We start from the raw sequence: 284,445 nt of genomic DNA, 5'->3' as shown, positions 1-284,445 counted from the left end.
ATGCATTTCTAGGGTCAATTTTAGATTAATGTTATGCTTTTCAGCCATTCCTGAAACTGACACCAGAAACCAGCAGCACAAATGGTTTATTGATTCTGTATCCTCACAACAAAATCTGCAGAGCTGCGATGATTGTATGCCACAAATATTCAACATTTGTTGGTGGCAAGAATTCGGTTTTACTGAAAAGCACAAAATGTTGAATCTTCCGTCATTTGATATATCAACTCGTCGTTTTATATACAGTACCAATCAAAAGTCTGGACACATCGGGACACTCATTCAAGGGTTTTTCTTTATTTTTACAATTTTCTACATTGTACAATAATAGTGAAGACATCAAAACTATGAAATAACACATAGAGTATCATGTAGTAACCAAAAAAGTGTTAAACAAAGTAACCACCCTTTGACTTGATGACAGCTTTGAACATTCTTAGCATTCTCTCAACCAGCTTCATGAGGAATGCTTTACCAACAGACTTGAAGGAGTTCTCACATATGCTGAGCACTTGTTAGCTGCTTTTCCTTCACTCTGAGGTCCAACTCATCCCAAGCCATCTCAATTGGGTTGGGGTCAGGTGATTGTGGAGGCCAGGTCATCTGATGCAGCACTCCATCACTCTCCTTCATGGTCAAATAGCTCGTATAATAGCCCTTACACAGTGATGACGTTGAATGTGTTGCTGAGCAATGTGTTGCTGATCATAAGAGCATTTCGTTTTTTTTTTCAACCTAACTTTTGGGGGGGATTTCATGTTGAATTCACAACCGAATGTAAAAAACCTTGACATCTCTAGCAAACAATGAAGCAACAGGCAGCAATCTCAAGGGGATTCAAAAGATTCAGATTGCTTTTCACTTTGATCATGTGCACACATGCACACACAGCTTTTTTTAATGTATTCCCATTCAAAATCCAATTTACCCTAACTCCGTAAGCCTAAAATAGAATTTTAACAAATTCAGGACATTATCTGGTTTTCCTATGTTGTCAGGACATTCTTGTGACTTGTGTAGGAAATGTAAAAAACACACACAAAGGAAATAGCTTCTGAGGCTGAATCCTGCAGTACACTATATTTTACCTAGCCCCAAATCTGGATTATTCATATTTCATGATTTGTAATTTCACAGTATTTTAACCCACACATTGAACATGTTCAGAGAAAGAAAGAGATATCATAAAGTGGTGGAGAGATACAGTCACAGAACGGTGTGGAATAGAAAACGTGAGTCACTTAGTTTCATCCCTGTCACCCCAGCCCATTCATTTCTGCAAAGTCCTATCAAAATGAGGAAAAAGCCAAGTCAATGCATTACATACACCTGCTTATTCTATTCATAATATCGCTGCAGTATAGATGTAAAAGCATATCCACATCTGTAATAGGGGTTTAACTACAGTAGTTTGAGTAATGCATTGGAGAGATCCAAACAACTTCAACTAGCATCCCCACCTGAAAAACCATGCAGCTTTGCACGCATTACAATCTTGAATGATCTGCAACCCTTTGATTGGTCCACCTTTGGCTTTTGTTCCAGTTATCAGAATGTTCTGGTAGTGCTATGGATCCTGCCTGATGTGACATTTGTTGATACTGAGAATATAGATGAACGTTAATGACAAAGTCCAATGGTGAAACATTCAGATAGAAATGTAACAATTAGAGCTGAAACGATTCCTTATTCTACCTGACAGACATTTATATCTGTTCTACACAATACTCTGAATACTCACAATATAACACTGCACCCTCCTAAACAGACTCAGATCTTACCTTTACAGTTGTGGGAGCTTATCATGTTGGCAGCACTGGAGAGGCAGAGGGAGAGGAGGATTGTGGGTATCCAGTAAACGTTCATCTTGAAAGTTGTGAAACTGAAGCTCCCCTAGTATCCCTTTACAGTGCACAACAATCAGCGTAAATGAGACGATACACGGTATGCCAAACAGAACGAGACATTGACTGCTCTGCTCTGCCTAGACATCACTCAACACATGCTCGTCACACGATGACAGCGTACATCTCATAACATCCTTCCCTGTCACTTCACTGTGACCAACAATCTGGCCCTCGTCAACTGTAAGCAACACTCTCTGCTGCACATCTAACAGGGTGACAGACTGCACAGACATTTGAGGAAAAAAAACACACTCTGTGGCAGTGCACTCTGAACTTCATAAGAAGTTTCTGCCCTCTACTGGTGTGTGACCTTTGATGGGCTTTGGAACCTCGTATCGCATTACTCATGTTTGATTTTCTCCTCTATATCATATTTCACTGCTTGTGGTAAAACTCGCAGAGACCCACCCGGGTTTCTCTGTTGCTATGTGACTGTCTCCTGCGACAGACAATCAGGAAAACGCTGATATTATCCCAGAGACAGGGGTGTAATACATCTCGTTGTGGTCACAGTATAGGCCAACATTTCCTGGTTGTCATGCTTTTTCTGTGCAAGAACTTTCCAGTGAACGCATTATCCAGAGACACTTCATATCATACAGGTGTCTTCATTAGAAATGTAGTGTGTTATAGGTTGTTTGGGGGGAGCGGAGAGATTTACTGGTCTCCTGCACACTACAGCTAGACATACACACACACACACACACACACACACACACACACACACACACACACACACACACATACATACATACATACACAGAGTCATGTCATGCATACATACATTTTTGGTATGGGAATAGAACCCACAGTCCTGGGGTTGCAAGCTTCATGCTCTACCAACTGAGACTAAAGAGAGTGGAGTCTTCCCAGAGTACCTACATGAAGACCAAACGCAGAGCTTCTCCCAGCACGAACGAACACACACACACACACACACACACACACACACACACTGGGACAAGAATTCGACCCTGGCATTTTATCAACAAGAGCCAACTCACAACCTCCAGGCGGGCCACAAGCCATACACACACCCCATCTCCACACACCCTACATAGTCACAGGCAGAGGCTAAAATCTAAATGCTTACATTAAAATGTAATGATCATTATCACACAAGTCATAAGAGTATGGAATATGATGGAAATGTTATACTTGTGCTTTTCTATTTACCAATTTATATGTTCTATGATTGTGCTTTTCTATATACTGTCAATCATATCAAGGCTGAAGTGCTGCAGGCATAGATTTAGAATATAGAGGAGTCATTTTTTCCCATCACTAACACACCTGATTCAAGTATTCAACTAATCATGGTCTTCTCCCTTGACCAGGGTCAGAGAGCTACTCTCTAGACCAGTTCCTGGTGAGCGACAGTTCTGTAGGTTTTCACTCCAACCCTAGTCTAGCACACCTGATTCTAATTATTAGCCGGTTATTAAGCTGAATCTGGACAAAAACCTTCAGCGTTGTAGCTCTCAAGAAACAGACTTGGAAAGGCCTGCTCTAGACCCCTTAAACTCAACTCTGGACCTTGAAGCAAGTTTTCATTACTCCCCTCTAATCAGGGACTGATCTAGACCAGGGACACCAGGTGGGTGTAAATAATTATCAGGGCAAACAGATAACCAGCAGGCTCTGGACCTTGTAGGGTAAGAGTTGAATAACCCTGGTCTAGACAATAGCTGTGTTCGAATACTCATACTAACAGCACTATTTGTGATGTAAATTGAGTATGTAGTATGCTTATTGGTCATAGTATGGATATCGTTAATATGCCAAAAGTTCCCAGATGTCGTACTACATTTGCAAAAATGCGAAGTATACAATCAGTGGACAATATTTCTGTGCTTTTGGGGTCCATAATGCAATTCTTCAGAAGTGGGCGTGGCTTCACAGCATTTTCAGATTTGAAGAAAATGGCAGAAAATATGCAGCCGAAGTCTGTCAAGAGCAGATACAAATGAATTGCTTTAACAAATTATGACAAATGTTAAGCAATATAATAAAGTAATGTATTTTCAAACAAGTTACATTACATGTTGTATGACAATTAGCTTCACTAGCCTTATGAACCGCATAGCACATCATTACAGCAGTTGCTTGTATGTACCGGTATGTTAGCTAGCTACCGTCCAGTTGTACAACTGACTAGGTATCCCCCTTTCCCCTAACGTTAGTTGGCTACTAATACATTGAAATTGCCAGTATATTAACTATATACTAACTAACTACCCAATGTTTTGACTTGATCAATCATGTCATTCTTAGCTTAGCTTCTCAATGGACAGTGTTAATGAAGTCATAAGATGTCATGCTAGTATTTTTTTTTGCTATGCTAACTAGCTAGCAAGAAGTTGCATAGCAACAGCATCAGCTTCCGGTAGACAGGTGAAGTGCTAGTACACTTAACTGAAAGGATACCGTTTGTTTACAGTATACTACAATTAACTTGTAGTGTATATACTCATTAAGTATGCAGTATAGAGTATGTTACTATGGGTATTTGAACACAGCTCACATAACTTCTGCTTTTCATAGCCTTCTTTGACAGCATGGATGGTTCCGATCAGAACAGCCAGTAGAATGTTCCGTTTTGTGAAAGATGCTATTGAACAAAGCCTAATATCTTCTCATCTCTTTCTCTGAAACACTGAGGGACTGACATGTCAGAGAGGAGAGAGCAATGGTAAAGGCCAGTGATGGGTCAAAACATCACAGATTGAAAATGCTGATTGTATTAAAACCAGAGCCAACTGGTGCTTGCACATCACTGTCAGACTGTGTTTAGACAGGCAGCCCAATTCTGATATTTTTTCAACTTATTGGTCTTTTGACCAATTGTGTTTTTAATTAGATTTTTCAAATCTGATTTGTCAAAAGACCAGTTAGGCAGTCCAATTCAGATTTTTTTACTATCTAAATGCAGCCTGACACACCCAGATTCAAGTATTCAGCTCAACAAATGTTTCTCTCTGGCCCAGAGCCAGGGAGCAGGAATTAAAAAATGTCATGGCAATATTGTCCACTAGATGGCATAATTCGTTTAGATGTATCTTTGCTGTTGATAATTATATTTGTATGACACATTTAAACACACTTTTGACAAATTATTTTTCAAGCACTTATATATATTATCACATAAGTCCTTTGTACACCATTGCCACTTTACTGGGTTATAATTTTCAGATTTAGCCTAATTAGGTAATGGTCAACGGTGATAATTATGCAGTATCCTACAACTGGGTTAGATGGCGCCGACAGATATCGCAGCTCTGCTTCTAGCTCCTAAGCAACTTTGCAGTATTTTGTTTTTTTTGTGTGTGTTATTTCTTACTTTACTGGCCCAGACATTTTTTGTGTTATTACATACAGCTGGAAATAACTTCTTTTTTTTAACAAGCATTTCGCTACACCCGCAATACCATCTGCTACAAATGTGTATGTGACCAATAAAATGTGAACTGTACAAGGGTCTGGGGTTGGTAGAATAGAAACACCAACAAATGGTAAATATTTTCTCTATGTGTGGAATTCATGTAAGAGATTAGAAAGAATTTGCAAAAAAATGGCATTGGCTTCTTCAGCAGTCTGGTTGAGAAGGGTACAACTTCACTCCATACCCCCAAATACACACTGCAACCAAAACAGGAGACAATTTTTACAAATAGAGTTAATGTTGTAGAATTCCACTTAAGTCTGCCATAGAGTGGAGAGGAATTAAGTTGAATGATATCTGAGTGAGACTGGCCAACAAAATCAATGGGGGTAATTTGACCATGATAACAAGTTTAGATAGTTTTGCAGCCAGCTAACTTGGCAATTAAAAAGAATGTCAGCTGACATGGGCTAATTGACTGACATAATAGAACTGCTGATGCACAACCAAATATCGAAATTGTACCTTATACTCTACTATTCTAACTCGCAACAGTTTATTTTATTTCACCTTTATTTAACTAAGTAGGCAAGTTGAGAACAAGTTCTCATTTACAATTGCGACCTGGCCAAGATAAAGCAAAGCAGTTCGACACATACAACACAGAGTAAAACAAACAGTCAATAATACAGTAGAAAAATAAGTCTATACGATGTGAGCAAATGAGGTGAGAAAAGGGAGGTAAAGGCAAAAAAAAAAGCCATGGTGGCGAAGTAAATACAATATAGCAAGTAAAACACTGGAATGATAGATTTGCAGTGGAAGAATGTGCAAAGTAGAAATAGAAATAATGGGATGCAAAGGAGTAAGCTGAGACCCCGACTAAATTCCCCAAAAATGTATCAGAGGTCCTTCAAAAGGGGGGCCGCAGGTGGAGTGTCCTTCGCCTTCGCCTGTCGGACACTGTTTTTCCAGAAGTTCTGTTAATGACAAAGGGCTGGTGTTCGGCAGGCGGGAGCGAAGGACAGTGTGTACTAGCGTAGTCCTAATAAGGATTCCAATACACGGTGTTGCCTCCGCCTCCCGGCGAAGCTAGCGATAGGCGGGGGCGACACAGGTAGATGTATCTTTCGCCCCCGCCTTTTGGGTACGGTTTTCTCCGGTACACAGGATGCGGGAGGCAACAAGGTGTGCTGACTTGACACCGAGTATTAGCTAGCACAAGCCACGGCGTGGCTCGCGCCTGCAGTGCTAGCGGGTGGCAGGGGCGACCGGTAGACAGTATCCCGCCTGTCAGCCATGGTTTTCTTGGGTACGCAGCTGGCGGGAGGAGGGTACGAAACCGTGTGTTAGCTAGACCACCGTGTCGCTCCCGCCTGCTGCACGGCTTCCTGCAGTTCTATTCACGACGAGAAGAGAAGGACAATGTCCAGTTAGCAAAGAGGACTCCGGTAACCAGGAGGCGTGGTCGAAAAAAACATATTTCCATTTTGACCCACATTCGAAAGCGCCACACGACATACCCAAGCATGAAGATGTCCTGCTTGGAGGGGGGCCTTCATACAGAAACCAATGGGTATTACAAGGGGGATGGGGAGGGCAGTCATGCAGAAACCAATGGGATAATCGAGGGGGGTCGTGAAGGCACCAATGGGATGCTCGAGAGGTATGTTCCTGCAGATGCAGAAATGCCCACATGCAGGAACACCCCTATTTGCGTGCTGCAGTTGCACACCAGTACACTGGGTTGGAGAGGTGCTTGCTCACTCCCAGGATAGCGCTGTTGATTAGTCGAGCCTAATTCTGGGCTGGACAGGAAACAGGAGACGCTTGGCGTGCCTCGCGCAACAATCCTGGGAAAGAGAATGAGGATGGGAATATGTATGTATTTGCACGACGAGCGGTTAGTTAAAAAAAGATGAGGACAACGGGCACTACAATTATTTCAACTGTTTCACAGAAGCGTGTTATTTGGACCATTAAGTTTTTGGAACAAATACCGTGATTACTGCGTTTGGTTTTCATCAACCATTGGTGGGAATACAGAAGAGGAGCCGCTGTTAAATCCCAGTTTGACTGTAAGTGGTTTGTGAAATCAGCTTTTCTCACCTATAGATGTGTTTAGGATTTATTTATTGATTAAAAACTAACAATCTACTGAACAAAAAATACCAGGAGTTATGGTGTACCAGCCTAGATGATCCTTATTGTAGCGTCTCCACGAAAAAAGGGCCGAGAGACTGGAATTGATAGCCTGCTGGGTGTGAATTGTTTGTGGAGGAAGGGTAGTTTGTTGTATAGGACCTCACATTTGAAATATGGCTATGTTTTTAGTTAAACATTTACCTTTTTATAAAGTCTATGATGTCAAAACTATTGGTATGTTTGAGAGTTATGCTTTTGCGGTGCTCTTATGCGGCCATTGAACACTCCTTGGATAAAGGGTGTGTGTGGCTGGCCAGATTAGAGAACACCACGGGCTGAACATGACCTATTGAAAAAGATTACTGGACAACTGTTGTTAGGTCGTCATACTAGTGAATGTTTTTTTATGAACAGGCTGGGGATACAAAGTAGCACTGTCTGTGTGAATTACTCATGAATGTCAGTTGATGATGGGTAAAATGTTTTCATGCAAATTTGCTGACATCGTCGTCTCTCATCAAAGTCGATTTGTGTAACGGAGAACAGCCTACTACGCAATGTCATGCCATTTTCAGCGACATATTATGATAGGCCTAGTGTCTCGTTGAACAGCGATATTGCTGCCAGTGTCCCCACCCTGTTCTGACTGGTCTCGGACTAGACATAATAGTAAACGTAAATTTGGGACACCAAATTTGTATGTTCTCTGGATACGTGAGATTGAATTGCATTAAATTATGTCTGGCAGAAATGAGCGTTTGAATCCGGGAAGTTGCTCTCACGATTTCTCCAAGCCAGAATGTTTAATACAATTATATATTAACATACATTTACCGGTTCTTGTGGCTGGTCCTTTCGGTGGTAGGAATGTGAGATGATACATCCGCAGGAAAGTATAATTACATTAACTTTTCAAAGCATTGGTAGTGCATTCCGATTTATATCACCCGAAGCATGATCAGTAGATACAAATACATGCACACTTGCTGAGTTCGTGCACATGTTTACATGGTTCTGCACATGCTTCAGGTGATAGCAATCTGAAAGCACTAACAGCACTATGAAAAGTTGATGTAATTATACTTTCCCTGTGGATATATTGTCTCCCAGTCCTGGACATATAACGTGAACGTCTAGCCACCCAAAGGTGGTGCACAAATCTCATCATGGACAATTAGCAACTACTTACATGTTTAGCTACTTCGCATGTTAGCTAACCCTAAACCCTTTAGCTAACCCTAACCATTTAACTTAGCTCTAGGGGTTAACGTTAGCCAGTTACCTAACGTTAGCCACCTAGTAAAAACCTATTTAATCCATTTTAGCATTAGGCTGTAACGTAGCAAAAAGTAGTTAAGTCAAGGGGTCTGAATACTTTCTGAAGGCTTGAATGCCAAGCGTCAAGTCTGGAGGAAACCTGGCACCGTCCCTACGGTGAAGCATGGTGGTGTCAGCACTCAGGACCTCAGACTGGGGTGAAGGTTCACCTTCCAACAGGACAAAGACCCTAAGCACACAGCCAAGACAACGCAGGAGTGGCTTCGGCATAAGTGTCTGAATGTCCTTGAATGTTCTTCGATCTGACTTGAACCCGATCTAACATCCCTGGAGAGACCTGAAAATAGCTGTGCAGCGACGCTCCCCATCCAACCTGACAGAGCTTGAGAGGATCTGAGAATGGGAGAAACTCCCCAATATAGGTGTGCCAAGCTTGTAGCGTCATATACCTCAGAAGACTCAAGGTGGTAATCGCTGCCAAAGGTGCTTCAATGAAGTACTGAGTTTAGGGTCTGTAAATGTGATATTTCATTTATTTTTGTTAGCTAGCACACAGGGATTTCGATTTGTTTAGCACCTTTTTGGTGACTACATAATTCCATATGCGTTATTTCATAGTTTTGATGTCTTCACAATGTAGAATATAGTAAAAATAAAGGAAACCTTGGAATGAGTAGGTGTATCATTGACTGGTACTGTATGTATATGAGTGTTTCTTGGCTAAGTAGACTCTGGCAATAGACCCTAAGACAAACACAGAATTGAGAGTATGACTGGGTTTCTCTGCTCATAGCTTCAGACAGACATTCACACTGTAAAGTTAATGACCCTTCATTGAATGTAGAGTTCATAGCTTATTTTGCAAAGAGGAGCAGAGTGCAAGGCCTCTCTCTGGATGCCATATGTACCCAGGTTCCCAATACCTGCTAAAATATCAAAACAAACATGTGTTGGGTGGGCATTTGTTACTCTAGTAGGGCTTGGAAAGCATAGGTTTCTTTTTGATGAGCTCCTCTTGTGAGGGGGCACAAGCACTGCTGGCACGCTGTAAGATTGCTAGTGAAACGAGGCCTATTGAGTGAAGCTGACGAGAACTTATGACACCTTTCTATCTGTCCAACATTTTATGACCATATGGTATTTTTTTAGGCAAGCATGTAATGTAGCCTACCGTACCTCCACGAGGCACGGAAACACCGAAACTGCCCTAATCTCTGTGTTTGGGGACAGAGCAGTAACCTTTCTATAGGCATTGAAGTCCTATCACCTATATTGGACACATACAGGTAGGTCCCTCCCCATTTGGGACTGTTTGCTTTGGTTCTAGGTGAATACACCTAAGTTACGGGCCAGATGATAACAACCAACTATCACGAGGTGGTTTCATGGTTTTCTTGTGAACGCTGTTTACATTTACAAGGACAGCAAAGCAGGTTTCACTTTTGACAGAGATTTCACTGTCATGCCAAAAGAACAGGGAAAATAATGGAAGGAAGCGCATAAGTGAAGTGTTGTGCATATCACAACAAAGACGTATGCAATCTTAAGTTGACCCCTACCTCCTATTCACCTTTGGAGTTCTGAAAGAACTTCTAGTAGTTCCACCTTGCCTTTCAATAGGCTAGATTGAATTTTTGTTGTTATTGCGTACTCCTATCTCCACAAGTGTCTATCTAGGGCAGTTACTATTTTTTGTAAGGGGGCCACTTTGTCAGAGGGCCTCACGTATTGTTGTAATTTTTCTTTCAATATCTTTTGAGAGCAATTTCAGAGCAATAGAGCACATGCAATTGTTTTGTTTTCCAGCACTTCACAAATACATACATACACACATTAAATAGGATACATCACATGTATTTGACCCATATTAAGGGTTACCTCATTAGTTGGATGAGTGAAGATGTCCCTTCTGCTCCCTGACTGAATTAAATGTATAGTCTGTTGCTATCCTTGTGAGGCAATCCAGGTGTGCATTGGTCAGTCTGTTTCTCTGTTTCTGTTTCACAATGTTCATTGAGTCCTTTCTCTTTCCCTCGCATGTTTGGGGCGCCGGAAGTGCACATAGATGCCAGATTTGACCAGTCAATATTATTAGAAAAAAATAGAATATCCTCTCGTGTTTGTACCTGAAGGGGCAGTAAACATAAAAGTAACTCTCTGAATGACTCATTTTGAGGGAAGCGGACCCAAACACACAATTTGGCAATTTCACTTAAATCAGTGCTTTTGTCAAGTGCAGTACTAAAACACTGCTCCATGGTTGTCAGTAATCAGTTGCTTGCTGATGTCTTCTATGCCTATTGTTATGGTTGAGTCTCTGAGAGTTGCAGTCCCTTAATCTTTTTTTCCACTTTTCGCCTGAAATAACATACCGAAATCTAACTGCCTGTAGCTCAGGACCTGAAGCAAGGATATGCATATTCTTGATACCAATTAAAAGGAAACACTTTGAAGTTTGTGGAAATGTGAAAGTAATGTAGATGAATTTAACACATTAGACCTACTACAAGATAATACAAAGAAAAAAAACATTTCTTTTGTACCATCTTTGAAATGCAAGAGAAAAGCCATAATGTATTATTCCAGCCCAAGCGCAATTTAGATTTCGGCCACTGATGGCAGCAGCGTATGTTTAAAGTTTTAGACTGATCCAATGAACCACTGCATATCTGTTCAAAATTATTTACCAAGACTGCCCAAATGTGCCTAATATGGTTTATTAATCCAGTTTCAAGTTCATAATTGTGCACTCTCCTCAAACAATAGCATGGTATTATTTCACTGTAATAGCTACTGTAAATTGGACCGTGCTGTTAGATTAACAAGAATTTAAGCTTTCTGTCTATATCAGATATGTCTATATCCTGGGATGCAATGTTTTGTCTGAGGGCAATAAACATTATTTGACAATCTCCACGTCTGAAGGCCTTCTTGTTTCTTGCGAGTACCCAAGCAATCTCATATGTTGCCTGATGTTTTCTCTGCAACAGTGCTAGATCTGTCCATTTGTTGTTCTTTGACCTGTCCTTTTGAGTTGCGCTATTTTGTTGCTTTGTGGCGGATATGTTTTGTCCAAGTGGCCATGGTGTGACTGGAAATTTGCTTGTTTAAAACAATTGACTGCCTTCTGGCAAATAAGACATTGAGCTCGTCCCATCATGCAGTACAATAATACTTGTCAGTCCATTTCTCTTTGAACTTTCTGTGTTCTTCTCGAATCGACCGTGTCCTTGTCTTAGCCACCGGCGCTACGTTAGCTAGCTGCATTTCCCCGCTGCCATTTGCAGATACATTTTTGTTTTCTCCTGGTTCTCTGATGGTTGTTCATTCACAGCTGCCACGTTGTTCTCCAGCTCTTCCCCCTCATTTTCCTTGTCAATAGATTTACGTTTCTTTTTTTACAATAAATCGTTCCATGTCTACCAGACTGTAAAATTAGCTTGTCGCAAACTGATATGGGTCAGTTGCTGTAGCTGTGCAGTTGCCTTCTATTTCGGCAAATGTTCTATTTGGGGATTTGTTCAACAGCTGCGCTATACTTCCATCTATCTGCCGTCCAGGGAACAATAGATATATTCAATGAAGTGATTCAGGCCTGCATTAAACACATTGATTTGAAATTGTATCATTGTTATGAATGGAAAATCACTGTGATCTGCAAATTAAGGGTACCACTGGTCTAGGGGGTAGGGGCTGGTTGACTTGAGATGGCGGCTTGATTGTCAGTCTTGACAATAAATGTTATTAGGGTAGCTGTGTGGTTTTGTTTATGAAGGATCGCATTGCAACTTACATCGGCAGGCAGCTGTGTGGCCACATTATTTTGAAAGCCAAAGGACTTTGTTAGCTGTGTTCTTTGGGGCTGATGTAGCCTGGGTTGTGTTCATTAGTTCAAAACGTTGTGCAACAAAAAATGTAAATGCACTTATTATTTTACAAATCCAGGTATTCCATTCCCCTTCCATTTGGTGCCTACTGAACACGACCCAGGCTTTGTGTACGTAAACATCAGTCATGGTTTAAGTTTTCCATTGATTGTAGGGGACCATCTGTCAGGAGGAGCTGGTGAGTGTCCCAAATGGCACCCTATTCCCCATGTAGTGCACTACTTTTGATCAGGGCCCATAGTGCTTTGATCAAAAGTAGTGCAATATATGGGCAATAGGATGCAAACCTGGTGTCATTTTAGTTTCTCTTTTTTGAAGGGCAGATGTGAGTTCAGTGTTCCACTTTTTCCCTGAGGCCAGGGAGGGAGAAGAGTGGGAGTAAAACAAGAGAGACTGCATGTCTGAGAGAACTGCAGAGCACAACAAAAACCACACATCTTACAGCCACTGCATGGTTTTCCCATTCTACTTTAGTTTAAAAACAAGTTCTCTACCTTGTCTGCTCCCATATTTATCTCATCCTCTTCCCTTTCATGTCACAGTGAAAGTAGTTTTTAGTGGTACAAAGGTACCACCTGTTTAAAAAAAAAAAAAAAAAAAAAATCCCCCTACCCCTTTCAAATATACAAAAAGAATGGAAAGGCCTCTGTGTGCAAGGCGCTATACAGCAGGGACAAGGAAGCCAAATATAACTCCCTCTTGATTTTCATGTTCCAGTGAAAGTAGTGAAGCACATGTAGAAGGCCCTCTGCTCTGCCACCCACCACATGTCCCTAGGCACAAAAGGCAGCCCTCGAGCCACACAAAGAGCAGCAATGCCACTGAGATGACGGGTGTAGGCTTACCCAGGATGTGTTACACCCAGAGGGGGTGTGGGGGGCACTTCAAAGATATTCATAACTTACTGTGATAAAGAGCTGGTGGGGGGAGGGCAGGGAAACCTGTGACGGGGCCTGCTGATAAAGGAGATATCCCTGCTGCCAGTGCCTTGGGCATGGTTGGGGGTTTGGTAGTGGGCGTGGTAGGGGCCTGCGAAGGGCAGCTGGCGCCATGGTGCCTGACCGAGTGCTACCCTCATACAAACTGGAGCCCACCCTGCTTTCCTAGGCGTGAGTTTCCCCTATTGTAGTTTGCCCTGGTACATGGCCTCTGTCTCTTAGGTCCCTTAGGGTTCATATAGCATTTTCTTGACCTTTTGAGGACAGCTGCAGCTGCTATTTTGGAACAAAGGCAGCCAGCCACCCGCCTGCCTGCCCTAGATCCCCTCCTATGGACAATGATGGAGAAGGACATTTTCACTGACCAATTGTTCACAGAAATGAACAAAATCCAAATCTAGATGACTCAATGAAATGAACAAGAAAATCAATATATTTTTAATTTACATAGTGTTATTTGATTGATACTGTAATTCACATGTGTGTCGTTTTGATTTCTTTGCACTAAGAAATGAACAGGGGTTCTTATCTGGATGTTTTAAATGGATCGGCAGCACACATCTGTGGGTCCATGTCTAGATCATGTTTTCAGACTGTTAAAAGGCTGGTGTTCAGACTCTGTTCTGTCTGTCTGATTGGAACAGGCAGAAGGAGGGCACCTTTGCCCGTGTTGAGGGGAATGCAGGAATACATATGGGTTCTCATTTAGCAGGAGCGCTCAAGCGATGCCATGCAGGCCAGGCCGCACAGGAGTGATGAACAAAGTGAGGCAGAGGCAGTATTGCCCCACAATGAAAGGAAATGCTCTCTTCCCCCCTCTACCCTGTACATCTCTCTTCTCCCCCTCCCCCTCTCTCTACCTTCTCTTTCCCTTCCTCCCTCCCTCTCTCCATATAGTGTCATTATAAGCAGCTTGTGTAGTTATTAATCAGTCAATAGCATGAAAACAATGGTGGCTGATTTTAAAGCTTCCGCATGCTTAGGTTTGGCTGGTCTGATGTTTCATGCTTTGAAATATAATATATTTTCCGTACTCACAAAAAGCTTATTTCTGTCAAATGTTGTGCACAAATTTGTTTACATCCCTGTTAGTGAGCTTTTCTCCTTTGCCAAGATAATCCTGACCGGTGTGGCATATCAAAAAGCTGATTTAAAAAGCATGATCATTACACAGATGCACCTTGTGCTGGGTACAAAAGACCCACTAAAATGTGCTGTTTTGTCACACAACACAATTCCACAGATGTTTTAAGGGAGCGTGCAATTGGCATGCTGACTGCAAGAATGTCCACCAGAGCTGTTGCGAGAGAATTGATTTCTCTACCATAAACCCCCTCCAACGTTGTTTTAGAGAATTTGTCAGAACGTCCAACTGGCCTCACAACCGCAGACCACGTGTAACCAGTCCAGGACCTCCACTTCCGGCTTCTTCACCTGCGGGATCGTCTGAGACTAGCCACCCGGACAGCTGATAAAACTGTGTGTTTGCACAACCAAAGAATTTCTGGACAAACTGTCAGAAACCATCTTAGGGAAGCTCCTGTGTGCTTGTCGTCCTCACCAGGGTCGTGACCTGACTACATTTCGGTGTCAAAGCCGACTTCAGTGGGCAAATGCTCACCCCTCGATGGCCACTGGCACACTGGAGAAGTGTGCTTTTCACGGATGAATCCTGGTTTTAACTGTACTGTGCAGATGGCAGACAGCGTGTGGGCGAACAGTTTGCTGATGTCAACGTTGTGAACCGAGTGCTCCATGGTGGCGGTGGTGTTATGGTACGGGCAGGCATAAGCTACGGACAACGAACACAATTGCATTTTATCGATGGCAATTTGAATGCACAGAGATACCGTGACGAGATCCTGAGGCCCATTGTCGTGCTGTTCATCCGCTGCCATCACCTCCTGTTTCAGCATGATAATGCACGGACCTATGTCACCAGGATCTGTACAAAATTCCTGGAAGCTGAAAATGTCCCAGTTCTTCCATGTCTGGTGAGTATGCAGGCCATGTCACACATTGAGCATGTTTGGGGTGCTCTGGACCGGTGTACGACAGCGGGTTCCATTTATCCAGCAACTTCGCACAGCCATTGAAGAGGAGTGGGACAACATTCCACAGGCCACAATCAACAGCCTGATCAACTCTGAAGGAGATGTCGTGCTGCATGAGGCAAATGGTGATCACACCAGATACTGACTGGTTTCTGATCCACACTCCTACTTTAAAAAAAAAATGTTTAAGGTATCTCTGACCAACAGATGCATATCTGTATTCCCAGTCATGTGAAATCCATAGAATAGGGCCTAATGAATTTATTTAAATTAACTGATTTCCTTTTATTTTTGTTCAGTGTAACACAAGAAATCTGTCATTAATTTAAACATTTTTGCATAGGAGATCTTAGTCACGCAATTTTACATCTAACTAAGATGTTTGGTGCAGTATTTCTCAAGTGAAAAAATGTGCATGGAAACGAGTCATATAGTTGAATGACAACAAAACACTTAGTTGAAGAAGCCCTACTGTTGACCAATGACCAACGAAGGGGCGTAGACTTCGGCTCTGAACTTCAGCTTGCCTCGAGAGGAAGAAAATGCTTGCAAACCACCCATAAAAAAACCTTACCGAAGACCAAAATGTCGTCATCATATACAGTTGAAGTCGGAGTTTACATACACCTTAGCCAAATACATTTAAACATTTTTCACAATTCCTGACATTTAATCCTAGTAAAATTCCCGGCTTAGGTCAGTTAAAATCACCACTTTATTTTAAGAATGTGAAATGTCAGAATAATAGTAGAGTGAATAATTTCAGCTTTTATTTCTTTCATTACATTCCCAGTGGGTCAGAAGTCTACATACACTCAATTAGTATTTGGTAGCATTGCCTTTCAATTGTTTAACTTGGGTCAAATGTTTTGGGTAGCCTTCCACAAGCTTCCCACGATAAGTTGGGTGAATTTTGGCCCATTCCTCCTGACAGAGCTGGTGTAACGGAGTCAGGTTTGTAGGCCTCCTTGCTCGCACACGCTTTCTCAGTTCTGCCCACAACATTTCTATAGGATTGAGCTCAGGGCTTTGTGATGGCCACTCCAATACCTTGACTTTGTTGTTATGCTTGGGGTTATAGCCAAGGAAGACCGATTTGCGACCAAGCTTTAACTTCCTGACCGATGTCTTGAGATGTTTCTTCAATATGTCCACATAATTTTCCATCCTCATGATGCCATCTATTTTGTGGAGTGTACCAGTCCCACAACATGATGCTGCCACCCCTGTGCTTCACGGTTGGGATGGTGTTCTTTGGCTTGAAAGCCTCCCCCTTTTTCCTCCAAACATAACGTTGGTCATTATGGCCAAACAGTTATATTTTTGTTTCTTCAGACCAGAGGACATTTCTCCCACAGATATGATCTTTGTCCCCACGTGCAGTTGCAAACTGTAGTCTGGCTTTTTATGACGGTTTTGGAGCAGTGGCTTCTTCCTTGCTGAGCGCCCTTTCAGCTTATGTCGATATAGGACTCGTTTTACTATGGATATAGATACTTTTGTACCTGTTTCCTCCAGCATCTTCACAAGGTCCTTTGCTGTTGTTCTGGGATTGATTTGCACTTTTTGCACCAAAATACGTTCATCTCTAGGAGACAGAACGAGTCTCCTTCCTGAGTGGTATGACAGCTGCGTGGTCCCATGATGTTTATACTTGCGTACTATTGTTTGTACAGATGAACGTGGTACCTTCAGGCATTTGGAAATTGCTCCCAAGGATGAACCAGACTTGTGGGGGTCTACAATTTTTTGTATTTTTTTTTTTTAAGGTTTTGGCTGATTTGCTTTTGATTTTCCCATGATGTCAAGCAAAGAGGCACTGACTTTGAAGGTAGGCCTTGAAATTCATCCACAGGTACACCTCCAATAGGCTATTGACATCATTTGAGTCAATCAGAAGCTTCTAAAGCCATGACATTATTTTCTGGAATTGTTCAAGCTGTTTAATGCCAGTCAATTTAGTGTATAAACTTCTGACCCACTGGAATTGTGATACAGTGAATTTAAAGTGAAATAATCTGTCTGTATTCAATTGTTGGAGAAAATTACTTCTCATGCACAAAGTAGATGTCCTAAACCACTTGCCAAAACTATAGTTTGTTCACAAGAAATTCGTGGAGTGGTTGAAAAATGATTTCTAAAGACTCCATCCTAAGTGAATGTAAACTTCCGACTTCAACTGTATGCACAAACCGTTTCGGATAGGAAGCATGCGGATGCCTTTAGCCTGTGTCCTCAAAGGCCCCCCTCTGTTAGCTACAGGCAGATGGCCTCTGCTTGCTCCTACTGTGGTCCAATCAGTGTTGCCATTAGTGTCATGTGACAGGATGTTAGAAATTGACTGTAACCTGAACTCCGTTTCCGTTGCAAAACGTTTTGCTAGGCTTTGCTCTAACGAGTATGATCCAGGTCTGAAGTACAGAATGGCTGCATTCCAAAACTGAAAAGGTCTCTCCTATGGCCCATCTCTTTTACCTAAATGATTCTTCAAGGCACGGAAGCTCAAGAAGCAATGAAGCCTTGACCCATGGCCAAGTCAGAGTAAGCATTATGGCTGCTTTCCCACCATAACATAGGCCTAATAACCTGAAGGTTGCACTCTTCCATATTGCTTTCACCAATCCAGTCCGGGAAATGAGATCACATGTTTTTATTTTTAGCCTAGTCAGTCTATTGGTTTCAATTGGCAGTTTTGATGCCAAAGGGCGTGGATGTAGCTATTGATGGCCTTTAGATTATTTTCGAGGCAGGGCACAATCTAAGAAGACCCAACGGACCAAATCAGTGGTTTAGTTGAGGTGTTTGAGCCCAGCCTGGGAGTAAGGTGCCATTTTTGGGATGCAGTATGTCCTCTTTCCCTCCAGGGAGAAGTTCTGTTCTGAGTGACTTCCTATGACCCCTGTGATGTTTTCTTCGTTGCCATGGAAACAGGCTGTCTCCCATCAGCCAGGTGGGATAGACATCATTATCCTTCCCATCCTGTGTGCTCGCTGCTCTCCCCTCCCAGAGTTCAGCTGGTTCTCATGGAACACTGAGAGCAGCACTGATGTGTGTTTATGTATGGGGTGGTAGAGAGAAGCCAAGCTTGACATTAGGAGGCGAGGGAGATGAGGAGAAACACACACCCTGTCAGGTTCTGACTGTTTGTTGTGTTGATATGGAGTGGTAGAGAGGAGCCAGGATTTGCCTGAGATTTGCATTTGTCTGTGTGTGTGTGCGAAATCTGTGAACTCTAGTATCAGGTCATTAGCGGTGCAGATTACGCTAGTTCTTCCATTCACCCCACTGTGAAAGTCCTCCACTATTTATCTTGCCTGTAGTTTTTTGTTTTCTCTGTTTCCCCTGAGTGGTCTCTTGGTCACATTCCTTTTAAATCCTCAGGGAACTGTTTTTGTCCTATGAATACATGCATTTTTGTAGATGTGTGTTTGTGATTCAAGAAAATATGAGTGGACAATTGTCTTTCTTTGTGACACTCTGCTCTTTTCTATTGGGGTTGTATATGTGTGTGTGTGTGTGTGTGTGTGGCTATGCTCAGCATGTATTTGTCTTGGAAGAGCTGAATGGCTGTAAACAGCCTTTTGTACTTTTGGCACTTGGATGATTCTCTCTTACCATTGAATCTAGACATTAGCTATATGGGTGGTGTTCAGTAAAGTTACACTTTAGCAAAACCTTTTGCAAAGGAAATTGACAAGTTCAGGTAGTACCCTTTTCCACATTACAAAGGTTGAAGAAGCCAGATTTCAAGCAGCAGCTCCATACTTCTTGCCAGACAGAGAACTGATACTGGTTGTAAGGGCGGGGTTGGCGAAGGGTGTGTGGGTTCTGTAGGTGGCTATTGATAATTTTATTGGATTCCTCATGTCTTACTCATTGTTGGGAAGAATTACATGCTGACCAGACTGGACACGTCACGTGCACGAGCGTCGCAAAATAAATTCAGAAATCCATGTTATTCAATTATTGCACCCACTCTGCTCGCGAGTGCCAACGAGCGTCTGCGTTGCCAAGGGCTAAAATAGAATCAGTTCTATTTCTGACGCAGATCGCACCGCAAGTCCTGCCTCTCCCATCTCCTCATTGGTTTATAGAAGCAGGTACCCACATGCCATCTCCTCATTGGTTATACCCACGTGGGTGACTGAAAGACGAACGGGGTCAGTGGCAGTAATGCACCTATTTTATGAAAGTTGCCAATCGCATTATAAAGTCAAGAGAAGAAAAAGCCTGGAAGGAAGAGAGATGACTAGAAACGATTCAGTTGACCGTTTTATGTGTGGATTAATTGTCGGAGTAGAGTACCTTGTGCATTTCAGGTAAAATAACAACTCAATGTTTTATATCCCAAGACAAATTAGCTAGCAACAGCAAGCTAGCTAAATAGGACAAATTAGCTAGCAAGCTAACTAGCTAAATTGCCGTACATGTTTCATGCTTTTCGACCTGTCCCCAAATTAATGTCATCGGCTCAGAGTTCGTTTTGATATTTTAACCTGCGTGTCTTGATCGTGTTTGGTGTAGAGGGAAAAAATACATTTATGCACAATAGCGCACGATGGCCGGTTTGTGTACTGTGTTATGGTCCAAATCGGATGTTTTGTACTGTATTTATTTTAGATTTTATGAATCCTATACATTTTAAAATGGGCAATTTGGGTGCAATCAATCAGCTTTAATTTCTCAGATCAAATTATATTTCAACAAAATAAGGTTTCAGGAATGATGGTCTCATCCGTTTCTAACTACAGAAACGGTTTCAGAATAATAGAATAATCTTAGATGGTGGGTGACAAAATCCTCTTGTCCTTTTTGAGGTGGAATGACTGATCTGTTGTAAGTTTTCGTTTTTTCCCACTGAGTCTTTTATAGCATTCTCTATATTATGAGCTGAGACAGTATAAAATAGAAAACCTCCATTAAAGATGTACAACTTGCCTTCACTTTCTTGGCTTTCCAGGCCCAGATGACCTATTTAAAACATGCAAGATGCATTACACACATTCTCTTCACATCCGTTGTGGAATAGAATTCACTTTACAGATGTGGCGAATGGCCATACGGATGGGAGTGATTTTTATTTTGTTAGGATCCCCGTTAGCCGACGCCAATGGCCACAGTTAGTCCTACTGGGGTCCGACACGCAGCGAAAACGACATTAGACAGAAGACTTTACAAGTGACATGCATTTAAAAACATTAACATGTATTGTGTGTGTTTTGCATCTATCAGTTACACATGTCAGTACGTACACACAAAAAGTAGATCACTTGTGCCGTGAGGTGTTGCTTTATTTGTCTTTTGAAACCAGGTTTGCTGTTCACTCGCTCTGTTTGAGATGGGAGTTCCATGCGCTCATGGCTCTTTTTAAAAATCACATTGTGTTGGTCACATACACATGGTTAGCAGATGTTATTGGAAGTGTAGCGAAATGCTTGTGCTTCCACTTCCAACAATGGCCTTGAGATAGAAGCTGTTTTTCAGTCTCTCGGTCCCTGCTTTGATACACCTCTACTGACCTCGCCTTCTGGATGATAGCGGGGTGAACAGGCAGTGGCTCGGGTGGTTGTTGTCCTTGATGATCTTTTTGGCCTTCCTGTGACATCGGGTGCTGTAGGTGTCCTGGAGGGCAGGTAGTTTGCCCCCGGTAGAGCCCTGCAGTTATGAGCGGTGAAGTTGCCATACCAGGCGGTGATGCAGCCTGACAGGATGCTCTCGATTGTCTGTCTGTAAAAGTTTCTTAGACCTACTAAGGTTGAAGAGGCGCTGTTGCGCCGCCTTCACCACACTGTCTGTGTGGGTGGACCATTTAAGTTTGTCTGTGATGGGTATGCCGAGGAACAAAACTTTCCACCTGTCCCATGGATAGGGGGGTGCTCCCTCGGCTGTTTCCTGAAGTCCACAATCATCTCCTTTGTTTTGTTGACGTTGAGTGAGGTTATTTTCCTGACACAACACTCGGAGTGCCCTCACCTCCTCCCTATAGGCTGTATTGTCATTGTTGGTATTCAAGCCTACTACTGTTGTGTTGTCTGCAAACTTGATGATTTGAATTGGAGGTGTGCATGGCCACGCAGTCATGGGTGAACAGGGAGTACAGGAGGGGGCTGAGCACGCAATGTTGCGGGTCCCCAGTGTTGAGGTGAAGTGAAGATGTTGTTTCCTACCTTCACCACCTGGGGGCGACCTGTCAGGAAGTCCAGTTCCCAATTGCACATGGCGGGGTTGAGAGCCAGGGCTTCAAGCTTAATGATGAGCTTGGAGGATACAATGGTGTTTGAAAGCTGAGCTGTTGTCAATGAACAGCATTCTTGCAAATGTATTCCTCTTGTCCAGGTGGGATAGGGCAGTATGCAGTGGGATGGCGATTGCATCGTCTGTGGACCTGTTGGGGCGGTACCCAATTTGAAGTGGGTCTAGGGTGACGGGTAAGGTGGAGGTGATATGATCCTTGACTAGTCTCTCAAAGCACTGCATGATGACAGAAGTGAGGGCTACGGGGCGATAGTCATTTAGTTATCTATGCCGCCTTGGGTACAGGAACAATGGTGGCACTCTTAAAGCCTGTGTGGACAACAGACTGGGATAGGGAGAGAGAGAATATATCTGTGAACTCCAGCCAGCTGGTCTGCGCATGCTCTGAGGACGCGGCCAGGGATGCCGTCCGGGCCGCAGCCTTGCGAGGGTTAACACGTCTAAATGTCTTTCTCACGTCGGCCACGGAGAAGGAGAGCCCACAGTCCTTGGTAGCGGGCCGTGTCGGTGGCACTGTATTATCCTCAGTGGGCAGAGGTGTTTTTAGCTTGTCTGGAAGCAAGATGTCTGTGACGTGATTGGTTTTCTTTTTGCAGTCCACAATTGTCTGTAGACCCTGCCACCTACGTCTCTTGTCTGAGCTGTTTAATTGCGACTCCACTTTGTCTCTATATACTGACATTTCGCTTGTTTGATTGCCTTGTGGAGGGAATAACTACACTGTTTGTATTCGGCCATATTCCCAGCCAACTTTCTATGGTTAAATGCGGTAGTTCGCGCTTTCAGTTTTGCGCGAATACTGCCATCTATATGTAGGCTATATGTAGGCTCTGTATAATACTGTATGTTTCCTTGAATTTGTTCTGGACCTGTGAGAAGAGTTGGAAGGCAAAACAGCGTCTTTGTCTCAATATTCCATGCCTTCAGCCTTAGTGTGCACATGCACACTCCCCATCATTGATCTAAATGCATTGCATTGGTGTAAGCATTGGCTGGAGGGAGTTTCCACCATTGTTAAATCCATGAGGAGAAGTGTGCAAGTGTATGGTTTAGGAGAAGGGTGGAGAATCGGGATGCAGACAGCATCTCCCTGTCACATTGCCCATTTTACAGCGAGCCAAGGGAGGAGGGTCGACGCACATCATTGAGCCAATAACCTCAATAGGGGTTTTCCTCAACCTTCAGCTACCTCAGTAGTTAGAAGACTGATGGCAGTGGTTGGGAACTGGGTCATTTCCAGTAGGGCACACCGTCACATAAAAAAAATAAAAATAAAACATTTTGAAAAGAAAAGGAAATTGAGCGTTTCCTATTGGACATGTCCAAGTGGTCCCTCCCTCCCTGTTTCAATCTGTTTCCTTCAGTTTGGTGCCTAGTGATAATGAAAATGACCCAAGTGATCGGATGGAGAGGAGAGAAAGAAATTAATTAAAGCGAGATGTCTGAGCAAGACCGTGCTGTTCTTAGTGTAAGTGATGTCATCCGGAAATGCGTACTTGTAAACTCTGAGGTCATTCTCATCATTTTTCCTCAAGTCATTTGACCAGTTTCACACAGTCAACATCTGGAACACTTGGCTGTGTAGCAGTTTCACTTTGTAATGCTTTGCAGCTTTAATACCAGTGAACAAATAGCTTTTCAACAGAAAATGAGGGTTTCTTATTGAACAAGTTCAGGTAGTTCCTCCCTGTTTGTCTGTATTATTTAAAACATTTAGTCCCTCATGAATGTGACCCTGGTATACCACTGTAGCCCAAACTTCAGAGGGAGTTATATTGGTCAACGTCTGAATGTTAAATGTTATGCAACAGCGTGCTGTCACAGGGCTTTGAATAAAGGTGGACCAGGCCAATAATGTCATTTGAAAAGGTTTCAACTGCTTTGGCTAGCCTACTGTAGATATTTCACTTCACCTTACGCCCCTCTCACCAGAAAAGAGATGGTGACTCGTATCAAACCAACACTTGAAGCTTTAGTCACTCACACTGGAGGCACATGTGAGTGTTTTACCACTCACACACAGTCATCGTGCATGTGTATGCACTCATTTGTTTCTCTGACGTGTGTGTGTGTGAGAACAACAGCTCATGTTAAGTGTGTGTGAGTGGCTCACTCTCACGCACTCTCATTGACTAATACCCTGCCTTACCGAGTCCAACTCCCTGACTCACCCGCTGTGCTGACTGGGCTAATCTCTTGGCTGGGGCCTGGTTTGTTGTGTAGTGATCCTGATTACACGCTGTCGTGCCAAATGTAGTGCGGCCTGGTTCCAGATCAGTTGCCGAGCTTGTCATCCCTATTGGTTATATGGGGCATCAGAGGGCTACTCACAAGTCCAGGGTCAGCCAACATGAACCTGTTGCTGCAACAAGTGAAGTTTACAGAAAGTGAGAGAGTCAAGGCCCATATTCATTAAAGTAGGAGTGCTGCTCTTGGATCAATTTAGCCTTTTCTGTCATAATGGACCGGAAGGGCCTGATCCTAGCGCTCCTAGTCTGAGGGGTCTTTCACACCAAATTGGTTTGGCGCAGATTTTCTGAACTCTGATGCATTTACCCCCTTAGTTCAGTGTGAACACTATCCGCACTCAGGAGTGAACTAAACAACTCACGCTGTTTGATAAACTGACTTAAGATCAGCGCAACTTCACCCTAATCCAGTGATGGCCATGCATTTCTCTGGTTATGATGACTCGTGCTCTATGGTCACTTGTGATTTGCTCTTCTGAAAGACTTAACCTACTCGTCCTCTTAAGCCTCGTTCACAATACCCTTTACGTTTACACAACATGTGAAGTGTTATATCCAGCAACTTCGCACAGACGTTGAAGAGGAGTGGGACAACACTCCACAGGCCACAATCAACAGCCTGATCAACTCTATGTGAAGGAAATGTCACGCTGCATTACCTTAAAAAAAAAAGGATGAGTGACCAACTGATGCATATCTGTATTCCCAGTCATATGAAATCCATAGATTAGGGCCTAATTTATTTATTTATTTAAATGGACTGATTTCCTTATGACTTGTAACCAGGGCTGTTGCGCAACTTGATCATATTACCGCCACACCATATAGTCACGGTAATTAGACTTCTCCAAGCTCTGATGCTGCTGATGGTCATTAGTAGTCTACCAAACTTGCTAACTGCCTGGTACTCAGCACACTATTGTCCCTCTAATCACACTGACATCAATGCAAATGTATTCAAAAATCGAATCAAACACTTCATGAGAGCTCATGTTGCGCAACATTTCTATAGGCTATGCAATTGTGTGAGAAAACCGAGTGATGGCCTCTACTGAATGGAGGAGGAGGATCCCATCAGCTGTTTATAGGTTTACTATATTTATTTCTCAACTTCCCTAATATTAAGTACAATGCTTATATTTATAACAGGAGTATAGCCTCCCTGACTGGCATGAAAAGGAATCACGGGAAAAGAGTCCTCCTTCCCCTATTTAAGTGCATAGGTGATATGCATTTTTTCCCCCGCTCCCCCTGTTTCGAGACTGGACCCATATTATGTACCTTTCTAAGTTAAAACAAACTTCACACACAATATTTAGTATATGCAAAGATGAGATTAAATGAAGAATAGTCTGATGGGGAGCTATTAGCCTATCACTTGTGAATGATGCCCAGCATAAGACAGACTGCACACCTCATGTAGTCCAGCCCATAGGCCTATATGATTTGTTTCACGACTAAAGTGGCCAAAAAACGAATAAAAATGAAGCACATTGATCCGCTTTACAAGGGGTTTAGAGCCTAACTGGAATACATAAGCAGCACGTGAGTTTCAAGTTTGGGGAAGATAATGTTCACCATAAAAATGCACCTTTTTTATAATACATTACATGCTTAATTGTATTTGCGGTCACTTTTGATAATGGTGTTTTCCCGCTAATGTTACGCTTATAATGTGAAGAAATAGCCTAATACTTTATCTACATTTTTAATCTAAATGTTCTGATCTGTTGTCAGCCACATTACATAAAGTTTTTTTTAATGCGAGTGGTTGTATTAATTTGGGATCTATTGCATCCCACAACTGTCCCATGCTTTGTTTGGAATATGTATTTCTTGCACAGAATACAATAGGTTGACTTTTGTACTAATGAGGATAGTAGATTGACATAGGCTAGTGCTTTTGCTGTTCGTTAGGGATAATCATCTTGTTGGCTGACGAAATGTAAATGTGGACAGTTCTTCCAATACCTTCAATATGCACCTCGGAATTGGATAATATTGGCAGGCGCAGTTGCGTCCCCGATGTGTCGGTCTTCACTTGTCTGAGAGAAAGACCCAATCACGTGGAGAGCGCGCAGCACTCAGAGTAGGGTACAACAAAAGCATATATGTTTCTTAAGGTGCATTACGGCCACAAAGGAGATACCGCCGGGAAATTCGAGGCATTATCAATTTCTTGTCAAATTGTGAATGAGAGACTGATGAAGTGTGTACAGGCCTGCGCATAAAACGAAGCAGAGCTCATGCCTTTTATGCAAGTTTTTTCAAATCATCATTAGTTGCATCATGCAGCCTTAAAATGTATTAAAGTCAATCATAATTGTAGAACTAAGTTACATTAACTCTAAATTGAGCATATAAGAGAACCTATTTCTTTGTTAACCGCTCAACACAGAATAGCCCCATGTGCGCACTCCCTCAAATTGTTTGGAGAAAATATGTATATTTTATTCAGCTTTGTTCAATTGTATTCTTCATACGATACAATAATGCCACCAAATTCTAAGCTAATCTTGTCTGCTAAATGAACTAGTGTAGCCCACAGCCATTTAGCATAGCCACATCAGGACCTAACATAAGAACAACTCAGAGTATGCTATTCTGTTCTTCTGAAATAGTCAACATTTTCTTCATATGGAGGAGGTCACCGGTTTGGACATGTCACATGCACACACACATGTTTTTGCCTCCTATTGCTTTCGTGGTGGGTAATGTCCATTACTGTACACGCTCCCAATTTCTCTCTCACTTTCCTCTATGTAACAATACAAGTTTTTATTATCCTCTGACATCACCTCTGCATAGTGCCCTCTTTCCCGCTTCCTGCTCAGACAGGAAATGTGGGATTGTGCCAGAGCAGGAAGTATGGGTGGGAGAAGGAAACACCTGTATCCCAGGGAGATTTGAATATACAGTACAGGAAGTGGTGTTTCCCCTACATTTTGTTTTTTTGGTGGAGCGCAGAAGCCTACACCAACATCAACACTTGTCTGAATGGAAATCAACAGAGACAAGATGTGCTGTTAGTGGCTGTAGGGGATAAATACTGGTTTTGTGAGATGTTTTTCAACCCTATCCCAAATAGAGGACTTGATTCTCTAACCTTGGCTTTGGCTCTTGAAACTCAACTCCTGCACTTAGAATATACCCAGTGTAAGAGATTGACGATTAAGGTCCTGCTCTTTTGGATCCAGGGAGAAATGTCCCTACGCACACATCCTCCCTCTCTAGCACCTGGGATAATGATGTCACACTTGTTTACTTCCTGTGTGCTGAGAGAGCAGCGGCAGCCGCTTTGGGCGTCACTGCTGCTACTGCAGCGCATACAGCTGTTCAAACCTACATGTCACCTCCAATACAATGTCAGTGTTGACAGACACGCATAATTGCTGGACAAATATCACACAGAGAAGGCTTGATCACTCACTGTAAGTCAAGCTGAGTGATAGTATCAAAAACAGACACTAACACAGTGTGTGTGTGAGAGGTGTTTTCATGTCTGTGTGTGTGTGTGTGTGTATCAGACACACACGCACCATGAAAGAACACCCCCCCCTGTGTTTTGAGTGGGAGCCACATGCTTCGTGTGGACAGTCCGTCTGCACAGTTGTTCTACAAAGGGACAGCTGAGGCCAGCTGGGATAGCGAAGGCTAGAGTGTGTGTACTCCCCCGAGGCAAACAAACACCCACCGTGTGGCCCTGTTCACCACACGAGTCAGCTAATTTTCACACCAGCTTAATGGTCCATCTATGTGATTCATTTGAATCATGTTGAACATAATGTTTAACATATGAGTCAGTATGAAAAACAAAAATGTATACAGTACCAGTAAAAAGTTTGGACACCTACTAATTCAAAGGTTTTTCTTTATTTGACTATTTTCTACATTGTAGAATAATAGTGGAGTCATAAACTATGAAATAACGCTTATGGAATCATGTAGTAAACAAATCAAAATATATTTTATATTGGAGGTTCTTCAAAGTAGCCACCCTTTGCCTTGATGACAGCTTTGCACACTCTTGGCATTCTCTCAACCAGCTTCACCTGGAATGATTTTCCAACAGTCTTGAAGGAGTTCCCACATGCTGAGCACTTATTGGCTGCTTTTCCTTTACTCTGTAGTCCAACTCATCCCAAACCATCTCAATTGGGTTGAGGTCAGGTGATTGTGGAGGCCAGGTCAACTCATGCAGCACTCCGTCACTCTCCTTCTTAGTCACTCTCCTTCTTAGTCACTCTCCTTCTTAGTCAAATAGCCCTTACACAGCCTGGAGGTGTGTTTTGGGTCATTGTCCTGTTGAAAAACAAATGGTATTCCCGCTAAGTGCAATCCAGATGGGATGGTGTATCTCTGCAGAATGCTGTGGTAGCCATGCTGGTTAAGTGTGCCTTGAATTCAAAATAAATCACTGACGGTGTCACCAGCAAAGCACCCCCACACCACCTCCATGCTTCACGGTGGGAACCACACATGCGGAGACGATCCATTCACCTACTCTGCGTCTCAAATACAGCGGTTTGAAAAATCTCAAATTTGGACTAATCAGACCAAAGGACAGATTTCCACCGGTTTAATTTCCATTCCTTGTTTCTTAGGCCAAACAAATCTCTTCTTATTATTGGTGTCCTTTAGTAGTGCTTTCTTTCCTGATTCACACAGTCTCCTCTGAACAGATGATGTTGATGTGTCTGAGGTGCAGTTATTTTCATGATCTTACTCTGGGTCTTCCTTTCCAGTGGCGGTCCTCATGAGAGCCACTTTCATCATAGCGCTGGATGGTTTTTGCGACTGCACTTAAAGAAACTTTCAAACTTCTTGAAGTTTTCCAGATTGACTGACCTTCATGTCTTAGTAATGGACTGTCATTTTTTTCTCTTTGGTTATTTGCCATAATATGGACTTGGTCTTTACCAAATAGGGCTGTCTTCTGTATACCACCCCTACCTTGTCACAGCACAACTGATTGGCTCAAACGCATTGAGAAGGAAAGAAATTCCACAAATTAACTTTTAACAAGGCACACCCATTAATTGAAATGCCTTCTAGGTGACTATCTCATGAAGCTGGTTGAAAGAATGCCAAAAGTGTGCAACGGAGTCATCATGGCAAAGGTTGGCTACTTTGAAGAATCTCAATATAAAACACTTTTTTGCTTACTACATGATTCCATGTGTTATTTCATAGTTTTGATGTATTCACTATTATTCTACAATGTAGAAATAAAGAACAGATAGAGGAAGACCGTGGGGAAAGATGGAGGTTGTGTCAGGGCATTAGGCCAAATTCAAACCTATCCCAACACTGTAGACGTGTGCTAGAGGTTGACCAGCCAGGCCATGAGTCAGCATTTTTTTTTTTTTTTTTACACGAGCCTAATCTTCCATCTATATGATTCATTTGAATCATGATTAACATATGGGTCGGCATTCTTTTTGGACATGGGACACATTCGTCTGAATCAGCATACGGGACAAGCCTGGTGATTAGTGAATCATAATGTGTGTCAGGGTTTTGATTAGCATTGTAGTTTTTGTTATGTGACTCAATGTGAATATCTGCCCGTGGAAGTGCGTTGCTCCTCATTTAAATGTGTGTGTGTTTGTCACAAGCTACCCTGCCACAGTGCATGTGTTAGTTTCTAAGCTTGATGCATTTGCTCAACCCAGTGTACCTTTCTATGAGCGCTCCACACCCAGGCTTGCTCTGAAGCTAATCCCTGTGGCGGTAAGATTGATCCCTCTCTGTGTGTGTGTGTGTGTGTGTGTGTGTGTGTGTACAGCGACGCAGTCCATGTGATTTCTCTACAGCACTATGAGAACAAGCATCATCGATCCACAGTTTCCTTTTTTCACTCAGTAATGGCCCTTGCTGAGCTGAATTTCAGCCACCCTTTCTGTCTCCACTTTAAAACAAAAATAGATGGTGAATCAAATCTGCTTCATATTCTTTCTTCTCTTCTCTCCAGGACATAAAAGCTTGGTCCTGACTGTTGCGTTGGCTTCATTTGACCTGAGCGGGACAAAGGGAGAGAGACACCAGAGGTAAGATGCACTTTTAACGCCTTCCTTTAGCTTGATGTTTAGTCAGTTGCCAGCCACCGCCACATAGCTAAGTGGTCGTGGATGTTAGTTGATGACATGGAAAGTCGACACAAACCAATCTGCAACTACCAGGCTAGCCAATACATTGGCTCCTCTTGCAATTCTTTCGATACTTTCTGACCCCTGTTGTTATTGTATAATAATATGGACATTTTAGAAGATGGAACCCACAACCCTGGTGTTGCCAGCACCATGCTCTAGCTCAGTGAGCCATTGGAACCAGTCATGGACACTTTATCATGGCTGTACCAAGACTCTGACAGAATCTCCACAGTGAGAGGCTCTTTGCGCATATAAATATAATTACTAGAATGGCCATTCCCATTCAAGTCAATGTTCTGTTATTCTATTCCAATGCTCTTGCTCCATGTGTGGCGATATTTTTTCTGTAAGTTGAAGAGCAGACCCAGGAAAGATAGAGGTCAGACAGGGGAGGGAGTTGGGAGAGAGGGGCTGCGTTTCATCCCATTAACATGTTCCCTCCCTTCTGCCCTTCTGCCCTCCATACACTCCCCTTCACAGATCTAATAGGACTGTATATTTGAAAACAATATGGTGGAAACTGGGTGGAGTCGTTTTCTCATTTTATTTATTGAACCTTTATTTAATTAGGCAAGTCAGTTAAGAACAAATTCTTATTTACATTGACGTCCTAACCCGGCCAAACCCGGACGATGCTGGGCCAATTGTGCGCCACCCTATGGGACTCCCAATCACAGCCGGATGTGATACAGCCTGGTTTCAAACCAGGGACTGTAGTGACACCTCTTCCACTGAGATTCAGAGCCTTAGACCGCTGCGCGACTCGGGAGCCACGAAGGGGAGTGAACGAGTGCAGAAAGGAGGGAACATCTTCCTGGAATGAAACACAGCCACGGGGGCCCAGACGAGGGGAGCCTCCCTGAGCTAGCCTCGTAAATAAGGTCCCAAATGAAAAAGGAGTTAAGGCGAGGATCTTGTCTTTGGGCCTGGGATAATTCCAGTCAGGCTAAAGTGGAACCATGTGAAGGGGTAGACTCAAATGATGTTTGCTTGTAGCCCAAATGTCACCCCATTCCCTACACAGTTCACTACCAGGACTAAAGTAGTGCACTATGTAGGGAATAGGGTGCTATTTGGGATGTAGTCTCTGTGGTTGCCTGAGGGGTGTAATGAACAAGTTTTCTCCCCCGCACTGGCCTGTTCCCGGAGAGTGAAGAAGTAGCGTTGAAGTAAATTGTCACGCGTGCTTTGAGAGTTTGCGTCCTGCACTGTCTTGTCCCCTCCACCGCCACTGTGGAGAACATGCTCTCTCGTGTTTCCTGGCTGTCACGCTGTCTGCCCTTATAGTGGTGTGTGTGTGTGTCCCAATTCTGGTTCTCTAGGGGGGACCCAGAGGGGTGCACGTTTTTTTTGTTCTAGCCCCGCACTAACACACCCAACTAATCATTGAGCCTTTGATAAGTCAAATCAGGTGTCCTAGTTCGAGATCGGCCGTTTATGATTTTTCAATACCGATGCCGAATATTGGAGGATCAAAAAAGCCGATACCGATTAATCGGCCGAATAATGTTAATAACTCCTGTGGCGTGCCAGCGCAGTGCGCGCTAACCATGGTTGCCAGGTGCACGGTGTTTCCTCCGACACATTGGTGCGGCTGGCTTGGATGGCGCTGTGTTAAGAAGCAGTGCGGCTTGGTCGGGTTGTGTATCGGAGGACGCATGACTTTCAACCTTCGTTTCTCCCGAGCCCATACGGGAGTTGTAGCGATGAGACAAGATAGTAGCTACTAAACAATTGGATACCACGAAATTGGGGAGAAAAAGGGGTAAAATTCAACAACAAAAAACACACAAAAAAGCCAAGGCAAGCTGGATCTGAAGACGTTCTCTGCAGATGTCAGAAATATATTTTCTTCTGCAGTAGACTACATATTGCCGACATTTCCATTTGGAGATGTGCTCCTCCAGCATGTAGTGGTCGCTGACGTTGCCAACAGGCAGGCTGCCATGTTCTCATCCCTCAACTTTTTCATGGCATGCTTTCCCTACATTATCCCTGAGGGAGCCTCTGTTGATCTGGTGGAAGATGAGTTTAGACTCTATCAGGCAACAACCTTGTATTATTGGTCATATATTGGTCATATTCCATAGCAATACGAACAAATATTCAGTCCTGTTTCCAAGAACAAAACCCAGTACAAAGCCTCCCTCAGTACAGACATGCTGAGTGCCCTCGTTACCAAAAAGGTTTCAATGATTGCCAGAGAGAAGTCTACCCTGATGCGTAAGGCTAAATCTGCTAGCTACCAGGCAAATCTGTCTAGGAAATGATTTCCTGAACATTTTGAAGGTCTCCAGAAGATTTGTTCTCACCCACTGTTTCCTATCTTAGCTTTTTCCTTTTCATTATGGATAACATGTTTATTTGATACGAAGGCTCTGCTTCAAACATTTGTTGTTCTTATTATATTAGTTTTTTTAAATTCTCGTGGATAAGACATTTGTACAATTTGTGTCTAAACAATTAACTTATTAGGTCTTGTTAGTGACTTTTACCATATGTGTAAATGGAATGCTGTCAAATTATTCCAACCTTTTTTTATAGACTTGATTTGGTACAATTCTATAATTGCGATCAGACTCACAAACCGTGTGAGCAGGGGGCTGGGAAAGAACCCCCCCAGTTCGGCAAGTATTACGTGCGCGAGTTGAATCTCCAATTTGCCGCGTGTGTCTGGTACCCAAAAAATTTGGACAGGGTTTTGCAGGTCTGCTTCTGACTGGCAGGATGCTGTTGTTGCTATGGTCTCCATGGAGATGATAAAAAACACATGTATTGTGTGCTATTGGAGGGTGTGTTTACGTGTGTACTGTGTGTGCGTGACGTTGACTGTTTGTGTGTGTCCTTTAAAAGCTAACCATCCCCTTTGGTGGTGAGGGAATCTGACTCTTGAAGATGGAGAGTAAGCCCTCTGGAGCTGAAAATGAGCTAGTGGGGAACAGTATAGTTGTTTGCGTGTATATGTGGGTACGTCCCAAATTCCATGTGAATGTTGTGGAGGGGTGTTGTACACCCTTCAGGGGCAAGCTGGCATTCCTGAATATTACGGAACGCCAGAGATGGACGGTGCGGAATGGCCGGAAAGCCGAAGGTGGCGTGGTGGACGTGAGGTGGCACTGCTGATGGACAGACAAACGAATGGACAGAGTGACATACTACCCGACAGTTGCTAGAGTCAGGAGGCATAACAAGTGCATTTTGCGTGTGCGTGTGTTTCACCCCATGTACGCGTGTGCAATGTGCCAGTTACCAATTCCCAGCCAGCTGCCAGAGGTCAAGAGGTCAGAGGCTGGCTGGAGCAGCTGGCAGGAGCTGGGGCTGCTGGGATGAATGAAGACATTCCCAGCTGTTCTGGGATCTGTGCTGTGGTGTCGGTCTGTCTTGTCTGCCGATAGGGAGACGCTGAGCCTGTGCACTGGTCGGGTGTGGATTGGACAGCTCTATACCCACTGTGCTCTTTGTTCCCAAATAGGTGTGTGTTATGCACAATCTGTCTACTATGGACACCACGGTTAGACACTGATACTTAAATACTAGGATAACTAGTAAAAGAGACCGAATAGTACAAATATAAACGTACAGCAACGTTGTTATTGAGCCAATATCCTAAGTTGCCAAGTTGGTGTTACTCTGCAAGGAGATTGAGGACTTTTAACACATTAATGGGTTATGGCTGTGCTGGGTGACTGCACTTCTATTGTGTCTGTGTGTGACTTTTTTTACCCTAGTGAGTAGTCTCTTTCTCTGTCTAAATTGGCTTAATGATGATTGCCAAATTTGAAAATCAAACCCAGAAATGATACTAGCCCACGATGAACAAACTGATGGTTGTTATGAGCCTGGAAACCATGTTACTCATTACCCAAGGATATTAATGAAACACTTTCAGCTGTTATGGAACCCTGACCTGTTCACCGGACGTGCTTCCTGTCCCAGACTTTCTGTTTTCAACACTCTAGAGACAGCAGGAGCGGTAGAGATACTCTGAATGATCGGCTATGAAAAGCCAGCTAACATTTACTCCTGAGGTGCTGACCTGTTGCACCCTCGACAACTACTGTGATTATTATTATTATTTGACCCTGCTGGTCATCTATGAACATTTGAACATCTTGGCCATGTTCTGTTATAATCTCCACCCATTACATCCAGAAGAGGACTGGCCACCCCTCAGAGCTTGGTTCCTCTCTAGGTTTCTTCCAAAGTTCTTGCCTTTCTAAGGAGTTTTTACTAGCCACCGTGCTTCTACACCTGCATTGCTTGCTGTTTGGGGTTTCTGTACAGCACTTTGAGATATCCGCTGATGTAAAAAGGGCTTTATAAATGGATTTGATTGATATCAGATAGTCTATGGTTACAGAGCTAGTGGTTATCATACATAAATGCCTATTTATTCCTGCATCATACATTTCCATAGTAATTTGCATTTCCAAGGACCATGCACAACAGAAATGAATTGTATACTATGTGCCATTTTTAGCAGAGCTACATAACAGCTCAGTGGCACAGAGGTATACAGTAAACAATCAAATCGAGCAAGATCACAAGCTGGATGGTGATCATATACAGCGCCTGCTGAAAGTATTCACACCCCATCTCCACATTTATTTGTTACAAAGTAGGATTTAGTTGTTTTTTTGTTAACGATCTATGCAAAATACTCAAACGTGGATGAAAAATATATATTTTTTAATTAATGGAAAATACAGCACTATCTTGATAAGATAAGTATTCAATCCCCTGAGTCAATACACGTTAGTATCCCCTATGGCAAAGATTTACAACTGTGAGTCTTTCTGGGTAAGTTACTAGTAAGCTTTCAACGCCCGGGTTGTACAATATTTGCAAAGTTGTCAAGCTCTGTCAAGTTGGTTGTTGATTGATTGTTTCTCGACAGCCATTTTCATGGTTTGACATATATTTTCAAGTAGATTTAAGTCAAAACATTCAATGTTGTCTTGGTAAGCAGCTCCAGTGTATATTTAGCATTGTGTTTTAGGTTATCCTGCTGAAAGGTGAATTTATCTGTTGGAAAGCAGACAACCAGGTTTTCCTCAAGGAATTTTAGCTCTTCTGTTTATTGTAGCCCAAAAAACTCCCTAGAATACCCATAACATGATGCCACCACCAATCTTGACAATATGAAGAGTTTGCCTCAAACGTAACGCATTTATAAAAAAATTTCGCCACATTTTTTGCAGTACTACTTCAGTGCCTTGATGCAAACAGGATGCATTCTGTACAGGCTTCTTTCTTTCTCTCTGTCAATTAGGTTAGTATTGTAGAGTAACTACAAATGTTGATCCATCCTCAGTTACCTCCTATCACAGGTCTTTAAACTCTTTAAAATCATCATTGGCCTCACGGTGAACTCCCTTAGCTGTTTCCTTCGTCTCAAGCAACTGAGTTAGTAGGACGGGCACCTGTGTCTTTGTAGTTACTGGGTGTATTGATACACCATCCAAATTGTAAAAGTAATAATATTAATGGCTATTAATAATAATAATACCCATCTACCAATAGGTGCCCCTTTTTACAATCCATATGAAAACCTCTCCTCCTGTCTTTTGTGGTTGAATCTGTGCTTGAAATTCATTGTTCCACTTAGGAACCTTACACTTATCTGCATGTGTGGGGTACAGAGATGGAGTAGTTGTTTAAAAATCACTTTAAACACTATTGCACCCACACAGTGAGTCCATGCAACTTATTATGTGATTTGTTAAATCCTCTTGGAACTCCCTCTCCCGGATCCGGGACAATTGTCATCAACTGACACTAATTAGCATAACGCAACAGACAAAAAATATTACTAGAAAATATTCATATTCATGAAATCACAAGTGAAATATATTGAAACACAGCTTAGCCTTTTGTTAATCACCCTGTCATCTCCGATTTTGAAATTATGCTTTACAGCCAAAGCAAGACAAGCATTTGTGTAAGTTTATCGATAGCCTAGCATAGCATTATGCCTAGCTAGCAGCAGCCAGCTTGGTCACAAATCAGAAAAGCAATCAAATTAAATCGTTTACCTTTGATGAGCTTCAGATGTTTTCACTCACGAGACTCTGTTAGACAGCAAATGTTCATTTTGTCCCATAAAGATTATTTTTATAGCTGAAACACCTCTGTTTGTACTTCATGTTTGGTTGAGAAATCCACCGGAAACTGAGGTCACGACAACGCAGAAAAATATTCCAAATTAGATCCATAATATCAATAGAAACATGGCAAAAAATCAATCCTCAAGGGGTTTTTCAAATATCTATTCGATAATATATCAACCGGCACAAAACACTCAGCCTCCAGCTGACCACTGACGCAATGTTGTCGTTCAGGCTCATTTTTCAAAATAAATGTGACACTAGACACATTAGGGAAGCCATAGAAAAAGGAATCTAGTTGATATTTACTGCTCAATAGGGACGCATAGGAACGCAGAGCTTTCTAAATAAGAGTCCCTTCCTGATTGGATTTTTCTCAGGCTTTCGCCTGCAATATCAGTTCTGTTATACTCACAGACAATATTTGTACAGTTTTGGAAACTTTAGTGTCTTCTATCTTGTCCTGACAAAATAGCCTGTTTACTTTGGGAACGTTATTTTTCCAAAAATGAAAATAGTGCCCCCTAGTTTCAAGAGGTTAAGCAAATGTTTACTCCTGAACTTTTTTCGGCTTGCCATAATGAAATGATTGAATACTTATTGACATTTTTTAAATTGATTTTTTTTAAATGAATTTGTAAACATAATTACACTTTGACATTATTGGGTATTTTGTATAGATTAGTGGCACAATCTTAATTGAATCCATTTTAAATTCAGGCTGTAACACAGACAAATGCGGGATAGGTCCAGCGGTGTGAATACTTTCTGAAGGCACTGCATTTGCACAGTAAGACGGCTGCTATTGGGGTTGGGCTGTTGCTGTTACTATGGAGAAACTTGCTGCCCTTTAGCTGCTGACCTCTAGCTGCTGCCTCTGGATGGGAACATATCAGCTGGTCAGCTCCTCTCGCCCCTTATTTCTTTACTTTCTTTCTTTTCCCGTATCCCTCTGTCTTTCTCATCTCTTTTTCTCTCCTCTATATCTCTGTTAGTTTGCTTTCTTGCTCCCCACCCCCCCGTTTTAATTGGCAGCGTATGCCAGAGTCACTGAGTGATCCTCTCTCCTACTCTTTCCATTCTCCTCTTTTCCTCTCTGTCTGCTGGCTGTCAGTTGTCCTTGACTGATGCTGTTTTGTCAGTCTGGCCCTCCCCCTACACATATTACAATGGTCCATTCCCTCCCCCATCATCTCTCCATCTCTGTCTTCCTCTCTCCCACTTGCCCATCCTTCCCTTTATCTGCTTATTGTAGGAAGTGCTGTGTTCTAGCTTTCTTTAATGGCACAAAGATGGCAAAATGTCTCTGGATTGGATCTCTGCTTCATTGTATGCATTTAGTTGATTTTATATCTAGGCTGTATGTCATTTTGTGCGGTTTTCCCATTGATGATATTACCAGGGGATGTTGATATACTGTATGATGTTGAATCAAAGCAAGGTCATGTTCATTAGGCACTAAACCTTCGGGTACCATCAGAACATGTCTACGGTGTGCCCTAATGAACACAACCTTGGTCTGGAGTGAGTTCCTCTTGAATTACTCTCCCGAGCACAAAGGTTCCAGGGCCTGTGTCCATAAAGTGTCTCAGACTAAGAGTGCTGATCTAGGATTAGGTCCTCACTGTCCACGTAATCGTATTCGTTATCATCTAAAAGGACAAACGGATCCTAGAACTGTACTCCTACTCCCAGACCCTTTTTGAATTAGGGGCCAGGAGTGATCCACACCCAAATTGACTTTAGACTTGTTGCCGTTGTCAATGGGTCTCTTTCATAGCCAGTGTGGAGATGATATTCTCCTTTTTGCACGCCGTATGGGGTTGTAGCCTACTAGCCATATACAGTAGTCTTACAGTTATGAACTGATGACGTTCTCAGCCTACGTTTAATGATCTCTTTGGCCCCTCCCTCAGTGTGCAAATGGCCCCTTTCATTGACTGACTGAGCATGATGGAGGAGGCCTGTTTGCCCAGAGGGGATTCGGGAGAGCGGGTGAGAAGAGGGGTGAAAGAAAAGAAAATGAGCACTGCCTTGTGCCCTGAAATAGCCGCTATTTATTCGTCCACGCTCACCCGCCTGCTTTGTCGCATAGCGATCAAAGCACTTGAGAGCAGTAATACCAACTGTTTTTGGCCTACTCATATAACCCCCCCCCACCCCCGCCCTACCATTTGGGAGAGTCCAGCCACACCCTTATCTATGTTCCTCTCCAGAACAGAACCCAAGGCCAGGAACAGTGGAGGGTATTGTGACGGGGGGGGCGAGACGAGGTGTGTCGACAGCTGTTGAAGCAGACTTTCTAAATTTAGTCAGTGTTAAATGTTACAGACTAGACTTATGTGTGCAGGGTAAGGGAAAAACAAGCCACTGTCTTCTATAGCAGCCTTAGTTTGAGATGCTCACACGCGCGCGCGCACACTTCCCAGGGGACAATTTAGCGGTGCTGAGAATATGGGACCCACTCTATAATGAGCCATTACCTCACACACTGGAGTGCTATTCTTAACCCAGCAATCCTCCCTAAATGTTTTTTGTTCTTGATGTTAATTTTTGTTCCACCCCCTCAGGAGACTACAGCTGAGCCCTACCAAACTCACAGGAATGCCCCCCTCTTTTTCATCTACCTCTCCAGAATGGAATAGTGGGGTTAAAGGGGAATTCAGCATTTTACAACTTAATGTAAGACTGTTACTCATCCTGTATGGCTTAGTTGGTAGAGCATGACACTTTCAACGCCAGGATTATGGGTTTGATTCCGGGGGCCACCCGTAAGTAACGTGTACACGCATGACTAAGTATTTTTGGATAAAAGCGCCTTCTACTTGACATTTATTATTAACTTCCCCTGTAGCTGATTTTCCTAAAAGGTTACCATTGTTGTAATAAGAGTGTTTTTCTCCTTTTGAGAATTCATTCATTGTGATACGATGTGATGTTGATGTATTTTTGGACTTGAAAAGGCTCTCATCTACATTGGGGTCACGATGGAGTTTGTAGTTTGAGAGACAGAGAAAATGAGTTGCCGAGTGAGAAATAGGATTATGGGTTGGTCTGTGTGTTGTCTGGCTGTCATGTTTTTCTATGGAGGATGCTGTTGAGACGATGTGTCACTGCTGCCACTGTTTTATTAGCCCCTCTGTCATTCATGCATCAGACACACACACACACACACAAGGGAGTTGGTTGTGTGTGTGTGAGCATTGTCTGGGTGGGTGGGTGGGTGGGTGGGGTACGACGCCAAAATTAGACTACATCCACGCCCATTTAGAAGTTTGGTTTATGGAAATGTCTATTCAGCCATTAGTCATGATGTGTTTTCATACAGCTTACGGCATAGTCACAAACTCTACAGCTTCCACTTTCTGAATCATAAAAGGGTCATCAATCCTCTGTGTTGGAGATAGTGAAGCTAGTGTAGAAAGGTTAGCTGTGTGTGTGTGTGTGTGTGTGTGTGTGTGTGTGTGCGTGCACACTTGCATTCACGCTTACCATGGTCTTGTTCGGTGGGCACAAAGTCCGAGAGCTCTCCCAAAACTAAGTGATGTTCTTTCTGATTCTGAACTTGTTCAGTAAGAAACAAGAAACACTCTGTTTTCCTTGGCAAATGTTCTGCTCCTGTGAGCTCTAATGTACAGGACCCGGGACGAGGCTGAGAACAAACCAAATAAACAACAGTGTTCTGTTCCTACTCGGATGCAAAGTGAATCAATGAAGAGACTGCAGAGTTCCACGTAATCTTATCTATGATGTAATGGGCAATTCCACAGTAACAAAATGATGACACAAAGCACACAAAACGTCATCATGTTACCAAACTTTGCATCTGTACTGTTCTTCAAGTAAATGTGTTTTTGTCAAATTCTCTGGAAATTGGAACTCTGGAACTCTGTGGCCTCTTCATTAATTCACTTTCAGTACATACACCACCATTCAAAAGTTTGGGGTCACTTAGAAATGTCCTTGTTTTTGAAAGAAAAGCAACATTTTTGTCCATTTAAAATAACTACAAATTGATCCGAAATACAGTGTAGATGTTGTAAATGACTATTGTAGCTGGAAATGGCTGATTTTTAATGGAATATCTACATAGGCGTACAGAGTAGAGGTCGACCGATTTTATGATTTTTCAACGCAGATACCGATTATTGGAGGACCAAAAAGGCCGCTACCGATTTAATCGGCCTATTTAAAAAATATATATATAAAAACATTTTTTGTAATAATGATAATTACAACAATACTGAATGAACTCTTATTTTAACTTAATATAATACATCAATAAAATCCATTTAGCCTCAAGTAAATAATGAAATATGTTCAATTTGCTTTAAATAATGCAAAGACAAAGTGTTGGAGAAGAAAGTAAAAGTGCAATATGTAAGAAAGCTAACGTTTCAGTTCCTTGCTCAGAACATGAAAACATATGAAAGCTGGTGGTTCCTTTTAACATGAGTCTTCCATATTCCCAGGTAAGAAGTTTTAGGTTGGTAGTTATTATAGGAATTATAGGACTATTTCTCTCTATACCATTTTGTATTTCATTAACCTTTGACTTGGATGTTCTTATAGGCACTTTTAGTATTGCCAGTGTAACAGTATAGCTTCCGTCCCTCTCCTCGCTCCTCCCTGGGCTCGAACCAGCAACACAACAACAACAGCCACCCTCGACGCAGCATTACCATGCAGAGCAGGGGGAACAACTGCTAGAAGGCTCAGAGCGAGTGACGTTTCAAATGCTATTAGTGCATGCTAACTAGCTAGCCATTTCACTCCGGTTACACGAGCCTCATCTCGAGAGTTGATAGGCTTGAAGTCATAAACAGCGCAATGCTTGACGCACAACTTAGAGCTGCTGGCAAAACGCATGAAAGTGCTGTTTGAATGAATGTTTACGCGCCTGCTTCTGCCTACCACTGCTCAGTCAGATACTTAGATACTTGTATGCTCAGTCAGATTATATGTAACGCAGGACACGCTAGATAATATCTAGTAATATCATCAACCATGTGTAGTTAACTAGTGATTATGATTGATTGTTTTTATAAGATATGTTTAATGCTAGCTAGCAACTTACCTTGGCTTACTGCATTTGCGTAACAGGCAGTCTCCTTGTGGAGTGCAACGAGAGACAGGCAGGTCGTTATTGTGTTGGACTGGTTAACTGTAAGGTTGCAAGATTTGCAATTGTTAGCACAGCTGAAAACTGTTGTTCTGATTAAAGAACCAATAAAACTGTCCTTCTTTAGACTAGTTGAGTATCTGGAGCATCAGCATTTGTGGGTTCAATTACAGGCTCAAAATGCCCAGAAACAAAGACCGTCCTTCTGATACTCATCAGTCTATTCTTTTTCTGAGAAATTAAGGCTATTCCATGTAAGAAATTGCCAAGAAACTGAAGATCTCGTACAACGCTGTGTACTGCTCTCTTCACAGAACAGCGCAAACAGTCTCTAACCAGAATAAAAAGCGAATCCCCAGTGCACATTTGAGCAAGAGGACAAGTACATTAGAGTGTCTAGTTTAAGAAACCGACGCCTCACAAGTCCTCAACAGGCAGCTTTATTAAATAGTACTCGCAAAAACCCCAGTCTTACCTTAAACAGTGACGAGATGACTCTGGGATTCTGGCCTTGTAGGCAGAGTTGCAAAGAAAAAGCCATATCTGACTGGCCAGTAAAAGATTAAGATGGGCAAAAGAACACAGACAGTGGACAGAGGAACTCTGCCTAGAAGGCCAGCATCCCGGAGTCGCCTCTTCACTGTTGACGTTGAGACTGGTGTTTTGCGGGTACCATTTAATGAAGCTGCCAGTTTCATTCTATTAGTATGGAGTTGTCTGAATGCCTTCTCCTGTTCTTTCTTCCCCCCACTCTTGTCTTCATTCTCTCTCGCTCCCTCCCTATTTCTCTCTCCGTCATGCTCCTTCCCTCTCTCTGCCTAACTCTCCTTCTATACTCTCCCTTTTTCTCTTTCCTCCCCTCCTCTCTCTGCCTTCCATTCCCTCTCTCTCCCTACTTTCTGCTCTATCAATCCTCATCTCCTTGTTTTTCTCCATTCTTTTGGAAACGCTTCTTATCTCTCCTTCCCTCCCCCTCTCAAATATACTTATATAGCGCCAATTGGTTTGCATGTGAAGCATGAGTGGCTAGCTGATTTCTATTCCGATTACACAGAAGTCAACCAAACACCTAGGTTAAACACTGTTCTACTAGGCTACATAACATCAGCCTGCATTTATCTCTGTCATTTAGATTTATGTAGTGTTTAAAATTCACATTTATATGGCTTGTGGGGGTGTGTGTGTGGTTATATACATATGCATTGGCTACAGGTTAGGGTTCTACACCTCCTGACTTGACTGTCAGTGAGCATCCCATGTATGACCTTTGATGACGCTGCCTGTTGACCCTCCATAGGCCGACATCGCATCCTTTCCCTTCTCTATATGAAACACTCTTCGCCCTTGCCCAGCTTGAGCACTCAACAGTACATTGACAGTTTGTGTTCTGTTCTCTATTCCCAGCCTCATGGTTAAGAACTGGAAGCCAGCCATTACCTTCTTTAATTTAGAGAAGTGCTTTTCCAGAACAGTCCCCTCAATCTTTCTCCCCCTTTCTCTTCCTTCCTCTCCCTCTATATTCCCCCTCCTCGGAGGCACAGGCCAACCCAAACTGGTGGCCTTCTGTGGGGCAGTCGTGTGTGTGTTTCCTATGTACCCCTCCCTCTCTGGCAGAGGCTTAACACCACAACATCCCCAGTGGGGTGACCTCTGAACCCTGAGGTGGCCCCTTTGCTCTGACCCCGGTGGTGATGGGAGACAGATGCGTGAGTGTCATGCTCAGGCTTCTCATAGACACAGAAGCCTGGAGAGAGTGATGGAGGGAGAAAGAGACACAGGGAGAGAGAGATGGTGAGAGGGAGAGAGAGATGGTGAGAGGGAGAGAGAGATGGTGAGAGGGAGAGAGAGATGGTGAGAGGGTGAGGAGAGAGATGGTGAGATGGGGGAGAGAGAGATGGTGAGAGGGAGAGAGAGAGGGAGATGGTGAGAGGGAGAGGGGATGGTGAGAGGGAGATGGGGAGAGGGAGAGAGATGGTGAGATGGGGAGGGAGCGAGATGGTGAGATGGTGGAGGGAGCGAGATGGTGAGAGGGAGAGCGAGATGGTGAGAGGGAGAGCGAGATGGTGAGAGGGAGAGCGAGATGGTGAGAGGGAGTGAGAGGGAGAGCGAGAAGAAGAGGGATTGATGTTTGTTTTTGTGATAACTCACACGCTGTCTGTTTCAGGTAGTGCTGATGCCCCCGGTTGTAAATCAATCATGCCCTTCGTAGCAGGTGTTTAAGTGAATTATCAGTTTTAAGTGAATTATCACCTGGGACGCTGATTTAAACGGTGCGGCCAACTCTCACGTGTTGGATGTGAGATGCATTTGACCCTCTTCACACACCACACCTTTTTATTTCTCACTTATTGAAAAAAGTACTGCGTTTATTTTCTAATTAATCCAATTCAGTGTGTTTAACTTATCAACTGTGTTTGGAAATGGGATCATATTCATCTGCAATTCTATATCATGAGCATTCAAGGAGCGGGACACTAATCCGGATGCTTACAAGAAATCCTGCTATGCCCTCAGACAAACCATCAAACAAGCAAAGCGTCAATACAGGATTAAGATTGAATCCTACTACACCGGCTCTGACACTTTTCGGATGTGGCAGGGCTTGAAAACTATTACGGACTACAAAGGGAAACCCAGACGTGAGATGCCCAGGGACGCAAGCCTACCAGACGAGCTAAATGCCTTTTATGCAAGCAACACTGAAGCATGTACGTGAGCACCAGCTGTTTTGGACGACTAAGTGATAACGCTCTCGGTAGCCGATGTGAGCCAGACCTTTTAAACACGTCAACATTCACAAAGCCATGGGGCCAGACGGATTACCAGGACGTGTACTCAAAGCATGCCCGGACCAACTGGCAAGTGTCTTCACTGACATTTTCAACCTCTCCCTGACTGAGTCTGTAATTACCTACATGTTTCAAGCAGACCACCATAGTCCCTGTGCCCAAGGAAGCAATGGTAATCTGCCTAATGATTACCGCCCCGTAGCACTCATATCGGTAGCCATGCTTTGAAAGGCTGGTCATGGCTCACATCAACATCATCCTGGATACCCTAGACCCACTCCAATTCGCATACCGCCATAACAGATCCACCGATGACGCAATCTCAATCGCACTCCACACTGCCCTTTCCCACCAGGACAAAAGGAACAACTATGTGGGAATGCTGTTCATTGACTACAGCTCAGCGTTCAACACCATAGTGCCCACGAAGCTCATCATTAAGATAAGTACTCTGGGACTAAACGCCTCCCTCTGCAACTGGATCCTGGACTTCCTGACGGGCCATCCCCAGGTGGTAAGGGTAGGCAACAACACGTCTGCTACACTGATCCTCAACACAGAGGCCCCTCGGGTGTGTACTTAGTCCCCTCCTGTACTCCCGGTTCACCCACAACTGCGTGGCCAAACAAGACTCCAACACCAAGTTTGCTGATGACACAACAGGGTTATGCCTGATTACCGACAATGATGAGACAGCCTATAGGAGGAGGTCAGGACAACCACCTCTCCCTCAATGTGAGCAAGAAAGGAGCTGATCGTGGACTATAGGAAAAGCCGGGCCGAACAGGCCCCCATTAACATCGATGGGGCTGTAATGGAGCGGGTCGAGAGTTTCAAGTTCCTCGGTGTCCACATCACCAACGATTTATCATGGTCCAAACACATCAAGACAGTCGTGAAGAGGGCACGACAAAACCTTTTCCCCCTCAGGAGACTGAAAAGATAGGGCATGGGTCCCCAGATCCTCAAAGTTCTACAGCTGCACCATCGAGAGCATCCTGACCGATTGCATCAATGCCTGGTATGGCAACTGCTCGGCATCTGACTGCGAGATGCTACAGAGGGTAGTGTGAATGGCCCAAGCTTCCTGCCACCCAGGACCTATATACTAGGCCGTGTCAGAGGAAAGCCCATACAATTGTCAAGTCTAGGACCAAAAGGCTCATTAACAGCTTCTATCCCCAAGCCTTAAGAATGCTGAACAATTAATCAAATGCCACCAGATTTCTAAACCCCCACCCGCCCCTCCATTTTTGTTTTGTACACTGCTGCTACTCGCTTTTTTATTATCTATGCATAGTCACTTCACCCCTACCTACATGTACAAATTATCTCGACTAACCAGTACCTCCGCACATTAACTCGGTACTGGTACCTCCTGTATATAGCCTCGTTATTGTTATTTTGTTACTTTTTGCTATTTTTTTTACTTTACATTATTTGGTAAATATTTTCTTAACCAACAGTGCAGTTCAATAAATATTAATGGGCTTGTAAAGTAAGCATTTCACGGTAAGTTCTACACTTGTTGAATTTGGCGCATGTGACGAATAAAGTTTGCTTTGTAACCGTGGCAGCTTCACCTGGGAGATCCATCATCTTCCTGCCACTGCACTGTGTACCCCGACAGATTGAAGGTTGTAATTGGTTTAGTAAGTGTCCGGGGCCAAGGCAATTGGATGCACATTTTATAAAGAAATGCCCCTCTATGCTGTGTCTGGTGTGCAGACAAGACGGGCATTTTATGAATTCAATTTCCAAAAGAGCAGCACGGCAACTTGTAGCACTGTTTTGTACAAAATGAATTTGTTGTCACTACTGTCCCTGTCGCAGAATGCTTCCTTATTACAGCATGTGATTATACAGCCTAGTTAGTTATTTAAATTATTTTAATCCACCACTTGCTACTGTTACAATGCTCGTGGTGTAGAAAGGTCGGACGCATATGATCCAATTTCAAAATGATTTTCAGGCACAGTTGATAAGATTCAGGCAATGTCTTCAGGATATTTTATTACCCGGTTAATTTATTTGGCCTTTCACAATAGCTGATGTCATAACATTTCCCATCCCCTACAATGGGCTAAAATATAGACTAATGAGTGTGCTTATCTTAGCAAGAACACTACTGTTATTCCACCTACTTGTTATTATTTTCACTTGCCAATGTTTCTGGTGTAGTTTAGGCTATTTGAAATCGATTATGCCTGCTTGAGTCTTTTGCCCTCAGAACAGCCTCAATTCGTTGGGGCATATGGACTCTACAAGTTGTCGAAAGCATTCCATGGGGATGCTGGCTCATGTTGACTCCAGTGCTTCCCACTGTTGTCAAATTGGCTGGATGTCCTTTGGTGGGTGGACCATTCTTAAAACCCAGCAGCATTGCAGTTCTTGCCACAAACCTCCTCCCCTTCATCTACACTGATTTTGAAGGGATGTCAGTAAGGGATCATAGCATTCACCTGGTCAGTCTGTCATGGAAAGAGATGTTCATAATGTTTTGTACACTCGGCTAGATCATAGCTTTCACCTGGATTCAACTGCCAGTTTATTAGGTACACTCATCTAGTACCGGGTCGGACCCGCTTTGCCTCCATAACAGCCTGAATTCTTGCTGCAGATTGGACGGCGATACACCTAGTTAAATAAAGGTTCAATAAAATAACAATAGAAACACCACCGACACCAGGCTGTACCGTTGACACCAGGCAGGATGGGTTCATGGGCTAATACTGCTTACGCCAAATCCTGACTGCCATTTAGCATGACACAACAGGAACCGGGATTCGTCGACCCAGGCAATGTTTTTCCACTCCTCCAATTGTCCAGTGTTGGTGATTGTGTGTCCACTGGCGCCGCTTCTCCTTGTTTTTAGCTGATAGCAGTGGAACTAGGTGTGGTCGCCCGTCACAATGATCGAAGAGCTTTGCGTTATGCATAAATGCAAAGTATCCTGCTTATGTAGAGTCAGATGGTGGCAACGTTTTGCCAGTCATCCTCACCCACTGAAGATTTATTTTCATGAGATTCTTCTTGAATGTGGGGTAATTTGTAGAAATCAAATGTCACATGGACATATTCAAACCCCAAGTATTTGGGAAGCTTAGATCAGGGGTGGCGAACCCTCTTAGAGAGCTACCTCTTATGCAGTATTTTCTATGGTCCTATTGGTTAGACACTGCCACCAACTTTTAATATTAGCATTTTCTAACCAAAAACCAATGTAATTTAGTGACCCCCAATTGGCATACTCTAAATGTCATGCCCATATAATCTCAAAGTAATTGAAGCCAAGTCGTGGAGAATCCTGACCTGTGATAAAAATCCAAATCCACCCAGATCATGGGTCTTAGCCATGTAAAAAATATGTAGAATTGCAGGAAATTAGCTTTAAAACAGAATTTTTGGGAACCACCAGTTAGGAGTGGAGCCAATGACAACAGGTTGGAGTGAGAATTCCTGTCTTCAATAGTTGGCAGCACTGTTTAAAGCTTATGGTCAACAACCCAAAAAGTGTGTGTGTGTGTGTCTATAATTTTATTACAGCAAGGGGAGTGCTGTCAGACTATAGACGGTGGCTGATTGCCCATCTCTGTACTTGCTTCCCAAATGGCACCCTATTCCCTATATAGTGTCCTACTTTTGACCGGGGTCCATAGGGTGTCATTTCAGACACAGCAGTCTATATAATAGCGCCACCAGTGTATTTGCAAACAGAAAGGAGGCTTATTTAATTCTGTTCTTTTCCTGTCCTCCTGGGTTAGCCATGATGTCATGCTGTAAAGAAGCCCTGTCCCTGGCGCTGTAACAATGGCGATGCTGGGTTTTGATTGACTGCTGGGCTTGGGCGTTGTTATGGAACAGCCCGTGGGGGAAATTAGGCCATTTCCTGTTCTGCCCCCCCCACTTGCCGCGCGCATAGCTACTACATACACACACACACGGGTGTGTGCCCTGTTCACTGTACATTGTGTATCTCACATATATGGTGGCCATGCCAACTAAATGGTTGACTGGGATGGCCAAGGGGTTTTAGGTAGGCGATGGTTGGGCAGCTGAAGAGACACCGTGTGGAAAGACTGTGTGCGTGCAACTGTCCATGCCTGTAAATTTACACACACACACACACACACACACACACACACACACACACACACACACACACAACAGTGGTTCTGTGTAAGCTAGCTATCTTGAATGTATCTGCCCATGATCCGAAACAGACTCCTTTCCCGCTGCTGTGCGTATTTTGCACGCATGAACTTTTGTGTGTTGTGAGTGAGGGTATACGTGTCTGTCTGTGTGTTTATGGCCTGTGCCAGTGCCCACCAGGCCCACTCTCACACTCAGCCAAACTAGGCCCAAATCACAGGCTGTTTAACCACAGGATGCTAACTGCAACTCAGCACAGCAGGCCTTTTCTCCCTCCCTGTTCTCTCTTCTTTCCCTCACTCTGATCCCTCCCTGCTCTCGCTCTCTGCTCTGTGCTCTTCTCTCTCTCTGCTCCCTCTCTGCTTTTCTTTCTCCCTTCCTCTCTCACTCTTCTGCTTCTTCCTCTCACTCTTTCTTTGAGCTGTTAACACAAGAAAATAAAGATTTGGAGGTAGAGAATGCAGCGAAGTATGTAAGCTCTCTCTTTTCTTTCTGCTCTCTCTCAGGGGAATAAGAGGAGAGGGGATTTTCAAAGCAAGCCCTTCCTGCCTTTCCTCTCCACTGCTCCCTCCACACTTAAACACATTGCTCCTCTCTTTGAGACATTGCTATTACATTATACTACCTTCTACACACACACACACTCCAACATAATGCTGCAGAAAATTATACTGTACAGATACAATCTCAATTAAGCTCAATGCTGATCTTGGATCAGATTGCGGGTCACACACAGCTTTATTCTCATGAAATTTCAGGAATTTTTGAGTAAAAATGTTTGACCATTAACAATCCTATTTTTCTCTAACTCCTAAACCTTAACCCCAAAACCATAAACCTAACCCTTAAGCTTTAAAATAGCATTTGAAAAAAAGTGTTTTTCTACACTGTCAAGATATTCGGGTGAATTATTAGGGCATTGGGGTCCTGTTAAGCTAGGAAAACAAGTGCACACACACACAGTATCAAAAGCAGCGCTCAATTTGGGGTTTCCCCCCCATGTACCTGTGGAGGGTCCTGTTGTCTGGTACAGTACAGTTAAGGGGAAGCACTATACCCCCTGGAAAACTAATGAGATTACCTTAGGCCTGAGCTTCTGTTTCATCTGAATGGGCTGCTATCAGACCTGGTACAGATACTTGATTGAGCTCAATGGAACCCATAGAATATACCCCAAACTGCAAACCTGCCTGCCTGGCACTCTAAGCAGGCTTGCACATACGGTCAAAGGTTTTAAAAGATTTCAAATAGTATTTGAACCCAGGTCTGGCTGTTGTAGGGGTTCATGTACTGTAGGAACACAGGGAAACATTGTGGGGATAACACTGTGCCTTTGTGTCTTTAGGCAACTTTGTCACACACTGCTGCCATGCCCGTGATACCATGTTGCCGTGTGTGTGCTTGTTTCTGTCTCACTTCTCACTAGGTGTGTGCCTGTGTGTGTGTGTGTGTGTGTGTGTGTGTGTGTGTGTGTGTGTGTGTGTGTGTGTGTGTGTGTGTGTGTGTGTGTGTGTGAAAAGAGAGAACGGGGGGGCGTAGTCATTGAAATATGTGTTTACAGTTTCGTGGTAGAGGGTGTGCGTCCGTGCGTGTACATTTGAAGTCGGAAGTTTGCATACACTAATGCATCATTAAAACTCGTTTTTCAACCACTCCACACATTTCTTGTAAACAAACTATAGTTTTGGCAAGTCGGTTAGGACATCTACTGTGTGCATGACACAAGTCATTTTTCCAACAATTGTTTACAGACAGATTATTTCACTTATGATTCACTGTATCACAATTCCAGTGGGTCAGAAGTTTACATACACAGTAAGCTGACTGTGTAATTAAATAGCCTGGAAAATTCCAGAAAATGATGTCATGGCTTTAGAAGCTTCTGATAGGCTAATTGACATCATTTGAGTCAATTTGAGGTGTACCTGTGGATGTATTTCAAGGCCTACCTTCAAACTCAGTGCCTCTTTGCTTGACATCATGGGGAAATCAAAATAAATCAGCCAAGGCCTCAGAAGAATGTAGACCTCCACAAGTCTGGTTCATCCTTGGGAGCAATTTCCAAATGCCTGAAGGTACAACGTTCATCTGTACAAACAATAGTACGCAAGTATAAACACTATGGGACCACATAGCCATCATATTGCTCAGGAAGGAGACGCATTCTGTCTCCTAGAGATGAATGTACTTTGGTGCGAAAAGTGCAAATCAATCCCAGAACAAAAGCAAAGGACCTTGTGAAGATGCTGGAGGAAACGGGTACAAGAGGATTTATATCCACAATAAAACGAGTTCTATATTGACATAACCTGAAAGGCCACTCAGTAAGGAAGTAAGGAAGTCACTGCTCCAAAACTGCCATAAAAAAGCCAGACTACGGCTTGCAACTGCACATGGGGGCAAAGATTTGTACTTTTTGGAGAAATGTCCTCTGGTCTGATGAAACAAATGTAGCTTACCAAAAAACCTAAATTCACCCAACTTATTATGGGAAGCTTGTGGAAGGCTACCTAAAATGTTTGAACCAAGTTAAACAATTTTAAAGGCAATGCTACCAAATACTAATTGAGTGCATGTCAACTTCTGACCCACTGGGAATGTGATGAAAGAAATAAAAGCTAAAAGAAATCATTCTCTCTACAATTATTCTGACATTTCACATTCTTAAAATAGGGGTGATCCCTAAGACATGGAATTTTTACTAGGATTAAATGTGAAAAACTGAGTTTAAATGTATTTGGCTCAGGTGGATGTAAACTTCCAACTTCAACTGTATGTGGCCATGTGTGAGGGAGTGTTTTCTTGTGTCCCACTGTGTGTGGCTGTGCCTCCCCATGTCCTCATGGAGCCTATCAGTAGATAAAGATAAGATAGCGTTCCTCTGACTGGATCCCGTGCTGTGTTTTCATTCCTAAGTTTGTGTGACACTAATACTCCACTAAACTGTTTCCCTCTCCAAACCAGGAAGTGATGCAATAGGAACAGGATGTGAAGGGGTCAGCTATTACACCAATATGATTCTGACTGCCTGATGTTGGAGGGGATCAGAAAGGAGTGTGGTCAGAGATTGGTTTAGTCACACAGATGTGGGTGGGGGTTAGGGGAAGGGGCTTCGGTGACGTGTGTGTGTGTGTGTGTGTGTGTGGCGCGCACACACTCACCTCTAGGGGCTTTAAAGGCTTGTCGTGTCACTGGCTCAAGATCTACCGGTGTGGCATTTAGTCATGACACTGCACATGATTTACACACAGTGTCATGACCCAGCAGTGTAAAAGGTGGGAAATAAATAATTAAATCACCTATTTTATAATCTGTCCACAAGAGGGTGCTCTGTCATTGTCATTAGATGGCACAACGAGGCTTTGTGATACAGAATACCACGGCAACGTCCCAAGTGGCACCCCATTCCCTTCATAGTGCATTACAGAGCCCTAGTGCACAATAAGGGAATAGAGTGAAATTTGGGACACAGTTATTGACTGGATGTGGCTGACAGTCGACTTCGACTCTTATCGCCAATGTCTGAACATGGGTATGATGGCATCCAGCATGTGTTATACTGTATCTCTGGCAGACAACAGGGAATTGCCTCCTGCCGTTGCGCAGCCGTATCTATCCACATTATAGAGCTCTTTTTGGCGGTTGCCATGGTAACATGTAAGAAGGTTGAGCTGGTGAAGTTGTGGATTCATCGCGGCCACTGTGCGATGGAATTCTCTCTTAGTAAATGTGTCTGCGTATGCTTGTGTGCACGTGAATTGAAATGTTTTAATCCTTTCAATTGTAATGTGATTCATGTATTCAAATGAGGTACTCTGTGTCTGCCTACAGATGGCGGATATGTCTGACGATGAGCTGGACCACGGGGCAGAGGAGGAGGACAGTGATAAGGAAGACCAGGACCTGGACAAAATGTTTGGAGCCTGGTTGGGAGAACTGGACAAACTCACACAGGTATTGCAGTAGGGGAGGATGGGTGTAATCCTGGTAGCCGTGTCATGGATACCATATCTTGGCAATGGTATCCTAGCAAACCAAATCCAAGTAACCATATTCTAGTAACAATATCATAGTAATAGTATCCATGCAACCATGTCTTAGTAACTGTAACATAGTAACCGTACCCTTGCAATCGTATCCTGGTAACCATATCTCACCAACCATATTATCCTAGTTTCCCACCCATTCGCTGAGTCATGTTAGCTTTCTTCCACTTCCTTCAAGCCTGTTAAAGTCTGGTATTGTTATGCATTAAAGACATGCTCCTGTACTTTGTTTTATGTGTAGTAGCGGTCGACCGATTCTGATTTTTCAACGCCGATACCGATTTAAAACAGCAAAAGATGTTTATGGTTAGGTACATTTGTGCAATGATTGTGCTTTTTTTCGCGAATGCGCCTTTGTTAAATCATCACCCATTTGGCGAAGTAGGCTGTGATTCGAAATAACAGGCACCGCATTGATTATATGCAACTCAGGACAAGCTAGTGTTGTGTCTTTGGCTATGTCGGATTAAGTGATATGACATGCTATTTTATAAAATAATTTCTCCGTAATTAATATTACCTGATTGAGCTAATCATGTAAATGTAATTAACTAGAGAGTCGGGCAACACAAAATAATATTTATAGAGCTGTAATATAAGACCTAGTAATATTTTACATCAATAGCAGCAATGCAAAATTGGGTTTAATTATTTATTTACTAAATACCTAACTAATCACACAGAATTACACATAATTAAATCATAACTTGATTACAAATTACGTCATAAAGGAAACGTCCCTAGTGGGCGGAACAGATATGACAGCTGGTTACACAAAAGAAAAGGGCTGGGTTTGAGTGAAAGAGCGGGAAGACTGAGGCACACAGGGAGAAGCTGTGCTATCTTAAATACAGTATCTGATGCATTCTAAATTACCATTTGGAAAAGAAAATGCAATAAATATTTACTCTGAGCTGCGCTTCGGTAGGCTAATGGTATATGGAAGCCCGTGTTGCCAAACCGAGTCCTTTGAAGAATGTCTCTGGTTGTCAATTGGATACGTTGTAGTGACGTCGTTGGGTGATAGACGGGATACTCTGTCTGTTCCTTCCTAACCCTCGTTGCATCTGCTGTTGCTAACTCAACGGCTAGGAGGTATCACTTCTGTAGTGAATAAGAGTTCAAAGTTCATACCATTCACAACCAAAGCTCACGCTGATGTTGGCTTCGTTCTGTAGTTATTATCAGAACCATTCTGACATTGGACCGTCGTCCTACATCCTCGGAACAGGAGGTTATATTGTCGTCAAGGCTTTATATAGGAAGGGAGAGGAGGGCGTATTTGAAAAGTTTTATAGCCCATGTCCCTTCACAAGGGCAGGCCACTGATAGGGCTCTGCTCAATCTTATGAAAACCCAAATCTCACATTTTAGATGCTAAAATCACATTTCATCCCATCACAAATAATTTCATATTCAAACATTTAAATTGAACAACAATTCCATGTGAATCCGATAACTCTGATGTGTAGACTTTCCACTGTAGAGTTTGTCATCTTATCATTGATGAGAATGTCTCAGATGACAACCGAACTGACATCATATCCATTAAGTACCACCGCATATGTTCAATTGGTCGGATTACCAGAATATAGTTCATTTCCCCCCACCTTCTGATGTTCCCAGAATCTCTATGTTAACCAAGGGTTTTGCAAATGTAACATCAGCAGGGAAGAGAGAGGAAAAAGGGGGGGAGGTATTTGTCATAAACCTACCCCCCCCCAGGCCAACGTCATGACACTATTTAAACTAGTAATATCATCAACCATGTGTAGTTAACTAGTGATTATGTTAAGATTGATAGTTGTTTTATAAGATAAGTTTAATGCTAGCTAGCACCTTACCTTGGCTCCTTGCTGCACTCGCATAACAGGTGGACAGCCTGTCACGCAGTTTCCTCGTGGATTGCAATGTAATCGGTCATAATCGGTGTCCAGAAATGCAGATTACCGATTGTTATGAAAACTTGAAATCGGCCCTAATTAATCAGCCATGCCAATTAATCGGTCAACCTCTGTGGAGTTCATACATGCATAATCTATGAGAATGTCTTACCTCAATTAGCCATGGAATCCCTAGTTTGAAAACGACTGTTTTCTGGAATCCGTGGGGTGCCATTTTCCCTACATTTACCCCCACGTGGGCCAGTCCCCTAGCAATTTGCGTTTCAGCCAATGAGCTTCAGCCCCTCGCCATTTGAGTGACAGCTAGCAAGACGCACACACAGTAGAGCGAGAGGGCAATAATTTGTGAGGTAGTACGCAATATTCGGTGACTATTCAGAACGAGTGGCTAAAAAGTATCAGAGACCATCTTTAAGATGTTGGGGATTTTGATAGTGTGATTTGTCCTCTACAGAGTCTGGATGACGGGAAGCCACAGAAGTCGGTCCAGAAGGCCCCTCTCAGACAGGAAACCAACATGGCTAACTTTTCGTACCGCTTCTCCATGTACAACATCAACGGTAAGACACACACTCAGACCTATATGCCCTACCTACTTCCTGCAGAGCAATGGTGTCTGTGACATGCCTGTGTGACCCACACAACCATTGCTTTACTGCTGTGCAAAAGTACCTTTTCAACCGTCACACTTTCATGAAATCAATATTTTAGCTTCTATTTAGTGTGTGTGTGTGTGTGTGTGTGTGTGTGTGTGTGTGTGTACTAGCATGTGTGTATATAAAATAACATGGATTCACACTCCCCTTTTCCCCCTCCTTACAGAGGCTTTGAACCAGACGACAGAGACCGTAGACCTGGATGCCCTGATGGCTGACTTGTGTTCCATAGAACAGGAGCTCAGCACCATAGGCAAGCCCAACACCGGCACCGCCCGCCAGGCTAAATGTCAACAGCGATGCCCGGGGGGTCGCAGCGCCAGTGTCAAGCAAACTGGCAGTGGTGGGGGGAGTAGCAGCGGGGGCAGCACCAGCAGTAGTACCCGGGCCTCACCGGCCTCCACCGTCCGAGGGGGCAGCTCCAACTCCCACGGGCGCCCGTCGGCATCGAACCTCTCGCTGGACGACATCACGGCCCAGTTGGAGCAGGCGTCACTCAGCATGGACGAGGCGGCGCACCAGACTTCTTCCTCTTACTCCTCGACCACCCTCCGGCGCCCCTCGGCAGGTTCCTCGTCCTCGCAGCACCGGAGGACGGGCTCGGTGGGCACCGTTAGTGAACACGAGGCAGGGGGCCACTCCTCGAGGTCCAGCGTTAATTCTGCATCCGCGTCCAGCATGGACTCTCTGGATATCGACAAGGTGCTGTCTAGGACAGTAGGAGGGTCCGAGCAGGACGGGGGTTCACAAGGCCCCCAGCCGCCACAGGGCCCGGCCAGTACTGAGGTAAGGCACACGCACTCATACACACACTCCAATCTTCACAATCCTCTTTTCCCAATTGTTTCCTGAAAACTATGTAAAAGATGTACCATGAATAGCAATATCTCTTCGTGAAACATTATTACCACTGATAGTTTGTTCCTTTCTATCCTCTGTTGTCTGTATGAGAGTCAACCTGCAAACAAGGCCCAGTTATCTCGGCCTATCAAAAGCCCTTTTTCATGTGCAGGCTTTTAGTTCGGGCAGGGTAATGATTGCCGTTTATGGGGCATTGTGGGACTTCCTTTATTCAGACTAAAAGGGTGGGCTGGCTATCTGAGTTATGACAGTGAAAGGCTGTTTGGTTAGGGGGGAAAATAAACTGCTGCAGTGGTTTGTTTGTTCAAACATGATGAATGATGATGAATGGTATGATGAGTGTGTGTGTGTACGCACGTTCTCTCGAAACCACCCTCTCTAGTTCCCTGCATGGTACACTTCCACTGCATGATGTTTTGACGTCCCAACTGCATGTCATGTGTGCACCGTACAACTCATTGTATTACATTCGTTTGCTATCCGTGTAACACACAATGTTGTGTGTGTGTGTATACTACCCATTGGAAAGTGTGGTATTTTTACAGTACAGTCAGTGAATGCATTGTAATCACTGAAGTCTGCATGTGTGATATGGATTACAATGTATCTACTGTACCCGTTTTGCTGTAAACTCAACCTGCTTGACTTAAGTACGGGAACTTAGTTTAGGTTTACAAGATGGAAAGGAGAAAATATATATGCCACTTAGCAGAGGCTTTTATCCGAAGCGACTAACAGAACAGTGCCTGCATACATACAGTATGTAGTACGTTGTCACTAATTGAACCCACACCCTGGCATTGCTAGCGCCACACATGACCACATATAGAATCAGTATGCGATGGAGAGATTGAATAAGTGGAAGGTAAGGTGTTGAAAGGATAATGTGAACATTTTAAATGGAGAAAGAGAGCTTAACGCCTACTTGAATAAAGTGCACCTTCCCATTGCATGTTTACTGTGTGTGTGTGTGTGTTTGCATCCTCTCTGCACCCATAATGCACCTCCCCGTTTCCCAGCATGCCTCACTACTGCGACGGGCCAATGGTAAGCCGGCCAGACGGCAGCTTGACTTCACCTCACGGGAGGGTGAAGTGGATCTGGACACTGTAAGTGTGTGTGAGTGTGTGTGTGTGTGCGCGCGCACGTGTGTGTTGAAGAAAAAGCAAGACCTGTATGTAGTGTACAGTAGGTGTGTGATTGTGTACAGGTGGGTATTAGCAATCAACTTCAGTAATCACAGCAGTATAATCTTTAGAGAATGTGCTTTTGATAAATCGTCTCTCTTCCCCATCCACAGCGATCTAATATGACTACCACCACAAACAATGCTCCAACTTTTGGACCTCTCTTGCTTCCACACTTTAACCTCCCCCCACCCCCCCTTTTCAAAAGCATTTTTAATGAGCCATTGAGAATCATTGCCCTGACTGTCTTATCTGTTTCTCTCCTCACCTCTGCGCCACCAAGCACTCTTATCTGGACAGAGAAACGTCCCTCATTCTGAAAAGCATTGCAGGAAAGCCTTCTCACCTGCTGACCAAGGTGACGCCTCATTCGCTTGCTTATGCTTGCTTGTGATTGAACTACACTTCTTTACCATCTCCCTAAGCTCCTCCCACAGTGCCAACACCTACCCACAATGCTCGATTGACCTGATTTGGCTCATTTTACTTCTCTCTCTCATCCTTCCGTAGCTTTCTTTTCTCGCCTTTCTCCTGTATGCAGCCCCCTGCTTATATCCCTCCTTTGTCCATTTGATTTTTCTCGTGTTCCTCCCTGTGCTGATGTGTCCATTTTATTACCTGCACTCCTTTCCTCTAGTAGGGAGAAAGAAATGTAGGGTAGGTAACTGGCACTGTGGCTCAGTACAGTTTTGCACTCTATCTAACTTCACTGTCATGACAGTCTTGCAGACAGACCTGGGTCAATATACACTTATGTAAAATACTTTAAAATGTACTTGACTTGATTTGCCTGGGACAATAGAACCAACATAATCCCAAAAGTGCAAAACCAAGCACACCTACCGACCATACTTTTCCTGAGTTGAATTTGAAAGTACGTGACATGCGCTTGACCCAAATCTGGAGTGTTGTTTTATAATAACCCCATACATATGGGCTGCGTTCAGTTGCACTAGGTCTGGAGCATGACTGCATGCCTGTGTGCATCGACGCTGGTTGATATGTGCCTGAGCTTAGAGAAATGGAGCTAGCTGTGTGTGTGTGTGTGTGTGTGTGTGTGTGTAACTCTGAACGCTCCCTTTTATATTATGAAGTCTTTGATGTGTGAGCCACTAATGCTATGGTATAAACCAGTGTTCCTCAACCTGCGGCCCACGGGCTGGGTCTGGTCCTTGGGATGTTGCTTACCGGTCCCTCAGGCGGTTATTTGTCAGACACTGATTCGGTCAAATTGCCAGTGCTCGGTTTAATGGAAGTGGTCGACCAGGGAAGAATGGTCATTTTACGTACGTAAACAGTAGCTTGCAGCCCCCTGGTCCAAAAAAGGTTGAGAAACACTGGTATCAAGGTTGGTGTCGATTCCATTTCAATTAGATCAATACAGGAAGTTAACATAAATTCAATTCCAATGTTCTTTATGGTTTCTTACTGAATTGAGACAATGTTCATGGAATTGACCCCAACCCTGTCTGGTATGGTAAGCATGATCCTGAAACCAACAGGAGCCGAGACTTTGACATTGTTACAAGGCTATTTAGCTGAAAACGTCAATGGATTTGACCTGAGCCCTCCTCTCCAAAGCTAAAGAGAAATAACAAGCCCGGTCATTTTATAGATGACTGACTGGTCTGGTGCAGTGAAATGACACAGGGAAATTTCCATGAAGAAAATAAGGAGCAGTGTCGTATGTTTAAGATATTTGTCTCAGAAATAGCTGGCCTGTTTCATTTGAATCGGCCTCATCCTCTTTCGGGTTAGAAAAGAGGGTCGCTCTCTCCCCCTCTCGGTGCTCCGCTATTCCTTTGCTCTCTTTCTCTCTCTCTATCGTGTGTGTTTATTTATCCATCTTTAATCTAGAACCCCTTCTCCTCTCCCTCCCCACAGCTTTGCACAGTAAAGTACATTCTTGGCATTTGTTTGATGGTTGTGTGTCAGATGTTGACTTTGGTGGATTGTAGAAGTTGGCCACTTTCGATCATGATTTATTTTGCCTTCAAAACAAAAGCCGCTGAGCCAAGTGCTCGTCCTGAGATACACAGGGAGCAGTAGTGATAGATACTGTATTCCAGGGTGAAGAATGGAGATATACTGTATTTCTGTCAATGCTGTAAATGGCAACATTTTTATTTATTTTTTTAAATAAAATGTACCCTTTTTCTCCCCAATTTCGTGGTATCCAGTTGTTAGTAGTTACTATCTTGTCTCATCGCTACAACTCCCGTACGGGCTCTGGAGAGACGAAGGTTGAAAGTCATGCGTCCTCCGATACACAACCCAACCAAGCCACACTGCTTCTTAACACAGCGCATCCAACCCGGAAGCCAGCCGCACCAATGTGTCGGAGGAAACACCGTGCACCTGGCAACCTTGGTTAGCGTGCACTGCGCCCGGCCCGCCACAGGAGTCGCTGGTGCGCGATGAGACAAGGATATCCCTACCGGCCAAACCCTCCCTAACCCAGACGATGCTATGTCAATTGTGCGTCGCCCCACGGACATCCCGGTCGCGGCCGGTTACTGGGTGCGAACCCAGAGTCTCTGGTGGCACAGCTGGCGCTGCAGTACAGCGCCCTTAACCACTGCGCCACCCAGGAGGCAACATTTCGACAAATCTCTCTATTGTGATGCACAGACCCAAGAGCGTTTGTTTTCAGCTTTCCTTGATTAGCGCAAACGCTAGCCAAGGCCGTTTGAAATATTAGTACATCTGTTAATAAACAATTATCTCTACACAAAAGAAGACCCAAAACAAATTCATCAAGCACTTTTTAATTTATGCGGACGGCCTAAATTATCATAATGTATTGGAACGTAATTATGCAGTCATTCTCGGGGGGACGCTAACTGTACTGCTGCTCATTCGAATATTATGGATGCCAACACCTGGAGGATTGTGGGTAGGAGGAGGCACACATCTGTATGTCTTCTGACATAGTATCTCAAATTATTAAACACACATGCAAACGCAAAATTTCATGACTAGGACCTGGGGCCGTATGATTTAATTGACTAATTATGGACTAATTATGGACTAATTATGGAGTTATTATAGTCCCATGTTACACAAGGCTATTTGTTTATGAGCTGTTTTAAAGCCGTCCGTCCATGTCTGTATTCAGAATGCCATGTAAATGGGTTTAGAGGGAGAGCGAGAGTTCCTTGAGGTGTTTGTGGCAATGGGAGGGTTTGTATGTCAGTGTTCCACTACACTTTTACACAGAGACGGCGAGAGCGAGGAAGAGCGAGGGAAAGAACGGGAGAATAGATTGCCGTTTCACCACACTATCCCTTCTCCCCTGCTTCATGAGTCAGAATAGAACAACGAAGTACAGAGGGATGATGAGGGAGAGAGGGAGGGGAACAAGAGAAAGGGAAAGAGGGTAAAACTTCAAAGGGAAAGAGCGAGACCGGCTTTTTATAGGCACAGCAGAAAATCCTGTTTTGAATTCAGCCTCCATGGAATCCTGTGAAAATGCAGTAGGAAAGTGCCTACAGTAGAGACGGAGGGATATCTAGTTTCCAGTGTTTACCGAGGAGCATGCAGGAAGCAAAGTGCTGTAGAGGCGGGGGGGCGGCTTGGAGAAGAGGTTTTGCGGTCTCTCTGGATGGAAGTCCAAAAGCTAAATTAACAGTGTGACTGGGATTGACTCCTTATTGTAATCCTCCATTGGTCCTTTGAACCCTTACACACACGCACACATAGAAACACACTCCACACTAAAAGCCTGTCACTGCGTGTTGGCCAAACCGTGCGTTTCTTGCATTACCCCTGCCGCTCATGCAGAAAGGTAGTCTGGGTCAAGGATGGGGTGCCCAGATAAGAGGCTTGGATCTTAATATCCCCCCCCCGCCTCCAAATATTCACTACCCCACTCCTCTAATACCACTCCCTGTTTACTGTTATCCGGGGGCGGGGGTCAGCTACCCTGCACTGATTAGATAAGGGGGAAGAGTCTGGCGAATGGGTCCCCTTGGTTGGTGAGAGGAGAGCGGGTACACATTGTGATTGGGTGACGGGACAGAGGGGTCCTCTCTGTCGCCAGCCAGTGAAGGGGTTCTCCTGTTTGTATGGGGATTATGGCTTGGCGTTTGGGCACGCTCCCAGGACTCCGCAGCTGTTCCACAGAGAGAGAGAGGGGGGAAACAAGAGAATGTGGAAGGATGGAAGGGGGAGGGGCGTCTCGCCTCCCAGTCTCTCTGAGTTAGAGGGGTTAGTGGTGCTCATCCTGTGCGTAGAGTACGTGTGTTTATGCCAAGGAGCCTGTACTCTCACACTCCACTCCGGTCTTGCTTTCCTGGCTGTAGTCTGTGAGTGGAAGCAGGTTGAAGTCGCTTTGCATTGGTCTCAGTTACTCCCGAAGGACTTAAACAAATCTCTCCTTCCCTCTTGCTCTCAACAACAGTCTTATTTCCTTTTCTTAAATACATTGCTTTCTGCCATTCATCTTGACTCGATAGGGTCTTGGAAGGAGAAGATCGGGATTTTGGAATGGTGACATTTTGTTTTTGTAGTATCTAGGCTTTCTCTATATACTATGTAAGTGTCTTTGGTTTTTTTGTTTTGTTGTGGAGGAAACGCATACTTTTAGGACCCAACTTCATATCATCTGCAGATTCTTGCCGTTTGGGGAATCCTCCACTATTGTCTCCCATCCAACGTGTAGCGAGACCAAAGGGAAATCCACACCTCGGCTGCTGCTCTAGTAGAGAGAGAGCGAGAGGACGATAATGGGGAGAAAGGGATGAAAGAGCGGCCATCTTTGAGCGCTTTTTTCCCCCCTCAATTTTTACCAACGGAGCACTGGTGATTTAGGGCAATCTACCGTTGGGTTGGAGTCAGAAGTGTTGGGCTGATCTGTGTGTGAGGACACACTCGTTCTGTGTTGCGGTGGCTACCAGAGATGGAGGTGATGGCGTCTTGCTGGAGGGGCCAGGTAAACAATTCCAGTGCCATTGATGGAATGCACAGTATGTATACGATTACGCATCTCTGGCTGACTGAGAGGTAGAAAGTGATATGTGAGGTGTTGGTCTCACTCTGTCAAATGGAGTTCAGAGGGCATCAACTGAACTGTCTGCCCTACAATGAGGAGAGGTATGGAACGAGAAGGTGATAGAGGAGAAGGTTGGCTCAGTATTGAAGGCTCCTGTTGGTTTTTGTGCATGTATGTGTTTGACCATTGTGTGCGTGTGTGTTAACTGTTGCTCTGTGTCTAGGAGGAGCAGGGGGCCAAAGTGAAGGCCGAGAAGATCCGAGTGGCCCTGGAGAAAATCAAGGAGGCGCAAGTCAAAAAGGTAAGGTTCTGACTAGGGTTGCAAAATTCCTGGAACTTTCAATAAATTCTCAGTTTTTTCCCAAAATACCGGTTGGAGGATTTCTGGAATCAGGAGGAAATAAGCAGGAAATCCAAAGACCTCCAACCAGGACTTCTGGAAAACCAGGGAATTTATTGAAAGCGACCAGAATTTTGCAACCCTAGTTCTAACCTAACCCACAGTATACACTGTGTTTTTCTACACTTGTTTTTCCACAGTATGTGCTGTACATTCCCATTGGGATACATAGTTCCCTAAGATCCTCTCCTCCATATCTGCTTCAGATTCACTGCATGAACTAACTTCATTCAGAGAGCTGCAGTGAAGCGCTGTGAAAATAGGTCACTGCAGTGTGTGCCTCTGAAAGAGACGGAGAATGAGAGACAATCAGACATTTTGCACTGGCATCCGTAAGACTGCTTATTCTTTGGGTTGATTTAAACAAGTCTTGTTTTCGTGAACAACTGGGGTCCTTTGCATTGTGTTCCAGTCAGTGAATTGGTTCTGTGAGCCACACCAGGCACCATTTCAGCCCATCGGACCAGTTCACCAGTGTGATTGAGCTTGAATGAAGTGCAACTGCTCTGAATGAAACAGCTCCATTGAACAGTGTTTTTTTTTCTCCCAGTACATTATGGAGAGAGCAGACCCACCCTTTCAGCCCACACTGACTGATTGAGCCAGCTGTTAGATCCCAACAAAATGCACAAGATTGTGCCCTCTTCAAATATGTTGGTGTTTTACACCACGGTAGATATAGTATGTTAAATGTATAGAACACAGAAAAATATGTGACATTTTGTGAATCTTGTTTTGAAACTGTGTTGTTGAATTTGCTCTATTTTACCGTATTGCAATATAAAATGCAGCAAAGATTGAATGTTGTATTGAAACCGATTACACCTCCACTTTGCTAGAGGCTTGGATTTTAGATTTGTTTTTAGGAGGGCAGATTTTGGACTCCTATGATTTAGAATGGGAGGATTTTTTTAGGGGGGGGGGGGTTCCCTAATGGAACCCTATTCCCTATATAGTGCATGACTTTTGACCAAAAGTAGGGCACTATATAGGGAACAGGGTGCCATTTGGGACTAAACCCATGACTGTGGATGTAGGTCAAACTCAATGGATGCCCATGTCTAGGGCACAGTCGCTTCCTGGCTACAGTTTGGTTTAGCGATCTATTTGATCGGCTCTACTAACTTAGTGATTGGATGCTGTAGTCCCTGTGGAAGGGGATTACTGGGCACTTCCGTGGGTGCTTGCTGTTTTTTGCTCCCTACCATGTCACACACGCTCATAAGCACGTACACACAACAACAAAAACATTTTTATTGTCATATACACCAGATTCAGTGCAGTGAAATGTTCTTTTACAGGTCAGCCATAGAAGTACGGCGCCCCTGGAACAAATTAGGGTTAAGTGCCTTGCTCAAAGGCACATTGACAGATTTTTCACCTTGTTGTCTCTGATATTTGAACCAGCAACCTTTTTGGTTACTAACCCACCTCTCTAACTGCTAGGCTACCTGCCGCCTGGACTCTCACTGCTGGGGCTATGGGAGCCTGGTTGTGTCACAAGGGGGATTTTGTCGCAGTGGTCTCAGATAAGGTTAAGCCTATGGGGTGCATTCAATGGACCAAACCAGCGCTGGAGACCAGGACTGCAGCAGAACAGAGGCCTGAATTGGTTGAACATTGTATACTTTAGATATGTTTTCTAGATGGCAGCATGGAGACAGGACTAAGTTCATTTGAAGACTGTTTCAGTGTTTGGAGCCATGACCTTTTTAGATCCACTTGGTAAATACACTGTGTCTGTATCCAAAATGGCACCCTATTCTCTGTATAAAGGCTCTGGTCAAAAGTAGTGCACTATATAGGGAATAGGGTGCCATTTCAGGTGCAGCCTGCATTTTAACCATCATGTCGTGACACCATACTCCACGCTGTGGCATATCACTGGTTCAAATCACATCCTCAATAGTTGTCCTGGGGGCATGGAAACATCCCTCTTAAATTGATTTCATATCAACAATTATGTTATGAAGTAGCCTGGTCCAAGATCTGTTTATGCTCTTGCTGACCTCGTCCCCAGGCTCAAGTATCTGGTGCATAGAGCCTGGTAACACTGTGCAACAAAGTGGGACTTGAAAGGGGTGTGATTTTAAAAATTGAGGCGGGAGAGGGAGCGAGCTTCAGCTGTATTAGATGGGACTTGCATTAGATGGGACTTGCATTAGATGGGACTTAGATGGAAAATGGCAAATTGCCAATCAAAATAAACGTTTTCTCACATTGACCATATTATTTGGGGGAAGACCCATTTGTTAGGGCGTATAACGTTTTTATGTGTGAACTATTTCTAAGGTATGTACTTTCAGGCTTTCCAAACTCCCGTCCTTTGAAGTCCACATTGTACGGGGGAGTTAAGGGTTATGCTAGATGGTGCTGGACTAATAGATCAGCCAATTTAAAACCAGCGGTTGTTTAGTCCCCTCCTGCCGTAGACCTTCTGTCAAGTCCTGTTCTGAGGCGCTGTAAAACTCGACAGTTCAACCGAGAGGGAGCCAGCTGGTGGACGAGGTTAAGTTCTTGCTAACGCCATTGCCGTCATTCTCAAGCCAAAACATTCGTTATGACCAGAGGTTTGGCACGGTGGCACAAACAGCCTGGCACTCAGGCTAGTGTGAGAACTGTTCCATACAAAGAGTGAACGTTCTGCACCTCTTCCTCCTCTTTCTCCTCATCCCTCTTCGTCGTCCTCAGCTGGTGATCCGGGTGCACATGTCGGACGAGAGCTCCAAGACCGTGATGGTGGATGAGAGACAGACTGTCAGACAGGTGCTGGACAGCCTGCTGGACAAGTCCCACTGTGGCTACAGCCCCGACTGGGCACTGGTGGAGACCATCAACGAGCTGCAAATGGGTATGGATATACTGTCAGACAGATACTGGGAATATACTGGGGGGGGAGAGGTCAGATATTGGGGAGATACTTGAGAAGATACTGGAGGACCCTGGGGGCGAGTGCGATATTGAGGATGATACTGGTGGATATACTGGGGGAGAGAGTGAGGCATACTGGGGAAGTACTGTGCCACTGAGACAAACGTGGACTCGGACAGTGTCGGCTTGTAGTGTTAGGTATTCTAGGTAGTAGCTCGTATTGTATCCGTTTGTGTTTTCAAGACTGCCCTAGACTGCCTCTGTAACTGTTGATCTGTCTGACGGCGTGAGGCAGGGATGGGCGCCCAGCCTTTATAATGCTAGACGAAGCACTCGCGTTTGGGCGCAGGCAGCATGGTTATTTAAGCTGCGTCACACATAGCGCCCTTTTCCTTCTATAGTGACCAGGGTATGCTTAGTCCGGATTGAATTGTGTTTCACACACACACTCCCTCGCTCTTTCTGTCCTCAGAGCGGATCTTTGAGGACCATGAGAACTTGGTGGAGAACCTACTGAATTGGACCAGAGACAGCCATAACAAACTGATGTTCATCGAGCGCATCGAGAAATATGCCCTCTTCAAGAACCCCCAGGTAGGAACTAAGAAACCCTCCCAATGTGTTGTGTGTACACTACTCGCACAGCTTTAGTGTGGAGTACACACATTTCTTATGCCTGCTAAGAGCTCTTGAGTGTGTGTTTTTAAGAAGTAGGTCACAGCTCTGGCAATAAACGACTGAATAATGCATTGGACATGAGAAGGCTAGGTGAGCCAGCTTGCCTGGAGGAGTGTGTGTGATCTGCTGTTTACAACTCGTGTCTAATTCTCCTTTGCGTTCCTTGCCTCGTTCTCTCTATTTTCCCCACTTATTTACAGAACTACTTGTTGGGGAGGAAGGAGACCTCTGAAATGGCCGATAGGAATAAAGAGGCCCTACTGGAGGTGAGACATACATGCTCACTCACACAGTCTCTACCAATCTACCACCCACATTTCTCTCGCCCCCCTTTGATTACACTAATAATGATGATGTGTTTGTGCAGGAGTGTTTCTGTGGCAGCTCGGTTTCAGTACCAGAAATAGAGGGAATCCTATGGCTGAAGGATGACGGGAAGAAGTCGTGGAAGAAACGATACTTCCTGCTGCGCGCATCAGGGATCTACTACGTGCCCAAAGGCAAAGCTAAGGTTAGCCACCGACTGACTACGTCGATCATAACCACTTTGTGACAACTGCTGATTTAAAAAGGGCTTTATAAAATACAATTGTGTGCGCGTGTGTTTAACCCGGTGTGTGTGTGTCCCTGATTGTGTGTATTCGGTTCAGTTAATGAGAAACAGATCCGCACCATCTCTCTGGTATTTCCTGTTTCTGGATATGACTCCACCGGGATCGACCGAGCACGTGCCTCCTCTCCTATTGCATCATGGGTCATTGGTTACCCCCGGAGACCAATATTTCTCAACTGCAGCCCCGTGTTGTGTGTGTATATGCTTTAGCTTTTAACCCAGAGTTGTGTTCAGAAGGCATGAAACAGAAGTTAACCTTGGACTTGTATTTTTCAAAACGTTTTCCCATTGCGTTGGGGGTAGTAGAGGTTAAAATCGTATTTTTTGTCCCACTCCCACACCATTTCTGTATTCTCTTTCTTGTCCTCTCTGATTATCCCATCAGTTGTCTCCTTTTTTTATGTATATACAATGCCACCTTGTGGTGTGTTAATTCTGCAGTGAATGAACCAGAAATCTGATAAGATTTGGCACGTTGAGTTGTTGCACAACACTAAAAGCCTGTCACTGTGTGTAAACAGTGCGTATTTCAACCTCTACTTACATTATTAATACCTTAACAAACCAGTTTGGCCTCGGCCTTGGCCGCCTGTAAACCAATCAATTATATGTCAATATAAACTCAGCAAAAAATGAAACGTCCTCACTGTCAATCGAGTTTATTTTCAGCAAACTTAGAATGTGTAAATATTTGTATGAACATAACAAGATTCAACAACTGAGGCATAAATCAAATCAAATCCAATTTTATTTGTCACATACACATGGTTAGCAGATATTAATGCGAGTGTAGCGAAATGCTTGTGCTTCTAGTTCCGACAATGCAGTAATAACCAACAAGTAATCTAACTAACAATTCCAAAACTACTGTCTTATACACAGTGTAAGGGGATAAAGAATATGTACATAAGGATATATGAATGAGTGATGGTACAGAGCAGCATAGGCAAGATACAGTAGATGGTATCGAGTACAGTATATACATATGGGATGAGTATGTAAACAAAGTGGCATAGTTAAAGTGGCTAGTGATACATGTATTACATAAGGATGCAGTCGATGATATAGAGTACAGTATATACGTATGCATATGAGATGAATAATGTAGGGTAAGTAACATTATATAAGGTAGCATTGTTTAAAGTGGCTAGTGATATATTTATATCATTTCCCATCAATTCCCATTATTGAAGTGGCTGGAGTAGAGTCAGTGTCAGTGTGTTGGCAGCAGCCACTCAATGTTAGTGGTGGCTGTTTAACAGTCTGATGGCCTTGAGATAGAAGCTGTTTTTCAGTCTCTCGGTCCCAGCTTTGATGCACCTGTACTGACCTCGCCTTCTGGATGATAGCGGGGTGAACAGGCAGTGGCTCAGGTGGTTGATGTCCTTGATGATCTTTATGGCCTTCCTGTAACATCGGGTGGTGTAGGTGTCCTGGAGGGCAGGTAGTTTGCCCCCGGTGATGCGTTGTGCAGACCTCACTACCCTCTGGAGAGCCTTATGGTTGTGGGCGGAGCAGTTGCCGTACCAGGCGGTGATACAGCCCGCCAGGATGCTCTCGATTATGCATCTGTAGAAGTTTGTGTGCTTTTGGTGACAAGCCGAATTTCTTCAGCCTCCTGAGGTTGAAGAGGCGCTGCTGCGCCTTCCTCACGATGCTGTCTGTGTGAGTGGACCAATTCAGTTTGTCTGTGATGTGTATGCCGAGGAACTTAAAACTTGCTACCCTCTCCACTACTGTTCCATCGACGTGGACTGAAGTTCCACAGACATGTGACTAACAGAAATGGAATAATGTGTCCCTGAACAAAGGGTGGTCAAATCAAAAGTAACTGTCAGTATCTGGTGTGGCCACCAGCTGCATTAAGTACTGCAGTGCATCTCCTCCTCATGGACTGCACCAGATTTTCCAGTTCTTGCTGTGAGATGTTACTCCACTCTTCCACCAAGGCACCTGCAAGTTTCCGGACATTTCTGGGGGGAATGGCCCAAGCCCTCACCCTCCGATCCAACAGGTCCCAGATGTGCTCAATGGGGTTGAGATCTGGGCTCTTCGCTGGCCATGGCAGAACACTGACATTCCTGTCTTGCAGGAAAGCACGCACAGAACGAGCAGTATGGCTGGTGGCATTGTCATGTAAGGATGAGGGAAGGGTACCACATGAGGGAGGAGGATGTCTTACCTGTAACGCACAGCGTTGCGACTGCCTGCAATGACAACAAGCTCAGTCTGATGATACTGTGACACACTGCCCCAGACCATGACAGACCCTCCACCTCCAAATCGATCCCGCTCCAGAGTACAGGCCTCGGTGTAACGCTCATTCCTTCGACGATAAACACGAATCCGACCATCACCCCCGGTGAGACAAAACCACGACTCGTCAGAGAAGAGCACTTTTTGCTAGTCCTGTCTGGTCCAGCGGCAGTAGGTTTGTGCCCATAGGCGACGCGGTTGCCGGTGATGTCTGGTGAGGACCTTCCTTGCCACAGGCCTACAAGCCCTCAGTCCAGCCTCTCTCAGCCTATTGCGGACAGTCTGAGCACTGATGGAGGGATTGTGCGAGGACGGTCAGCTGTCTGTCCTGTCTCCCTGTAGCGCTGTCTTCGGCGTCTCATATTACGGACATTGCAATTTCTTGCCCTGGCCACATCTGCAGTCCTCATGCCTCCTTGCAGCATGCCTAAGGCACGTTCACGCAGATGAGCAGGGACCCTGTGCATCTTTCTTTTGGTGTTTTTGAGTCAGTAGAAAGGCCTCTTTAGTGCCCTAAGTTTTCATAACTGTGACCTTAATTGCCTACCATCTGTAAGCTGTTATTGTCTTACTGACCGTACCACAGGTGCATGGTCATTAATTGTTTATGGTTCATTGAACAAGCATGGGAAACAGTGTTTAAACCCTTTACAATGATGAACTGTGAAGTTATTTGGATTTTTATGAATTATCTTTGAAAGACAGAGTCCTGAGAAAGGGATTTTTTTTTTTGCTGAGTATATCTCCTCACTCTCCTCTTTCTCCCTCCATATAGACTTCTCTAGTCTAAAGCCTCGGACAATTTATTTATTTAATGTTTTTGCGAAAATCGGTCGGCCTTTTAACATTAACTGCTGTTGAGAGTTGCAATAGTAGACGGCACAAGAAGTATTTAGAAATGTGGTATTGCATGGGCAGTTTTCCTCATCATTCACTGACAGACGTTAGAGTAGTTGTTCCCAAAATTAAAAATTAAAAAAGGAATTCAGTCCGGCTTTAAACTTGCTTGTAATAGCGGAATGCACTAGGTGCAATTTGGAAATTGGGTAGTGTATCATCACTTCCTCTTGTCATGTTAGTCATTATATACCTTAGAGAGCTATTTATAACTTGTCAGAAATGTCCAGATCAACTAGCCCATGTCGGTTAACAATTTTATTTTGTTTTTGTAGCCCATAGATATTGTTGTAATTTTCATGTCACTAAATATCACATAAATACACATTAGACATGGTAAAATGTATAGAATTGCAAGAAAATGTGCTTTAAAACTGCAAAACTGTCTTTGCACCCCATGACATAATGTTTGAATTGCAGGAAATAAGTTTTAACGTTGCAACATTCTCTCCACCAACAAGAGGGGTGTGAACCGTTTGTGTCATGAACAGTGCTTGTGCCAGTAGAAATAGATGTGTGTGTGGGGGGGGTGTTCCCCAATGTTGGAAGGTGGCCCGAGTGGGGGTTTGTTGCTATGCCGATAAACAACAATATCCATCTGGACCTTTGCCACCTAGGAAATTGTGTGACCGGACCTTATCAAATAGTATTTGAGTACCCTTGCAATTAATGATATAACCAATCATATCTAAAGATATGAATCCTGTCTCTCCCTCTATATAGGCCTCCAGGGACCTGGTATGCTTTCTACAGCTGGACCACGTTAATGTGTACTACGGCCAGGACTACCGCAGCAAGTACAAGGCCCCCACAGACTACTGCCTGGCCCTTAAGGTAAGCCAAACCCCCCCCTCCTCCCTTTCACCTAATGGAACACTCCACTTCTGCTTCTTGTGGAGATTTGATTAGGGACTCATTTTTAGACGAGGGGTGGCACATTTGTAGAGTAGAGATGTTGCTGTGAGCCTGGACAAGCCCATTAAGATGGATCTGCTGTGTGGGTGGATGTGGTCTGGGTAATGCCATCCTGTGAGGTCTTAACACCAATGCCCTGTCCACTTAATAGGACCATTACGATCTGCATACTGGAAAGATCGTTTGTCAAACTCATCAGTCACTTTCAGCCTGTCTCCACACCACTTCTTTTTAAAATCACACAACCCCTGAAAAACACCAACAATAAGTTTTAAGGCGCCACTCTCCTATATTATTAATGTTGATCTATCTTTTGCTGTAGTCAAACTAACAGGCACAAAGGCAATTATCAAGGATGGTTTTGGAATCAATATCTTTACCGGAACGATCATGGCCGTTCAGACACCTAGACAGAATATTTGCCGCACTCAGTAAAACTCAAATAGAACTAGAAAGGAAAATTACTTTGAGAAGACTTCTAAAATATGTGTGTTCCCGTTGAAGTTGGGTTCAATTTAGGTACTGAATGAACATTGTAAATATGCATTTTCTGGATGTTCAAATTGGTTCTGAATGAAAGTTGAACAGACGGAATTTATAGCTCTCTATGTTTGGGCCAAATCAAGGCTGGTCTCTATGATTGGTTCGATTTGTTCCGGATCGGACAAAAAACCAACGTACGTGGAATTCCAGACCGTTCTAGACTGCACAAAAAAGGCGTCTGGATAGGACCAAAAAAACACATCCAAAAGGTGTCAGTATTGGTCCCTGCTTATTTAGGTATAGACCACAGTGTCACCTGAAATTGAATTTTAGGAATGCCCATCTGTGGTGGGCCTACCCTTTGTAAAACACCCCAAAAATATGTCCGGACAGATCCAAAAATACGTCGGTGTCGGTCCACGCTTACTGGGGTGTAGCCTACCGTGTGGCCCACAATGGAATTTTAGGAATGCCCATTCATGTGGGTAGGCCCACCGTTTGTAAAAAAATAAATAAATAAACTGTCCGTTGCATTGTCTTTATTAGTCCTGATTCCTGTGAGTAATCAATTTGGCTATTTAAACTCTGAATATCAGCTACCCAACTTTTTCCGGAGGAGTTATCCTGAACCAATGTGTTTACACAGCGGGAAATGTAGAAGTGTTTCCTTTTTCGCTATGATCAGCTTGTAAAAAAATACAAACTTGAAACCACTGATCATGACAATTTAGCCCATGGGATCAAACTTCTGGACAGCAGAAGGACCTGATTGGCCATTCCATATTATCCATTCCTCCAAAGAACGAAGTGAAACTACATGTGTTGTGTTGTCATGGTAACACGCATGTCTCTGTGTGTTCAGCACCCCCAGATCCAGAAGAAGTCCCAGTACATCAAGTATCTGTGCTGTGATGATGTCAGGACCCTCCACCAATGGTTCAACGGCATTCGCATTGCCAAGGTAAACCTTAACCTCCTCGTCACTCACAAACATGACTATTAGAGGCTATATAGAACTTTTGCTCTTAAGCCAAAAGGGGTCCCCTAAACTTAAAGCTTTTAAAAATATTTTTAAAAATTTCCCCAAAAACTAAAGATGGTGTTTTACAAGATTTGGTCAATATTAAATCCTATATTTACATGAAGCATGCAACCAAAATACACGGAAGAAAAAAAATAACACCATTCGATGTAAACAATTAGCAACTGGGACTTCTCTCTTTCCCCCACGATGGCGGTGGTGTAGTACGGGAAACAGCTGTATGTGAACTACCAGGAGGCCATGAAACGCACGGAGGCGGCCTACGACTGGTCCTCCCTCTCCACCTCCAGCATCCGCTCTGGCTCCAGCTCCGGGTCAGCCGGTCTGCCTGGTGAGTCAGCCTTCCAGGGCTTCCAACTGGTCTGGGATCAGCTGCTCAAATCCACGGTGGTCCACTGAGGCCGAATGGTAGTGGCTGGGGGACTGTGATAGACAAGCACAGATCCGGCATCAGCTTGGTTGTCATTTCGACTTCAGTCGATTCAGAAGAGATTGATATGCTATTAATCAATTGATATCCTATTATTTTCAAAGACTACTTTTTGATTCAATTTCTGAATTGGAGTTCAGATGGAATCGACCACAACCCCTGTCAAGCAGTAGGTAAATTGATTCTAGTTCTGATCTTGAATCAGTTGTTGTGGCTTTGAGGGTACACGATAAAGCTCTAGTCTGTCTATAGACACACGGATTCACCCTTTTTTTACACACTCACTCCCATTACTCAAATCTGCAAAATAGCGAGTACTAATATGGCAGCTCGGTGGCTTCAGAGCCTCTTGTTAGCTAATGCATAGGTCAGCAATCTAGTGTTTATATGTTCCGGGGTGAAGTTTCCCCCTAGGTACAGATCTAGGATCAGCTTCCCCTTGCCCAATCCTAACCTTAACCATTAGTGGGGAAATTCAACAATGACCCAAGATCAGCATCTAGCGGCTCTCTTCCATGGCTGTGTGTGTGTCCCCCAGAGTCCCAGTCGAACCACTCGGGCCAGTCAGACAGTGGAGTGGACACGGCCTCCAGCCACGGGCGCTCCCAGAGCGTGGTCAGCTCCATCTTCTCTGAGGCCTGGAAGAGAGGAACGCAGATGGAGGAGAACACCAGGGTTAGTCCTTCTCCCCTTTGACTTCTCCACTCCAGCATATCCCTCCTTTGTATTTCCTCTCTTCTCTCTGTCTCTCCATTGCATCCCTCCTTTCTCCTCTTTGTCTCCATCAGATTTTTTTACTGAAATGGTTGATTTTTGTCTCCGTCGCAAGTGTTTCCCCTCTCTTTGCTTGAATTTTTCTTTCACTCACTGCTGGTTCTAGTAAGGTTCTACTTTAGGGTAACACTTTATTTTGATAGTCTGTAGAGCATCTACAGATGGACTATCAGTAACATTTCAACCAGAGCCGGCGGCAGAACAAATTAGTTGGACGCCTTTGATTTCCATAGGGGGGGGGCACTTTTTTTTTTTTTTGCAGGACCTCCTTCCGTCAAACTAGAACCGCCATTCAAGCTGATGTGCAGTCATTCGGACTGCAACATTCTAACAGTTTTGAATGAATACATTTCATATATGCTATTGCAAAAAAGAGTAATTTGGTTGTTTTTATGAAGGTAACATTAGAAAAAATGTATTTCAAATCACACAGGCATTTTCATTAGTGTTACTGTTCATTAGTTTGTTAGTTTATGTAAACTATATGAAACAGAAAGCATATGTTGGAACGCAGTAACAGCTTTTACAACGGCAAAAAAAGATAATACCCCAACCACCAAGACGCACAGTCAGCAAGATGCATGGTCAAATGATGAAAACATTAGTTGCCTTAACATTATTATAAGCTCCAAGTGTGGTTGATAAATAGTGAAAAGCATCGCAAAAGCTTAAATGGCATTCTAATGAATATTTGACCGCAGTCCAAAATAATCAATTATTGTCAGCTTGTGCTTACATGGTGTGAGTCTTCACTCAATGGCATAAGTTGGAGCATGTCACATAAACAACGAAAGCTAGTGAGTGCATTGCTGATGTTGTTTTTTTGTTTGATTATGTAGGGCCTGCTCTCTGTGATGACATTTTGGGGTGATAATTGGCCAGTTGCATTGTCTCTGGCTTGTTCTATCCAAACGGCGTCGTGCCTTCCTTTCTCCTGTCTCACCGTTTTCATTTGGTGGTGGCGCGGGCACCTGCTCAGTGCGCCCAGTTCTGGCTTTTTTTGCGCTTAGGCCTCGGAGGTGTAGATTCAGGCTGAGGCTCAGAATCAGAAGAATAATCATCAGAGATGTCATCGTGATTCATTTCTTCCCCACCATCTGAGTCATTTTCGTTCAGATTTTGTCGCAACGCTGCATGTGCATCCATTGGTCTACTTGCTATAGTAAATTATGCACACTCTCACTGTGTACTCCAAGTAGGCCAGTGTAGACTGATAAGACTGCTTGGATTCGGTGGACTGATATCAGGTACTTACCATTTTCATCTGTTGTATGTGAAATTAATTTTGATATGTTCAGTTTCGAGGAAATGATTGGTGTAATTATCAACTGGGTACAGCGCCTTAATTATCGGGAGGAGGGAAGCAGGCCCTACTCTGGGGAGGAGGGGAGCAGGCCCTACTCTGGGGAGGAGGGGAGCAGGCCCTACTCTGGGGAGGAGGGAAGCAGGCCCTACTCTGGGGAGGAGGGAAGCAGGCCCTACTCTGGGGAGGAGGGGAGCAGGCTCTACTCTGGGGAGGAGGGGAGCAGGCTCTACTCTGGGGAGGAGGGGAGCAGGCCCTACTCTGGGGAGGAGGGGAGCAGGCCCTACTCTGGGGAGGAGGGGAGCAGGCCCTACTCTGGGGAGGAGGGGAGCAGGCCCTACTCTGGGGAGGAGGGGAGCAGGCCCTACTCTGGGGAGGAGGGGAGCAGGCCCTACTCTGGGGAGGAGGGGAGCAGGCCCTACTCTGGGGGGAGGAGGGGAGCAGGCCCTACTCTGGGGAGGAGGGGAGCAGGCCCTACTCTGGGGAGGAGGGGAGCAGGCCCTACTCTGGGGAGGAGGGGAGCAGGCCCTACTCTGGGGAGGAGGGGAGCAGGCCCTACTCTGGGGAGGAGGGGAGCAGGCCCTACTCTGGGGAGGAGGGGAGGGCAATGGGGGAAAACCATAAAGAAAATGACATGCCCTCCTAACACTGGTTATAACACCAGTTCTGTTTGTGATATTAAGATTCTAACAAGGGCATTGTGTTTTATAGAATTATTTAGGTAAAGTCAAGGGCAGCATGACTTAAAATGTCAGAGTAATTAATACAATTACCTTATGTGGCATGAACACAAACAGTCGTGATGTTTTCAACTGATTTGTCATACAAATCACTTCAAATGGTAGGTTACCTTTTGCACGTTCGTCTAAAATAATTCCAGCATCCAAACAGTGCACTGTGCACCTGCCAACAATTTGCAAGTGGCTGAAACAACTATCTCACCAGAGAAAGCATCCGAGCGAGCAAAACAGAGCCCCCTCTGTCTTACAACGTCAACAAAACGAAGGAGCTGGTCGTGGACTTCAGGAGACAGTAGAGGGAGCCCGCCCCTATCCACATCGACAGGGCCGCAGTGGAGAAGGTGAAAAGCTTTGAGTTCCTCTGCGTACACATCACAGACAATCTGAAATAGTCCACCCACACAGACATTGTGGGTAAGACGACGCAACAGCGCCTCTTCAACCTCAGGAGGCTGAAGAAATTTGGCTTGGCCCCTAAGACAATCACACACTTTTACAGATGCACCATTGAGAGCATCCTGTCGGGCTGTATCACCGCCTGACACCTACAGCACCTGATGTCACAGGAAAGCCAAAATGATCATCAAGCATATCAACCCACCCGAGCCACGGGCCTGTTCACCCCGCAATCATCCAGAAGGCGAGGCCAGTACAGGTGCATCAAAGCTGGGACTGAAAAACAGCTTCTATCTCAAGGCCATCAGACTGTTTTATAGCCATCACTAGCCGACTACCACCCGATTCCTCAACCCTGCACCGTAGAGGCTGCTGCCCTATGTACATAGACATGGAATCACTAGTCACTTTTAATAATGGAACACTAATCACTTTAACAATGTTTACATACTGTATTCTAGTCAATGCTATCTTATTCAACTATTGCTGTATATATACTATTCTATCCTACGTATTCTACAGATGTACTAAATAATCGATAATAATGTCTATACATCCCATCATGTATATTTATACTCCGGACTCTGACATTGCTTGTCCTAGTATTTATATATTTCTTAATTCCATTATTTTACATTTGTGTGTGATGTTGTGTATTGTTAGATATTACTGCCCTGTTGGAGCAAGGAACACAAGCATTTCACTACACCCCCAATAACATCTGCTAAATATGTGTATGTGACCAATACGATTTGATTTATTTAGCCCATGTATGTGATGCTGTTTGGTCAAAAAGAGTATGACCTGCTATACTATTTTTGTCCAGACAGCATTACATACATGGGTTACACATACTCAGACGGAGGGGGCGCTGTTTCGCTCGCTCTGATGATTTATCTGAGATTGATGCATCTTTCTGTCTGCGCTCATCTCGGTCAAATAAATTATTAATTTGGACGGGCAAGGAGGTACGGTAGGGCGGTCCAGGCCATCTAATGCCCACTCATAACGCCGGGTCTAATTTCACTATCTACTAACCCTTATCCTAAAGTTAACCCTAGCCCTAACCTTAAACCTTATCCTAACCCTTACCTGTAACCTTAGCAAGCCGTTGCGTATCAACAGATGGTCCATGGTGATCCTGTACTCATTGTGTGTACTTCTGTCCCCACACAGATGAGGGAGTCCACCAGAGGTGCCACCCTCCCCCACCCTGTCCATGCGCACCGCCAGACCCCACAACTGGAGCCCCCTGCGTCGGGTACGCCGCCACAACAGCAGCCGCCTCCCCAGTCTCGCAGCAGCTACACCCATGCTGCACCCCCAGCCACAGGAGGGCACCTCCCCCTGCTTCAACAGCAACTGCCCCCAGATCCGCAGCGGTTACACCCAGTCCATGTCCCCTCAGCCCTCCCCTCCGCCACCCCAACAGCTGCCCCCCAACAGCTGCCCCCAGATACGCAGCAGTTACGCCCAGGTCCTGCCTTCCCTGCCCCGCCAGCCCTCCCCTCCACCACCCCAACAGCTTCCCCCATATCCACAGCAGTTATACCCATGTCCTGCCTCCCCAGCCCTTCCCTTCACCACCCCAACAGCCTACTCCTACACCACCCTCCCTGCCCCCAACTTTCTCCACCAGCTCAACAGCTGCCCCCCACATCCGTAGTAGTTACACCCAGGTCTTGCCCTACCTGCCGCCACAGCCCTCTCCTCCACCACCCCAACAGCTGTCCCCACAGCCCTGCAGCAGCTACAACCAAGCTGTACCCCCACCGCCCCCTCCCCCGCCGCCTCCTCCCCCACCGCCCCTGCCTGCCAGCAGCACCCCCACCACTCGGGCCCCACCGTGTTCGCCAAGTACAGCACCATCACCCGGCTGCAGAACCAGAACGCCGCCCACCAGGCCGCCAATCTCCATAGGGCGCAAAACAACCACCAGAGCCCACCAAGGGTGCTAGCTCAAGCCCCGCCTCCTCCCCATCAGACGGCTGTCAAACCACTGGTCAACAACATCAATGTCCCGCCTCCCCCGCCTCCCCCTCCCCCACCATCCATGCCTGCCCTGGGGTCGGCCATGGCCGCACTCCGGCTCGGGCCCCCCACCCCGGCTGTCGTGCCCCAGTTCATCCCACCGCCACCGCAGAGCAACGACATCCCCCTCTTCACCCAGACACCATGCCAGTTCTGTGCACATCGCGCTACGGCGCCAATGCCCAGGCACTGGCCCAGAAGTTCCCCAGTGGTCCCCCCAGGGCCCCTCTCCCCCACTGCCAGACTGGTCGAGTCACCCCGGCAACGCCTCCGCCACCTCCCCCACCACCTCCCCCTCCTACCCTACCGCCTCCCCAGCAGCTCTCGGTGCCGACACCCCCTCCTCCTCCTCCTCCTCCCCCACCACCTCCCCCTCCTACCCCACCGCCTCCCCAGCAGGTCTCGGTGCCAACACCCCCTCCTCCCCCTCCTACCCCACTGCCTCCCCAGCAGGTCTCGGTGCCGACACCCCCTCCTCCTCCTCCCCCACCACCTCCCCTCCTACCCCACCGCTTCCCCAGCAGGTCTCGGTGCCGACACCCCTTTTCCTCCCCCACCTCCTCAGCAGCAGTACTCGCCCGCAGCTGCCCCCCTGCCCTACCCAAAACCTTCTCCCCAGGCTTTCTGCTCCACCATGGTGCCCGGAAGCCTCCCTACCCAGTTTCCCCTCTCCCTCCCATCCCACCTGCTGCCCCAACTCCTCCCCCACCACCGCCTCCGCCGGTGTCAATGAAGAAGCAGCACAGCCTACAGATAGGCCACACCCCCAACCAGCCCCCTCCCACATTTCCCAAGCAGCACAGCCTCTCCAAGCCGCCACCCCTGTCCTTCACGGCTCCGCCCACCACCACCTCCCTGGTCAAACAGATGGCAGGCCAGTTCCCAGGGTCCACACTGTCTACCAATCACACTGAGAGCCCCAAAGCCCCCCTGTCTCCTCCTGCGGTGAAGGCCAAACCAAGATGGCAGCCAGGTGGTGGACAGGCCCAGCAACAGGCCCCAGAGTTCCCTCCACCCCCTTCTGAGAGCAGCCTGCCTTTCTCCCCTCCTCCCCCGCCTCCACCTGCTCCGGTCACCGGCCCTGCCCCTCCTGCTCCCCCTCCCCTCCCATCACTGGCCCCACCCCTCCGCCTCCCCCTCTCCCCCGGCAACCTAGGCTCGCCCCTGAAGAGATCTCCATTGGGCTCCTCCACCACCTCCTCGGGCTCCTCTGTCTGGGGGGGCAAGAAACCCCTGCCTGCCACCCCCCAGAAGGCCTCCAGCGTCAAGTCTAACTCCTCTGCTGAATACCAGGAGTCCCGCAGGAACCTTCTCAGCAAGTTTGCCTCCCAGTCCTCTTCCCCCTCCACCTTCCCGTCCTCCCCTGCTGTACCCTTGGGTAGTTTTCCCTCTAAGGACCCCTCCCTGGCCGGCCCCACGGCGCCCCCAAAGCCAGGCAAGCTGAACCTGGCCAACCTGGCCCTGCAGGCCAAAGTGGGTCAGCAGCGCCAGTCCACCGCTGACTTCCCCCCTCCCCCACCGGCTTTTGATCTCTTCCCCCCTCCTCCGCTGCCCAGTGACGGCCACGTCGGGGCACCTAAGGTGGCAGTGGTCAACCCCAGCCAAAAGTACCGCCCGCCCCCGGGTCCCCCTCCCCCCCGCCACCATCAACTCCTCCTGGGGAAAGGGCTCCCTGAAGAAGGCCCCTCCCCCACGCTGCAGCGGAACCAGCCATCTCCCCGGCCCTGTCCCCACCTCCCAAGCTGCCCACCTCGCCCCCCAATGGGAACGGCAACAACGGCGTCCCCCAGCCGGGCAACTTCATGGACGACCTGAACCGGACTCTGAAGCGCAAGTCGGTGAGCCGGCAGGGTTCGCTCTCCTCGTCCCGCCTCTCCGGTCCCAACCTGGAACCCGCTGCGGGCACCATGGACGACATGGAGTTGGCACTGCCCCCACCGCCACCCGAGTTGCTGTCGGGGGGGAACGTCTCAGGCTATGCAACGCTACGGCGGGGGCCCCCTCCGGCCCCACCCAAGAGGGGGGGCAACACCAAACTGACACACTGACCAGGGGAGTGGTAGAAAAGGAGACTGTTGGATGATGCCTACATTACCTCTCTTGGAGAGGAGCTTCTATCTATCACACAGGACCGTCAGTGGACATTGACAAACTGAACTCCTCGTGTTCCATGATTATGATGGTGAATACTTAACCATGTAAACGCCCAAACCATGTATCCGCTTCTTCGCCATATGTTTGTGCCACGTAATCAGAAAACCATAATAACGACGTTAGGATTCATTCTGCATTGGTACTGCATGGACATGCTGTAAAACATGAATCTCTTTGGTGAGTGTGTGTGTACCTGTGTGTATGTGGACCCGTGTGTGTGCGTACCCGTGTGTGTGTGCATGCGCGTGTTCACATGCATCCGTGAGCGAGAGGTAGAAGGGGAAATGGGTTGACAGCCCATAACAGAAGGCCTCTGTAATAGGGATTGTTATTTTGCCTCTGTTTTTATATGGAATTATTTAATACATGAAAGGATTTTCTTTTTTTTTTTTGTTAAGTTTTTAAAAGCTAGTTGGATAAATCAATTTGATTGGAAATCATGAGATCGAAAAACTTTAGAGTATAGGCTGAGAGGTTATTTTAATCAATGAGCTACGAATTCCCAACATTTCCTAAGTATTCCCTGAATGTTTTACAAGTGTCTCGCTCTTTGTGCTGTCATTCGGTGACACGCGAATCAGGACGCCTTTTTTTCACAGACGATTGCCCTCTCAAAAGAATCTCCAAATAAAAAAAGGAAATTCCCTCCTCCTAAAGGCACGAAGCCATGACTGCGCAACTGGAAACATTTGTGACTTGGAATTATTTTTTTCATAAATGTTTTATTTAATGCGTAACAATTTTTTTGCTTAACTGAAGACTGAAATGGCACGAGGCATATTGTGTGTATGTCTTTGAGGGCCCTGTGAGTCTGTGGGGTGTGTGCTGTGTTTGTTTGACCTGACCTGCATCTGGGTCGTGTTTATTAGGCACCAAGCAGAAGAAAACGGATTGTGAAACAGGGAGGAACTCACTGGATTGTCCAATAAACACACACTTTCGCTTTTCGTTGCTACATGTTCTAAAACGTTTGGTGCCTAATGAACATCTGCTTCTGTTTCTGTACAGTAACAGCCCTTGCTTCCCTCCCATTGCCCCCTGCTGCCTTTAAATTGTCACATGACATGGCCTAAAAATGATAGAAATATAATGTACAGAGTGGGGACTGCTGTGCTCCAGGTGCAGTTTACTATATACTCAGTTATTCTCAACATGGTGGCTAAAATTGAAGCAACATGTTGGTGCTTGAAGGTACTGAGCATTGAATTACGTTGTCATTAGCATTAGACTAGACCTGACTGGCAAAATTAACCCACAAATTCCCGTCTGGCTCGCATTAAAATTGAATGTTGCTTTCTACTCTGTTGCTTTCTATATCCTGTTTTTATGGCCTAAACATTCCAGTGTAGTGCAACTTCCTGCTTCTCCTGCCAAAGTGCAGTGCAGAGAGAGGGGGCGGTGTTCTCGCAGCAATGCCTTTATTTCAAGGGTGCTAGTGCTAATTATCCTAATAAGCCTGGATATCAATGGGTAGACGTCTTATGTTCAATGTAGGGTTTGTCCCAATTCTCCACTCTTCTCCCGAATTGTGAACATCCTGGATTGGATTGATATAAGCATTAGCTACAGTTCCCACCATTGTTAGCAATAGGTACAGTATAGCGACCATTAACCACAAAGCTGAATGCCTGTACTGAACTCAAGTGGACCATGAATGTTGAGGGACCACTACTAGACACACAACATGCTGTCATATTAATCTTGCGTATCTACATTGCTCTGTATTGGTGAAGTTGGCTCTAGATGCTGATCTTGGGTTGTTTTTGCCACTAATGTTTGGGGGCAGGGAAGCTGATCCTAGATCTGTACCTAGGGGAAACTTTACCCCAGAGCCTGTGCATTTTCATGATTGAATTATCATCCTTTTCAGGTTGTTGGTTTGCAGTATGTCAAACTGAAGTAGGCATTAAATTATTGAAGTGTTGTTTCTGATTTTGGGAGCCAAATGAAGAAAACGGGGGGAGATTGCAGACTAAATGTCTCTACTTGCATATAAACCGAAGATCACAATATAAATGTTCAAATCATACCTCGACCATGTCCCAGTGTCTTGTTTATCACCAACTCTATGGTTAATGTATTCGTTAACTTAAAGGGGCAATCTGGGACTCAAATAGCTTTTTTTGTTGTTGTTGCTAAATAGCTAAGGAAATGGGACTGGAGCAATATAACCACTAAAACGATTAACTAGGGCTGGGATTCAATCTGCTTGTGCCTGTCAACGATGCGCCATAAGGTAATTTACAATTTAACCGACATCTGCAGCGTTTATCGTGAATGCAATGGAGTAAAACAAGCTTATATTTTGATTGTGGTAAGTGTAATTAAGCTCACAAGGCATTATTCAAGAATAATGGCTATATATAATTGATTTAAAAGTCGAATTGGATGTACCAATCTCAGATTGTCCCTTTAACCTTTGTCTACCTTTGTGAAAGAATGGAACTTAAAGATTGAGGCTGAAGCATCTAATGCTTCCTTCCTTGAAGTAGTCACTGATCTGACATACACTACATGACCAAAAGTATGTGGACACCTGCTCGTCAAACATCTTTCCAAAATCCTGGGCATTGATATGGAGTTGGTCCACCTTTGCTGCTATAACTATCTACACTCTTCTGGGAAGGCTTTCCACTAGATGCTGGAATATTGCTGCTGGGACTTGCTTTCATTCAGCAACAAGAGTATTAGCCAGGCGATTAGGCGTGACCCGCAGCCAGCGTTCCAATTCATCCCAAAGGTGTTCAATGGGGTCAGGGCTCTGTGCAGGCCGGTCAAGTTCCTCGACATGGACCTCGCTTTGTGCAAGGATGCATTGTCATGCTGAAACTGTTGCCACAAAGTTGGAAGCACAGAATCGTCTAGAATGTCATTGTATGCTGTAGCGTTATTTCCCTTCAATGGAACTAAGGGGCATAGCCCGAACCACGAAAAACAGCCCCAGATCATTATTACTCCTCCACCAAACTTTACAATTGGCACAGTATTGTGGCAGGTAGCGCTCTCCTGGCATCTGCCAAACCCAGATGGTGACGTGATTAAATCACTCCAGAGAACACGTTTCCACTGCTCCAGAGTCCAATGGCGGAAAGCTTTACACCTGTCCAGCTGACGCTTGGCATTGCGCATGGTGATCTTAGGCTTGTGTGCGGCTGCTAGGCCATGGAAATACATTTCATTAAGCTCCCGACGAACAGTTCTTGTGCTGATATTGTTTCCAAAGGCAGTTTGGATCTCGGTAGTGAGTGTTGCAACTGAGGACAGACTATTTTTACACGCTACATGCGTCAGCACTCGGTGGTCCCATTCTGAGAGCTTGTGTGGCTGAGACGTTTTTGCTCCTAGATGTTTCCACTTCACAATAACAGCACTTACAGTTGACCAGGGCAGCTCTAGCAGGGCAGACATTTTACAAACTGACTTGACAGTGCCACGTTGAAAGTCACTAAGCTCTTCATAAGGCCATTCTACTGCCAATATTTGCCTATGGATTTTTAAGCCTAGAGACAATTGAGATGTGGATTGTGTGCCATTCAGAGGATGCATGGCTGTGTGCTCGATTTTATACACCTGTCAGCAACAGGTGTGGCTGAAGTGGTCAACTCCACTCATTTGAAATGGGTGTCCACATACTTTGTATATAGTGTAACCAATGCAATTGAAAGGTTGCTTATACAAATCCAGTGATGTTGGATCAGTGGTTACTTCAAGGAAAGAAAGTAAAAAACAAAACAAATTAGGCTTAGTGTCCTGTTGTATTCTAGAAGAGCTAATTTGTATACCTGTCACTGGTATGATAAGCATTGTGTACAAAACATTTAGGAACACTTGCTCTTTCTATGAGACGAACAAGGTGAAAGCTATGATCCTTTATTGATGTCACTTGTTAAATCCACTTCAATCAATGTCGATAAAGGGGAGGAGACAGGTTAAAGAAGGATTTTTAAGCCTAGAGACAATTGAGATGTGGATTGTGTGCCATTCAGAGGGTGAATGGGCAAGGCAAAATACTTAAGTTCCTTTTAAACAGGTTATGGTAGTAGGTATCAGGGTGTCAAGAACTGCAACGCTGCTGGGTTTTTCACACTCAACCGTTTCAAATCTGTTATTTATTTTTATATAGCCCTTCGTACATCAGCTGATATCTCAAAGTGCTGTACAGAAACCCAGCCTAAAACCCCAAACAGCAAGCAATGCAGGTATAGAAGCGCCTGTCTGCTGTGTGTATCAGAAATGGGCCACTACCCAAAGGACATCCAGTCAACTTGACACAACCGTGGGAAGCATTGGAGTCAACATGTGCCAGCATCCCTGTGGAACGCTTTCGACACCTTTGAGTCCATGCCCTGACGAATTGAGGGCAAAAGGGGTTGCAACTCAATATTAGAAAGGTGTTCCTAATGTTTTGTACACTCAGGCCATCCAATTCTTATTTTCCACTAATCGGTCTTTTGACTAGTCAAATGAGCTCTATTGCCAATAATGGGGCAAAATATCATAATTGGGCTGCCTGTATAAACGCAGACAAACACTATCTTTGATAAGAGGGAATGTAGCTCTGGGTTGATGGGCTTTGAGTGCTCTCTTGTGGTCTGCATACACAGGATCACCCTGCATCCGTCTTTCAATCACGATGGACAGTGGATCATTTGTCATTCTTAGAAATGATCTATTAAATCCCAGAGGCTTGTATGTCCCATTTACTGAACATGAAAATGAATGACGACTCACATTCAGACAAGTAATCAATATAATTGATTACTCATGTTCCATCGCCACCATCAGAACCTCCTTTCTTTCCAACGAGTACTGTCAGGGCCTGATCAGGAGAATGTCACGTTATAGAATTGTATGGTGTAGAACAGATATGGTTGTCTGTCAGAATTGTAATGTATAGAGCTGACAATTCACTATTCTATCTGCAACACTCGGAACGTTTCACATCACTGAATATACTCCAGGTGGTTGCCGAAGCTGATCCCAAGAGGCGACAGCAGAGGCTCCATTTCCTGTCTGGAGAAAGAGTGGCTGGGAAAGAGGGGCCTCAAAACATCACTGCTCTAGAGGAGATCTGCATGGAGGAATGGGCCAAAATACCAGCAACAGTGTGTGAAAATCTTGTGAAGACTTACAGAAAACGTTTGACCTCTGTCATTGCCAACAAAGGGTATATAAAAGTATTGAGAAACTTGTTGACCAAATACTTATTTTCCACCATAATTTGCAAATAAATTCATAAAAAATCCTACAATGTGATTTTCTGGATTTTTTTTCTTATTGTCTATCATAGCTGAAGTGTACCTATGATGAAAATTACAGGCCTCATCTTTAAGTGGGAGTACTTGCACAATTGGTGGCTGACTAAATACTTTTTTGCCCCACTGTATGTAGCTTAAGAAACAAGGTTAATGAAATTAATAGCTTGCTAGTATCTTTGAAACTCAGACAATACCTTTTGATAGTGGTAGCAATACAAGACATTTACAGAAACATTTACAGAAATGCCAGTGGTGGTGGTGTTGCTGTTTCTATTCAGAACCACATTCCTGTACAGATTTGAAGAGATCCCATGTTAAATACTATTGAAGTAATATGGCTACAGGTTCACCTGCCTCACCTAAAGCCCATTCTTGTGAGAAGCTGCTATAGACCAAGTGCTAACAGTCAGTATCTGGATAACGTGTGAAATGCATGTGATACCAACAGATGTATATTTTCTTTCATCAAGCTGCCCAATGAAGAAAAAGCGTCAAACTGTAACCGGTGTCTGCAACCTGGTTCAGGTTATCAGTCAACCTACCAGGGTAGTTAAACAGCACATGTTGATCACATCTTTACTAATGCTGCAGAAATGTGCTTGAAAGCAGTATCCAGATCCATAGGATGTAGTGATCATAGTATAGTAGCCATAGCTAGGAAAACCAAAGTTCCAAAGGCTTGGCCTAAAATAGTGTATGAGGTCATACAATAAGTTTGGTAGTGATTCCTATGTTGTTGATGTAGTGTAATGAGACGCGCACACAGATGTTGCACTTGACACATTTAGGAAATTGCTTATCCCAGTTTTATTTGTTAAATGTAAACTTTTATTTAACTACGCAAGTCAGTTAAGAATAAATTCTGATAGCCTCCCCCAGCCAAATCCGGATGACGCTGGGCCAATTGTGCGCCGCCCTATGGGACACCGCCTGAGATGCTGCGCCACTCGGGTGCCCAATTACAGCATTATTTAATCTGCAGTTATTGTTCTGCCATTCATCCTTTTACATGTACATTTTATTTTGTAACTAAATGCAAACGACATTATTAACTTCCAAAATGTATTTAGGGAAACCCCTGGCTGTTCGATAACCAGTTCTGATGGTATGAGTAAATGTTAGAAAAATCTTAGTTATTTTCTAAGCATAGCAATTTGAATGCAAAAAGGACTCCAACTTTGTTGCCAAATTGAACTGGCAAGGGAGCCGAGTCCTCATTCAAATCCCCAGAGCTCACTTTAAAGAGGATTGTGATTGATTATTTTAAAGAGGACTAATGTGAAAACACCCTTTATTTCTCTTAATCTGTTGGGCAACCCCCCTCTCTCTCTCACCTCTTCACTACTGGACTCGGCGGTGTCCTGGCCACAGTTCAGGGACACAACCTGAGTGAGCTCTGCACACACGTGTTGTGCAGGAGGTGGGAGGGAGGGGAGGATTACTGGTAGTTAAGTAAATGGGCATACAATAAAGCACTTTGATCAGTATGCTAGTACAGTATGAATGCACAATGAAGGCTTCTCTATCTAAAAATCTATATCTTTAGCGTTTATAAATCTATACATCTAGCTTTAACAGGCACCAGTCCTGTTGGAATGATCAAGGCAGAGAAACTCATTTGGTGACATTCTGTTCTCCCCTGTCTGTCACAAACACAGCATCCCATGCCAAAATCAACAGTGTGTGGAGTCTGTCAACAGTTGAGAATGTCCTAAAAACCATCAGTTTATAGATGAACCCCACAAACCCTTTATCGGACTACCACAGTAGTCTACGACCAAATTTGCTCATATTGATGTAAAATACAGCTGTTTGTCTGGTCGAAGATTTGAGAAAAGATATTCGATTTGTGGGTCAAGATTTTATTTTGCTAAAGAGATATGTTCATGTATTTATCAGTCCCAATCCTTCAGCTGCGTATTGGGGAGGAATTATTTTTATGAACATTTCAGTCTCAAAGTAGTGTATAGAGAGCAGAGTGCTGATCTAGGATCAGGGCCTCCATGTCCATAGTGTATTTTTATTAATTATGATCTGAAAGGGAAAACCGATCACTCTTATTCTGAGATGCTTGATAAGGCCCTGGATCTATTTCTTGTACTGAGTTCATAGGCTGCGATGACACATGTAGCCCAATTCTGATAATCTTTTTCTCTAATTGGTCCTGACAAATCAGATCTTTTCTTTGGCCAATAATCGAGGATCGAGTCTCACCAAAGGACCCACTCTGAAAGCACATCTCTGTGAGTCTTCTCCAGAGCTCTTCAGTTTGTCTCCTTTATCCCAAAGTAACAACCTGGAAGAGAAGATAGATCTTAATGCATGTGATGATGTGTATGAACAAAATCAAATGGACTGAGGCATGTGTAGAAGCACTATTAGAACCAGCTGCAAAATTGAGTTCTACACCTGAAAGAATTGTATATCACTTACCTGAGCAGCACAAAGACTGCAGCAAGGCCAGCAGAACAACACACCACTTCATCTTCTGTCAATCATAAAACAAAGCACCTCAATCATCAACTCCCCCATTCCTTAAATACAGTACAATCAGACTCTACCCAGCCCTGTCCCTTCCACTAACCTTAGTGCTTTGGGTTTATTTCAATGCCAACAGTATTGACCTACAGGCAGAAATCTCATTACTTTCAAGTGGTCTTCCTGGAACTAAACTTGCCACATGTTCATTTACCAGATGCACTTTCAATCTTAAATCAGTGCAAACAACTATATCACAATTGCAAGTAAAACCTTCAAATAGCCGACATGTGCGAAGGCAGTGCTAAAAAAACACAAGTTTGCTTGCAAGAAGACCGCTACAGTTGTTTTCTGATTGTCCTATTCATGTTTGCGCTCAAATGCTTGAACAAGATGACAAAACCAATGTATTTTATAAATGTTTTAATATAAAAAAAAAAAACTTCCTACTTAGGATACAGAACGGCATTTCTAGTCATTTAAAAATGTTAAGTAACAATCTTAATTATTACAGCAGTCATCAGAATTGTGAAGTTCGTCTCTACAGGCTCGTCTCCACCCTCTCGCTCAACGATGTCAGCGAACAGAGCTTGGTCCTCATCAAAGACAGTCAAGACACTGCTGTCATTCCAGGTAGTCTTTTTTTTGTAGTCACACTACACAAGAGATCAGATCTCACAATGCCTAGTTTCACATCCCAAGAAACACAATATGTAGCCTAGCGGTTAGGAGCGTTGGGCCAGTAACAGAGGTCGCTGGTTCAAATCCCGAGCCAACTAGGTGAAAAAAATGTCGACGTGCCGGTGAGCAAGGCAATTGCTCCAGGGTTGCCGTCAATAACGGCTGTTCCCTGACTGGGTGGGATATAAACCATTTCCAATTAACACGTGTGAAATAATACAAATGTAAGCACCCACCTAATTATGTTAACAATCTTCTGATATTTGTAGTTTGACTGAAAAAAAGACAACCTGGAATGCAATCAAAATCACAGTTGTGTCCAGTCCTTGCTAGACGAGCACTAATCTAGTCTACCAGCCGGCTCTCTGTATGCGTTGACAATCGAGACGGGGAACTTGGAGGTTAGACGAGCACTAAAAATGTTATGCCTCAAGTACAATGTACACTGGAAAAATGTAATGGGTCTTGAAAACAAAACAAATACTAAACATTTAAGACCCTCTAGAAAGAGAGTGGACGCCTGGACTGACACGTCAATAAATACATCTCTTTCATTTAAGTCAACATATTCCTGGTGCATTTTAACAAACTGTATCCTATGTCAACTAAAAGAATGGCTAGTATGCATGCACGCGCACACCCATGAGCGTGACACACTTCCACCCATACCCCTCATCGCTCCAGTGTCCCCATGAGAGGCTCCATGGCGGCCAGGAAGCAGGCCTCAAACTCTTGGTCGGAGAAGCGGGTGACAGAGAGGCGGGCGTTGCGTCGGATCTCCAGGCGGGCCGAGGGTGACAGGGCCAGGATGCGCTCAATGGCGTCTGCGTAGCCGTCCTCATCCTCGGCCAGGAAGCCCGTCTGGCGGCCCTCGTAGGGCACCACAATGTCCAGCCTGGGGCCTCCAGACTTGTGGGCCAGGACGACGGTCCCAGCCGCCATGCACTCCACCACCCCTGAGAGCAGAGGGTAAGTGTTAGCTTTAAAGTTAGACACATTACATGGTGTATAATTGCATTACCTAAGACTGCATTTATTTTGAACACTGAAGATCGCATTTTAGCATCCACAGCCACCTTGAGAAACTTGCTATGGGTGGTAAAAATGCCTGTATGCCTTCATCTTTTATTTTTATAAAGAGGAGGATTAACAAAAGCATATTTTAACAGAACAATGTACTACAATTTCAGAATGGGCTGTTGAATATAGGCGTATGAGGACTCCAGTCAGTACAGGATTATACAGTACTAAATGTTGGGAATGTAGAGAACGAGCGCTTTGCTTTGGAATAATAGCCACTCCAGCTGTTTAATAATATAAATGACAGTTGTATAGAATGGTAATTCTGTTTTTACCTATCCCGAAGTGTTCGTTCCACATGGTGTGCAGTCCCACCGTAGCTTCCCCCAACTCCCTCTTCAGCTCCTCAAACGGCACATTGAGTTTAAACTCCACCCTGTCCGCCACGCCCAGCTCCTGGCACAGACCCCTCAGCATCAACACCCTATCCTCATCCTCTTGGTTTCGGCATCCACCAATCAGCACCAACCTCAGCGACTCCCTTCCTCCCGGCCCCGCAACTAGCCCCGCTTCTTTCTTCTGCAGCACCTTCCGGAAGGCGCGAATCTGAAGCCGATGGTCCTTCTCCGGTCGAAACTGACCAATGGAAACGATGGAATGGCACTTCCGGTCCGAGTCCTCGTCCAACGGGAGCTGGAGGAAGGCGCGGGTGTCGCAGGGCGGGAAGACTAGGCAGGTGCGGTTGGTCACTCGCCATAGGGTCAGGATGTGGTTCAGGGTCCAGCTGGAGTTGACCATGACCACGTCGCTGCAGGAGCCGGCCAGACCATAGAGCAGCGCCAGCAGGCAGTAGTAGACAACCTTGACCGCGCTTAGGAACAGGTTGTTGGAGATGTAGTCTGCGTTGTTGAACCTGGAAACATAGGGGGGAGGTTGGTTAGGGAATGGTAAATGATAACATGATAGGATCAGGTGAAGGGAAGAATAAACAACAAGGGGAAGTCATGCCCTGATGTCAATGATATAGCGGAAAGTGGACCTAAGTTACAACACTGATTGATGCAGGATTGATGACAGTCAAAACAATGACAGCGGTGCTACGTGTTAGATAGTGCTTGTAAGTTTCCAGAGTATTCCCAATTCCACATTAGCCTGATTTGATCTTGATCTTAGCCTAGTCCAGATCTGTAGGTAACTTTTCTGACTAACATTGTCACGCCATGGAAGTCAGAGTGTGACATTGACAATAATCGGCAGAGAGGCATTGCCTAAAGCGCATTCCGATATGGACCTGGCTATATTATCCTAGTTTGACTGTCTCGGGGGCCAGGGGTCTGTAGTGAGAAACAGGGTTCTAAGACTATTACCTACCTGGGGTTCCTCTCGCGCACCACCGACAGCATGTCTGTGCTGATGGTGGGGTAGTGCACGTAGCTAGCCACATGACAACCCCCTAGGTATTTAAACACAGGCAGAGTGAAGGCGTAACCCATGGAGTCGATGTAGACATCTGGGACAAACTCCGTAAGGGCTTCCCAACCAAGGAAGATTGAGCCTACACTTTGACCAATCAAAGTGAAGTGGGGGAAGAGGCTGGCCTCGACCAACAGGCGGTGTTTGAGGAAGACAAACTGGACGGGTCGAGGTAAAAGGATGTTGAAGCGCCGCCGGGCGCCATCAAGAATCTGCTGGTTCGTCACACCTTGGTCGCCCGTGTACACCATGAAGTTGACATCTTGGTACCTATGACATGGAGAAGACCATATTTATTATTGCATACAGTAGCAAACCCTTTTGCAATGGATAACGTTTTGCAATGAAAACAAAGGTTTATTGGACAAGTTCAGGTAGTCCCCAGTTGGTTGTACTTCCCTCCCCTGTGGGTCTGTTTGCTTCCTAGTGAATATGACCCAGGTGAGTGAATTAATGTGAAAGACTGGGAGATGTTCATTAGGGCACAATACAGAAAATGTTACGCAAGGGAAAATTAAAATGGGCGTGAAGACCCTCCCTGTTCCAATCCCTTTTCTTCCCTTTGGTGCCTAATGAACATGGCAACAAATTACTGTTGGATATGGGGTTTTTCATACTGTGTGAACATTCTAATCGACATAATGCTTGAGAAACGGGTAGCAAGCTGAGATTCGGTAGATAATCCACCAAAGTATATTATTCATGCTGAATGCACTGAGCAATATGTAGTAAGATCCTATAGCTAGGAATATTATTATTAAGCAATAAGGCCCGAGGCTTTTCTTATACACAACACGTCACATACCCCCAAGGTGCCTTATTGCAATTATAAACTGGTTACCAACGTAATTAGTGCAGTAGAAATGAATGTTTTGTCATACCGGTGGTATACAGTCTGATACACCAAAGCTGTCAGCCAATCAGCATTCAGGGCTCGAACCACCCAGTTTACAATAATAATATAATTAGTCACTGGTGATTATTCGCTGGTGTGGCTTAGCTTAGTCAAGGTGCAACGACACACATTGAAAGTGCAATTTTTCCTTACCTATTCTGCAAAGCTCTGAGGGCACACCACAGCACTCTCTCGCCACCACCTCCCGCGTTGCAGTACGGGTGAAAGAAAGCCACCGTGGGACGCCCATCACGCGCTCGCCGTGCGTTCCTGTTTGCCTGCAGCCACACGCGCACACCCATGACAAGCACGACCAGGGTGGCGGTCAGGAGCATGCACAGAAACACGCATGGCAGTAGCAATGTCCACAACAACCTGGGGTAATGAGAGAACTATAAGAGAAGGTGACAGACCTGCTCTACAGAAAAGGTAAGGCCAATTCAGTAAGACAACGTTGTGTAACGTTCAGATAGAACTATATAATGTAGCTAGAACAATCACGCATCTCTGACTTGTAGAATGTGGAATCACATCAGCTGTATTTATGCCATTTCTATCTGCAACCATCTGTGTTATTTTCCCACTGAATGCTCAGATATGTAGCTAGCTAGAGCAAACATACTGCTCTGACATGTAGAAAAAGCTATATCAGAGCCATGAGCTATAGCAGCTCTATTCATGACATTTCTACCTGCAACGTTCCACAACTTTTGCCAAACGTTACTACTGAACAAGGCCCAGGAAACCTGTTAAACTGATAATCTACACTTAAGGTGGAAACTTTCCGTGGGAATATATGGGAATTTACGGAATCTAATGTAGATGTTTTTTGCATTGGATATATTTACAATATCATATGGAGACAGAAACATAAACCTTTTACCATATAAGTAGACCTAATTGCAAATTATAAAATCCTCCCAATAGAAATAAAACTATTTAGCTACAAATTGAACTTTAAATGAGTTGACTCTTCACATGGGATGATTTCACTGAACACCAAAAGAAAGGGATATTGAATGACCCCCAATGCCCAAAAATGTTTTCAACATCTGTAAAATGATAGTCTAGAAATGAAAGCTCTTCCTCTCAGGCTTTCCATGCCTTTTCCCTGGACCTCCTCAATGTCCACCTCTTGAACATCAGACTCTGAGGCCTCATCTTCCCTGTCACTTTCCAACCTTGTTGAGGATGGCTCGTTGTCAGGCTCAAAAAAACTACAATTTGCCCAGATGGCCACCAATTTTTCAAACCTTGTATTGGTCAGCCTGTTGCGTGCTTTGGTGGGTGTTCCCAAACAAAGACCAGTTGCGCTCTGAGGCAGCTGATGTTGGTGGGATTTGGAGGATGATGGAGGCAACAGGGGAAAGATCCTCAGATCCACAAAGTCCCTTCCACCAAGTGGCTGATGAGATATGTTGGCACGACTACCATATTGTACATGGCGTACTTCGCCAGACTGCCAAGAACCTTGCCCTCATCCAGGCCAAGGTGGCGAGACACAGTAGTGATGACACCATAGGCCTTATTGACACCAGACAGGATGCTCTTGCCAGCATACTTGGGGTCCAACATGTACACTGTGGCGTGTATGGCTTCAGCCAGAAGTCTTCCCGCTTTTTGATGTATTTCAGAACTGCAGTTTCCTCTGCTTGGAGAAACAGTGAAGTGGGCAGGGCAGTACATATTTATTCTCTTACATCTGCAAGCAGAGTCTGAACATCAGACAGGATAGCATTGTCTCCCTCAATCCATGCAATGGCTAATGCTATAGGTTTCAGGAGTTTCAGGCTGCTTACCACTCTCTCCCAAAATACATAATCCAGGAGGATCCTGTTGATGGGGCTGTCCTTATCGGCAGACTGTGATATGGACATTTCTTGGAGAGACTCCTTCCCCTCCAGGAGACTGTCAAACATAATGACAACACCACCCCAATGGGTGTTGCTGGGCAGCTTCAATGTGGTGCTCTTATGCTTCTCACATTGCTTGGTGAGGTATATTACTGCTATAACTTGATGACCCTTCACATACTTTACAAGAGAGCCAAGGAAATGGTAGAGTGTATCCCATTGTTTTCAGTGCCATGATCTCCTTGAGGAGCAGATTCAATGCATGAGCAGCACAGCCAATGGGTGTGATGTGAGGGTAGGACTCCTCCACTTTAGACCAAGCAGCCTTCATGTTCGCAGCATTGTCTGTCACCAGTGCAAATACCTTCTGTGGTCCAAGGTCATTGATGACTGCATTAAGCTCATCTGCAACGTAGAGACCGGTGTGTCTGTTGTCCCTTGTGTCTGTGCTCTTGTAGAATACCGGTTGAGGGAAGGAGATTGTCGTTAATTATTCCATGGCCGAACATTCGACCACCCATCAAAGATGATTGCAATACAGTCTTTCTCTTCGATTTGATTGACCTTCACTTGAACTCTGCATCCAGCAAATCAGTAGATAGAACATGTCTGGTTGGAGGGGTGTATGCTGGGCGAAGAACATTCAGAAATCTCTTCCAATACACATTGCCTGTGAGCATCAAGAGGTGAACCAGTTGCATACACAGCTCGAGCAAGACATTCATCAGCATTTCTCTGACTATGTTCCTCCATTGAGTAAAAAAAAACAACGTCTGATTCCAGGAGGACCATGAGCTGTTGCTATCGATAAGGTGTCGGATTCATCATTTTCACCTTGAATAAAAGTAGAGGGACTTTTGTCAGAGGTTGCTTGTTGAGAGCGCTGAGGGAACTTTATGCACTTGGCCAGATGATTCTGCATCTTTGTTGCATTCTTCACATATGATTTGGCACAGTATTTGCAAATGTACACCACTTTTCTTTCTACATTAGCTGCAGTGAAATGTCTCCACACATCAGATAGTGCCCGTGGCATTTTCCTGCAAAGAAAAAAATGAGTAAAAAAAAACAAATACAATTCCATGTACAGATAGTTAGATTAAAACAACTCCTTTGTAAGATACATGTTTTAAAATGAAACATGTATGGAAACAGGTGAATTAACACTCAGTTAGCAAGCTTAAGCAAGCTAAAACCCACATGGTAGCAAAAACTAACTAGCAGAAATTGTTAATAAGTTAGTTCCAGGCTGTATTTACTAGTTAACAAAAAAATCATGTATGTCATAAAATATATTCACCCCACCCTGCATTGTAATCAAAACTTACCATAAAGCATGCAGTCCTTGGCTCAGACAGTGTAGTAGTGTGGGCTCAATAGCATCTCATTATTGTGCAAGATCTTGAGAATCAACTGTACATGTGATGGAAGAGTGCACCGCACATGTGATGGAAGAATGCACTGTGCATGCAGAGGGTTGCAATTCCATTTAATTGGGGACAGTTGAACCAAAATATGCCACAAGACCTAGAATTGTCTCCTGTATCCCACAAAAAAGGTTCACTGTTATATGCTAACCTTTTTGTTGAATTTAAGCTAAATTCCCAGGCTTAACTTCCCATAGAACATTTCCGGGGGAAATCTGGAAATTTACTGGAAAGTTTCCGACCCTTTCTATACCAAAAGTTTGCTTTAGAAAAACCTTCCCACGTAGGATTTCAGCGGTTACATTCGCCCACCATTGGCTCCAATTCCGACGCTGTGTATTAACGTTAGAAACGTAAATAATCATGGCTTTCAAACTGGTTTACGAAACATGTGCTGATATACCCTATTGAGGATAGTATTTTCTGGCCAGGGGAGGTTTGTTAAGATCCCCGAGGATCGTTCTGAATGCTTAAACACATTGCTTGCGGTACGGTTATGGAAACATAATGAACGTATCTTTCATATCAGAAATAATTTTCAAAAAACAAAATGGTTAAATTATTACACATCTTGATAGTGTTAGTGTTCTCACATGGCCATATCTCCATGTTACCTTTGCTTGTTTACAGAAGACAGGCTGAAGAAATAGGCAGACATCTGGTTGTCACTTACCACAAATACAAAGTCAAAATTGGCTATTGTAAAAATTCATGAAAATAAAAATGAGCTTTGTTCTTAATTTATGGTTAGGCATAATGTTAATGGGGTTAAGGTTAGGTTTAAAATCAGATATTTAATAAGATACATTGTAGAAATAGGCAGGGTTTATGACTTAACTAGTGTTAAGAGGGGGGATTATGGATGTGTAAAACCACTACAGTAACTATTTTGTATGCATCTTTCTAGTTGACATGAAAGATAAGGTGTGGCATATCAGCGTGTTTCAAAAACCATTTTGCAAGCGATGATTGACGTTTCTAAACGTCAAAACACACCGCGTCGGAATTGTAGTTCATATGCAGCCACCCAAACTTACTGCGTGGGCGAAGCTAAGCGCTGAAAACCCTACGCCACGGATAATAAGAGTTTGAGAGCTAGCTAGCTACATTCCATGAGCAACACGACTTAAGAAAAATTACACGAGTCGACATTGATAAACAAACTATGAATTACTTGTGATAAAATAATAGCTGGCTTAACGTTAGCTAACTGTAACGTAGGTGATGTACTGCTGTTGACAGCTAAGTAGCTAGCCAGCTGGTTAGCTATAATGCCTAGCTAGCTGACTAAAACAATCAATAGCACAATGTTTTGTCTAGTTAGCTGGGCAAATATCTAACATCATTAGATAAAGATGTACATAAAAAAGAAAAAAATCCAACCTGATTAGATCACACAAACATTGAGCAAGTTGATCATGGACAGACATCTTGACAACACAACCTCCAAACCGGAAATGTTTGTGCTGCAAGTTCACTATTGGTTTTTATTTTAGGTTAGCGCGTCGGTTCTTATTATACCTCGGTGAGAGCATAGCGTCACCTGGTGTAGTCAATGATGTGTATAAAATCCTCTTGGCACTCCTCAATTGTACCAAATATTTTGGAAGCTATAGAAAGTAATTTATTAATGTCTACATTCGTTTTTCACGTTTATTCTATTACAGACACCTTAATGCATACTTTTAAATTATATTCTGTGTGCTAAACATAAAAATAAATCAAAAAGTATTAAAGTATTTTTTTGAGAGTACTAATATTAATGTCCCCCTACAAAAAAACAACTTAAAAACATGTAATATGTCCTTGAAACCTTGAAATTGAAATGCTGTAGAATACGGCCGACTGGTGGCCAACATGGCCATCTGGTGGCTTCAAAGCCTCTCAATGGCCAATAAATAACAAATAGCAATCTATGGTTTATATACGTCATTGGGTGTAGCACAGTGAATTTGTCTGTGAGCTGACAGATTTTGCATAATGAATATACAATATTCTGTAGACCTACTAAAGCAAATAGTAGGCCTAGCTTAAGAAAAAAAAATTCTGGCTAAAGGCAGTTCCAGGATAAGGTTGAACCCGAATAAATTACAATATATAATTTCAAGGTGTGGAAAGGTTTTTAAAAGAAAGACCTATATTATTGAATCATTTTTTTTTTTTTTTGGGGGGGGTCATGGTGTAGTAAACAGCTCACTGTTATTGCAAAGCAGCCCAAAGCTCTCCTCAAAAAAGTAAAGTTTAACTTAGACTTTACTCTGGCTAAATCAACACAGATCTCTCTCTCTCTCTCTCTCTATCATGTTAACCAAACATCTTGCATAAGTTTTGGACACATTAAACATGAAGGCTCTTCTAATATGGGCTGTTTTGCTGAACTTTTACAAGCTCCCTAAGACAGGTGACTGCGCTTCAACACAGTAAGTTTCCCACAGTAAACATTATCATAATTGTTTAGGAAACTTTGCTTAGCCTAAATGAAAAATAGATGTGTTTGATTGACAAATCCAGAATAACCACCACATGATAATGTTTACTCTTTCCACTGTATGTCCTCCTACATGTTTTCTGTATTTTATTTAAAGTAGAATGAAGTGATCATTGACATGAAGTTGACATCATTGATATGATTTAAGGAATTCACATTCACAAGAATTCATGAGATGACAGGATAAATCTAAACCCATGTATTTGCTATAATACAGAACTGTAATGAATAACGAACTATATGAATCTGTGAAGGATAACACTTCAATTTGGTAAATTTGCCTTTGGCTCAACTTAGTCCACGCCAAACATTTTGACTATGTTAGCCCACACAGCTTCAAGGATGCACTTTCATGCTAGGTTGAATACCTCATATTTAAGCTTATAGAGACCCCAACTGGTGTATAGAACAATCTCAAAATTATCTACTTTGGTTTAGATACAAGCATCATGAAACCTGTAACCCAATAAATGAATTTGACTTGGTGAAAATCTTTTTTTTATTTTTTTTAAACGAAATTGCTTAACATTTTTTCCATGTGGTTTATTCCTTCACAGACTCCATGAAATGATGACCTCTTCCTAAATATTTGGTCAAATTATTAATTTTGTGTTTGGTTTCCTAGAAACAATGGTGGCTAAACTTACCCCTTTGGCTCAACTTAACTCACTCTCCTCTATATCTCAATAGTCTAGTGACCTCTCCTCATCTCCTTTCCTATGTGCAGATGAAGAGGAGATGAGGAAAGGAAGCCACATAGGACTATTGAGACCTAGCCTATTTTTCCTTTGTCTTTCCCAGTGACCAAGTTCTCTCAATCCAAGTCACAACACATCAACAAGCAGATATTGTGAGGAACATATCCAGCCAATATGAGGTACGATAAAGATGTGATAATAAACTAATAATTATCTTGTTTTAAAAAACCTTTTCACTTCACTGGTCTTAAACCAAAAACATTGTGCCAATTACTATTTTTGTTTCTGTACTAGGTTACGGTGTGTTGTTTTCAGACTTCATATTACGCACAATTAGGATATATTATTTTAAAGTTTATTCATGCATTTGTGTGTGTATGAACATGTGTGTTTGTGTGTGTCTCCCAGACAGTTTTGTGGTCACCTACTTCACCTGAGTACATCGGAGCACATACTGAGGTGCACCTGTTTGTTCCTGCCAACAAATTGGGGACTGTCACAGACCTGCTGCAGACACACCTCCTAACACACCAGTATGTCATGTGATCAATTGTCATATTTTAGTGACACTAGCAACGTTAACACAACACCTAACTGCCTCATCAAGAAGTTCTGTTTTATGGGCTTAATGGCTAAGGTGTTGGGTTTTACAGTAGCAAGAGATTGAATTCAAGCCCCGGTTTGGACTACCAGCTGACTTCGCTTTAACTTCAATATTGATTTTGTTGTGTTATGCCCATATCATGGTCATATCCATGATATTGAATAAGCTATCAGTATTATGAAATGCATATAGAATGTTTCTAATAGTTCAGAGAAATCCCCAAGAGCAGGAATGTGTGTTTGTTTCAGAGTGCTACTGGACAACACAGAGGACCTGATCGAAATGCAGACCAGGAATGAATCGTCGGACCCTAGAAGCAGTGCATCTTATTATGAGAGATACCATTCTCTGGAGGACGTAAGATACCGGATTGTGTCATGTCATTTCCTAATGTTATTAACATAACCGTAATGTAATGTAACATTGACATAATCTCAATGTAACATCCCATTAACATTACTTTAAAGTCATAACCTTTTCTGGGCCCGTATTCATACAACGTCTCAGTGTAAGAGTGCTGATCTAGGATCATTATGATGCCTTTTAGATAATAATGAATAACTTTATATTGCCAGGGGCAGCTGGTCCTAGATCAGTTCTACTACTGTGAAACACTTTATGAATACAAGGCCCTGGTCATTGTGGTCCCAGCTGATAGATATCAAGTTTGTATTTATTATGAAAATGTTTACATGCTGTCTATTTTATAGATCTACTATTGGATCAACAAGACTGCCCAGGACTACCCAGACATGGTCAAAGTCACCCTGATTGGCTCATCATATGAAAAACGCCCACTTTACGTTCTCAAGGTTCCCCAAGCTGCTTTTTTAGCAATGATTCGTACAATTATTATATTTTAAAGTAATGTCATTGTCATAGTCAGTTTATAAGTCCGAGTCATTTCATACAAGCAACAGTCACATCCTAATCATCTGATCAAATGATTGCATTTCTCTGTTGTCTTTATCAGTTGTCTGGACGACAAGAGAGAGCTGAAAAGAGAGCAATATGGATTGACTGTGGCATTCATGCTAGAGAGTGGATCTCCCCAGCTTTCTGCCTGTGGTTTGTGCAATATGTCAGTACCTTGTTCCTAAAATCCCGATTCTCTACCAACTTATGCTCTATCTATTCTGATAGGCCCTACTGTATACATATTTGGTTATATAGCGTCTTCATAACTCATTGGTTATGAAGTTGAATTGAAAATGTTTATGATGGCTCTGGAATTGTATTAAATCGTATTGCTCACTATTTTGATTTGGAACATAGACAGCTATATTAAACTGTTGACTCTTCCTTGTGCTCTTTCCTCAGTCCTTGAACTTCTATAATCTAAACAATGACATCACTGAGATGCTGAACAGTATGGACATCTATGTGCTGCCTGTCATGAACCCGGATGGATACAAGTACACATGGACAACGGTAAAGAACAAGACGATTAATAAGAAATTGAGTCAGTGGTTGCGTTCCGGGACGACAACATTGCAGATGTGGTATTGACCAATAGTTGTGTGCCACCTCATCGACTGTGCAGTCATGCGTCAGATTGCTATGTGATGTGGTTAGCTCATATGTTAAACACCGATCCAGTGAGATCTGGCATGAGTCTGCAATGTCAGTCTGAAATGCTGCCAGTGCCTTCAAATATGTCAATCTGAGCTACACAAAAATGGTAAACTCTACGGGCACTGTGCATCATATGGACATACTTAGTGCATATGAATGATCTATGAGCCAAGATCCATGATCTAACACACAGATCTATTCCACTCATTCCTAAACAACTCAACTTTATTCTGCATAATGTATAAACAGAATGTCAGAGAGATTTTTTATTTTGTGAGTTTACGTCAGTGTACGTTTTATGAGTAGGCTATATGTTTTGAGTGGATACAGTATGTCAGTATTTGTATTGTGATTATACTGTGTGTGCTCCTTTATTTGACCAGAACCGAATGTGGAGAAAGAATCGTTCCTTGAGCAAGGAAAGCAACTGTGTTGGAACCGACCTCAATAGAAACTTTGACGCAAACTGGTGCAGTAAGTCTGAAATGGAAACTGAACTGGCAGCTTGAGGGCTACTGATCCCACAATCAAACTACTGCCGTTGTTCCCTTGGGCAAGCCCCTTATCCCTAAAATTGCTCTCCATCCAGGGGTGTTGCACAGCAACTGACTCTGTGTCGCTCAACGCGTGTGTGTGTTTCTGGGGGTGTTGGGAAAAAGGCAGAAGACGACTTTGTGTTCTAACCAAATGGAAAATAAACGCTCTATTATATTCCCTCTGCAGCAAAGGGAGCCTCCAACAGGCCCTGTGATGAGATATACTGCGGCCAGTTCCCAGAGTCGGAGCCTGAGGCAGAAGCCGTGGCTAACTTCTTGCGCAGCCACAAAGACTCGGTAAAGCTCTATCTCTCCATCCATTCCTATGGTCAGATGCTGCTCTTCCCATACTCCTGCTCCAATGAGGAGGTGCCTAACCACGCTGAGTTGGTGAGTTGTTGGAAGAGATGAATGGGCGGATGAATCCTAGGGATCACATATTAGGCATTCATTTGCAGTTGATAAAGGTGTTTGTAAGTAGCTAATTAGGCCAATATTCTGTATAATTAGCCATTTATTAAGCCTTTTCAGTGTTTTTCTATTCACACAAACAATAAATGGCTAATAGTACCTGAAATGGCATAGGATGCTACTTATAAATGCCTATATGGTGATCCATATACTGGTTTTTGAACAGTCAGTAAATATCATTACCCCAAAAAATGCTAACCTCCCCTGGTATTGGTGAGAGGTTAGTATGTCTTGTGGGTGTCTTTGTGCCTCTAACTTTCTCAATCATCATTATTCACAATTCATTCAGGCTTATCCGTAATTATGGTAATCAAGTGTTCAGAAATATATTATATTCTTATTTACAATCAAAGTGACTCCAAAATGACACTACATTATTTACCATTAATTTCTATTTGGCACAAAATAATCTTTAACGCATCCAACAAGTTTGTAGAGTCTATAGCTTGACGAAGTCAATTCGTGCTGGGAATTTGGGACCAAATACTAAGCTTTTGTATAAGGGCACAAGGCGAGACCCAAATGCAGATACAGGAGGCAGGTGGTTGAGCTCCGATACTTATTATACCAAAAGGGTTAGGCAAAAGGCAGGTCAGGGACAGGCGAGAGTTCATAAACCAGGTCAGAGTCCAAACAGGGCCATGCGATAGGCAGGCTCGAGGTCAGGACAGGCAGGGGTTCAGTGAACAGGTCCAAGTCCAAACAGTACCAGGGGATAGGCAGGCTCGAGGTCAGAACAGGCAGGGGTTCAGTGAACAGGTCCGAGTCCAAACAGTACCAGGGGATAGGCAGGCTCGAGGTCAGAACAGACAGAGTGGTCAGGCAGGTGAATACGGTGTCAGGACAGGCAAGCATCAACAAACCAGAGACTGGGAAAAATAGGAGCTAGGAGAATCCTGGTTGACTTGGCAAAACAAGACGAACTGGCACAGAGAAACAGGAAACACAGGGATAAATACACCGGGGACTAATGGGGAAAACAGGAGACACCTGGAGGTGGGTGGACACAATCACAGACAGGTGAAATAGATCAGGGCTTGACATTTTGACTACTTTAATACAATTTGTCCAAATACTTTTGGTTCCCTAAACTATGTACAAAAATGGCTGTAACTACCCTCAAATTAAAGCTGACAGTCTGCACTTTGACATCATAGTGATTGTATCATTTCAAGTCCAAAGTGCTGGAGTACAGAGTTAAATAGCAAACAATGTGTCACTGTCCAAATACTTTTGGACCTCACTGTATATAATCAACAACAAAAAATGACTTTATTTTTTATTAACTCTGTTCCATTGTTTTTTTTTTACAGTTTGAGCTTGTACAGGAGGCAGCCATGAAAGTCAGAAGATACTACAGGAACAACTACAAATACGGCGCATCAGCAAAAACAATATGTGAGTTAGTCTTCATCAGAGTTGGGGTCAATTCCGTTTTACATTTTGCCAACTCAGGAAGCATTGGAATTAATTAATTGACCCCAACCCTAGTCTCCATCAAAAACAACATTGTGATACTCACAGCATTTTGTCTGTGTCACATAGGTTGGTGAGGCAGGCAGCAAGGTTCAGACAAACCCCCACTGTTGCAAACCAAATGCTGGCTAGAAGCATGGGGATATAATGTTTAGATGCTTTTTTCCAGTGGAGATTATGTTTATGAATTGCCTGGCTGGGCGGTGGGACAGTGGATGGACATTGATAATTCAAATGGAAATGTTAACAGGTATTACCCGGGAATTATTGTGAATAACTCCTGGCTATCAGCATCCAGGATTCAAATATACAGTTTAATACAACCTGGTCTCAGAGCATTTAGTATTATTCTGTACGTAAATCCATTAGTATGATATGTTACTTTTCGTATAGTATGTATTAATTTGTGGATGTCTATCACCCAATTCATATAATATGTTACGAATTACAATTCGTATTACACTAAACAAAAATATAAACGCAACAATTTCAAAGATTTTACTCAGTTACAGTTTCTATAAGGAAATCAGTCATTGTAAATAAATTCATTAGGCCCTAGTCTATGGATGACTGGGAATACAGATATGCATCTGTTGGTCACAGATACCTTAAACAACAAAAAAGGTAAGGGCGTAGATCAGAAAACCAGTCCGTATCTGGTGTGATGCAGCGCAACACATCTCCTTCGCATAGAGTTGATTAGGCTGTTGATTGTGGCCTGTGGAATATTGTCCCACTCCTCTTCAAAGGCTGTGCGAAGTTACTGGATATTGGCAGGAACTGGAATGCACTGTCGTACAAGTCGATGGGGGACATGTCTGGTGAGTACGCAGGCCATGGAAAAACTGGGACATTTTCAGCTTCCAGGAATTGTGTACAGATCCTTCCGACATTCGTCCGTGCATTATCATCCTGAAACTTCAGGTGATGGTGATGGATAAATGGCACAACAATGGGCCTCAGGATCTCGTCACGGTATCGCTGTGCATTCAAACTGCCATTGATAAAATGCAATTGTGTTCATAGTCCATAGCTTATGCCGGCCTATACTATAACCCCACCGCCACCATGGGGCACTCTGTTCACAACGTTGACGTCATCAATCCATTCGCCCACACGGTGTAATACACGCTGTCTGCCATCTGCCCGGTACAGTTGAAACCGGGATTCATCCATGAAGAGCACACTTCTCCAGTGTGCCAGTGGCCATCGAAGGTGAGCAATTGCCCACTGAAGTCAGTTAAGACGCCAAACTGCAGTCAGGTCAAGACCCTGGTGAGGACAACAAGCATGCAGAAGAGCTTCCCTGAGATGGTTTCTGACAGTTTGTCCAGAAATTCTTTGGTTGTGCAAACCCACAGTTTTATCAGCTGTCTGGGTGACTGGTCTCAAACGATTCCGCAGGTGAAGAAGCTGGATGTGGAGGTCTTGGGCAGACGTGGTTATATGAAGTCTGTGGTTGTGAGGCCGGTTGGACGTACTGCCAAATTCTCTAAAACGACATTGGAGGCTGCTTATGGTAGAGAAATTAACATTCAAATGTTTAGCAACAACTCTGGTGGACATTCCTGCAATCAGCATGCCAATTGCATGCTCCCTCAAAACTAAAGACAACTGTGGCATTGTTTGATGACAAAACTGCACATTTTAGAGTGGACTTTTATTGTCCCCAGCACAAGGTGCATCTTTGTAATGATTATGCTGTGTAATCAGCTTCTTGATATGCCACACATGTCAGGTGGATGGATTATCTTGGCAAAGGAAAATGCTCATTAACAGGGATACAAACATTTGTGCACACAATTTTAGAGAAATAAGCTTTTTCTGCGTATGGAAAAATTCTGGGATCTTTTACTTCAGCTCATGAAACATGGGATGAATAGTTTACATGTTGTGTTTATTTTTTGTTCAGTTTATACAACACCAGTCAAAAGTTTGGACACACCTACTCATTCAAGGGTTTTTCATTATTTTCACAATTTTCTGCATTGTATAATAATAGTGAAGATATCAAAACTATAAAATAACATGCATGGAATCATGTAGTAACCAAAAAACTATTCAACAAATCAAAATATATTTTAGATTCTTCAAAGTAGCCACCCTTTGTCTTGATGACAGCTTTGTGCACTCTTGGCATTCTCTCAACCAGCTTCACCTGGAATGCTTTTCCAACAGTCTTGAAGGATTTCTCACATATTCGGAACACTTGTTGGCTGCTTTTCCTTCACTCTGCAGTCCAACTCATCCCAAACCATCTCAATTAGGTTGAGGTCAGGTGATTGTGGAGGCCAGGTCATCTGATGCAGCACTCCATCACTCTCCTTCTTTGTCAAATAGCCCTTACACAACCTGGAGGTGTGTTGAGTCATTGTCCTATTGAAAAACAAATCATAGTCCCACTAAGCGCAAACCAGATGGGATGGCGTATCGCTGCAGAATGCTGTTGGAGCCATGCTGGTAAAGTGTGCCTTGAATTCTAAATAAATCAGAGTGTCACCAGCAAAGAACCATCACACCTCCTCCTCCATACTTCACTGTGGAACCACACATGCGGAGATCATCTGTTCACCTACTCTGTGTCTCACAAAGACACGGTGGTTGGAACCAAAAATATCACATTTGGACTCATCAGACCAAAGGATGGATTTCCACCGGTCTAATGTCCATTGCTCATTTTTCTTAGCCCAAACAATTCTCTTCTTATTATTGGTGGCCTTTAATAGTGATTTCTTTGCAGCAATTCCACCCCGAAAGCCTGATTCACACAGTCTCCTCTGAACAGTTGATGTTCTGATGCGTTTGTTACTTGAACTCTGCAAAGCATTTATTTGGGCTGCAATCTGAGGTGCAGTTAACTCTAATGAACTTATCCTCTGCAGCTGCACCAGAGGTAACTCTGGGTCTTCCTTTCCAGTGCCGATCCTCATGAGAGCCAGTTTCATCATAGCGCTTGATGGTTTTTGCAACTGCAAAACCTTCATGTCTCGAAGTAATGATGGACTTTTGTTTCTCTTTGCTTATTTGAGCTGTTCTTGCCATAATATGGACTTGGTCTTTTACCAAATAGGACTGTCTTCTGTATACCACCCCTACCTTGTCACAGCTCAACTGATTGGCTCAAACGCATTAAGAAGGAAAGAAATTCCACAATTTAACTTTTAACAAGGCACACCAGTTAATTGAAATGCATTCCAGATGACTACCTCATGAAGCTGGTTGAGAGAATGCCAAGAGTGTGCAAACCTGTCATCAAGGCAAAGGGTGGCTACTTTGAAGAATCTCAAATATAAAATATATTTAGATTTGTTCAACACTTTTTGTTACTACGTGATTCCATATGTTATTTCATAGTTTTGATGTCTTCACTATTAATCTGCAATGTAAAAAATAGTACAAATAAAGATAGACCCTTGAATGAGTAGGCGTGTCCAAACTTTTGACTGGTACTGTATGTTACAAATTTGCAAAAGGTACAATATATCAAATCCAAATCAAATCAAATGTATTTGTCACATACACATGGTTAGCAGATGTTAATGCGAGTGTAGCGAAATGCTTGTGCTTCTAGTTCCGACAATGCAGTAATAACCAACGAGTAATCTAACAATTCCAAAACTACTACCTTATACACACAAGTGTAAAGGGATAAATAATTTGTACATAAAGATATATGAATGAGTGATGGTACAGAACGGCATAGGCAAGATGGAGTAGATGGTATAGAGTACAGTACAGTGCCTTGCGAAAGTATTCGGCCCCCTTGAACTTTGCGACCTTTTGCCACATTTCAGGCTTCAAACATAAAGATATAAAACTGTATTTTTTTGTGAAGAATCAACAACAAGTGGGACACAATCATTAAGTGGAACGACATTTATTGGATATTTCAAACTTTTTTAACAAATCAAAAACTGAAAAATTGGGCGTGCAAAATTATTCAGCCCCTTTACATTCAGTGCAGCAAACTCTCTCCAGAAGTTCAGTGAGGATCTCTGAATGATCCAATGTTGACCTAAATTACTAATGATGATAAATACAATCCACCTGTGTGTAATCAAGTCTCTGTATAAATGCACCTGCACTGTGATAGTCTCAGAGGTCCGTTAAAAGCGCAGAGAGCATCATGAAGAACAAGGAACACACCAGGTAGGTCCGAGATACTGTTGTGAAGAAGTTTAAAGCCGGATTTGGATACAAAAAGATTTCCCAAGCTTTAAACATCCCAAGGAGCACTGTGCAAGCGATAATATTGAATGGAAGGAGTATCAGATCACAGCAAATCTACCAAGACCTGGCCGTCCCTCTAAACTTTCAGCTCATACAAGGAGAAGACTGATCAGAGATGCAGCCAAGAGGCCCAGAATCACTCTGGATGAACTGCAGAGATCCACAGCTGAGGTGGGAGACTCTGTCCATAGGACAACAATCAGTCGTATATTGCACAAATCTGGCCTTTATGGAAGAGTGGCAAGAAGAAAGCCATTTCTTAAAGATATCCATAAAAAGTGTTGTTTAAAGTTTGCCACAAGCCACCTGGGAGACACACCAAACATGTGGAAGAAGGTGCTCTGGTCAGATGAAACCAAAATGGAACTTTTTGGCAACAATACAAAACGTTATGTTTGGCATAAAAGCAACACAGCTCATCACCCTGAACACTCCATCCCCACTGTCAAACATGGTGGTGGCAGCATCATTGTTTGGGCCTGCTTTTCTTCAGCAGGGACAGGGAAGATGGTTAAAATTGATGGGAAGATGGATGGAGCCAAATACAGGACCATTCTGGAAGAAAACCTGATGGAGTCTGCAAAAGACCTGAGACTGGGACGGAGATTTGTCTTCCAACAAGACAATGATCCAAAACATAAAGCAAAATCTACAATGGAATGGTTCAAAAATAAACATATCCAGATGTTAGAATGGCCAAGTCAAAGTCCAGACCTGAATCCAATCGAGAATCTGTGGAAAGAACTGAAAACTGCTGTTCACAAATGCTCTCCATCCAACCTCACTGAGCTCGAGCTGTTTTGCAAGGAGGAATGGGAAAAAAATTCAGTCTCTCGATGTGCAAAACTGATAGAGACATACCCCAAGCGACTTACAGCTGTAATCGCAGCAAAAGGTGGCGCTACAAAGTATTAACTTAAGGGGGCTGAATAATTTAGCACGCCCAATTCTTCAGTTTGATTTGTTAAAAAAGTTTGAAATATCCAATAAATGTTGTTCCACTTCATGATTGTGTCCCACTTGTTGTTGATTCTTCACAAAAAAATACAGTTTTATATCTTCATGTTTGAAGCCTGAAATGTGGCAAAAGGTCGCAAAGTTCAAGAGGGCCGAATACTTTCGCAAGGCACTGTATATACATATGAGAAATGTAGGGTATGTAAACAAAGTGGCATAGTTTAAAGTGGCTAGTGATACATGTATTACATAAAGATGCATTAGATACCGTACCAGGCGGTGATACAGCCCGCCAGGATGCTCTCGATTGTGCATCTGTAGAAGTTTGTGAGTGCTTTTGGTGACAAGCCAAATTTCTTCAGCCTCCTGAGGTTGAAGAGGCGTTGCTGCGGCTTCTTCACGACGTTGCCTCTGTGGGTGGACCAATTCAGTTTGTCCGTGATGTGTACGCCGAGGAACTTAAAACTTACTACCCTCTCCACTACTGTCCTGTCGATGTGGATAGGGGGGTGCTCCCGGTATTACGAATGTGCAAATGTACAATGTTTTTTGATTTAGGTTGAGGTTAAGGTTAGAGTTAGGGGAAGGGTTAGCTAACATGCTAAGTAGTTGCAAAGTAGCAAAACAGTAGTAAGTAGCTGAAAAGTTTCTCATTAGCTAAAAATGCAAAAGTTCCCCATGATGAGATTCAAACTCGCAACCTTTGGGTTGCTAGATGTTCGCGTTACATGCCCACCAATCCACCTTGACCAACCATTCTACTTTTGTTTTTGCATTAAGCAACCATCACTCTTATGTAACCATACCAAATGCAACATATCATACTAATTTGAGTGTCCCAGATAGTCTATGAGACCAGGCTGTTTCATAATAAAATGCTGACAATTGCTTTGTAAAGCTGTTATAAGTTATTTCTTTATAAAACGGTCACTACAAAACCAGTTAAATTCCTTGTTCTTCCTTCGTCCTTCTACAGACTTAGCCCCTGGAGGTTCTGACGACTGGGCCTACAACCTGGGCATCCACTACTCCTTCACCTTTGAGCTGGAGGACCGTGGTCGATATGGTTTCCTCCTACCGCCATCATTAATCTCCAAGGCCTGCAATGAAGCCCTCCTCGCTCTTAAGAGTATCGCTCTCAGAGTCATTCAGAAAACACAACCCCAACCCTAACACGGAACCCAAACTGGCTGCGCGTGTGCGCCATCATGCATAAATGTATTTTGTCCCCCCACACCAAACGCTATCACGACACAGGTTAAAATATCAAAACAAACTCTGAACCATTGATATTAATTTGGGAACAGGTCGAAAGCATTAAACATGTATGGCAATTTAGCTAGCTAGCTTGCACTTGCTAGTTAATTTGTCCTATTTAGCTAGCTTGCTGTTGCTAGCTAATTTGTCCTAGGATATAAACATTGAGTTGTTATTTTACCTGAAATGCACAAGGTCCTCTACTCCGCCAATTAATCCACACATAAAACGGTCAACCGAATCGTTTCTAGTCATTTCTACACCTTCCAGGCCTTTTCTTCTCGACTTTATAATGCGATTGGCAACTTTCATAAATTAGGTGCATTACCACCACTGACCTCGTTCGTCTTTCAGTCACCCACGAGGGTATCACCAATGAGGAGATGGCACGTGGGTACCTGCTTCTATAAACCAATGAGGAGATGGGAGAGGCAGGACTTGCAGCGCGATCTGCGTCAGAAATAGAACTGACTTCTATTTTAGCCCTTGGCAACGCAGACGCTCGTTGGCGCGCGAGCAGTGTGTGTGCAATAATTGAATAACATGGATTTCTACATTTATTTTGCAACGCTCGCGCACGCAACGAGAGCGGTGTAGTCAGCCTGCAACTCTTTATGCCCCTGAGAAGTTGGCTGTGTAAACCTGAGCAGTTTCACGTCTGATTTTGTCCAAAGTAATCCCTTTTATCAAAGTATGTTTTGTGTGCGTGTCTGTCAAACATGATTGAAAATTGTATCATCATTTTTTGTTTTTAAGGAGTAGGGCAGTCCCAATCATGACATAATTAGTTGTTTGTTGGAGGAGAGGAAAGACGGGGGAGAGAGTGCTGAAATAGCAATGGGTCTGATGCGAACCCATGCAGCTGCTAGTGGTGTTCCATGGGCAGCGTCTTAGACCGCTAGGCCAGCCTAGTGTCACCTTAGCACAGCATTCATGTTTTTGTAGGAAGAAATCATAGACACTAATGAAATCTTTGTTTTATTCCAACTGTATATCCTCCTACAGCTTTGAAGCTTAAAACTATTATTGTGTTGACAGTTCTCTGTGTGTAGGCTTCTAATGGTGTAACAAGATGAATATTCCAACAGAAAACAATAATAAAATTAGATATTTAAATGTTGATGTTTTGGCCTTTCTGAGAATGTCAATTTTTTCACTGGCTTCCCTTTAGTTTGAAGCATGGCTTGAAAACATACCGTCATTGCACTGCTATGGTGACACACACATCTCAGAATAATCTTCACACAGATGTCATTGTCATATACAGACCGCATAGATAGAAAAAAGACCCCTTTATGGCCATTGTTGGCTGGTCACATGTGCAAGCCGAACTGTCAAAACCATAGTCATTCTATATGTGTCACTTAACTGTGTCCTATTAATACATATTGACTTCAATTCTTCAATTGCATGTTTTAAAACTACAATACACTGTGGGAAGCTAAGGTTGGCAGGAGTCACAAGGTGATCAGAGTGTGTTGATTTCCTGTTCATTGTAGTTCACAATAAATCACACACAGACCAGAGCAGTACAGGTGACCAAAAGTACGTGGACAATATACTATATATAAAAAAGAATGGACACCCCTTCAAATGAGTGGATTTGGCTATTTCAGTCACACCTGTTGATGACAGTTATATAAATCAAACACACAGCCATGCAATCTCCATAGACAAACATTGGCAGTAGAATGGCCTTACTGAAGAGCTCAGTGAATTTCAACGTGACACCGTCATAAGATGCCACCTTTCCAACAAGTCAGTTCAAATGTCTGCTAGAGCTGCCCTGGTCAACTGTAAGGGCTGTTATTGTGAAGTGGAAATGTCTAGGAGCAACAATGGCTCACAAGCTCACAGAACGGTACCGCCGAGTGCTGAAGCATGAAGGGCATAAAAATGGTCTGTTCTCAGAAGAAACATAAGCACATTAATGACATCGATATACATGGCCGAGCAGCTGCACACAAGCCTAAGATCACCGTGAGCAATGCCAAGTGTTGGCTGGAGTGGTGTAAAGCTCGCCGCCATTGGACTCTGGAGCAGTGGAAACGGACACATCTGGGTTTGGCTGATGCCTGGAGAACGCTACCTGCCCGAATGCATAGTGCCAACTGGAAATTTTGGTGGAAGAAGAATAATGATCTGGGGTGGTTTTCATGGTTCGGGCTATGCAGTGAAGGGAAATCTTAATGCTACAGCATACAATGGCATTCTAGATGATTCCGTGCTTCCAACATTGTGGCAACAGTTTGGGAAAGGCCCTTTCCTGTTTCAGCATGACAAGGCCCCCGTGCACAAAGTGAGGTCCATACAGAAATGGTTTGTTGAGATAGGTGTGGAAGAGCTTGGCTGGCCTGCACAGAGCCCTGACCTTAAACCCATCAAAAACCTTTGGGATGAATTGGAACTCCGACTGCGAGCCAGGCCTAATCGCCCAACATCAGTGCCTGACCTCCCTAATGCTCTGAATGAAAGCAAGTCCCTCAGCAATGTTCCAACATCTAGTGGAAAGCCCTCCCAGAAGAGTGGTGGCTGTTGTCGCAGCAATGGAGGGACCTACTCCATATTAATGCTCATGATTTTGGAATGAGATGTTTGAAAAGCAGGTGTCCACATACTTTTTGTCATGTAGTCTCTGTCAAAGCGAGAACCTTGAAGCCCAGCAAGAAGGTTAGAGCTGGTGCTCATCATTCAGGCAACAATACAAACACACACATCAAATCTCTTACTAGAAGAACATTTTTAAAGATTCTCAGAGCTTGACACAAATAAAGACACAAATAAAGATGAGGTTGCAAGACAAGAAAATGTCTGTCAGATTGATGTTATAAAAGCAATTTTCGTTTGGTGGAAGAGACCCTCTGGAGCTGCTGCAGTGTGTCTGGGGCTGCTGTGTGTTCCTACCTGCTAGGATCATAGGCCAATGTGCCTGCAACAACCTGACCAAAGAGAGAGACCAACTAGAGACCAGCCACAACAACCTGACTAAAGAGAGAGACCAGCTAGAGACCAGCCACAACAACCTGACTAAAGAGAGAGACCAACTAGAGACCAGCCACAACAACCTGACTTAAAGAGCGCAAACCAGCTTCAGAGAGAGACAGAAAGTGGGATTCAGGTGAATGGTATTGCTTGCTGCAGGGTTTCAAACATTTCAAATGATTTTCAATCTATGCAAATAAAGTGTGACTGCCAAGTCTAGCCTTGCAGCATACAGTAGGCCTAACTATCTCACATTAAAGGGATAGTGTGATATTTTGGCAATCAAGCCCTTTTTCTACTTACCCAGAGTCAGATGAACTCATGGATACCACCACACATGATACGTATTACACATGATATGCATGTCTCACAAATGCAATTTCGATTCAATACGACCTTTTTTTATTTCAGCTTTAATCTTTATATGTATGCACTGCTTTGCCTATTCATGTTCACTTTCTCTTTAATCAATAAATAAGTCATTCATTTATAAAGCTATCACTTGTAATTTCATTGTGAGCCTTTATTCCCCAATTTCAGTAATTTTATTTTGTGTGCGTTTGTTTTCATTCAACTATAAGCCAACATGACTTAAAACCATTTGTGAATATTTTGTTAATTGTGGACAAACCTGCAAAAGAGAGATGAACTACAGAAGTTATAACAGTTATTCCTTCTGTTCATAGACACTGACAATACAGTACATGTACCCACATATAGTAAAACCTTTCAGTATTGAACACTGTGTGCAAAAAACAATGTTTAATAATAATGCTTTTACAACTCCTGTAAAGGGGTGATACAGCATATCCTTAGAGCAAGGGGAAAGAAGATGCAGGGTCATAGGTCGTGTTGAGTATGTTATTTGTAAACCCATTTAATAGCCAGACCTTCATACAAACTTGCTATGCTGAATTATTGACGTACGATCGAACAGGCTGCTTGCTATATGCTGCCGTATGCTGCCAGAACGCCCACAAGCGAGTCACAATGGGTGGCCTAAGCTTTACCGCTATCTAGTGTACGTGCCGTCGCTTGTGGGCGTGCTGGCAGCATATAGCAGCAAGTTTGGCTGTATGTCAAGAATTCAGCATAGCAAGTTTGTATGAAGGTCTGGTTATTAAATGGGTACATAGTTCAATAGTAATATACTCTAAAACGCTCTGGTGACAAACACACTTTGCTGCCCTGTTTCCAATTGTCCACATGGCTGGGAGAACCTAAGTAAGTGAATACATTTCGAAAGTGTAAAACAAACAATATATTAGCAACAGTGCAGGTTAACTCAAATGGGCTAGCTAGTTGGCTAGCTATCTAACCAACTTCACATACTGTATAGATAACGTTAGCTAGCTAAGTGAATGAAATATCAGTATATCTTGATAAATTTATCACGAAAAACAAACCCCAAATGCATTTGTAGGTAGCTAACGTAAACTCACCCCATTCCGTACAAATGTGCGCAACATTCAAACGAGGCTACAAAGAACTAATGGGACTGTGTTGACTTCAAAATCGAGGGTGTGAACTAGGTTTCTATTCAAGTGTTGATCGACATGGTGATGGCTCTATAGTATTGGAGAAAAGTTGAAAAAACTGACCCTCAGTTACATTGTGACGTGTCATGCCGTAACGTACAGCACGCATAAAGCAACAATTTCTGTCTTACAATCTCTCTCCACCAGGTGTAGCACTTCTCTCATCCTTTAAAAACAAGAAATGGACAGTAAGGGGGGGGGGTGTACCTAGTCATTTTTTGCATCATCATTGCATGCGATCATCATTCTCAAAGTGGCTGTTTACTTCTAAGATCACTTTAGCGCTGCCCTAAAAACCCGATTCAAATTTGACACAAACCTTCAAATAGGTATGTAATGACACATTATATAAACTCTTTATAGTGTTTTATTTACATTTTAGAGGCGATAAGGTGATAAGTTGGAGAGATCGAGGGAAAAAAAGCAATTTTCCCACACATCTCTCCTTCTCACTATCACGCATTAGTTTCACTTCCCCACCTGCCATTTTTAAAAAGACCTGACGGGGCTCATTGTCTTCTTATACAGAAACGGGCAGCGTGGGGTCATGTAATTGATTATGTTGGAAAGGGGAGAAATTGTGCTTTACAATGGTATTGACATTACAGTTGATCTGGAAGTATTACGTTTTTGGGGTGCTAAAATAAGGTAAATTGTACGGACCAAGGCGATGTACAAAAGTGAGTGAGTTTACGTTAGCTAGTTAACAGCCATGGTGGAGGGTGACAGGACATTAACGTTAGCCCCAACTGTCAGTGAGAGATTAGGCTATTCTGGATAAGGCAGGCACTTTTGTGTAGTTCCTGTCCCTAGAAGTGAGGATGGAGATAATAGTAACATAATATTCAGTGTGGTGTAATTTGACTATAATGAAGTCTGTTTCTTGTGAGGTTTTATGTCCTCATAAAGAGAGATATTGTCACGTTCTGACCTTTATTTCCGTTGTTTTGTCATTATTTAGTATGGTCAGGGCGTGAGTTGGGGTGGGCAGTCTATGTTTGTTTTTCTATGATTTGGGTATTTCTATGTTTCGGCCTAGTATGGTTCTCAATCAGAGGCAGGTGTCATTAGTTGTCTCTGAGAATCATACTTAGGTAGCCTGGGTTTCACTGTGTGTTTGTGGGTGTTTGTTTCCGTGTCTGTGTTTTTCAACACACGGTACTGTTTTGGGTTTCGTTCATTCCATGTTTATTGTTTTTGTATTCAGTTGTTCATGTGTACTATTTCGTATTAAAAGAACCATGGACACTTACCACGCTGCATATTGGTCCTCCGATCCTTTTCGCCTCTCCTCTTCGGAAGAAGAGGAGGAAATCCCTTACAGATATGAAAGCCTGTCTATATATGAAGAGGTCCCAATGAAGAGCAGTGGTTCTCAGTCCTGGTCCTGGGGGCTCAAAGGGGTGTACATTTTTGTTTTTGTCTTAGCACTGCACAGCTGATTCAAATTATCAACTCATCAAGCTTCAAGTGGTATTTATGTATTCTTTTGTGACCCTATCCTTGATATGATCCTGTTATTGTCACATGCACATATGTGTGGCCATGCCTCTATCGGTCCAATGTTATCATGATTTGTTATCAGGGATATTATACTTTAGTAATCTACAATGATCTGGTGATGTAAAACTCAAATAATTACATTATTATTAATTGTCTTCCATATTCCTACAGATACCTTGTAACTGGAGATTCATTCAAAGCGATTGCCTACAGTTAACGTGTAGGGCACTGCACGGTTGGGTGACCAGGGTCATCTGGGACTGAGGAATTCAGGTGTGTGAAGGCTACCTGTGTCCTGCATAACTTCACCAGGAGGGGATATGCAGCCGCCGTGTGCCAGAGAAGTCTGCTGCTCTGCAGGATGTTTCAAGGATGGGGTACAACAACACAGCAAGAGAGGCAATCCGTGTGCGGGAAATCTTCACCTCCTACTTCTTTGAAGATGGTGCTGTTCCCTGGCAACACAATAGACTGCACTATGCACAACCAAAGGCTCTTTTAAGAGCCATTCACATTGCAATAAGAGTAGTCTTCCATTTACTTAGCTATGTCATTTTTGCAGTTATTCAATTTCCAGTTTCTCTCCCTTTGAGTTCTACTTCTAAGGTGAGGGTGCTGTTTAGGTAAGGGTGTGATGTCTGTACAAAAACAAAACAGGCTATTTTAAAATCACCCATATTGAAAAAATGTAGAGCAATTAGACACCCTATAACCCATACCTACACTCATGTATCAATCTGATTGATGGATTGTGTTGTGCAGTAAACAGGCTCAGGTGTATAACTGTGGCTCCTTCCACCTTCAAAGAATAGGCAAGAGGGCCAACCATGGAGAATAGTAAGACACTTCATTATTTCTATAACTACGCTATATTGTTTGCCCTTGTGTGTCCGCTCATGTTTTTTGGCAGAAAGTATCTGCAGCCACACACCGATTCCTGTTGAACAGTCTCTTTAATTACCTTATTTTCTCAAGTCTATCTCCTTCACTTCATCCCTCTTTCCTCTTCTCCCTAAATCCTCTAGGTTATATCAGCTGTGTCGGTGAAACCCTCCCACATTTGAACTGGCTACATAGATGGCACAGCATGATCAGAGGTGAGAGGTCACTTGGTCAGGTCAACAGGAAGTATTATTAAAGAGATGCTTGACATTGAAATACAGATAAGAGATGCAGTAGACCCAGAGTTAATGATCCAAGGTCAGTTTTGCATTTCACCTCTTGATTTATGATGTTAGAATAAAACAAAAACTTAAACATGCTGTCTCTCTCCTGCAGATGTTTTTATTTGAGAGGATGCCAACCCTGTCTCATCATCGCCACCTCAACTTTCGTGCCGACTAGACACTTATGTAATTGTTATGAACTGAGAGAATATTTGGGTAGCACTAATCATTAATCATATGCTGCCTTCCCTGCTCCTATGTTCTTACCTCTTTCCCTGTCTTTTACACCTCTCTCACTGCCTCTTTCTTCCTGTTTTTATAATGCACAACAGATGTGCATTGAAGTACAGATTGAACTTGTATTTATAATATTATAATATTTGTAATGCATGTATTTATAACACTTGGATTATTAACTTCTTTTAATAAAGCGTTTCACATTCTCTACTGGTTGACATGCCACACCTATCCTGTGTTTATCAGATCAATGCAGATGAAGGGCATTAGATAGAGATGAACTCGTTGTAGAGTATTTACATGATGTTTAGGAATTGTAGTGAACTGTTAAAAAAAAATCTATTTCTGTATATATGAATTACAAATCAGCCTTTAACTAGTTAAATCCTGTTTCTAGTCTATTAGTTACAATGTGTAACCATTGATGTCCCAGGATCAAGATTGGTAAACACTGTTAACATGTATAATTGTAATACATACATGCAGACACAGCATCATTCAAATACTGGAATTTGATACTCCTGGTATTGGACATGACTGAAAAATCATCTCAGACATTCATACATGAACTGCACCTTTATTTGCCAAGGTAGGTTACATGATCAGTGAATATACAAGCTACTATGTGGGGATCTCATGCATGGTAATAACTACATGTATATACGAGTTGCATCCTATACAAGTTATATTATGTTCTACTCAATCCATAAGCTTCATTAATGTCATTCAGACTATTTTGAAGTTGATACAACTGGCTATGATATGAGGTTCATAGCTAGGTTCTGAACTAATATGTATACTAAACGTTTGTGTCCATAGAAGGGCTAGATAGCCGATCCAGAAGCATACAGGGATTTTTATCCTCCACTGCACAATAAGCAAGAACATAGCTAGTTACTTTATTTCATCTATATGCATTGCATGGAAAATATCAGCAAGGCAAGCTTAAACATGTGTACATTCAATTTGCAGTAAATGCTTTAGCTAGCTAGATTCTTTACATTCACTGTTTCACAAGACGACAGCCTGGTTTGCTGGTTGTTTCAGGAGTCCCTAAAACATTAAACAACCAGAATTACAATTTCATACTCACGTCACAACACCCATGAAGCTAGCCAGCTAATGTTAGCTAGCTTGCTAAATCGCGATTTTCGAAAATTAACTTTATGATTAAAATATGCATAATCGTTTGTCTCTACATTAACTAACACATTACTGTCAACTTTTGCATGATTCGTTATGACGTTTGAATCACTTTCATTTGAATCCATTCTAGTATTTTTGTCAGCCATCTTCGAAAGTCTCCAGCCTTGGGACGCATAGCGTCAAATTCGTCATGGGAACTGCTCCCTTATGATTGGTCATCGCCCAGCGGTCGCCGCTGGTGATTTGCATAAAGTTGGGAAAAGTTTATATTTTTCACCGCCCAAAGGAACCTGGCACTCTCAGCTTTCCTTCCATTGAAATGAATGGCAAGTGGTGTTTCACCGCGCGGCATCCTGTGCTAATTGGAACCGCAATTTAGAACAATGACGGACTCAACAGCCTCAGATCGGGTGAACACCATCCCGGATCCAATTATTGTCGATCAGTCGACTGTAAACGGCCAGTGCGACCCGACACATCAACTGTCACCCAAAATCAACAGCCACCCTAAATTCAAGATGGACCAGGAGATGAAAATTAGCGATAGCGTGGAGGGGCAAGGTAGGCCGATATCTATGACAAATCAAACAAAAATAGAATAGGCATACTATTTACACTTAGACTAGGCTACTTTAGCAGAAATATCACAAATTAAACTGTCAATGCAATGCATTTGTGTTACTCAGAACGCTTATGGGCTACTCCCAGCATGTCTTGAATATCCATTATACATTGTCTCTTAGCAGACTGGATACCTGAAACAATTATGGATACGACTTTACTTGAAGGGGGTATAGTAAGGCAGCCATAACACATTTATTTAGTTTTACACTGACAGACAAGCTGCTTGACAATATCACTGATCCTACACATCTAAGAAATGCATCTGAGAAGTCTCAATGACCATCATAGTATAGCCTACATGCGGACTCCAAAATTAAAATGTCCACACCCTCTACCTCCTTATATGCAATTAACCTTGTTCAAAACACATTTTAGTTGACTGTATGTATTTATTATGCCAATTCTGTTGCAAAACATTTCGCAACAGAAACCGTTTACTCCAAACTGAAAGTTTTGCATTCAGGTAGGTTTTTTCTTCTGTTTGCTTCCAATTTGGTTCTTAAACGGTAATAGTTTCTTGTTGTTAGACATAATGATCGGCTAGTGACCAACTTGATTTAATGTCTAGAATTTAAAAAAATTGATGGCCCACAGGACCTCATTATCACTATTGTGGGACTGTAGTTGACTGTGTAACCATACACTACTATCACACCAGTCCTCACACCTCTGGGCTTTCAGTAGACTACAATACAAGGATCCTTCAAATTTGTGCATTGCTTCATTTTTCTTTTGTTTCAGAAACCAGGAATCTTCATGGCACGTAGATAATCACAAGTCTATTGTATGCAATCGACAAATTAGGATATGAGTGCTAAAAGCGTTCTGGAATCTCACCCCTGCTTATTACTGTGTTGCTTTTGACAGGCTTACTGAAGAGCAGCATGAGGCTGAAGCCCCACGAAGCTCAAAGATACCGCAAGAAAGCGTTGTGGGTCTCCTGGGTTTCCATCTTTGTGACGCTGATCCTGGCAGTAGCAGCTTTCAGTGAGCATACGTTACTTTGTTCTCTCTGAGGGAATAAGCCTGGTCCCAGATCTGTTTCTGTTGTGTTGATAAGACAGCACAAACAGATCTGGGACCAGGCAATGTCTTCCTGGTGATGATTTTTCTATGCAACAGTTCCCTTTAGACTCTGATGAACCTGTCAATTTTACAAATCTTATGTGGCGTGCTGTATGGGTATATCTACTCTAACACATAATATACGGTACACATACCATATTGCACATGTGTACTAAACGCACTACATGGCCAAAAGTATATGTGGGCACCCATTCAACTGAGTGTATTTGACTATTTCAGCCACACTTGTTGCTGACAGGTGTATAAAATCGAGCACACAGTTCTGCTGGGGGTCAAGGAGTTATTCATAGACTGTTACTAGTTTGTTTCTGTTCAACTTTCCTCCATGTAACATTAGACATCTGTGGTGGACACATTGACAATAAAGCAAACAAAGCATGTTCGAATAGTTATTGAAAAGCTCTGATTTCTCTGTATTGTATTAGAATACATTAAGTTCTATAGTTCTCACTATCTCTTTTGTGTGATATAGCTCCACAAGGTTTCCTCAGGATGACTTGTGTTGTGCTTGGGGTTGCAGTGTCGTGTATGGAATCAGCTTTTTTTCCCAGCCAGTGTATGAATCTCAACCCTTCTTATTACAGTTCATGAGACATGCTTGTATACTACACTGCTCAAAAAAATAAAGGGAACACTTAAACACAATGTAACTCCAAGTCAATCACACTTCTGTGAAATCAAACTGTCCACTTAGGAAGCAACACTGATTGACAATAAATTCCACATGCTGTTGTGCAAATGGAATAGACAACAGGTGGAAATTATAGGCAATTAGCAAGACACACCCAGTAAAGGAGTGGTTCTGCAGGTGGTGACCACAGACCACTTCTCAGTTCCTACGCTTCCTGGCTGATGTTTTGGTCACTTTTGAATGCTGGCGGTGCTTTCACTCTAGTGGTAGCATGAGACAGAGTCTACAACCCACACAAGTGGCTCAGGTAGTGCAGCTCATCCTGGATGGCACATCAATGCGAGCTGTGGCAAGAAGGTTTGCTGTGTCTGTCAGCTTAGTGTCCAGAGCATGGAAGCGCTTCCAGGAGACAGGCCAGGACATCAAGAGACGTGGAGGAGGCCGTAGGAGGGCAACAACCCAGCAGCAGGACCGCTACCTCCGCCTTTGCAAGGAGGAGCAGGAGGAGCACTGCCAGAGCCCTGAAAAATGACCTCCCAGCAGGCCACAAATGTGCATGTGTCTGCTCAAACGGTCAGAAACAGACTCCATGAGGGCCCAACGTCCACAGGTGGGGGTTGTGCTTACAGCCCAACACCGTGCAGGACGTTTGGCATTTGCCAGAGAACACCAAGATTGGCAAATTCGCCACTGGCACCCTGTGCTCTTCACAGATGAAAGCAGGTTCACACTGAGCACGTGACAGACGTGACAGAGTCTGGAGACGCCGTGGAGAACGTTCTGCCTGCAACATCCTCCAGCATGACCGGTTTGGTGGTGGGTCAGTCATGGTGTTGGGTGGCATTTCTTTGGGGGGCCGCACAGCCCTCCATGTGCTCGCCAGAGGTAGCCTGACTGCCATTAGGTACCGAGATGAGATCCACAGAACCCTTGTGAGACCATATGCTGGTGCGCTTGGCCCTGGGTTCCTCCTAATGCAAGACAATGCTAGACCTCATGTGGCTGGAGTGTCAGCAGTTCCTGCAAGAGGAAGGCATTGATGCTATGGACTGGCCCGCCCGTTCCCCAGACCTGACTCCAATTGAGCACATCTGTGACATCATGTCTCACTCCATCCACCAACGCCACGTTGCACCACAGACTGTCCAGGAGTTGGCGGATGCTTTAGTCCAGGTCTGGGAGGAGATCCCTCAGGAGACCATCCGCCACCTCATCAGGAGCATGCCCAGGCGTTGTAGGAGGTCATACAGGCACGTGGAGGCCACACACACTACTGAGCCTCATTTTGACTTGTTTTAACGACATTACATCAGTTGGATCAGCCTGTAGTGTGGTTTTCCACTTTCATTTTGAGTGTGACTCCAAATCCAGACCTTCATGGGTTGATAAATTTGATTTCCATTGATAATTTTTGCGTGATTTTTGTTGTCAGCACATTCAACTATGTAAAGAGAATTATTTAATAAGAATATTTCATTCATTCAGATCTAGGATGTGATATTTTATTTTTTTGAGTAGTGTATATTTCCAAGTCGGTCAGGTCATGACGTTTCAAATGGGACTGAGAATGTTATGTAATTTGCATTTTTGGGGGTGAAAAGAGCTGCCCACTCCATTGTGGAGTAATAGTGAAGACATCCAAACTATGAATTAACACACATGGAATCATGTATTAACCAAAAGTTAAACAAATCAAATAATATTTTATATTAGAGATCCTTCAAAGTAGCCACCCTTTGCCTTGATGACAGCGTTGCACACTCTTTGCATTCTCAACTTTGGACTTGTACTGTACATTAACCACATGTACACACCCCTTCGCAGTTCTGAATTCAATGAAAGCCAATATTGATTGATCATATTGCATTATCACACCAGTGGTGTAGGTTAAGTAATTAACGTTATTTGACATTGAGATTAATCCAAAACGGATGTTTTGGTGTGCACTGTATCATCAGTGTGTCTTTTCTGTGTAAGAAAAGTGACTGGCTATTATGGATATATATTGCACCTAGGGTCTTTCTCTGTACTGTAGATGTCGACCTGAACGATGGCAACTGGGGCATGCAAACAGGAAAATATTAGCATTAAGGAAACACTGTCTCAACCATTTTTTGGGGGGTTTTTTGTGCACATTCTCAGTGATGCGTGCAGTTGCACTAATACATTTGCCTGGGGTCATATAGATTCCTTGGTGCGAAGATCAATAGGGATGTGTTCAAGATGATCAACGTGGAAAGCACAGCTAGCTTGCTTGTGTTATTTAATTGTCCTCTGCTTGCTGAGTCTTTATGTGATTTCAAAGATACTTGACCACAATTAAATCACACTACGGAAATTGCATTTTCTAAGCTGCTTGTCATCTGTGACAGGTTTTAAGGGGGAGAGAGGTAGGGAAGAATGTGCGCCATCCAGGCTGATTGTAAGGAACAAAAATTTCCCAGATACTTCACATCGTCCTCAGGATACAATTAACAAGCATTTAGTGGCACGTCATTGGCTCTCAAATGGCAGATTAATTTGCATTCCATTTGAGGCCAGTCTCTCGCCCTCGTCTGTCAATTTACTCAACTCTGACTGTTTTGACGATGTGGATTTCTCCACCCCTGTTCCAGGTGGAGCTTCTGTTTCGCTCTTCCTGCCCCCTCATTCGTTGGATGTCGGTTCCACAATTGCCGTGTGTGTTCACTCTTTGAAAATGTGTTGTGCTTATTGGATTACACTAAATAATACCTTTTTTTTTTTGAATTTCAATAGCTTTTCCTTGGTTTGCTTTACAAATACCTTTTTTTTCTTTTTGACTGCTTTTTGGGTAGCCTGAATATCAATTTCACAACAAATCACATTACCCAACACAGGGCTTAGTGAAATACCAGCCACATGTCACCATGCTGTCTGTTCCCTGTGTTTTGAGTGGGAGTGCCCTACCGGTCTAGATGGTGGCTGAGCGATCGATGCCAGGGCCTACGGCCCTGAGGCACACCCTGAATACAGATTACATCGCTCTGTGTACCCTGGAGAGAGACAGAAACATGCACAGACGTGTGCACATGCAGTTATGCACGCACGCCCAACCACACAGACATACAATTGAGATGCTATATACAACTTCAAGGCCACATGCACAGTAAAAACAAACCAAAAAGGAACAATCTAAACGAGAGACTGGGGGAGATGCGTCCTATTATTAATGCATTCAGAACTGTGCGCGTTTATAAGCTGGCGCGCAATCCCCCAAAGAGTCTGTAGTCTAAAAAATAAGAGCTGCAGGATGTGCATTTTGAGAGAAACTCTCCCTTCTCTGTTCTCACACGAGCAGACTGAGTGATGAAGGGGACTGAGGCTCAGAGTAGTGGGTGTAGGGGCATGGAGTTGACGAAGTGATTTGGGGGGGTGTTAACGGTATGCAGAAACTCCATACCGTACCATACTCTGTAGGCTAGGTAAGGGCCTACGGAATGTCTGTGCTTGTCCCAGCTATTTCTATGCACAACACACACACACGCACAACATTATACATGGTTTAATAATTCAGTATCACAATTTCACAGTTCACCAGCGCTTGTTTTGCCAATAATTTTAGAATCATGCTGACCAAGCAAGCATTCAACCACACCAGTAAACAAATATACAAATAAAATCGTAATATTATAGTGTACTAAGGAATATTACGGGGAAAACACTGTGCTGATAACCCTCCTAATAGTAAATTGTGTCATCTAGGACTGGACTTAGTCTCATGTTGGTAAACAAATGGAGGAATATTAGGGGGAAAACACATCTGCGGTTATATTACCGTTTGATAGTAAAGAGTGTAGTGAACTCCATTTCAACTGATTAACCTGCTCTCAATTGCTGCTCTCACTGATGGAGATACAGCTGGCACACTGACACTGCTCTACAGGCCATAGGTTAAGCCTAATGCTCTTGGGGGGGGGGGGACTGGCATTGGCCCCAACACGAGTGTTATTCATTGATGCCAGGCTTCCCCCAAAAATGTACCAATAGACATTTAAATTAATATTTGGTCTGTTTTTCTTAATTTTCCTTCAATTGAGAGGCTGAATGTATCTCCCAGAGAAAGCATCCAAAGCGCGCAAAACAGCGCCCCTCTCTCTGTAGGCCATCTATCTGATTCTGTCTGGTCCAAATGAGTATGACATTGTTTCCCCCTGTAGCATTGAATGCAAGGGCAGCCTGTGAGTATTTGCCCTCCTTGATTTTAAATAAAATCATTACCTGTCAACGTTGCGCTAAATCGAGTGGACTCAACTGTTACTGGTCCTGGCGCAAACAAGTCTCAAGAGAAGCCAGTTTGGATTTGGCTTCACACCAATCACATCACAATAAAAACCAAACATCATTGACAGAAAAAAAACTGGAATTGTTGCATATCATTGTTTTGTTCTCCTCTGGTGGCTGGCCAGCTAAACTGGTTCCTTTCCTAAATTAACCATGGATGGGGATTTGGACTTGTGGTTTTACTTAATTCTCTGTACTGGCCTATGATTATAATGGCGATTCTGATCCAACCATAAATTCATACACTATGCCCCTGGCCTGAGAGGATGAAGTTCAATCTGTAGCTAAATGTAGTAAGCTAATGTTAACTAGTTTCTTTCATGGGCAATGATGAGCCAGCTAAGTGTGTAGCCAACTGAATGGCAGTCAGACAATTTCGGCAACATGAAAAAGAGGCTGGCATTGGTGTTTCTCTACAAGTATCGTGAGTCAACTTGTTTTTTTCTACTTATACACACAGTACCATGGACAACATCATATTTAGCTTACGTTGATTGGACAAAATTGTTTTAGCTACCTTTTAATTGTCACAGTAATAGACTAAGCATAGGTGATTTGAGCAAGTTGAAATGGTGCTGGAACAGTGGAGGCAGCCCCTGTTTTATTTGTGACTTGTGGTAACTCTCTGTGGTTCTAAATCACTAGTTATTTAGTAGTCTGAAAATGTAGGAAACATTAACTTGATTGACCATGCTGTAGGTCATAACTGTTTGTTACATGCAATATGCTTTGTGGACAGGTGGACAAAACTCTCCAGTTTTGTGATGAAACAAAGTTGTTGTTGACTTTATTCTGCCACTGTCTTCTTGTCTCTGCCTTAGGCTTACTGTATATATCACAGTGGCAAGGCATAGGAACTAACAGGTTATTAGAGCAAACACAAAGATCACAACACACAGGTTGTAATATTGCATTCATGCTTGGCTTCCCCAGCTTTTTTATTTATTTATTTATAACTGCTACTGCAACAGTCTGTCTGGGTAGCTACTCTGTCCAGTGTATTTTCTGACTCTGCCCACTGTCTCATATAGGATCTTTGAACCTTAAGGTTCCTTTCAAAACCTAGGCAGAGCTAGCATATTTGTTTAAAACTCTCTCCACTCTTGACATATTTCCTGAGACTGAGATGGTGTTCTCTTGGACATTTCACATGGATATATATTAACACTTGCATATTTTTTGTCAGATCTTTGATCCCTGTCAAAGGACTTGATCATAGTCAGATCCTGTCTGCATTGACACTTACAAAGAGAATTGACACAGAAATTAAGTAATCTGGAGTGGTTGAGGATCCAAAGAACTCTCGTCTATAATGTGGAAAGGGACTGACTTGTGTCACTGTCTCTCCGGAGACCCATCTCCCATCTGCTCTGATGTCTCTGTCACTCTGGGTGACCGGAGTAGATAGCGCCAGAGGGCGGAAGAGAACGACAAAGATGTGCATGTAGGTGATCATACAGAGATTAGTGTTGTCACTGTGTGCTGTAGCTTGGAAAGTAAACAAATGTAACATTAGGCTGTTTGTTTCCAACAATAGGACTGTTTTCCTCAAGAAATGGAGTGCTCTTACATTTTTTCCCCCATCGTAAACAAGATGAATTGGTTAAACTAACTCTTCAACCTCATACGCTGCCTGAGCCATTGAATTCCTAGCTTCCTGGTGGTGCAGCTGGTTAAGACGTGTCAATAGGTAAGTTACATGTGTTTGAGACGAGGGGTTTCTCAAATGCTCCGAGCACGCAAAGTGGACCACGGGACAGGTTGGCGTATGAGTCAAAATCAAAGTATGAGAAATGGAGGGCAGTTCTCAGATGTGTTCTAAGCATGCATCGACGCAAGCTTCAACTGAAATATGCGCAGTATTGTTGACGAAATATAACGCAACCACCTAAAAAAAAATACGCAAAATGTCCTGAAGTCAATGGCGGCTGGTTTTGAGCTGACGTGAGAACTCGGACATTGGAATGAGAAGTTGTCTAACTCTCCTCATATGATGCCTGACTAACCATAATGTGTCAATTTTGGTCTGTTTAACTCCATAGAATAACCTCTGTGCCTAGACTGACAAAATGTGTAGCTAGCTAGCCACCCACAAAGAATTTGTAGCTAACGCTGGCCATTTACCTTTCATAACATTTGTTTTGGTCTTTTTTTTTTCTTTCTTTTTTTTTTAACATGTAAAACTAGTTGGCCAGCTAGATTAATTATCTCAGTTCACTGGTCATGATGGCAACACCCATCCGTAGCACGCACTCCAGCAGGTGTATCTCACTGATCATCCCTAAAGCCAACACCTCATTTGGCCGCCTTTCGTTCCAGTTCTCTGCTGCCTGTGACTGGAACGAATTGCAAAAATCGCTGAAGTTGGAGACTTATCTCCCTCACCAACTTCAAACATCTGCTATCTGAGCAGCTAACCGATCGCTGCAGCTGTACATAGTCTATCGGTAAATAGCCCACCCATTTTTACCTACCTCATCCCCATACTGTTTTTATTTATTTACTTTTCTGCTCTTTTGCACACCAATATCTCTACCTGTACATGACCATCTGATCATTTATCACTCCAGTGTTAATCTGCAAAATTGTAATCATTCGCCTACCTCCTCATGCCTTTTGCACACAATGTATATAGACTTTTTGTTCTTTTTTTTTGTTCTACTGTGTTATTGACTTGTTAATTGTTTACTCCATGTGTAACTCTGTGTTGTCTGTTCACGCTATGCTTTATCTTGGCCAGGTCGCAGTTGCAAATGAGAACTTGTTCTCAACTAGTCTACCTGGTTAAATAAAATAAAAATAATACAATTCACATATAGCTGATAATTATGAACGTTGCAGTACATTTTTATGCATTCTCCACACTCCTCCTCACAGGAACGTACTCAAGAGAACACCCTTGGAGAATGCATATTGAGAAACACCCAGATGATCAAACATTGAATATCAGTATGGGTTCTTGAGGAAGTAAGCGGTACTGTTACTTAATCAGTGTGACTCCTGTTACACCATGATACCTACGAGTAATGTGACAACACTAAGATGGATGCCTTTACTGTGCTGCGTTGGTTTAAGCCCTCTTAAACCCTTTCTCTGCGACACTTGATCTGGCTTGACAAAGTGAGGAGAATTGATCACTTCTGCCTTCATCTGTAAACGACTGGTCACTAACCTAATCTGTTCTGTCACACGGAGACCCTAGCTGTGCCCGAAATGGCACCCTATTCCCTATATAGTGCCTTATGGGCCCTGTTCAAAAGTGTGCTATATAGGGGGAAAAGGTGTCATTTCGGGTGTAGTCTTTCTGTTCTCTGTGTGGCTGGTGTTCTGTCAGGGTGATGTGCCAGCCTCTGTCACCGTGACGATGAGTGGAGGGTGGGAGGTTTGACATGGACTGGGATGACCCAGAAAGATCTGTTTTGTCACCCACCGTGTGTCACTGTTTAGACGGATAAATGGATGGGGGCTTTACACCCCAGGAGGACTTCAGAAAGAAAACCTGGGTCTTGTTCATTAGGGCACGCAAGCTAAATCATTTTTAAATGATAGTTTCTTATTGGACAAGTCCAGGTAGTTCCTCCCCGTTTCAGTCTTTTCTTCTGTTTGGTGCCTTTTTTATGAACGCTACCTAGAATAGTAAAAGCCTTATTGGTCGCTTATCATTATTGGTCTCTTAAATAAAATGGTACTGTAGTGGAAAGAGATGAGGTAGTCATTCAAACATCGTGTTAAACACTATTGCAGACCGAATGAGCATTCAACTTATGTGACTTGTGAAGCAAATGTTTACCCCTAAACTTATTTAGACTTGTTCTAAAAAAGGGCTTGAATACTTATTGACCCAAGATATTTCAGATTTTAATTCATAATTCATTTGTAAAAACAATGCATTGTGTCTTGGCCAGTGGGGGAAAAAATCTACATTTTCTGCAGTTTCAGGTACACCCATCCAGTACAGGGTCGGACCCCCTTTTCCTCCAGAACAGCCTGAATTCTTTGTCGGCAAGGTTCCACAGGGATGTTGGTCCATGCGGACACGATGGCATCATGCAGTTGCCCACTGGAGCCGCTTCTTGTTTTTAGCTGATAGGAGTAGAACCCAGTGTGGTTGTCTGCTGCAATTAACCCGTCTGTGACAAGAATCGCCAATTTGTGTGTTCCGAGATGCCGTTCGGCACACCACTGTTGTACTGCTCCATCATTTGTCTTTGTGGCCTGCCTGTTAGCTTGCACCATTCTTGCCTTTCTACTTCTACCTCTCTCAACGAGCTGACAGGACTGGCGCTGACTGGATGTTTTGTTTCACTCCATTCTCAGGAAACCCTAGACGCTGTCGTGTGTGTGAAAAGCTCAGGAGGGCGGCCGTTTGAGGTACTGATTCCGGCGCGCTTGGCACTGATCACTCGTTTTTGCCCATTCTTCTAACCTTCTATCAAAATTTTTTATTTTGCCTCTTTTGCCTTTTCTTTATAGCAATCCATGGCCACTTGACTACAGTATATACATATGAAGTGGGTAAAACCGTATGTAAACATTATTAAAGTGACCACTGTTCAATGACTATGAACATAGGGCAGCGGTCTCGAAAGGTACCGGGTGGTAACCGGCTAGTAACAGTGACTAAGATCAGGGGATGGTATTTGGTGGAGGCTGGTTAGTGTTGGCTATTTAACAGCAATTGCCATACCAGGGAGTGATACAGCCCAACAGGATGCTCTCAATGGTGCATCTTTAGAAGTTTGTGGGCCTTAGGGGCTAGGCACTTTTTCATTCTCAGGTTGAGGCACTGTTGCGCCACCTTCAGTCTGTGTGGATGGACCATTTTCAGGTTGTCTGTGACGTGCACGCCGATCAACTTGAAGCTTTTCACCCTATCTACTGCGTCCCTGTGGATGGGGGCGTGCGCGCTCTGCGATCTCCTGAAGTCCACGATCAGCTCCTTGGTTTTGTTGACGTTGAGGGACAGGTTAGCGCCCTATGGGCCCTAGTCAAAAGTAGTGCATTAAATTGGGAATAGGATGCCATTATTTTGGAAAGCAAAGCCAGTTGTCATTAGCCTGGACTGCATTAGTATGGACTTTGCGTAGTCTTCAGTGCTGGGTAATCCCTCTGGTTTGGGGTTGGATGTGTTTTGAATTCCATTATGTCATGTCCTGAATAGGGTAATCACTCTGGAGTTCAACTCTGGGGTAAGGTTGTGTGTGTTTGCAGAGTCTGAGGCTACATTACAAACAGCTGTGTACACACTGGTGGGGTACTCAACCCTGTATACTGACTATGGTGTGGATGCTGAATCCTAGCACTACATTATCTTACTACTACACCTGCTAACTAAGTGTTGTAGTTGCGCCATATGAGACCTGGGTTTAGTTACTTTGAGCATTAAATTGAGCCTGTCTTATTTTGGAATGCCGGATGGGTGGGGTTTGCACTTTTTTGGACTATTCTATTGGTCCCATTGTCGCAGACGTTCAATCAAGTGTAGTTAAAAGGGAACCAATAGTGTTTGACTCCAGGGACTACTGGTAGGCTGAGTCGGTTTTGAGCTAACCGGCCGTCAGTGTTTGGTGTACAACGGGTATTCTCAAGTCACAACAGTACCACTGATATTTCATGTATGAATGTTCTTCATGTATAGTAAAACTTGTTTCTCTTGTTTTTTTTCCCCCCCAGCTGTTTCCTTCATGAGACACAGTGCCTCGGCTTTCGGATTCGCTGTAGGTACTTTTTTAAAATGCATTTTAATTTCTACTGAGCGCTATAGGGCAGATGTCATTACTAACGTTACAATCAGTGTGTTTTGAGGTCAGTTTGAGCAAGGTGAGGCACAGGATCACGGATCTTGATCACATAAAGAGTAGTAGCTGCTCATCGACAGGAGCCTGGTATAACAGACGAGTTAAATGACTTCTATGCTCGCTTCGAGGCGCGTAACACTGGAACATGCATGAGAGCATCAGCTGTTTCGGGCGACTGTGATCACACTCTCCATAGCCGATGTGAGTAAGACAGTTAAACAGGTCAACATTCTCAAGGCCAGATGGATTACCAGGTCGTGTACTCTGAGCATGCACTGACCAACTGGCAAGTGTCTTACCTGACATTTTCAACTTCTCCCTGTCGGAGTCTTTAATACCAACATGTTTCAAGCAGACCACCATAGTCCCTGTGCCCAAGAATACTAAGGTAACCTGCCTAAATGACTACCGACCTGTAGCACTCACGTTGGTAGCCATGAAGTGCTTTTAAAGGCTGGTCATGGCTCACATCAACATCATTATCCCAGAAACTCTAGACCCACTCCAATTTGCATACCGCCCCAACAGATCCACAGATGATGCAATCTCAATCGCACTCCATACAACAACCTCTCCCTCCAACGTGATCAAGACAAAGGAGATTGTGGAATACAGGAAAGGAGGACCAAGCATGCCCACATTCTCATCGACAGGGAGCAGGTTGAGAGCTTCAAGGTCCTTGGTGGCCACGTCACCAACAAACTAACATGGTCCAGGACAGTCATGAAGAGGGCACGCCAAAAGTGCCAATTCTAGGTCCAAGAGGCTTCTAAACAGCTTCAACCCCCAAGCCATAAGACTTCAGAACAGCTAATCAAATGGCTACCCAGACTATTTGCAGTGCCATCTATGTATAGTCACTTTAAATACTCTACCTACATGTACATATTACCTCAAATAACCGGTGCCCCCGCATGAATCTGCCCCTGCATGAATCGTTGAATCCGTACCAGTACCCTCTGTATATAGCCTCGCAATTATTTTACTGACGCTGTTTAATTAGTTGTTACTTTTCTCAACTTTTTTCAAATTAAATTAATTACTTGGCAGGTATTTTTCTGAACTGCTTTGTTGGTTAAGGGCTTGTAAAGTAAGCATTTCACTCTAAGGTATTCAGCCAATATGATTTGAGATCTAGCTAGTTACAGTGCCTTGCAAAGTATTCATCCCCCTTGGCTTTTTTCCTATTTTGTCACATTACCTGTAATTTAAATGGATTTTTATTTGGAATTCATGTAATGAACATACACAAAATAGTCCAAATTGGTGAATTTAGTTTAAAAAAAAATTTAAATGGAAAAGTGGTCCATGCATATGTATTCACTCCCTTTGCTATGAAGCACCTAAATAAGATCTGGTGCAACCAATTACCTTCAGAAGTCACATTAGTTAGATTGCACACAGGTGGACTTTATTTAAGACTCACATGATCTCAGTATGTATGTGTGTGTCTGTCGAAAGGCCCCAGAGTCTGCAACACCATTAAGCAAGGGGCACCACCAAGCAAGCAGAACCATGAAGACTAAGGAGCCTCTCTAAACAGGTCAGGGACAAAGTTGTGAAGTACAGATCAGGGTTGGGTTATATAAAATAAAATATCAGAAACTTTGAACATCCCACGGAGTACCATTTAAATCTATAAAAAAAATGGAAAGAATATGGCACCACAACAAACCTGCAGAAGGCATTAATAAGAGGCAACAAACAACCCTGAAGCTGCTGCAAAGCTCCACAGCGGAGATTGGATTATCTGTCCATAGGACCACTTTAAGCCTTGTACTCCACAGAGCTGGGCTTTACGGAAGTGGCTATTGCTTAAAGTAAGAAATAAGCAAACACACATTTGGTGTTCGCCAAAAGGCATGTGGGAGACTCCCCAAACATATGGAAGAAGGTACTCTGGTCAGATGAGACTAAAATGTAGCTTTTGGCCATCAAGGAAAACTCTTTGTCTGGTGCAAACCCGACACCTCATCACCCTGAGAGCACCATGTTTTTCATTGACAGGGACTGGTAAACTGGTCAGAATTGAAGGGATGATGGATGTGCTAAATACAGGGAAATTCTTGAGGGGAGTCAACACCCAGACATAAATCCAAATGAGAATCTGTGGTATAAGATTGCTGTACATCAGCGGAACCCATCCAACTTGAAGGAGCTGGAGCAGTTTTGCATTGAAGAATGGGCAAAACTCCCAGTGACTAGATGTGCCAAGCTTAGAGACATACCCCAAGAGACTTGCAGCTGTAATTGCTGCAAAAGGTGGCTCTACAAAGTATTGACTTTGGGGCTGTGGGGGGGGTAGTTCTGTTTTTGTCTCATTTCTTGTTTGTTTCACTAAAGTTTTCATCAATGGTAGGCATATGTAAATCAAATTATTAAATTCAAATCAAAAAAAAAAAAAATTTTAATTCCAGGTTGTAAAGGTGGCAAAATAGGAAAAATGCAGAGGGGGTGAATACTATCGCAAGCAACTGTATTTGGGATGCAAGATGATTCTGCGCAGAGCAACTGCAATGTAGTCGATCTCAAAAACACACTAGTTCCACAAGGGCCTGGCCATATCGAGTCCTGCTGCCTTAGGAGTCTAAGCTTGTAATTTAGGCAAGATTTTGCATTGTCTTGGAGTTATTGGGATAAGGATAACTGAAGGGTACAATAATATAAGTGGACCCCCATTTCTCATGGGTTTCTGCTGAAAAGCTGGTGAGTGTTGATGTTTACCCTCTGCAGTTTGATGCCGCCCTGGACGTGCTGTCCTCCATCATCGTGGTGTGGCGCTATAGTAATGCCTCCGCCGTTCACTCTGCACACAGGGAGTACATGTGAGTAGATATAGCACCACCATATTTGTTGTTTTTGATGACCAGCAAAACTATATAAAGCCTAAATTATACTAGCACTGTTCTTTTCAGCACACTAAGCTCTCTTCAGCATAAGCGCTGCAGTGATTACAATGCATTTCATTCTTTGTGCAGGGATTGGGACTGTAGTGTACAGTATTAGAACCCCAGCATTGTCTCTCCTCCACCTTACTCAGTGCACTGTAAATGGCTGTGTGCCCATACAAAAAGAATACATGTCAAATGTGCGTTTTCACATGTGAATTCGCTGTTTTCACATGTGAATTCGCTGTTTTCACATGTTGAGCTTAAATTTACATGTAAAACAACTCCACATTTAAAAATGTCACTTTTTGCAAGTTTAATCATGTGAAAATGTCACATTTTCAGGTTCATATGCAGGAAAAGTCCCCCAAAAATGGTGCTATACATGATTCTGTATACAGTGCATTTCAATCGCAGATAAAGACGCTAGGTTACTTAAGATAGAAACGAGGGAGGTTGGTCGGGGAGGATTGGTGAGTGTACTGTATATCGCGAATGTCGAGCAACCCAAAGGTTGCGTTCAAATCTCATCACGGATAACTTTAATATTTTTGCTAATTAACTACTTAGCATGTTAGCCAACCCTAACATTAATCCTTTAACCACTTAGCTAGCGTGTTAACTAACCGTAATTTTAACCCCTAACCTTAAAGCTAACATTGGCTGCCTAGCTAATGTTATGAAGAAAGGCACACACAAAGTACATTTTGAATAAGTAATTTGTCTTTCACAATAAGCTGTGTGTTGCATGGACTCCGTGCAAAATGATAGTGGTCCCTCAGTTGAGCAATGAAAAAAAAAAAAAAAATGGAACATCCCTTTAAGCATGGTGAAGTTTTTCATTACACCTTGTATGAATACATCCAGTCACTACAAAGATACAGCCGTCCTTCTTAAACCTCAGATTTAACCATGAGGCCAATGGTGACTTTAAAACGGTTACAAAACCTCTTTGCCAAGGCTCCTGGCACTGCCAAGGCTGCCAACATTGTGGTTACTCCACAATACTAACCAGAGTGAAAAACAGGAAGCCTGTACAGAAATATTGAAAAACATGCATCCTTTTTGCAACAAGTTACTAAAGTAATTCTGCAAAAAATGTGCCAAAGCAATCAGTTGTCTTGAATACAAAGTGTTATGTTTGGTGCAAATCCTATACAACACATTACGGAGTACCACCATCCATATTTTCAATCATAGTGGTGACTTCATCATGTTATGTGTATGCTTGTAATCAGTAAGGACTGGGGAGTTTTTCAGGATACAGTAGAAATGGAATGGAGCTAAGCACAGGCAATCTGAGGAAAACCTGGTTCAGTCTGACACTGGGAGATATTCACCTTTCAGCAGGATAATAACGTGAAACACAAGCTCAAATCTACACGAGTTGTTTACCAAGAAGACAGTGAATGTTGCGGAGTTACCAAGCTATAGTTTTGACTTAAATTTATGGCAAGACCTGAAAATGGTTGTCTAGCAATGATCAACAACCAATTTCACAGTTTGTAGATTGGGAAAATGTCCCACAATCCAGTTGTGGGAAGCTCTTAGACTCACAGCTGTAATCACTGCCAAAGGTGCTTCTACAAAGTATTGACTCAGGGGTGTGAGTACTTAATGTAAATGAGGTATTTCATTTTCAACAAATTAGCGAGAAAAAAAAACATGTTTTCACTAAGCGTTGTGTGTAGATGGGTGAGAAATCAATTGAATACACTTTGAATCCAGGCTTTAACACAACAAAATGTGGAATAAGTCATGGGGTATGAATATTTTCTTAAGGCACTGTAGCTGGAAGTAGTGAAAAATGAAATGTGGGGATTAAATAAAAAATGTTAAACTTCACATGTTAATGTTCCCCCTATATTCATTTAGCAGCGGTCACCCACCACTGCAGAAAATCTATATTTTTGCTGAGACGCCCTTTAAATGGATAGTCTTTGGCTCAACAACGAAGTCTATGGGAACCGCTAGCATGTCATTACGCTAAAGCTAGTAGCAATGCGTGTGCCCCCCCCCGGTTTCCTCCAGCGTCCAACTCCACCCCATGTAGACAGGCCAGGTGGCAGGTCCTTCGAGACCCAGGCAGAACTGTCTCACCTGGGGCCTTTGTCCCAGTGTCCCAGACAGAGCCCTTTTTATTTTATTACAATAATAAATGGATATAGTGTTTTTCATTACAAATTGAATCTCAGTCGCTTAAAAAAAATACAGATCTGGATGTTCTTATGACATGTTGGTCTTCCAAAACTTCATTTGATAGGCAGTTTGGAAAAGTAACATCGTGAGTGGATGGTGCAGGGAGGTAGAAAAACATCTGACATCCCCCCCGGTGCTCTTCACCGGGCACGTCGTCTTCGATGTTCACAGCTCCTCTTTCGTAGGTAAGCTGGCTTGTCCACTCTGTGTAGCACCCACCTGGGTGATGCAGCGGCGACTGTAAAAGTAGCAGTAAGACCTCCATACTTTGGCAGTAGTCCAGAAAGGCGAGCATCTGTCCCCTCACACCGCAGTCCACTTCCCCCTAGGAACCGGGGCAGGCCAAAAGCGGATGCTGCATCATTCAAATCTTATTAGCTACAGTATCTAGCCAAGCCAAATATAAACTGACTTGCCATAATCAGTCCTGCAAGTACATAGGTCACCACCATATAGTTCAGTTAATCTCTCAAAAGGTTTATTTAAAAATGCAATAAAAAAAACCACTTAAATACGTTTAAAATATGTACAATATTTAGAGTTCTCTGCTCAGGCTTCCTCACGGCGCCATGGCAACCACAACTGATTATGGTGTGTGAATGAATGAGCAGGGTGTCAGAGGCAAGAAGCAGGAGAGGGGAAACAAAGGAGGTGAAGACCTGGCAAGCCGCCCCCCTCCCTCTTCCGTCCTGACAGACACCATCTGCTGTAGTTTCGGATGTTTTTGTGAATGCAGATCGCCATGGAGCCTCTGGTGTATTAGCCCATAGCCTGGTTAAACGAGCTTGAATGCCGATTTCACCATTTTGAGGGCAGCATTCAATCTGGTTTAACCAGGCTAATATGAGCCTTCGGTTGTAGCAGTGAACATCGCTTTGGTTCAGAATCCTAATTGGAAGGTTTGTTACCCAGCAGCTAGTAATTGGCATCTCCTAGGTGTGTGTTTTGGGGGGTGAATGTGTGTAGATGTGTGATCCCTCAGGGGAGAGGCCAGGCAGGAGTAAGTCACTAGGCCACTGGACAATCAAATTACCAGGTCTGGAGACGAATGAGCGAGCAGCATGAATTTGCAGCATTTTTTTTCTTCCCCCCCACTGTAATTGGAAGAACATTGTTGTATTCGCCTGCTGACATGACACACGGAGCAGGAGAGAAAGGGTCGACCGACTGGATGACTGCGTGCATTTGTCCTCAGTCTAGTCAACTACAGTTCTGTCAAGTCCTTGCATCTTGCGACTTTGATATCAAAACCATCAATCTTGCAATGTGCTTGATGCCAATTGCCTTGAGTCGACAAGACTAAAAAAAGGGACTTTTCTAAGCAGCAGGATCTTTGAAGTTGAAATGGCTGTTTCAGTCAGCTGAGCTGTTGGTTGGGCAGGTTTGTTGTGAGGGAGAGTCTGATGCACTTTACACAGCTCTGGGAGGTCTCTCTCTCTCACTCAGACAGAGCTCTGGGTCTCCGTCTCCCGCTGCACCACTGAAACCATTCCTACATGGCTCCTCTCCTCTCACTACTTTGTGTTGCCTAGTTACCTTCCGGTTTGGGGACTGGGTGCAGCTGAGTACGAGCCAGCTATGAGCGTAAGCGCACGCATGCACACTGGCATCCGTTATTGCTTTTGTCTGAACATCATGTATGTTATCTATAATACACTATACTTATTTTTCAACAATTTCTCTTGTTTTTGGGCTCTTGATGTGTTTGCTGGGTATAGTAAATCTGTGCTAGACTACTAGATTAAGTAGGGGAGAGGGCAGACTGTATAAACAGTGGGCTAACCTGACTACCCCAGATGACTTTTTTTTTTTGTGGGCTTACCTAATTGGATAAAACTGTTAAAAAAATAATAATTAAAAAACACCTTCTCAAATTGATCCTCTGAGACTGTTCACTCTCTAAATCTGCCATAGAGAAAAACAAAATGGTTGTTTATTTAATGGATGCCTTTTCTCTTCCACGTGCATATGGACGTAATGGAGACGATTTGCTATTGTATTACTTACTGTAAGTTGCAATGAACTTGTATGATGTGTAGTTGCAGTAGGTCTACTTTGTCATGGAAAGGTCTTCCTGTGGTCAATGATTTTAGAAATGTTTTAATGCATTATATGATCCCTCACTGACATCTATATAAATGACTGGATAATGTAAATGACTGACATATTCTTTCTCTTGTGGAACTGTATATTTTCAAAGCAGAATATTCTTAATCACTGTTCTCTGACTCTATTTCCTTCCATTTCCCCTCTGTCTCCCTTCATCTCTCTTGCTCCCCTTCTAACTCTCACCCCCTCTCTCTCTACAGAGCCTGTGTGATCCTGGGTGTGGTCTTCATCCTGTCCTCCCTGTGTATCCTGGGAAAGGCAATCCATGACCTGGCTACCAAGCTAATGCCTGAAGTGGTAAGATGCCATATCCTGATGTTGTACCCTTAAGTAAGGCACTTACCCTTAACTGCACCTATAGGTCTCAGTCCAGGGGTGGCACACTGTGTCCTATGTCTCTATTTTGAAAAAGCTATAGCTTTTTTCAAAATAGAGACATAGGACACAGTGTGCCACCCCTGGATTGAGAGCTATAGGTGCAGGAGCCACATGAAAAGCTAATTTTGGTGAACTTAAATAAAAGGTTAATTATATATTAAAAAAATAAACTAGGCAAGTCAGTTAAGAGTGAATTCTTATTTACACTGACTGCCTAGGAACAGTGGGTTAACTGCCTTGTTCAGGGGAAGAACAACAGATTTTTTTTACCTTGTCAGCTCGGGGATTCGATCTCGCAACCTTTCGGTTACTAGCCCAACTCTCTAACCACTAGGCTACCTGTGCCATATGGTCCACGGAAATACTCAAAGGTAGTGCCACATAGCCCTATGGGAATAGGGTGCTGTTTGAGAAACAAAGCTCTCTGCTCTGCTCCACATGTCTGGGCATGTGGGTGTTCATTAAGGTCAGCTCTGGGTACTGTAATACCAGTCTTGGCAGTGCCAGCAGCCTTGGCAAAGAGGTTTTACTGCAGCAAAGGGATTCCAATGAACATCTGGTTGGTGTGCTGAAATTGCTTGTCAAAAACAGAGGAGTAACTAGGTTACCTTGCCTAGTGGTTAGAGTGTTGGGCCAGTAACCGAAAGGTTGCTAGATCGAATCCTTGAGCTGACGATGTAAAAAGCTGTCGTTCTGCTGATGAACAAGGCAGTTAACCCACCAAAGGCAGTTCCTAGGCTGTCATTGTAAATAAGAATTTGTTGTGCACTGTATGTGCAGACCAACGGTTTTCTCGTCTGTACTGTATGTTACACATATTTTAGCTTCAAGACAAAAGCACAGTTGCTATAGCAGCAGTCTTCATCAAGTAACATTAGCCTATCAAAAAAATGTATGATTTAACCCTCATGTGAATAAAAAAGTACAGGTGGCCTCTCCTAAAATATTACAACAAACTCAGCTTTTTTTTTTTTTTGCAATATCATGCAAAGCATTACATGTGGTAATTGCAGCTGAAAATGTTGGCAGAAATGTATTCACTGACAAACTGTTATATGTGTATATCACACACACAGTTGGAAGTTTACATACACCTTAGCCAAATACATTTAAACTCAGTTTTTCACCATTTCTGACATTTAATCCTAGTAAAAATGCCCCGTCTTAGATCAGTTAGGATCACTACTTTTATTTTAAGAATGTGAAATGTCAGAATAATAGTAGAGTGATATATTTCAGCTTTTATTTATTTCATCACATTCCCAGTGGGTCAGAAGTTTACATACACTCAATTAGTAGTTTATAGCATTGCCTTTAAATTGTTTAACTTGGGTCAAATGTTTTAGGTAGCCTTCCACAAGCTTCCCACAATAAGTTGGGTGAATTTTGGCCCATTCCTCCTGACAGAGCTGGTGTAACTGAGTCAGGTTTGTAAGCCTCCTTGTGCGCACATACTTTTTCAGTTCTGCCCACATATTTTCTATAGGATTGAAGTCAGTGCTTTGTGATAGCCACTCCAATACCTCGTTTTTGTTTTGTCCAATCGCAGCTGTTGTCTCGTCTGTATAGGGTTTTGTTTTCATACACCTTAAGCCCAGGAGTATTTCCAAGAGGAATTTCCCCCCCCCTTTTTAACAATATGCCCTGACTATAGAAATTCTGGTCCCATCATAGCCGACACTTTCTCATACACTATCACTATACTATATCTCTCTCTTCATTACTCAATGCCTAGGTTTACCTCCAATGTACTCACATCCTACCTTACCTTTGTCTGTACACTATGCCTTGAATCTATGCTATCGTGCCCAGAAACCTGCTCCTTTTACTCTCTGTTCTGAACGTGCTAGACGGCCAGTTCCTATAGTCTTTAGCCGTACCCTTTTCCTACTTCTCCTCTGTTCCTCTGGTGATTTGGAGGTTAATCCAGGTCCTGCAGTGCCTAGCTCCACTCCCACCCCCCAGGTGCTCTCATTTGTTGACTTCTGTAAACGTAAAAGCCTTGGTTTCATGCATGTTAACATTAGAAGCCTACTCCCTAAGTTTGTTTTACTCACTGCTTTAGCACACTCTGCCAACCCAGATGTCTTAGCCGTGTCTGAATCCTGGCTTAGGAAAACCACCAAAAACCCTGAAATCTCCATTGCTAACTATAACGTTTTCCGCCAAGATAGAACTGCCAAAGGGGGCGGTGTTGCAATCTACTGCAAAGATGGCCTGCAGAGTTCTGTATTACTTTCTAAGTCTGTACCCAAACAATTTGAGCTTCTACTTCTAAAAATGCACCTTTCCAGAAACAAGTCTCTCACTGTTGCCGCTTGCTATAGACCTCCCTCTGCCCCCAGCTGTGCCCTCGATACTATAAGTGATCTGATTGCCCCCCCATCTATCTTCTGAGCTCGTGCTACTAGGTGACCTAAACTGGGACATGCTTAACACCCCGGCCATCCTACAAACTAAGCTTGATGCCCTCAATCTCACACAAATTATCAATGAACCTACCAGGTACAACCCCAAATCAGTAAACACGGGCACCCTCATAGATGTCAGCCTAACTAATTTGCCCTCCAAATACACCTCTGCTGTTTTCAATCAAGATCTCAGCGATCACTGCCTCATTGCCTGCATCTGTAATGGGTCTGCGACCAAACGACCACCCCTCATCACTGTCAAACGCTCCCTGAAACACTTCTGCGAGCAGGCCTTTCTAATCAACCTGGCCGGGGTATCCTGGAATGACATTGACCTCATCCCGTCAGTAGATGATGCCTGGCTATTCTTTAAAAGTGCCTTCCTCACCATCTTAAATAAGCATGCCCCCCTCAAATGTAGAACTAGGAATAGATATAGTCCTTGGTTCACGCCAGACCTGTCTGCCCTTAACCAGCAAACCCTATTCCTAGCCTGTTCAACCTCTCTTTCGTATCATCTGAGATTCCCAAAGATTGGAAAGCTACCTCGGTCATCCCCTCTTCAAAGGGGGTGACACTCTAGACCCAAACTGCTACAGACCTATATCTATCCTACCCTGTCTTTCTAAGGTCTTCGAAAGCCAAGTTAACAAACAGATTACTGACCATTTCGAATCCCACCATACCTTCTCTGCTATGCAATCTGTTTTCAGAGCTGGTCATGGGTGCACCTCAGCCACGCTCTTAGGTTCTAAACGACATCATAACCGCCATCGATAAGAGACATTACTGTGCAGCCGTATTCATCGACCTGGCCAAGGCTTTCGACTCTGTCAATCACAACATTCTTATTCTGGCAGACTCTACAGCCTTGGTTTCTCAAATGATTGCCTCGCCTGGTTTACCAACTACTTCTCTGATAGAGCTCAGTGTGTCAAATCAGAGGGCCTGTTGTCTGGACCTCTGACAGTCTCTATGGGTGTGCCACAGGGTTCAATTCTCGGGCGGACTCTCTTTTCTGTATACATCAATGATGTTGCTCTTGCTGCTGGTGTTTCTCTGATCCACCTCTACGCAGACGACACCATTCTGTATACTTCTGGCCCCTCCTTGGACACTGTTAACTAACCTGGCTACAGGTTATCTACAAGTCTCTGCTAGGTAAAGCCCCGCCTTATCTCAGCTCACTGGTCACCATAGCAGCACCCACTTGTAGCACGCGCTCCAGCAGGTATATCTCACTGGTCACCCCCAAAGCCAATTCCTCCTTTGGTTGTCTTTCCTTCCAGTTCTCTGCAGCCCATGACTGGAAGGAATTGCAAAAATCTCTGAAGCTGGATACTCACATCTCCCTCACTAGCTTTAAGCACCAGCTGTTAGAGCGGTTTACAGATCACTGCACCTGTACTTAGATGGGCTGTTTACAGATAGGCTATATACCTACCTCATCCCCATACTGGTATTTATTTATTTATTTATTTTGCTCCTTTGCACCCCAGTATCTCTACCTGCACATTCATCTTCTGCCGATCTACCATTCCAGTGTTTAATTGCTATATTGTAATTACATCGCCAGCATGGCCTATTTATTTCCTTAACTTACCTCATTTGCACTCACTGTATATAGACTTTTTGTTCTCTTTTGTTCTACTGTATTATTGACTATTTTGTTTATTCCATGTGTAACTCTATGTGTCGAATTGCTACGCTTTATCTTGGCCAGGTCGCAGTTGCAAATGAGAACTTGTTCTCAACTAGCCTACCTGGTTAAATAAAGGTGAAATAAATCAAATAAAAATAGTGACAAAGTCGAGGATGCAAACACTCTTATTCTACATCTGTACATTGAGTGCTTTACCACTCCATCACTGTGGAGTACTGCTCCGCTGGTATGTTTTGCGCAGAGAGGGGCAGCTCCCGCCTTGTTGTTTCACTGGCTAGCCTTTGCAATCAACTTGTCTGCCATGGAAATTGATGTGAAACCAGTCGCTGGCTGGTTTAATTTTTCCCCTGATATGGAAAGCCATTGAGCAAGTACTTGGTTTCAACATAGGCAGCTAACCAAAACTTAACTGAAGTCACATGCACCATTATCAGTTTGTCAGGTTTCTTTCATCCATTGATGACATGATAACAGGATAATTTACTGTTACTCATTTTTGCTTAGTAGCCAGAGCAATGCTGCCACGTGAGTGGTCATGTGCTGAATGCACAGATATTCTTGGCAAAAGTGAAATTGGAACAAGAACTGCACCTCCTTGAATTTTTAGTTACTTGACAAAGGTGAGTGTCATAGAAACTGTGGAATATGCTCTTTCAGATACTATATAGTGGGGCGGCAGGTAGCTTAGCGGTTAGTGTTGGGCCAGATACCGAAAGGTTGCTAGATCGAATCCCTGAGCTGACAAGGTATAAATCTGTCATTATGCCCCCGGACAAGGCAGTTAACCCACTGTTCCTAGGCCATCATTGTAAATAAGAATTTGTTCTTAACTGACTTGTCTAGTTAAATAAAATATAATAATATATGAGTTTTACCTGCATGTGACTGTCAATTACAAGATGCCCCATCTCTTCATGGACAATTTGACAACTGATAGGCCTAATATTGTCAATGTAATCTTGTCTATAGGCTAACTCGTATGTGTGAAATTCATTTTGGTGTAGTTTCGATTTGCAGGCTGACTGGCATCGTTTTCCCCGCTCATCAACTTGGATAGCGTCATGGATATGTTTTGCAACACACACAGCCGCACCAATGTGTCAGAGGAAACACCATACGCCTGGCAAAGGTGTCAGCCTGCATTCGCCCAGACCGCCATAGGAGTCCCTAGAGCGCAATGGGACATGGACATCCCAGCCGGCCAAACACTTCCCTAAACCAGACGACCCTGGGCCGATTGTGCGCTGCCTCACGGGTCTCCCGTTCTCGGCCGGCTGCGACACAGGCCTGTATCAAACCAAGATCTGTAGTGACACCGCAAGCACTGCGATGCAGTGCCTTAGACTGCTGCTACGCTTTTCATTAAAACACCGTTGACTACAGTCATTACTCAAATGTACAAATGCGTACTTGCTATGCCTCGACTGCTACCTGAGGTCGGTCACGAAACTCACCCGACAATTATCCCCCCCTTGAAGCAGGGAAGTGTAAACGGAATTCTTGTTGAGCCAACACTCCTACATTATAAATGGTACTAGCGGAGCAATCTTTTTGAAACGGTTTAAATGTATAGTCATTTTGCTAATGTTTGAAAGTAGGGTATGAAATAGTTTTAAAAATTGTTGACACTGGGTGTCAAGTAATGACCCTCATAAGCATGTCATAAAATCAGCAAAAAAGAGACGTCCCTTTTTCAGGACCCTGTCTTTCAAAGATAATTTGTAAAAATCCAAATGACTTCACAGATCTTAATTGTAAAGGGATTAAACACTGTTTCCCATGCTAAAGAGGCTTTTCTACTGACTCTGAAAAACACATGCCCAGGCATGTTGCCAGGAGGCATGAGGACTGCAGATGTCGCCAGGGCAATACATTGCAATGTCCGTACTGTGAGACTTCTAAGACGGCGCCACAGGGAGACAGGACGGACAGCTGATCGTCCACGCATTATCAGACCACGTGTAACAACACCTGCACAGGATCGTTACATCCGAACATCACACCTGGGGTACAGGATGGCGGCAACAACTGTTCAAGTTACACCAGGAAAGCACAATCCCTCCATCAGTGCTCAGACGGCCCACAATAGGCTGAGAGAGGCTGGACTGAGAGCTTGTAGGCCTGTTGTAAGGCAGGTCCTCACCAGACATCACCGGCAACAACGTCGCCTATGGGCGCAAATCCACCGTGGCTGGACCAGACAGGACTGGCAAAAAGTGCTTCACTGACGAGTCGTGATTTTGTCTCACCCAGGGATGATGGTCGGATTCGCGTTTATCATCAAAGGAATGAGTGTTACACCGAGGCCTGTACTCTGGAGCCCGATCAATTTGGAGGTGGAGGGTCTGTCATGGTCAGGGGCGGTGTGTCACAGCATCATTGGCCTGAGCTTGTCATCGCAGGCAATCTCAACTCTGTGTGTTACAGGGAAGACATCCTCCTCCCTCATGTGGTACCCTTCCTGTAGGCTCATCCTGATATGACCCTCCAGCATGACAATGCCACCGCCCGGAATGAGCAGTATGACTAATTTCCTGCAAGCTAGGAATGTCAGTGTTCTGCCATGGCCAGCTAAGAGCCTGGATCGCAATCCCATTGAGCACGTCTGGGACCTGTTGGATCGGAGGGTGAGAGCTAGGGCCATTCCCCAGAAATGTCCGGGAACTTGTAGGTGCCTTGGTGGAAGAGTGGGGTAACATCTCACAGCAAGAACTGGCAAATCTGGTGTAGTCCAGTACTTAATGCAGCTGGTGGCCACACCAGATAATGACTTACTCTTGATTTTGACCCCCCCCCTTTGTTAAGGGACATATTATTCCATTTCTGTTAGTCATATGTCTTTGGAACTTGTTCAGTTGTCAGTTGTTGAATCTACAAATATTTACACATATTAAATTGGCTGTAAATAAACGCAGTTGACAGTGAGGACTTTTTTTTTTTTTTTTTTTTTTTTTTTGCTGAGTTTGTCTTAACAGCTGACAACTTGTCATAACCTGTTTATAATAGTCACAACATGGTCATGACACTTATATTTGGACCTGTTCTGGCATATATTGTTATTTTATGGCTAGCTGACACCTTCATACTGTAAGTGTCAAAACCCACATTTATTACATTTAGGTTTTATCCCTGCCAAGAGGTTTCCATTCTTTTTGAAAGTTTGTTTCATAAATGCTTTGATGAAAACATTAAAACACTTTACACAGACAAAGAGAACCATTGCAATTTTACAATAAAACTAAAAGGGCTGAGCTCGCTGTATGCAGGGTTGACTTGTGTATGCCTTTGCATTTGTAATTAAAACGATACTCATACAGCACGTCATTATTGTTGATTTAATTCCAGTCAATTATTAATTAAAAAGGCCTAGTTAGCCGAGCCACATACAGTTCGATTAACCGAAGTTGGATCACATTCACATTTTCTTAGAACACAAGTAATGGGCCTATTTTAGGCTATAAAAACATGACGTTATGTTTTTCCTGGCCAGGCCCAGATGGGATCAGAGCACATAGGCTACTAGTAGCTGTGGTTCTCAGTAGACTACAGTCAGACTGAAGCACAGACAGTGTACACGTTGACACATCAATAGGCATTTTATTTTATTAAATGTTTTTGGGGTTGCTGGTATGGGCTTCCCAGTGAATTCACTTATACCCATGTTTTCAGTTACAATTTGCTATTACACATGTAATGATTTGCATAATAGTTATACTAATTAAGCCTGGTTTGTTGTAATCTTGAAAGGTAGGCCTACTGTGCTTTTTATATTAGTATGAGAAGGTTAATTGTAATTTTTTAAATACGCTATTGTTACTTGAAGACATGGTGTTAGCAACTCTGCTTTTGTCTTGAAGCTCAAATGTAATGAGTAGCCTACAGACGAGAAAATAAACCATAATTGTCTGCACACGTTTGTGAATTGTTGCATTCAACAGTGTAGCTAATGTTTTAGGAGAAACATTTCTGTCATTGTTGAATAGTTTGCTTAGTGGCTACTGTAATATTTACGGTCAATTTGAACTGTGGACCAATGTTGTGTTGCCAGCCACAACGAAAGTTATGGTAAGGCAAGGATGGAATGTGAACTGAAAAGTTGAATTTTGTTTCTGTGTGTGTGTGTATTAGAGAGCGTGACTCACCCTCTGTACGGCGCTGATCTCTGCTTAGCCAGCTCATCTCCTCAGATGGCTTTTAAATGCCATGTGCCGGTGCTTCGTTCAACCTCAGTGCTAAGAATTTTCAATATTAAAAAGAGTGTCAGAAGTCATTGGGGGAGCAGGTCTCTTTTGTGCTGTATATCTAGCTTCTACAGCCATAGAATCAATCAAATGGATCAAATGGATCTGGGACCAGGCTAGGACTTTTTGAAGACTTCCCATAAAAGAGATTTGAAATGGTGCGCACTGCGCAGCATAGTACGATTGGGGTCAATTCAATTCTAAATTCAGGAAGTGAAATGATTCTATTCATGAATTTAAACATCCTCATAGAAAACAATGGCATTTTAAAAAGTTTATCACATGTATACAATTCACTTTATAGCCCTTGTATACTATACTTATAGCTAACTACATATATTCACTCAGGGGCACAATGGTTTTAGAAGTGGGGGAGGACAAACAATTTCTAATCTTAAGCTAAGTTCCTGCATATTAAATTGTCAGTGTGAGAACAAGTTTAAATGCATTAGCTAGGGAAACTGGTAAATCAATGCATGGCTAAACAGACTCGCTGTGGGGGAAAAAAAACATCTGAATATTAGTCTTTAATCGCTTGGCCGCTGGTTTTATTTTGATTTGATTCTGGTCCAGAGTGAGGCAATTTAATAGCTAGCGCTAGCTAGCCATTGGCTAGCTCTCTGCCATAAAAAGAGTGCAAAAAAAAATACACTGACAGCAGCTGCCTCAACTCTCCCATGGTCCTAAAGCCAGCCTTTCAGTTTGCTTTCACAGCCCAACTGCCCGACTGCTCCGAGTATTCTGCATAGTCCTAAAGAACACGGGTCCTTTTTGTATCGGTGTATTGATAAAACTAGGAAAGGAATTTTAGAACGTGAGGGTCATGACCTTCCCCGTCCTGTTTCTTTCTGAGCTCAACAATGACTCAGGAATATACTGTGTTTACTGGGCTTGCAGGCTTCACTGTCCTTCTACTTAATTGTAAACTATCTCTGGCTTTTATTTGTTGCCTGTTTTAAAATACTTTGAGTCCCACCATCACACCGGCAGGATTTAGGTCTTCTAACCCCTTGTAAGCATTGTGTTTGAGCTACAGACTGCTGGGTTGTTGCATTTGATTGGTCTGTTTCTTCTGCATCATGATACCAACCATAAGTGTGATTTAACGGGGACTGAGCTAGAGCGTTGTATGTGAGACAAGGGCGGACCCGAAAACAGTTGGTCTAACAAACTATTATGACCCCTATATGAAAGACTCTCACGAACATGCACATGTAACCTGTTTTGCTCTGGCACTCACAGGCCACACGAATCGTTAGAAGGTAAGGGGTTCTTCTACATAGAAGATCATTGGAAATCCCAAGACAGTGTCTAATACTGTAATAAGCGCATAGTTGCTGTCGAACTCCACACAGTTGTCACTGGCTAGTTAGATATTCATTCCCCACTGAGCAGACAATTCCTGTACTTACAGCATTATTATAAATGCATTTTGTCCGATTTTTGTTTGGCGGCCTTATTTTGTTGACATTTTTCAAAAACTCATAAATTAAACTATGGTTGTACTGAAAATGAAATGGTAAAACACTTCAATGTGAGGCTAAATATGAGGGCAGAGCAAGCAGATTAATGAGTGTTGCATTTTTTTCACTTGGGGATTTAATGGGACTAATGAGGTTATTAACCTTGCAGAAATGCAGCTTTTCATGACTTTAAGGCCATTTAAGTGCAATATTAATGCTACTGCGGAGGCTCTCTGCAACACTTACCCGCTCTCTTTCCCTCTTTGTCACCTCTTTCTCTCTCTCAATCCCCCTCTCATCTACTCTTCTCTGTCAGGATGACTTCCTCTTCAGTGTGTCCATCGTCAGTGGCGTGATGTGTGTCATTCTGGCCGTGGTCAAGATCATGCTGGGTAGGGTGCTCACCAGCAGAGCCCTCATCACAGACGGTAGGTACCGAACTCGGTGTGTAGTTGCTCCGTTTTTTTTCTCCAATTAGGATCGTTAGGAGAAGATTATCCTTAACTAGGGGAAACCTCACCCTGGAGCTACCCAACTCTGAGGAAGCAACGCATACTTCTGCCTGATCTAGGCCACTTAAGTTCAAGCCAGTTAGAGAATTGGGGGAAGGTGGAGCACGAGGGTGAAAAACTCTGTAGGGAATCTTTGAGAGAAATATAAAGGGGTCTGGTGTATAGGAGGCTATGGTTGTGTCTGAAATGGCGCCCTATTCCCATAGTGCACGAAGATGGAAGGTTAGAAGGCTTAGACAAAGGTTTAGACACCATCATGAAATCTGTGAAATATATTGGGAACTACTTAGTACACTAATATAGGGCAGTGACCATCAATTAGATTCAGCTGCAGGCCAATTTCTTTTCTTGAGCAGATGGTCAGGGGGCTGGAACATATACTGAAGATTGTGCCGACTGACATGGTGGCTCTGCTTCTAGCTCCTGAGCAACTTTGCACAGTTTTGTTTTGTTTTATTTTACATTAGCCCAGTTTGTTTTGTGTTATTAAATAACCTTTGGATATCAGAGCGGCGGTATTCACCAGCATTACAACCAGGTTACGACTTTCCCAAATTGTCCTTTGTTCGTACCATCCAGAGCAATTTAACTGATCTCTGAGGCTGCTTCAGGACGCCGCCGGCGGAGAAGAGTTATTCAATGGACTTCTAGTCCTACTCAGGAGGCATGCACACCATCCACCGCTTCCGAGTATATTACTCGCTAATGTTCTGTCTCTGGACAATAGGGTGGATGAGGATCTCCTTTCAGAGAGACAACAGGGACTGTAACATAATGTTTCACAGAATCATGGCTCGCTCTGGATATACTGTTCCCGTCCATACAACCAGCTGTGTTCTCCAGTACATCACGCAGACAGGACTAAAGAACTCTCCAGGAAGAAAATAGTTGGTGTGTATGTTTCATCATTAATTATTCATGGTGTGATAATGTACAGAAACACATGTCCTTTTGTTCACCTGACCTAGAAAACCTCAATCAAATGCAGACCGTATTACCTCAGAATTCTCTTTGGTTATAGTCACAGCCGTGTATAATCCCCCTCAAGCCAATAAAAGACAACCTTCAAGGAACTACATTGGACTTTGTGCAAACTGGAAACGACATTTATTGTAGCTGGGGATTTTAACAAAGCAATTTTGAGGAAAAGGCGACCGAAGTTCTATCAACACATGAACTGTAGTACTCATGCTGCTAAAACGCTTTTTGTGTGTATGGAACATTTCTGGGGTGTTTTTATTTCAGCTAATGAAACATTGGACCAACACTTTACATGTTGCGTTTTATATTTTTGTTCAGTATAATTACAAATCATTTGTAGACTGCAATTGACCGCAAGAAGCCCAAACAGAACTAAAACCTTTAATTTCAAATATGCACTCTTTCTATATTTTTATAGAGCCAGCAGGTGCTGGGTTTTTACCTACACAGACCGGTGAATTGCATATAGTATGCGCTGAGGGCGTCGGCCTTAACCGCAAGGCCACCCTCAGGTACTGGGCCGCACATCTATTTACTTCTACACCTGAGAAAGTTGTTCACTAATTATGAGTCTTTATTGACAACTCCATAGCTGCTGAGCTCTTAATGTCCCTTCTCGTTTCAATAAGAGATTTGTGGCAAACAGGCTGGCGTCAAACCAGTTTGAAAGGTCAGCTTTGGATGGAGACACTTGCTCATTAAAGTGTGTGTGGGGTACGTTAAATTGTATGTGAAAGTGACAGCTAGCAGAATAGAGTAGGAGTTATTTGCCTACCAGATTTGTCTCGATGTGACATGAAACAAGCCATCAAAGGGGCAATCTGTGATTGCTACATACATTTTTAGACTTAAGTGAATTATATATATATATACTGCTCAAAAAAATAAAGGGAACACTAAAATAACACATCCCAGATCTGAATGAATGAAATATTCTTATTAAATACTTTTTTCTTTACATAGTTGAATGTGCTGACATTAAAATCACACAAATTATCAATGGAAATCAAATTTATCATCCCATGGAGGTCTGGATTTGGAGTCACACTCAAAATTAAAGTGGAAAACCACACTACAGGCTGATCCAACTTTGATGTAATGTCCTGATGTCTTGATGTAATGTAATGTTTGCACGCCCAATTTTTCAGTTTTTGATTTGTTAAAAAAGTTTGAAATATCCAATAAATGTCGTTCCACTTCATGATTGTGTCCCACTTGTTGTTGATTCTTCACAAAAAAATACAGTTTTATATCTTTATGTTTGAAGCCTGAAATGTGGCAACAGGTCGCAAAGTTCAAGGGGGCCGAATACTTTCGCAAGGCACTGTATGTACATGTGTTCGTTAATGTTCAAGCTATTTCTATTTCCCTCTGTGGGATAATACAGTTGACTAATCTGCCTGTCTTGTCCAATCTACAGGTTTCAACTCCCTGGTGGGTGGGGTCATGGGCTTCTCCATCCTAATCAGTGCCAAGGTGTTCAAGCACGATCCCAAAGTGTGGTACCTGGACGGGTCCATAGGGGTCCTGATAGGCCTCATCATCCTGGCCTACGGGGTCAAGTAAGTGGGTACATTTTGTGTATGGCCCTCAAAATCAACTCTGGACCTCAAAGCCAGTTCCACTTCATTTTGTCATTGTTCCCCTCTTATCAGGGACTGATTTAGACCTGGGACACCAGGTGTGAGCAATTATCAGGCAGAACAGAAAACCAGCAGGCTCTGGACCTCGTAGGGTAAGAGTTGAGTACCCCAGGTGTAGGGGGAAGCTGCCTCTAAACCACTGATCTTGGGTCAGTTTTGTCCGGCAATGGTTAGGAGTCAGGGAGGGGAAGCTAATCCTAGATCTGTATTTAGAAGAAACATAATATTCAATCACTTTTACACACACGTACATTATGTCCCCTGAGAAATACACTTATTTAAATAACAGAAATGTTGTCATTTTAAATTGTAACCATTCAGAAGGCCCTTGGAGTAGAAACTTCCATTGTACATACCAGTGGAGGTGCACGTTTTACGTTACCCGGTGCCCCAGTGGCTGGAGATTTCACCACGTTTTGCATCAATGAAATGATGCAAAACGAACACGGCCAGTGTTTCACTTAGATTGTTTTCCAGGTGGGGCTGAAAGCAACATTCAGACAAACGGTCAATACGCTTGTAAACATTAGTGGAGCCACTTTTGGTGTTAACTGTAAAAAAGTTAATTGTTTCCCTCACACAGTAAATCAACTGCTCCTAAATAAAAACAAATTGTCTAGTGTCAATAACACGCTTCGAAAAATGGAAGGGTATTTTACAGATTTTTACCTACTTCACTTTTACTATTCTCTGGACAGTCAGGAAAAGAAAGGAATGTCAAAGTATGTAGAGGGAAAAATTGTCGCAGAAGTAATGAATGTAGAACTGCAGCGCGGCAGAGAAATGGAGCTTTCCTTGCATGGATCCAGTGGTGGTGACCATCATCTGACTGGGCAGTCGGGGAGAGAAGGTGCTGCCGCTCTCTTTCACGCTCTTCATGTGTCTTCCCAGGTAGCACATCTCAACCAAACCATCGGAGAGACAAAAAAAATGTATTTATTATTTTTGAAACAAGACATTTGGAGGACCAGAAACAAGGCCATTTATTGATGTACAGTATAAGTGCTGTTTGCCTTTCCTGATAAAGCTTGAGGAAAAATAAAACTAGTTGAAAGTTCAACAGTGAAGTCAAACCAACAGAACAACACCCTGTTGATTAAATATTGCCCAGTAGATGATGTTTTTGATGTTCGTCTTCACCCAGGTGAATAGAGCTCTCTGGGCAGGGATGATCTGGCTGTCGAAGAAACAATCCAAATAGTTTGACATGCTGCCGGATACAATGTACCTCACTACCAAATAAAAGGTAAAGATGAGCTCTAGACTTCAATTACAATACCAGAAACCAGGTACTGTAGACTGGTGAATCACACCATAGATCCCACTAGTATCTTCACATGCTGTTTCAGTCTCTCTCTGCCTCACGGTGGATGGAGCATGCAGAAGGACAAAAATAAGTTTGCCAATATGTTGAGAACAGCTAGAGAAATGTTGACTATGGCAAAGGCCAAGTAACTCATCTCAGTAAACTGGAACTGCATTTCTGACGAGACAGAGGAGCTCTCCTAGTGATATCTTCTCTCAATGTTCCAGGTGCTCAAATGCTGGACACGCTACCAGAACCTGGGATTTCAGGTATCTCTTAGGCATTAACTAAACTAGGCAAAAAAAGAAACGTCCCTTTTTTTCAGGACCCTGTCTTTCAAAGATAATTTGTAAAAATCCCAAACTTCACAGATCTTCATTGTAAAGGGTTTAAACACTGTTTCCCATGCTTGTTTAATGAACCATAAACAATTAATGAACATGCACCTGTGGAAGGGTCGTTAGTGTCTTAACAGCTTACAGACGGTAGGCAATTAATGTCACATTTATGAAAACTTAGGACACTAAAGGGGCCTTTCTACTGACTCTGAAAAACACCAAAAGAAAGGTGCCCAGGGTCCCTGATCATCTGTGTGAATGTGTCTTAGGCATGCTGCAAGGAGGACTGCAGATGTGGCCGGGGCAATAAATTGCAATGTCCATACTGTGAGATGCCTAAGACAGCACTACAGGGAGACAGGACAGACAGCTGATCGTCCTCGCAGAGTCAGACCACGTGTAACAACATCTGCACAGGATCGGTACATCCAAACATCACACCTGCAGGACAGGTACAGGATGGCAACAACTTCCCGAGTTACACCAGGAATGCGCAATCCCTTCGTCAGCGCTCAAACTGTCCACAATAGGCTGGACTGAGGGCTTGTAGGCCTGCTGTAAGGGTTACAACGAGGCCTGTACTCTGGAGCGGGATCGAGGGTCTGTCATGGTCTGGGGCGGTGTTACAGCATCGCACTGAGCTTGTTGTCATTGCAGGCAATCTCAACTCTGTGCGTTACAGGGAAGACATCCTCCTCCCTCATGTGGTACCCTTCCTGCAGGCTCATCCTGACATGACCCTCCAGTATGACAATGCCTCCAGCCATACTGCTCGTTCTGTGCGTGATTTCCTGCAAGACATGACTGTCAGTGTTCTGCCATGGCCAGCGAAGAGCCTGGATCTCAATCCCATTGAGCACATCTGGGACCTGTTGGATCAGAGGGTGAGGGCTAGGGCCATTCCTCCCAGAAATGTCCAGGAACTTGCAGGTGCCTTGGTGGAAGAGTGGGGTAACATCTCACAGCAATGCAGGTGGTGGCCACACCAGATACTGTTACTTTTGATTTTGACCCCCCACCCCTTTGCTCAGGGACACATTATTCCATTTCTGTTAGTCACATGTCTGTGGAATTTGTTCAGTTTGTTGAATCTTATGTTCATACAAATATTTCCATGTTGACAGCGAGGACAAGTATTTACATTGGACATATGCATGAAAACACATTTGAGCATATTTACATTGAACAAGAGGAAACTAATGCGCTGTAGAAAACTAAAAGAGAAACTATGGAAATATAGAACATTGCATAAGCTTCACGCTAATGTGCGATCATTGGAGGAAGAGGAATTCAAATGTCCCCTCACAGCACTACTGGTGAACTAGAAGAACCATTATAAAGGATTCTTGAGAAACTGTTTTTGGTGTCAGGATGGCATGATGTATCAGCTTTCATATCAGTATTGGAAGATAATGGCTTAAGAATCGTCATCAGTATTGAACCGCCTTGCACCCAATTTCTTTAAGCAAAAAAAGATGGCTAATTGTGAACAAAAGGAATATCAGACAACATCCCAATTGACGTAATCATTGGTTTGGTGAAGTTAGAGGCATGTGCTCGGCATTTTGAAGGCCTGAAGACCAGTGTCAGTGATTTCTGCAATATCGTGTTCTGTGAGGCAGTTCCATATTCAAATAGCAGACTGTATAGGCCTCTTTCCAGGGAATTTTTATTTAATTGATTTATTTTACCTTTGTTTAACCAGGTAGGCAAGTTGAGAACAAGTTCTCATTTGCAACGGCGACCTGGCCAAGATAAAGCAAACCAGTTCGACACAACAACACAGAGTTACACATGGAGTAAAACAAACATACAGTACAAAAATAAGTCTATATACGATATGAAGTGAGATAAGGGAGGTAAAGGCAATAAAAAGGCCACGCTGGCGAAGTAAATACGATATAGCAATTAAAACAATGGAATTGTAGATTTGCAGTAGGTGAATGTGCAAAGTTGAAATACTGGGGTGCAAGGGAGCAAAATAAATAAATACAGTAGGGGATGAGGTAATTGTTTGGGCTATTAATAGATGGGCTATGCACAGGTGCAGTGATCTGTGAGCAGCTCTGACAGCTGGTGAGGGAGACGAGTATTTCCAGTTTCAGATCTTTGTAGTTTGTTCCAGTCATTGGCAGCAGAGAACTGGAAGGATATATATATATATATATACACTGTTTACCAAACATTAAGAACACCTGCTCTTTCCATGACTGACCTATGATCTGTTATTGATGTCAAGTGTTAAATCTATTTCAATCCGAGTAGAAGGGAAGAAGCCGGGTTAGACGCAGCATTTTGTGTCAAGAACTGCAACGCTGCTGGGTTTTTCAGGCTCAACAGTTTCCCGTGTCTCAAGAATGCTCCACCACCCAAAGGACAACCAGCCAACTTGACACAACTGTGGGAAGCATTTGAGTCAACATGGGCCTGCATCCCTGTGGAATGCTTTCGGCAGCTTGTAGAGTCCATGCCCTGACGAATTGACGCTGTTCTAAGAGCAAAATGAGGGGGATGCAACCCAATAGGTGTTTTAATGTTTGGTATACTGAGTGTATTTTTAAATATGATAATCTTTGAAATAACAACCACCAAAATAAAAGCCAGACAGTGAGGGAGAATCCTCTAAAATTCCCAAATATCATAGCATGGGGCATCATTGATTTTGTTATGTTTGAGTCACTCAGATGGCATAAGCCATGGCAAAAGTTGCAGAATTGCTTGGAATTAGCTTTAAAACCTACATTTTTGTGTCCTTTGACAAAATCTGTAGAATTGCAGGAAAATAGCTTTAAAACAGCCAAATTTGGTCTCCGTGTCCAAGAGGAGTTCTTCAAATAAAAAGTGGTCACCGATGGCGCCATTGGAGACTCGGGAGAAATAAATACAAAGATGACACCACAGAGTGCATCAACAAATTGATCAACAAAAGCAGCTGCAGTGGTTATACAAATGTACTAAAATTATCTGACGTGATGGATTCAGTTACTCAACACATTCTGAACTAGATTAATTTCAGAATTTCACTACAAAGAACGGTTTTCAATAATTTCATATTGGCAATGAAATGGAGTTGCAGCTCTCGTGTGTGTGTACCTGTGAATGTCAGCGATTTTCATTAATATGAATCTCTTTCCTGTCCCAGGCTGCTGGTTGATATGGTCCCTCGAGTGCAACAGACAAGGAACTACGAGCGCTTTGAGTGACAAGACCACGGAAGGGCAGTGAGGGGGATGGGTTCTAGGTTATATACACGGTAGAAGTACGTCCAGTGTCTGTTCTAGGGTATGTATATCTACGCCCAGTCACTATCCAGCTCAGCTCCATTCTTCCTGGTAGATCTCTCCAGTCACCATGACAAACCTATTGATTGGTTTAGACCTCAAGGTGCCAGCCCACTGGTGTTTTAGTTAGACCCAAGTGGTCCATTTTGCAGCGTTCCTCCGGTCTCTCTGACTCCGAACCTGATCTGTCCATATGAGTCATTACAAAGTCAAAGAAGACTGAGGTTTCCCTCTATAGCTCCTCCTCTACCGAAGCAGGGGAAGGTGGAAGGACAGAACGTGCGCTGCTGAGTCGTCAGGAAATTGTCACTGCCTCTACAAAGGCACTGCACCGTCTCCACTGATTAGTCTGGTGTTCGTTCATATCTCTATCTCCCCTTGGACAACATGGCTAATTCAGATACGCATTATAGGATCTCAGTCCTTATGGGATTTCAATGGTTTCTAATAGGCGCTTTCTTTTGATCAGTAACACTGTGTGTGTGTCCCAAATGGCACCCTATTCCCTTTATAGGGCACTACTTTTGACCACCCTATTCCCATTATTGCAATAATTTTGACCATGGCCCATAAAAAGTGCATCAATTAGGGTGGCATTTGGCACATACACCTATTTCTGTTTGACACCACTGTTCAAAGTAGATGTGTTGCTTTTATGTAGTCATGATGTAGTAGGGGTGGCAGGTAGCCTAGAGTGGTTAGAGCGTTGGGCCAGTAACCGAAAGTTTGCTAGATCGAATCCCCAAGGTAAAAATGTTGTTCTGCCCCTGAACAAGGCAGTTAACCCACTGTTCCTAGGCAGTCACTGTAAATAAGAATTTGTTCTTTAACAGACTTGCCTAGTTAAATAAAGATAAAATAAAAATAGTAGTTGGTAATGTATCACTTAGGGTAATAGTTGCTACTATTAGTAGCAGTAGGACATGTTTTCTATCCCCCCAAAAATCAGCAGGGAAAATAGATTTCTGAGATGCCCATTGTAGACAGGCTGTAGTATGGAGGACAATAGTACAGCAGTACAGTATGTGCAATAGCAACATGACAGACTCATCTATGGTCTGTGTCCCAAATGGCACCCTATTCCCTACATAGTCACTATGGACCCTGGTTATAAGTAATACACTATAGGGTGCTATTTGGGACAAAACCTGTATCATTTGATTAGTGATATGAAATTAGTGATATTGATTAGTGATATGAAAGCACAAATGTCCCTGTCGCCAGCTCATGTATGGAATCAGTGTTTGCTTTATTGCTTAAGGGGTGTTGAATAAAAGCTTGTGGCAGACCATCAACAAACATGACTGGAGCCAAAGACTCTGGTCAGAGATTAGTAATCTGGAATTAAAACAAGCCTTTCTGAGCACTACAGCCAAATCTGTTGGCTAGAACACAAGTCATCCCTTTTTAGGCCAATCCCTCTTCTTTAATTCCTTAACAAAATCTGAGGGGGCAAATGTGGTCTTCCTAGCAAGTAAATATACCATTATAATTACGTTTTAAGCTTTCACAATCTGCCACGCTGGATGTAATTGTAGATGTAGGATACACACTACATGACCAAAAGTATGTGGACACCTGCTCGTCGAACAGCTCATTCCAAAATCATGGGCATTAAGATGGAGTCCCTTCAGCCCCCACTCTTCTGGGAAGCCTTTCTACTAGATGTTGGGACATTGCTGCGGGATCTTGTTTATATTCAGCCAGAAGAGAATTAGTGAGGTCGGGCATTGATGTTGGCCGATTATGCCTGGCTTGCAGTTGGCGTTCCAATTCATCCCAAAGGTGTTCGATACGGTTGAGGTCAGGGCTCTCTGCAGGCCCGTCAAGTTATTCTCGTCAAAATATTTCTGTATGGCCCTCACTTTGTGCACGGGGGTATTGTCATAATGAAACAGGAAAGGGCCTTCCCCAAACTGTTGCCAAAGTTGGAAGCACAGAATCATCTAGAATGTCATTGTATGCTGAACATTTCCCTTCACTGGAACTAAGGGGCCTAGCCCGAACCATGAAAAAGCCCCAGACCATTATTCCTCCTCCACCAAAATTTAAAGTTGACACTATGCATTGGGGCAGGTAGCGTTTACCTGGCATCCGCCGAATCCAGATTAGTCTGTAGGACTGCCAGATGGTAATGCGTCATTCATCACTCCAGAAAACGCGTTTCCACTGCTCCAGAGTCCAATAGCAGCAAGCTTTACACCACTGCAGCCGACGCTTGGCATTGCACATGGTGATCGTAGGCTTGTGTGTGGCTGTTCTGCCATGGAAGCCCATATCATGAAGCTCCCGACAAACAGTTATTGTGCTGATGTTGCTTCCAAAGGCAGTTTGGAACTCTGGAGTGAGTGTTGCAATCGAGGACAACACTCGGCGGTCCCGTTCTGTGAGCTTGTGTGGCCTACCACTTGTTTCTCCTATACGTTTCCACTTCACAATAACAACCTTTACAGTTGACCGGGGCAGCTCCAGTAGGGCAGAAGTTTGACGAACTGACTTGTTGGAAAGGTGTCATCCTATGACGGTGCCAAGTTGAAAGCTACTGAGCTCTTCAGTAAGGCCATTCTACTGCCAATATTTGTCTATGGAGATTGCATGGCTGTGTGCTCGACTTTATACACCTGTCAGTAATCTGTATGGCTGAAATAGCCGAATACTCTAATTTTGAAAGGGTGTCCACATACTTTTGTTTGTGTGTGTATATGTGGTTTGCAAAATGAAAATAATCCACATAAATTGTTGTTATATGAATTACATGAATATAAATGTTGACATACTACAACAAGGAGGGTGCTTAAGGGCTCTATTCTATTCGAATCGCAGAAATGTATTGATGTATTCCTCAACTATATTTAATGGTGAGAAGGCAACAAAAATGCCTAGGTATGGTAGTCCCCAATGTTGCGTATCGTTTTCAGCCAATCAGGTTGCAGCAGTCTGTTTACCCCTGGCTGAATGCAGGGAGCAACATCATGAAGTAGAATTAGCCACTCAGGCTAGCCGATTTGATAATGCAATTTAAACAGTTACTTTAGACAACTGCCTTTGTATTGGGAGATGTTTATACTCTTGTTTTATAGAATATGGAAAATAGATTGCCATGTTGGCAGTTTGATTTTGTTTTGTAGTTTGATTTTGTAACTTAAAATGAACAAATATAATTACGTTTAATAAAGAAATTCAAAAAACAAAGTATCCAGTTTCAGTTGAGCAACATCCTTTTGCAATAGCATGATTATGGAAAATGGTGTTTCATAAAGAAAGTATGCATATTTTCCCCACTTTCTCACCATTAATTATATTTAAGGAGGAAATGGATAACTTCAGCCTGAATAGAATGTTTTAGGTACAAACTGATCCATGGGGGATACGCAGTTTCTCTGGACCCCAGTAAGGTTGTTATTATATATATATTTTTTAAGTTCTGACCCACTGGGCACACATCAATTTAATGTTAATTTGATGTAATTTCATTGAAATGACGTGGAAACCATGTTGATTCAACCAGTGTGTGCCCAGTGGGGAGGCACTATTTCAGTTACATTACTGAAGCCCAAGAAACAAACACTTAGCTTCCTAGTACATATGGAAATTAAAAATGTTTCTGAATGACTTTTAGGAGGGTTACATAAAAAAATAGTCCGATGTCAGGCACATGGTCCCTCAGCGCTCGTGGGCCCCCTCTCGTGGGGGCTGTGGGGTGTCTGGCTGCATACAATGCATTTGGACTGTGAAATGATTCAATATCACCATTTGCTTAGCCTTTGGGCTACTTGGCTCGCTGGTCTCAGACACCAATCAAAGACAGTGAGGTATCAAAGGATATAATTTAATAGTAGATGGAAATGTCATCCTTTCCAAGCCACATTTTCACTGCACAGAAACAAAGCCTTACAGAATGTGCCCCCAGGTCAATGGTTAAGTAAACTGCTCAGAACATTGCAGATAGAAATGTAATGAATAGAGTTGATGTGTAATTTTACAAGATGGAAAATCATATCTGCTCTACAAAATGCATATATTAATATTGTATAACTGAACAGACAACACAATTCTGGAAACTAAGTTTACTTGCAGGGAACTGCTCTTGTGAACGCTGTTTGATTGTCTAGGATAGTTGGTAATACATTCACATAAATGAATCAGTGTTTGTGGTGCCTATGCTGTATGTTCTCATTTATTGGCCAATAAGAAACAACCGTTTCCAATTGGAGAAAACATGTTTTTCTTTGCATGACTTGCATGAACACGACCTAGGAATAGGTTTTTAAGGTACTGCAAAATAGTTAATTTGAGCTCCTACACAATTTAGGGTTGGATTCATTGCTAATCGACGAAGTTCAGCTATATAGTATACTTGAAGTGTAAAGGTAATTTCCCATTGGGCCGACATGCAGCAGCGTTTACCGTGAATGCCGTCTCCGCTAACACGGCTAAAGCTAAAGCAACGATTGCCTTAAATGTCACAGGCTACAATGTGGAACTTCAGCGCTACGGATTGTATCTAACCCTCAAACGATTGTAAACTCTGCACAATGTGGTTCAGTGGTCCGTTTTTGATAGCAGCAGTTAAGATTTGCTTAGGCTTTACACAATCAACTGTCACTAAAACAGCAGAAAGGCAGACTACTCCTGTTTGCTAACACAGACGAGGTGTGTAGTTTTGTGCAAATGTAACTAATCCTTGTAGTGTTAAACAATGTACATTTCTATAGAACACACATGACAGACCCATTTGTCACAGAAAAAGGTTTATTGAAAAATAGTTATATCCCACTTATTCGTCAAACTGAAAACAAAATGCTTTTTTTTTTGTACAGTCGTAATTTAGTCCCAGAACAATCGTTGCTTTAGCTTTTCCATGATAGCTTAAAACAAGGTTGAGATTGGGGGGAAAAAGTCAATGAATATGTACGAAGGCAAATGCAGATTTGACAACGGAGACATTTCGATGTTGGGTTAGAGACTTGAAGGAACTCTTCTCATGTCCATAACACATCTTCCTTTCAGCTATAATTTTAGGACAAACCAATTTCAAATAGACAATTATAGTGGCTATTTATATTGGTTCTCAAGATCCTTCATAACCAATGAAAGGAAAGAAATAGTTGACAACATACTCTAAGTCTGACTCTAATACAAGTATAACAAGGCCATTGCCACAGATGCTTTCATATGCTGTATTTTACCCCACTACAAGCCTTCGGTAAACATGTCCACAACATCATTAAGACATTTGTTTTAACCATCAAAGTCCAACACATACAATTACTGTTTACCTTTACAGTTAATGTTATAATAAACATTATCCTTCTAGCAAACTATGAACTCAACTAACAATTTTCTCTGGCACTAGGTCCGGTAGATCTATTGGGCAGGTACGATAAGCGGAGTCTAGTAATAACCAAAAGGCACGTCATGTACTTTTTATAACGGTAGCTTGGCTGCAGATCGTATACACAAACGTAATAAAAACTGATCTGGACAGAACGGGAAAAATAGCAAGTCATAAAATGTAAAAGTGACCATCTAAAAGACAACGTATCTATATTTACACATGTGCAAATGGTTTGCATTAAGATCTGAACATAAAAACATCGAGGTTCTTGCTGGCATTTACAATAAAAAAATCAAAAGTGTGCGCTGCTTTTGTCCCAATGTCATCATCACCCCGAAAGCACAGTGATGAGGAGAGCGACATCTGTCACTACTGTCCAGTCCAACACATTTCATCAGTGTCTTTGTGGACGGTCTCAAGGTGTGTCTGAAATGACACCCTATTCCCTATATAGTGTACTACTTTTGACTAGTTTAAGTTTTTTTTTGCTGCCAAGTTTCCAAAGCATTTGGATATTATCTTTAATTCCTCATTCTCTCTCATCACTGTTGCTGGAGGGTGGAGTCAGATTGGACAAACAACTCCCGTCTCATCCATCCACTTGAATGTACACGTTATATTATTTTTCGATAAATACAATTAGCCTCTGTAAAAAGAACTTTTCTATAAATAAAAAGAAACAATTCAGCAAACATCTGTATACAAAATAAATAAAACAAATTAAAACCCATATGAAGAATATACAGTATTAGTAATATATTTTGTTAAAGTAGTGCATTATTTCCATTCTCAACAAGGACTACTAATTCAAACTTTTATTGTCGCTTAAAGAATAAAAACTTGGCAGGCAAATTAGGATCCCAAACGATCTCCAAATTAAGGAAACAAGTCAACTAAAGTTGCAGGTGTGTGTGTTGCTCTGTCAAGAGCTATAACTTAAAGTTATTTCTATGGATGTACTGTATGTGATCTTTCAGTCTAGTGTATACATAAATACTTATCTAGAATACAAATATTCTTGATCAATATATCTTAAATAATTTAGAATATTTTTCAGATAAATCTATTGTGGTCAAGGCAATGGGCATGTGTGATACCGGTGATTGAGCTGATGTTTGATCTGCCTGGGTGACCATTCCCACTACAGCACCACAACATATAATCTATGTCACACAGACTCCCATCAAGTAGCTATTGCATGTGACTGAGCTGATAATAATTTCTTGAAACATTTGATTGAAATTGATTAATTAAAAATTATGATTTTCATTGGCTACTGGCAATTATTTTGCTCACACCTCTTCGCCCCAGCACATCCCAACTGGTCAGTCAGGCGTCTGTGGCAGTGAATGTGTCTAGTCTGCACATTGGGAACATGAGGGTCAATCTACCATGCAGGGCTACAGAGGAGCTATGGTGTACTGTGTGTATGTGAGCTGTCGTTGGGAATGACCACGAGGGACAATTCCTCAGGATTAAAAGTGATTTGTGATTTGGAACATCAACATATCTACATCTGACCACTCCCGTCTAGACGCGACTATGGGGAGTGGTACAGTTACAGTGTAAAACTGGCTCGGCTTCTTCTTCACACTAGCATTCTTTTTGGTGAAGTTTCCCTTAGGTACAGATCTAGGATTAGCTTCCACTCCCCCCAATCGTGACCTTAACCATAAATAAGGGAAAATAAAAACTGACCATAGATCAGGATCTATGGGCAACTTTCCATTGGAGTATACCATTTAGAATACATGCCCTGTGCATTGTTTCATCCCAAGTAGTATGCTAGTGTGGACATTGAGCCTTATTGCCTGGGACGGCCCCTTATGGGTTTCCAGTGCAAACCGACATAGCTAAGAGTTCAAAGGGGACAGGGGCAGAAAGGAAAGCATGCCGAGTGTGGCGACACACCAGCTCGTTGGTCCCGCGACTACAAGCTTGGAGAGAGAGAGTACCACCCACTGCCACACAGCCTAGGGGCAGTAGGGAGCTCTGTTGCCATGCGCTCTGCCTCAAATATACAGCGACTCTCATTGATTCAAGTAATTCAGGCTGATGCTCAATGTCTCTTTTCTGTACCCTCCTGCCCCGTGCCTTACTGGAAACTGTTTCATTGACATTCCTAGTTCCCAGAATATGTATATAGCCCACTGGCCTCTCTCTGTCCACCATTTGAATTTCCAGTTTTCTGCTGATTCTGTGTCTGTCTGACAAGCTGACAAAATGCCTTAAAAAGGTCAAAGTTCAGGTGATTAAAAACAGACACAAATAATACAAATGTCTCATGGTTGTCTAGTTCCCAGGCAGCTCTTCCTCCCTCCAGAGGACTGGCTGTGGGAGGAGTTAGGCTGCAGGTGTGGAGCTAGGGGGAGGAGTCAAGCCGTCTGAGTGGTCAGAGCTAGAGGTCCCCAACCCCCCATTGCCCTGCAGCGCTCTGGAAGGGTACGGGGTCCAATCCACTCCAGTTCGATCCTCTCCACACACCCAGACAGACAGGGGCTATAGGCAGCCTTTGCACAGCGCCACCTGGCCCTTCATGTAGTCCCGGCAGGGGCAGACGCGTTTGAGGGAGGGGTGGGCGCCGGCACAGCTGAACAGCAGCAGGTCCGACTGGAAGACGCAGTGGTGACGTGCGTCGCTGTATGCAGGCACCACCGTGTCGCCTGACGACTCCACCGTCTGGCAGTCCATGCCGAACCTGAGACAGAAAATGGTAAATACTTTATCGTCCACACAGGGAAATGAATTATGCTGCTGGGAGTACATAAGACACAATACACAGAACAAAGACACACAAGTAAAAATGTATCTGTAATTAAACATCTGGGATATCAGTCTGGACAGACAGATTGAGCATCACTGTGTCTGCTACGATGCACTGCAGCTCAAAGAGAAAATTCCTTTACTTGATCCCCATTTCTTTATTTTTATATTGAACCTTTATTTAACTAGGCAAGTAAGTTAAGAACAAATTCTTATTTACATTGATGGCCTACCCCGGCCAAACCCGAACGACTGGGTCAATTGTGCGCCACCCTATGGGACTCCCAATCACATCCGGATGTGATACAGTCTGGATACAGCCATTACATTGAGTCCTGATGTCTCAATTAACCACTCGCTGCTGACACTGACGACTGAGTTTAATTTGAAATTGCTTAAGTTGACATTTGACAACTGCAATAAATGTTTCCCTCAGATCTGTCTCATTTTTTTCTCTGAAACTTTATAAAGGGAATAGCTTGTGTGTGACCTCTAGTGATGCAAATTCAGCACAGCAGCGGACAGGTATTGAATATAAATGTATGCTATACTGCCACCTGTTGGGTAGAAAGCAAAATGCATGTTAAGGTGTACTATATGTGCACACACTAACCGGGCCAGGTCCTTGTCCTTGTTGAGGTGCTGGAAGAAGGAGGGCTCGCAGATGAGCTGCTCCTCCTGACACACCTTCTTACAGGAGCACCCCGGCTCAGCCAGCTTCACCTGCAGAGCACTGAGGGGAGGCCACATCACCTGGCCATGGCAGAAATCCTAGAGAGAAAAGGAGAGACAGAGGGAGTAAAGGGTGAATGGGGGTGGGCGAGAGAAAGGGAAGGGAAAGAGAGCGAGAACACTGGAGAGTTATAGTAAAGTAATTTCACATTCAGTATTGAATAGTCAAAATACAAGAATGAAACGTGGAACAGTTCATAAAAAAATGGCAACAGCACATATCCATCGATAGGACAGACGGCACACTACTGACAGCTTGTTTGTTCACAGTGTGTAAAGTGGCATTTCTCCTGAGACATATTTCCCCAGGGCTGGCATAGGACCCTTTTGGCAAATGACAAGTGCGCATAGGGACGTCTCTTCATTCAGACAGGCTCAATCAAATGTATTTTATAAAGCCCTTTTTACATCAGCAGTTCTCACAAAGTGCGGCAGGACAGATGCAGAGGGAGGGAGACACCGAGAGAGCAACGGGCACAGAGCCAAGTGTGTCACGACTCAAACTCTAAAACGCTGCAAAAAAAGATACAGTCAGAACCCAATCTGTCCACAGTCGATGAAGAGAAAAGCAGCTGCATGCTGTCAACAGCAGCTACAAAGTCAACACCAAGATAAGAGCCTCATAGAAAGATGATATACCCTACAAGACAGAAATATTATATGCAAGGGCATGACAAATAGAGGAGAGGCCAGTTGGGCTCTAACCTGAAACAGGATGGCGGTCCTTTTTTCAGTGAAAATGCACTGTAGAATACTTCAGAGGCTCTGATACCCTTTTCACACTAAGATACTTTCTTTCAATATTGTCCATTTTAGTAAGGCTCAGGCCGTTAAAAGGGAGCCAAGCTGGCCTGTTAACATATCTGGGCCTGTAATCAAGAAGCGTCTCGGAGTAGGAATACTGATCTAGGATCAGGTCACCCCTCTTATTTATGACGGCGTAAAACATCAAACTGATCCTAGCACTCCCTACTACTTTGTTAATATGGGCCTTGGCGCCAGTCTGACGAAGCAAATCAGAGAGGCATAGTTAGCTGGCCTTTCCCTGCCTAAACCATGATAGAAAGAAGCCGTGTGTAACAAAACTATGCTGATCTTGTTCCCGATCTGCACTTACTGGAAAGCGTGCCAAAAAAAATGACAGTTGGGGTCGGCACAATTATGTGCAAAGGCTCTGACTGCTGTACCGGAGAATGGAGAGGACAGTTATAGCGAGGTCGTACCTGATTCTCAATGAAAGCGTTGACTCTTTGCAGCATCCCCTCACAGGTGAACTCATAGGGCAGGTAGGGCTCGATCTGAGGAAAGAAAACACAGAGTCAGGCTAGAGTTGGACATAAGCACTTATACGCTGTAGAATGTTAGTCAGCTTGCTTAGAGTACACAAGCATGTGTCTGCTTCAGATGTGCCTATAGTGGGACAGGTACTGTAGTGAGTCAGTGAGAAAAGAAAGGGAGAGAGAGAGAGAGCACAAGTGTGTGTACAGTATGTGTGCGCACGCGCGTCAGAACTCTCCAACCCTGACCGAGGCCTTCTAGACGGACACACTCCTGAAATATATATATACATACAACCAACTACCTACAAGTAGTGCCGAGGATATCAGCGAGAACTCCACACACTATAGTCATTACGTTCTGTAGTCAACAGAGCAAAACTCAATGAGACAAACTACTGAGCTGCATCCTTGTTTCATCGAAACAACTTCAGATAAGGTGCTGTGAAACTCTAATTGGTGAATAAACCTTTGTGATTGGTGGAATAACATTCTACGCTCTCGGCCGTAGAGAGAGGAGACAGAGGGTGCATGCCAGAGGTAAATGCCACCCTATTCCCTACATGATGCACTACTTTTGACCAGAACCAGGACCCTGGGTCAAAAGTAGTGCACTATAAAGGGAACTTGGTGCCATCCAGAGAGAAAATTAAGCTGAGGGCTGTTGGTATGAGACACAGAAACCATGAGACCATGAGACTTCTCTAATGAACATACCCATTGTTCAGGCACCCCTGCAGAATAACACGAGGTCAGTGTTCCCAATGGCACCGCATTCCCTAATCCTTACATAGCGCACTACTTTTGATCAGAGCCCGTAGAGGAGTGCACTATATAGGGAATAGGGTGCCATTGGGGACACACCCACGAGGTCTGCTTGCCCCTGGACTTAAATATACACGGGACCATTGAGGGGAGAGAGAAAGAAAAGCTCTCACTTTGCTATTCTCAATTCATCTCTCTGTGAATTACTCTTATTCTTCTATTCGGGCCCCCTTGGAATTTGTGATCATGCTCTCTGCTTCCCTGACTGGTACAATCGTTTGTGTATCTGAGGCTTTAGGAAATGAGACTGGGAGAGTTTTCATTTCAGACTGTGCTAAAAGAATAGAAAGGAGAGAATGCGAGCAGGGAAACATGTATTATGCTTGTGTGTGTGTGTGTTTTAAGGGTACCTTCTGACTGAGGATTGAGCGGATGGCTCTCTCCACCTCCGCAGGGTTGTCGATGTTCACCGTCCACACGTGGGGCTGGCCAATATACACCTCAGCATATGGGTGCTGGGAGGTCAACTGCATGAGAACACATTTTTATTGAATTTCTTCAACTGATATAAAAATATTTTTGACAAGATATATAGTGCTATGTTTTATTATTTATTCACGTTTATATGAGTCATTTAGCAGGTTTGGCAGATGCTCTTATCCAGAGATGATTGTGCACTATCAATCATCGATCTCAGACAATACTGAAGTCACATTGGCTGAATAAGCTAGTCAGCTAATAAATAGACAGTCCCTTGGCAGGCTAAAAACAGGATCAAACACACGACACAGTAGTTCACTTCAATAGGAGAGCCACATCACAGAAGAAGAACTATCGTGCACACACGCTCAACAAGCTAGACCCTATCCTTCAACAAACACCAGACTGACTTATTACGGAGGACCTGTCATGAATAAAAGAAAGGAGAGGTAGCAGCACAGAAGGGAATAGAGGACTAGGTTGTCTCTCTCCCTCACACACACACACACGCTTTGACTGGGGTCCCTGGGCAGTGGCGCCTCTCACCTCTCTCAGGGTGGGCTTGCCCTTGAAGAAGTCTGTGTTCTTGCTGCTCTTGGGAGGGGTGAACTTGGGATTGAGGAAGGCACAGCCATTGGCTATGGCCTCTAGGGGGGCGGGGCCTTCGTAGGGGAAGGACAGGCCGACAAACAGCTGTGGAGAAAAAGAGCATTACATTTACATTGACATTTAGCAGATGCTATTGTCCAGAGCAACTTACAATCAATGCATTCAACTAAGTTAAGTAGGAAACAACAACTACATAGCACAGTTATTGCAAGACCCCATCAGCAGAATCAGTGCCAGGATGAAAAAAATTATTGCAGGTGTGAGTGCGAGAAATATTTTCCTCTTCTGAGAAATAAGAGGAGACACCTCTTACTTCCTGGAATTCCCACAGCCGTGTCTGTTTGTTTCCTCTGCACCAGTAGCAGACAGCTTTTATTGTTTTTTAACCATCCCTAAGTGTTCTGCTATAAAACTGGGTCGTAAAAGAGGGCTTCTCCTGTCTTGCTTTTGTGTGGTCTGTGTGTGTGTCGGCCCAAGGAGGGGCTAACGAGGAGTTCACACACATGGTAGAATGAAAACGTGCACACAGAGACAAACAATGACCAGAGGAGGAAGTAAGGGGTGTGGGTGTTGTTAGGGTTGGTCTCTGGATATGAGACTCACGGGTTTGAAACCCCTGACCTGTTTTTACTTGGGGAAAAAACATTCATGCCAGGGATAAAATGTTAATGACTGAATTAGTGAGTGGTGAATATGATTTATTTAAATATAAAAATAAATAAATATATATATATATATATATATATAGTAGCAATAAAGGTCTGTATTAAAAAAGCGGAATATTGGCATAGCCAGACTCTGTAAGTAAGTGTGTTTTATGTACTTAACATTGAAGCCGTCTCGTTCAAGCACTACTCGGCACTGATACAAGTACAGCAGCAACAGCACTTGTATTACTCGCACTTCTCGTGAAAAAAAGCGCTCATCGCACAAATACGGTCCTGTCATTGGAGAGAAGAGGCCATGCCAATCACCCCAACAAAGACTCCACACACACACACACAGAGGATAATAGAAAACCCATTGAGCTGGATGACCAAAGCAAATATCTGAGAGGCTCTTCTAACATGCTGGAACCAGAGGTGACTAGCCCGTGAAGCGTGCCACAATAATGTGTTTGTCTGAGGCCCCATTAGTAAAAAGAGAGCCATTGGAGCTGGGGTTGTTATAGCGGAGGGCCGGCGACGGCCACAATAGCTGGTCTGTGAGTCGGCGAGGGCCAGATCCCACCGGGTCAGTGCCGGCCCTGCCTGGAGAGACAGAGGGTCTCTTCAGTTCGGCCCACTGTTGGCAACACTGCTGTACATGGACTCTCCCATACCATTCCTTTCTCTGCAGCCTATACCGATATCATCCTTATCCTCAGCCACTGTACCGCACTACTCTCCTTAAGAGCTACTGGGCGTGCAGGGTTTTGTTCCAGCTCTGCAGTAACAACATCTAATTCATCTAATCATGGTCCAGAGTGAAATCCTAATCATGATTATTTAAAAATCAGGTGTGTTAGTGATGAGCTGGAGCAAAAGCCCGCAGTCCCAGGAGAGTAGCTCCCCAGAACCGGAGTTGGAGAACCCCAATGTAAACACTGAACAACCGTGGGACAAACAGTAGATAGGATTGACTGCAGCTTTCAGCGTTTTGTCAACAGGTGGCAGCAGAGGCTGACTGGTGGTGCTTCCTCCCAGGCAAGACTGCAGCCCAGTGAGCCCACAGGCCTGACAAACAGCTGCTATTTATAGAGCAAACTCCTCTCAGACAGTGTAGTGTAGCATAGCACAGCATAGAATTGCACAGCATACAAAAGCATAGCGTAGCATATGCTAAATGGAAATTGTGAGAAGGAATCTATATAGGGGGTGGTGAGAAGTTGAGAGGCAACCAGGCTAGTTGTAAGTGCTTCAGATATCACTTAGAAACAGGTAGCTAGCGATGTGAAAGGGAAAAGTAGTAAATACCTTCAATGAAATACAGTACTTGAACAACTTCAGAAGAAGAATATGGTCATATGCCAGTATAAAGAAGGCCGAGACCTAGGAGAGAAAAGCCAGTGATCCAGCACTAAATACTGCAGACTAATGTGTCACATTGGACTGTTATTTCCACAGAAGGGCCCTTTTGCAATAGCATGGATCTGGAGTGAAGTTTCCCCTAATAACAGAATAGATGCTTGCAAGCATGTTACTGTACTGTGCTGTGCACTGGACAAATAAACTCGGATTTGATATTGTTCTAGGGTCAGCTTACCCTCCCTGAATCTTAACCATAACCATTAGTGGGGAAAATGTTAAACTGACGCAAGATCAGAGTGTAGGGGCAATGTCACCCTACTCCAGACCAATGCTTCATCTTGGACTGTTATTTCAATAGAAGGGCCCTTTGGCATAGCATGACAGAGGAGATGAGATGAACCCGTTCGACTGGTCTGAGGGATAGGCTGGCTATGCAAACAACCCATGGTTAAACCTCATACCACACAGGGAAGACGCAAATTCAAATCAAATCAAATTTTATTTGTCACATACACATGGTTAGCAGATGTTAATGCGAGTGTAGCGAAATGCTTGTGCTTCTAGTTCCGACAATGCAGTAATAACGAACAAGTAATCTAACTAACAATTCCAAAAAAACTACTGTCTTATACACAGTGTAAGGGGATAAAGAATATGTACATAAGGATATATGAATGAGTGATGGTACAGAGCAGCATAGGCAAGATACAGTAGATGATATCGAGTACAGTATATACATATGAGATGAGTATGTAAACCAAGTGGCATAGTTAAAGTGGCTAGTGATACATGTATTACATAAGGATGCAGTCGATGATATAGAGTACAGTATCTACGTATGCATATGAGATGAATAATGTAGGGTAAGTAACATTATATAAGATAGCATTGTTTAAAGTGGCTAGTGATATATTTACATCATTTCCCATCAATTCCCATTATTAAAGTGGCTGGAGTAGAGTCAGTGTCATTGACAGTGTGTTGGCAGTAGCCACTCAATGTTAGTGGTGGCTGTTTAACAGTCTGATGGCCTTGAGATAGAAGCTGTTTTTCAGTCTCTCGGTCCCAGCTTTGATGCACCTGTACTGACCTCGCCTTCTGGATGACAGCGGGGTGAACAGGCAGTGGCTCGGGTGGTTGATGTCCTTGATGATCTTTATGGCCTTCCTGTAGCATCGGGTGGTGTAGGTGTCCTGGAGGGCAGGTAGTTTGCCCCCGGTGATGCGTTGTGCAGACCTCACTACCCTCTGGAGAGCCTTACGGTTGAGGGCGGTGCAGTTGCCATACCAGGCGGTGATACAGCCCGCCAGGATGCTCTCGATTGTGCATCTGTAGAAGTTTGTGAGTGCTTTTGGTGACAAGCCGAATTTCTTCAGCCTCCTGAGGTTGAAGAGGCGCTGCTGCGCCTTCCTCACGATGCTGTCTGTGTGAGTGGACCAATTCAGTTTGTCTGTGATGTGTATGCCGAGGAACTTAAAACTTGCTACCCTCTCCACTACTGTTCCATCGATGTGGATGGGGGGGTGTTCCCTCTGCTGTTTCCTGAAGTCCACAATCATCTCCTTAGTTTTGTTGACGTTGAGTGTGAGGTTATTTTCCTGACACCACACTCCGAGGGCCCTCACCTCCTCCCTGTAGGCCGCCTCGTCGTTGTTGGTAATCAAGCCTACCACTGTTGTGTCGTCCGCAAACTTGATGATTGAGTTGGAGGCGTGCATGGCCACGCAGTCGTGGGTGAACAGGGAGTACAGGAGAGGGCTCAGAACGCACCCTTGTGGGGCCCCAGTGTTGAGGATCAGCGGGGAGGAGATGTTGTTGCCTACCCTCACCACCTGGGGGCGGCCCGTCAGGAAGTCCAGAACCCAGTTGCACAGGGCGGGGTCGAGACCCAGGGTCTCGAGCTTGATGACGAGCTTGGAGGGTACTATGGTGTTGAATGCCGAGCTGTAGTCGATGAACAGCATTCTCACATAAGTATTCCTCTTGTCCAGATGGGTTAGGGCAGTGTGCAGTGTGGTTGAGATTGCATCGTCTGTGGACCTATGGGCGGTAAGCAAATTGGAGTGAGTCTAGGGTGTCAGGTAGGGTGGAGGTGATATGGTCCTTGACTAGTCTCTCAAAGCACTTCATGATGACGGATGTGAGTGCTACGGGGCGGTAGTCGTTTAGCTCAGTTACCTTAGCTTTCTTGGGAACAGGAACAATGGTGGCCCTCTTGAAGCATGTGGGAACAGCAGACTGGTATAGGGATTGATTGAATATGTCCGTAAACACTTGCATGTAGAGCGGGAGGAAAATAATTGTAGCCTACTGTACTTCATTCTAGGTACAAGATTCTGTCTCTCAAGTCATAAAGAGATAATTAGGACCTTAGATCCAATGAAAGCGGGAACAACATGGGCCTCGTCTTCAATACGGTTGTAAACGCAAGTTAGTGTACGTTTCAGGAGAATTAGTATTTAATTAGAATCCCCATTAGCTACAGCCAAAGCATTAAAATCAAATCAAATGTTATTGGTCACATACACGTGTTTAGCATATGTTAATGTGAGTGTAGCGAAATGCTTGTCTTAGTACCAATGCCATATAATATTATACTAGGGCAGTATAATGCTGGTTCATTGCCAACTCAATACAGTGCCTTCCACCCCTGCCCTGTTTTATACTGTATCTATGTATTCCATGTCGTATTGCCAAAAATCTTGTGGGAGCAATTAACACAGGCAATCTGTTAGCAGGTAAATGCTTTATTCATAAAGTGGAGCAGGGAGGAAAGCGTGGCTGGAAAACACCTTGCCTCCTTCTTCTTGTTATCCCAACAACACAATGCTGCTGCTAAACAGGTCTGGATTTATGGTGATTCATTAGCGCTCCCTCCGGGCTTCCAAACACCAGGTTAATGAGAAGATCTTGAAGATCTCCTCCCCTCTCTTTCTCTCCCTCCAAAGATCTCCTCCACGCTCTCTCCCTCTCCTTCCAAAGATCTCCTCCACGCTCTCTCCCTCTCCTTCCAAAGATCTCCTCCACGCTCTCTCCCTCTCCTTCCAAAGATCTCTGATCACTCTCTTTTCAATCTTGCTATAGTTTGATTTCCGGATTTTCCACAGTTTCTCCCGACAGGCTTGCACATAATCACAGCCTCTTTTCAGACCATTTAGGACCGGTATAGCCTGGCCCCAGATCTATTTGAGTGCACCAGCATATGAGTGGGCTATACAGAACAAACAGACCAGTTGTGTGGCTTGAAAACAGGCAGTGTGGTTGGAGCTTCAGAGGGTCGTTGGGCTATACAGCACAAACAGACCTGGGACAATTTGTGTGGCTAGAAAACAGGCAGTGTGGTTGGAGGTGCTTCAGAAGAAGTGAACCTTGAGCAGTTGCATTGTGTCACGAGCAGTGGCAGGCCTGGGCATGACATGAATGGAGGCCCTGCTGAGGCACTCTGGGTGGGATCACTATGACTAATGAAGTGCTGAGAGATCCTGACACTCGCCTTGACACTTTGAGCGACGTCATTATGGCAGTGACATCATACACCATCTACTCACTGCGATGCATAGTGAAGTCACGGGGGGTGTCGCACTCCCAACAAACAGAGTGTCTGAACGTCTTAGAACACTTATTGTTGATGTTGTGTACATGCTGTTGATTGACAAACCAACTTTCCATCGGGGATAAATAAAGTATTTCTTATCTTATCAGAAACCAAGGCTTTTTTTAATGAGCAATCACATCACTCTTAGCAATGATTTGGTACCTATGCCCCCAGGTCCTACAGTGTGGCAAGTGTGGTTCCTCTGTCTAGGGCAGGATTCTTCAACTCTGGTGTATGTGTGTTTATTGTATATGTGTGTGTGTGTGTGTGTGTTTGCAAGCTCTCACCCGGTGTGTTTGTGTGCATGCGTGTTGCTCTCACCTGGTGTGTTTGTGTGCATGCGTGTTGCTCTCACCTTGGTCTCCCTGAGGAGGAACTGCAGGTCACGGCCGCTCAGGATGCCGTAGTTTCTCACGTAGCTGGGCAAGTGCACAGTGCTGGTACCGTGCACGGTGGCATGCACCTCTGTGTAGGTGTGGAGGATGTCAAGGTAGGTCTTCTTGTTCTGAAACACACAGTAAGTGGTGGTTACCAGTCAGTGAGACCCTACTACTGTACATTTTGTAGTTCACACTGTGTTTTGTACACAGTACATAACCTGGCCTCATTATAGAGCTCTATGTTGATGTTGAGAATCTCAAAACAGGGTTAAAAGGAAACAAAGTATTATATTGTTATTGTATCTGGAACTCTGCCTCTAATCTGCAATGTACTCTTAAAAGTGGATGACACACAGACAACATGAAAACAATGTCTGGTAACACTTAACTTAAATGCTGACAGGCAATGCATTATGATGTGGTTATAACGCATTATAAGACTTGCATGGTCCCTTGTCTTATTACCGTCTCCTTAAAATGATTTGGATTAAATAACAGCCATAACCTATTATGAGGCCTACTATAAGACATCATAAAGGTTCGTACAAGCTTATAACAATTGGAAATGACTAGACTATTATAGCTGAGACTAACAAAGGAAATTATGTCAGGCAAGGAGCTCATTGCTGATAAGAGATGGCTCCTCGCTGGAGTAAACTGACTCAAAACACTTGAGCAAAACAAACGGAGAGAGTACTGTTGGATCAACATGATCTCTCTCGCAAACAAAAGGGAGATAAGCAGAGCTCTGCGTCCCAAATGCCACCCTATTCCCTATAAAGTGCACTCCTTTTGACTAGGGCGCATAGGGCTCTGGTCAAAAGTAGCGCACTATGCAGTAGGGAAAAGGGGACACAAAAATAAGTTTCAGGGAGAATGACGACGGAAACTAGTATCCACTGAGAGATGACTCATGCCTTCATTTCCGTCTCATTATCAAAACTGTAATCATGGATATTCATTGGGTTGGTGGCAATTTACAGTAAAAAAAAATATACATCAAATCAAATAAGAGATTTGTTCATACGATTTGAGAAATCTTGATTATAACACTTTAGGTAGGTCTAATGTTTGCAACAATTTCCTGAGCTGTCACACCTAAATACTTTGAATGCAGAACATTCCTAAACTAGTCCATAAAATTGGATAGGATTCAGGCGACAGCAGACAGCGGGAGGGGATAACCAGTTTGACATCCTCCCCGGAGAAACCCCTAATGGTAGGCTGCGGCAGGGCTGCCGTTTAAACTGAAGCAAGGAACAAGAGACTGGAACAGCTGCTTTCCTCTCACGCACGCACGTACATCCTTCCAAGCAGCCCCCAGGTGTGCTCAGGTAGTGGCAAACTGCGCTGGCACCACACATTAGCAAGTCATTTCCAACCCGACAGGATCTGATCATTTAACAAAAAAAATCCGTTTAGAATACGTGTGGACCAGATCTTGCCCTGCAAGTCAGCAATTCTTTTTGACTTATCTGGCAGTGAATATGCATTTTTGGTTGTAGGCCCTTCTAATATAATTTACTTGTGGTGTACAGTTTAATATTTTAAACTAAAGGCAGGTTTATAGCCTGTTTGACCAGGAAGCCTACATTTCAAATAGGCTACGGAAGGATGGAGTCTCCTGCATTCCCACTTCCTTTCCAACGATTGCGATTTAAGAGAACATGTCGGCCTACCGTCCGGAGAGTTAATTAAAGATTCATAATTGAAGAGAGAAGTTCTCCTGATATTTCTTATACCATGCCTTACACAATCAATACATTGGCAGCCTTTCAACATAAGGCTACAATATTTTCTGTCTATAGGCATAGGCTATCAGTGTACCACACAAGCTCACAACATGAGCAGATTAACTTGGTCAAAATGTTTCTTTATTAAAGACTATCAGAAAGAATGTGTCGGTAACTCTGCATTATAGTCTAACCTATTTTGAGCGAAAGCGCTGAAGCTAGGGTACGCTGACAAATAGCTTATCACTCGAGTCAATTAATATTAGTTAGCAAACTTAAAGAAAATAAACTAAATAGCCAACTAAATAGGAGAGCCCACATTTTTTGAATGTTTATCGCTCAGGTATTAAAAATATGGGTAACCCCTTTTCCCTCTGTATCCATAATGTGCATAAATTAGGTTTTTACTCCCTGTACTCACTTTCATCCAGCTTCACATCAGCAAAAAACAACTCCATGTTTCAGAAACTCACTCTATATAGCCTGTGGGGCCTGCCAAGTGGTTAGAGTGTTGGGCCAGTAACCGAAAGGTTGCTTGCTCGAATGCCCGAGCTGACAAGGTAAAAATCTGACGTTCTGCCCTTGAGCAAGGCAGTTAATCCACTGTTCCCCGGGTGCCGCAGACGTGGATGCCGATTAAGGTAGCACCCCGCAGCCTTGATTCAGAGGGGTTGGGTTAAATGCGGAAGACACATTTTAGTTGAAGGCATTCAACCCTTTCCCTATAAGGCTAATCACTATTTTCCGCTGCGTCCTTCTCCTCTCCCACAACAGTAGCCTATTTTTCCCGCAGTGGCTCGTCTTCATGAAGCGAAAATGCGGTTTTGACACAAAATTATATTCTGACATATTTGGTTTGATGAAAGGGGACACACAGGGATCTGAGGTTTAACTACAACATTCTGGATCCCAGGTCGGATCAAGGGTAATCGGGTCAGGTAGATCCGTGAAGACCTCTAGCACAGAGTAGTAGCTATGTCTCCAGCATCCTTTGACCTTTAAGTCCAACACAAATCAATATTATAAACAGTCTAACTACCATACAAATCAAAAACTTAGACAACGTTCCCCCAAAAATTCAAACTTCTATGAAAATCCATATTCTAAACATTCCAAAAACAAATCAACCTGCCTACAAGCTAATTCTTTCTGTGCAAAGCAGGCTGATACAGAATGTCTCCAGCGCACACAGCATCCTTTGTTAGCTTTAGGAACAGGAAGGAGAACAGTGGAGTGACTACAGTACATCAGGCTCTCCTTTGAGTGTGTCTTACACAGGCCAGTCGCCCGGCCCCTAGGGATGCCCTATCAGATGCCTCCTGGCAGCCAGTTGTAATGGGAGCCTTAGAGTCTGAGTCCCAAATGGCACCCTATTCCCTATATAGTGCACTACTTTTGACCAAAGCCCAATAGGCCTTGGTCAACAGTAGTGCACTATAAAGGGAACAGGTTGCCGTTTGGTTCTCAGACTTAGAGAGAGCAGAGATCCAGGCAGGGTGGAGGTGGCTACCTGTAATTAGATGGTGAAATGTCTACTCTCTAATATGTGTACCCAGGAGAGCTGGGGCTTGGGTGGAGGGTTAGAGGAAGGTTACGGTAGAAGAGTGGAGAGTAGGAAGGAGTGGATTGTGTACACACACACACACACACACACACGTGCATATGTACGTACACACACTAGAATGGCAAAAGTATGGAAATGGTGATGATGATATATGATTACAACAGTGAATCCCACAAAGTTACCGCAGTGCAGACTGATTGTTCATTCTCAGTGCCATGCCTATAAGGGGGTGAGGGCTGTTTAGGCCAGTAGTATGGCTTCAGGCTAGGGCTCGGCTGTTTGTAGTCTAGCCCAATTATTTTCAAAGACATTTCGAAGTAAGTACTTGGATATTTTTGTATTTGAAGTAAGTTGTATTGGAATGCATTTGGAAATACACTTTGAAATTATTGGCATATATTTGTCTGTGCATTTTTAAATACAAATATTTAAATACTCCATGAATTTGAACCCAGGTCTGTTTGGTCATAGGGGTATTTGAAGTAACGTATTGGAAACAAGTATTTCAAAATAGTAGGCTATATATAGGAAATCATTTAAAAATAATAATTTGGCCACATTTGAAAAATACTCAAATACACAGACAATAAGTATTTCAAATACAAATACACATGTACTTGAACCGGAGCGGAACTTTCTCTAGGGTCGAGGGGTCATGTCCGCAGGTCTGCTGTCGGTATGTGAGGACTGGAATGAGGTGTTTTCTATAGCAACACTATAGCTTACACTCGCTTAACTGGTTTGGTTTATTAATGTCTGGAGGGTCACTCATACCTTCTGTGCTGTTTTTCTGAGAACTCCAGTCAGTTGAAACATGTAAAGCGTTGGTTGAGGATGGTCATCACAAAAAAGGCATACGCTATGTATACGTGACGATATCATACAGCTAGGCCTATTTTCTCAAGATGGATACGGTTTTTGATACATCTTCATTTTTGATTAGCGTAACTATTTTCTTACGACAAATGTTTGTGATAAATGTGTGTGCATGCTTTCTAGTTGGTCTTGATCTATAGTCTTGGATGGATTCGGTTATTTTTTGTCAATGATCTACACAAAATACTCTATATAGTCAAAGATGAAGAAAAATAAAACATTGCTATATCTTGATTAAATGAGTATTTACCCCCTTGAGCCAATGCATGTTAGAAACACCTTTAGTCTTTTGGGGTAAGTGTCTAAGACTGTGGATTGTGCAATATTTGCCCATTATTTTTTTATCAAAATTCTTCAAGCTCTGTCAAGTTGGTTGTCTTGCCATAGATTTTCAAGCAGATTTAAGTCAAAACTGTAAAATCGGCCACTCAGGATCATTCACTAGAAAAAACTGAAAAGCAAAGGAGGGGAGGAAAGGAGGAAAGGAAAGGGATCTAGGAAAGAAAATGATGAAAGGGATCTAAGAAAGGAGGAAAGGACAGTCATCTCCTGCATAGACTGAGGGTGTCCTAATATGGACACCATAGCCACATTTGTGGATTGTACAACATAAAACCAGTAGAAAGAGAAAGTCTGAAAATTCTGTAAACCACAAATACAGATCCACAAGCAAATTTGTACGTGTAATTGCACATCCAATAGTTGTAAATTGTCCCACGGGAAGGGGAATTCATCTCCCAGTGTATGGAGTTTGCCTGTGCTTAGCTCCATTCAGTTTATTTTAATCATTACAAGCATACCCATAACATGATGCAGCCACCACTATGCTGGAAAATATGGAGAGTGGTACTCTGTGTTGTATTGTATTTGCCCCAAACATAACACTTTATATTCAGGATAAAAAAGTGATTTGCTTGCCACATTTTTCTACAGTACTACTTTAGTGCCTTGTTGCAAACAGGATGTATGTTTTGGAATATTTGTATTCCGTACATGCTTCCTTCTTTTACTATGTCAATTAGGGTAGTATTGTGGAGTAACTACAATGTTGTTGATCCATCCTCAGTTTTCTCCCATCACAGCCATTAAACTCTGTAAATGTTTTAAAGTCACCATTGGCCTAATGGTGAAATCCCTGAGTAGTTTCCTTCCTCTCCGGCAACTGAGTTAGGAAGAACACCTGTATCTTTGTAGTGACTGGGTGCATTGACACACCCTCCAATTGCCAAGAGTGTGCAAAACTGTCATCCAGGCAAAGGGTGGCTACTTTGAACAATCTAAAATATATTTAGATTTGTTCATCACTTTTTTGGTAACTACATTATTCTATATGTGTTAGTTTTGATGTCTTTACTATTATTCTACAAATGTAGAAAACAGAAAAACCCTTGAATGAGTAGGTGTGTCCAAACTTCTGACTGGTACTGTATATTTACCAAATTAAGAGTCTAATCTCACTCCATAAAAGGTTCTTAAAGAACATTATTCCAGTTCAGTGTGTTTCTGGAATGAGGACATGCTGGTTTATTGTAAGTAACTCATACCTTCTGTGTTGTTCAGAGAAATCCTGTCAGTGTGTGTGTTTGTGTGAGAGTGTCTACGCTAGTGTGCAAATGCGAGTATGTGTGTGCGCGCAAGCACTTGTGTGCCTCCCACCTGTAAATGAAAACTGAGGGACATTGACCCGAGGACCAAGATAATGAAGACAACATGATGTCAGGCTGACTTTGGTGAGGAAGCTGATTCACTGCCTTCCTTAGCCTTTATGGGGAGTAGTATTAGGGAAATAATCAAACCAGTACATCAGCTTGTGGCAGATGATCAAAACGAGAGAGGATAGGCTTTTATTACATTGTAAATCACCTGGAAAAGTATGTGTGTGTGAATGTGTTCTGGAGTTGGGTTAAATGCGGAAGACACATTTCAGTTGAATGCATTCAATTGTACAACTGACTAGGTATCCCTCTTTCCCTTTCTGAGGTTTTGTATTGTTTGACAAGACTGCGTTAGCCCATTGAGCTCAGCCGAAGAGGCCCTCGTGTTATGCAGGGCTCACCAGCATGTGTTGGGATACTGGAGCAGATTATTCTGGCAGTGGAGAGAACCTACCAAGTGTGAATACAACCCATGTACTCTCACAGGGGCAATATGACCGTACGCTAAATCATTTGTAATGGGTTATGAGCTTCATTGAATCCAATTAAAATAGAACAGCAGAGGAGCACTTCTTTGGTTTATAGTTCATCCATGAGTTGCTCTTTGATCATGGGATGAAATACTATAGAACAAAAATAAGTTGATGCTGGATAGTAAACAATGTAAAATATTTGATTGGAAGTTTGTTTGCACAAAGGCTTTTCCGTCATTGTTCACTATCCAGCATTTTTTTGTTCTATAAAATAGAACTGCATTCAGTTGTAGAGAATCACGGCCCTTGGAATCTCCAGATACCGTATCTTGGTACGTTTGTAAGTCTGTTCCTGATTCATCAGTCGTGTGTTCTTTTTATTTAACTAGGCAAGTCAGTTAAGAAGGAATTCTTGTTTTACAATGACGGCCTACATCGGATGACGCTGGGCCAATTGTGCGCCGCCCTATGGGACTCCCAATCACGGCCGGTGGTGATACAGCCTGGATGTAGCCTATATTTCAGTGAGTTTTTCTGTACAGCTAGAAGAATATGTGTGGGTTTGTTTGTAAGCATGAGTATTTGTACGTGTGCGAGTGCTCACGCTAATGTATGCGCCCTAGCGTGTCTGTGAGTGGCTCAGTGAGGAAAAACATGTCAGGGTTACATTGATGGATCTTTGTGCACTGGGAGGACTGTGGGCGCTGTCTGTCAGCCAACATTAGCATTTCAAACACCAGTGTCATCCTCCCCTGATCTAAGGCCAGGGGGACCGGTGTTTATTTTTTATATCTCTCCCTCCCTCTCTCTCTGTCTGTGTCTAACTTTCTCTCTCCATCTCCATGTTCACACCCTCCCGCCGTCTCTCCTTCCCTACCTCTCCATCTTTCTCTCTTCCTCTCTTTTTCTCACCCACCCTCTCGCTGTCTATATTCTCACCGCACTTTCTATTCTGAATAAAAATATAAACGCAACATGTAAAGTATTGGTCGCATGATTCATGAGCTGAAATAAAAGATCACAGAAATGTTCCATATGCACAAAGCATATTTCTCTCAAATTTTGTGCACAAAATTGTTTCAAACTGTTAGAGTATTTCTCATTTGCCAAATGAATCCATCCATCTGACAGGTGTGGCACGTCGTTTTAGAGAATCCGCAGACCACGTGTATTCACACCAGCCCAGGACCTCCAAAGTAAACACAGCCTCAACCACCTAATCTCACAACAACAAGACTCAAACAACTTCCGTTTCAGAGTGCGCAGAGCCGCAACCAACAGTCACCCTTCATTCTGCCTCGGTGAGTGTGCTCGGCTCAAGCCGGGTTGCCGTGGCAACGGCTCCTTGAGAGGCCTGTTTTTTGGCTGCTCGGTTATCACCTTCCCTCTCCCACTTCAAACATGTCTGTGACTGTTCGAGATGACCTGGTAGATTCAACCAGTTTGCATTGCAGATCTTGGACACTGTTGGTGGTGTTGTTTCAGGGCTATTAACCTGAGGGTTGCTGGTTCACATCCCATGGCTGACCTGGACAATGTAAAGGGAGTGAACCAGCAGCCAAAGGCATCAGTTATTCCATGTGGTACCTACTGCCATTGTGCACTTGAGGAGTAAGATATTTAAGTGATAATCCCAGAGAAACCAGTGTTGAGGATATATTGGCACGAGTGTTGTTAGGCCCAAGTTAAAGTCGAGGGCAAGTTAACCGTGCCAATATATTTAAAACAAATTAATTAAAAATGAAAAGCTGAAATGTTTTGAGTCAATAAGTATTCAACCCTGTGTTATGGCAAGCCTAAATAAGTTCAGGGGTAAACATTTGCTTAACAAGTCACATAATAAGTTGCATGGACTCACTGTGTGCAATAATAGTGTTTAACATGGTTTTTGAATGACTACCTCCTCTCTGTACCCCACACATACAAACACAGATTCAACCACAAAGACTAGGGCTGTTTTCCAATGCCTCACAAAGGGCACCTGTTGGTAGATATGTACAAAAAAATAGCAGACATTGAATCCCTTACAGCATGATGAAGATATTAATTACACTTTGGATGGTGTATTAATATACCCAGTCACTACAAAGATACAGGCCTCCTTTAAAACAGTAACAGAGTTTAATGGCTGTGATAGGAGAAAACTGAGGATGGATCAACATCACTTTAGCTACTACACAATACTAACTTAACAGAGTGAAAAAAGTAAGTCTATACATTTCAAAACATGCATTCTGTTGGCAACAAGGCACTAAAGTAATACTGCAAAGAATGTGGCAAAGCAATTCACTTTTTGTCCTGAATACAAAGTGTTAACTTTGGTGCAAATTCAATACAACACATTACGGAGTACCACTCTCTATATTTTCAAGCATAGTGGTGGCTGCATCATGTTATGGGCATGCTTGTAATTGTTAAGCACTGGGTGGGGTGGTTTTCAGGATAAATTTTTTTATGGAATTGAGCTAAGCACGGGTAAAATCCTAAAGGAAATCCTGGTTCAGTCTGCTTTCTAGCAGACACTGGGAGATTCATTCACTTTTCAGCAGGACAATTTCATTTCGTTTGACCTATTGACATTTCTTTGTATATATATCCATAAAATTATGCCGATTCATGATTTCATGAAGCGGTATGTCTTGTCCTTTCACGTTAATTCTCAATGGGACAGTGGAGATTGAATTTCAATATTGAAACCATGTTGCAAAGGTCGGAGACAGACAGCAAGGTTTTAACAAATTTCCACTGTTGAAAACCAAAGGCTAGTCGAAAAGGAAGGGGAGATGATGTCAAGATGTTTTTTTTTACAGTAGAGATCAAGTTTATAAATTCTCTGGTTGGGCTGATGAGACAGTGGATTGGTCAGTGAGATGGAACAGTAAATAGGCATTTCAACATCAAAGCCTTGGCAGGAGTTAACTTGTGGAATAGACACCGGCTAGAACGCGGTTTTAACCAATTAGCATCCACGATTAGAACCACCCCGTTGTATAATGTAGTACACCCCCCGTCTCAAATGACACCTACAGTTGAAGTCGGAAGTTTACATACACTTAGGTTGGAATCATTAAAACCCATTTTTCAACCACTCCACAAATTTCTTGTTAACAAACTATGGTTTTGGCAAGTCGGTTAGGACATCTACTTCGTGCATGACACAAGTCATTCTTCCAAAAATTGTTTACAGACAGATTATTTCACTTATAATTCACTGTATCACAATTCCAGTGGGTCAGAAGTTTACGTACACTAAGTTGACTGTGCCTTTAAACAGCTTGCAAAATTCCAGAGAATTATGTCATGGCTTTAGAAGCTTCTGATTGACTCAAATGATGTCAATTAGACTATCGGAGGTGTACCTGTGGATGTATTTCAAGGCCTGCCTTTGAACTCAGTGCCTCTTTGCTTGACATCATGGGAAAATCAAAATAAATCAGCCAAGCCCTCAGAAAAAACATTGTAGACCTCCACAAATCTGGTTCATCCTTGGAAGCAATTTACAAATGCCTGAAGGTACCAAGCTCATCTGTACAAACAATAGCACTGTCAATAACCTTTTTTTTCTGTCGCAAATGTAGTATATTTCTCAGCATAAGGAATCAGTGATATTTAATAAAAAGTTGGTGCTGTCTCATATCCATATCTCTCTGCTCTCGCTCTCGTTGTCTCCGTCTCTCTCTTACTCTCTCGATTGTCGCGCCTGTCCTTCCCCTTAAGTTTGCAGTTTCGGTGGTAGTGTTCTACTCGGTCACAATGTTTACAGGGAGCCTTACACTCCCGGGCGAGATGTCCTGTCTTATCGCAATTGAAACACTTTCTATCCTCTGATCCTGTCCATTTTTTCCCTTGTCTCTTAGGTCTTTTCCCCTTACAGCCTCCTTTATGCTTATCTACAATTACCCCAATAGTTACTATTAGATACTCTGCTCCTTTCTGTTCTTTTCCTCTTCTGAGTCTGGGCGCCTGACCTTTTTCTCTCTGTTCTTGCCTTTGTCCCCTGTCCTTTCTGTCCTTATTCTTTCTACAGTCTCTGTGATTGTGGCCCAACTTATCGCAGCGCATGCATGGTTCCTCACACTCCTTGTCCAAATGTCCTGGCTTGCTACAGTTGGGTCCCTCTCGGTCTTCTCTCTTCAAAGTTCTTTGTCTTTTCTCACCTCCACCCTTCTCGGCTATCTCTCCTAGAGTGGCCATTAGATACTCTTGGCTAGTTACTTATTCTTTCTTAGTTACTTCCTTTTTCTTTGCTCCCTCCATTCTCTTTCTAGCTTCAGCTAGCCGCACCCTGGCTGTGTCTAATCCTTCTACCTGCTGTTTTCCCTCATTATCCCTGCAATTCTTATGCATTTGTATGATCATGGCTTCTAACTGATCTGTGTCTAAACATCCAGTGAACCCGTACCTCTTTCTCCATTTTGGGCCATAATATACATTTATTTTGTCTTTTGACTCATATCTCTCATCCCCGGTACATCCCGGGACCTCCTTTGAGGATTTGCCACCCATGGTATCCTCTGTTGTTGTTTTTAGTTTTTTAGAAAATTCTCCGATACGGTATAGGATTATATGGTTTTTATTTACCTACGCACATTCTTAGAATAATCCTAAACCCTTGTTAATTGGATTTCTATCTGTTAACTATTTTAATGCATCTCTACACCAATACTCAACAAGTTCAATCCTAGCAGGATTTCTATCTGTTAATTATTTGAATGAATCTCAACACCAATACTCAACAAGTTCAATTCCCCCTGTATATTTTCAACAGTCTCGGACTATCTCAATACAGGGTAGTTTTTTGGTAATGGACTTAACTACCACGAATCATTTCGGACCCATCCCGTCCCCTTGTTTCAGTGATCTGGTACGCAGTGCCGCCAACACTCACAGACATCATTCAAAACGGTTTTAGAAACTTCAGAGTGTTTTTTATCCAAATGTACTAATTATATGCATATTCTAGGCAGTTTAAACTTTCTCTACATTAGATTATATGGACAGTTTACCCGATACAAATCAATACGGTTAGTTTTAAGAATCAAGCCTTTCCCACTCTATTTTGACTAATGCTCTAGAGGAATTTAATTCAGTCCATTAACCTTTTATAACTAGGGGGCGCGATTTTAATTTTTGGATGAAAAACGTTCCCATTTTAAACAAGATATTTTGTCACGAAAAGATGCTCGACTATGCGTATAATTGACAGCTTTGGAAAGAAAACACTGACGTTTCCAAAACTGCAAAGATATTGTCTGTGAGTGCCACAGAACTGATGTTACAGAAAAAACCCAGATAAAAATCCAATCAGGAAATGCCGCATTTTTTAAAACCGCCTCATGGCAATGACTCCTTATATGGCTGTGGAGGAGCTAGGAGTCAGCTTACCTTTTCCACGTTTTCCCCAAGGTGTCTGCAGCATTGTGACGTATTTGTAGGCATATCATTGGAAGATTGACCTTAAGAGACTACATCTACCAGGTGGCCGCTTGGTGTCCTCATTCGCAATTATTGCGTAATCTCCAGCTGCGTGTATTTTTCCGTTTGCTTCGAGGAGAAACACAACTGCCACGAATGATTTATCATCGAATAGATATGTGAAAAACACCTTGAGGATTGATTCTAAACAACTTTTGCCATGTTTCTGTCGATATTATGGAGTTAATTTGGTAAAAAGTTTGGCGTTGTAGAGACTGCATTTTCAGATTTTTTTCTTAGCCAAACGTGATGAACAAAACGGAGCGATTTCTCCTACACAAATAATATTTTTGGAAAAAATGAACATTTGCTATCTAACAGAGTCTCCTCATTGAAAACATCCAAAGTTCTTCAAAGGTAAATTATTTTATTTGAATGCTTTTCTTGTTTTTGTGAAAATGTTGCCTGCTGAATGCTAGGCTTAATGCTATGCTATAGGCTATCAATACACAAATGCTTGTGTAGCTATGGTTGAAAAGCATATTTTGAAAATCTGAGATGACAGTGTTGTTAACAAAAGGCTAAGCTTGTGAGTGAATATATTTCTTTCATTTCATTTGCGATTTTCATGAATAGTTTAAACTTGTAGTTTGAGGATAATCACCACCATCCTTTCATTGTTCAAGTGACAAACATTCAATATATTGTTAGAATTTTAAATCAAACAACTATCCTTCACATATCAACCAGTAAAACTGCTTAAAAATATTGTTGCGTTATGGTAATGAGCTTGAGGCTATGATTACGCTCCCGGATACGGGATTGCTAGACGCAAGAAGTTAAAGTACATTTTAAGCGAGTTTTTAAACTCAACTTCTCTAGGGTAGGGGGCAGCATTGGGAATTTTGGATGAAAAGCTTGCCCAAATTAAACTGCCTAGAATATGCATATAATTAGTACATTTGGATCAAAAACACTCTGAAGTTTCTAAAATCGTTTGAATGATGTCTGTGAGTATAACAGAACTAATATGGCAGGCAAAAACCTGAGAAAAAATCCAATCCGGAAGTGGGAAATCTGAGGTTTGTAGTTTTTCAACTCTTGGCCTATCGAATACACAGTGTCTATGGGGTCATATTGCACTTCCCAACAGTCTTTAGAACCTTGTTTGATGCTTCGACTGTGAAGTTGGGGCAAATGAGAGGGGAATGAGTCAGAGGTCTGTCAGAGAGCCACGAGCTCAGACTCGCGCGTTCACATGAGAGCGAGCTCTGAGCTCTGTTCCATTGCAATTCTACAGACAAAGGAATTCTCCGGTTGGAACATTATTGAAGATTTATGTTAAAAACATCCTAAAGATTGATTCTATACTTCGTTTGACATGTTTCTACGGACTGTAACGGAACTTTTTGAACTTTTCTTCTGTACTTTCCGCTGGACTTGCATGAGTTTGGATTATGTACTGAACGCGCGAACAACAAGGAGGTATTTGGACATAAATAATGGACATTATCGAACAAAACAAACATTTATTGTGGAACTGGGATTCCTGGGAGTGCATACGGGTGAAGATCATCAAAGGTAAGTGAATATTTATAATGCCATTTCTGACTTCTGATGACGACACAACATGGCGGATATCTGTATGGTTTGTTTTGGTCTCTGAGCGCCGTACTCAGATTATTGCATGGTGTGCTTTTTCTGTAAAGTAAAAAAAAAAAAAATCTGACACAGCGGTTGCATCAAGGAGAAGTGGATCTAAAATTCCATGCATAACAGTTGTATCTTTTATCAATGTTTATTATGAGTATTTCTGTAAATTGATGTGGCTCTCTGCAAAATCAACGGATGTTTTGGAACTACTGAACATAACGCGCCAATGTAAACTCAGATTTTTGGATATAAATATGAACTTTACCAAACAAAACATACATGTAATTGCGTAACATGAAGTCCCATGAATGTCGTCTGATGAAGATCATCAAAGGTTAGTGATTAATTTGATCTATATTTCTGCTTTTTGTGACTCCTCTCTTTGGCTGTTTTTCTGTGACTTGGCTCTGACCTAACATAATCTTTTGGTTTACTTTCGTCGTAAAGCCTTTTTGAAATCGTACACTGTGGCTGGATTTACAACAAGTGTATCTTTAAAATGGTGTAAAATACAGTGGGGCAAAAAAGTATTTAGTCAGCCACCAATTGTGCAGGTTCTCCCACTTGTGAAGACTTACAGAAAACGTTTGACCTCTGGCATTGCGAACAAAGGGTATATAACAAAGTATTGAGAAACTTTTGTTATTGACCAAATACTTATTTTCCACCATAATTTGCAAATAAATTCATTAAAAATCCTACAATGTGATTTTCTGGATTTTTTTTCTTCTCATTTTGTCTGTCATAGTTGAAGTGTACTTATGATGAAAATTACAGGCCTCTCATATTTTTAAGTGGGAGAACTTGCACAATTGGTGGCTGACTAAATACTTTTTTGCCCCACAGTACATATATGTTTGCGGAATTTTAATTATGGGATTTCTGTTGTTTTGAATTTGGCACCCTGCATGTTCACTGGCTGTTGACGAGGTGGAACGCTACCATCCCATGTACCCTAGAGAGGTTAACCCCCAAACTAATAAATAAAGATTACTGACCTTATCCTTGCAGCGGAGATTGACATTTTGGTTGGATCTCGTCACCATTTCTGTCGTGTACCAGTTCGCCATCGGCCTGTAAAGAACCCTCAGAATGGGGCCAGGTCTTTAATCTACAGATCTCTGATCTGCCCGTGCACGGTTTTCGGCACTCCCATGGGACGACAAAAACAGGTATTGAGATCCGGCTCGAATGACCAAGTTGTCAAGAGAATCCTCCCCCCCACCCACACACACACACACACTCTTATCACTTTTCTACCAGCCTTGGCAGTTTCTCGCAGTTCCTCTCCTCCCTAGATTAGAGGCCTTAAAGGCCCTCTTTCCTGTTGTCAGCGTTTTCAGAGCCATAACCAGGTCATGTGTAGTCTACCAGCCTCTGTTTTCTCAACCATACATTTCTCCCTCTTAACTTGTCCCACACATACATTATTGGATTATAGTCTTAAAATTCTAAAACATTTCACACCGTTAAATACGTTTCAGGGTGGAATTCTTTAGTCATTACTTTAAACATGTAAATTCCTTTATCAAGTATGCAAGTATAAACACCATGGGACCACGCAGCCATCATACTGCTCAGGAAGGTGACGCGATCTGTCTCCTGGAGATGAACCTACTTTGGTGCGAAAAGTGCAAATCAATCCCAGAACAACAGCAAAGGACCTTGTGAAGATGCTGGAGGAAACAGGTACAAAAGTATCTATATCCACAGTAAAACGAGTCCCATATCGACACAACCTGAAAGGCCGCTCAGCAAGGAAGAAGCCACTGCTCCAAGACCGCCACAAAAAAGCCAGACTATGGTCTTCAACTGCACATGGGGACAAAGATCGTACTTTTTGGAGAAATGTCCTCTGGTCTGATGAAACAAAAATAGAACTGTTTGGCCATAATGACCATCGTTACGTTTGTAGGAAAAAGGGGGAGGATTAAAAGCTGAAGAACACCATCCCAACCTTGAAGCACAAGGTGGCAGCATCATGTGTGTGGGTGCTTTGCTGCAGGAGGGTCTGGTGCACTTCACAAAATAGATGGCATCATGAGGTAGGAGAATTATGTTGATATATTGAAGCAACATCTCAAGATATCAGTAGGGATGTTAAAGCTTGGCCGCAAATGGGTCTTCCAAATGGATAATGACCCCAAGCATACTTCCAAAGTTGTGGCAAAATGGCTTGAGGAAAACAAAGTAAAGGTATTGGAGTGGCCATCACAAAGCCCTGACCTCAACCCTATAGAAAATTTGTGGGCAGAACTGAAAAAGTGTGTGCGAGCAAGGAGGCCTACAAACCTGACTCAGTTACACCAGCTCTGTAAGGAGGAATGGGACAAAATTCACCCAAGCTTGTGGAAGGCTACCCGAAACATTTGACCCAAGTTAAACAATTTAAAGGCAATGCTACCAAATAATAATTGAGTGTATGTAAACTTCTGACCCACTGGGAATGTGATAAAATAAATAAAAGTTGAAATAAATAATTCTCTCTACAATTATTCTGACATTTCACATTCTTAAAAAAAAGTGGTGATCCTAACTGACCTAAAACAGGTAATTTTTACTCGGATTAAATGTCAGGGATTGTGAAAAACGGAGTTTAAATGTATTTGTCTAAGGTAAACTTCAGACTTCAACTGTATGTTCATAGGGAAAAGTAGGACTGAAGGTTGATGTTATGGAAATGGCACCTTGATAACTATGATAACTCCAATGCAGGAACTTAACAGCCTACCTTTACTTCATCTTTCATTGCAGTTAACTACTACCAAATCATACCAGACCTTTTTTTAAATTCATTAACTCAAATCAAAACCATTGTGTAGCCTAAGTAATAAATTATACATTTTGCTCTAATTGAGATTTAATACTTCGGCAACACATTTACTAGCACGAGAGCAGCGATACGCATGGAGGCACTCCAGACAGCAAGAATAGTGGATTATTCTCATTAGAGTTTGCCGGTGAAATGATCTGAAAGTTGTGCTTGAGTATGTAGACCACACAGTGACGGCAGACAGATGCCTCCTCTGCTGTGCCTAATTACATTTAAAGCCACTCATAAAGCCGATAAATCTCTCCTATATGGATACAGCAATTACCGTCCATTCTGTACCCGTTATAAATCAGACCTCCGCACACAATTGCTGTACCACAAACGGCACCCTATTCCCTACATAGCGCACTACTTTGGACCAGGGTGCCATTTGGGACGCAAACGGCTCCATTCCCACACCTGCAGAGAGGGGAAGAGAGAAGCTAGCGGTGCACTTCAGCATACTGATAAGAGACAGGGAATATTCCCCTTAGTGAAGAGCTTCTGGGCTCTGTGTGACATTACATCGGAAAAACAAATGACTATCAGAGACAAAGCGATTGGAGGCAATGATGTTTGTTTGGTCACTGAATGTTGTTAAAGTCGCAAAGGTACTTGGTACTAGATGTCTCACTACACAGGATCTCTGACCTCTTATTTTTGTACGCCCACCTCTCATCATGTTCTAGCCTTGTAGGGAGCAGTAAATACCACAATCCCAAAATATGAGGGAGTTGAAAGGCTGTTTCCTGGTTTCCTTGATGAAAAGCAAATAGCCGATCAGGTCTCGTGACATCATCATAGTAGTCCCTCACAAGGCACTGCAGCCAGCCCCCGCAGATTCAGGGAGGGAAAGTGCGAGGGAGGCCTTTTCTTCTCATGTTCATTCATTACCAGAGACTCCTCTGAAATGGCTGTTTAATTAAAAACTGAGGTAATGAACACGACGGGGTGTCTGATTAGCTGCTAATGTTTTTCAAGGAGAAGTGATGGGAGTTTGGCACTCTGCCCTTTAAGAGAGACTAAATGGCCCACTGTGCTGTGCCGCATGCGGGTTTGAGAGGGCGTGTGGCAAGCTGCACTACATGGTTAATATAGGCCTGTTGTGTTAGACAAATAAGTGTTGTGTGTGGATGCTGGTTCTGCAAGACATGGTCATTTCTTTGTGTGGTCACAGACCTGAGTTCAAATAGCATTTGTTGTTGAATGACCTGGCGCAATGGCACCAATCGAATAGTCCCAAAAGTGCAACCCCTGCACATCTGGTACACCAGGCTCAATCTAATACACCTTTGAGAGAAAATAAATACTATTTGAACCCAGGTCCCTTAACCGGGATGACCAGGTTGGGTTGTGGGTGGCATGACTGGCATCTCACAACTCTCATCTGACGACTTTGTGTCAGCTGATTATGATAAAAGCTAGGCGTTGTTCGCCACAGATCTGAAATTACCTCTGCTTTTTTGTTTGTAGATTCTGCTTCCGCCTGAGTTCCACTGGTTGCGTCCAAAATGGCACTCTATTCCCTTTATAGTGCACTACTTTTGGCCAGGGCCCATTTGGGATGCACACCCTGTGTGTTAGACCTCCGAAAGATGGCTGGCTTAAAATGTTCCAACCGGCTTCTTTACAATGTTTGTCATCATCGCAGCCCTTATCAAATCTCACCAAGACATACAGAGTAGGCAGTAATCCAACAATGTGTAATGTGCCAACGAGCGAATCGCACGCAAAACGCTTGTGGCTGGTGTAGCTACAATCTATAAACCCTTTATGTCTTAGATGAAATAATCCCTGCGACAATGCCTCTGCACAACAGAGTCTGAGTTGGAATATATTATAACTAATCAGTGAGTAGAGCTGAAATCAACTATTTATCAACATAATAATAAGAAACTCGGGAATATGGTTTCTAAAGGAATACTACTAGTCTCCATTAAATCTCCCAAAAAACTTGGCCCAAGGTTTTCAAAGTGTTCCAGTGACTTTCTTTCAAGAGTTAAGGAACTGGGTTACAATAGATTCCATACACCGGGTCCCAAGAACTTATGGTGTAGCGTGTCTGGTGCTTTCATCTTGAAAGGCATTCTGTGCAAAGCAAGGCTCAGTGGACACTGTCACTTCAGTCACTACAGTCTCCTTAAAAGCATCCACAGTGTTGTCTATTTCCCTGTGATCAAGGGATGGGACCAGTTTCCCATTGAACTCAACTGAGCAGCACTTCCTACTCTTTGAGCTCTATTCTAGTAGTGTTGATGTCTGGGAACTAGATCACTTATCATTTGTTGTTCTAAACAAGGAGAGTCTCCAGTTGGTGACATGATATTCAAAATTCCAACTAAAGAACACTACTCTACCATATTCAGCTTCACCCTCCAATGCTGATGTAGACAAAAGCATATATTTTTGTCCACGACAAAACGTTACCACTGCTCCCAAATAACTAAGAGCTGAGCAGAGTTTGTACACAATGTAAATAACATTATAATAAATGCTATGTAGCAGACACATTTTCCCAAAGCAACAGTGAGTGCATACATACATTTTAAGTATGAGGGTGATCAGATTTCAACATCAGACAACACCAAGACACATTAGGCACCCCCAAGAGTGAATGTTGAATTTGAACACTGACGGAGTTTAACGCAAAACCTTGGCCATGCCAGCCACACGGGATACACAAGCTGAAGCGCCGTACCTTCCAGAAGTTGTCCACCTTGCCGTAGACCAGCGACTGGTTCTGCCGCTTGACTTCGTCAATGTGGCGGATGTCGCTGGCGTTCAGGTGTTGCTCCACCACAAAGCCCAGGAAGCTGTTGTCTGGCGTGTGGGCTGCAGGGGAAATAAACCACACAATATAACGGTCATTACACAGCTCAACTGGGATCACAATTATTATAGTACTGAAGCTAGTTAGTTCACATTCATCCATTTGTATACAGGAAAAGGAAAACAAGCCACAAACACAGGCTGTCATTGTACAGTTAATGGGGAACACAATGATGATTATAGGTGGGTGATGTTAGTTCATTTAAAAAAAGCAATTCAATTGCCAGCACCATATCGCTATGAGATCTCCATAGGACAACAACTATTTTTCTCTACATAAGTTGATTTATTCATGCATATGGTGTACAGAAACAAGTGAATAGCATGACAATAGGCCTAATGATTAGGCCTATGAGTAGGCTCTGTTGTGTTAGCGAAGTAGTCGTCTGACTCATGCCTAGAAGTGGAAAGTAAATATGAGGCTTATGTTAACCAATGAACACAGTTCCACATAGAAATGTGAAGTGGTGCGCCAGACTCCGGCGCACCACTTCACATTTCTATGTGGAACTGTGCGGTAACGCTCCCGAATCCGGACCACACGTGCCCCCATGGAGACGGGTGTTTGAGTCCCGGCTCGGCCAACTGTCTATTCCTTAAATCATTTCTGTGCCCCACTCGCTCTCCCTCCTTATCTGTATCCACATCTGTCCCATCATAAAACAATACAATTATGTAAGGGGATCTCCAGAATAAAAGAGAAGAAAATGTAATGTGTTAATGAAATGTGAATTGATGATTTAACGTTCTATGATTAGAGCCTTAGTATTCCGTTTCTTCGTTGCGAAATGGATGGTGGTACTGTAACTATGGAAATGAGCTTGGCAACAGGTCAGAAATGGGCAACGGCACATACAGAGATTTGAAAATTAAGACAATGTAAAAAAAAAATTTTTAAATGGGGGCTTCTGTGACCCCCCCCCAAAAAGCCAACAGAAATCTAATTGAAAAAAAACTAGGTTGGGTCCCAAAGCCCACATGGGGCTTTGGGGCCTGGTCAAAAGTAGTGCACTATATAGGGGAAGGGGTGCTATTTGGGATGCTTCTCATCCTGACTCTCTGGGCTTTGCTTGTTGATGGACTTGTACCCTCTTACAGACCTACACTACATTCTCTGCTTCAAGAAAGGGGAGGGAGGGTTTTAGGCTACATGTAGCATCCTGTTCCTTCTCCACCGGGCCTGTTAAGTTGTTACATGAAGCCGTTTGTGGAAGTGATTTAATATACGCTCCTCGAGGGAGTTTACTGCTATTTTAGAGCCATTGCAGAGCGCCAGTAAATCATGTGCAGAGACGACGTGTTGGGGGAGAAATTCACGGCCACCACGCAATGTGGTGATAATGGAGGCTGGCCTCCCGAGCCGACTGAGAAGGAGGAAAAGTGGGTGAGAGAGGGAGCTGCCGTCACTTTCTACGGCCCAGGTGGGAAAGGCATGTGTTAGGACAACATGAGTTAAATCTTTCAACACAACAGAGAGCATTCCTCAAGACAAGCGGGTATGGGATGTGCACTGCATGCTCCCCCCGATTGCCATGTAGGGAAGACGGCGATGTCATCTACAAAATAGCTTCCAATACTCTACTCAGCAAACTGGATGTAGTCTATCACAGTGCCATCCGTTTTGTTACCAAAGCCCCTTATACCACCCACCACTCCGACCTGTATGCTCTAGTCGGCTGCCCCTCATTACTTAAGTCTATGATAGTAAAGCTCCGCCTTATCTCAGCTCACTGGTCACGATAACAACACCCACCCGTAGCACGCGCTCCAGCAGGTATATCTCACTGGTCATCCCCAAAGCCAACACCTCCTTTGGCCGCCTTTCCTTCCAGTTCTCTGCTCCCAGTGACTGGAACGAATAGCAAAAATATATTACCTATATTTCCCTCACTAACTTTAAACATCAGCTATCTGAGCAGCTAACCGATCGCTGCAGCTGTACTTGGTCCACCTGTAAATAACCCACCCAATCTACCTACTTCATCCCCATACTGTTTTTATTTACTTTCTGCTCTTTTGCACACCAGTATCTCTACTTGCACATCATCATCTGCTCATTTATCACTCCAGTGTTAATCTGCTAAATTGTAATTACTTCGCTACCATGGCCTATTTATTGCCTCCTCACGTCATTTGCACACACTGTATATAGACTTTTAAAAAAAATGTTATTGAATGTACGCTTGTTTCTCCCATGTGTAACTCTGTGTTGTTGTGTCGCACTTCTGTGCTTTATCTTGGCCAGGTTGCAGTTGTAAATGAGAACTTGTTCTCAACTAGCTTACCTGGTTAAATAAAGGTAAAATATATATATTTTTTAAATAAAAATGTAGCATGCGTCAAATGGCCCCCTATTAAAGATGTTGTGCACTACTTTTGGCACCCTATTCCCTATATAGTGCACTACTTTTAATAATAGCGCTGGTGAGAAGGAGAAGGGAGGCCTCTGTCATCACTCAGTGTATAAGTGGACATGACAGTCTGCAGAAAAGGTTTGTGGGCCCAGCTGGACTATGCCAAGATGCCAGGCCAGTCGACTTCAATCAGCCGGCCAAAACAAGACACACACCCGGGCTCGGCACTTCATAGCAGGCAAACCATGCATAATGTAATTTGGGTAATTTTGTGGAAGTCATAAAAAGTAATTGGAAAACGTCTTGCTCTCAAGCTGACTGGATACGGTCAGAAACGCAGCAGGAGACTTTGTTCCGGTTCCGTTGGCATGCATTGAAATGCGTTGCAAAATAACTGAATTAAACAGATTTATTTTCAAATAATTTGAGGACCCCCCGGATTAAGGGATGCCACCAAAGGTTTTCTAAAAAAACAACTGTGGGGGGGGGGTTCTACTAAGCTAAATGGAATTGCTTTAAGAAAGTCATACCAAGGATCATTTTGCTATTTTATTGGGAATCTTAAGACCCCCTGAAGTATAAAAAAACATCGTAATTTGGCTTTACTGCCATTAGCCCATAGAAACGCATTGAATAGCATTCACTAAATGGAACCACAGTCACCAAAAAATCTAAAGGCAGTTTGTTCAGAAGTGTCCATCCTATATCTGAGAGATATAACAAAGATCAGGAACCACATTTTTTTGGGACATGCATTTGACTGCTTATTTTTGCCATTAAACTATATCCATATATGCACTGAACAAAAATGCGACATGCACCAATTTCAACAATTTTACTGATTTACAGTTCATGTACAGTCGTGGCCAAAAGTTTTGAGAATGACACAAATATTAATTTTCACAAAGTCTGCTGCCTCAGTTTGTATGACGATAATTTGTATATACTCCAGAACGAAGAAGAAGAAGAGTGATCAGATGAATTGAAATTAATTGCAAAGTCCCTTTTTGCCATGCAAATGAACTGAATCCCCCCCCAAAACATATCCACTGCATTTCAGCCCTGCCACAAAAGGACCAGCTGACATCATGTCAGTGATTCTCTCGTTAACACAGGTGTGAGTGTTGACGAAGATAAGGCTGGAGATCACTCTGTCACTCTGTCATGCTGATTGAGTTCGAATAACAGACTGGAAGCTTCAAACGGAGGGTGGTGCTTGGAATCATTGTTCTTCCTCTGTCAACCATGGTTACCTGCAAGGAAACACGTGCCGTCATCATTGCATGGCACAAAAGGGGCTTCACAGGCAAGGATATTGCTGCCAGTAAGATTGCACCTAAATCATCCATTATCGGATCATCAAGAACTTCAAGGAGAGCGGTTCAATTGTTGTGAAGGAGGCTTCAGGGCGCCCAAGAAAGTCCAGCAGGACCGTCTCCTAAAGTTGATTCAGCTGCGGGATCCGGGCACCACCAGTACAGAGCTTGCTCAGGAATGGCAGCAGGCAGGTGTGAGTGCATCTGCATGCACAGTGAGGTGAAGACTTTTGGAGGATGGCCTGGTGTCAAGAAGGGCAGCAAAGAAGCCACTTCTCTCCAGGAAAAACATCAGGGACAGACTGATATTCTGCAAAAGGTACAGGGATTGGACTGCTGAGGACTGGGGTAAAGTTATTTCTCTGATGAATCCCCTTTCCGATTGTCTGGGGCATCCGGAAAAAAGCTTGTCCGGAGAAGACAAGGTGAGCGCTACCATCAGTCCTGTGTCATGCCAACAGTAAAGCATCCTGAGACCATTCATGTGTGGGTTTGCTTCTCAGCCAAGGGAGTGGGCTCCCTCACAATTTTGCCTAAGAACACAGCCATGAATAAAAAAATGGTACAAACACATCCTCCGAGAGCAACTTCTCCCAACCATCCAGGAACAGTTTGGTGACGAACAATGCCTTTTCCAGCATGATGGAGCACCTTGCCATAAGGCAAAAGTGATAACTAAGTGGCTCGGGGAACAAAATATTGATATTTTGGGTCCATGGCCAGGAAACTCCCCAGACCTTAATCCCATTGAGAATTTGTGGTCAATCCTCAAGAGGTGGGTGGACAAACAAAATCCCACAAATTCTGACAAATTCCAAGCATTGATTATGCAAGAATGGGCTGCCATCAGTCAGGATGTGGCCCAGAAGTTAATTGACAGCATGCCAGGATTGCAGATGTCTTGAAAAAGAAGGGTCAACACTGCAAATATTGACTCTTTGCATCAACTTAATGTAATTGTCAATAAAAGCCTTTGACACTTATGAAATATTTGTAATTATACTTCAGAATTCCAAAGTAACATCTGACAAAACATATCTAAAGACACTGAAGCAGCAAACTTTGTGAAAATGTATATTGGTGTCATTCTCAAAACCTTTGGCCACGACTGTATTTCAATTGACTGATTTCCTTACATTCGTTAGGCCCTAATCTATGGATTTTACATGACTGGGAATACAGACTGTTGGTCATAGGCTGTTGGTCATAGAGATGATCAGGCTATTGATTGTGACCTGTGGAATGTTGTACCACGCCTCTTGAAATGGTTGTGCGAAGTTACTGGATTTTTGCAGGAAACTAAACACTGTCGTACAGATTGATCCAGACCATCCCAAACGGGCTCAATCGGTGACATGTCTGTTGAGTATGCAGACCATGGAAGAACTGGGATATTTTCAGTTTACAGGAATTGTGTACCAGATCCTTGCGACATGATCCTGCCCACTGAAGTCGGCATTCCATTTGCAGCCTATGGCTGCCTGAATAAATAATTAACTTAGGTTATTTAAGAACTCATAATGGTAAAATAGGAAATCATAATGTTATTAATTAATAAGTGCTGCGCTTATAGCACACTATATTTTATGATCATGTTATAAATATATGTTTGTTAACAACTAGGGGTTATAATCCTATCGTAGCCTATAACGATGTAGGAAAAAATTTGTTTCATTTGGTTTTGTATTCAGTACAGTATGTATTCATTCATATAATCTCATTTTAAGAAGGGATGTTCTCTACCCTGACACTTGTTTTAACCATGTTAACCAAGTTTTTAACCAAGTGTTTGAAAATCGCAAATCATAATCTCAATTCCAATATCTGGCAAAAAAAAAGGCAAAACGATATTTTGTCCAAATCATGCAGCCCTATAAAGCGGGTATGTTAAAATGTTTATCCTCGGATAACCATCGACTATTACATATCTTAGATGTTTCATCAGAAACAACAGCTTCTTGGGCTGTATTATCCACAGGTGGTAGGTGGCACCTTAATTGGGGAAGACGGGTTCACAGTAATGGCTGGAACGGAATAAATGGAATGGTATCGAACACATCAATCACATAGTTTCCATGTACTCCATTCCAGCCATTATTATGAGCCGTCCTTCCCCTCAGCAGCCTCCTGTGCTAGGAACATATGGAAATTGGCTCCAATTTCATTAATATGATTAAAATACTATATACCTATCCCTCAGTCATATTTAAAAGAGAAGATCATAGATAAATTCAGCTTAATCTCAAGTTATACCTAACCAAATCATCCCTACTGCCTCTCAAGACCCCGATGGAGGACTCCAACTCTACTTATGGAACCCTAATTTATTTTCCATTTTAAATATTTGGGAGTAAATATACTGTATTTCCTACCTTAGATAAAACCACTGCCAGAAACTTTAACAGAATGCTCAAATCAATCCAACCTCTACTAGATGGAATATTATACCGGTTGATTTAACTGGCAGAATATCTATTGTCTCAATGCTTCCCATGGATCCCCTTCTGGCAGGTGGGAAACATGGCTTCCGGGTGGGGCTGGAGGATGCGGGCTGGTGGATGGCGACTGAGGGGGGAAATGGGTTGGGGTTATCATTGTAGGCATTTCTCCCCAAAAAAATTGTACGTGTGCCCCTCTGGAATTTAAAAAAATAATAATAATAAAATTGGCCACTAAAAAGACAGAAAAGGCAGCAGCAGCAGCGAGTGAGGACGGCCAAGTGTTGTTACTGGAGAACATAGGACAATTAAAACTTTGTTTGAAAAGTGATTGACAATTCTATGAACATAAATAATGTATAGAAGCAAAGGGGGGACCAACTCCATATTAATGCCCATGATTTTGGAATGAAATGTTCGACGAGCAGACCACTTTTGGTCATTTAGTGTACAGTTTAAGTCAGAAGTTTACATACACTTAAGTTGGAGTCATTCAAACTCGTTTTTCAACCACTCCACAAATTAATTAATCTTAAACACCTTCTGATTATGAGCTGTCACTCCACACTGGTTGCCTCCATACCTTGCATAAGGGACAGAAAGAAGAAGAAAAAAAGAAAACATCCTGCTTAATGAACAACCCTCACTAACTACCATAGGGTTGTCGTACACACACACACGGCCCCACCACACGCACGCTCTCAGGAAGCCAGCATGTTGTCCATTCATTAGCGTTGTCAGGGAGGGGTGTAAAGGGGATGGAATGCACAAGGCTCACTTAAGTTATCACCAGGGCTTATGTGTATCGAGAGAGAGAGAGAGAGAGACACACACACTCAGAGACAGCGCGAGAGAGAAATAAAGAGAGAGCGAGATACAGACAGAGAGAGAGAGAGAGAGACAGAAAATGACTCAGCACTTTGTATCCCATTGAGGACAAAATGCTAAATGAATGCAAACAGCAAAGCAGGCCCAGCCCAGAGCAGCACTGGCACAAAGGATAAGGCTGAACCTGTTGTTCTTAGAGATGAGCACTCACATTATTTGGCAGGTATCTTCTCTCTCTCTGTATCTCTATCACTACATCTTTCATCATCTCCCTCCCCGTCCATCTCTCCCTCACTCTTCGTGTCCCCCTCACTCGCTGTGTATAGTGGACTACTTTTTACCAGGGCCCATAGGACCAGCTCATAGGGTATAGGATGGAATAGGGTGGAATTTGGGATGACTCTCTGGGCTTTACTCGATGGACTTGGCCCCTCTGAAGTTTATGCTGATAAAATAATGCAACCCTTCCTAATCAAAGGAGGGGTAGGGAAAGCAGCCAGTGCCCTCATTCTGTAGCATCCCATTTCACTGGGTCCTTATCGTAGCTCCTGGCCAAGGAAGGATGACTACTTCACAGCTGTCATCTGGCCATAATTCATCATAATCAGATGTTTATTTCTGCCTGAATTTTTAAAATGGCAAAAAAGGAAAACACCATCTGCTGATAAGAAATGTAAGAAAGTGCACTGAGGCCATATGCATTTCTGCGTGGCTTGTTGATTGTTAAATTCAAAGATGTTGAAATTGAAAGACAAAACATTCTAGCGTGAAATGCAATTCTATTCTGCATAGGTTTTGATAGGCCTTAAAGTGAAATTCAGGTGTGTCTTTTACGCCTGCTACGTTAGGTTAATCTACTCTAGACTAAATGCACGCCCCTTCAAATCTCCTCTGCTTCTGCATTTCCCCTGCTTGTTTGTTTTCATTTAGGTAAATTCAGTTCAGTGTTTTTCCTGAGGTGGAAGAGTGGATTTAAAACGAAAAGGGGAAAAGTTGCAAAGGCAAAAAAGGAAATAACCATCTGCTTGATAAGAAATTTAAGAGTGCACTGAGGCAATGTCCTTTTCTGTAGGGTTTAATGAATGTTAAATTGAAAGATGTTGAAATTGAAAGATAAATTCTAGCGTGAAATTCTATTCTGCATAAGTTTTGATAGGCCTTAACGTGAAATGATATTAAAAATACAATTGGCTGGACATACAGAGACAGCTTTTGATCTACCAAGACAATTTCAGTTCGACATTTAGTTTCCCTATTCAGAACTTATGGAACATTATTAAGATTATAAACACTGAACTGAAATGACCTAAATGAAAACAAACAAGCAGGGGAAATGCAGAAGCAGAGGCTTGAAGGGGCGTGCATTTAGTCTAGAGTCTAGAGAGTAGATTAACCTAACGTAGCAGGCGTAAAAGACACACCTGAAACTACATCCCCTACATACTGGTCTTGACAAGAAGAAGAAAAAATAACTAGTCGGGGGAGGTTCTCTTTGGCACTGTTCAATCCAGTAAATGTGGAGGAGTTAAGATGGAGTGCCTCCTTGTTAATGTCCAAAAGCGGAAGTCGCGTCACAGGCTCTCTTGACATTTCCCCTGAAAACGGAACATCCGGGTTGTTGGGGACTCGGCAGAGGCTAGGAAGAGATAAACATCACTGTAATCAACTTCAGCATTTTACAGGGGGGAGTTCCCCTCTGACAACAGCCGGGATGTGTTCATTAGGGCACGCAACAAATATTTGTATTTACGCTTTGCAACGGAAAATGGAAATTAAGGTTTCTTGTTGGACAAGTCCAGGAATAGCAGTCCTTGTTTTAGTTAGTTTTCTTCTGTTTGGCACCTGGTAAACCCGACCCAGGGCTGGTCTTCCAAACACAAACAGAGAAGACTAGACTAGACGACGTTGGCTGAAGACCTCTAAATGCTCCATTGCGCTGTGCTCCTGGGCCCATATTCACCAAGCCTCTCAGAGTATGAGCACTGATCTAGGATCAGGTCCCCTGTTTCCATGAAATCTTATTAAATATGATTAAAGAGAAAACTGATTCTAGATCAGCAGTCCTACTCTGAAATGCTTGATGCATACAGCCCCTGATACCTGTCCCTGTGAACTCTGACAGATGAGACAGACAAAGTAGAGTTGGGAATTTCCACTAACTTAAGTTAAATCTCCAGAATACTGCAGTGTCATCTCAGGAGTTGGGTATGGAAAACATCAAACCATGGACAGTGGTTGGTGTATGCAAGTCAATACATTTCCCACATCAAAGGGATCTGCTCGAATTCTCTGCACCTTACCACACATGCACTCACTCACTCCTGCACGCACGGACGCTCACTCATGCACACACATCCCAAGCGCTGCTACCAGACTCTTATTATACTGCTCAATTTATACACTTTCCCCCCATCCCCTCCTTCCCCAATAAACGTGTAAATATTGGACAATAAATTGTGCATTCCTGTATTATACTTATGCTAAAATTGTATTCTATTCTACTGCGATTTGAGTTTGTATTCTTATCTTTTATTATTTCTTGTTGTTACATTGTCGAGAAGGAACCTGCCAGTAAGCATTTTGCTGGACGATGTTGTCATGACGTTGGCCTGGGGGTAGGTTTATGACAGTCGGGGGGAAATTAACCATATTCTGGTAATCCGACCAATTGAACATATGCAGTGGTACTTAATGGATATGATGTCAGTTCGGTTGTCATCTGAGACATTCTCATCGATAATAAGATGACAAACTCTACAGTGTAAAGTCTGCACATCAGAGTTATCGGATTCACATGGAATTGTTCAATTTAAATGTATGAATATGAAATTATTTGTGATGGGATGAAATGTGATTTTAGCTTCTAAAATGTGAGAATTGGGGTTTCATGAGTGAATTAGGCCCGACTCAGTGGCCCGCCCACGTGAAGAGACATAGGTTGTAAACTATGAAACTTTTCTCTCTCCAAAAAATATAACCTCCTGTTCCGAGGATGTGAGGACGACGGTCCGATGTCAGAATGGTTCAGATAACTACAGAACGAAGCCAACATCAGCGTGAGCTTTGGTTGCGAACGGTATGAACTTTGAACTTTATTCACTACAGAAGTGATACCTCCTAGCCGTTGAGTTAGCAACAGCAGCTGCAAACGAGGGTTAGGAAGGAACAGACAGAGTATCCCGTCTATCGCACAATGATGTTACTACAACGTATCCAATTTGACCACCTTTGTCAAAGGACAAAGGACTCGGTTTGGCAACACGGCCTTCCATCTACCACCAACATAAGAGTAAATATTTATTGCATTTTCCTTTTCCAAATGGGCGGTAATTTAGAATGCATAAAATACTGTATTTACGATAGCACAGCTTCTTCCTTTGGTCCTCAGTCTTCCCGCTCTTTCACTCAAACCCAGCCCTTTTCTTTTGTGTAACCAGCCGTCATATCTGTTCCGCCCGCTAGGGACGTTTTCCTTTATGACATAATTTGTAATAAAGGTATAATTCATTCTTTGAATATGTAATTCTGTCTGATTAGTTAGGTATTTAGTAAATAAATAATTAAACCCAATTTTGTATTGCTGATTCAACTTTTTAGCCAGGGTTCGTGAAGATAACCAAGAATTTACAACTTTCAGATGAGACCGAATTAAGGTGACGATTAATATTGACTGCTATTGATGTAAAATATTACTAGGTCTTTAAGAGTTTATTCGGAAGATAACAGCGCTATAAATATTATTTTGTGGTGCCCCAACTCTAGTTAATTACATTTATATGATTAGCTCTATCAGGTAATATTAATTACGGCAAAATGATTTTATAGAATAGCATGTCATATCACTTAATCTGGCATAGCCAAAGACACAACAATGTACACCATGCGTATACCGTACATACAACTAATAACACTTTAAACTTACGATAGTTTTGGTTTGTTCTTAGAACTTTAAACCATATGAAGTGCTCACTCCCAGAACACACATATCTGTCCCAAATGGCATCCTATTTCCTATATAGTGCACTATGTCTGACAAGGCTCTGGTCAAAAGTAGTGCATTATATAGGGAATAGGGGGCCATATGGGACGGGCCTATACATTAGTCCACTTGGAAATGGACTTGCATGTGTTTGTGTATCACCAGCCCTGGCCAGGTGATGGAAGCCAAGAGCCAGAGTAACAGAACAGCCAGGCTAAGTCATGTACCAGCTGGAGCAAGAGCAGGGGAAACATTTGCTCACTGAAGGGGGTGTGTTAATCCCTTTGCCTGTTTATAACTGTACAGATGGATGGCCGGGGATGGATGTAGGAGAGTGTTCCAGCAGACCCCTCAAAACACACACACACACTATTCAGGCCAGTGAAACATGACCCTTGAAGGGCCTGCTCACACATTCCCCAACTGGGAGGGCATCGTGCAGAAAGAATCTCTTGCCCGTGTGAAAAGGGAGTGTGACTGGTTCCAAATCAATCATCAAATCTCACTACAGACAATGAATAACCTGTATGTACCAGCTGGCTTCATTTGCATGATAGAAAAAGTATCACGTTTGGCAGATATGTACACTGAACAAAAATATAAAACGCAACATGCAACAATTAACAATTTTACTGAGTTGCAGTTCAAATAAGGAAATCAGTCAATTGAAGTCAATTCATTAGACCGTCATTGTAAATAAGAATTTGTTCTTAATTAACAGATTTTCCGAGTTAAATAATGGCTAAATAAAAATAGATGGAATTCACATGACTGGGAATACAGACATGAATCTGTTGGTCACAGATACCTTGAAAAAAAGGTAGGGGAGTGGATCAGAAAACCAGTCAGTATCTGGGGTGACCATTTGCCTCATGCAGTACGAGATCTCTTTCGCATATAGTTGACCAGGCTGTTGATTGTGGCTGTGGAGTGTTGTACCCCTCCTCTTCAATGGCTGTACGAAGTTTCTGTATATTGTCGGGAACTGGAACACTGAAGTACACGTCGATCCTGAGAATCCCAAAAATGCTCAATGGGTGACATGTCTGGTGATTACCAACAACGACGAGACGGCCTACAGGGAGGAGGTGAGGGCCCTCGGAGTGTGGTGTCAGGAAAATAACCTCACACTCAACGTCAACAAAACTAAGGAGATGATTGTGGACTTCAGGAAACAGCAGAGGGAACACCCCCCCATCCACATCGATGGAACAGTAGTGGAGAGGGTAGCAAGTTTTAAGTTCCTCGGCATACACATCACAGACAAACTGAATTGGTCCACTCACACAGACAGCATCGTGAGGAAGGCGCAGCAGCGCCTCTTCAACCTCAGGAGGCTGAAGAAATTCGGCTTGTCACCAAAAGCACTCACAAACTTCTACAGATGCACAATCGAGAGCATCCTGGCGGGCTGTATCACCGCCTGGTATGGCAACTGCACCGCCCTCAACCGTAAGGCTCTCCAGAGGGTAGTGAGGTCTGCACAACGCATCACCGGGGGCAAACTACCTGCCCTCCAGGACACCTACACCACCCGATGCTACAGGAAGGCCATAAAGATCATCAAGGACATCAACCACCGAGCCACTGCCTGTTCACCCCGCTGTCATCCAGAAGGCGAGGTCAGTACAGGTGCATCAAAGCTGGGACCGAGAGACTGAAAAACAGCTTCTATCTCAAGGCCATCAGACTGTTAAACAGCCACCACTAACATTGAGTGGCTACTGCCAACACACTGTCAATGACACTGACTCTACTCCAGCCACTTTAATCACGGGAATTGATGGGAAATTATGTAAATATATCACTAGCCACTTTAAACAATGCTACCTTATATAATGTTACTTACCCTACATTGTTCATCTCATATGCATACGTTGATACTGTACTCTATATCATCGACTGCATCCTTATGTAATACATGTATCACTAGCCACTTTAACTATGCCACTTGGTTTACATACTTATCTCATATGTATATACTGTACTCGATATCATCTACTGTATCTTGCCTATGCTGCTCTGTACCATCACTCATTCATATATCCTTATGTACATATTCTTTATCCCCTTACACTGTGTATAAGACAGTAGTTTTTTTTTGGAATTGTTAGTTAGATTACTTGCTCGTTATTACTGCATTGTCGGAACTAGAAGCACAAGCATTTCGCTACACTCGCATTAACATCTGCTAACCATGTGTATGTGACAAATAAAATTTGATTTGATTTGATTTGATTTGATTTTTGATTATGCAGGCCATCGAAGAACTGGGACATGTCTGTACACAATTCCTGGAAGCTGAACATGGGGCTGTGCATTATCATGCTAAAACATGAGGTGATGGAGGCATCTCTGTGCACTAAAATTGCCATCAGTAAAATGCAAATGTGTTTGCTGTCCGTAGCTTTTGCCTGCCCAACCATAACCCCACCACCATGGAGCACTGTGTACACAACCGGACATCAACAAACCGCTCACCCACACAACACCCTACACGCGGTCTGCCATCTGTCCGGTACAGGTGAAACCAGGATTCATCCATGAAGAGCACACTTCTCCAGTGTGCCAGTGGCCAACGAAGGTGAGCAATTGCCCACTGAAGTCAATTACGACGCCAAACTGCAGTTAGGCCAAGACCCTGGTGAGGACGACGAGAACACAGATAAGCTTTCGTGAAACGGTTTCTGACAGTTTGTGCAGAAAAACTTTGGTTGTGCAAACCCACAGTTATATCAGCTGTCTGGGTGATTGGTCTCAGGCGATCCCGCAGGTGAAGAAGCTGGATGTGGCAGTCCTGGGATGGCATGGTTACACATGGTCTGCAGTTGTGAGGCCGGTTAGACATACTGGCAAATTCTCTACCCAAATTATGGTAGAGAATTTAACATTAATTTCTCTGGCAACAGGTCTGGTGGACATTCCTGCAGTGAGCATGCCAATTGCACACTCCCTCAAAACTTCAGACATCTTTGGCATTGTGTTGTGTACCAAAACTGCACATTTTGGAGTGGTCTTTTATTGTCCCCAGCATAAAGGGGCACCTGTGTAACGATCATGCTGTTTATTTAGCGTCTTGATATGACATACCTGTAGGGTTGTAAAAAATTCCGGGAACTTTCAATAAATTCCCTGGTTTTCCCTGGAATTTATTGAAAATTCCTGGATTTTTGCAACCCTACACACCTGTCAGGTCGATGGATTATCTTGGCAAAGGAGAAATGCTCACTAAAAGGGATGTAAAGAAATGTGTGCAAAAATTTGAGCGAAATAAGCTTTATGTGCATATGGAACATTTCTGGGATCCCATTTCAGCTCATGAAACATGGGACCAACACTTTACATGTTGCGTTTATATTTTTGTTCAGTGGATCATTACCCTATACAGGGGATTACATATCCTATGTAGAGTTAATATGCATTACGCAACATAATGTAACATTGGTATGTGTTTGGTAAGCAGACCATCTTGAGACCATTGCTTATGAACATTTGCGCCATTTATGAAATAGATAAATACATCAAGCAGAACATTAGCCTACTTTTATTACGACACAAACACTTAATTATAAATATTGAATACTGAACATTTTTATTGAAACATCTTTCAAAACATTCAATGCATTGATATTGTAAACAGAACAAACAGGAAGTGTGTCAAAGAGCTATAGTAAGAAGGTCAAATTACACTGTTGAAGGAAAACCATAATGAAGTGACACATCGAAACAGCATGTTGACCTCACACCCTACAACGATACAGCCACACCACCAGATCACATAGCTGACTATGAACTACAGACGCAGGTACAGTTATTTGAATTCCATTGTTTTTGTGTTTTTGTGAGCTCAATGCAACAATTGCACAGTTTCTCTAGAGATAAATCAGATCCAACCTGAACTGTGCGATGTAGTAGGGAGTTGTAGTTTCCAACAGGCCAATATTCTACATTGTTTAGCTCCTCGAGACTCAACTCTGGACTTAAATAAAAAAAATCTAATTTTATTTATCACATACGTGTGTTTAGCAGATGTTATTGTGGGTGTAGCAAAATACTGGTGAAGCCAGTTCCACTGCACCCCCTCTAATCAGGGACTGATTTAGACCTGGGACACCAGGTGTCTGCAATGAATTATCAGGTAGAACAGAAAACCAGCAGGCGCTGACCTAGTAGGGTAAGAGTAGAATACCCCTGGTTTAGCGGATTAAACGTGTTAATTAACTACAATGACCATAATCCATTGCACATCTACTTGTCCTGTCTGTTTCTTTTAGCCTGCTAAGAGAGAACAATGCACGACCGTGAGGGGATATAGAGGGCAGCTGTTGCAACGCGCGGTATCTCTACCTGAAAATACATGATCTAAGTGATTTATGACTACTGAATACCCAACTATCAAAGGGTGCCTTATTTACTTTGAAGAACTACAAAACTGCATAAGCAGCAGCTTTATAGAGACGACTTGGAATGAAATAATAAAGTCATCAAATATAGCAAATATAATATACAAAACTGAAATATTTGATTAAAGTAATGTTAATAAATGATGCCTAATAAGTGATGGGCAGTCACTACTATAATGGGACTTTCATCATTTTATCCTGTGTTGTTACAGCATTCAGACCACATAATGCATAGTACATTTAATGTCAAATAAATTATATTGAAACTGAAATCGAAAAATGATGATTATTTTTGAATAATCCAACCCGAAACCGAACAGACTTAAAAAAGCACTAATCGCTCAGCACTACTATGAACTGATTTAATCTTACTATTATATACATGGGAACGAAACAAAGACAATAGTAACTTATAAGGTTATCAGAAAGTCTCTTTCCTGAGACAGAGACTAAAGGACTTTCCTTTTGTTTTATTGTGTACAACAGGATGAAGAACAAGTTATATAGTAGGCTATAGTAACTGTTCAGTAAATGCCTGGGACTAGAGTCTGTACCTAGCCAGAAGCAGAGAAACAATTCTAGATGTGAACATGTTGTTATGCTTTTGGAGAGGAGAACAGTGGTGAGAAGAACGACATTGGAAATGTTCCATGGCTAGCCTGGTCCCTAAAAGATCTGTTTGTGCTGTCGTGTCAACTCCTGTCAGGCGAGACAAGACAGCACAAACAGATCTGGGCGATCAGAGCCCTTTCCCTCTTCTGTCACATTGGCAGAGCCCTTTCCCTCTTCTGTCTCATTGGCCAGAGCCCTTTCCCTCTCCTGTCTCATTGGCCAGGGCGATTTCTCTCTCGTGTCACATTGGCAGAGCCCTTTCCCTCTCCTGTCTCATTGGCCAGGGCGCTTTCTCCTGTCTCATCGTTTTCTCTCGTCTGCACCCTTTATCCAGTGATTTATGCAAGACTACTTAATGGTAATGAATGGAACCCAAGGCTAGGATTGATTTCCCATGGCGCCTTCTTTGTCTTAATGTCCTCGGTTACATCTTAGTCTTAGGATGGAAGGAAATCCAACCCTCAGAGTTAACATATTGAAAATACAAGTTTTGTTTATTCAAGCCCCATTGTTGTTGTGACACAACTGCAAGTGTGAGATACAGTGACTTCCCCTAAGCCTGGAAACAGAGCTGTAATGACAGGATATAAAACAATACGCTGGGGATAAGGTGAATGTTTCTCCATAGGCAAGAGAAGGGGACACAAATCCAACATGCCTGATGCACCGGAACAAATCTGTGTTTCATTTCGACCCATGGTGTAACCGATGTGCGTTTGATTAGTTACAGATATCATCTAACCCTTGCAGCTAGTAAACTGGATGACATGAAAAGACCTGTGTCGTATGAGAATGGCATACTCTATCCGCAACACAAAGGGTCTATTGAGGCTGGTCTGCTATTCCAGCCTGACGTGGGCCAAACCACTGAAACTGAGACCGGAGAGAGGTATTCATTCATTCTGGGTAACATTTTACTTTCCATCAGCCATGGGGAAAAGGTTCAAACCCCCTGGGGTGGTGGAATCTCCCTACCCACCCCTGGGTCGTGTTCATTAGGGCACATAACAGAAAACTTAACGTGTTTTGCAACGGAAAACAAAAATTAGTGTGTCCTATTGGGCTCCCGAGTGGCGCAGCGATCTAAGGCACTGCATCTCAGTGCTTGAGGCATCACTACAGACACCCTGGTTCGAATCCAGGTTGTATCTCAACCAGCCATGACTGGGAGTCCCATAGGGCAGGGCACAATTGGCCCACCGGGTTTGGCCGGTGTAGGCAGTCATTGTAAATAAGAATTTGTTCTTAACTGACTTGCCTAGTTAAATAAAGATTAAATGTAAAAACTTTTTATTTTTCTTGGATGAGTACAGGTTCCCCCTCACTGTTTAAGACCATTTGCTTCCATTTGGTGCCTTATGAACAATCCCTGTCATTAGGTGGGAGTAGGGTGAAGTTGTTGAATTTCCCCCACTAATGGTTAAGGTTAGGATTAGGGAGGAGAAGCTGATCCTAGATCTGTATCCCAGAACCATGAGGTGGTACTTACGGAACATGGTGTTGAACTGCTGGGGGTTGAGGTTCCACTTGCCCCAGGGGGTCTTGTGGCCCTTGGACTGAGCATAGTGGGCGTGGTTGAACTCAGGCTCTGTGCCGAAGGAATCCAAAACCCGCAGCATACACCTGTCACACACCACATTATAGTGTTAGCATACATCTGTAATACACATTATACGCATTAATACACACTTACAGCGCTGTCTCAACCACTAATAAATGGTTAATGAATTACATGATGCCTATATTTTCCATACCTTCAGCATGGTCACAGATAGTGTACATAGAGAGCACAGAGGGAACTTCCTACTGATCAGACGGGAACAGTAAAGGTTACACATCATGACTAATTAGAGGACCAGAGAAAGGATGTTATGTGGAATGGAATGACACATTCCTGACCTTTTCTCTCTCGCTTTCTCTCAGTCCCTCTCTGTCAGCCCCCCCCCCCATCTCAGTCTTTAGCTTTCTCTCTCTATCTAGCTCTCTCTTTCAGTCACCCTCTCTCAGTCTTTAGCTTCCTCTCTATCTAGCTCTCTCTCTTTCAGTCACCCTCTCTCAGTCTTTAGCTTTCTCTCTCTATCTAGCTCTCTCTTTCAGTCACCCTCTCTCAGTCTTTAGCTTCCTCTCTCTATCTAGCTCTCTCTCTTTCAGTCACCCTCTCTCAGTCTTTAGCTTTCTCTCTCTATCTAGCTCTCTCTTTCAGTCACCCTCAGTCTTTAGCTTTCTCTCTTTCAGTCACCCTCTCAGTCTTTAGCTTTCTCTCTTTCAGTCACCCTCTCTCAGTCTTTAGCTTTCTCTCTCTATCCATCTATCTAGCTCTCTCTCTTTCAGTCACCCTCCCTCAGTCTTTAGCTTTCTCTCTCTCTCCATCTATCTAGCTCTCTTTTTCAGTCACCCTCTCTGTCGTTAGCTTTCTCTCTCTCCATCTATCTAGCTCTCTCTCTTTCAGTCACCCTCTCTCAGAGTCCCTATCTTTCAGTCTCCCTGACACATGCTTTTTCAGATAATAAGTCACCCCCCCAGACCCCCCAAAAATGTCCAAAGCCTAAAAATAAACACCTGGCTATGCTTCACCACTATTCCTTTCCATCTTTAATCCTTCTGGACAGAGCCCAACATACTCATCTGATTGACCCCTGGCGGGGTGGAGGTGTAATACTGAGTATTAATCAAATTGATGAGGGGCCAGGAGTACCAGAGGGGTCCAGATGGTGGGTGGGTGTGTGTGCAAGCGTGAGAAAGAGAGAGACAGTGTAAGTGTGTGTGTCTTCTCAAGATGCTCAGGAAATATGGGAAATGGATTCACAATGAGGAAACTTAAGACTAGTGAGACTTTATTTTACCTTTATTTAACTAGGCAAGTCAGTTAAGAACAAATTCTTATTTTCAATGACGGCCTAGTTAACTGCCTGTTCAAGGGCAGAACAACAGATTTGTACCTTGTCAGTTCAGGGGTTTGAACTTGCAACCTTCCGGTTACCAGTCCAACGCTCTAACCACTAGGCTACCCTGCCGCCCCAGACTAAAGCCACAGCATGCAAATCTCTTAGTTTTTGAGACACTTGGGTATAGTCAGACGCAGTACAACATTCTTAGGAGATGATGCGAGAGAAAGAGATTCTGGTGAAATACTCTTTCAAATTAGATTGTTGTAGACTGGAGACTACGGTTGTTCAGATCAGTGGCAAGGAGTACAAAACTGTCACATTTACGATATCAGTCATGTCTTTATAATGAATTCCATGTAGAATTGAGAATTAGACAAACTGAAATGATAGCGTATTATAGCCAGCAAATAATGATTATAGTTGATACGATGACTGAAGCAAGCATTGGTTTTCTGCAGTGAGAGTGATAGACCAATACATAGATCGATACAGAAAGAGAGAGAAAGACAGAGTGAATGTGTGTATGTGCATGCATGTGTGTATGTGTGTGTGTGTGTGTGTGTGTGTGTGTGTGTGTGTGTGTGTGTGTGTGTGCCTGCGCAAGAGGGAAGAAGAGTGACAGAACAGGAGAGGCGGCTGCCCTCATTAAATTCTAAAACCACTAATACTGCTGAGCCGATCACGGAGATTCTCCCTAAAGTCCTTTCACTTCCCTGAACAACCACACTCACTTCCACTTTGGCCTTGGAACACAATCCTCGCTCTCAAATTCTCTTCCCTCTTGAGACTCAGACTGCTCCCTAATGGCACCCTATTCCCTATATAGTGCAGTGCACTACTTTTGACAAGAGTCCCACAGGGCTTTGGTCAAAACTAGTGCACTACAGTGAGCTCCAAAAGTATTGGGACAGTGATACATGTGCTGTTGTTTTGGCTCTGTACTCCAGCACTTTGGATTTGAAATTATACAATGACTATGAGGTTTTATTGTAAATAAGAATAGAATACATTTTTTTAACACTTCTACATTCATGTGGATGCTACCATGATTATTTTGTGCCCAATAGAAATGAATGGTAAATAATGTGTGTCATTTTGGAGTCACTTTTTATTGTAAATAAGAATAATATGTTTCTGAACACTTCTACATGAATGTGGATGCTACCATGACTACGCATAGTCCTGAATGAATCGTGAATAATGATGAGTGGAAAAGTTAGACGCATAAATATCATACTCCCCAACGATGCTAACCTCCTCTGTTATTGTAATGGTGAGAGGTTAGAATGTCTTGGGGGTATGATATTTGTGCGTCTAACTTTCTAACTCATCATTATTCACGATTCATTCAGGACTATCCGTAATCATGGTAGCATCCACAATGTAGAATTGTTCTATATTAAAAGCTGTTCTGGAGAGGCTGGAAAATGAAAGACACTTAATGATGCAGTCCAGGATCTTAAGCACGACAAATGTCATATTTTGTACGAATTGGATTTGTAACATATTATAGGAATTGCAAAAAAAATAACATAACATACGTAATGAATCACATAGTACACAATTGGATGACGTAGCACACAAAAAAATATAGGGACCCGTTTTGGCTCGTGAGCACCCCTTTCAAAACTACTGGCTGAAATTATAGAAAATGTTCTGAAGCATCACTTTAAGTGGGGAGGGAAAGAGCTGGATAGACAAGGAGGAAGGAGAGGACATATGCAAGAAGAACATAAACAAGACAGACCAAAACAGTTCCACGACGTGACTAGTTAGTTTAAAAAACTAAAATGCACATTCAACAGAAGTTTTGTCTGAAGTTACAGTAAAACAGTGGCATCTTATAACCTTCCTGGAAGTGCACGTCACAAAATCAACACTGAATGAAGTGGCCAAATGTAAATGTCTTCACCAATATGTATAACGAGGAATTAATCAATGCACTCATGAAATTGCCATCTGGATCCTGCATTACGACCACACCGTCTGTATAAAGGTTGATTCTGTGTCCCAAACGGCTCCCTATTCCCTAAATAGCACATTACTTTTGACCAGAGGCCTTGGTCAAAACAAATGCATATTATAGGGAATAGAGAGCCGTTTGGGATGCAGTCCCAGTCAATTTCCTCAGAGCAAGATGAAACAGGATGCAAACCCGAAACCAACAAAAAAGTGTTGACACGAGAAAGGAAATCTTGGGGCTATTAGCGAACCTGACTTCTTGTTCTCACAAGGCGGTTCTCGTAACAACCTCCAACCACACCAATGGGCTACATCAGAGGAACAATACCCACAAGGCGCCGGTTCAGACAGTCCTACCAGTGGAGCGTGCACACACACACAATAGAGAGAGGGCAGAAAACAGACACAACCATGACCACTGCTCCATTAAGAGTTAAGACCTTGACCTGATGTTCCCATGGAAACGGCCTACCTACATGAGGACGTCAAACCATTTATATCTGACACAATGCAATTTCAGCCCAGTGAGAGAGAACAGTTTGATGACAGCCACTGAAACAGAGGTGGTTCTCATGATAGTGAGCTTGCTTGATGACTAACCTTGCATGAGACCTGAAGACTTGTGTTAGCTTAAAAAAAAAAATAGGGGCTTACAGAAGAAAAACCCATCCACCCATCCAGGCAGGAGGAGCTGGCCCACCTCGGTCTGGTCTGCATGGCCCCCCGAATCTGATCTGGGGTCCAGTGTGACTCAATTGGTAGAGCATGGCGCTTGCAACACCAGGGTTGTGGGTCCGATTCCCACAAGGGACCAGTATGAGAAAAAAGTATGAAAATGTGTGTACCCACTACTCTAAGTTTCTCTGGATAAGAGCATCTGCTAAATTACTAAAATGTAAATCCAGCCTGGGTTTCAGCCTTCTCATTCAGATGCTAATGAGTGTGTAAATCACATCTGGTCCCCCCCCTCTGTGCCTGGATCTTTGTCACCTGAATAGCTACCCCACCAAGTATCAAATGAGCTGCAAAAAAATAGGCCTCTTTTCATCCTGCCAACCTCTCTCCGTTGCTCTCCAATCAGTAAATGAGTAGTGGGCGAACCCTCTGACAACGTGCCTCAGCAAGGTTTGGCATCCTACAGGGAGGGACACAGCCTCGGGAGACTCAGAGGGACACAGACAAAGAGCCTGACAATGTTACCACTTCCCGATTAGTCAAAGCAGCAAGGAGGATGCAGATTCCAAAGAGACCTCATCACGTGACAGACGTAAATGAGGATACTAGGAAAGTCATTGGATACAAAAACTAGGATGTTCATATTTGAACTAAGACATTTTATGACAACTCCGTTAGATCTCAATCTGCCTAAATTAACAACATCATCACACACGCTCCAGAGTGGCGCAGCGGTCTAAGGTACTGCATCTCAGTGCTAGAGGCGTCACTACAGACCCTGGTTAGATTCCAGGCTGTATCACAACCGGCCATGATTGAGAGTCCCATAGGGCAGCGCACAATTGGCCCAGCGTCTTCCGGGTTAGGGTTTGGCCGGGTTAGGCCGTCATTGTAAATAAAAATGTGTTCTTAACTGACTTGTCTAGTTAAATTAAGGTTAAATTTAAAAAAGAAAGAAAGAAAATATCACACGTCCCAGCCCATAACTTATGGATGACGTGGGTGTGTATAAATACAATCACACACACACAGACAGAGTTGAAGATATGGAGTACTTACTGATAGTGGACCCAGGAGGGCCCCAGTGTCTTCTTGAACTGGGTCAGGCCCACAATGTCAATGTAGATGAGCTCCACCACCTTGTCCCCCTGGGTGGGGCAGCTGGACTTGTTCCCCATCACTCTCCTCATGATCCTGCACGAAGAGAGGGAGTGGGCTTAGTTAGGACCCACAGGGTGTATCTGAAATGGCACCATATTCCCCTATATAGTTCACTACTTTTGACCAGGGCTCTGGGGTTGAGAACAGTTCTAAATTCACTGTAACATGTACAATAATGTTGTATTGTAATATATATATTTTTTAAAGAGAGCAACAACATGTGAACACACAACAAACAAAGAGAAGAAAGCTATGGATTGTTTACACATAGTAAACCCCTCTTATTAAAAACCTGTTAGAGATAGGGGGCAGTATTTCCCCTTTGGATGAATTGCGTGCGCATAGTGAACTGCATCAAAATCTGTCCTATATTGCTAATATATGCATATTATAATTAATATTGGATAGAAAACACTCTGAAGTTTCTAAAACCGTTTGAATTATGTCTGTGAGTATAACAGAACTCACAGGGCAGGCAATCTTCCAAACTAGTTTTGAAATCCTGAAATTTGGGGCAACTTTGACGTCATCGCCCCCTCCCTTCCCAACAAGTTATGGATCTGGAAACACTTCCTATGTCTTCCACTAGATGTCCTCATTCCGTAGAAAGTGTAATGGAGCATTTGCTCTTTGACCTAATGGGAAGGAAAGTACTAAAGTGTCGCAAAAGATTCAGGTGCTTGAAGGCGCGTATGCGTTCGAGTGATTCGGCTGTTCCAATCAGCCAATGGATGGCCCGGTTGGAATGCTATTCGATCTGTATGATCATAACATCCTGAAGATTGATTCTGCACTTAGTTTGACCAGTTTCGTCGACCTGTAATATGTAATTGGGAAGTTTTGATGCAAAGTTATCTTGGACCAGAAGTCATTTTTGGGGCATTTGAGCTGAAAGTGGTAGCAAATGCTGCTACATGGACAATAGAATTGAACATTATGAAACAAAACGATTTATTGTTGAACTAGGACTCCTTGCACTACATTCTGATGGAAGATCATCAAAGGTAAGGGAATATTTATGTTGTAATTTTGTATTTCTGTTGACTCCAACATAGCGGTGAAATATTGTTACGTCTGAGCGCCGTCTCAGATTATTGCAATGTTAGGCTTTTTCCGTAACGTAAAAAAAAAAGTGACACTGCGGTTGCATTGAGAACCAGTGTATCTTTTTAATTATATGTAGAACATGGATCTTTAGTCAAAGTTTATGATGAGTATTTCTGTTATCTGGCGTAGCTTTCTATAATTCCTCTGGACATTTTGGAGAATTTTCTGAACATGGCGTCAACATAAACCGAGATTTATGGATATAAAATGCATATGCTTTTGTCATTTTATCTTTTGTTGTACAAAATGGCTACGTTTTTTCTTTGTTTTGGTGGTGGTCTAACATAAATATATGCTGTGTTTTCGCCGTAAAACATTTTTAAAATCTGACACGCTGGGTAGATGAACAAGGTGTTTATCTTTCATTTGAGGTATTGGACTTGTTAATGTGTGGAGGTTAAATATTTCTAAGAATATTTTTGCATTCCCTGCGCCACCGTTTCAGCTGAACGGGGGGGTGGAGTGCCTGTAGGGGAACCCATAGGCTTAGTGGCGCCACAGAACATGGCTGACGTTTTACATTCTCCCAACCAATTGTGCAATTTTTTTCTTTTTTTGCGTAACTTATTTTTTAAAACTTATTGTGTACATAATGTTACTGCTACCGTCTCTTACAACCGAAAATAACTTCTAGACATCAGAAAATCGATTACTCACCGCGGACTGGAAGAAAATGACTTGTTTTCCTTTAAAGAGTCCGACGAGAAGGATATCCTTCTTTCACTGGAACAGGCCCAGATCCACGCCTTTTGCGTGAAGAAAAGACGCCAGAAAAGGGGACGCAGATCGGGGATCCTTCTGAGACTCCGGAGGCGAGCGAGTAAACTCTCAATGCCTTACATTCTCCTTGCTAACGTATAATCGTTAGAAAATAAAATTGATGACCTGCTATTAAGATTATCCTACCAACGGGACATTAAAAACTGTAACATCTTATGTTTCACCGAGACGTGGCTGAAAGTAAAAACTCACAATATAGAGCTGGCGGAATTTTCCATGCACCGGCAGAACAGGGATGCTACCTCTGGTGTCTTTTTGTCAATAACAGCTGGTGCACGATGTCTAATATTAAAGAAGTCTCGAGGTATTGCTCACCTGAGGTAGAGTACCTTATATGAAGCTGTCGACCACACTATCTACCAAGAGAGTTCTCATCTGTATTATTCGTAGCCGTCTATTTACCACCACAAAGCGAAGCTGGCACTAAGACCACTCTCAACCAACTCTTTCAGGCCATAAGCAAAGAAGAAAATGATCACACAGAAACGGCGCTCCTAGTGGCCGGGGACTTTAACGCAGGCAAACTTAAATCAGTTTTACCAAATTTTTACCAGCATATCACATGTGCAAACAGGAACAAAAAAAATCCTAGACCACCTTTACTCCACACACAGAGATGCAAACAAAGCTCTCCCCTGACCTCCATTTGGCAAATTGGACCACAATTCTATCCTCCTGATTCCTGCTTACAAGCAAAAACTAAAGCAGGAAGTACCAGTGACTCGCTCAATACGTAAGTGTTCAGATGACGCGGATGCTACACTACAGGACTGTTTTGCTAGCACAGACTGTAATTCATCCAATAGCATTGAGGAATACACCACCTCCGTCATCGGCTTCATCAATAAGTGCATTGATGACGTCGTCCCCACAGTGACTGTACGTACATAATCCAACCAGAAGCCATGGATTACAGGCAACATCCGCAAGGCGCAGGAGACTAATCCGGACGCTTATGAGAAATCCCGCTATGCCCTCAGACAAACCATCAAACAAGCAAAGCGTCAATACAGGATTAAGATTGAATCCTAATACACCGGCTCTGATGCTCGTCGGATGTGGCAGGACTTAAACTATTACGGACTACAAAGGGAAACCCAGATGCTAGCTGCCCAGTGACGCGAGCCTACCAGACGAGCGAAATGCCTTTTATGCTCGCTTCGAGGCAAGCAACACTGAAGCATGCACGAGAGCACCAGCTGTTCTGGATGACTGTGTGATAATGCTCTCGGTAGCCGATGTGAATAAAACCTTTAAACAGGTCAACATTCACAAAGCCGCAGGGCCAGACAGGTTACAAGGACGTTTACTTCAAGCATGCGTGGACCAACTGTCAAGTGTTTTCACTGACATTTTCAACCTCTCCCTGACTGAGTCAGTAATACCTGCATGTTTCAAGCAGACCACCATAGTACCTGTGCCCAAGGAAGCGAAGGTAACCTGCATAAATGATTACCACCCCATGGCACTCACATCGATAGCCATGAAGTGCTTTGAAAGGCTGGTCATGGCTTACATCAACAGCATTCTCCCAGACACCCTAGACCCACTCCAATTCGCATACCGCCCCAACAGATGAAGCAATCTCAATTGCACTCCACACCGCCCTTTCTCACCTGGGTAAAAATAACACCTATGTGAGAATGCTGTTCATCGTCTACAGCTCAGCATTCAAAACCATAGTGCCCACGAAGCTCATCACTAAACTAAGGACTCTGGGACTAAACGCCTCCCTCTGCAACTGGATCCTGGACTTCTTGACAGGCCACCCCTAGGTGATAAGAGTAGGCAACAATACATCTGCCACACTGATCCTTAACACTGGGGCCCCTCAGGGGTGTGTACTTAGTCCCCTCCTGTATTCCCTGTTCACCCACGACTGCGTGGCCAAACATGACTCCAACACCATCATCACATTTTTTTTTAACCTTTATTTAACTAGGCAAGTCAGTTAAGAACGAATTCTTATTTACAATGATGGCCTATGAACAGTGGGTTAACTGCCTTGTCCAGGGGCACAATGACAGATTTCTACCTTGTCAGCTTGAGGATTCGAACGAGCAACCTTTCGGTTACTGGCCCAATGTTCTAACTACTAGGCTACCTGCTGCTGAAGACACAACAGCGGTAGGCCTGATCACCGACAATGATGGAACGGCATATAGGGAGGTCAGAGAACTGGCAGTGTTGTGCCAGGACAACAACCTCTCCCTCAATGTGAGCAAGACAAAGGAGCTGATCGTGGACTAGAGGAAAAAGTTGGGCCGAACAGGCCCCCATTAACATCGACGCGGCTGTATTGGAGCAGGTCGAGTTCCTTGGTGTCCATATCACCAACAAACTATCATGGTCCAAACATACCAAGACAGTCGTGAAGAGGGCACAACAAAACCTTTTCCCCCTCAGGAGACTGAAAAGATTTGGCATGGGCCCCCAGAATCCTCAAAAGGTTCTACAGCTGCACCATCGAGAGCATCCTGACCGGTTTCATCACCGCCTGGTATGGCAACTGCTCGGCATCTGACCGTAAGGCGCTACAGAGGGTAGTGTGAACAGCCCAGTACATCACTGGGGTCAAGCTTCTATATAATAGGTGGTGTCAGAGGAAAGCCCTGTCTATAACTGGAGGAAAGCCCAAGTTATAGACAGTTCTCTGCTACTACACGGCAAGCGGTACCGGAGCACCCTGTATTTAGCCTCGTTATTGTTATTCTTATTGTGTTACTTTTTATTATAACTTTTTATTTTAGCCTACTTGGTAAATATTTTTCTTCTTCTTGAACTGCACTGTTGGTTAAGGGCTTGTAAGTAAGTATTTCACTGTAAAGTCTACAGTTGTTGTATTTGGCGCATGTGGCAAATAAAGTTTGATTTGATTATTCAAGTAGGAAGTAATTTGAGACAGGTTTTACCTAACAAAGCAGGACTAGAGTACACAAAGAACATGTGGTAGTTTTTGCAGGTGTGTTGCAACCACCTCACATTACACTAGCTTTAGCTGTATTGTGAAGTTATACTTCTGCTCATTCCATAGGTGACTTTGGGGAGGTAATACCTGAGGCTGTATGTATCAAGCAACTGATGATTTAGGATCAGTTAGGAGTGCTGCTGATTTAGGATCAGTTTCGCCTTTTAGATCACAATGAATAAGACTACATGGACAGGGGAGACCTGGGCCTGTATCCCATAAAGCGTCTCAGAGTAGGAGTGCTGATGATCTGGGATGAAATCCTAACCTGTCCATATAATTTTATTCATTATGATCCTAGAATTGTTCAATAAGAAACGCTCTTTATAATTTTACGTTGGAAAACATTTTAACCGTTTTTCTACGGTACTCCGCACTGAACACCACCCAGATGTGTCCGAGGGGTGCACACACACACTCAACGGACTCACTCTTTGAGCTCGGCCAGGGAGGCGGAGATGCGTACGTCGTGGCCCAGCAGGTAGAGAGTGGTGATGAGGTCACTCCATTGCACCAGCTCCCCCAGGGGGCCCCCACTGAAGGCGTTCTCTGCAATCTTGAAGCCCGACTCCTTGGTCAACAGGCCCAGGTGCACCAGGATCTGATGTAGAGAGAGGGGTATAGAGTGTCAGTTCAGTTTAAATCTATTGTTTCTCATTGTGGCTCAGTTGGTTAGAGCATGGTGCTAGCAACGACAGGGTTGAGAGTTTGATTCCCAACGGGGCTATCAATATAAAGATTTATGGGAATGGGATATATTATCATCAACATATAAAAAATTCATACACTATTACTGGAACCCAATAAAATCACTGGGTGTAATATAGTGTGCAACTTTCTGTTGTTTTCTTTTTCAAGTATGTTAGCCAAATCGCCAACCATCTGGGTGTGTGTCTTTAGTTCTTGATATAATCCAAACACAAATCAATGGGTTGGAAAAATGTAATAAGGCATTTTCCCTATTCAAACGTAGCAGAATGTACGTCAAAGATGCACTCCACAGAAGACGTATCATTATTAACATCAGAGCGCACAAGACTCCTTCTATTCACCAGGGAACACACAGACACAGGAGAGAATCCGACATTACAATGTTCTGTGCTTTCTATGGACGTCTCAACACACTTTCAGCTGCTGTGTTAGCCAGCCACAATAATGCGTCCCAAACAGCACCCTATTCCCTATACAGTGCACTACTTTTGTCCAGTTCCCATAGTAAACTATGTAGGCAATAGGGTGCAATTTGGGACAGAGACGCAATCAATAAGGTGCATTGCAGTTTGTCCTATATTTATGTTGTATTTATAAAAAATGTTTTATCCCAGGCCCCCGTTCCCGCAGGAGGCCTTTTGCCTTTTGGTAGGCCGTCATTGTAAATAAGAATTTGTTCTTAACTGACTTGCCTAGTTAAATAAAGGTTCAATTTAAAAAATTGTCCAGGAATTCATGGGTAGAGAGAGGATTATGACTGTAATAATATAAAAAGATCTGTTTGTGCGGTCTTGCCAAGTTGGCTCCAAGTTGGCAAAACAGCACAAAGAGATCTGGGATCAGGCTACTTTGTTCCTGCTCTGAGCCTTTGGCATGATAGAGGTTGGGCTGAGTCCCGATTCCCCAAACTCCTCCCAAAGTGTACTCTTACTCACTCAAGCCAATGCTTACACCAATCACTTCTGGAAAAAAGTGAAGAATTGGAGTTTCAGGTGCAAGAGACTTTGTTCCACTCTAACTAGAGGGAGTAGGGTTCTCCCATATGTCATATCCATACTGTTCGAAGCCGTAGTCAGAAAGAGGAGGTGGAGGTGAATTATTTACAGTCCTGAAGATCACTAGGGAACTGAAACCTCCATTATTAATTGTTGGGGCCAGGTAGCTACCCAGAACACAATGGACTTTCCTTGTTTAAATTTTCTCAGTTCAGAAAGGCATGGGCTGATTCTGTTCTCTTGTCCAAGTAGATAATATATTTTCGGAGGTGTGTTTGTGTGTGTGAGTGCGTGCAAGTGTGTAAGTGCAAGCTTGCATGAGTATGTGTGTGCGTGCGTGCACATGAGTACGTGTTTGTGAGTGTGTCCGTGTCCTACCTTTTTCCTCTTGCGCTTGGCCAGGTTCTGCTTGGCAGCCAGGGCGCGGATGGCGTTGATCCAGGGGTCTTCCATGCGCTTGATCCGGAGCATCATCCAGCGGAACTCCTCTCGCCGAGACATGACCCGATATAGCTCCTCGAAGCTTGTCCGGATCTCCGTCTAGGAAGAAGACAACACAATTTAGACACCCCTACTCTTTAGGCGTTATGGTTTAACCCATTAACCTCTTTCAAGTTTTACCCTATAGAAGGAGAATGTTAGCCTCTGAAAGGGGGTAGGTAGACAGTCAGTAGGCACTTTTGTTTTGGATCGGAAGAAGCCCCAGGTGGGCGGAGTGTGCACATTTTAGACTAAAGTCAAATCTCCACCCACCTGGGGCACAGGACAATGACAAACGAGCACACCCAACTGTGTTTGTTGTGATCAGTTTGAGCAAAGAGGCAGAGAATCGCTGATCTTCATTTCATTACATAAATGAGTGGTTATGTAGGGTTTGAGGTCATTTGTAGATCAGTGATTCTGTAATGCTGTCAATCTCCAACACGCACATTGGTATCGAAATCCATCGATTCACTTGAAGGGATCGGTCACAACATACAGGATATAAAGAGGATTCTCATCAACTTAAACACTTAAGCTACAAAGTGCCAAGTTCTGCCAGGCGCTATTTGCATTACAAAGACATTTGGCTCCTCATTGAATGCTGGAATGCAATGATTGCAATCTATACATTTCTCAGCTTCTCTCGGGTCAATATTTAAGAAAGCTTTCCCAAAGCCGGCTTGGTTGAGATGCAGCCCTGCCTGCCATTAACAGCTGCTAAAGCTGGGGAAACAACGCACTAACAACGCTCTGGCAGTGTATTACCATCCCTCATCAGGACAGGAAATCACTGGGAGAGACAGGTCTGGGGTTGTGTCCCAAATTGCATCCTATTCCCTATATAGTGCACTACTTTTGACCATAGCGTTATGGGCCCTGGTCAAAAAAAAAAAATCACAACCACCATCAACGGTGATCTCAAAGACAAAAGGATCACTCATGTTGACATATCCGAAGGGGGGCAAAGAGTATTCAATTTGGACTTATCGCATTAGCCATAACCGGGAGCGGAGTAATATTTAAGGCCAATAATGACGAGCCACGCCCGGAGCTCTGAGCTCAGACGGCCCTGGAGGGAGATTTGAGCGAGAGCCCATTGGCATGGCGACAGGCATCATGGTATAAATCCTCTCCCGCTCTATAGTCAGTTACTAGCAGAATCACTGGAGTTACTCTACAGACAGTGTGTGTGTGTGTGTGTGTGTTAGCCTATGTGCACTAACATTGCTTATCCATTAGTCGATACCATTTGAGCTAAAAGACAAGCGGAAGAGGTCATTTCTAAAGAGCACATGATGTTATAACATTATAAAAGCAATTCAATGCCCTCGTGACTTGGCATTTGGCATTTGTTCAGGCCGGGTATTCGTCGTTATTGGCTTTAAATATTACTCCGCTCCCGGTTATGGATAATAGTCCAAATTGAATACTCTTTGCCCCCTGGCCAGTCCCCAGAGGGGTGAGAGTGAAAAGGACTCCAGACTGTTGGTCTTTCAGCAGGGTGCAGAGACTGGCACTTATGCCCTTTTCACTACTGTGTTTTAAGATATTTTCTTATCACACTGTCATTTTCACATGGTGTCAACCTGAACCAAACTGTGTTGGCTGTAATATTATATTTTCCTGTTGTTCTTTCCAGCGCGGTTCTAGCAACTATACTCAGTTTGACTCGGCCTGGCAGTGTGGAAAGCCCTTCAGTTCAGACACTCACCTGGCCCCTCCGGTCTGCCTCCTCATTCAATGTCTTGGTTCTCCACGGTAGGCGCGGGCACCAGTTCTCCACCTAAAATTACATTAACATCAGAACATAACATCAGAAGGAACTGAGATGTAAAATGTGACAGAGTGATTCATATGGGGCCTGTGAACTCTGCCAACGAAGAGGAGAGAGAGGAGAGGACGCAGTGTCGAGGGAGGGAGGAAAGGACACTAGGGTTTTGTCCAAAATGGCACCCTCTTCTCTATATAGTGCACTACTTATGACCAGAGCATAATAGGCCTTGGTCAAAAGTAATTCACTATATAGGAAATAGGGTACCATTTGGGATGCAGCCTAGGGGGCAAATCAGGCAATTATTAGACAGGTAATTATTTCAGTGAAAGCAGATGTCATGCTGACAGAGGCCTGGCTCGCTTTGTTCTCACTTCAGAAGTTCTGGGGTGGGGGGGTGATGCATCAATTACCTATGGTGGGACCAGCCTCACTGTTGAGTGCAGATACAGAGATAGTCATGTACTGTAATGACATCCTATTCCCTATATAGTGCACTATTTTTGGGGGTGTCTGGCTGATAGGGTGTAGGGCTCTGGCCAAAAGTATTTCACTACATTGGGGATAGGGTGCCATTTGGATAAACTCTTAATCAATTAAGCCTCAATAAACCTCATTCACTCACTGAGCCAGTGAGGCAACCAGTGCAACCCTGATACACTACAACTGGCCCTTAAAATGGAGGCTGGGGTTTTAGCTGTGACAGTCCCAACGTTGGGTCCATCCGTCTGGCTGTCCACTCTGAGCATGGGAAATTGTGCTACATCCCAAATGCCTCCTCACTCTGAGGAGGGTGCATTGCGTGCGTGAGTGCCAGACAGAACGCGTGAGAGAGGCAGAGAGGGAAAGAACAAGGCTGATACTATATGGAAATACATGCATATCGCCATGGTGTAATGGTCACATGACTTGAGTGCAAAATGCTCGGTGATAGAGAACGGTCTCACTGATCAGACTTCTCACTGGCTGCATACCTAAGGGTTCCCTATGGGCCCTAGTCAAAAGTGGTGTACTAAATAGGGAATAGGATGGCATTTGGTACACAGCCACCCTCTCTCCCTTAAAGGAAAATTCCACCCACACACACCCACACACACACAGTCCCAAAATGTTTTATATGTCAGCAATCAAGTTCTCAAAATATATAAACTTTAAAAAAATACAGAAATACAGCCGGTGTTATGCATTTCGTGTAATGAACATTGGCTATCTAAATGGGAGTCTTGTGAGTGAAAACATCCGAAGCTCATCAAAGATAAACAAGTTAATTTGATTGCTTTTCTGATTTCCGTGACCAAGTTACCTGCTGCTAGCTGGACAAAATGCTATGCTAGGCTATCGATAAACTTACACAAATGCTTGTCCAGCTTTGGCTGTAAAGCATATTTTGAAAATCTGAGATGACAGGGTGATTAACAAAATTAACAAAAGGCTAAGCTGTGTCTCAATATAATTCACTTGTGATTTTCATGAATAGGAATATTTTCTAGGAATATTTATGTCTGTTGCGTTATGCTAATTAGTGTCAGTCGATGATTACGCTCCCTCATGCGGGATGGGGAGTCACTAGAGGTTAAAGGAAAATTCCACACACGCACACACACACACACACACACAGTCCCAAAATGTTTTATATGTCAGCAATCAAGTTCTCAAGATATATAAACTTTAAAAAAATACAGAAATACAGCCGGTGTTATGCATTTCGTGTCATATGATGCTGAGTGTTGCATCATGATGCAAAATGCATCATACTGGCTTTTTATGAAAGGTATACATCTTGATTGCTGACATGCAAAACATTTTGGGACTATGTCAACAATGGACTAATGAAACAAATACCAGAATATAGATTTGGGGTAGAGTTTTCCTTTAATGAATCTGGTGCATGTCTTTCCAAACAGGTTTTTTTCAGTAGAGTAAAAGTACATTGCATGGTTCTTCCCCCAAGCACTGCTCTCAACCGATACAACATTTAGAAGCTCCCATATCTGACCAGCTCCCATATCTGACAGAGAATAATCAGCATAAAGAGTCAGGGACTTGAGTTTGATTAAAACAAACTACAGTTGGGTCATTGCTACTTAGCAATGAGCTTCTCATTGACCACCAGAGGACAAACCTTATTTGTGAATGCTACGGTATAAATGGGCTTTACATCTCAAGTGTAGTGTTTGCATGTGCGTACCCTACTCGCTAAGGTCATCAGATAGCTACAGTACATGTTTCCATATTAACGCCTAGAAAAAAATGCAACGCTGTAGGATAATTCACAAGTAAATAGTTCAGTCGTCAAGGGCGTGTGGAGATGCAATGGATGAATACGTAAAGAGCTGGGGAGTTCCACATCCCCCAGGCTGTTAACACTGAATGTCAACAAGTAGATCATACCATAACAAACATAAGTGGACAACCAAGGACACACACAGACACACACACACACACGGACACACACGGACACACACTCACCTCGCTGAGATATATGAAGAAGGAGCAGGTGGAGCCGTCCACGCCGTAGTTAGTGTAGCATGAGTCCGACCGCCACATGTCCTTCATCCACTGAGGAAGAGGAGGAGAGACTTGATCAGGACTGAACACAATAGATACCAGTATAGCCTATCAATCCACATCTTGGCCAGTCCTCCCATCCCATGTCTGTGTGTGTGTGTGTGTGTGTGTGAGGACTCATCAATCCAAGAAAAAGAACCAGGCAATATAAGCAAAGAAACAGTGACAAAAATGTGACTGGGCAAAGTGTCAACAGCATTGAAAGTGAAAAAGTGTTTTTGTTAAATGGGCTGATGTTTTTTTCGAAACTCAACCGCAAAATACAGTGTTTTCAGATGTTCACAGATGGAGATGTGCAAAACAGTCTGCTGAAGCCCAGTGAAGGAGCAGAGTGAAGGAGCAGAGTGAAGGAGCAGAGTGAAGGAGCAGAGTGGGGCTACGACTTGGCCAAGGCTACGGGGGAATATGGCAATCACTTACACATTCTGGGTTAGTAATAATGGTGTTCCACTCAAACACTGACACATTAAGGCTGAGTCTCAAATGACACCCTATTCATTATGGGCCCTACATAGGAAATAGGCTGCCATATGGGAAGTAGCCTACCTCTTTCCATCGCTGCAATTCCCATCTGATTTTATAAATCGGATTTCCATCCCATTGTTTTTGAATGACTAGGCTATGCAGAGTGGGTGTAGGTTTATATGAGACTGCCCTAACTAATTCCACTGAGATTGACAGCCACCCAAGTAAATCCCCTGGAAGGTGTCACGCCCGGCAGCTGAAAACATCATTTGCAGCTAATTGACTTAAAGGTATTCTACAGGGGTTTATGAATTCCGAAGTATATTGCAATCGGGAGGAGCAAGAAGTCTTCAATTTGTCTTTTGTTCCTGCTTAAAAACCTTGTGAAAGATTTTTCAAATAATTATTATCCATCAGAGCACAATAACAGGACGGAAAAGGTTGCCAGTAGGAAGTTTGTACCATGTACAGTATTATATAGCACTGTGACAGCTGGGATTTCCACCATACCCCATAAAAGCACCCGAGGAATAAAATAAACTGTTATAAAAGTTATTTTACTAGCCGACAGTTTTATCAGCAGAAACATTTAGGCCACGCGGAACAGAATACATTGAAAAGCTGCATTCTGATTTAACCTCAATAAAACACTTGAGATGTAATGTGGTTGAAATAATCCCATAAAAAAGAGAAAGGAGATAGACATTTGAGACAAACAGAGGCTAAATAGGACAAAACAACTCATCTGTTTCCGCTATGGAGCCTGTTTGAGCCTGGTTTTGGCTCTTTTAAATGGTGATCGGCTAGCCATGCCTGCCTTTCCTTGGTGCCAGCGCCAGTAGAGGCTTGGGAGCAGCCCGCAGAGCAGATGGCCTTTATGATATGACAGTATCTGCTCCGGGCAGACTCCGGCCTGGAGCTGTAGGCCTGTGATTACTGCTGCTGCTGGTGGTTGCTATGTGTGTGTGTGTGTGTGTGTGAGTGTGTGTGTGTGTGTGTGTGTGTTTGTGTTTGCGTGTTTTCTTGGGTGCGTGTGTGTGTGTTTGATTGGGTGCGTGTTTGATTGGGCGCATGTTTGATTGGGCGCGTGGGTGTGTGCGTGCGTGCGTCTCGCTCACCTTGACTTTGCCCTCACAGTGAGGGAAGCCGTCCATGGGGGGAAGCTCACATTTCTCCTGAGCGCCGTTCAGCAGATCTGCGGAAAGAGAGAGAGAGAGGAGCGAAAAAGAGGAGAGAGGAGAGAGAGGTGATAAAAAGAGAGGAGAGATCAATAAGGTCAGGCACCAGCGTTGGGAGCAAACCGTGCAGGTGTGGAACTGACAGAAAAAAAGACGACACGGAGAGATCAATACACACGCATGAATGAACCACACTCCTGTGCACATACACACTGCCTCAGGCATGTATGCGTGTGACACATCAAAAAGCTCCGAACAACCAATGACTTCGCTGGGTCTGTAATTCCATGTATCCTCAGGGAAGTGATGGTATTTTGAAGAGACTGAACATGGCCCAGAATTGAAACAACATATGTACGCATGTGATGTGTGCCCTCCCCAAATAGCATGAGCACAGGTAGCGTAACTTGTGTGACCACATGGTACCATCCATCCATCCATCCGCAATAGATACACGATGCCACAGAGGCTATTCTGTTCCCCTGGCCGAGCATACGGTGGTGTGATTTCCATACCTGACGCAGGTTCAGATAAGCTCGCCTCACACCGACAACAGACGTGTGGAGTTTAGATATGCCAGGGCTACTAAGAGGCTTCAATGGAATGGGGTGCTGGGAACAGTCACACTGCAAAAAAATAAAATGTGATGGCATCTCCCATAAATAAAAGATGACTTGTTTCAATCGTTTTTTGTCCAAAAATGATTGGGTGCTATTCCATATGTAGGAAATAGGGTTGCCCCTTTTAACTGTTTGTTTCTCTAGATTTCACAAAAACAACAAATGTTATCCTCGTATTCCTGTGAGAATGAAGACACCAAGGTTGGGAGAAGGTGTCCCATTAAGAAATGGCTGTTACATGACAGAGGTGGTGATGAGGCTCAGACAGGGCTCTATTTTCTCAGGGGGCTGTCTGAAAGGCTGCCATCATGCCCATCGTCATGGACGGAGGATTGGAGAGAAGAGAGAGGAGAGAGACGAGGCCAGACGAGACAGCCGGTGTGAAGGTAACTTTGAAGGGATACTTTGGGAGACAGAGACAGATGAACTTGTGGATACCATCTGTGTCCAGTATGAAGGAAGTTCGAGGCAGTTTCTCGAGACAATGCTAACTAGCAATAGCACAATGATAAGGAAGTCTATGGGTATCTACTAGCATCTAGGGGCTCATTGCCAAAATCCAGAAGTATCTCTTTAATGACTGGCCTGTCTGAGAGGTGGACCAAATTGCCCCGTCATCAATTCAAGGCTGATACTCTCTCACAGTCCGAGAAAAACTTAGCTTGGACTGACAAGAGGATATTGCCATTGGGTCTGTGGCTTGGCCACGAGTGGATTACTGGTATCAGCACTGACATTTAAACAAATTCGATATCAATAAGAGAACCTTTGCAGACTACGTGTTTTGGACAAAAATCCCAAGGTTCCTGTTAAAAATCTCATAACAGTCACTACCTGTTCTGTGATCATTTGTTCTGAAGTAAGAAGCAAAGCATCGGCACAGAATGGAGAGAAAACAAGAGGCAGGCTTTTTACCATTTGCGACCCATGGGGAGCTTGCCAATAACAAAGACGCAGACAGAGTGACAAAATCTTGCATCCAAAAGGCTTGTACAGAGCCAAACATTACACAATACATCCCTTTGTTCTATAGCAATTGAGCAGTCCCGGATTCATTATTAAACCTTCAGGACCGGCTCTCCCCAAACTCTGAGTTCTGACGAGACCCGCAGTGTTTGGGCTAAAGATTAGACTAAAACTCTACAGCGCATAGACCAAAGAGAATTATTCCTTTTGCACAGAGTAGCAATCACTAAGAAACAAAAGAGATTTCAGTGAGAGAGAAGAAAATGTATCAGAATTCTAATGAACAGAATGTCATGTGATCGCTGCACGCAAAAGCTATTCTATACGACCACGTCAGGAGTGTGTTTGTGTGTATCTGTTACTGAGGGGATCTCAGGCTGATAACAGAGTATGTTATCTCTACTCCAGGAAAAAAAAAAATCACAGATTAAAATGTGTTTAATGCACACAGCGCTTTGGCTTAATAACCCTTGATGTAAAGAGCTCATGCTGCGACGCTGCCCTCTCGTCTATTTTAAGAACCTTGTTGTTTTCATACTCCCCAATGAGTACACAATATATAATACACAGCATAGGGGTGGATGCAGTAAACAATGGTGATAGACAAATAGACAAATGAGAATAGACAAATGAGAACGCTCCGGGGTGAAGTTCCACCTAGGTACAGATCTAGGATGAGCTTCCTCAAACTTAACATTAAACACGAGAATGTTTTAATGTTTAATTGAAATAAACAAGATTTTTTTTTAAAAGAAAGACAAAAGTTAAGACTGTAAATGCCAAACTGACCCGAGATCAGCATCTAGCGGATACTTCAACCTACACCAATAATAACCAAATTTCCAGCGGGTCCAAGCACCTAAAGATGCCTTTGAGGCTGCTCTCTCCTGTTTCAGTCATAATCTGCTAAAAGAAGCCTTTGAACGAGATGAGACAGTCAATCACAGCGTGTTTGAGGGGATCAGTTTGAAGGAGGCGCTGAATCAATCATTACATAATGAGTAAGCCCGAGCAGTGATTCTGCGCAGTCTAACTGCAATGGAATCCAACATGCACAATGCAACACCTGAGCCAGTGTGTGTGACATTGCAGGCTATGCATTTTTGCATGCACCCATTTATTGATTGCATTTCGTATTTGATGCGTGTATTTCTGTAGTGCTAATTTGTAAAAGAGACCAGGGTATTAATATGACTCCCTGTTAAAACAAAGGTGAAATAAATGCAGATATGGACAACGGTCATGTGGTCATGAGACGGCTAGCCTAAGACGAAAGGGCCTCTGGTTTAGCCATGGTTTCCCGGGGCAACAGGAGCAGGAGAACAATAGGGGGAGGCAGACAGATTATTATTGAACTATTTCCTATCATAGCCTTTCGAACAAAGGCCTCGCACTGGACGAAGGGGAGAGTAGCAGACCTCATGCTGAGCCCATCAGCCTGTGTCCACACAAACACACACGTCTCCCTCCTCCTCTGGACAAGACGAGATGAGACCAGCTGATATGAGCTGAGACTGGCTGAGATCTCACCAGCCAGAGTGTCAGAGCCAAAACATGGCTTCTTAAGTCGCTGCTGCTTTAATCAAGCAGAAAGAGCTGCCTGTCGCCAAGTGGCAGGCTAAATATAGCCGCATTATAATCAAATGTCAGAAAGGTGGTATTTAAACCTAACAAGAGAGCTCTCCACATGCTGTGCCTTCTTCAGAGCATCTTTAAGCCCGATGAGCATCTTTAGTCTGATGAACCACACAACGGTGTTTAGGATTTAGATTGACATGCTGCACTGTGGTCACGGCAACTGCAACGCCTGCATAATAGTACTCTGTGGAACATGCAGCGTAAAAGAGGGTTTGGGGGGGGGGCAGACAATGCAAATAGTCCGGGTAGCCATTTGATTACCTGTTCAGGATTCTTATGGCTTGGGGGTAAAAACTGTTGAGAAGCCTTTTTGTCCTAGACTTGGCACTGCGGTACCGCTTGCAATGCGGTAGTAGAGAGAACAGTCTATGACTGGGGTGGCTGGGGTCTTTGACAATTGTTAGGGCCTTCCTCTGACACCACCTGGTGTAGGCAGCTTAGCCCCAGTGAAGTACTGGGCCGTATGCACTACCCTCTGTAGTGCCTTGCGGTCGGAGGCTGAGCAATTGCCTTTCCAGGCAGCTGTAGAACCTTTTGAGGATCTGAGGACCCATGCCAAATCTTTTCAGACTCCTGGGGGGGAAATAGGCTTTGTCGTGCCCGCTTTACAACTGTCTTGGTGTGTTTGGACCATTCTAGTTTGTTGGTGATGCGGACACCAAGGAACTTGAAGCTCTCAACCCTGCTCCACTACAGCCCCGTCGATGAGAATGGGGGCGTGCTCGGTCCTCCTTTTACTGTAGTCCACAATCATCTCCTTAGTATTGGTTATGTTGAGGGATAGGTTGTTATTCTGGTGCCACCCGGCCAGGTCTCTGACCTCCTCCCTATAGGCTGTCTCGTCGTTGTCGGTGATCAGGCCTACCACTGTTGTGTCGTCTGCAATCTTCTGATAATGCGTGCCAATAAGCCCTCCGAGAGCCTAACCAAACCTCTACTTGACAGGTAGAGAGAACTAAGGAGGTGATGGTGGAGAGATGACACATTTAGCAGCATTGCATAAGACCACTTCCACTGAATGAAGGAAACATGAGGGTGCTACTCAATGACACAGTACCACTGGAGATCTTTGAGGAGGAGTTCTATGGTTTGCCAGTACAAAATGTCATCCGATCAAAGTTGGAGTTGCAAAAATTCATTCCATTATACCCTTGCTCGAAATCCAGATGGAACTATTAACAGATGATATCAGATCCAGACAATCACAAAATACAATTCTGTAATTTTACAAGCCTAAATCAGAAAGGAAGGCAGCTACTAGCAGTAGTAGTGCTGTATATCCAAGGTAGAAAGAGGAAGGAGGCATTTTCTCTCCATTGTCATTGTGGTTCTCTGAGTTGATCATAAAGCTAAACCCAGGTTTAGCTTGGGTTAACCCGAAATGGACTTTGGACTAAATACATCAGGCTCAAGTTACACCCCTCCTCTTCCTCAGCCCCCCTTCAATCTCAATCATTTCCTCACAGTCCTGCGCTCATCATCAACCACCTTCCGACATTTTAGCTTTCTGGACGCATTACGTAAGGAAGAAGCATCATGGAATCCACTCAACAATGAAAGGTGCCGTTACAGAGTGGGAGAGATACATGGGGTGCCCTATTCACTATATAGTGCACTACTTATGACCAGAGCCCTAAGGGCCCTGGTCAAAAGTAGTGCACTATAAAGGAAATATGGTGCAATTTCAGACTCAACCATGGTCCAAATCCATAATGGCAAGATATAAAAAATATATTTTCCGCGCTTTGCATCTCTCACCGCTTCTGTTCCATCAAGACCACAGCTCTTCGGCCAACTTTGGGTGTACTTTTCCCTGCGAGTGACGAGCAAAGACATTTTTGAACACCTCATCAATTAAGCAAGAGGCAGCTAATGGAGAGTGCCCTCTCAGCCACAGAACAGCTATAGGCTCTCAGTGGGGTGACAGGAGGAGAGGGGCTGTGTGTGTGTGTGTGTGTGTGTGTGTGTGTGTGTGTGTGTGTGTGTGTGTGTGTGTGTGAGAGAGAGAGTGTACACACTTGTTTTCCTACATTATCAGGACACCAATCTCCTAAAAATTCACATAATGCCTTGACAAGGTAGGACTTTTTGTTGTTGAATTTGGTCAAATTATATTTAAATGTTTAGGTTTAGGTTTTTGGGGTTAAGGTTAGGGTTTTGGGGGTTTAAGGTAAGAGTTAGGTCTAGGGGTGAGGAGGAAAAAAAGTGGAATTCCACAAAAATAAGGCTGTGTGGACTTTGAGGGGATGTTGTGGAAGCGGAGAAGCTGGATGATGGCCATAATCAGGGGTGATTTTCCAGGGAGGAAAAATATACACACAGACAAACCTGGAGCGAAACTGCCAGCGTGGCTGCTGTTGATTGACTCTAGTCTAGAGAAGTCATCCAGAACAGTCTTTATTCTCTACAGGACTTCACAACAGTGTAAGAACATAACAACATGCCTGTTCTAGTGTGTGTGTGGTGTGTGTCCGTGTGTGTGTGTGTGTGTCCGTGTGTGTGTGTGTGTTCGTTCTCGGCTACAGGCTCTCACCAGGGCTTGTTTTCCTAAAAGCATCTTAAGGCTAAGTTCAGTGACCTCAATGGTTCTAACGATGAACTTAGCCTTGAGCTCAATGGTTCTAATGATTAACTTAGGCTTAAGATAATTTTGGGAAACCAGGACCAGAACTTCAGTCTCACAGCAGCGTAAATAACAACAGTTCCCAGAGTGCCTGTGGCAGCCAAAAGCCTTGATTTATCATTTCATCATCTCCCAAGCATGACTAACGTTCCCCGGATCCAAATTAATTAAGAAGAGCTATGTAATATTTACTAATGAGACAAAGCCGCAACGGAGGGAAGAAACCATCGTGAGGGTAACATTTCTGAGAATTCAGGTAGTCAGGGACTGGGCTTTGAATAGCATTTGAATAACATTGACTCTGTACCGGCACCCCCAGTATATATCCTTGTTATTTTATTGTGTTACTTTTTATTTTATCTTTTACTTTTTTCTTAACTATATTTCTTGAACTGCATTGTTGGTTAAGAGATTGTAAGTAAGCATTTCACGGTAAGGTGTTGTAACCGGTTGTATTCAGCGTATGTGACAAATAAAATGTGATTTTAAATGTTCATTCCTCATTCAAAGGGCTTCAATGTGCTGTGTGGGTTAAAGTTGCCCCTAGATGCTGCATTTCTTCCACTAATGGTTAACAGGGCCTAAAATTAACACCATCCACCTGCGGGTAGATTTTGGCATTGACGGGTGGTCAGGGCGAGCAAATAGTCAAGAATTATCACATTTATAGTCAAATAAATGCTGCAGTAGCTGTTTTCAAAGTATTTCTGCCTTGTCGTTTCATAGCTGGTAAATTAATCACACAAAGTCAAAGAACTACGTATCCTATATAGCTTACTCTACTTTGCACTACAACATCGCCTGGCTGGTGTGTTGAGTGAAATATACATTTTTTGAAGCACTGCGCCCAGCCATAAAAGTCTGTCTAATTTACTTGAAACTAAAGTCTGCTGAAGTGAGACTTTGTCCTTGGGTTTCTTGGCTATTTACATTGTTTTGTTCATAAACTAGGTTGTTTTTCCATGTTGGAGTGTCAACTACTAGGAAAGAGAAGAAAACGCTTCTACTAGTCAGAATCAATCTCAAAAGGCACAAACAGGACTTAAGTCTGCACTACAACGGTAACCTTAAAAGTGCAGGTGGACATGTTTGTCTCCTCTGTGATACACTATATATACACAAAAGTAGTGGATTCAGCTATTTCTGCCACACCCGTTGCTGACTGTTCGTTGGGAGCTTCATGAGCAGCCCCACACAAGGCAAACCTAAGATCACCATGCGCAATGCCAAGTGTCGGCTGGAGTGGTGTAAAGCTCGCCGCCATTGGAGCAGTGGAAACGCCATTCTCTGGAGTGATGAATCACGCTTCACCATCTGGCAGAATCTGGGTTTGGTGAATGCCAGGAGAACCCTACCTTCCCGAATGCATAGTGCCTACTGTAACGTTTGGTGGAGTAGGAATAATGGTCTGGGCTGTTTTTTCATGGTTCGGGCTAGGCCCCTTAGTTCCAGTGAAGGGAAATCTTAACACTACAACATACAATGACATTCCAGACAATTCAGTGCATTGAACTTTGTGGAACAGTTTGGGGAAGGCCCTTTCCTGTTTCAACATGACAATGCCCCCGTGTACAAATAAAGGTCCACACAGAAATGGTTTGTCGAGATCAGTGTGGAAGAACTTAACTGGCCTGCAAAGAGCCCTGACCTCAACCCCATTGAACACCTTTGGGATTAATTGGAATGGCGACTGCGAGCTAGGCCTAATTGCCCAACATCAGTGCCAAACCTCACTAATGCTTGTGGCATTAGTGTCTCCGCAGCAATGTTCCAACATCTAGTGGAATGTCTTCCCAGAAGACTGGAGGCTATTATAGCAGCAAAGGGGGACCAACTCCATATTAATGCCCATGATTTTGGAATGAGATGTTCAATGAGCAGGTGGCCACATACTTTTGGTCATGAAGTGTATTTTGGTAAAAAACAATAAATAAATAAATAAATATATACAGTTGAAATCGGAGGTTTACATACACTTAGGTTGGAGTCACTAAAACTCATTTTTCAACCAAATCCCCAAATCTTGTTAACAAACTATAGTTTTGGCAAGTCGGTTAGGACATTTACTTCATGCATGACAAGTCATTTTTCCAACAATTGTTTATAGACAGATTATTTCACTTATAATTCACTGTATCACAATTCCAGTGGGTCAGAAGTTTACATACACTAAGTTGACTGTGCCTTTAAACAGCTTGGAAAATTATTGAAAATGATGTCACGGCTTTAGAAGCTTCTGATAGGCTAATTGACATCATTTGAATCAATTGGTGGTGTATGTATTTCAAGGCCTACCTTCAAACTCAGTGCCTCTTTGCTTGACATCATGGGAAATTCTAAAGAAACCAGCCAAGACCTCAGAAAAAACATTGTAGACCTCTATGAGTCTGGTTCATCCTTGGAAGCAATTTCCAAACGCCTGAAGGTATCACGTTCATCTGTACAAACAATAGTACACAATTATAAACTCCATGGAACCACGCAGCCGTCATACTGCTCAGGAAGGAGACACGTTCTATCTCCTAGAGATGAACGTACTTTGGTGTGAAAAGTGCAAATCAATCCCAGAACAACAGCAAAAGACCTCGTGAAGATGCTGCAGGAAACAGGTACAAAAGTATCTATATCCACAGTTAAAACGAGTCCTATATCGACATAACCTGAAAGGGTGCTCAGCAAGGAAGAAGCCAGTGCTCCAAAACTGCCATTAAAAAAAGCCAGACTACGGTTTGCAACTGCACATGGGGACAAAGATTGTACTTTTTTGAGAAATGTCCTCTAGTCTGATGAAACAAAAATAGAACTGTTTGGCTATAGTGACCATCGTTATGTTTGGAGGAAAATGGGGAGGCTTGCAAGCTGAAGAACATCATCCCAACTGTGAAGCATAGGGGTGGCAGCATCATGTTGTGGGGGTGCTTTGCTGCAGGAATAACTAGTGCACTTTACAAAATACAGGGAGGTATATAATGTGGCTATATTGAAGCAACATCTCAAGACATCAGTCAGGAAGTTAAAGCTTGGTCGCAAATGGGTCTTCCAAATGGACAATGACCCCAAGCATACTTCCAAAGTTGTGGCAAAAAGGCTTAAGGACAACAAAGTCAAAATATTGGAGTGGCCATCACCAAGCCCTGACCTCAATACTATAGAACATTTGTGGGCAGAACTGTAAAAGAGTGTGCGAGCAAGGAGGCCTACAAACCTGACTCAGTTACACCAGCTCTGTCAGGAGGAATTGGCCAAAATTCACCCAACTTATTGTGGGATGATGTGGAAGTCTACCCGAAACTACCCGAAATGTAAACTTCTGACCCTCTGAGAATGTGATGAAAGAAATAAAAACTGAAAGAAACCATTCTCTATACTATTATTCTGACATTTCACATTCTTAAAATAAAATGGTGATCCTAACCGACCTAAGACAGGTAATTTTTACGAGGATTTGTGAAAAACAGGAATTGTGAAAAACTGAGGTGTATGTAAACTTCCGACTTCAACTGTGTGTGTGTGAATGTATATATATATATATCACACACACACACATTTTCAATACACACAATATTAGTTACGTCTTAGTAGTAATACATTTATTGTTTTTGAAACATTACAAAGCATGCTAATCCATTTTTGTATGTTTTGTTAGTGTACTTTTTTTGCCACAGTGGCTGGTGGACCAAAAAGTACATTTTATGCCCTGATGGTTAAGGTTAGGATTGGGGGAGGAGAAGCTGATCCTAGATCTGTACATAGAGGAAACGCCAGAGTGCAATGTGCAAGAACAGGTGTACCCATTCGCGCTCCCATTCATTTAAACCTAGGCCTATGTTTCCAAAGGTTGTTCTGTAATATCAGCATCATAAACTACTTTTCCCCTAGCATCACCATAAACGACCTGATTTGCACAGAGGCAAAAGAGAGGTTTTACATATACAGCTCTAGTGTTTTGCTGGCGGCGACTTTGTGCCTTCACACAAAGGCAGGCCATAAACTGGTTTAAAGTATATAGACCATAAAATATCAGAACTGTGATGGAGAACACATGACTGTTTGTACTTCTATGGGGTAAAGTCTCTCCTAGGTACAGATCAAGGATCAGCTTCCCTCCCCCCAATCCTAACCTTAACCTTTAGCGGGAAAATGCCAAACTGACAAAAGATCAGCATCTAAGTGCAACTTCACCCTACACCCAGCAACACTAGCTAGCACCAATATGACTAGCCTGTAGTCAAATGTCTCATACTGCAGCTACAATATTTGCATAGCATTATCCATGCAGGAAAACATTGGTCCTTCCCAAGGCTGCATGATAATATGTTACTGTGTGTACAGCCAGCATGAAACAATCATGCCTTGTTACTGACTGTAGCGGGATATCTTAAGTGTATCCTCTATTACGATTCCTGTCAATAAAAACATCAGCACATTCTCTAAGACCTGACTCAATCACTAAACCGAGGTTAGACTAGCCAGGTCCCAGATCTGTTTGTGTGGTCTTGCCAATTCCTATGGTCATTGTCACGTCAACTGAGAGCACAAGATCTGGGACCAAACTAGGGTTGTTGGAGAGTGCATTGATGAATTACGAAAAATAGTCAAATCTACCACCACGAACCAGAGTAGAAACAGATGCGACCGCCTCAACAACAACACATGCTGTACAAATGTAGGGCCCCAGATGAGTCTAATGTTGATCCTCTCTGAACGTATACAGAGCCACTGTTAGTTCTAACAAAACCCAAATATCTGTTGCAGCGCTCTGTTTACCGACCCCCTGAATACGGCTGCCTCGTTCAGTACGGCTCAAACAGTCGAACACAAGCAAGCGGAGGAGAGAAAAAGAGACAGAAAGGGAGAGGAGTGAAACTGAGTGGCGCACATGGCCTGGCTGCTGGAGCCAGCCAGCCAGCCAGCCAGCCATCCCATCCAATCCAGGCCTTGATCAGGCAGGGCACTGCAGAACATGTTTTCGAGGCATGATACAGTATCCTCCTTTGTGAGCTATGCAAGTGGCCACATTTCTCAACCTCTCGCAGTTTGTTTACATTTAGATCCTCATCCGCACTCCATATGAATAAGTGTCTATGGGGAGACCTCCAATACTTGCTCTAAAAAAGTGAGCTAGACAGGGGAAGAAAACATTGCATGTTGTACTGCAAATGGTTTGCTAAATCTGGACTGATGCAAAGCAGAGGCCTTCCTGGGCCGTAACCCCAATGTCACCCTATATAGTGCACTACTTTTGACCTGGGCCCGCAGTGGTGCACTATGTAGAGAAAAGGGTGCCATTTGGGACGCACCCCCATGAGTTGTTTCCAACTGGATCTGTTAGCAGCCTGTTCCAGGAAAAGCCTAGAAACATTCAGCAGTGCCCTCAAAAACATGCTAGAATGTTTTCCATTATACTGTCATGCAGGTGGAACACAGAGCAGGTTTTATCTCACTTCCAGAGGAGATAAGGAAATTCAAAAGCTCATGGAAATGATTCAGAATACAAATGTCCTTTCTGGCTCCTAAGATAGCAATCTTGCTTTGTAGTGGGGCAATTTATTCAAAAAGCAAGACTATCTAGCCTACTCCTTGTTCAAAAGCCTTTTCTCTTGCCTACCTCTGCGTGGTGTCGGTTACCCAGTACCGACGCCTTTACATTTCACTGTACAATTGCCAAACCAATTTGACTAAAACCCAACTGCAGTGAAAGCTTGGAAATGTCAGTGCTGTTCTTGGCGAGTGGCCCTGAGCAGGGTGGCAGACGAGGTGTGATGGCACTGAGGCACCCGTCCTTATTCACAAGCTGGTGAGAGGGCGGTGGTGCATGTAACAGAGGTGGTTCGATGAACCACGCTGGTGTGATGAGTAACTTTGTTTGCAATTTGGATGAGACCGGAAGCCTAGGCTTTACCTCAGAGAGATGACACGTTTGCAGGAGACCCGGGTTTGAACCCAACCAGACACAGATACAGACCCACACACAGCACTGGCTTCAGTGGCTGGCGGTCCTAACCCAGTTCTCACTGTCTACACACACCCACCAGTCAGATCCTGAGCCTGACCCTCTCAACACGGCTTGCCAGACATGTTCCTGCCACATCCTCCAAATATCAGCCCGTGTAGCATGTCGTACTGTGTATTAATGGAAAAGAGGTCAGGTGTTACAGTGAAGAAGTGCCTCTCACAATGTCAGGCTGTCAAGGTAGTCAATGCGCCAAGCTATGAAGTGTTTTCTGATGCACACACGCTCAAATGTGCACGAGGTCAGAGTCTCAAACAGGAACTCAAAACATATAATAAACAATCCATATCCGCATGATCTTTTTTTTTCTCCCAAGATGGCATAGCAGTCAGATGTCCTTTGTCCTCATCTTGTCCAGTATATATATATATATATATATATATATATATATATATATATATATATATATATATATATATATATATATATATATATATACACAGTGCCTTGCGAAAGTATTCGGCCCCCTTGAACTTTGCGACCTTTTGCCACATTTCAGGCTTCAAACATAAAGATATAAAACTGTATTTTTTTGTGAAGAATCAACAACAAGTGGGACACAATCATGAAGTGGAACGACATTGATTGGATATTTCAAACTTTTTTAACAAATCAAAAACTGAAAATTGGGCGTGCAAAATTATTCAGCCCCTTTACTTTCAGTGCAGCAAACTCTCTCCAGAAGTTCAGTGAGGATCTCTGAATGATCCAATGTTGACCTAAATGACTAATGATGATAAATACAGTCCACCTGTGTGTAATCAAGTCTTCGTATAAATGCACCTGCACTGTGATAGTCTCAGAGGTCCGTTAAAAGCGCAGAGAGCATCATGAAGAACAAGTAACACACCAGGCAGGTCCGAGATACTGTTGTGAAGAAGTTTAAAGCCGGATTTGGATACAAAAAGATTCCCCAAGCTTTAAACATCCCAAGGAGCACTGTGCAAGCGATAATATTGAAATGGAAGGAGTATCAGACCACTGCAAATCTACCAAGACCTGGCCGTCCCTCTAAAGTTTCAGCTCATACAAGGAGAAGACTGATCAGAGATGCAGCCAAGAGGCCCATGATCACTCTGGATGAACTGCAGAGATCTACAGCTGAGGTGGGAGACTCTGTCCATAGGACAACAATCAGTCGTATATTGCACAAATCTGGCCTTTATGGAAGAGTGGCAAGAAGAAAGCCATTTCTTAAAGATATCCATAAAAAGTGTTGTTTAAAGTTTGCCACAAGCCACCTGGGAGACACACCAAACATGTGGAAGAAGGTGCTCTGGTCAGATGAAACCAAAATTGAACTTGGCAACAATGCAAAACGTTATGTTTGGCGTAAAAGCAACACAGCTCATCACCCTGAACACACCATCCCCACTGTCAAACATGGTGGTGGCAGCATCATGGCTTGGGCCTGCTTTTCTTCAGCAGGGACAGGGAAGATGGTTAAAATTGATGGGAAGATGGATGGAGCCAAATACAGGACCATTCTGGAAGAAAACCTGATGGAGTCTGCAAAAGACTCCAACCCTAACCCTAACCCAAAAGACCTAACCCTAACCCTTTTTTGCCCCACTGTATATATTATTTACCTCAAATCTGAAATCCACAATAGAAGTTAGCCAGAAGCTAACCAGAAGCTAACCAGAAGCTAACCAGAAGCTAACCAGAAGCTAACCAGAAGCTAGCCAGAAGCTAACCAGAAGCTAACCAGAAGCTAACCAGTTTACTGGCTAACGTTAGAATTCAGCTAACCACTGTTTGTGGTCATCAGCTATCCTTTAGCTCGAAAATCTATCGGCAGTTTTCTACAACACGACTCAGACCAGAACATACCGGACCTATTTCTCTCTCCATATCCCCGGATTTCAACCGCAAGCTCTGGACATTTACACCTGGATCTCGCAGCTAGCTAGCTGCTATCCGTGTGACTATTGGCTTACGTCTGATCCCGGAGCAAACATCAATTATTCCGGAGCTAGCCAGCTGAAGAGTTCCATCAGCCACTCCTGGGCTACAATCACCTATCCGGACCCGTTTTACTGCCGATGCTGAGCCCCACCGGGCCTTCACGACTAGACTATCGATGTTATCTGCCAGAGGGAGTTATCCAACTGGCCCCTCCGTTGCGAAGTTCCCTGAACGCCCATCTGCGGCCCACTAATCGTTAGCCGTCTTATTGGCTGCTATCTGAATAGGTCTATCGGACAATTTTTCTTGTGTCACTATATCTATTTTGCCAATTGGATTGATCCCCTCTACCACACGGAACCCCACTAATCTACCGACGGAAACGCACGAGGTGGCTAAAAACAGACCTCCATCTTATGCTAGCTTGCTACCGATGGCCCGGCTAGCTGTCTGAATCGCCGTGACCCCAAACAACCTCACTACTCACTGGACCCTTATGATCACTCGACTAAGCATGCCTCTCCTTAATGTCAATATGCCTTGTCCATTGCTGTTCTGGGTAGTGTGTATTGGCTTATTTCACTGTAGAGTCTCTAGCCCTGCTCATTATACCTTATCCAACCTTTCAGTTCCACAACCCCCACACATGCGATGACATCACCTGGTTTCAATGACGTTTCTAGAGACAATATCTCTCTCATCATCACTCAATACCTAGGTTTACCTCCACTGTATTCACATCCTACCATACCTTTGTCTGTACATTATACCTTGAAGCTATTTTATCGCCCCCAGAAACCCCCTTTTACTCTCTGTTCCAGACATTCTAGACGACAAATTATCATAGCTTTTAGCCGTACCCTTATCCTACTCCTCCTCTGGTGATGTAGAGGTGAATCCAGGCTCTGCAGTGCGTAGCTCCACTCCCAGGCGCTCTCTTTTGATGACTTCTGTAACCGTAATAGCCTTGGTTTCATGCATGTTAACATTAGAAGCCTCCTCCCTAAGTTTGTTTTATTCACTGCTTTAGTACACTCTGCTAACACGGATGTTCTAGCCATGTCTGAATCCTGGCTTAGGAAGACTGAAATTTTCATCCCTAACTACAACATTTTCAGACAAGATAGAACGGCCAAAGGGGGCGGTGTTGCAATCTACTGCAAAGATAGTAGGACAGAACTCTGCAGGCTATCAAGGTCTTTACCCAAACAATTTGAACTTCTACTTTTAAAAATCCACCTCTCTAAAAACAAGTCTCTCACCGTTGCCGCCTGCTATAGACCACCCTCTGCCCCCAGCTGTGCTCTGGACACCATATGTGAACTGATTGCCCTTCAGAGCTCGTGCTGCTAGGCGACCTAAACTGGAGCATGCTTAACACCCCAGGATCCTACAATCTAAGCTTGATGCCCTCAATCTCACACAAATTATCAATGAACCTACCAGGTACCACCACAAAGCTGTAAACACAGGCATCCTCATAGATATCATCCTAACCAACTTGCCCTCTAAATACACCTCTGCTGTTTACAACCAAGATCTCAGCGATCACTGCCTCATTGCCTGCATCCAGAATGGGTCAGCAGTCAAACGACCTCCACTCATCACTGTCAAACGCTCTCTAAAACACTTCAGCGAGCAGGCCTTTCTAGTCGACCTGGCCGGGGTATCCTGGAAGGATATTGATCTCATCCCGTCAGTAGAGGATCCCTGTTTTTTTTTTAAAATGCCTTCCTCACCATCTTAAATAAGCATGCCCCATTCAAGAAATTTAGAACCAGGAACAGATATAGCCCTTGGCTCTCTCCAGACCTTACTGCCCTTAACCAACACAAAAACATCCTATGGCGTTCTGCATTAGCATCATACAGCCCCCGTGATATGAAACTTTTCAGGGAAGCTAGAAACCAATATACACAGGCAGATAGAAAAGCCAAGGCTAGCTTTTTCAACAAGAAATTTGCTTCCTGCAACACAAACTCCAAAAAGTTCTGGGACACTAAAGTCCATGGAGAATAAGAACACCTCCTCCCAGCTGCCCACTGAACTGAAGATAGGAAACATTGTCACCACCGATAAATCCACTAAAATTGAGAATTTCAATAAGCATTTTTCTACGGCTGGACATGCTTTCCACCTGGCTACCCCTAACCCCGTCAACAGCACTGCACCCCCCACAGCAACTCGCCCAAGCCTTCCCCATTTCTCCTTCTCCCAAATCCAGTCAGCTGATGTTCTGAAAGAGCTGCAAAATCTGGACCACTACAAATCAGCCGGGCTAGACAATCTGGACCCTTTCTTTCTAAAATTGCCACCCCTATTACTAGCCTGTTCAACCTCTCGTGTTGTCTGACATTCCCAAAGAATGGAAAGCAGCTGCGGTCATCCCCCTCTTCAAAAGGGGGGGGAACACTCTTGATCCAAACTGCTACAGACCTATATCTATCCTACCCTGCCTTTCTAAGGTATTCGAAAGCCAAGTCAACAAACAAACAGATTACCGACCATTTCGAATCCCACCATACCTTCTCCGCTATGCAATCTGGTTTCAGAGCTGGTCATGGGTGCACCTCAGCCATGCTCAATGTCCTAAACGATATCTTAACTACCATCGATAAGAAGCAATACTGTGCAGCCGTAATCATTGACCTGGCCAAGGCTTTCGACTCTGTCAATCACCACATCCTCATCGGCAGACTCGACAGCCTTGGTTTCTCAAAAGATTGCCTCGCCTGGTTCACCAACTACTTCTCTGATAGAGTTCAGTGTGTCAAATTGGACAGTCTGTTGTCCGGGCTTCTGGCAGTCTATGGGGGTGCCACAGGGTTCAATTCTTGTACCGACTCTCTTCTCTGTATACATCAATGATGTCGCTCTTGCTGCTGGTGAATCTCTGATCCACCTCTACGCAGACGACACCATTCTGTATACTTCTGGCCCTTCTTTGGACACTGTGTTAACAACCCTCCAGGCGAGCTTCAATGCCATACAACTCTCCTTCCGTGGCCTCCAATTGCTCTCAAATACAAGTAAAAATAAATGCATGCTCTTCATCCGATCGCTGCCTGCACCTGCCCGCTTGTCCAACATCACTACTCTGGATGGCTCTGACTTAGAATATGTGGACAACTACAAATACCTAGGTGTCTGGTTAGACTGTAAACTCTCCTTCCAGACTCATATCAAACATCTCCAATCCAAAGTTAAATCTAGAATTGGCTTCCTATTTCGCAACAAAGCATCCTTCACTCATGCTGCCAAACATACCCTTGTAAAACTGACCATCCTACCAATCCTCGACTTCGGCGATGTCATTTAAAAGATAGTCTCTAATACCCTACTCAATAAATTCGATGCAGTCTATCACAGTTCCATCCGTTTTGTCACCAAAGCCCCATATACTACCCACCACTGAGACCTGTACGCTCTCGTTGGCTGGCCCTCGCTTCATACTCGTTGCCAAACCCACTGGCTCCAGGTCATCTACAAGACCCTGCTATGTAAAGTCCCGCTGGTCACCATAGCAGCACCCACCTGTAGCACGCGCTCCAGCAGGTATATCTCTCTGGTCACCCCCAAAACCAATTCTTCCTTTGGCCACCTCTCCTTCCAGTTCTCTGCTGCCAATGACTGGAACGAACTACAAAAATCTCTGAAACTGGAAACACTTATCTCCCTCACTAGCTTTAAGCACCAACTGTCAGAGCAGCTCACAGATTACTGCACCTGTACATAACCCATCTATAATTTAGCCCAAACAACTACCTCTTTCCCTAGTGTATTTGTTTTTGATCCTTTGCACCCCATTATTTTTTCTCTCTACTTTGCACATTATTCCATTGCAAATCAACTATTCCAGTATTTTACTTGCTATATTGTATTTACTTCGCCACCATGGCCTTTTTTTGCCTTTACCTGCCTTATCTCACCTTACTTGCTCACATTGTATATAGACTTATTTTTCTACTGTATTATTGACTGCATGTTTGTTTTACTCCATGTGTAACTCTGTGTTGTTGTATGTGTCAAACTGCTTTGCTTTATCTTGGCCAGGTCGCAACTGTAAATGAGAACTTGTTCTCAACTTGCCTACCTGGTTAAATAAAGGTGAAATTAAAAAATGTAAAAAATTATCCATGGTTGGGACTCAAACAAATATTTGAAGAATGTGTTTGGGCGGTTTTGTGTCAAGGTCCAATGAAAATGTAAAACTTTGAATGCACATTTTTTAATGCGATAGGACTCACTCATATTTGGACCGGTGTAGGCCATAATGCAGTCGACACTGCCAATACAGTACAGCATTACCAACCTGAGAGAAAGTGCATTGGAGATCCTGTAATTGCCAGGCCTCAGATGCTGCGTCCCAGTAGAGACGTTCTTTGTCAAGCAAATCTTATTACTGCCATTGAACCGGGAGGTCTTTAGTGGTCAACATATTTCTCCTACCTGCCCCTGACTACTGAGCCAAGACATACTTAGCACTGGCAGGTCTGGGGTTTGCATTGTACACAATAACCCTAGTCAAAGTCTATAGGAGCAGGCACAGAAAGCTGTGGTGTAGTCATGGAGGTGAAAAGCTCTAAACTTTGCAGATAGAATAAGAATGAATAGAGCCAACAAATCTGACAGACAACCATTTAATGTTCTACACAACACGTTTCTATCTGAATGTTCCGTAACCCTATAGCCTCTGGAACAGGCACCATGTTCTTGGGAGGCGGAGAGCGGCGGAGAACTGGACTTTGATTTGTTTAAGAGAGAGACATCGGATTGGATAGCGTCCGTCGGTCGGTGGGTGATGTATGAGTGTTTCTGGAGGGGACAGAATCTCCCAGAACACAGAGCAGTGCACTCTGTGAGAGGAAAACACACAGCCTCTGCACTCACCACTAGTAGACCTCAGATCACAGCGCATTATGTCTAATCCAAAGCAGGGCTAGACGGTTGGCCCAACATTTCAAAACAAAAACTCAGATTCGCCAACGTCTATATGACATGGCAGTGACATGACTCATCCATGTTATGTCAAAGGCTACATTATGTTGAACGACAACATTCCCAGAGGGTCTTTGATAGTCAAGTGTTCAGGGAGAGTAGTATCCCTTCCTCAGAGAGAGAAGCACTCTCTGTGACAGCAGCAGTCTGCAAGGTGAAATTGTAAGCGCTTTTATAATCCTGCCTTAGCTCTGCCATGATGCATTAGGGTTGTTGTGCACAGGGATGCAGCGGTGTCATTGTCCCGTGCGGCATCACTGAAACCTTAGCCCTCTGTCCATTGTCGGCAGTCGTCTGTCCTAGGTCGGGCATGATGCGATCGATAAGAAGACAAAGAGATGGGCCATTCTGAGGCAGAAAAGGGCTTTTCTGTCCGCACTTACGGCCGGCAGCGTCTCAAAAACAACAGCCTACTCGCTACAAATCTCACAGAAGGCCCAACTTGCGGCCAATGCCAAAAGCAACATCCACACCTTTCAACGGCAGCCAGCTAGGTGGAGACGAGAAGAGAGCCAGCCAGATCTCAGGAGCCCGGCACCTGGCCTTTCATCCCCCCTTCACTTCACTTCCTCCATCTACCAGCATGATTGCATTTCAGCAGAGGGACAGCTAACACGCTACGCCAACACTCAGAGGAAAACACTGCTTGGTGATTGGCTGCATCAACATGAAGCAGGCAGACAATTGTCCACACCAAGGCCGTTCTGAGTTTGGCTGAATCAATCCTCTCCCGCTGAGCCAAATCCAGATTGAGCCATCCTTGTGATGTTAAGAGCCTCTGTGATCCTCTGTGTCTCTAGCCCAGCTGAGCTGAATGGTGGCAGCCAGACAGTGTAGTGGATGTGCCAGGTATCAGAAGCTCAGACCTGGCGAGTGATAGCCTTTCCCTCAGAACTCACATCAAGTGGCTCTGGACGGAGAGGAGACCCAGGCAGCTATTTAGGCCCACCCGATAAGGACCTCTCAGAATCACTTCTTAAAAAGGTGACCTTCTAGTTCAAGTGACAACAGATGGAAACTAGCCTGCTAGCTAAATCTGGCATATTTACTGAAATGTTGTGGAATGTGAATTGTCCCTGTCAAATAAATGTAATTTTAAACAGTGAAATGCTTTGATGCCCCTTAATGTAACATGGAGTAAGAAGATGTTCAGAACTTATAGAAGCAAATATACTGAACACAAATATAAAAGTGTTGGTCCTATGTTTCATAAGCTGAAAAAACAATGTCTGAAGTTTTAGTGGACCTAATGAATTTATTTCAATTGACTGATTTCCTTATTTAAACTGTAACTCAGTAAAATCTTCAAAATTGTTGCATGTTGCGTTTATATTTTGAGTTACAGTTTAAATAAGGAAATCAGTCAATTTAGCTAGCAGGCATTAGGTCCACTACCCCTCAGACGATCCCGCAGGTGAAGAAGCTGGATGTGGAGGTCCTGGGCTTGGTCACACGTGGTCTGAGGTTGTACGGCTAGTTGGACGTACTGTCAAATTCTCTAATACGATGTTGGAGACAGCTTATGGTCGAGAATTGAACATTCAGTTCTCTGGCAATCGCTCTGGTGGACATTCCTGCAGTCAGCATACTAATTGCACTCTCCCTCAAAACTTCAGACATTGTTTTTTCAGCTTATGAAACATAGGACCAACACTTTTATATTTGTGTTCAGTATATTTGCTTCTATAAGTTCTGAACATCTTCTTACTCCATGTTACATTAGGGGGCATCAAAGCATTTCACTGTTTAAAATTACATTTATTTGACAGGGACAATTCACATTCCACAACATTTCAGTAAATATGCCAGATTTAGCTAGCAGGCTAGTTTCCATCTGTTGTCAGTTGAACTCTAGAAGGTCACCTTTTAAGAAGTGATTCTGAGAGGTCCTTATCGGGTGCCTGGGTCTCCTCTCCGTCCAGAGCCACTTGATGTGAGTTCTGAGGGAAAGGCTATCACTCGCCTGGTCTGAGCTTCTGATACCTGGCACATCCACTACACTGCCTGGCTGCCACCATTCAGCTCAGCTGTGCTAGAGACACAGAGGATCACAGAGGCTCTTTAGATTAGAAGATATAGTAATAATATAGGACAACAGGGAAAAAAATGGCAGATTGACATCCACACTAAAGACAAGCATTTTTTAAAACTAGGCCTTAAATACCATTGTCACAGTATAGAATCCTGGTAATGAAACGCAAAGGTATTAATGCCATGTGGCTTTTCTACTTCAGCTTATCTGCAGGTAATGTTATAGGTCATAGAATAATGTTAGGGTCTGGAGGAGGCTTGTGCAGCAGTCTGCAAACCACCAATAGCCCTGACCGGTGCTGTGCTCCCAAACAAGGAAAACATTGGGAAATGTAGACATTAGGAAGGGAAGACTCTAGATAGATATTAGTCTACTTCTGCATATCAGTCCTCTAACAGAGACCCCAATTGGCTAAGAGTAGTCATCAAATGAGGGATGCAAAATCGCTACACCATAAAACATACAAAGATAAAACTGTGTGTGAATAAGTCCGCAAAAGGACAGTGAAGCCCTGTTCTCATTAACACTTCCTTATTTCACCCACAACCCCATAAAATAGACAAAAACAAAACTGACTTTGTTCTTTTATTCCAAGTTAGGCCTACACAATAGAATGTGTAACTTAAATAGTTACACCCCAACATACCTCGCATGAACTTCCTTATCTGACTTCAAATTTGCTCATCACTGCAAGGAAGCAGAGTGGCCACTGCAGACCCTCCCTGGTCACATGACCTGACAACATCTTTCAGATGCTTTTAAGGGTCCTCCTCCACCAACAGTCTGAGAAGCCTGTTGGCTCCATGAGTTAGGCCATTCAATTGCAGAGTAGGTCTCGAATCCAAACTGTGCCAGTGCCAGCAAAAACAGATAAGCCTAACAAGTGTTTACTTCGTTTTTATTTAGTCCACACGGAGGAGGCATTGTCAAATACCTTCGTCCCAAACAGCTGTTAATGGGTGGCGGTGGGGGGGCTCTCTCAGAGTCGAGAGCAGTTAGGAAGGGACTAGGCGTTGCCCTCCGAGTTCCGACTGTGTGGCTGGTTGTGGTGACTCAGCCACATCCATACACAGCTGTGAGGTGGGTCAGGCACTGGCCAGAAGTGACATGTTTGGGATAGCTTTAAAATGAGCACATTGTAAAGCTATCTAGCTGCGACAATCAAATTCGGGAGATAGATGTTTACTTCATGATTATACCAAAATGTGCATATTTACAGTGATTAAAGCAGCATATTTTGTCTAAGCAGTACATTAGCGGTAGTTAAGTCAGATAGTCAGAACAGAGGCCTCTCTCCATGGCTGAGCAGGGCCCAAACTGTCTGACTGAGACACAGTGTGGTAGCAGGGAAAGGGGGGAGCACGACACCTCTTCCTGGGGCCCTGGGTGCTCCACCTTGATAGCTAGCAGCCTCTCAGAAGACATGCGTGAACCCATCACTGTCCAGATCCTATCTGGGTAATTGCCTTCCCAGCCCCACATGGCCCAGGGGAAAACAGAAAATGGGTTGGCAGGGCTTTCTGCCACACAGGACAGAGGTGGAGAGGAAGAGTGGTGTTTCAGGGATGACTCAGACTGTTGGGGCAAACCACACGGCCAAATGATACGTGCGTCTATTTACAGGTTAGAAGTCAAGACAACCAGTATGGTCTCTTTCCTTTGACTAGTCCAAAGCCAGAGTATTCCATTGGTTGACAAAGGGTGGGATTGAGAGATCAGTGCACCGTTAATGTGGTATGGGAGATAACCTCCATCTTGTTATCGCTGTTGCACAGGAAGTAGCGGTTGCTGCAGTACAGAAGGACCACAATGTCCTGACCGACACAGCTAGCAGGGAACTGTCACTGATACTGAAGCAGCCCAAGACGGAGGCAGTATTATTTTTTATTTTTTTTAAATACAAAATCATCCTAACACAGAAAGGAGGACGAGTTGAACATTCTTTCTTTTGTTTAAGAAACATTCTGAAGCCTGAACGGAATGGGCCTAGCTCTCTCAAGAGTAAAATGCTCCCTTTGTAACTCAATCGTCATAATGTAATTCCGACCATATTCAGTCGCCACACAAAGTCCCCATTGAAACCTCTAAATACTTCACTAACTACTGAGAGCCAATCCCAGGGCCCACCCGAGCAAACAAACACTCAGTATTTACCAGCCGGCAAACATGTCCTCTTAAAACTGAAAGAAAAATAAATGAAGGCTAATAAAATGGGGCCCGCCGCATGTGTGAATGAGAGGCCTTATTCAAGCTATGTTCAAGGCCGCGGCCTATAAGAGTGCTTTCTATGTTCTCACAGAAAAGGTATGCAAAAGAAGAAAGGTTTTCTATGGGTTTGAATATTGGAGCAGTCAACTGCTTACAGTAGGTTAAGGACAGAGGGGTAACTTAGGTGAATAGAGCCATTTCAATGCAGGCTCAGAGCACAGCTTTATTCTTATCAGCATAAATAGCACTATTCAGCTAAGCTCACATCGGATTCACTGGAGAACTGAGTGTCTATTCATTTGTTTTTGTTATTTCCTTTCAATTAGTGTCCAGACCTAGAAAACCAGGTGAGTTCCTAACTAACTTAATTGGTCAATCAAGTACAAGGGAGGAGCGAAAACCCAGACACTCAGCAACTCCAGGAATTGAGCTTGACACCCCTCCTATAGGCCTATGTCTTATTACTTTGACATGTTCCAGAACTAGGACTGGGGATTTTCAAGGTGCAAAAGGAAGGGGGGGGGGTAAGCTCGTGAGGGAGAGTGTGAGCCTCACCTGCCACGTTGACCTTCTCTGCATTGGAGGCGCTGGGCGTGACTGTGCTGGTGCCGTTGGTCAGGTTAGCCCCTGTGCCGTTGTAGATGTTCTCCACCTTGGACTCCAGCTTGCCCAGCCGCACCATGATATTGTCCAGGAGCACCGCCAGAGTCTTCTTTAGATCTGGAGGAGGGAACACAGTATAGTATGAAGCATAGATACCTCATATCAGTCTTACTGCTAACCAGCTAACATAACTTGAGGCTAAAATATACAGTACAGTGTTTTCTATATTTCCCTTTCATTTTCCTATAATTTGTATTGATCTCATGAATAGTCATATTCTAATCTCAGATTGACTTCTTGAAGGACAAGGAGAAAATGACAGCATAGTGATATAATGCCAGTGAGTATCTCTCCACACTCACCCCCAGAGAAAATGATTTTCTATTTTCATCTTCATAACTAGGCTAATCAATATATCGTTATGGTGTGAGTAAATCGGAGTATGCCTTGTATACTGAGATGGACCGTTCTTATTGGCCTTCCTCTGAAAAATTAAAAACAAGAGGAGAGGATCAGCTTATTTCAGCGACCCCAATAAATCATTGGATTTCATGCTGTCCGTTAAGGGACTCATTTAAATGTTTAACTGAGCTGGCGGGTATCTTTGAGGATGACCTTACTGCTTCATTTAGGTCTGTGGATTTCTATGGTCATCTCCTGACTCCGGTAGCTAGCCAAAAGGTAGGATGGACGATGGGACTGAAAAAAGTAAGCTGACATTCACAATAGTTGTGTCCCAATAACGTCTCCTTCCTGAAGTGTGCCCTCGTTCACTACTTCCCACAAATCTAAGTGTATTGCCTTTGTTCACCACCATGTTTCTTATACCACTCATCTCATTTCAAATAGTGGACAAATGCATATTTAGGGAGTAAGGAGTGATAATTGGGACATAGCCCAGTAGCTAGGCAATAAGAAGTGGGGTGGGATAGAAAGGACACACAGTGATCTGACATTCACAATGACATCATCTCTGTTAATTTCAGTAGCATTTCAGGAAATGGTATGCAGGGCTTGGCATTTCAGTGCGAAGGCTTAATGGTGTTTATCTGATATTTACCATCCAGCAGCCATGAGGACATTGAGTGGCTTCAATTCCATTTGTTATAACTGTCAGATTTTTGTATTTTGTATTATTTACATATTATTGTTTATGGTGTTGTAAGATCTCACGGTTGATCAATGTTGACTTGTAAATGCAACACACATTTTGGCTTCGGTTTCAGTTTTATTAGTTTGCATAGAACTCTGATAAAACAAAATCCAACATGCTTAACATATTGTTTATTGGAATGACCTAAGATCTTGCCACAAAACAGTTGATCAATTTTGACGAGTAGCTACCGAGAAAATTAAATATGGCATGACCCTTCTGTCCCTGAAATGTTTTCCTTTCCTCCCGCCGCCCCAAGAATATTCCGGAATGTCGTCAACCTCATTAACATTCCATGAGGCGGTGGAGCTGTGAAGACAGCGATCGCACCCAGTCTGTCACACGTCAGCGCGCCGACTACGGTGCAATTTCTCTCGCCGCGCGTCGCATTTGATATGTTACCCCCTATCGTTCCAGAAAGACGGCGTGGAAGGGGAAGGGGAGGAGAGTAGGCGTGAGGGAGAGAGGGAGGCTGCAGCGTTTTGTCTGCTGGGTAGGGCGGAGATAAGCAGATTCCGGGAGGGAGCGTCACTGCGTCAGACAAGGAAGAAATCAACTGAAAGTTGGACCACGGCCCAAATGCCACCCTATTCCCTATATAGTGCAGTACTTTTGACCAGGGCCCATATGACTCTGGTGAAAAGCAGTGCACTGTCGGAAATAGAGTGGTGCTGCCACTGCCAGGGCATCAGGCTGAACATAATTACACACACACTAGATTGTGCCCTCGGAAAACACATTGCCCTGAGCATTAACCGCCCGGCCTGACCTCTATCAACACAGACAGAGAAACGAGCACTAGAGAAAGAAACACACTGCCACCCAGTCCAAACACACTGCCACCCAGTCCAAACACACCTCTCCACAACCTGGACATGGTAGAGTAGGCCATCTCCCCACATGGCTGATCTGTGTGTGTAGCTAATTAAACATTTTACAGGTCGCAGCCAATTGAGTCTCAGAAATAAACATTCCTCGGCATGTTTGCAAAGGAGTGCCCAAAGCACGATGAGGTTCACGTTAACAAATGAAATAGTCGGTCTTTCCGACAGGCACGGAACGCTGTAAATAATTAAGCCAGCTTAAAACAAAGGGAAATGTAAATGCGTGGCTCAGGGCGGAGTGTGGACAGCCTGCATTCAAGTGGCCAAGTAATGTAATACAGTAGGTGTGAAAACAGGCTTGCTAAATCCATGGGATAGATGGGCTTACTGTAAGAAAAGCAAAGTAAAATTCACAGCATCAAACCAATCCGAATTGGGTATTCGGCCAAAACGGTGGTAAAAATACTGCTATTACATAGATACGTTGATTTAAGAAGACAGTGGTGGTAGTAGTATGTTACTCATCCAAGTTCTTTGGTTCAGATCACTTTCTAGACACCCACTTTTATTAACAGATACTGTTACAGAACTGAAATCAACATACGGTTGTGACATGCGGTCGTTACCACCTGTCTGCTAAAAAAATTCATGACTTGACTCGGTCTTCATTCCCAAAGCAATACGTTTCAAAATGAAACATGAGAGCTGAAATATGCATGCGAAAGCCAGACACGTTCATTCTCCACAGAGGCACCCATAGGGAGGGAGAAAAGCTTACATTGCAGTCACAGTTGAGTCACGTTCTTCACTCATGTCAAATGTCTACATGAGCCGATACGTGGTACGTGATGAGCATGGAGACAAACTGTGACTGTGTCCTAAAATGGCTCCCTATATAGTGCACTACTTTTGACCAGGGCCGATAGGATTCTGGTAAAATGTAGTGCACTATTAAGGAAATAAGGTGCTCATTATTTCAGTGACCCTCACGGTCAGCCAAGTGTCATCTTTCAAGAGACTGACCCACAAAAAATAATAATTGCATACTGAGTGAGTAGACTAAAACAGACAATAGCAGACCAAGCAAACTAAGAGAGCCCCTATCTGTTAATAAATAATATTCAAATTCAGACTAATTTGTGAGCCCAGATCTTTAATAAACTTGGTTCAGTTAACAAAGTAGGCCAACATCAAGATTAAAAAATATATATAGGCCTATTTCCCCACTAAAGACACAATCTCTAATTTCAACAGCCTGACCCTGTCACCTTTTTTGGTAAACAGAGATTGGGCTTGGTAAATGTAACCACTCGAATGATGGGAGCTCCATAAAACATGATTGTTTTAAACATACTGTACAGTATTTTGAAACTATGCAAAACATTGACATTACAAAGACTCAAATGAAAGCAATACTTCCAAAAGAAAATGCATTATATTGGAGACAATGCACTAAATTACTTTCCCATCATTTTCTGATTATGTGGTGTACAAATCCAGAGATTTATTTACTTGGAGTCGGACTGACAGACGGGGAGACTAATCCATATTTCTATGAGGCTGTGTGCTCGCTCTCGGCCTAGTGATATTACACAGTATCACATCACAGTCCACTTGCACAAATCCCACAACACTGATGTGAGCTGATGGCAGATGTAAGAAATGCATGCATCTTGTAATTATAGTGACCTTACATATAACTATATTACCATTGCCAAGTAACCACATGTGATATAATGTTTTTAGAATCTCTAGGAACTCTACTTACCATACATGGAGTGAAATGTGTCCCTCCCTATCAAGTAAACGCCTGAACTTTTTTTTGTCTGTTAAGGAGAGTTCCTAGAGATTATAAATATGCTATTTTTGGGGTGAAGCCAGCTACACTGTGTTATGGTGCTTTTTCATGGCCACCCACCAGATCGATGCACAACTCAGGGAGTCCAACCAATACACACACTCCCGATGTTGTGTCCCAAAGCTACATTCAGCTATGCAGTTAGTGCAGCTTCCTCATAATTTGACCTTCATTCCAGTCTGTTACAGAAGGCTTCCCTCGCTCTCTCGCTCTTATTTATTTAACTTGTATTTTAACAGGGAGTCATGGTGAGATCAAGGTCTCTTTCACAGATGAGCCCTGTATACACATCAATATACACAAAAAGCTAAACAATCATTGAAAACAAAACACATTCTTCAGTAAAAAGGTACTCAATCAGCCTTCTGAAATTGCCCAAGAGGCACCAATTCATCCAATTTTAGAGAGCCTTGGATATCAATCCACAAGCAAGGTGCAAAAAAAGCAGATTGTTCTAACTCAGTGGCGTTAGTTGCTCTAACTCAGTGGCGTTAGTTGCTCTAACTCAGTGGCGTTAGTTGCTCTAACTCAGTGGCGTTAGTTGCTCTAACTCAGTGGCGTTAGTTGCTCTAACTCAGTGGCGTTAGTTGCTCTAACTCAGTGGCGTTAGTTGCTCTAACTCAGTAGTTCTAACTCAGTGGCGTTTGCTCTAACTCAGTGGCTCTAACTCAGTTAGTTGCTCTAACTCAGTGGCGTTAGTTGCTCTAACTCAGTGGAGTTAGTTGTTCTAACTCAGTGGAGTTAGTTGTTCTAACTCAGTGGAGTTAGTTGTTCTAACTCAGTGGAGTTAGTTGTTCTAACTCAGTGGAGTTAGTTGTTCTAACTCAGTGGAGTTAGTTGTTCTAACTCAGTGGAGTTAGTTGTTCTAACTCAGTGGAGTTAGTTGTTCTAACTCAGTGGAGATGGAAGGGATCTCTAGAGTTAGCCTCCCTGAGACCGGGTCTGATATGTCATACATCTGTAAGTTAACAATGAAGTAAGGTATGGTGGAAGTTTACGCATGAGGGCTTTAGAAACAAAATGAGTAAAATCCATCGATGTACGAGACTTTTTGATACAGAATGCAGAGATGTGTACTGAACCTATCGCCTGTAATAAAAGCGTAGTGCGCCATGATAAACTGCCTCCAACGCCTTCAATAGAGTAGCAGCTGCATTCAGATATACAATAACGTCATAGTCCATAAACGGTATGAATGTCCACTAAATAATTTGTTTTCTGCTATTTAATGAAAGGCATGACCTATTCCTATAAAATAAGCTCCTTCTAATTCTTAACTTGCTCATCAACATGCTTTATGAAAGATGGGTTTTCATCAAACCTGATATTTATAACCCTAATAAACTCTTCTCATAAAAGGAAAGTGTGGAAACAGGTTAGCTGGAATTTGGTTTAGTTCAGCGCTTCGCTCTCTTCAGTCCAAATTCCCATCTACTCAAACTAATAAACAATCTTCAATGCACCACATAAAACCACCAGACCAATTCAGTCTTGATACAATATTTAATTAATGTGCACTCAGATTTTATGGGTAATTTACTGAGAGCAGAGAGGAAGTCATAATTCCCTTTAAATGCATTAATGTCATATTGAGATGAATCCTAGATCTGCAGAGGGAGTACAAATACTGTAGCATGAAGCCCTCTAGTGGTGTGGGGGCTGTGCTTTGGAAAAGTGGGTGGGGTTATATCCTTCCTGTTTGGCCCTGTCTGGGGGTGTCCTCAGATGGGGCCACAGTGTCTCCTGACCCCTCCTGTCTCAGCCTCCAGTATTTATGCTGCAGTAGTTAATGTGTCGGGGGGCTAGGGTCAGTTTGTTATATCTGGAGTACCTCTCCTGTCCTATTCGGTGTCCTGTGTGAATCTAAGTGTGCGTTCTCTAATTCTCTCTTTCTCTCTCTCTCTCGGAGGACCTGAGCCCTAGGACCATGCCCCAGGACTACCTGACATGATGACTCCTTGCTGTCCCCAGTCCACCTGGCCGTGCTGCTGCTCCAGTTTCAACTGTTCTGCCTTATTATTCGACCATGCTGGTCATTTATGAACATTTGAACATCTTGGCCATGTTCTGTTATAATCTCCACCCGGCACAGCCAGAAGAGGACTGGCACCCCACATATGCTCTCTCTAATTCTCTCTTTCTTTCTCTCTCTCGGAGGACCTGAGCCCTAGGACCATGCCCCAGGACTACCTGACATGATGACTCCTTGCTGTCCCCAATTCACCTGGCCGTGCTGCTGCTCCAGTTTCAACTGTTCTGCCTTATTATTATACGACCATGCTGGTCATTTATGAACATTTGAACATCTTGGCCATGTTCTGTTATAATCTCCACCCGGCAGAGGCAGAAGAGGACTGGCCACCCCACATAGCCTGGTTCCTCTCTAGGTTTCTTCCTAGGTTTTGGCCTTTCTAGGGAGTTATTCCTAGCCCCCGTGCTTCTACACCTGCATTGCTTGCTGTTTGGGGTTTTGGGCTGGGTTTCTGTACAGCACTTTGAGATATCAGCTGATGTACGAAGGGCTATATAAATAAATTTGATTTGATTTGATGAAGCAAATCTCTCTTCTTACTACTTTTATTTAATCGAAAGCATAAAAAAAGGATAGAACTTATAATTTAATTTCTATGGCAGAGAGTAAACAGTGTTCAAGTCTCAAGAAGTACATTAAAATCGTTCTCTCTCATTTGAACATGTCTCAAACAGGGAAACTGGTTTCATCCAGTCCATTTTAAACTGGTTCCAGACTGGTTCGTTAGACCTAGGTCAAGACATCATATAAACGTTTCCTCCATTTGATGCATTAATAAAGTTTATTCAATGAAATTAAAAGTTCAGGCTACTGACAGAATATTATGAATCTGTTCTGATAAGATGAGACCGTATCACAGATCTTTTTTCTCATTGCCTCCCGAATAATAGTGTTTGCAGCAACAACTCATTTCATGCTTTTCTGGAGATAATTAATGACATGATTAAGCAATTAGCCCATTACATTGAGCCGATTATATCACTATACAGGTCTGGGATAAAGCTTAGGATTTCTTTCAACACCCTCGTCCAGGTCATTTAAAAACGGGTCGGAGAGCACTGGGCTGCTAGAACAACAGCCTTCTCGGTTGTATTACAAATGGCATCCTATTCCTAATTTAGTGCAATACTTTTGACAGGGCCCAGAGTAGCGCACTAAATAGGGAATAGGATGCCATATGGGACGCATCCCGGCTATGTACGATCAAGGGTTTCACCAAGGCAGATGCTTCAACACTCTGCATCAATGTTTTAACACAGACCCTAAGGGGAACAAGAGCAGCTAAATGCTCCGTGTTCGCCAGTCAGTACTCTTGAGGTCTGGCGATTAGCAGACTGTGGCAGAACTGAGGTTGATAGGCGGGAGGCTTCCTGCCTAACAAACCCAGATAAATTCAATTTTACAGGCTAAGAGAGTTTTAAGACAAATCATATTAGGCATGGCCTTTTCAGAGAGCTACTTTCCTGGAAGAGGACCAGTGGCGGTTGGTTGGTTACCCGGTCATTATACAGTATTTTCTTGTTTTTCGCCGTCCATTAGAATGTATTCAGAGTAATCAATTCCAATCTCATGTTTCTAATGAAACCTCTCATTGACCCAAACGGGTCTATTAACGGCATGAATAACTTATTGATGGCTGTTCGCGAGGCGTTAATAGGTTATGGCGGGAAAGCAGCTGCATCAGCATAACACTCACTTCTGTTAGTGCAAGTCAGGTTACTGGCTGGCTAGCCCCCTAATACTTTACTTTCCTTTTTCCAACATGAGGCAGCACCCTGCTGTAGACAAAATGTACATTTATATTTTCTTCTCGTCTTCCCTGTTGTCTATGGTTACATTACAACCACAATACAATATAAACACTTATAAATAGCCAACATTATACATTTTGTATGATCTGTATATCAGAGGATTTATAGGGCTGGCTATTTTGACTTTGAAGGCACTTCTACTTAGCCTACATAGTAAATCAATTCAGCCTGTCCTTATTCAATAACAGTGTGTTCTCTAAGTGAGGTTGAGCAAATATTGCAGCACTACCAACAACTGGCAAATCAGAATTCCATTCAATAAAACATTCCAAGTGAATGAATGGAACATCCCCAGTGTACCATTAACAAATTCTGAGTTCTCACAACCACAGCTTTGCAAGGTGGAATCATTCTATTTTGAAGAGAGCGCAAAGGACGGAGAACACTACTTGTGCAGTGCTCGGTATTCACCATAGGCCGTCATGGTTCCCACGTAGGGCCCGTCCATGACGCTCTGGTTCTCCTCGGCCAGGGCCTTGATGTAGCGCTTGCTGAGCTCCAGGATCTGCTGTCGCAGCATGGTGCTGCTCTCGTGCGTGGCCCGCTGCTGGATAGTGAAGTGGAGCAGCATCATGCCCCAGATGAATCCAAAGCTCACCAGGAAGAAGCCCAGCTTCTGGGACGACAGCTTCCACAGGTAGGCCGAGGCCATAGCGAGTGCGACCCGCAGCTTGACTATATCTGTGTGTGAGGGAGCGGAAGGGACTGAGTCGGAGGAGAGTTTAGGAGGGGAGGTGGGGCATGGTGGCGCTCGGCGTAGTTTAGTCGCTATGGTTCTGTTTGGCCTCTCCACCACTCCTCACCAGTGGGCTCTACTTCTTTGGCCCATCCTTATCGGTCACTCCCACCGGGTTGACTGGCCAAGCTGCATTCTGCCAGAGAGGAGGAGACATAAGAAAGGCTGTTAGAGGCACACACTGCAGTTCCAGAAGCAAAAAAGGAGTAGTATTTACATGGGCATTCCCAAGGCGGGTGTTAGCTACTGTAGCTATAGCCATCCAATGTTTCCCCTATAAGTGTGGCATAGCGCCACACTTTCTGACAAGATGAGCTTTTAAAAGGGATAGTGCGAGATGTTGGCAACTAAGCCCTTTTTCTACTTACCCAGAGTCAGATGAACTCATGGATAACCCTTTTTGTCTCTGCCATCTGCATCCAAAAACACAAGTGCACACCACACAAACTATAGACAACCTCATTTCCTTGCTGCAATGCGTTACAAACAACCTGCTATAATTTGACCACTTTGATTTAAGTTTGTTTTGATTAAACAGCCGGAGATAGAACTGCGCCTTGAAACGTGTGCCAAGAACTATACGGAGAGAGACAAACAAACTGTATCAAAGCTGACACATCCGTGCTGCTAAGATTCTCATGCAAAAAAAAGATGCAGTCAGCGTGAAGTGAAAATGGTGAATAATCACATTGTCTCCACAGGGAAATATAACCCAACCCAGTCTCTCTTCAGAGTTAAGCCTACTTCAAATCTGTTAAACAGCCGAAAGAAAGCTAAATGTTATTTTATGTTGTCTATGTCTATGTTCAAACCTGTAAGGTCTACTGTGTAATTATTTTCACAAAAATAATATGTTGATAGCTTGGCTACAAGAAACTGAATGAGTGGGCAGGTTACCCTTAGGACTTCTGGCCAAAAAACATTTCCATGAGACACAAATATACCGCAAGTCAACTTTAGTGGAGGTATGAGGAGTTGGGAAATATTTCAGTGATACAGTTTAGAAAAAAACAGTATCCTGCCCACTCAAGGATGGAGAAAAACAGGATGTTTCGCTCTTGGGTGAAATGGCAATACTTCTTGCCCATCATCTCCAGCCAGGAGGTGAGGCTATTTCGTAATGTACCCGAAAAGTCTCGCTAACCATAAAAAGTCCTTCATAAGCCTTTCAATGAAAGCACTGTGTTGAGGGAGAGAGAAATGGAGGGAGAAGAAAGGAGAGAAGAGAGAGAGCGATGATAAGTAAGCCTACACTACAGAAATGGAAAGTTTGAAATAAGGCTGCTAATATAGAGTTACATGTAAATAAGGGTACTTTATAAATGGGATAATTGAATGGCTACAACATTCAAAGTAGTAGTAGTTTTATTAAGGGTAATGTAAAAAAGTAACTGATGCACATACATTTTTTAAATTTATTTAGCCTTTATTTAACCAGGTAGGCTAGTTGAAAACAAGTTCTCATTTGCAACTACGACCTGGCCAAGATAAAGCAAAGCAGTTCGACACATACAACACAGAGTTACACTAGGAATAAACATACAGTCAATAATACAGTAGAAAAGGAGTATGTGCAAATGAGGTAGGATAAGGGAGGTAAAGGCAATAAATAGGCCAATAGGCCAGATGTTATACATTTGTCGTTCAACTTTGTTATCGTGATAATTCAGTCAATTTATTGTGACATGGATTTTTGTTGCAAGTCAAGACTTCCCAGGAGAGGCATTAGAATATTTTTTTGTATTTCTTTTATCAAAATGTGTTTTTTGGCAGAAATGCCTTCTTGAAACTTTGAGCTTTCATTTGCCTTAATAACAAACTTGTATTCCATCTGTAAATAAAGTTGTTAAATTATGAGCCTTGTTGGTTTAGCCACAGAAAGACAGGAACCTTCATGCTAGCCATGATTGGCTGAGATAATGAATGGGCTGGACATGCCGAGAGATGAGTTCGGATTGGTCTGCCATGTAACGGCGATCAACAGTGTTGTCGTCACTTAAGAATTTGAACGAGATTTGAAATCAGTGGAATGTCTGGTTGAAGCAAAGTATGATAAGGAGATGAATACAATTCTGGTGTTTGATTGCAAATGCAAAGGGAGTCAAAAAGAGAACACATAAGGCTGTTGTATAAAACACCTGTCTCCGGATTACATCTTCAAACTAAGGGCAACCATGGCATTGTGACAGAGAGCGAGAAAGATCTGATGATTCTTATGGCATTGCACACAGTCAGTATGAACCAGAGAGTGACTTTACAACGGGCCAAGCAAGCTGTACAAACAAAACAGAAACGACACAGGTCGTCTTACTTAATGAAAGGTGTTGCAGTCTGCCGTAAAGTGGTCATCCATGTATATGGGTAAGAGTCAAGCTACAGTTGTTTCAGATATAATACGTTTCTAATTTTGTCAGAAAGTTGTTTTCATTGCAAGTTAAAGCTTACTTTTAGCTAGCTAGCTGACATTAGGTGGCTGGCTCGCTAGCTAACATTGTGTATGATCTGTGTATTAATATTATCTCAGAAAGCCATTTGATCTATTGATGTTACTGATTTGCTGGAGAGCACAACATGCACTCTGCTAAACATTGCAGATCTAGAAATGTCATGAATATAGCTGACATGATTCCTCAATCTATCAGAACATTCCAACGTTATGCCCTACCGAACACATCTTCCTGAAATAAGTTTGGTTAAAAGGTACCAAAATTAGCAGGCATGTGCAGCCCCCCCCTACTAGCTATAGGAAGTGAACACAGAGTAGCCACACACAGCCACAGAGATACATTACCTCACAGTAGTGACTGCTTGCACCCTGCGATGCTGCCAGCTGAGACCGACACGACCATGTTCCAAAAATGTTCCAACAGATCAATCTAGCTACATATATGATAATGTGTTTCTGAACCTCAATGTTGGGACAAACACACTCACTATGATAAGTGTGGACTTTATAATGCATGAAACAACTTCAAATTGTTCTTTAGAGACCCAATAAGCTTGATGATATTCTAAATGATGGAAAACTTACATTGCTTTTATTTTTTTATTCAGATCAGTTGCCACAAAGCTTTGTCAATTAACAAGCATCAGATTTTAACGCTTTGATGAGCATTAGATAGTTATAGGCCTCAAGAATTTCAGAAGCAGTTAAAGAGATAATTTCTCCATTAGCAAGCACATTTGAAGATATAAATGCCTCGAGACATATTATAAAATGAAAATAAACTTTAGGGCCAGTATTCACAACGCATCTCTTACTAATTGTGATTAAAAAGGCAAAAGTACACAAAAAGTTTTTTTTTTTTTTTTTTTTAAATCATCACTTCTGAGATGCTTTATGAATACAGGCCCAGGGATGAGGCAGTGGACAACTGACTGACAGCACACTCACATGCAACACAAAGGCAGGATAATAAAAGGCCCTCTTCCCCTTCCAAATGATCCCTGGGAAAATTGTTCAGTGCTGCAATACATGAGCAGTCTTTCCTCCAGCAGTGAAATTTCACAGGCTGCGCAATACTTCTGACAGAATCTCAACACCGTTATGTGCCAGTGTTCCTTGGATATTTAGGCATACCACCCCTAACAAATATATGGGCTTTTTCTGTTGAAAACTTCTATGTCCGTGTTGCCATTGTCACCTGTTTTGAGACTATCAAGACCATTTAACAAATCATGAAGGATGGAATAAGGAAAAAAAAGTTAAATTATTCAATTAAATTCAAATGTAGCCAAGTCAATCTTTTTCTTCTGCTAACACCTATGCTGCACTTTGATTATCTCGAATGTGATACAGTGCAAAAGAAATTAAGCCTTCGGGCTTGAAAAACAAAATCTCTGCACTGCGCTTTAAAATTCTCAAACCTACTTCAGCACGCTGCAATCTGCTGCACTGATAACATTGACTGTCTCTCACAGGTCTGGGTTCTGTGAGACAGAGTTAGGAGTTGCCATTCTCCGCCGATAAGGAGAGAAAAGGAGAAGGGTTGGGGGTCATTACAGACGTGACCCTGTGTCAACATAGAACTGGCTCTTGCTCATCATAGGCATGATGACCCAAAACGGAGCGGTCACTACTTTCTGAACTTGCCCAATAAGACATTTTCGTGTTCTGTTGCAAAACATTTTTCTATGATGTGCTTGTGCCCTAAATGCACAAGACCCTGCCTGAAACTCTAACAGAAACCCCCAAAGTGCTCGTTGACTTTTGTCACAACGCCTCCTTGTTCTTTAGAAGGGAAGCGTTTACAGAATACAGACCGATTTCTCAGGTTTCTAATTCAGGACCTTCATTTGGCTGGCAGGGTGCCTTCTGGCTCTCAACAGCGCCTATGAAACCCTGCGTGCTGACGGCCAGCTTCGGTTTCACAAAATACAATACCACCACAACCGTTGGAGTGGGTGACATACAAATTGCTGAATTGTCTTTTTAATGGCTGGAACCCACACACACACTCAATTAATCTCTAGAAGGGATGAGAATCCCAACTGCTGCAAACAGATGTGATTATTTTTAGGCTTATACAGTTGTCAGATCACAAAATACTGTGTGCTCACATAGATAGGCGTACAGTATATCACAAAAGTGAGTAACACCCCTCACATTTTTGTAAATATTTGAGTCTCTTTTAATGTTACAACACTGAAGAAATGAAACTTTGCTACAATGTAAAGTAGTGAGTGTACAGCTTGTATAACAGTATAAATTTGCTGTCCCCTAAAAATAACTCAACACACAGCCATTAATGTCTAAACCGCTGGCAGCAAAAGTGAGTACACCCCTAAGTGAAAATATCCAAATTGGGCCCAATTAGCCATTTTCCCTCCGCGGTGTCATGTGACTCGTTAGTGTTACAAGGTCTCAGGTGTGTTAAATTTGGTGTCATCGCTCTCACACTCCCTCATACTGACTGGTCACTGGAAGTTCAACATGGAACCTCATGGCAAAGAACTCTCTGAGGATCTGAAAAAAAGAATTGTTGCTCTACATAAAGATGGCCGGGGCTATAAGAAGATTGCCAAGACCCTGAAACTGAGCTGCAGCACGGTGGCCAAGACCATACAGCGGTTTAACTGGACAGGTTCCACTCAGAACAGGCCTCACCATGGTCGACCAAAGAAGTTGAGTGCACGTGCTCAGCGTCATATCCAGAGGTTGTCTTTGGGAAATAGACGTATGAGTGCTGCCAGCATTGCTGCAGACGTTGAATGGTTGGGGGGGTCAGCCTGTCAGTGCTCAGACCATACGCCGTACACTGCATCAAAGAGGTCTGCATGGCTGTCGTCCCAGAAGGAAGCCTCTTCTAAAGATGATGCACAAGAAAGCCTGCAAACAGTTTGCTGAAGACAAGCAGACTAAGGACATGGATTACTGGAACCATGTCCTGTGGTCTGATGAGACCAAGATAAACTTATTTGGTTCAGATGGTGTCGTGTGTGTGGCAGCAACCAGGTGAGGACTACAAAGACAAGTGTGTCTTGCCTACAGTCACGCATGGTGGTGGGAGTGTCATGGTCTGGGGCTGCGTGAGTACTGCCGGCACTGGGGAGCTACAGTTCATTGAGGGAACCATGAATGCCAACATGTACTGTGACATACTGAAGCAGAGCATGATCCCCTCCCTTCGGAGACTGGGCCGCAGTGCAGTATTCCAACATGATAATGACCCCAAACACACCTCCAAGATGACCATTGCCTTGCTAAAGAAGCTGAGGGTAAAGGTGATGGACTGGCCAAGCATGTCTCCGGACCTAAACCCTGTTGAGCATCTGTGGGGCATCCTCAAAACGGAAGGTGATGTGATGTCGTCATGGAGGAGTGGAAGAAGACTCCAGTGGCAACCTGTGAAGCTCTGGTGAACTCCATGCCCAGGAGGGTTAAGGCAGTGCTGGAAAATATAATATTCCATACGGGAAACCAGGCCGAGGATCTCTAGATTAATTCCACCGCATTGCTCAGAGTCTGAAAGAGACAGCATCCTACTGAAATGGAATATTGTTCTTTAATAAGAGCCTTTTCCCCCTCATGTTGCAGGAGCTGAACAAAAGCAGTGAGATGTGAATAGATATGCTAAATCAATAATGGATCAGAATTTTTAAAAACCTAGGCTGCATTTCCCACCTAAAAATAAGTCAGAATCAGGTGACTTAAAAGTCCAATCCAACATTTACAGGTGCAAACTCTTGATTTAGCCAAAGCTAAAAACACAGGAATGACAACATTTAAACTGTAGGACTATAGCCTCAAGTGGGCACTGGTATGTCCCTTTACACAGCCCTTGAAGCGTCCAGACAGCATTCTGAGGTAATGGATACGTGAAACTGATGATGGCCATGCTGCCATGGAGACGAGTGTGACTGTGCATCTTAATAGGCTACTTCTTCACACTCAGCAGGGCCTCCATTCAGTTATTAATTCCCAGCTCCAGTCTAGACAAATGGCCATACCTTACTGGTGTGAACGGCACACAATACTCTGCCCAACAACACCTCGGATTGGCTTTTAACACACTGTATTTTGCATTGTCATTCTGAAGATTTCTTTACACAAGAATGCAGTTCTGCTGGTCTTTATTAGAGATCTACCTATATGGGATTTTTGGGTCCGATACCGATTTTAGGGAGGCAAAAGTCACCGATTACTGATAAATCTGCCAATATATCATTTTTAGAAATGGAATGAAAAATATACTTTTTTTTTAATACAAATTGTGCTCCAAAAGATTAAAACATATTCTAAATGATGATTTCTTAACTAAATAAAAATGTATATTTTATCTGTGGTTTACAGCAGGGGTTCCCAACCAGGGGTACTAGGACCCCTGTGGTTACTTGGCCTATCCACAGGGGGTACTTGAAGACTCATGAGACCATAGGACTACTGGTAAAATGCACATGAGGGGGTACTTCAGAGGTACTCAGGGCAGAGTAAAATGCAATTGGTGGTACAATAACTGAAATAGGTTGGGAACCACTGGTTTACAGGATATCCACTGACCATAAGCCACTGACCATGTTCCTTACAACAATATGTTCTTACAGAAACCATATGTACATTACATTATGTACATTACACTGATTCTCAATACAAAATGTATTAGCTGTACATTTCAACTGCAAATGGCATGTGCTAATGACTAAAAACGTTTACGCAGGCAAATGCTTACTAGCTAGCGTTAGCTACTTATCTCATCATAAATACAAGCACGTGGCCTAAATGACAGATCTGTGCAAACTCTTGTTTTTACAGATTGCGGAAAACTAACTAAATAAGCCCACTAGCTAACATAATAGACCCAGACAGTAACAGGCTTATTTTTGTATCAAGGACAAGTGTTCACTTTGGCATCAGTCCAGTGTTAGCACATAATTGGCACAGACAGCTAGCTACCTTGCTGGCATACATTGCTGGCTTACCTGGCTAACTACCATGCTGGCTGGCTAACTACCATGCTGGCTAACTAGCCAGCTAATGTTAAGAATGTGATGAGGACAGGGCTGCTTGCTTGGTGAAGTGTACTTTAGATTATTTACTTATTCAAATATGCTGGCTGTGGAAAACTACTTACTGTCAAACCATCATAACTACCATCTCTCACGTTGTGACCTAGGCCTAAATGCTGAAAAAAAAAATATATGACCGCAAATGAGCAGGCATACAGTTGAAGTCGGAAGTTTACATACACTTAGGTCGGAGTCATTAAAACTTGTTTTTCAACCCCTCCACAAATTTCTTGTAAACACATAGTTTTGGGAAGTCGGTTAGGACATCTACTGTGTGTATGACACAAGTAATTTTTCCAACAATTGTTTACAGACAGATTATTTACATATACTAAGTTGACTGTGCCTTTAAACAGCTTGGAAAATTCCAGAAAATTATGTCACGGCTTTAGAAGCTTCTGATAGGCTTATTGACATCATTTGAGTCAATTGGAGGTGTACCTGTGGATGTATTTCAAGGCCTACCTTCAAAGTCAGTGCCTCTTTGCTTGACATCATGGGAAAATCTAAAGAAATCAGCCAAGACCTCAGAAAAAAATATACACCTCCACAAGCCTGGTTCATCCTTGGGAGCAATTTCCAAACGCATGAAGGTACCACGTTCATCTGTACAAACACCATGGGACCACAAAGCCGTCATACCGCTCAGGAAAGAGATGCATTCTGTCTCCTAGAGATGAAGGTGCAAAAAGTGCAAATCAATCCCAGAACAACAGCAAAGGACCTTGTGAAGATGCTGGAGGAAACAGGTACAAAAGTATCTATAGTCACAGTAAAAGTCATATTTCGAAATTACCTGAAAGGCCACTCAGCAAGGACGGAAGGCTCCAAAACCGCCATAAAAAAGCCAGACTACGGTTTGCCACGGCACATGGGGATAAAAATTTTACTTTTTGGAGAAATGTCCTCTGGTCTGATGAAACAAAAATAGAACTGTTTGGCCGTAGAACATCATACCAACCGTGAAGCACGGGGTGGCAGCATCATGTTGTGGGGGTGCTTTGCTGCAGGAGGGACTGGTGCACTTCACAAAATAGATGGCATCATGAGGCAGGAAAATTATGTGGATATATTGAAGCAACATCAAGACATCAATCAGGAAGTTCCAGCTTGGTCACAAATGGGTCTTCCAAATGGACAATGACCCCAAGCACACTTCCAAATTTGTGGCAAAATGGCTTGAGGACCACAAAGTAAAGGTATTGGAGTGGCCATCACAAAGCTCTGATCTCAATCCTATAGAAAATTTGTGGGCAGAACTAAAAATGCGTGTGCGAGCAAGAAGGCCTACAAACCTGACTCAGTTACACCAGCTCTGTCAGGAGGAATGGGCCAAAATTCACCCCACTTATTGTGGGAAGCTTGTGGAAGGCTACCCGAAACGTTTGAACCAAGTTAAACAATTTAAAGGCAATGTTACCAAATACAATTAGTTGAGTATATGTAAACGTCTGACCCACTGGGAATGTGATGAAAGAAATGAAAAGAAAAAGAAAAGCGGAAATAAATCACTCTACTATTATTCTGACATTTCACATTCTTAAAATAAAGTGGTGATCCCAACTGACCTAAAACAGGGAATTTTTACTAGAATTAAATGTCAAGAATTGTGAAAAACTGAGTTTAAAATGTATTTGGCTAAGGTGTATGTAAACTTCTGACTTCAACTGTATGTGTATTTTACGTACATAATATCACCGATTTAATCTGTGGAACCGATTAGTCTTTATATCAATTGAATCGGTTTATTCTTTGGACAAAATATAACTTATCACTGTAGGCCTAGGGATGTGACAGTTTTAGTATAATAGTGTAATTGACGAATATGGATATAGACGGTCATGAATGATTATTATTTAAAAAGATGACACGTGCTGTTGAGTCTGTTTCATCGGTAACGTTAACTTTTTACAAAGTTATGAAACTTTTCTGCTTCTTGTTTCAGCAAGGTGTTGTAGCAAACAACCCTACGACCAGAAAAGCCACTGCGTATTTAACTTCAGTCTGTTTTAACCAGGCAATGGCATTGTGTCCTTTGTAGACAAAACAGCAACACTAAGGCACGGGATGGGTAACTTAATACTGAACGTGATCAGTGAGACAATCAAAACAGGCTGTTCCCAGACACCCACGCTGAGCTTAACATGACAGCGGCGGTGCTGAGTGAAAGAGCGAGTGAGAGAGATCACCATTTCCTCAAAAGGAGAGTGCAGTTACAGATCATTCAGATAGAAATGCACTGGTGTAGAACGGCCATGAGTATCTGTCATGTAGAATAAGGCATAGGCCTATTTGTCAGCTCTCGTCATTAAGTCTGCATTTCTACCTGCGAAGTGCTAGGCTTATCAATGTACCACACTGAATAAGCTCCAGTTCCCACCTGACCTCCCCTTCATCGGCTGAGCTATCATTTCCCAGCAGTCTCTGCTCTCAAGCGGTTGGCACCACACACACGTGATGCAGGCGGGCGCAGCACCATGACCAATCTGTGAAGGTCACCTCACCAGCCAGGCAGGGCTGCTGGCCACAGCCTGCCAGCGGAGTGGGCACCACCATCCTGCCACCGGGAAGCCACCGGCCTCTTGCCCATGCCTGGCTCAACACAGCACCACAGTCCGGGAAACAAACAAAACAAACACACACACAAACACAACTGTTCAAAAGTTTGGGGTCATAAATAACATCAAATTGATCCAACATACAGTGTAGACATTGTTAATGTTGTAAATGACTATTGTTGCTGGAATATCTACATAGGCTTACGGCCCATTATCAGCAACCATCACTCCTGTGTTCCAATGGCACATTTTGTTAGCTAATCCAAGTTTATCATTTTAAAACGCTAATTGATCATTAGAAAACCCTTTTGCAATTATGTTAGCACAGCTGAAAACTGTTGTGCTGATTAAAGAACCAATAAAACTGGCCTTCTTTAGAATAGTTGAGTATCTGGATCATCAGCGTTAATGGGTTCAATTATAGGCTCTAAATGGCCAGAAACAAAGACTTTCTTCTGAAACTCGTCAGTCTATTCTTGTTCTGAGAAATTAAGGCTATTCCATACAAAAGATTGCCTAGAAACTGAACATCTTGTACAACTCTGTGTACTACCTCCTTCACAGAACAGCGCAAACTGGCTCTAACCAGAATAGAAAGAGTGGGAGGCCCCGGTGAACAACTGAGCAAGAGGACAAGTACATTAGAGTGTCTAGTTTAAGAAACAGATGCCTCACAAGTCCTCAACTGGCAGAGTCATTAAATAGTGCCTGCAAATTACCAGTCTCAATGTCAACAGTGAAGAGGCAACTCCGGGATACTGGCCTTCTAGGCAGAGGTCCAGTGTGTGTTCTTTTGCCCATCTTATCTTTTCATTGGCCCGTCTGAGATATGACTTTTTCTTTGCAACTCTGCCTAGAAGGCCAGCATCGCAGTCGCCTCTTCACTGTTGATGTTGATACTGGTGTTATGCGGGTACTATTTGATGAAGCTGCCAGTTGAGGACTTGTGAGGTGTGTGTTTCTCAAACTAGACACTCTGATATACGATGCTATTGCCTCAAACTAGAGGCAATAGCATCGTATATCACAATGTTTTATGGGCACATAATCACAATAGGACAAAGGTTGACATCGCCTCAACCCTACACACCAACACAGAGTTAGAGTTGTGTGGGTTGTTTACCCCTTACTGTGTGTTGCATACCAACAGAGTACAGACCAACGTTTCTGTTCTCTTCACCTCCTCTGAATAAAGAGGCAGTTGACTGCACTGCAGCGCACAGTAAATCAAACATGGTTTCCTCTCGGCTGCTCTCCTAGGGAAGGCACATTTCAGACGCCCCCTTGGGCTCTGGTTTTTTAACCGACTCTGCTGCTCACTCCTGTAAGCCTATGGAGAGCCGAGCAGTTGAACTGATTGGGATACTGTATTAGGCAGTGATCATCTTAACCCCAAACCCGTTCAGGTCAAGCGGCAGTAAAACAGTCAGGACTAGTAGGTACAGTAAAGCACTCACTTTCACAGTCAAGCTTTCCCAAACAAGTGTCTCATCTCAAAAACAACAGTGATGAAGACAACAATACTCAGAAACATGAATTCATTATGTATTAAGATGATAGTTACAATAGAGACTGACTTTATTTTTCCCAGAGGAACCTTCGTTTGTGGACTTGTGGCTTTCAGATTACAAAAAGTTAGGCCTATCAGTTAACCAACACAGCCGTTGGAAAGATGGGTTAATTAAATATAAAGATGATCTGTAATACATACAGACAAACAGTCCTGTGGCTAAGGAATAACCTAAATCAGGACGAGCATAGCAACAAGTGACCATTTAACTAAATCATAGCAATACACCCCCCCCCTCATCCCCAGAGATTTAGAAAGCAGCTAATATCCTGGTCTGCTGATTGTGTTTGAAATCCACCAGAGCAGAAACAGAAGAGCACTTTATCCTGGGTGTCATTAGATCTCAGTATGGATGCTAGGCCATTAATCATTTGACTGGAGCAGAATGTCAAGAAAACCTATAAAGTACTGAACCGTCCTGCAGCACATCCTGTAACACAGGAGGTAGACTTCCTTAAAGCTGCAATATATCACTTTTTGTGTGACCTAACCAAATTCACATAGAAATGTGAGTTACAGATCTGTAAATGTCATTGAGGGCATGCTTTCCGGTCCTCTGGCAGTCTCTATGGGGGTGCCACAGGGATCCATCCTCGGGCCGACTCTTTTCTCTGTATATATCAATGATGTTGCTCTTGCTGCGGGGGATTCCCTGATCCACCTCTACGCAGACAACACCATTCTATATACTTCCGGCCCGTCCTTGGACACTGTGTTCCGACCTTGAATATGTGGACATCTATAAGTACCTAGGTGTCTGGCTAGACTGTAAACTCTCCTTCCAGACTCATATCAAACATCTCCAATCGAAAATCAAATCAAGAGTCGGCTTTCTATTCCGCAACAAAGCCTCCTTCACTCACGCTGCCAAACTTACCCTAGTAAAACTGACTATCCTACCGATCCTCGACTTCGGCGATGTCATCTACAAAATTGCTTCCAACACTCTACTCAGCAAACTGGATGCAGTTTATCACAGTGCCAACCGTTTTGTCACTAAAGCACCTTATACCACCCACCACTGCGACTTGTATACTCTAGTCGGCTGGCCCTCGCTACATATTCGTCGCCAGACCCACTGGCTCCAGGTCATCTACAAGTCCATGCTAGGTAAAGCTCCGCCTTATCTCAGTTCCCTGGTCACGATGGCAACACCCATCCGTAGCACGCACTCCAGCAGGTGTATCTCACTGATCATCCCTAAAGCCAACACCTCATTTGGCCGCCTTTCGTTCCAGTTCTCTGCTGCCTGTGACTGGAACGAATTGCAAAAATCGCTGAAGTTGGAGACTTTTATCTCCCTCACCAACTTCAAACATCTGCTATCTGAGCAGCTAACCGATCGCTGCAGCTGTACATAGTCCATCTGTAAATAGCCCACCCATTTTTACCTACCTCATCCCCATACTGTTTTTATTTATTTACTTTTCTGCTCTTTTGCACACCAATATCTCTACCTGTACATGACCATCTGATCATTTATCACTCCAGTGTTTATCTGCAAAATTGTAATTATTCGCCTACCTCCTCATGCCTTTTGCACACAATGTATATAGACTCCCCTTTTTTTCTCTACTGTGTTATTGACTTGTTAATTGTTTACTCCATGTGGAACTCGGTTGTCTGTTCACACTGCTATGCTTTATCTTGGCCAGGTCGCAGTTGCAAATGAGAACTTGTTCTCAACTAGCCTACCTGGTTAAATAAAGGTGAAATTTAAAAAAATTAAACAATTTTAAAAAATTAAAGCAAGTCTAAGAAGTGGTAGATCTGTTATATGTGCGCTATATCAATGCATCCCATTACAAAGTCTAGTTTGAGTCTTTTACTTTCAAAACAGCAGAAAATGCAATATTTGTAGTTATGGGAAGAGATATTTCACAGCGGTTTAGATGGTACAATGATTCTCTACATTAGGGGTATTTTTACCCTACGAGGTCCAGAACCTGCTGGTTCTGTTCTACCTGATAATTAATTACACCAACCTGGTGTGCCAGGTCAAAATCAGTCCCTGATTAGAGGCGAACAATGGAAGAAAGCAGCGGAACTGGCTTGGAGGGCCAGAGTTGAGTTTGAGGTCTCTACACTATAGTTGCTTGTTTTGTCACATACACTGAAATTAGGGGCACTATTCTAATTTTTGCAACCAGGAAATGACGGAGCGATATCTGCAATGTTGTATAAACAAAGACCACGTAGAATGACTATTTATATGATATAAACAGTACAATACAGAATTCTCTAGTGATGTGACATTTTTCAAGGAAAACCAGAGGCTTAAAAAAATCTGAAGCTTTGGATTTTCCCAACCATTTAAACAGAAGGTGGTTGTATTAGGCTATACTGCGGTGTCAGCCTAAGTCAGTTTGAGCCGAACACAGTGACCACAGTGGTGTGTGTATTATGTACAGGCCGTGAGGAGCAGGACCCCTTTAATCAGAGAGACTTAGTGTTCTGCAGCTCTGGGCGAAACCATCAACAATCCCACCTCCGTCCCATCCCTCCATCACCTCCAGCCTTGCCCAATGATGGGGTCCCAACGATTTATCTTGCCAGCAGCAAAGCATGCCACTGGAGCAAAGCTCCTTTCAAGCAGATTTATACTCCCCAAGAGCTGCAGCGAAGGCACTTGACAGAGCTCTTTATAAAAAGGCAAGGAAGCCAGCGGCTCACTGCAGTCCCAATGGCCGTTTGATAGTCAGGATAATAAGCTAAGCAGGGAGGTGAACAGAAACAGAAACCCAATATCACCTCAATTAAACCTGCCAGTCTATCCTCCATCTTAATCAAAAGTCTTCATTACCAAGGGGATAAGAAAGAGCCAACCTCCAAGAGAAGATACTAAACATCAAAAGCTGAATGCTTTATGTTTTCATGGCACCAACCATAACTTTACCTGTAGCTGAGCCAAATTCCTTAGAGTATACTGTAGAGAATGTGGACTACGTTTGTAATTACAGAGTACACTGGACTGTTTCCAAGGGGATTTCTGGGTGTTTGAATAAATCTCCTGGGTTGTAAGAGAAGCACTCTTTCAAATCTACTCAGAGGATTGCAGCCAAGGCAGTATTGAGCAACCCAATCACTGAACTATAGGAAGTTAGGAACGCATAGTGAGCTAGCTCTCACAGTGGAAAGTGTGGGGGAAGTGTTTTCATGCTTATCCACAAAGGACTCTTCACATCTTACCATGTTCACAAAATATTTTCATTGATACTACAATATAACTACAAATGTGAAAATGTACATTGCTTTATGTATAAAAAAATATAAAAAGACTGCAAATTATCCAAATATAGATAGTCAAAAGATATAGGCTGTACATAACAAATTGAGATATAGATTTTTTTTAATGACAGGTGGGAGCTACAACTCCTAAAACTAGGCAATACCATGCAGTGTCAACCGGAGCCATGCATTTTAGATTCGTACAGATTATCCACTCATTCGATTTGGGTAAGAAAAGGTTAACACCTCTAGCTAGCTAGCTAGAAACATTTTAAACAGCAACTCTAGAGACAAAGCCGGTAGTGTCCCTTCTATCATATCAAGCCATGGATCAAATTCAAAAGAATGTTGGCTATTATTATTATTAAATCAATGCAACCAGAGCTATTATTCTGTATCATCATGAAACAAAAGACATTGTTGACAACAAAAACTGCACTGGCTGGTTTGTTATTGTTGCTGCAATAACTGTCAATGACAGGTAGGCTATAACATGGCTAGCTAGCTACTCTCGTCTGACATAGCACTGATATAATCGACAACAGACAATTTTAGCAAGAAATGAAGTAGCTCTGCTCATAACTAGACACTGTGTTTTTAGGGATAGCAAGGAAGCCAGTATGTTTGCATTTCAACGGGTTTAAACTACCAGGTTAGCTGACTCGCTGACAAGCGAACCATTGTGTTGTTATGACAGGTCAGATTGATTATTAGCGCTGCGGTATGCGATTCTTTACTAGCTCGCGTTAGCTGTCACATGCAGTAGTTTCTCGGCTAGCCAACTAACGTTAGCTATCTCAGGGAACTAACAATAACATTACTGTAATGGCTGTTAACGAGAGATATGACATGAAAACGCGAACAAACTGAAATAGCTAGCTAGGTATGAGTCTGGCTTTTTGGTCATCCTTCCGTCATTGAGCAGCACTTCTAACCGCAGTAACAAGTCGCTCGTAGTACGATTGGGAGAATACTGCGACTCTGCAATGAAAATGCTATGTTGTGGAAATCATATTACAGCTTACCTTTCGGATAGAAGAGTGCCCCAAATTGACTTCAGGACTCAGGTTTTGTGTTATGCTGATATGATAACAGATGCCACAGGATTCCGTATGAATGGACAGTTACTGTAGCTTGCTATGATTTTCCGCTCTAGCGCTCGAGCCTTTTCTATCGCTCTGCCACTTCCAGCACCTTGTCCTAACGCAAAGGCTATTTAGGGATCATCTGAATGTTGACATCTCCTGGGAAAAAAAGAGAACAATATTTACCTTTATGATAAAATGATAAGCATACATTGAATTACATGTTACATCGGTGCAATTTTATTCATATTTAGAACCTTGTTTATTTTATATTTCGCATACACCATACACGCGATTATGTACCAATTGCCTGTGTTATGCAAGGAATTGTGGGCCTAAAGAGATCACAAATAGGGGAAAACGATATGCATAAACTATGTATGTGGTCAATAATTCCATGATAACTGAAACGATATATTATTTATATAGTTTTCTTGCTTTCATGATATGTTCATTATAAGTAGCCGAATCTACACATCAGCCCAAGGTTGCGTAGTGTCATATGACAACAAAATCACCATTCTCCCTTGAAAAGGTGAACAAAAGACTAAAAGACAAGCTTAGGGATTGCTGCCATCTGCTGGCTTTTTGTATACTGAAAGTCAGCGTTATAGTCACCGTCGTTCACTTCACACTTATGTCACACACTGGGTGCTACATTGGGTGCGTCACTTGATTCAGAAATGATCATCTATTTTAGCTGATAGAGTGTAAAGAAATCAAAACTGTTGATCTGAGAGGCCCACTAGAGGGTATCCACAGAACAGTTTATTATGCCAATATTATGGGGACATGAATTAGAACATGTGAGGGAAAGGTTTTTTAATAACAGGATGTGAAATGGCACAACAATCCTCCTTTACCTTCACCTGGTTGATAATAGGCTATAGGTTTGTAGATTACTTTTCCAGCCTTTAAATTAGTGCATTGACTTGAATGATTATGATTTGATAGCAGTCTATCACAAACAACAACATTCATGATTGGCTCTGCCCACTTAAGAATATTAACAGTGAAAAGGGTTCAATATATTATATTGTATTAATAAACACAAATTTGATGTTTTCCTGCCAAAATACAGCAACATTCCTGGCCTACTCTCTTATCTAATCCATAGCAAGTGACACATTGATATTCAAACTAGTTTATTACAATATTATTTTAGATTTGCTTAATATTTTTGATTTTGATGATGGTTTGTTAAAAAAAAAATGTGGGGAGCATTACCACAGTCCTTCAGGCCCAGACATTGGCAACCCATCCATATCACATTGATATTCTAATTGTTAGGCTGTGGACCACATTATGAAAGCACTCCATCTTCAAAGGAAGTATAAATTACAGATAAGCCCCCTCCCAAAGCTCAGAATTATTGTATCAGAGGATTTCTTAATGTCTTTGCCCCTCTCGATTCAAAGACATACTTCTATGAAGAGGCCCCTCTCAAATTTGAGAGGAGAATGTCTTGTACTTTCCATTGAAATCCAAAGAGGCACCAAATAAAGCCTGCGGGTGTAGTAGGCCTTGTGCACCTTACTCAAAATGGACAGCATTTAGTCAGGATCATTAGGAGATGATTATGATAAGACATTATTAGGGAGTCATACATGCTTTTTATGACAAGTCTTACATTGCATTATAACTGCATCACAATGCATGAAATGCTTTAAGTAAAGTGTTGCCAAAATTCAATCTAATCCAAACTAAGTGTAAAGTAGAGCACCTAATGTATCAATTGGTAGCTACCAGCAAGTTAACCTGTAGGAAACTGGGTCCCATTGGAATGTTAATGATACTATGGCCACTAACCATCTCTGCTGCATATTCCCCCTCAATGCAATAATGACTCATGGCTCAGAGCCTCAGACACATTCACTGAACAATTCATGCAGAGGGCTCATAATAATTTGTCATGGTAAGTACCCGCCCTCTGTGAAATCTGAGTAAATCATGTTGCTCCTCAGCATAGAAATACCATCTATTAATCTTCTAATCATGATCTTATTATCTAGTCATTCTGTGCCAGTTGGGAAGTTGATTGACTATATCAGAGGTGATTGTAATGGTAACGGAATTGAGTCAATTCAGTAAAAGCAAACTATAGGCCTACTATGACCATCTTCCTTTTGTGCAGTGGACATGGTCCCTATTTGTGCATTATTTTTCACCAGAGCCCTGATCAAAAGTAGTGCACTATGTAGGGTGACCATTGTGACCATTTTACTTTTCATCAGCCTAAATACAGTGGGGCAAAAAAGTATTTAGTCAGCCACCGATTGTGCAAGTTCTCCCACTTTAAAAGATGAGAGAGGCCTGTAATTTTCATCATAGGTTACACTTTAACTATGACAGACAAAATGAGAAAAAAAATCCAGAAAATCACGTTGTAGGATTTTTTATGAATTTATTTGCAAATTATGGTGGAAAATAAATATTTGGTCACCTACAAACAAGCAAGATTTCTGGCTCTCACAGACCTGTAACTTCTTCTTTAAGAGGCTCCTCTGTCCTCCACTCATTACCTGTATTAATGGCACCTGTTTGAACTTGTTATCAGTATAAAAGACACCTGTCCACAACCTCAAATAGTCACACTCCAAACTCCACTATGGAGTGGCATACAAAAGTGGCATACAAACATGGTCTCTTTTTTGCTTTCTTGAGTAAGCCAGCTCCAAAATGCAGGCGTTTCAGCCTAGCTCAGTGCTTTCTGTGGTGGTGGGGCAGCCAACAGAAAATACGGAGTGTAGGGGTTGGTAATGTTCTCTAGTTGCACCGTGATTGGCTCAGTGTTCTGTCACTCATGGGGACACCATACCATACCATACCATACCATACCATACCATACCATACCATATCATAGAGTTACATTAGAAGTGCACATCCAAAAAGGCTCAAGGTCATTGGCCACAGATAAAATTACATCAAATCCCATGATATCTACCATAGCTTTGATTAGACTGATCACGTCAACAGCAAGCTAGCAGTCATCATCATGAATCAAGTTGACAATTTACTGGCAAATCATTTTCAATCCTTGTCATATGAAGAGAAATTATGAAGAGAAAATATAGATAAAACATATCGGTGCTCATCGGCCATTGGACATAAACATTACACAACAAGTTGGAAGTCAATGAGTGGTTTGGAAGAAATCAGTGGCTAACTGCAAACGTTGCAAAGCAATCACTAGCCGGCTATTCAGTGGAGTGGGTGTGTGGTCCAAGTCTGGGTTTAAGGGTCTCTTTTCCAAGCTTAAAATGATAAACATTCAACATGGGCCATGCTGTCAATCCAGCATGACTTCTGTCACGTGCAAAACAACTGGAAACACGGGAACTGGGAAATCTCAGACTTCAGTGAGTTCAAGACAACTGGGAACTTGGAAAAAAACTAGCTCCGACTGGGAAAATACATTTTGAACGGTCATCCAACTTGGAATTCCAAGTCGGGAACTCAGGCCTCTTACTAGAGCTCTGGCCTGAAGATCACTTACGTCATGATTCAACCTTGTTTTTTTTCCGAGTTCCCAGTTGTCTTGAAAGCACAATAAATCCAGAGAATCCCAGACTGTGATCACAAAGTTTGATGACACAATTTGCCCATGCCACCTTCCTGTTCAAGTGAGCACTGTACAACAAGGTGAGTCCAAGAATGTATTGTATGCTGCTGCACAAATGATGTTATATGCCAGGGAGAAATGTATACTGTAGCTACTGTATGAAAGTAATACTAAGTTATGTAGTAAGCTGTTAGTAGCCCATGTGCCTCACCCTAATAATTTGGTCCCTTTCCTCCTTATAATGTAGCCTACTGTTCTGACTTGGTGGTGCACATGTAGCCTATAACCTGTTTTAGAGAAATGTCTTCATCAAATATTGTACGCGCTTTCATTGTCTGCTTCTATGCCCCCTTTATTTATCCTACGGCTCTGATTTGGTGTACAGGGAGAATACTGTAAGAACGGCCCATGTCCTGAATTCTGTCGCTGTACATTTAAAAAATGCTCAACAAATAGTTATATTTTCCACATATGTCCTAGCTCGCTCATTAATGTCTTAATTTCTACCACCAGGCCAAAAAACGTGAACCCGAACCCTCCAAGATCCCCCCACAGTTCCCCAATAGCTGTCCCTCAACCATTCGAGACTCCTTGCACAGCCCCCCAAGAAAAAAAAAAATACAATTAATTCCATTCCCCACCCCCAAGAACCCCCCAATGCACCAAAAACCAAGAGAATGAACTAAAGAGAAAAAAGAAAAAGACTAGGCTACTTGCCTACTAGGCTACTTGCCTCCACTATATGCAAGTGTACAAACACCTGCACGGCATCAGCCTCAGACAAACCGGCATTAGTTGTAAAAAAAAAACTGCCCCTCAGTGTCATTCAAACGGACTTTTTATTAAGTTTTATTTGGACTTTTAAATTATTATTATTATTATTTTTTTAAATCTTTGACCATCATTCTATCTCCCACACAGAAACTCCATTCCCACTTGTCTCCAATTCCACATCCCAACCCTCAGCTTCCCTCAGCCCATCCCATCTATCTCTGCTGGCCACCCACTTCGGGTTTCGATGCAACACATATCTTTCAACTATGCTGTGTTGTTTGACGTACAATTTCAATCTATATAATCGAATAGAATCCACAGATTGCGAGTTGAAGATAAATTAGTAATTAGTATATTAGTATATTAGTAATTGACTGACCCTGTCTCTCCAGATCTCCTAACAGTACTATTTCTAGGCTCAATTTTAGATCAATGCTATGCATTTTCAGCAATTCCTGAACCTGAGACCAGAAACAGGCTACCTGAGGGCAATACCAGAATAAATGGTCAATTTATCCTCACAACAAAATCTGTAGAGCTTCGATTACTTTATGCCCCAAATATTCAACATTCTGTTGGTGGCAAGAATTCTATATAATAATTTTAGCTGAAAAGCACGAAGTCTTGAATCTTGCGTCGTTTTATATATCAACTCTTTACCATGGAATCGGTACATCAAAAATCTCTTCCCAACTATTTTGCAATCTGTAAGGCACAGTTGTCACCATCCTGGTCTTCAAATGAAACTGGTATACTTTCCTATTTATGTTATTTTTATTAACTCCATGAAGGACATAACTCTACCATTCCAATGTACAATATAATTTAAGAACAAAATACCCTTTTCAAACATATTTCCCATAAATACAGGTATTTTATCAACCAGCACATTTGAGTTCAGCCATAATATTTGTTCTATCTTTTCAGGGGATAAACATGAAATTGTAGCCAGCTCTGCAATGCTTGTTTGAAAAAGAGAGATCCTTTGAAAAAAGTTACACTTTCAATTAATCGAAAATGAGACATGGCAATCCTCACAAGGGCAATTTTTAAACAATGGATGAGCTTTTCTTAGTAATCTACTTGAGAACCATTTAGGGTTCAAATAAAACTTTTGAATGAGTGAAGCTTTTAGAGAGTTTTAGTGCTTTTATATTTAATAACCTCAACCCACCCAATTCATAATCATTATATAGAAAGGCGGGTTTTTGCGTCCCGGCTGGCCCCAGTGGTTAAGGGCGCTGTACTGCAGCGCCAGCTGTGCCACCAGAGATTCTGGGTTCGCGCCCAGGCTCCGTCGTAACCGACCGGGAAGTCCGTGGGGCGACGCACAATTGGCCTAGCGTCGTCCGGGTTAGGGAGGGTTTGGCCGGTAGGGTTATCCCTGTCTCATCGCGCACCAGCGGCTCCTGTGGCGGGCCGGGCACAGTGCATGCTAACCGAGGTTGACAGGTTTCCGGGTTGGATGTTAAGAAGCAGGGCGGCTTGTTTGGGTTGTGTATCCGAGGACGCATGACTTTCAACCTTCGTCTCTCCCGAGCCCGTTCGGGAGTTGTAGCAATGAGACAAGATAATAGCTACTAACAATTGGATACCACGAAATTGGTGAGAAAAAAAGGAAAGGCTCGTTTTAATTTGTCTGGTTTAGTGTCCCAGATAAAGCAAAATATTTTTTGCTCGTATGATTTGAAAAACGAATCATCAGGAGTAGGCAGCGCCATAAGTAAGTGAGTAAACTGAGATATGACTAAGGAGTTCATCAGGGCAATTTTTCCATAAATAGACAGGCAGTTATTGAATGTACACTTGGAATGCAATGAATAGATCAAGATGAATGTATGCATATCAAATGGCTCCAACAGTACCAGTCAAAAGTTGACACACCTACTCATTCAAGGGTTTTTCTTTATTTTTACTATTTTCTACTTTGTAGAATGTCCATGGTTACAGGATCTTTTTCTATTTAAAGAGCTTTACATTTAAATGTCTATTTAAGAGCTTATTTATATATTTTGTGATTTGAATACTGAGTATGTCTACTTCACCATCATTCCATTTTATAGGTAAACTGCAGGGTAATGTAAAAGTTGTATTTTTTATGTAGGCCCTAACAGTTTGTGGGCACCGTTTATCACCGTTATAGTACAATTAATGTATTGTTTAGTGGTGTGTTGTGTTGTACAGTGGCTTTGCTGGCATGCATCATAAACTTTTGGGGGGAGTTTGCCCCACTAAGATTTAAATGATAAAATCGCCACTGGTTACAGTATATATTTTTGACACTTATCTTTCACTCCTCACAAATAGAATAGTTGCTTTAGGTGTGGCAGAGAGCAACAGAGATCAATTTTGAACATTTTATCAAATTACATACAAAGTTACATGTCGAAAATAAGTAGTAGCCAGTGCAGTCTATGAGTAGTGCACACATTGTGGTGAGTACTGCATAAAATTGAACCTACACTCCATGTACCATAATCAAATGAATGACCTTTATATGGATCTATAGAGAGTGAAAGAGAAGGACAAATGTATGACTGTTCTTATTCTCAATCTGACAGCTTTCCTGCCAACACTAAGGCAAAAAGAGAAGAAACTGTTTCTTTAAAAAAATATCTTATTATCCTTCAGCAGTTAGGAAAGCCAGCTCTTTTGAAGTGCACATGAAATAGATGATTATATTGCCTTATACTGTCACGTCCTGACCTTAGTTCCTTTTTTTACGTCTCTATTTTAGGTTGGTTGGGGTGGGCATTCTATGTTTTGTTCTATGTTTGTATTTCTATGTGTTTGGCCTGGTATGGTTCCCAATCAGAGGCAGCTGTCAATCGTTGTCTCTGATTGAGAACCATACTTAGGCAGCCTGTTTTTGCCCTTGAGTTGTGGGTAGTTGTTTTCTGTCTCTGTACCAGACAGGACTGTTTCGTTTGTTCCGTTTTGTTCTAGTGTAATTAAAAGATCATGAACACGTACCACACTGCACCTTGGTCCTCTCCTTCTTCCACCTACGAAAATCGTTACATATACTGTCTCATCTGCTCCTGCCACACCCTGTAGTGCTCATCCGGTGTCTCCTTGACCTGCCGCCACTCCCCCAGTGCTCTCTCACTCTCCCTCTGTGTGTGTGTGTGATTGTGAGGGCGGAGACAGGTGTGCTGGAGTCAGAGCAGATGCAACCAGCTGCAACCTGTTCCATAATCAAGACCTCTACAAATACTCAGCCCTGCCACTTCCACACTGCCAGATCATAATCGCTGCCCAATCTGTCCATGTTTCTAGTCGTTTGTGCCTGTGTTCCCTTGCCCGATGCTGTTTTCCTCTCTGCTACAGTTCTGCCTGCTCTGACTCTGGTCCCTGTCTCCAGTCCATCTTCTCGTCAGTCCTGCTACTCTGTCCTGGATTCCCCACTCTATGCTCCCTTGAATTCCCCTCCGGACCTGCTTACCCTGTCCCCACACCTCTCGCTCCAGCCTCAACCTCCGTACCTGGTTTCCAGCAACCCGCCCAAGCTTCCCCTGACCTGCACTCAATCTTCCTCCAGTGTTTCAAAAAATACCTTGGTTACCTCATTCCAGTCTCCTCGTTGGAGTCTGCTCTTGGGTTCACCTGTTCTGCTCTGTGTGACAAATACAAAGGGAGATATCTCACAGTAATATGATGGGGGTTATCTTGACTACTGTGAGGCGACT

The 284,445-nt window shown here is 43.1% G+C and overlaps 5 protein-coding genes across 7 annotated transcripts; 3 read left to right on the top strand and 2 right to left on the bottom strand.

The window, feature by feature from the left end:
* The first annotated feature begins 6,346 nt into the window (after positions 1-6,346).
* Positions 6,347-82,082, top strand: raph1b (Ras association (RalGDS/AF-6) and pleckstrin homology domains 1b). The gene is given in 21 exon segments (XM_042297062.1): positions 6,347-7,367; positions 30,070-30,145; positions 52,249-52,371; positions 54,822-54,927; positions 55,190-55,809; positions 57,355-57,429; positions 62,288-62,365; positions 65,156-65,315; positions 65,808-65,929; positions 66,214-66,279; positions 66,381-66,524; positions 70,503-70,613; positions 72,040-72,138; positions 72,424-72,550; positions 73,188-73,324; positions 77,039-77,635; positions 77,638-77,688; positions 77,691-78,368; positions 78,371-79,519; positions 79,521-79,598; positions 79,600-82,082. Coding segments are annotated over 19 exon segments (4,863 nt in total). The 5' UTR covers positions 6,347-7,367; positions 30,070-30,145; the 3' UTR covers positions 79,942-82,082.
* Positions 82,083-88,191: 6,109 nt separating this feature from the next.
* Positions 88,192-96,665, bottom strand: alg11 (ALG11 alpha-1,2-mannosyltransferase). 2 transcript variants are annotated; one of them, XM_024426030.2, is made up of 5 exons: positions 96,516-96,665; positions 92,006-92,227; positions 90,856-91,227; positions 89,820-90,397; positions 88,192-89,420 (listed from the first exon to the last, which is right to left on the bottom strand). In XM_024426030.2, exons 1-5 carry the CDS (start codon positions 96,560-96,562, stop codon positions 89,137-89,139), a joined length of 1,503 nt encoding a protein of 500 aa, XP_024281798.1. In that variant the 5' UTR covers positions 96,563-96,665; the 3' UTR covers positions 88,192-89,136. The 2 variants fall into 2 exon arrangements, with proteins under 2 accessions (XP_024281798.1, XP_024281799.1); XM_024426031.2 differs by lacking the exon at positions 96,516-96,665 and adding an exon at positions 94,540-94,560.
* On the top strand, positions 92,150-109,423 carry cpb2 (carboxypeptidase B2 (plasma)). Of its 2 annotated transcripts, none has more exons than XM_042297061.1 (11): positions 92,150-92,281; positions 98,422-98,497; positions 98,727-98,851; positions 99,171-99,279; positions 99,633-99,734; positions 99,896-100,003; positions 100,243-100,353; positions 100,881-100,971; positions 101,221-101,423; positions 102,818-102,902; positions 109,144-109,423. In XM_042297061.1, exons 1-11 carry the CDS (start codon positions 92,202-92,204, stop codon positions 109,338-109,340), a joined length of 1,287 nt encoding a protein of 428 aa, XP_042152995.1. In that variant the 5' UTR covers positions 92,150-92,201; the 3' UTR covers positions 109,341-109,423. The 2 variants fall into 2 exon arrangements, with proteins under 2 accessions (XP_042152995.1, XP_024299955.1); XM_024444187.2 differs by lacking the exon at positions 92,150-92,281 and adding an exon at positions 97,416-97,552 and having other exon boundaries at positions 109,144-109,422.
* Positions 109,424-118,286: 8,863 nt separating this feature from the next.
* On the top strand, positions 118,287-158,078 carry LOC112253924 (transmembrane protein 163-like). The gene is made up of 8 exons (XM_024426033.2): positions 118,287-118,557; positions 119,488-119,607; positions 130,313-130,356; positions 133,171-133,262; positions 137,834-137,930; positions 148,106-148,217; positions 150,703-150,844; positions 155,712-158,078. Exons 1-8 carry the CDS (start codon positions 118,380-118,382, stop codon positions 155,770-155,772), a joined length of 846 nt encoding a protein of 281 aa, XP_024281801.1. The 5' UTR covers positions 118,287-118,379; the 3' UTR covers positions 155,773-158,078.
* A 2,506-nt stretch (positions 158,079-160,584) lies between these two features.
* LOC112253925 (alpha-1,6-mannosylglycoprotein 6-beta-N-acetylglucosaminyltransferase A) lies at positions 160,585-276,553 on the bottom strand. The gene is made up of 17 exons (XM_024426034.2): positions 276,361-276,553; positions 260,149-260,609; positions 252,012-252,176; positions 228,391-228,467; positions 226,709-226,798; positions 224,180-224,251; positions 222,364-222,525; positions 220,711-220,880; positions 215,323-215,457; positions 210,228-210,361; positions 192,678-192,811; positions 173,774-173,923; positions 167,752-167,898; positions 167,136-167,252; positions 165,907-165,981; positions 164,565-164,722; positions 160,585-163,886 (listed from the first exon to the last, which is right to left on the bottom strand). The coding sequence occupies exons 2-17, from the start codon at positions 260,387-260,389 to the stop codon at positions 163,688-163,690; spliced, it is 2,226 nt and encodes a 741-aa protein (XP_024281802.1). The 5' UTR covers positions 260,390-260,609; positions 276,361-276,553; the 3' UTR covers positions 160,585-163,687.
* Between the last annotated feature and the right edge of the window lie 7,892 nt (positions 276,554-284,445).

Source organism: Oncorhynchus tshawytscha, linkage group LG14, assembly GCF_018296145.1.
Source record: "Oncorhynchus tshawytscha isolate Ot180627B linkage group LG14, Otsh_v2.0, whole genome shotgun sequence".
NCBI classification, from domain to species: Eukaryota; Metazoa; Chordata; class Actinopteri; order Salmoniformes; family Salmonidae; genus Oncorhynchus; species Oncorhynchus tshawytscha.
Note: the sequence above shows the minus strand (reverse complement) of the source record. Positions and strands in the feature narration are given on the sequence as shown.

Bases quoted from the DNA above. Each gene is read 5' to 3' on its own strand.
- cpb2 (XM_042297061.1), top strand. From the start codon at position 92,202: ATGGCAGTAGCAATGTCCACAACAACCTGGGGTAATGAGAGAACTATA. The intron at 98,852-99,170 runs GTATGTCATGTG...TGTTTGTTTCAG, and splicing joins ACACACCTCCTAACACACCA to AGTGCTACTGGACAACACAG. The intron at 101,424-102,817 runs GTGAGTTGTTGG...TTTTTTTTACAG, and splicing joins TGCCTAACCACGCTGAGTTG to TTTGAGCTTGTACAGGAGGC.
- alg11 (XM_024426030.2), bottom strand. From the start codon at position 96,562: ATGTCTGTCCATGATCAACTTGCTCAATGTTTGTGTGATCTAATCAG. The intron at 92,228-96,515 runs GTTGGATTTTTT...TCATTACCCCAG, and splicing joins TGTTTGTGTGATCTAATCAG to GTTGTTGTGGACATTGCTAC. The intron at 90,398-90,855 runs GTAGGTAATAGT...CTATGTTTCCAG, and splicing joins GTGCGCGAGAGGAACCCCAG to GTTCAACAACGCAGACTACA.
- LOC112253924 (XM_024426033.2), top strand. From the start codon at position 118,380: ATGACGGACTCAACAGCCTCAGATCGGGTGAACACCATCCCGGATCCA. The intron at 118,558-119,487 runs GTAGGCCGATAT...TGCTTTTGACAG, and splicing joins CGATAGCGTGGAGGGGCAAG to GCTTACTGAAGAGCAGCATG. The intron at 137,931-148,105 runs GTAAGATGCCAT...CTTCTCTGTCAG, and splicing joins CCAAGCTAATGCCTGAAGTG to GATGACTTCCTCTTCAGTGT.
- LOC112253925 (XM_024426034.2), bottom strand. From the start codon at position 260,389: ATGGCCTCGGCCTACCTGTGGAAGCTGTCGTCCCAGAAGCTGGGCTTC. The intron at 228,468-252,011 runs GTGAGGCTCACA...CTCTTTCCGCAG, and splicing joins AGAGAAGGTCAACGTGGCAG to ATCTGCTGAACGGCGCTCAG. The intron at 215,458-220,710 runs GTGAGTCCGTTG...CTCTTCGTGCAG, and splicing joins TCCCTGGCCGAGCTCAAAGA to GATCATGAGGAGAGTGATGG.